This window comes from Lissotriton vulgaris, chromosome 5 (genome assembly GCF_964263255.1).
Source record: "Lissotriton vulgaris chromosome 5, aLisVul1.2, whole genome shotgun sequence".
Lineage (NCBI taxonomy): Eukaryota > Metazoa > Chordata > Amphibia > Caudata > Salamandridae > Lissotriton > Lissotriton vulgaris.
Window position 1 is genome coordinate 451,931,879 of NC_141693.1, and position 288,358 is coordinate 452,220,236.

Sequence of the window (288,358 nt, forward strand, 5' to 3'; positions counted from 1 at the left end):
GTTAACTACTTCTATCCTGCTCATGCTTACTTGTGACTACCTTGGATTGTGAGCACCTCCATTCATAGGTCTGTATGCCTATTGTCGTGATATGCAGAGGTCAAGGATGTCACCACCTCACCTCTTCCTGACGTTCTAAGCTTTTGGCGCTCTGGTTACTTCTCAAGATTGGTCTCACCAATTATATCTACAGGATATCTTCATCTCTACTATTTGTTTTCAATTGCAGTTGACTAATCTCAAATTTCTCTCTCAAGTGAGTTGTATCCTTGAGGTTGTGGATGGTTTGTTAAGGTATATGCTCTTGCTATACTTACCAGTATTCATCCCACGTCTCATGTTATTTGCATCAACATTTTGTATGTAATAGCTGCTCATCATTGTTGGTTTCCATACTTCTGTGACTCTTCATATGGGAAGAATCATTACTTTTAAAAATCATCATAATTCCCGGCGTCAAGTCTACCTCGTCAAGATGGCCAATGAATCCACTCCTTTCACGGAGTCATCTTCCTCTGGCGTCAAACCGAAAAGAGTCAAAAATGATCCCCAATCACCATTTCAATCTTCTTCCAACCCGGTCTTAGACTCTATCTTGGAGGAACTTCCTCCTAAAAAAACATTAATGAATGCCACTAACGAGAAATTACAGCTGATCGAAGACCGATGGATCAACATGGAAGGTAAAGTATCCAAAATGAAGCAGCGAGTAAGTAACCTTCTTGATGCGACTACCAAAATTCCTTTGTTAGAGCAAGAAATTCATGAACTTAAACTCCACACAGAGGACTTAGAAAATCGTAACAGAAGGAACAATCTTCGTCCGTATGGATTGCCCGAAAACATCGAAGGTCCGAATCTCCTTTCTTTCTTGACCAAATTCTTGGCTGATCTCCTTGACCTTCAGTCTTCAATTTCCCTTAACATCCAACGAGCTCATTGTCTCGGTCACCTTCAACCTCAATCTTCCAAACCACATGGCATTATTATGCTGTTTCTTGAATTCACTGACTTCATGCATGTTCTTAAAATTGCCAGAGAAAAACGTCATCTTGTTTGGTCAGGTCACAACATCTTTATTTCACAAGATCTTTCTAGTGCTACCAATGCTAGGTGTAAAGAGTCCCTAGCCTTTCAACCACAAATCAGATCTGTGAATATCTGGTATGGCATCCTGCATCCTTGTCTTTGCAAAATCACTTATGAAGATGTTTCCTGCTCTTTTGAAGACACTCTCAAGCTAAAGCAGTTTTTACATTTCATCGCTGGATTACCTATGGGCACCTCTGCTAAATGTCCTTGAACACATTTTATGCTTTAATATGACCATGTTGATAACTGCTAATGTTTTACTTTTACAATTGTTACATCTTTTCTAGTTTTTTAATGTTCCTCACTTATTGAGGTTGTATGCATTTCACATAATTTCTCTTTTACTATTTTACTTTTTTTTTATACATCTGACATCATCTTCTTCTCAATACTCTTCTTATCTTCTTCCTCTCCATCTCTCTATGTTGTCTGTTTTGTCCTTGAGTGTGGACATGCCCAGACTCTATATCTTTTTCTGCCTATTACAGATCTGTCTTTCTGTTCTTGATCAGTCATTTCTTCCTTTTTCTCTTTCTAATTCTTTTCCACTTTCTCTTTTTTTCCCCTTATTTTGTTTACCTTCCTTCACGGTCCCTGGTTTTGCTATCCTTTCCTTCCTCTACTTACGTTTATATGAGTATTTCTTTTATGTGCTTCTGTACAATCTTGTTAATTTGTTTAGGTTATCTATCATATATGATCATTGTTATTTGTTTTTATTCTTGTCTTTTGCAGTTCGTCACCATTGTGAGTATCCCCTTGTCTCTCAAACATTAATATGTTTAATGTTGTATCGTGGAATGTTCATGGTTGGGTCATCCTGTTAAGCATCAGAAGGTACTTTCCCATTAATCAAAACTTCACTCTCAGATTGTGTTTTTCACAAAAAAATCATTGTAATGATGTTGAGTCTTTTCAAATTAAGGCGTCAACGGGTGGGTCAGGTTGTTTTTTTCCCTGCTGTTAACCGTAAGGGTGGTGTTGCCATCCTTTGCCATAAATCCTTGAACTTATAAATTGTATCTACTGAAAATGATGCGAGTGGACGATGGGTAATACTTCACGTCATGGTATATAATAAACTTGTTACGTTTTTTAACATTTATGGGCCGGTTAAATCTGATCCAGATTTTTGGAATAGTATTAAATTAAGATCATCCACAATCCCTAACCCTAATATTATTGTTGCTGGGGATTTCAATATTGACCCTTTCTCCAACAGAAAATCTGATTGTAAATTTAAACCCGATAAATCTCATAAAGCGTATCAATCTGCTATTGCCTCTTGTCCAATGCTTGGAAGACTAGTAATCCTGATGATTGTGAATTTACGTTTTACTCTAAGGTTCATTATACGATGTCCCGCATTCATTATTGTCAAAATTCTTACTTCCCTCACTCCAATCCTCTGAGATTGGCTTCAATTTTATTTCTAGCCATGCTCCTGTTTTGGTTTATCTTGACCTGTCCCTTACTACCTCTAAACATGCTAGATGGCGATTTTACAGCTCTCTCTTATTGGATAAAACTTTTATTTTAAAAGCTAGTTCCTTTATATAAGAATGTTTTCAGATCAGCAAGTCAGGTGACACCTCTGTACACAACAATTGGGATGCCTTTAAGGCCTCCTTTAGAGCCTTTACTATCTCTTACACTGCTAGAAAGAAACAATCACTGAACTCGCAATACCTCTCTTCACTTAGTCATATTAAAACCCTTGAACATTCCTATTACATTTCCAAATCCCAGGCCATCTTCGAGATCTAATCAAGGGTAAATCTGATCTAAACAAATTGGCTACCACAGATGTTGTAACATACTTCTTAAAATCAGATCTAAATATCATGAGGGACAAAACGAAGTTGAAGAAAAATGTTGGTCCCATTTGCGATACCCTCAGTAATACTCTATTACATTTGGATCCTAACATAGTTTCAGCATTTCAGTCTTTTCATCATACACTCTATACAAAAGATACTCACCCTACTACATCTGACACTCATTTATTTTTTGACGGTCTCCCTTCCCCTCATCCTATTCCGGATGCTATGGCCCTCTTGGAAAATGATAACACTATTCAGGAGATGAACTTATATCTTCTTTCTCATCTATTTTTACTTCACATTTACTTGAACTTTTTCATTCCTTTTTACTCAACTCTAAGCCTGAACATTCTTTTCTCGATGCCCTTATTGTTATTCTTCCTAAACCAGATAAAGACCTTTCCCTTTGCCAAAACTATTGCCCAATTTCTCTAATAAATTATGATTGCAAAATCTTTGCAAAAATCCTTGCTTTTAGGTTGGAAGGTATTATCCCTTTACTTATCAAATCTGACCAATCTGGCTTCATTTAGAGTAGACTTTCCTCAGACAATGTCAGTATGATTTCTAATGTGCTCACGTTGGGGAAAGGCTATCCTGATCCTTTAGCCACTCTTTCCATCGATGCTGAGAAGGCATTTGATCGTATAAACTGGCAAATTCATGCTTAAAACTCTTCAGTGGTTTGGCTTCGGCCCCAAATTTATGTCTTTCATCAAATTATTGTATTGTGGACTGCGCATGTGTTTCGTTTAATGGTCTATTATCACCTTACTTTAATCTACATAGAGGTACAAGGCAAGGCTGTCTCTTCTCTCCTCTGTTATTTCCTTTATGTTTCAAACCCTTCCTTGAGCGTATTTGTCATAACCCTTTGATTACTGGTATTTCTCACAACTCCTGTGTAACTAAACGATCTGCTTATGCAGATGATATTCTTGTTTATCTCTCCAATCCCTTAACCTCCTAACGCCCCTTTTTTAAGGAAATTGACCTTTACTCTAAAATATCTGGTTATAAAATTAAACTTTTCTAAAGCTGAAATATTGCCCCTGAATGCAATTTATCAGTTCATGTTTACTGACACCAACTTTAAATGGTGTCTTTCTAAAATTAAATATCTTGGTGTGTGGTTTTCTTCTACTGTCCCACAAGCTTTATCCCATAACATCTCTACCTTAAAACTTAAAAATCAGACTTTACTTTCTTCATGGTCTCAGTTATATTTATCTTGGTGGGGCAGATTGGATACCATTGAAATGATGATTGTACCACTTATATCTCTACTTATTATCTATGTTATCTTTCAAAATTCCTAACTACTATTTTAGTCAAATCAACTCCATTTGCACCAAATTCCTTTGGAATAATAAACCTGCCTGTATTGCTTTGTCTAAACTAGTTAAGCCAAAAAGTGAAGGAGATGTACGATTTCCTAATTTTAAACTATATCACACTGCTTTTTTAATTAGACAAGCATACGCTTTGAACAGACAACACCAAGATATTCCAATTCCTAGTTAGATCCGTTTTGAACGCTCCCTTTTACATGACTTGTCTTTTTATGATATTTGTTTTATGAATCACTGACAAAATATCGAAGTTCAAAAAATCGACCTACAAAAATATCGGAGCAACAATATTGATGTAAAAAATATCGACATCCTATCTACAACATGGTAAGTACAAAAATATTGAAAATAAAATATAGATGTTAAAAATATTGTGATTAAAAATATCATTTTTTTGTTAAAAAATATGTAAAATAAACTAAATAATACTTATAAATAAAATAAACATAGTTAAAAATATTTAATGTTTAAAATTAATAAGTAATACATATATTAATACAACATTAAACATATACATATAATACATGACAAATATATACTTAATAATCCGTTTTAATCATGATTTTAATACTTATAAATTATTTAAAAAATATTATAAATTACAAATACATCTATACATATAAAACAATAACATCATTAACACCTTGGCTGCTAAGGGTTTTCCCGCTGGGTGCTGCCATTCACTAAATCCCACTTTACATGACAAAGCCAGCTCGTCATAAGCACAGGGCAGGTAAAGCCCATGACGAGCTGGCTTTGTCATCAGCACTGAAGGGGTTAAATAATTGTGTAATAAATTAAAAAAAGACGTTTACTTTGAATATGTTTAAAATTAATTATATACTACATTAGCTAAAATAATACAAAAAATATTAAATAGTGAAGGGAATAAAACTACTATTCCAACTCCAAAAAAACAACAGTAAGGAAATTGTTGGACATTGTAGGGCTTGAAATTACTATTCCCACTCCAGAGAGTGCAACAGTAGGGAAAGTGTTGCAAAGCGTAGGCGTAAAATTTAGTAGTACCACTCCAAAGAGTGCAACAGTAGGGAAAATGTTGGATAGCGTAGGGCTAAAAATTACTAATCCCCCTCCAGAAAGTGGAAAAGTAGGGAAAGTGTTGGATAGCGTAGGGGTAAAAAATACTATTCCAACTCCAGAGAGTGCAACAGTAGGTAAAGTGTTGGATAGCATGGGGGAATAAATTACTATTTCCACTCCAGGGAGTGCAACAGTAAGGAAAGTGTTGGATAGCGAAGGTGTAAAAATTACTATTCCCACTCCAAAGAGTGCAACAGTAGGGAAAATGTTGGATAGTGTAGGGGTAAAAATGACTATTCCCACTCCAGAGAGTGGAACAGTAGGGAAAGTGTTGGATTGCGTAGAAGTTAAATATAACATACTTATAAATAATTTCTTTATTTAAAATAATTAATGATTTAATCACTCTAAATTATTTACAAATACCCAATAATATTCATTAAAAACATAATTATTAATGAATAATTAACAATAAATTAATAATAAATACCAATTAATATTAATTTATAAATATTAATTACCAAACAATAAATATCTAACAATAAAATATTTTCCATAACCAAAACATTAATTATGAAAAAGTAATTAACAATTAAATATCGAATTAAATAATTTTTATACCAAGAAAAGAATATTCATTAAACATTAATTTCCAATTAATAGTTACTTTTTAAAATACTAATTCAAATATCAATAAATATTATTTTAAAATATTTAATTGCCAGTCAATGATTAATCAACAATAAATTAATTTTCATAACCAAAAAGTTATAATGTAAAATATTTACCAATTAATGATTAATGTCCAATAAATTATCAATACCCAACACTAAATTTAATAATTACTTAATTAGATTTCAATTACTTCCAACACTATTCCCCTATAAACGCACTACACACTCCAATAATAAAATATTACACTTAACATAATTTTCAATTAATCAATTGATAAAAGTTAATTACCAATTAATAAAAATGAATTACCAATTCATAAAAAATAATTACCAATTAAAAAAATTAATTAACAATTAATAATGAATTAACAATAATTTAATTATCAATACCAATAAATAAAAATAAATCATTACTTATCTACAAATAAATTACTTCTCACCCAATTCCCCTATAAACCCACAACCCGCTACAGAGCTTAAACGCAAACATTAATTAAAATTAATATATAAGTACTAAAAATGTATAATTCATTTAGTATAATTAAATTACTTCCCACCCTATTCCCCTATAAACCCACATCCAGCTCAAGTAATAAAATACAAAATTGACTTAAAATAACATTAACATATAAAAATAGTATACATATGATTTAAAACCAGTAGAACACTTTACAAAAAACATATAACACATACATGTTAAATACATAATAAAATACATAACAATAATATAAGTATCGATATTAGTAACATCGAGATTAGTAACATCGATATATTTGATATTGATATTACTAACTTCGATATTACTTACATCTATATACATTTTTTTCGGAATACTTACCTTAGGGTTGATATTCTGTCCATCGATATTCTTGACCTTGATATTCTGTCCCTTCGATATTACCAACTCGATAATTGTGTAGGTTGATATTTAGGATTCGATATTTAGACTGTGCACCTTGTCTAATTGCACCTTTATATCTAAACATCCTACTCTGAAATACTCTCAGTACTTGTTACATTCATTGTATATAGATGGTTCTAACTTTTATCAAGCCTTCTTTGCATCTCCTATTTGGTACAATACATTTATTACATTCCGCAACAAATCTTTCTATTTTAAACATTGGAAAGAAAAGAATATTTTGTACGTTCACCAACTTTTATCTAATAACTCTGTTATTCCTTTTAGTACATTACAACAATGTTATGATTTACCTTCTTCGAACATTTCTCAATATAATCAACTTTCGCAAGCACTTCAATAATTTATTACATCCCAAAACTTTCCAATCATTAATACTTATCCCACTTCCCCAACTCCTTTACAATACATATCCTTTGATTCCAATCCTAAAGCTGCCTTTATATATCTACTCATACTACTGAAATACCAAAATCCCCAATTGAATTTCCGAGGGCCTGGACCTCTCCATCACTCTCATCTACAGAATGGGAGAGGTTGTGATAATGAACATTTTCCACTTCCAGAGCCGCTAATGTTACCCAATCCCTATTTTTTCTGTACAATAGAGCTGTTATGACACCAGTATCTATACATAAATTTGACCCTATGTCCTCTCCTCTCTGTCGGTCCTGTCTTTCCGCTGATAGTACTCTTTTCCATTTGATATACTATTGTCCCAATGTTCAAAAATTCTGGGAAAATATCTGGGCTAAATGTTACAAGATCTTTCAATTTTATATCCCCCTTTCAATTCATAATGTATTTCTTGGTTCCCTATCTGTTGAATTTTATGATACATTTCTGAAATTGAAGTTGCTTGATCTTTTTATTGCACTTGCTTTTAAAGTTATTCTAACGTGTTGGAAGGACAATTCCAAAATGTGTATGCTACAATGGTGGAATTTTATATGTGACAAACATAGAATATCTGCTATTTCATCTTCATCTTTACGCCAAAAATTAAATCTGATCTACTTTGTTTACCTTTTACTACTTTTCTATCTTCACATTCCTCCTCACTGTAATATAATTTGTTAATTATTCGTCCCTTTCCCCCACTTTTTTCTTTTCTTCTCCTTCCCCTTCTTCTTTTATACTATAACATTGTTTAATTAATCATATTCTAGATGGTACCCTAATCTTCCTATCTTCTCACTTTTATTTATTGCACATAGTATTCCTTTGTTGCTCTCTTTTCTCATATGATGTATTCTAGTAAGGTATTCCATTATCCTGTGCCTAAATTATATTATTGGTACTTGGTGTTCCTTATTCAATATAAATTATTTAACAAATAAAATACAATGCTTTAGAGAATCTTTTCCCAGCAGAATACCAGGCATACCATTGCCTGAAAAGTAACACCCAGCATCAATACTAAAGAGGCAAATAATTGGGGCAATACAGTCACAATGAACCAGATAGATTCTAGCTGTGAAATAGTGAACTGTGTGGTCACACATGCTACAGCACATTTCTGGAATTGCTAAACTATTTTTTTTTAAAACTAGCGAAAATGGCAAGATCTCTTATTTGATGATTAATTTAAATATTTGTACATCAACAAATCTCATTCCTCCATTTATGTTCTGTCTAAAATACATCAAGGGCTGTATAATCCACCAGGTAGGCCTATTATTTTGGTTTTATGAAGACCAATGGAACACATTTCGGATATGTTAGATCTGTTTTTATAACCTTATGTCATGAATTTCTTCTTTCACATATGTAAATATCTGAGACATACTAAACAAATTACAGTATGTACAGTAAGAGGACAGTCTCCTCTTTATTAAGCTAGACAAATCAAGTTTGAATACTTCATCACAACAGAATTGGGGGTGCAGGCTAATAACTAGAACAGAAGAAATTCAGATTATTTTCAGCAGACAGAAATGCTAATGGAAAGACTTAAGTTTATTTTGGACAATATGTCAGCATCTGGTACCTACAAATACAAGAGACTGTGATGGGCTACAGGTTTCCTTCTTCATGTTTAAACCTTTTCATGCTCTGATTTGAGGAGGATGATTGAGGTCCATCACCTTTTTACCTTTAGGGTAACTTCCTATGTTCCGAGAGGGAGACTCTTTCGACCCCACAAAGGTTAAAACTGCAGAAATGTGTCACACTGTTACTTCACATACCTCAGAGAGACAAGACATTTTAATAATACTTCTCTTACATTTTGAATGAATGGAGGTACTTGTAAGGGCAAACATACACCAAAAAGGCATCTTTGCACTGCAAGAGTAAGAAAGAAAGAAAGCACAAGACAAGAAGATAGAAAGAGAAACAATCAGTTCAAATTAGGAAGGAACTTTTATTAGTAACGTAAGCATGAACTCCTTTTAACAAAAATGTATGTTTTAGGCTTGCTATGAAAGATTCTTTGATCAGAGGCAGCTCACAAAGCACAAGGTAGCTGATTCCAGGCTTTCCAAATTTCCCTCCAAAGCTTTCTATATTCACGGATGAAAGGTCCTTGCTTGCAAAGAAGAATGCAACGACCATATAGGAATGTATTTAGTGATGCAAATCATGAGAGCCAGGGTATCAGCAAGGTTTAGCATTTTGAAGGCCAGACTCAGAGGTTTTAAGTATTCTCTGTTCCACTGATAGCCGATGCAATATACGGCTGACCTCCGTGAGGTGGTCATATTTTCACAATCTAGGAGCAAGCCTCACAGCTGTATTCTGTGTCAATTTTAGTTGGGACAAAAGGTTTACAGGCACATTCTAATCATGGGTGCTAGTGTAATCGAACTTGCAAACTATAGATGCAGCAACTACCATGGCACAACACTCACACAGGATAACACTTTTCCTCATCATCATACCCTATATCATGATCTTGCATTGTGCTCTCCTGTTTCCGAATGGTTGTACAACATTCTGTTAGCCTATGTTTCTTTACAACGAGGGCCGGCTTTAGCGCTTGAGCTGCCCGATGCGATAAACATTTTTGGCGCCCCCACTCACCATGGCCCCCTCCTTGATTCTCTCACTAGCACCAGCCATAAGTACCCCTTATTTCTCCAATCATAGGTTATTGCTAAACAAATACCCACCCTCCCTTGAGGTTGGCGCCCCCTCCATAGGTCAGCGCCCAGTGCGGCTGCAACTGTCGCACTGCCCTAAATCTGGCCCTGTTTACAACGGGTAGGGAAAGGCCTACAAGGTGGGTCTCTGATTCCAGTGAGATTTTCACTTAAGGTTATTATAGTATTGTAACTCATTTTCAATTGGGAAATACACACACTTTCAATATGACTCACCTCAAAGATTCTTAATCTCCGAGCATAGAGTTTGTCAAACTAGCTTTGTGAGCTTCATACATATTTTCAAGTGTAATAAGATTTTCAAAGTAGCTCCATCCAACCTCAGAGAAACACATATTGGAACATTGAAGAGCATGTGATAAAAATAGACTCCAGGTAATTCTTAGCATTCCATGATGGACTGTTCAAAATAATGAAACAATTTTTTTCTTGCTTTCAGTACATTGAGGGGTCGATTCCGATTCTGGAAACGAATCCGTATGCCGAATCGTATTCGTAGCCGTTTCCGTCCGAATCCGTCCGAATCGCGTAGTACGATCCGTTGCGAGAAAATACGTCCGAATCATTGCGAGTCGTACGAAAATTAAGGGTAAATCCGTACAACATCGACCCGCACAGTGAACCATACGATTTGTAAAAATGCCGTATGACCCGCCGAGTATGATCCGGACCGGGGAATGAGTACGTGATTCGTACGGTAACCATCGCGTATGAGCAATTCGTACGGAGGGCAACACTATCACATACGCACCGTACCCCTAAAATCAAGGGGTGTACGCACTGGGTGTGCACACCATACACCAACGACCTTGGGGTGTACGAACCGTACCCCTATGGTCCGTACACCTAAGACCCTGGGGTGTACGCACGGGAACATACGCACCGTACCCCTGAAATCCAGCGGTGTATGCACCGTACCCAGATGCACCGTACCCCTGCAATAATGGGGTGCACTCAATGTACCCGGGGGGGTCTGTTTCATACACATTTCGAGGCGAAATCTGCTTTTACGGATGTGTTCAGCTCCCGTAGGTAAAGAGTTGAACGGAGTGTTGTCGATACGATTCATACTTACTGGGTCGGAAAATGCAGCTTTAATCCGTACGGACATCGCGTACTGCGCGTTCCGAATGCGATTCGTACAGATTAGTGAGTTGCACGGTCTACGGTAGGATTAGTTCGGAGAACTGCTTTGGGTACACATCGTACTACATCGTATGCACGGGTACGGTTCTGCATACGATTCATATGGGAAAAAAGCTCCGTACGGCTATTCGGAGGGCATTTTACCGAATCTGAATCGGCCCCTGAATGTTTGTGCACTCTAAAGGATGGGGGCAGGATACTATACTTCAGAAAAGCAGAAGCAAGGTGGATGATAACAGTGGGGGTATTTACTCCAGGCCATAGCTTTGATAGTGAGTTGCAAAATTCCATTGGTGAAATATATGTAACTATATTTAAGAAATACGTTACTCTCGTGAAATAACGTCCTATTTTTAAACTAAGAATGCACATATTTTAATTACAGATGTTATAATTGTCTTCTCCTATTAGTTATACAATTACCTTTGCTGTGGTTTCACAATATATCACTGTCATTATTGCATATTCTCTTACCAATTATTTACGTTCCTATGCTATTTTATTGTTTACTTTTGTGAGCAAAAAACAATTCAACAATATGTGTTAAGTGCGGGACCACCCAGTGTTGCCCTTTATTTTGCTCCATTCAAAGGATTGTGATGTTTGTACACCCACATGAATCTGTGCTTATCAATCAATGTTATTTTTATTTTGTATTAAGGAACACTGAAGACTATGGTAGACTACGGTTAAGCATCACATACATTTGCTAAACATGATCCTCCTCCTGCAGTGTTAGTTGGCGTTCTCTGTATTATTGTACTTGAATTTTCTTTTTCATTATTTTTTTTTTACTGTCTAAGTATTTTATTAACATTTTTTTTATACATACAGTTTTTACCGCTTTACCATTGCGGGTTAACCTCTCAAACTGGCTATCCTTGCCAATGATACAGGTAAGTGGCCTACATGTTTGGCTGTCCCCCATTCCACTGTCTTCCTAAAGGAATAGTAGTGTATGAAAGGGGAAAGAAAAATAATAAAAGAGAATAGAGAAGAGAAGAGAGAAGATATGTACACTCTTGGGTCTGTTCTGGCCTGCGTGGAAATGCTCTGTGGGCAGGCACCCTTCTTCAGCTGGGTTCAAGGGGGTTCGTAGGGGTCTCGGTATACATCCAGTGATGCCCACATTCCCTTGGTTGCTGGTCTCCAGGGTGAGTTCCGCAGAGCGGGACTGTCTGCGCCTCTGAGGTACATCACCCTATTACATTTGCATTATCACACAATCTTGGTGAAGACAGTTAACAGGATCTCATGTTGTTTGAAGCACCAACATGGTTGTGCCATCTGAATTGTTGCACTCATTTATATTTGCTTATGGATTCATGTTCCCGCAGATTCCTCCTCATATGTTTATGGGTTCATGCTTCAGACAGGTCCAAACATTTTTACCAGTAGTAACTCTCCACCACCAGAGTACGTTTTGTTCCTGGATCTGATATCAGTGAGGTATATCAGGCACCAATCAGGACGCTGGCATCAGTTCATATTTTCTGGACCTCATTTACCGATCTGGGGTGCTTCCTCTGTGTCTCACCAACAATATTCTGATATATTGACCGTAACTAGATCAAATGACTTCTTAAAGGCCATCAATCTTCAAGATTTGCATATGATGCTGAAAAAAGATGTCTGTTTCAGATCTCCAAGTTGACTGTACGTGGTTTTCCGGGATGCACAGAATGCCACAGCTTTGATTCTTGCTCTTTCAGGCACACAAAAACCATCAAGGAGCAGGAAACCAAATTCATTTTCGCTAAGGCCTTCAGGGAAACCCCCGAGCAGACTCCCTCTACAGAAAGTACATCTCCTTCTTCTAGATCGTCCCACAACAAACTTGCCATGGAAAGAAATCAATTTCCAGGAATCTTTTGGAGTCACAATGTTATTTGCTGACTCCTGACATAAAAAGACCAGGCTGAAGTTTTGCTTCTGGCAGCTTAGCTTTATGCATAGCTAATCCCACCTGACTATTAGGCCTCTATTGCTCAAACTTGGAGAAAGAGTTTCTTGGCTTACTAGAAAAAGGCCCATGGAGAAGGTACCTTTGGGAGACATGGTCACAAAATTGTATTTCTTTTACTTCCTATGCCCAAAAATAATGGAGGTCTGAGGCCACCTCTGCACCACCATCCTCTGAGACTGTTCATTAGTTAATACATGTTAAAAATCCTGTCTTGGATCTAGGTCATGTTGGTCTTGAGTAAGGAAATTGGGTGGTATTCTCATCCTCACACACAGGAGCCACTTGTAGTTCATAGTGGGATCCCCACATTTTCAATTTGCAGTCCTATTCAGTCTGATAACAGCCCCTCACATATTTACGAAAGTGCTATCGTCATGGTAGCCTCACTGCAATGGTCAAGAATCCTTGTATTTCTGTACTTGGATGACTGGCTGTGTGGGGTAGAACCCCTAATCCTGCCCACAAACATCTGCCTTTTCTGTGGCAGCAACCAGGCTATGGAACACTCTCCTGCACAGATTGTGGGTCTAAAATCGACCTCTGCATTTCATGGGCACGTGAAAACTTGGCCTTTATCTCAACCATAATCACTTCGGATTTTCTCCCCTTTTTGCTCTTGCTGGTTATAGCGCTTTGATACCTTTCTGGTTTTATGCTCTTTACGAATCCAAAATACAAATCTACCACAAAAGACTCTTCTCCACAACCTGGGGTTTTTCCCTAACATCCATAATGTCCATCCTTACTCCAGCACAAAGGATGACATTTATTGGGGCGATGCTCAACACAACTCTGAAGTACTTACCTCCTCCTCACAGAATTGTGTATTCTGTGAAGATTATGATGTGTCTGACTCGGGCCCGGATCCGAGTCCTACAGGTAGTGTGCTTGCTAGATGTCATGTATTTTTGCTTCCTGTTAATGTCTCAAATCAGATGACGGATGAAGGCACTCAAAGTGGCATCTGAGGATGCAGTGGTGGCAACAGAAATGGAGTCTTTCTGCTCATGTACATGTGTTCCAGTTGGTGCATCAAGATCTGCACTGGTGGATGGGTCTCTCCACACTAATGCAAGCTGCCCTTTCAGTCCACTGCTAACTGAGGTCACCTTGGCCACAGATGCTTTCTCGTTGGAGCAGCATGCTCATCTGGGCAACAGGACAGCACAGGGATTCTGGCCTGTACATAAATCCTCTTGAGCTGCGAGTGGTTTGTCTTTCATTGAAGGATTTTTTCCCCCTTCCATTTCAGGAAGCAATGTCCAGATTCTTTTGGACTAAATTCTATGATGTAGCTGTGCACTGCTGTTTTTTATCAATGTATAGTTCACTGTAGTTCGTGCTCCTTAGGATTACTCCCCGCTCAGGAGTAGAAATCAAATAAACAGATATTGCACCGACACAGGATGTGTGGGTGTCTCCTAGGGCACAGATATGGGCGCTGTCTTTCCAACAGCCAAAGTTTTTCAATAAAGTTTCCCTCACTTTAGGCTGAAAGTATTCTAGTCACACAGTTAATGGCTGTCCATCAATTTATTTCCTCTGGTACCCATCATCAAATGCAATGAACGAGGATTAGCAACAATAAAATCAGTGACAATATGGCAATTCAATTTAAATTGTTAATGATCTTATCCTTTATAACAAAATTGCCATTTTTTTTAAAGAACTTCTAAGGTTGAAGGTAATGAAATAGCCAGTAATGAACCAATCCATGGACAGTTCATTGACAATGGAAACCTAGGAGAGTTGCAATTCTCTGATCTAGTCGAACAACAAGAAGGGAGTGAATTGTTGTCATGGCACCTCAGATATGGATGTCATCATAGTGCAAAAAGAAGATCCTCTTACACTGACTCATGTTACCTTAATGCTCATAGAGGAGCACTGAGTGGGAAACAAATATATATTGGTAATTGAAGATGCAAAAGAAACTTGATGACTTAGGATGGACTTTTTTAAATTTCAGAACATAAAATAGACAGTGGCATAAGAACATCACATTAATACATTATCATAAGACCGATAGGGATAGAAAACATCTAAAGTGAAAGCACAACACAATCAGGTCAGAAAACGCACTAAACAGCACAGCTCATTATCACGGTCCAGGCAATAGAGGATAATGTGATTATATGTCCAGCCGTGTTGTGTCAATTAAAAAGCAGGTTAAACATATATTGTGACAAAAGTGTAATTGTTAACAACAGGCACTCCATATAGAGTAGAAGAAATTAGATAGGATAGAAACAGAGAGACAAAAAAAGTGGAGAGAAGGCGAAGGCGTGACTCGAGGGAGACGACAGCCATGTAGACACAGGTATGGACATGAGTGGCAGTGCAGGATAGTTCACGTAGCATTGCCCATAATAGGGATTCTGTGCTTAATAATGGAATCTAGGGATCTACGTAGATTTTGTGAAACTCCAGGGTTACCCACCAACATTTTTTGCATTGTGTGTACTACGGTAAGTGACCCTCACCCACGAAGTGTGATATGAAGCATGATTAAGTGTTTTCCAGTGAATGAGAATAACCTTACTGACGATGGTCAGTTGGAGGACCAGAAGAGATAGATCCAATACTGATAGCAGAGGTATGGTATTGGACGCCTAATGGCCAAGGATTATTGTGGCAAAATGTAATAGTTTATATGAAAATCTTTGTCTAGGTGGCTCCGACTTTCCATCCAAGAAGAGGTTAACAATTCACACTTGAAGGACATGAGTTCCAGATCACCATTTTCTTTTTCACAGGACCATCAGATATATGATTACAAAAGATATAATTGAAATAATTTAAAAGGGGACCAACATAGGAGATGGGATGCAAAAAATTTGTTTTCAATTAAAGATGGTAATAATTTGTTACGTAAAAGATGAGAGCATTTTCTGTGACATGTTTGGGAGTTTCGAGAGACAATGGAATGATTGTGGAAATATGTATTCCATTTATATTGTATGGGGAGTATAGAAATGGAAGAGGAAGTGTATATTCATTTATAGCATTTTAGGCAGTTTGTCCTGATTGAAGACAGATTGATAGAAAGTTTGGGAGAACTGGAGGGCTAAACGGGCAGAGTTTAGAGTTTTTTCTTTAATATTTAAGAACCTATAAAAGTTAACGTCAGGCAGAGAAAATGGGTGTTGGAGAGATGCATAAGAGAGTGGTTAATTGTCAGGGTAAGGTTGCAGATCAAATTGATCCCTTTTGCCGCCATGTGTGAGTTCAGCCTTTTTTTAAATTCCATAGTGATATACAAGTGGATTTGGAAAAGTAATTATTGAGGGATTTGTCAACCAGTTTTAAGGTTTTCAGTGATCAACGATGATATGGCAACAGTGAGGTAAGGATAGAGAGGGGATCATAAGTATTGCCGTAAGAGAGAAATGGAGGAAAAGATATTGCTCAATGGTTAGCCATGAGGGATGATTAGAGAAGCTTGAAATCCAGTGGGAGCCCTGAAAAGTCACAAAAGACATTTGGTAATCAAACCAAGTGGGAATTTTGCAACCACCATCACTGAAATACAGCCAGAGTTTCTTAAGGGCACATCTGGGTTTTTAATTGTTCCATAGAAATTTGGTAATCATTTTTTCAAGGAAGGAGGAGACCGGTTGGGAAAGATGTAGAGAAAGCATAATTGAGAGAAAGTTCTCCTAAGATGTAATCATAATTTTCAATTGCTCCTATCTGCCCTACCACAAAATACATTTGGGGGACCAGTCAGACAGAGTGTCTTATTTTCAGTTTATTGTATGCAAGGACTTCTCAGATGTCACAACTAAACCACATCCCTAATACTTTAAGTATTTTAATTGCCAAGATAGGCCTGAATCCTCGAAACAAGGGGTGAGGCAATTGACATATAATTGCAGAACTTCCGTATTTTCCTTATGTAAGGAATAGACATAATAAGTGGCAAAGATTGAAAACATTTGAAAGATTGCTGGGATAGCCAAATTTGTATCTAATTAAAAAAATCAAACTGTCAGCAGCATATGCTGCAGCTTTAAAACAAATATCATTAAATCAGGGGCCCTTAATGTCAGGTGAGTCTTCAACATATGTATCAACGGATCTACGGCCAGTATGAAAGGAAGATGGGATAAAGGACAACCCTGCCTTGTCCCTTGCTGTAACTGAAAAGGTAAGCCGTGGAGCTATTTATTTTAATTCTAGCCAGGGTAGAGGCATAAAGGGTCATAACCATATTTGTTAAGCGGTAGCTCAGAAAATGGCAGTCTAACACCACCTCAAAGAAAGGCCAAGTTACCTTGTCAAAGGCCTTTTTGGCATTCAATACAATATAACACCAGAAGGAGATTGAGGAAGTGAGGCCTTTTCAATTACAAGGCAAAACGTGCATATGTAATCAGCAGCCAGTCTGTCTTTAACAAAACAAGATTTTGAAGGATGAATCCGTTTGGTGATGAAGGCATTTAGCAATGATCTAGGCTTATATATTTGGTTCCATATTAGCACAATCGGACAAAATGTTTGGGGAGACCTGATCCTTCCTTTCCTAAGGAATAAAAGGAATTATGGCCTCAGTGGCTGCACCAAAGATCCTACAGGAGGAGACACAATTATTAAATTCTGCCTCAAGCAGTGGGATCAAAGGTTTGGACAAAGGTTTTATAAAAGCTGATGGGGAAACCATCTGGTACAGGGCATTTGCCTTTCAGAATGAACGTAATAGCCTCTGGTATTTGCTAACCTTCTTCTCTAGTTGATGGTTGTCAGAATCTGAAAGTGACTGAAAGGAAAGAGAGTTGAGAAACTCCAAACACAATTCTTTGGAGGAGAGGTGAGACGGAATGTAGAGGGATTCATAGAAATGTTTTAAAATCTCCAAAATATCAGATGAATAGGTTTTGAGGAAACTAGATAGGCACTTCAATAGCAGATATGAAATTGGATTTCTTTTGTAATTTTAAATAGGCAGTCAATGGCTTTCTAGCTTTAAAGTAAAATGTTTTTTTCCTTTCTGAGAATGGACCAAAATGTGAACATCTTTCCTAATGATTGAATTATAATCATATTTGAGGTTCTTTATAGATGCAGCTATTAGGGAGTCTTTAGTGCATCTAAAGATTATTTATTTTTCTGTAATACTTTTCACTAGCAAGTCTAAAGTGTTCATTATTGCTTTGTTCTTATGTACCCTATAGCTAATGTTTTCACCCCTACTAGTACATTTCAAAGAATCCCACAGGAATACAGGGGACGAGATAGAGTGGTCGAAATAAAATCACATAAGGCTTTGTCCATACCTTATATATCAGCTGTCTGCTCAACACATCAGGATTCATATGCCAGGAGTTATTTTGTGGATATGGCAGAGTAATATGCAGAGAGACTATGATAGCAGCTTGATATGAGATAACAATGGGTACAATGGGGTGTTTGATTGAATATTGCTGTAGGAAAGAGTCAACCAAAAAGTAATCCAACTGCGAGAAGGTGTTATGAGGAGAGAAAGAAAGAATAATCACTAACAGTTGGGTTATGTATTCTCCATATATCTGAAATGCCATGGGAGCACATAGATTGTTCATGTATTTGTGTACACAGGGCTGTTTATAGGTGCAGGCCGATTATCAGTCCAGCATAGGGTCCAAAGCTAAATTACAATACCCACTTAGTTTAATACGGGCATAATTGGGAAGCATACCTAATTCTGAGGTCAAGACTGTCCAGAATTGAGGTGTATATATTTACAGCACATAACTCTGTAGAACCACATTTAAATTGGGATATGAGCCATCAACCCTCATCATCATGGTTGTTGGAGATTATGGATAAACTGGAAGAGCAAGAGATCAAGGTAAGAACTTCAATTTCTTTGTAGAGGCTGCAGAACTTGTTAGGTCACTACCCCATCCCTGTCTCATGGAGAGAGCATATTTGTAACCTATTTTGGTTTCCTCAAGAAAACGTAGGACCTGATTTAGATCTTGTCTGGACTACTATTGTCAGTTTGTGGCAGAGTTTCGAAGTACTCAGTGAAGCTGACGGAATCCTGCCTACCCTATTTAGATGTATGTAGGCTGAGTCTCTGTATGCGTTGGCCGAGTGTTTCCCATCGCATAAATGGGTCCCCACTGCCAAAGCAGCAGACTTTTCTTTTGGCTAACATTACTTTGTCAAAGTCACAGTGGTGCTATTGCATGAGGTGTGTTCTAGTGGTGGGTTGCCGACAGAGTGATTCCTTCATGGAACGCGGTTAACATTGGACTATTCCTGTGGCTGTAGGATGGATGCTAGCATCATACATCTGATGTGTTTTGCCTAATTGTTTTCACCTGCATACTACACTATAAAACACACTCCATCTCAGACCGTGATCCTTTGCCATTCCAGCACAGCACAACCATTTGCCAGAAGAAGTTCTGTTTCAGAATTCACATGTGTACTTTTGCTCCCTCTCTATCTTGTGCCTTTTATTTTTCTTTTACTTGGTGGCTCACAAATTTACTTAATTTAATAACATTATAATGGCAGGGTGGAGAAACCCCCTTTTTACATGGGGAGAATTGCCATACAAGGTGGATGAAATTATAAGAGTAGAGCCACAATTGTTTAGAGCCCAAGTCCAAAATACAACCATTTCTCAGAAAAGGCAAATGTGCATCAGAATAGTTGTCAGAGTGAATGCTGTAGCAAACAACCTGCTCACACAGGAGGAAATTAGGAAGAGATGGAACTACCTGAGGGGAAGGGTGTGTTCCCTGGTTTCCAAGCATCAGAGGAGACCATCTGGAGGCCAAGAGGACTGGTGGTGATTCTCCCAGCCCCCATTAGAACTCTTTCCTTGGGAGGAGGTGGTCTTGCAGATCCCACATTCTGATGGCTTGACAGGAATCCCTGGTGGAGTGGAGACTTCTAAGTTATACTTTTCAATGTGTCACTAAATCTAAATATCCTGTTTGCTTTGAAGTTAACTGTTGCTAATGACCTCTGCACATTATGTTTAGAGACCTAAATATGTCTGTAACATCTTGTTTGGCTTGTTTGTTTGAATGTATTGTGTTGTATTTAAGATAGCAGGTTTCAATCTCCATTACATTTTACATGATGTTATGGTGCTTGTAATTGTGGTACACCAAATCCCAAATAACATATACGTGTTGAATATAGTAAATGTCTGTTCTCTTTTAATTGCAGATTTTCACTAGGTATGTTCAAGTTACAATTGTGCAAGTGCTATGGAGCTTTCATTGAAATAACTACAATAATGCCTTGTTTCTGTTTTGTGAAAATAATATTGCAATGTAATGATGCTCTTTCTACCTTTTGTATCATATTTTCACATATGGTAATGTAACATTTATTGATCGATCTCTCTTTAATGCTCTCTTTTTATAATTGTTTGTATTCCATTGTGTACGGTGTCCTTTTCTTGTCCTGTAATTCAATTGATGCCATCAGTTTAATAAATCAAAGTTTTTTGACCTACAAATTTTAAGGTATGTAAAGTTGTATGTTGAATCTAAGTGGTATATGCGAAAAGTTTATCTGCACTGTTTATATGATGACTACTGCTAAACATCCTTCTAAATTATGTAAATGTCTGTTTTCTTAGCCTGCTAGACATTGGAATGGTTGAATTCACATTTCTCTTCTCTACTGTATTATGTTGAATAGTTGATACATTTCATGTATCGTTACAATTTTTTTACATTTCAGGACATCTTATTGGTTTATTTGAAGTGGTATTGTCTAAAATGTAAACTGTTTGTGTAATTAATTACATTAACATTGAAAGGTATGATCATGATATTGAATTCCTTTTCTCTTTTAGGTTGCTGCATTTTTTGCTTAAAATTCATTGGATGTTGTTGGACCAGGCCCTTTTGGCAGGTTCACCCCGAGACTTTTTCCTTTTTCCTAGCCTGTTTCTGGAACTTGGTGGTTGTGATTTTAGGCCCTGCCACTTTTTCACTGTGGTACAGTGTAAAGTGCGTGAGCTCTCTGTGTATGTGTGGTGAGTGACCTGCCCTCCCATAGGAATGAATGGGGAATATGTATGCCCATGGTAGTACCTGATGTGTGGGGAGTGCAGGGTCGAGTTTGGTATGTGCAAACTCGTGAGATTAAATGCTGCTCAATGGTATATGCGGCATGATTGTGTCTAGTGTAGATGTGCCACTTTTAGAAGTTGGCATATTTGTGTAATTTGTGTCTGGCGTGTGATTGGCTGAGGCTGGCTGGTAAGCCTGGCTCCAAGAGTCTGGGAGGGTCTGCCCTGGTGGTGAATGGAGTGTTTAGCATGCTGATGTGAGGGGAGGAGTGAGCCTGGGCCTGCTTGTGGATTGACCGTCTCATTTTAGGGCCCTGAATGAGGCTGGGTTTTCCCCACACAATGCTGGCTCCACCACCTGGAGTGCGTCTGATGTCCCTAGCCTGGCCAGTGAAAGGAATTCCCTATAACCAGTTCTAGCTGGTTCTCAAACTGCCTGCACCCTTTAGACAAAGGATTTTGGGTATAAAAAGGGTGCTGTGACACTCTAAAAATGTTCTTGTTTCGGACTTGAATCCTACGAGGGGCGTGCTGCTGCTTGGGCCCAGGGGAATCCCTGGGCCCTGCCCAGCCCCTGGACACCTGAGGGACTTGGAGACTAATGGACTTTCCCTAGGGACCTTTGCTTGTGGTCCCCTACCTTCAGACTCCTGGGAACTTGTCCTTGCTTTTGCCAGGGCTTATTATAGCCTAAAGCGCCTGGAAGCGCTGTTTTTCCTGTCCTAGCGCTGGGAGCGCTGCATATGCCTTTGTAGCGCTTGGGAGCGCTTTACTTTTAACTTTCTGGCAGAGCGCTGTGGTTATCCCGTGTAGGGAAGCGCTCCTGCCCTCTGTGGGCCCCGGGTGCCGGTGCCTTAATTGCCTATTTTTTTATATTTCGGGTGCTACCCTGTGTATGGCGCCCTAGCGAGAGCCTACCTCGCTTCTGCCTTTTATTTTGGATTTCGAGGGTGCCCACCCCTCGGTACTGTCCTGAGAAATCAACGCCGACCGGCCCGGGACACCCGCGTGACGTCATTCCCGGGCCGTGCTGTGATTGGCTGCCGGCCCGGGACCTGACGCGGAAGGAAGGGAGCAGCGGAGATGGCGGTGGTAGCAGGGCTTCCATGTGAGGAGAGAGCCCTGCCGGTGCAGTGAGGCCCCGGGTCCCAGGAGGGGGGCCGGGGGGAGAGCGAGCACAGCGACGTACCCGCGAGGCTCCTGTGAGGAGAAAGGAGCCCCGCCTGCCGCATCTGCAGAGGAGCCCCGCCGAAGAACAGCCCGGTGAGTAGAAAGGGCTGGGGGGACTCCGTGAGGCCAAGTGGTGGCTGTGCCAGGGCAGGCGCAGAGTCAGAGCGGCCCGTGTGCTTAGTGGGCCGCTCCAACGATGGAGCATTATTGTTAAGAGCCAGAGAGGCTCCGGGACATTGGTTGATTGAGCCCTGCAAGGCTCCAACGGCGGGATATTTTGTGCTTAGAGCCCCGGAGGCTCTAGGGGGCACGTTGTCGTTTTAGGGCCAGAGAGGCTCCCCGCCCACATGGTTGTTTAGGGTCCAGAGAGGCTCTTGAGGGCCACATTCTTTTCTACAAGCCCAGCGAGGCTCCCACGTGACTTGGGGCATCTTGTGATTCTTTTAGGAGCCAGAGTGCTCCCATGGGCATAATTGTTTAAGAGCCTGTGTGGCTCCAACGTTTGGGGCATGTGTGATGTCCAGAGCCTGTGTGGCTCCAACGTGTGCAGTTCAGAGCCGGTGGGGCTCCAACAGAGGGCGCAGATTTATTATAGGGGCTAGTGGCAGCACCTGTCGCAGTTTGATTCCCAGCTGCCCAGCAATTAGTCGGCAGCTGCACCGTTTAGGCGCTTGGGATTGTCCTCAGGTGCCCAGCAAGTAGTGGGCACCTGCAATGTTTAGGTTTTTGCGCCGGTGGCGCACCCCTGACTGGCGCTGCATTGGCAGCGCGCCCTGACATTCTGGACACAGTGCTCTTTAGTCCCTTTATTAGATGGGGGCTGGTATGTTATTTTATTTAGGCGCAATGTGATTATCTATGTGATGGTAATTGCCTAATGTGAGTTTTGCGCAATGTGATGTGGTGCTAGGAAATGTAATGTATTTAATATGATTACACACCTTGATTTTACACCTCTGAATGTTTTTAGGCATCATCATGTGTTTTTGCGCTATTGAGTTATGTTCTTGCACCTCTGAATGTTTTTATGCATCATGTATCTTCCTTGATTTTACACCTCTGAATGTGTTGGTTTATGCATCATGTGTTTTTCCTGGTATACAACGTTTAGCACGAATTTTTTACCACGCACTACCATTACAACGCAGGCATTACCACGCATACCATTACAACGCATTGCGCCGGGGGGCGCTCTAGGATAGGGAATAAGTTTAATTTTATATCCAACACCTTCCCTAGTGTCCACGGGGACTGGAGTTGGAATATAAAATTATACTTACCACTATCCAGCACCTCAAAGCGCTATGCGTTGTAACGGTATTCGTTGTAAATACCGCGTTGTAAAGGTATGCGTGGTAATAGTATGCGTGCTAACGTCATACATCCGTTTTTCCTTCCCTACACCTCTGAATGTTGGTTATGCATCATGTGTAATGTGTTCTTACCTATACCCCTAAATGTATTTTATTCTTAGGTGGTTGTTCTTTCTAGTACAGGTGGTCCTAGTGAGGTCCTGGTTCCCTGCGTGACATTCTCATAAGGTGTTTAGGGTTGCGTAGGTGGTACTTACCTGTTCCCAGTAGTTACTGGAGGTGATCTATAACTGTTATTTTGTGCTATACTTATTCTAAGTTCTAGAAGTGTTATTTCTAAAAGTGTTGATACTGACAGTGACCCATGTGGCCCAGTCCTGTAAATAATCCCTTGTGAATATTGCCCGTGCCAGTTGGCACAATGTACATGTGTGATTCTATCTGATGTGTTTTTACAATACAGAAGTTATTTTTATATAACCTTGTGTGGAGTTCCTTTTGTGGTGTGCCTAGGATGTTGTTGCTGTTGTGTGCTGGCGCAAATGCTTTACACATTGCCTCCGGGATAAGCCTGTCTGCTCGTGCCAAGCTACCAAGGGGGTGAGCAGGGGTTATCTTGGCGTGTGACTCCCTTGCCCTGACTAGAATGGTGGTTTCTGCCTAGCTTTGGCGTCAGCCTTAGCCAACCAGAAATAGCCAGTTCTAACAGATGTGTACTCCAAAGTTTTACAATGTATTAATTTTTTGACATTCATAATCGGTCCAACATTTAGAGCACATGGCCAAACATCTGTCACTAAGGAAACCTCCACTCCAGCTGAGGATCAGTCTTCCAGGGAAACTCCTGAAAGTCTGGATGAAGAGGAGTGGCCTGGTCCATCAGGTCTGCCTGGGCAGACGGCTCAAGTTGGTCTCACTCAGCCCTCACCTACACCTCCCACCCCAGCTGTTACAACGCCTCAGCTTATGGATACCTCCACTTCCTGTGTCCAATCAAACATCACACTGTTATTGTGCTGCTGTTGAGACACCACCACCTCCAGTTCAGACAGGAACCAGTGGGATGGGGCACACTGGGTCAAGGCAACAGGGTAGTGGGGCCAGGCGGTCGTGGGAGGCAAATTGTTGACGGTCACCCAAGCCACCCTAAACCAAGTCTTGGGATCCCTCCATCAGTCCTAAGACATGATGGTCCAAGTCTTTACAGAGCTCTGGGAGATGAAGCAGTTGCAGAGGGAGCTCAATGTACAGATGGCGAATCTGAACTCCAGTTTTGGCTCTGTGACTGGGATGCTGCATGACATTTACACCCCGATGTGGAGAGCTTTTCCAGCAAATACTTCCTCTTTCTGTGGTCCAACAACATCTGGCAAACAAAGAAAACACAAGGAAATGATGGATGGATGGAGTGCTGAAACTTTTCAGACACCTACCCCCAGTCGCAGATCTGAGTTCAATCCATCATCGTTCTTTAGCTCATTTTGCCATCCCAGTTCAGACCCTCCCATATGCAAATACGTTTTTGACCCTGTGCCTCATGGGAATAGTCCAGCCTGAACTGCAAAGCCAGGTCTTCCCTGGACCACAAACAAGCATCCTGTGACCGATTTTGGGGTAACACCCCTCATCAGCCAGGCTAGCTTGAATCTAGTTGCAAAAACACAGTTGATGGACAGAATGTAGAACGATGTCATACATTCACCCCAGTACAAGGATCTGGGCCTAAATCCATCATTTTTTTGCACTCCACACCACCCTGGGTTAGACACTGGCTATATGCAAATCAGCTCTGACCCTGTGCCTCATGGGAACAGTCCAGTCCGAACTACCAAGCCATGTCTTTCCCAGACCGGAATCAAGCATCCAAGGACCGGTTTCTGGCTATCAGCCTTCATCAGCCTGGATAGCTTGACTCCAGTGGTGTGGAGAGCCTGGGACTCACGTCTGAGTATACCCAGCACACTCTGGGTGAAAATTGCAAAAAACACAGTTGATGGACAGAATGTAGAACAATGTCATACATTCACCCCAGTACAAGGATCTGGGCCTAAATCCATCATTTGTTTGCACTCCACACCACCCTGGGTTAGACACTGTCTATATACAAATCAGCTCTGACCCTGTGCCTTGAATCTAGTGGTAAAGAGAGCAAGGGACCCACGTCTTTGCATGCCCTACCAAATGACTGTGAACAAAGCAAACACAAGGAGATGATGAATGGGGTGCTGAAACTTTTCAGACACTCAGCGCCAGTCACAGATCTGGGTTGAATCCATCATCAGTCTTTACCTCACTTTGCCACCCGAGTTTAGACCCAGCCATATGCAAATCATTCTTGACCCTGTGCCTCATGGGAAAAGTCCAGCCTGAACTGCCAAGCCAGTTCTTCTCTGGACCACAAACTAGCACCCTGGAACCGGTTTCAGGGTATCGCCCTTCTTCAGCCAGGCTACCTTGAATCCAGTGGCAAAGTGAGCAAGGGACCCACGTCTGGGCATACCCTGCCAACTTATGTCTCACATTGTGAAGCATTCTGTCAATCAATTATTCTTTTTGTATTTGTCACCTGAGTGGGATGGCTATGCCTTGACATGAGTCCTGTGTTCTCCATGCCACTGGAGCCAGGCTAGCCTGGTCGATGAGGGTGATGCCCTGAAACCGGTCCCAGGATGCTTGTTTCCAGTCCAGGGAGTACCTGGCCTGGTAGTTCGGGCTGGACTGTTCCCATGAGGAACAGGGTCAAGACTGATTTGCATATGGCTGAGTCGGAACTGAAAGGCATGGGGAGCAAAAAAAGATGGGGTTAGGCCCAGATCTCTGTACTGGGGTGATCCGGCATCTTTCGGCTATGGACATTCACGCATATTTAGCGTATATTTAGCATGCAGTCTGCTTTGACTTGAGGGAGCCAAACTACCTCCTTAATAGGTGGTTTTTAGTCTCTCTTTTGAAGGTATATAGAGCTACCAGACATGTGCTCTCTAGTTGGTCATTTAATATACTTCTCCACACATAATCCCAACCACTGTGTCATGTAGATTAGGAGGTATAGATCCTGATGAATTGCCATCAGATCCTTGTGACTGTCTAGGGTATGAAACATATTGACCCACCAGCTATCAGAGAAATTATCTCAGATGATAGCGACCATGTTTTTAATTTAGGAAAGTGAACTCTCTCATTAAAACTCCTTTAGAGGACTGCTTTACCTATTTTAAATCTACACATTTTTTCAATTACACAAACACCAAACTATTCCAATCTACACGTCTAGCCCCACACCTAGGCTTCACATACGGCACCAAGAAAAGATCTCCAGAAAATAACCCCTTGTGGTTGCCCGTTGGGCATTTTAGCACTGGTCCAACGTGGAACTCGCCCAATGATGAAGCATGACACCCATCTGGGTGTGTGAGGGCACTTGCTCCTGAGGAGTCACGCTCCTCGCTGACTCCCCGAGGTGGCACCGACCTGGTATCGGATTTACCTCATTAATCTACACTAGGAACTGCATAGTGCAGACCCATTTTGCAGCCTTGCATTACAAGCCAAGTAAAAGATATGGGGCCCGATGTAGGTAAATCTCATTTACCGACTCTAGAATACCGAATTTTACCGATTCAGTATTCTAGATTTGGTAAATGAGATGTAGGAAATAATTCGATCATTTTTACAGTATTGGTATGATTCGGTAATTACCGAATCGTTATTTACCGATTCAGTAATTGCCATTGATTCCTATGGGCCTTGAGGCCCATTGGAATCAATGTCAATTACCGAATCAGTAAATACTGATTCGGTAAAATGACCGAATTGTCAAGTGGGACAGGGTGTCACTTTGACACCCTGTTGCACCCCTGATTCTGGCTTGTGTGCCATGTGACACACATACACGCCCTTAGGGCATGTATGTGTGCCACATGGCACAGGTGTACATGCACAGATGTGGATGTACACTGGAATTCGTTATTTACCACAAAATATTATTTCGTGGTTAATAACGAATTCTTAAGGGTCTGTGGCACTGTTTTCAGTGCCACCTACATCTAGATTTACCGATTCGGTAAATTTACCAATTCGGTATTTCACCGAATCGGTAAATTTACCGATTCTGTCAAATTTAAGGCCCCTACATATCAAAAACCAAATACCGGTCGGTAACGGCCGAAATCGGCCGTTACCGACCGGTATTTGGTGTCCTACATGGAGCCCTAAGCTCTCAACCAAGGCATGCGCTTTTGTGTCTTCATTCACACCTGCGAGTGTGAACCATTCAGACACCTTCTTTAGCTGGACCATTAGCAGATGCACCAACAGGCTAGTGTGGCCCATCATACTGTCCTCCTTGCTAATTTTCCTTGTGAAAACCTCAAAATGGAGTAGCATCGGTGTCAGTCATTTGACCATGTCCCATTTCTCTGGATCCATGGTCCTAGCTTTCCCAATTGCATCCCTTCCTCTTTGAATGACATAGTCATTAATCTGTTTGTATTGCTCAGACATTGCAACATTTATAAGGTCGAGTTGCAATGTGTTAGAACCGCCTGTATCAGGGCTTTAACTGGTGCCCTATTAGCATGCTGAATAATCTGAAACTGCTTCTGGGCTTTAAAAGAATGGCTGAAATGAGTGCAGATACTTCTGCAGGTTGTCAGTATGTTGGTGACTGTCTCTTCTTATTGGAGAAAAACGTGCAAATCCAGATTGAGGTTGATGCAATGAGCCAAACACAGGAACCTGAAATAGCCACCATCTGCTATGGCCTTGACTATGTCTTTCTGTTTTTCTCAACCATTTTATTGAATTTTCCTTTTCGTCCATTCTATTCAACAACATTATCATATGCAGATAACAAACAATGATTACATTACCAATCTAAAGTGTGATCAGCTTGAGTTTCATTTGTGCTTGGTAGGGTTATCTATTGCGTAGTCATACTGGAGGTGTTTGGTTTGCCTTTGTTGTCTCTAGTTCTAAGTCTTACTCTTTGGATTCGTCTTCTGTGGGTACGAGATGAGGATACGATTTCCAGGGGTGGGCGTAGTGGACGCGCAGTGTCACAGAGACGGAACCAATCTCCACACACTCCGCGTAGCTCTGCTACGCGCTGCCCGCCTCCCACCCGCACGATTAAAACGTTACAAAAGAACAATTTAAAACACCTTACCTTTTCGGCAGTGTCCCCGGTCTTCCCACTTCCTCCATTGCGCCTTCTTCTTAAAAACTGCGCATGCGTGGTACCCCGTGCATGCTCATTTCTTGCAAGAAATGCACATGCGTGGGCACCAGTGCATGCGTAGTTTTCAAGAAGAAGTCTCAATGGAGGAAGAGGGAAGCCCGGGGATGCCGCTGATAAGGTAAGGTGTTTTCAATTATTCTTTTTTAACATTTTAATAGTGCAGGCGGGAGGTGGGTGGGAGGCCAACTCCGCTCCACTGCAAGTGTAACCTGCCCCGACTACTTCGTGGAACGCAGAACAGGCAAAATTCTGCACATTCCGTGGGCGAAACTGAGTTGTCCGCCCATCCCTAACGATTTCCCAACTGGGGATTAAAATGGAAGTGAGTGATTGGGAGAGGGGTATGCGGCGGGCATTATCATGTTTTTCTTTTGAGGGCCTACTACGCTGGACGTGGGTTTGCTATTGTGGTGCTAAGTTTAAGTATCTGTTCGCGGGGAGCTAGTGTTGTATCCGTGTGAGGAAGTCCAGGAGGGGGTGGGCAGGTGAGGGGCATCCGTGAATGTCTATAGATGAGGGGGGCTGGGTTTAAAAGTCCCGCTGTTGTAGGCAAGCTCCTGGATGATTGGGTTGGTGTCTTTTTTGGTTTTAAGTTTTGAAGGAGTGTAGCCCACTCCATGGAGATGTGGTGGCGTGCCTCCTCGAGCCTAATCCCGTCCTCTTCTGCAGCGCCCCATTTAATTACATCACCTCTTCAGGCCTCTATTGGAGGCCCCGTCTGTGAACACCAGTGCATTACGATGCGTCGCTTTGCTAGGAGGAGAACAGTGATGTGAACCTTTTTTCCACCTTTCTATCTTTCCTACGCCTGGAGATTTCCAGTGTGCTGGCCTCCTATGTGTTGAAACCGGTGAAACCCATGATTTCTTGTATTGCATTATGTATTTCCACCCAGTAGAGTTGCAGGGTGGGGCAGTTCCAGAAGATATGCTGGAATGTAGCGTTGGGGAGGCGGCAGCGTGGGCACCGGAATTGTGTCATAGGATAGAATCAGTGGAGGTTTGCTGGAGTTAGACATACTTGGTGTAGCATGTTTAATTGAATGTTTTTGAAGCGCTGGTTACGTGACACCTTCTTGGGGTGTTCTATTGCAATTTACCTTTCTTTGCCGCTCAGTGCGTGCCCAAATTCCTCCTCCCATTTCAGCCTAAGTTGGGTAAGTGGTGTGGCCGAGAGCTCTTGAATGGCCCTATAGATCCATGTGATAAGATGGTGATTAGTGAGCGTTCCGTCCAGACTTGTAGGTCTTGGGCCGTGTAGTAGCCACAGCCAGTGGCAGCAGTGGGGTATAAAGTGGTGTGTCGCGGGAAAGGCGATGTATTCGTAGCATAGAGGACCTTGCTACCGTCACTCTGATGGGATGGGTTGGGTTGGGTCAGGTTGGGTGCCCAGTAAAAGTAAGCGGTGTATCGCTGGGGTCGTTGGGAGTCCCGAGTCCATACCTGTCTCCTCCAGATGGTGTCCTGCCATCCAGCGAGACAACCATTGGAGTTGTGCTGCGAGGAAGTAGGCCTCGAAAGATGGTGGGTCCAGTCCTCTCTGGTCCACTACTAGTTGTACCGTTGTTAGGTCTACCATTCGGCACGCCGTCCCCCATATCCGGGATACTAGTAGAGAACTGAGTTCCAGAAAGAAGGATTTTGGAAGGATTACCTGCAAATTTGTAAAGTGGTATAGGCTATGGCTACTTTTCCTATTGGGCTAGGGGTAGGGGTAGGGTCTGCCAGAAGTTGATTTGAGTACGGATGCTTCTCAGTGTTCAACGGTAGTTGCCTTCGAACAGGCCCTTCTGGGAATTATATAATCTGATTCCTAAGTACCTAGGGGCCTCACCGTTCCAGGCCAGTCTGACTGACCTGGTGTGGATCTCTTGTGGGGGAACATCCTGATGAAGGGGATATATAGGGGATTTTGCCCAATTGACTTTACCCCTAGCTGTCTGCCTGAAGTCTTACGTTGCCCATGTGGTTGCTAGATTCATTGTAATGTCCCGTATGTATATCAATAGATCGCCTGTATATTGGGACACCCTGTGGGTGATACCCACTATCGGTTTACCTAAATGTTCGCCCTACTCATACAGTTGAATTGCCAGTGGCTCTATTGCGAGAGCGAAAAGGAGGGGTGAGAGAGGACACCCCTGTGTGGTCCACAGTCCATCTGAAAGGGAGCCAAAATGTGACAGCCTATACGGACCAGAGACATGATGTTTGTGTATAGCAGTCTGGTGTATGCCATAAGTTTAGGACCGATCCCCACCCGCTGGAGGACCGTGAATAAATATAGCCAAGTCTGAGTATCAAAGGCTTTTTCCAGGTTCAAGATCAGACCTGCTGTGTTGGGGAATCGGTTCTGTACTCCATCCTGGACGTGGAAGAGTCCACAGATAGTTTGGTAGGTCTTGCCAAGAATTTTGCAGTCATATGATAGCAGTGTGATTGGTCGATATGAGGATCATAATAGGGGTCCTTGTCCGGTTTCTAGGGCTGGTTTTAAGTGCTGCTTTGTAAACTGTTTCGAGTCTCAGGCCACATGTAAGGAGAATTTACTATAATATTCCAGTTGTAGGCCGTCCTGTCCTGGGGCTCTATTTTGGCCATTATTAGGGAGGGTATTCTTAATGTCTGTTGATGTGATCTGTTTGTTTTTGGAGGTCCTGTCAGAGGCAGCCAGTTGTGGTATGGTGAGGGGATTTAGGACTTTGTTGATGTATTCTGATCTGTCTGATGTTGGTGCTTTGTATATTTCCGCATAGTATTTGTAAAAGGCCTGTAGGATCTCTGTTTGAATGTAAGTGATGGTGCTTGCTGAGTTAATTTTTCTAGTAATTGGTTGTGTGTCTGTATTTTTACGGATTTACCAGGCCAGCAGTGCTCCGGCTCAGTACCCCTCTCTATGTGTTTGGACAGTGTAAGGTTTGAAATTGTATCTATGAAGGTCCGTGCATGCTTCAGCGTATTTGGTCTTAGCATACATCAGCTGTGTTAGGGATACCATGTCCGCCGCCTTTGACAGTGTCGCCAGCTTCAACTCAGTCGCCTGTATGGTCTGTTCCAGTGTTTTCCATACTCCTGTAATTTGCCTAATACAGGCTCCTCATATGACACCTTGAAGGCGTCCCACTCTAATATCCTGCATGAAGTTGCGTGTGCATTTTCGGAGAAGTAGTGTTTGATGCTGTCCCTCTGTTCAAGCCTGAACACTGGGTCTTCGAGACAGTCATGGGGTAAACGCCATGTGGAGATTGGTGGTAGGGGTGGGCGTCATCTTAGTGTAATGTCGTGTGCGTCATGATCAGAGAGTATTTGGCCCAAGTTGCCTGTGTTTTGAATCAAGAGCATAAGTGTTGGTGTGTATACAAATCAGACTAATTGCACTCGTAAGTTGTGAGTGGTGAAGTGGAAGGAATAGAGTTTAGTTGTCTGGTGTGTATGTCTCCATGCATCCAGTAGTGGCCACTCGTTTGTACACGCTCAAAAGCAGGCTGTCTGCGTGTGGGCTGGTGAGGTCGGACAGGGGGCTGGGATATGTCCAGGGTGAGGTCCAGTGTGCAATTGTAATCTCCTCCCAGGATCCATGGTGAGGTTGTGAATTGGGCGAGGACTTTCAACAAGGTCTCCCAGAATTTTGTTTGCTCCATGTTGGGAGCGTATATACTGCCTATAAACACTGGCTAGCCATCTAGTAGTCCTTCTGGTAGCGCATATCGTCCATCTGTGTCTACCTTTCTGTAGGTCTCCTGGAAGGGAGTTCCTGGCCTGAGCCATATCGGTGTCCCACGCGAATGCCGAGTATGTGGTGGTGCAAAAAGTGCCCGGCCAGTATCTCTGGAGTTTATCGAGTTCCCCCCTGGTGAGGTGTGTTTCCTGCAGTAGCACAATCTGCACCTGTTGACGTTTAATATACATGTGTATGGCATAGCGTTTCCGCGCTGTGTGTATCCCTTGTACGTTTAGAGTGAGGCACTTTAATATCTGTTATGGGGGTTTATATACCTCTTGAAGTGGAGTTGGAGAGAGGAGACTGGGGCCCTCCCACCTGACTAGTGTGCGCCGTGCGTGTGGCCCATATATGTTGCTGTTTGTGAATACCCTGTGCGTAGAGGTGGGTTTTGGGTTGAGACCGGGTGTGGGGCAAAACAAAAATCACAACAGGGTTGAGACCCAATTTTGGGGATCTGCTGCAACCGGCGTCACATCCAAACCTATACTAACAAGTACACTCTAGTGTATTGCGGGGGTGGCTTGCACAAAACACTGGGGTTCCTGTGGAGGCAAGGTCTGGTGGGACCGCTTTGATGATTGGTATGGGCTTTAACTGTGGGTGGGTTAGTCATATTGGTTTGTGGGGGTGCCATATCCGGGATACTAGTAGAGAACTGAGTTCCAGAAAGAAGGATTGTGGGAGGATTACCCGCAAATTTGTAAAGTGGTAAAGGCTATGGCTACTTTTCCTATTGGGCTAGGGGTAGGGGTAGGGTCTGTCAGAAGTTGATTTGAGTACGGATGCTTCTCAGTGTTCAATGGTAGTTGCCTTCAAACAGGCCTTTCTGGGAATTATATAATCTGATTCCTAAGTACCTAGGGGCCTCACCGTTCCAGGCCAGTCTGACTGACCTGGTGTGGATCTCTTGTGGGGGAACATCCTGATGAAGGGGATATATAGTGGATTTTGCCCAATTGACTTTACCCCTAGCTGTCTGCCTGAAGTCTTACGTTGCCCATGGGGTTGCTAGATTCATTGTAATGTCCCGTATGTATATCAATAGATCGCCTGTATATTGGGACACCCTGTGGGTGATACTGACTATCGGTATACCCAAATGTTCGCCCTCCTCATGCTGTTGAATTGCCAGTGGCTCTATTGCGATATCGAAAAGGAGGGGTGAGAGAGGACACCCCTGGTGTGTTCCACAGTCCACCTGAAAGGGAGCCAAAATGTGACAGCCTATACGGACCAGAGACATGATTTTTGTGTATAGCAGTCTGGTGTATGCCACAAGTTTAGGACCGATCCCCACCCGCTGGAGGACTGTGAATAAATATGGCCAAGTCAGAGTATCAAAGGCTTTTTCCAGGTTCAAGATCAGACCTGCTGTGTTAGGGAATCGGTTCTGTACTCCATCCTGGACGTGGAAGAGTCCACGGATAGTTTGGTAGGTCTTGCCAAGAATTTTGCAGTCAGATGATAGCAGTGTGATTGGTCGATATGAGGATCATAATAGGGGTCCTTGTCCGGTTTCTAGTGCTGCTTTGTAAACTGTTTCGAGTCTCAGGCCACATGTATGGAGAATTTACTATAATATTTCAGTTGTAGGCCATCCTGTCCTTGGGATCTATTTTGGGCCATATTATGGAGGGTATTCTTAATGTCTGTTGATGTGATCTGTTTGTTTTTGGAGGTCCTGTCAGAGGCAGCCAGTTGTGGTATGGTGAGGGGTTTTAGGACTTTGTTGATGTATTCTGATCTGTCTGATGTTGGTGCTTTGTATATTTTCGCATAATATTTGTAAAAGGCCGGTAGGATCTCTGTTTGAATGTAAGTGATGGTGCCTGCTGAGTTAATTTTTCTAGTGATTGGTTGTGTGTCTGTATTTTTACAGATTTACCCGGCCAGCAGTGTTCCGGCTCGGTACCCCTCTCTATGTGTTTGGATGGTGTAAGGTTTGAAATTGTATCTATGAAGGCCCGTGCATGCTTCAGCGTATTTGGTCTTAGCATACATCAGATGTGTTAGGGATACCGTGTCCGCCGCCTTTGACAGTGTCGCCAGCTTCAACTCAGTCGTCTGTATGGTCTGTTCCAGTGTTTTCCGTACTCCTGTAATTTGCCTAATACAGGCTCCTCATATGACACCTTGAAGGCGTCCCACTCTAATATCCTGGATGAAGTTGTGTGTGCATTTTCGGAGAAGTAGTTTTTGATGCTGTCCATCTGTTCAAGCCTGAACACTGGGTCTTCGAGCCTGTCATGGGGTAAACGCCATGTGGAGATTGGTGGTAGAGGTGGGCGTCATCTAAGTGTAATGTCATGTGCGTCATGATCAGAGAGTATTTGGCCTAAGTAGCCTGCGTTTTGAATCAAGAGGATAAGTGTTGGTGTGTATAAAAATCAGACTAATTGCACTTGTAAGTTGTGAGTGGTGAAGTGGAAGGAATAGAGTTTAGTTGTCTGGTGTGTATGTCTCCATGCATCCAGTAGTGGCCACTCGTTTGTCCACGCTCAAAAGCGGGCTGTCTGCACGTGGGCTGGGGAGGTCGGATAGGGGGCTGGGATCTGTCCAGGGTGAGTTCCAGTGTGCAATTGTAATCTCCTCCCAGGATCCATGGTGAGGTTGTGAATTGGGCGAGGACATTCAACAAGGTCTCCCAGAATTTTGTTTGCTCCATGTTGGGAGCGTATATACTGCCTATAAGCACTGGCTAGCCATCTAGTAGTCCTTCTGGTAGCGCATATCATCCAGCTGTGTCTACCTTTCTGTAGGTCTCCTGGAAGGGAGTTCCTGGCCTGAGCCATATCGGTGTCCCACGCGAATGGCGAGTATGTTGTGGTGCAAAAAGTGCCCGGCCAGTATCTCTGGAGTTTATCGAGTTCCCCCCTGGTGAGGTGTGTTTCCTGCAGTAGCACGATCTGCACCTGTTGACGTTTAATATACATGTGTATGGCATAGCGTTTCCGCTCTGTGTGTATCCCTTGTACGTTTAGAGTGAGGCACTTTAATATATGTTATGGGGGTTTATATACCTCATGAGGGGGAGTTGGAGAGATGAGACTGGGGCCCTCCCACATGACTAGTGTGCGCCGTGTGTGTGGCCCATATATGTTGCTGTTTGTGAATGCCCTGTGCGTAGAGGTGGGTTTTGGGTTGAGACCGGGTGTGGGGTATAACAAAAACCACAACAGGGTTGAGACCCAATTCTGGGGATCTGCTGCAACCGGCGTCACATCCAAACCTATACTAACAAGTACACTCTAGTGTATTGCGGGGGTGGCTCGCACAAAACACTGGGGTTCCTGTGGAGGCTAGGTCTGGTGGGAGCGCTTAGATGATTGGTATGGGCTTTAACTGTGGGTGGGTTAGTCATTTTGGTTTGCGGGGGTGCCATGAGAGCGCTCGAGTGAAAGTCTATATATGAACCCCCTTTCTGCTTTGTTCATATAAGTGTATCTGTTGTTTGTGGAGTGACCAGGGGTGGGGCCACTGAGTTCGCATCAGACTTGCTAGAGTCGTTGCCTCGGGCGTGAAAATATGCAGGCCATCAGCGTTATCTAAAGCTGTTGGGCCTGCCCCCAGTTCTGCTGCCGCCTGAAGGGCTTTTCGTCTTTCTGTTATTATTTGGTCTAGATTCGGGGATTTCATGATGGCATTATGCAGTCATATCTCCATGCAGCGTTGAGTGTCCTTTCCCAGTCGGCGTTGGGCCTGAAGCATAAATGTTTGATACTTTCCAGTGCCATTCGATTCCGGGCTGACTTGCAGATTCAGTTCCGCCCAGTTTAAGGCATCCTTCGGGTCTGTGAAAAAGAGTGTGAATTCTCCGTCCGTGTATGATTTAGAGTTGGGCCTTGAACAGTAGTGAATACTGGACTCCTTTCTGGCGGAGGAGTCATTTTATTTCTATGAAGGATGATCTTTAGCGTTGCACCGATCTGGAGTAATCGGAAAATAGCATGACGTGCTTGTCCTCCATTGTTATGGGGCCATTTTGTCTAGCGGCCTGTAGTATGGCGCCTCTGTCCCAAAACTGGAGGAGTTTGACCAGTAGTGGTTGTGGGCGGAGGCTGGGGTGGCCGCCGCACTGGTACATGATGCGCCTTTACATGATGCGCTCTTTTCACCGAGAAGAAAGTGGTTAGTTCTGTGTGTGGTGTGAATGATTTAACCCAGAATTCGATTTAGTTGATGGGGTTTTCCCTTCCACCCCCTCCAGTAGAGTCAGTATTCGGAGATTGCCCCGCCTGAAGCGTCCCTCCAGGTCATCTGTCTTGCCCTCTAGCAGTGTGACCAGGGCCAGCAGGTCTTTCATGGCATCTTGCTGCACCTTTGCTAGGGGCTGTAGTGTGGAGAGGGCTTTTTCTCTGTCTGTGACGTTATCTGCCAATGTCCTGTGATTGTCTCTCAATAGGTTAAGATCGGTGGCGAGAGTTACGAAGCATTCCTCCATGGTGATTCATGAGCTTTCAATGGCCAACAACACTCTGTTGAGCTTGTCCAACATGGCTGTATTAAGGGTGGGTTCCATTGTCTGATAATGTCTTTCAGGGGCCGGGGACTTGTTTGGTGTCCGATTCAGGGTTTGGTGTCCTCCTGTGGAGCATTGTCTTCCCTTGGTTACAGATGGAAGGGAATTTTAGTGCCAGTGTCCAGAGTTCTTTGCCTTCGTACCCCCATTTGGTGTGGGGTTCGGCTTGGGGGGTCCCGTCCCCCCTGTGTATTCCTGTACAGTCTTTTCTTGCCGGTGTGGGAATAGTCATCCACGCTTGTAATCTGGGCAGTCCGTGTAATGTGCTTCACTCTAGAGCTTTTGCGAGGGATCGCACTGGTTCCCTGCTTGCTCCTTTGATGTGTGTCCTCTCTCTAACGTCTGTAGAGGGTTGCCTCTTGACATATTTCAGCCCCATTGGGGAGTTATGCAATACTCTCTGGTGCCCCCCATTGTATCTTGCCATGACTGTTAGGTGCGCCTTGGGAGGCCCTACGGCACCTGGCCTATCCAACTTAATTTTCTATAACAGGGACTGTGGCCCACGCCTTCTAGGGATCACTGACAGAATATCGAGGATCAAAATATCGACCTGCCAAAATATTCTGGACAAAATATAGAATGGCAAAATATAGAATTCCTATCTACAAACCGGTAAGTACTAAAATATTGAATCCAAAATATAGTTGTAAATAATATAGTTTGTTAAAATATCGAATTTTTTAAATGTCTAAAAAGTAATGTAAAACTAATAAAATAATAAATATAACTAACTAAAACATACTTAAAAATACTTAACTAACCTTAAAATTAATGAATAATTAATGTAAGTTAAAAAAATAAACAATTTTATTTTTTATTACATATATACTAACTTAATATTAAAAAAAATATTCACTATTTTTAACATAGGATAGCGGGAGGGTAAAATGTACTATTCCTACTCCAGTGAGTGCATCAGTGGGGAAAGTGTTGGATAGCAGGAGGGTACAAATTACTATTCCCGCTCGAGTGAGTGCAACAGTAGAGAAAGCGTTGGATAGCGTAGGGGTAAGAATTACTATTCCCACTCCAGAGAGTGCAACAGTAGGGAATGCATTGGATAGCGGAAGGGTAGAAATGACTATTCCCACTCCAGAGAGTGCAACAGTAGGGAAAGCGTTGGATAGCGGGAGGGTAAAAATGACTATTCCCACTCCAGAGAGTGCAACAGTAGGGAAAGCGTTGGATAGCGGGAGGGTAAAAATGACTATTCCCACTCCAGTGAGTGCAACAGTAGGGAAAGTAATGATTTAATATTTAAATAACAATTAATTAATTATCAATAGCAATGAAAAACGTAATTAACATTAATAACCAAATAAAAAATATGTAATAAATATTTAATTATAAATACCAATAAATATTATTTATTACAAATTAATTACCCATTAATAATTAACAATAGATTAATTATCAATACACAAAAATATTTTTAAAATTGAATTACAATTAAGTTACTTCCCACCCTATTCCCCTATAAACCCACAACCCACAACCCACTCTTAATAATAAGTTAATACAATTAACATAATTATCAATTAATCAATTAATACAAATTGATTACCCATTAATAAATATTATTTACCAATTAATAATTAACAATAAATCAATTATCAATACAAATAAATAAAAATAAATATTTACTTAATTACAATTAAATTACTTCCCACCCTATTCCCCTATAAACCCACAACATGCTACAAAACTAAAACACAAAATGAAATTAAAAATAGTTAATAATTCCTAAATATTAATATTACTTTACTATAATTAAATTACCTCCCACCCTATTCCCCTATAAACCCACAACCCACTACGGAATTAAATTACGCAAAAATTAAATAACGTAAAATTCATGACTTGAAAAAAATTTAACATACATTAAAAAAATAATATACACTTTTAACACATATACTAAATTACAAAACACTTTTAAAAAAATCGATATTATTAAAAATTCTATATAGTTTTATGCCCATATTATGTACTTTGATATTTTGACAATCGATATCACTTACTTGCATTTCGATATTTTTAACCACTTTATTATGTCCATTCGATATTATGCCCATTCTATATATTTTTTTCAATATTTTGTCTAGTTACCGCCTTCTAGGTACTTTGTTCATTTGGGGCTTCCGATATGTAGGGTGGTCCTTCTTCTCACTCTCCCTGTGCCCCCGGTGCTTCTCCTGTCCTTTTCTGGTCCCAGGACACGTCCTGATCTTCGTCTCGGTCCCCGGAGGCCGCAGGGAGGGGGGAGGGGTGGGACTCACCGGCCACTTGCAGCCCTCGTAGTGGTTGGTAGCTGTCCCCGGGCCTCGTTGCCTTGAGGACCTCCACATCGCGGCCGGCGTGCCCTTGGCAGTCTCTTCTCCTCTCAACCCTGTACGGAGACGTCCATTTTAGTGGGGGTGTTTCACGTCTCTCTGCCACTCGTGTTCTTCTGCAGGCCTCACCAGCTTGTCGCTTCCTTTGGTGCTCATCCTCGTTGCTCCTTGGTGTGTCCATCTACCTCTGTCTCTGGGCCGTCATCGGGGGGCCTCCTCCCTTCCATCACAGAATCAGGACACCACCCTCGGCTGCAGCAGTGCCTCCTCACATTCCGATGTTTCCTGAGTGGCAGTGGAAGTCTTCCAGTGTTTTTCTCACCCTCGCAGAGATGCTCCAACAGTGCATGGGGGTTTTAGTTGGCCGGCGGGGATGTGGCCGGTCTGACCTGTCTGTTTGCGGCGCGTCTCAGGGGGTCACTATTTAGAGTCAGGTGCCTCACTTTCTAAGATTTTTGTTTGTGGCTGCTCTGCTGCATTTCGATAGCTCCAGTATGGCTCTTGTCAACACCATGTCAGGTTGGGTGATCCATGGGTGTCTCTTGGCTCTTGGACAATTTTAAGAGCCCCACTGATGGATGTGTGTTGATTGTCGGGCCCATGTTCGGAGCCTCAGGAAAATGCGTCCCCTATAGCCTTGACTATGTTAGTGCCATTGTCCATGGCAACAAACATAATTCTGAGACCTCTGGGTCGCAGCCATTCAGACACTTTGCTGTTAAATTCGTCCAAGATGTTTGCAGCTGTTTGTGCTTTCTCCATGGTGAACATGGCTACAGTTGCATACCGCCGAATGCTCTTAAAACATTCTTCAGGGCCAAGACTTGTAGCTAGCTTTTGCTTTACCCACTCAAACAAGATCCAGTAAGCAGTGATGCACATGTAATCAGTTGCCTTACATCTGGTCCACACATCTGTCGCCAGTAGGATAGTGTGAACAACACTTTGCTTCAAAGCTTCTCCAACCAATTGCAACACATCATAATGCAGCACTGGAATAGCAACTCTGGCAAGATAGATCTGACTTGTATCCTTCCATTTCGAGCAGATGGCTGCCATAAATTCTAAGAATCCCACTTGTTCACCCATAAAATAGGGTGGAGGTCCAGCACTAACAATTTTCCCAGCTTCCCATTGTGCAAGCATTCCTTTCAGTGGTTGCAGTCGTAGGACCCATCCTGCCTAAATCTGCTTGTAATAGTAACGTGTATTTTCTCTTTTTCTAGGGCTACTGACGCAGGTGACTTATGAGAAGTAGGGGGTGGTAGACTCAGTGTGGGTCGTGGTGGGAGCAGTCACTGTATTCTGGGGTGTATTTATCTGACTCTGAGACTTCTTGTGCCATTGTGAAGCCGCTGAGGTGGGTGATTCTGCTGGCACACTGATGATGACAGGGCTACTTTTTTTTAGGATGCCACCTTCTTCCTTATCATCACCACCCACCATGATTGGACTTATAGTTGATGTTCGTTTGGCCTCCAGTATCATAATGTGAACAAGACTCACTCGATGAACATTTGTGTGGCAAATGGTGCTCATTGCAATGTGCTCCCTCTGTGTGATAACTGTAAAAAAGTCTCAAACTGGAGAGAAGTGCTTTTTTTATGGGGCCACTGCCTGAAGAAGAATAGGAGGTAGGTGAGCATGTCGTTGATTGCCTCTCTGTAGTGCATACTAATACTGAGGTAGGGGTTGATGCAGGTCTCAGCTGGGGCTTTGCAAATATGGGAGCTGGTGGTGCTATGTGTTTTACAGCCCTCAGAGCAGGTTGAATAGTAATGTCAGACTCCTCTGTGTCACCTTCCACAATGAATAGGTCATCGTCATCGCCAGCCTCCTCATCATCCCATTCCATATTTCTAAGGCTTTCAGGAACTTTTATTTTCTCTTGCCTCTCCTGGCAGCTCCTGGACTCTGCTGGGGTCCACTCCATCTCCCTATCATTATCATCATCAGAAGTGGTGCTTGGAGAAGATGGTGGAGTAATACCCTTCTTATTCCTTGCAGGAGCTCTGGGAGCGAAAGATTCTAAAAGTGGAGGCTCTTCCTCAACAGGAAGCTTGACCTTCTGTTCTGATCCAACTTCAGGAACATGTCCTGTTGCTGGCTGCGGCTGCTGTCCACTTTGCTCTGTTTCATCAAACAATTGTGTATTATTTTACGAAAGGAACAAATCCAATTCAGCGTCACTGCTCATCTGTGTTGCCATGATTGCAATGGCTGGCTCACTGACAGACATAGTCTTGGGCTTAAGTTTGTGGGGTGCTGTTGATGCGGGAATGCTGCTCCCAGGTTTCTCCATGGAGGCCGGTCCGGCAGGCACACATCTCCTGAAAAGGTTTGTGGTTGGCATTCCACTGGTGGAAATCTGCTTCTTCTGACCACTTGCTTAGGACCAACTTACTTTGAGACCATCTTAAAGCTGTCAGCAGTGGCACTAAACTGCACAAGTGGAAGAGAGTGTAGGATCTGATGTCACTGTACAGGCCTTCTTTTTGGCAGTATTGCTGGTGATTTATCTTGTGCACCAAAAGGCAAACGTGCACAAAACCCATTTAGTGAAATGTGGCATTGTTGCAGTTTGAATTAGTATAGACAAAGACAATATTGGTGTGGTTGATTACTTAGGTAATAAGAAATCATATTGGTGTGGTTGATTACTTAGGTAATAAGAAATCAACCACTTTAAAGTGTAACCACATCACTGTACCATAACATTTAATTTCCAATCAGGATAACGCAACATACAGATATAGCTTTTTTTCTTTATGTCCATATATTCAAAAGGAGACACCTGTGGCACTCAAGGAACTGTCTGGGTAAATGGAACAATAATCTTTAAAAAAATGAAGATTAGTGTGTGCATTAGGCAGGCAATATGGTCCAGTTTGAAATGGAAAAATATATTAAAAAACGTGAATGATGCTGATTTGTCTGCAGTGAACTGCAAAGATTTCAAACCGGAATTGGAGGGTCCAAGGGAAGTTTAAAGACCGGCGCGGATAGATTCCCCAAAAAACTATGGTTAGACAGTTATCCACGATTCTGGCCGGCATCAAAAGAAGCACCAGAAACGTAAAACAAAAGACACAAGTAGAGACTCTAAATCATAAATAGAGGAGTCCTTTAATAGGGATGGAATCCCATGGCATGGCATGCTTCATCCTCTGGGATTTCTCTTCTTGCCTGGGACACCTAGTGCAGACAAGAGCTACAACCCCCTCAGTGTGAGGGAGGAGCTCAGGGATGTTTTAGATCTTACAAATATAAACGATCTACTAGAATCCAGCAGATGTAGAGCACTAAAGTCCTAGAGTGATGGGCTCAGTGCAAAAAATTCAACTAAATGTGATACGTGTTCTAAAGCTAACTATCCCGAGAAAAATAGACTTTATTAGTTAACTCTTGGTGTCAGGTTAAAAACAGTGCATGTGCAGTTTGAAAAAATTAACTGCATCTGTCCAATAAGCAGGTCAAGCAGTCTTTAAATCCAATGGTATATATGCAGCAGATTAGAGAGAGTGTTTCTTCCAGCTTCAAATCGAAATGAAAAGTGACCAGGAGATGGAGAAAGCACTTGGAGGAGTCTGCTGGACAAGAACAGGAAGTTTGAGTCTCTGGGGCACTTCCTTCCTGTTGAAAATAAAAAGTTAAAAGAAAGTCTTCTTGCACTAAAAAACAACTCTAATATTCCGTTGGAAAAGAAAATTCACTTGAAAACCTGTTTTTGTAGATTTAGCAGCTTCTCAAGCACCAAAGCTACTCGAGCAGTGTGTTCACAAACGACACTACATTGGCGCCGTCGCGGCCGGGACCCATGCGAGTAGCCACGAAGTCTTGCGCGCTACTGGCTCGAGAATTTCATGGTATGAGCGAGCACCAAAACAATTCTCGAGTGCATGAACAAAAACAAAAACTCAGCTTCGCGCCGGAAGGTGGAATCCAGGAACTCCACGCTCAGCCGTTGAGTGCCCTAATTCTGAAAACCTCATGAGCAAAGTAGTTTTTCAGCGAGGCTTACTTATGATACAGTGGATGTTTCAACTTTCACATTGGCAAGTTGATTTTATACACAAAAAAGAGTGAGCAAGTGAGCCAAAATGTCTAGTAAAATCAGATTAAATGGCATCATTTTAGATTCAAAACATATCTCAATTGTGTTTTGATTACAAAATACTATTTAATTAATGGTAAAAGTGACAGATTTGCGTAATGTCTTACTCTTTCACAAGCATCATGTAAGCCAGTCTTTTTGTGGGAAAATATTTGTGAGAGGCATACAATTTTTGGGACAACACAGAGAGTAATATGTACACATTGGTGACAGAGTAACACATCGGCAATGCGGAGAGCGCAAAGTAAGTGTTTTATTTATTTTTTATTTTACTTTCCCTATCCTGTCTGTCGACTCCCCCCTGCCCCGCCCCTCCGCTGTTACCTGTGCCGGTACGGCCTGCTCTGTATGCCAGACTGCACTCCTGAATGCCATTCAGGGCCTTAGTTGCCACATGCAACAACTTGTAGCATACATGGAAGGCACTCCTAGAGCTATGTCTGGCCTGCAGAGAGCCTTTACAGGACTAGTCTCCTCTTTGACTGCAGACTCCAAACTTAACCAACCTTGTGCCCAACGCAGGCCACTTCACCATCCCAATTCCCAGCCCTGTCTCAAGCATACTCAATCCTTTGCATAAACCCACTACAACATACACAAGCAGCACACATAAACACAAACACACCAAGAAATACAAGCACATACCCAAACAACATACATATACCACTACCACCACCACCACCACTACACCCACTACCACACCCACAATCACCAACACACCCACCACCACCACCACCACACCCATAATCACCAATACACCCACCACCACATCCACAACAACCACACCCACCACCACACCTATTACCACACCCACAAGCACCCCACCCACAAGTACCACCACACCCACAAGCACACACAACCACCAGCACATCCACAAGCACACCCAGAACCACCACATCCACAAGAACCACCACATCCACAAGCACTACACAAACCACCTCAACAGCATACCCCACTAAACACACACCTACAAGCAACAAAACACCCCCAAAACAAATGCCTACAATCTCCTAAACAACATACACCTACCAGGAAACACACACCCAAACATACAAAGCATACACCAGACCCACATGCAACTACACAACAGATGGACACACTCACATCACACATTCCTGCTTTCATTCCTGCTCTGGCCTTCATCCCTTCCAAATGCAAAACTACCCCTCCCAGATACCAACCTACACATCCGAAATCCCAACCCAACCCATCCACCACTTCCAGACCCCCCTCCTAAATCTAAACCCACCCCTCCCAAGAAAGTTTGTTGAGATGCGTGCTCTGTGCCCACTAGATTCCCCTTCCTAAGGAGGTGCCCTTTGGCAGTTACATAGGAGGCAAGTTTCCACCAAGGACACAGCAATCAGAGGCTATTGGTTCTCTTTATATTTATTATAATAAAGATAACTTTTGAGAGAAGTATCTCATAAAAACACAATTTTATTTTCAACAAGTTTGTCCTGACATTAATTTTCATTTGCAATTGTTGCATTCCTAGAAATGTTTATGATTAAAAATGTGAAGTAGATCTTTTTATTTACCATTATAGCAGTAAATACAACAGATTTTTTTAATGTCTACTTTGTTAAGTACATATTCTGGTTAAAATTGTATGTGATGGTCATTTGAATTTAGGTGCAAGGATTCATCATGATAAGTCTCAATACGGGTATGTTTTTTCCAACTTGATAAGTGATAAGAATAAACACATATGCAGTACATCTTCAAAAATAAGGCGGCAATTGAAATTGGATAACATACAGGAATTGCACTAGGCTAGGGGAAATGTTACATGGAGTAATATGCTAACTGATTCAAGTTTGGGACTGATTGATTTTACAGGTATATAAAAATAAATATTACACCTTATCTAGTGCAATTTCTACATTATATTACATTTTGCTTATCCCAATTATGTTTAATGTATGGTCGCTTTCAGATTATTGGATTGATGTTCTTTTTTGTATTTATCAATATTTTAAGGCAGTTTGCACCACATTTAAAAATACAATGTAATCATACAGATGTATAGTAGTGTAAATTGTATTGTAAATGCATTTATATAGCACTTACTACCCTTGGCCAGGCGTCAAAGTGCTTTTTTGGTGAGTAGCATGCTACTCCAGAACCCATAAAGGATTAGTGGTGTTTATGGTTTACATGCCTTTGCGGGTGTGAGAAGGTGGCCCGATATGCAGCGTTCGCTATTCTAGCGACCACTATGTATCGTTCCAACGACCCTTATGGTGATTGGTTGTAAGTCAACCTTAGACCAGCTATCCTAGTAGCGTGGATACGAGCAGTCTTCGGGCTAAACTCTAGAGGGCATGTTAAGCCAGCTGTTATACCATCACATACCCCTTGAACACCAAGTGAAAGGACACCACACAAGTGTTATGAAAATAAACAGTATATTTATTAGAATCACAACAGCCCTGTACTCTTTATGAGGACAGGGTACTAAGCACAGAACGAAAAGCTCTTAGAAAATACTTCAAGTGCACAATTAAAACAAGTGCCCTAGGGCACGGAAAGTTTAATGGGTTCGGGCGGACCCGATAAGGCAAGTCGGAAGCGAGGGACTCGGGACCCTAGAGTAAGGAGGCTATGCAGGCACCGAAATGCCGAAGTTACCTAGCCACGAGGGCTGCGGCTGCACAAGTCTTTACAGGCGTCGGGGGTCTTCGCTGACGAGCCAGGAGCCGGAAGAAAAGGAGTTGCTGGCCGGCGACCAGTGATGAATAGTTCGTAGTGATCCAAGCCTGGATCAGTGATCGTTGATACCTGAAAGCAGAGGGGACCAAGTTCGTACTACTAGCCAGTAGTCAGAGGGTACCAGGAAGGCACCGGTTGGCCATCACCTCGACTAGTTGAGTTGGCGACGCTAGGCTCTACAATCTCACGGACCAGGTGGCGTTGTCGGCGACCAGGATGGAGGTGCGAGCTGTCCCACGAAGGTTGATGCTGTCGGCGTCGCTGGGCCCAGGATTGGGGCAACAAGCCTTGGCACATTTCAGGGCCACGTGGTGGGCCTAAAATGGCGTCTTGAGTGGACCAGGAGGGTCCGGGGTGCTCCTCTCGAAAAAGGAAGCAAGGGCCGATCTGGAGCAACCAGACCAGCAGTGTTGGTTGTCGGATGTCGTCAAAGAAGGGCACAAGCCAGCGGCTAGTGACCAGACAACGTGCTGAGCAGCGAGCAGAAGGGCCCCACGCAGATCGTGGAGATGCTGGGAGACTGCACTTCGGTGCTGGAGCTACTCAGGGTCGGGGCTTCTCGGACCCCAGAGCACTCACCAGAGAATTGCTTCGATGGTCGTGCTGATTAAGAAGCGTGCAGGTTTTGATGATGGCCGGTCCCTCGAGGTCTCGTCGCACCCACAGATCTCAGCTGAGCTGACGATGTGGGTAGAGGTCGGAGGTGCCAGGGAAGCCGGTTCTCGTCGAGCTGGGCCGTCGGATCCTTGAGGAAGGACTTGCAGCAAACCGCAGAGTTCTTAGATGGTGCCTGCGGGTGCAGGGTGACTACTCCTTAGCCACAAGGGAGAAATCTTGAGAAGAGTCTCGAAGTCCTTTCGTAGAAAGTATTCTTGATTCAAAGATGATCTGATTTGGAAGGGTCCCCGCTCCGGCCTTTATCCTAAAGAAAGGGGCGGGTACATGACTAGGTCCTGCCCTAAGGGTGGGACCAGGAATGGGGGTAGTTACACCCCTCTCCCCCTGCTGGACCTTCCCCAGGTCAGGGGCTGCGTGCCCCTGGAACTGGTTCTAGCCGGCAGATGCGTAGTGAGCACCGGGGTGCCACTCCGCAGTCACCTTCTTGCAAAGCCCTACCTACCCAGAATACACAAACCCTGTCTGGGACGGGGCGAACCCCGCCCTTGACAGGAAACCCTTTGTCCAAGCTCTCCTCGCTGGAAGGACTTCCCAGCAGCAGGAGGTCAGACTCGTGTCTGTGGTGGCAGCGTCCATTTTGTGGAGCTGAGGCTTCAGTTAACTTTAACCGGGGTTCACAGTTACGTACATGTCGTGTCCCTCTAGAAGGGCGGAATGCTAACCTCATCGCCAGAATTGGTGAGGGGGCAGCATCCCGATTCGTATGACACCTTACTCGACATGTCTTGATAACGCGATACCGAAGTTACCGATATGATACGCGTTATCATGGAACAGCCATTGGGTCTTGGTTCCGCAAGCTGCAACCGGGCTCGGCTCGTGCCAGAGCCCAATTCACACGGTTCCATGCACTCTGCCTTCAGGATTGTCAAGGCCTGCCATAGGAGTGACTGAGAGGAACTCGGGTGCCCATTTTAAGGTTAGGTATAGGGATACTACACCTACAGCAATGGGCGAGTACGCCACGTGGCCCCAGCTGTCGTGCAGCCAGTTGTGTCAGATTTAGATGGCCATCCAGGGGTGGCATATTACATGCTTCAGCCCCTGGTAGGCCCTGAGTACACCGATGCCCTGAGTTACAGGGTCTGATAAGGTGGCCCAGTTCCAATTGGAAATGTACCTAAGGTACATGGAATCCATTTTAGAGAGAGAGCAGTAGGCTTGGGGTCCTGATTGGCAGGGCCCCAGGTCAACTAAGTCGGAAAACCAGCAAAACACCAGGCAAAAAGTCGGGGGTAACCATAGTCAGGTATCTACCTTCCTACACAACCCCCCCCAAACGAAAGGAGATAAGGCTATCCTTGTCCAGGTAAGCCTATATTGCCTGAGTGGCCATATGAGGTGGTACATGCACTGGCATGGTTACCCCCTGTATCATGGTCCACTAAGCAACCCCTCACCCTAAGGGTATCTGAGGGTCTCCACCATAGGGAATCACTACCTGTGGCGTGCTTTGGCAAAGTAAAAGGCTGGTGTGGGAATGGAGTACTGAAGTGAGACTCAACTACTGTTGGGCTCAACTTCCTCCAATCACTATCCACCATATGTGCCTTTCTTTCCAGTACTGAGTTGCTATGAGCTCTCAGGGTCAACCTCTGGCTACCTAAAGCTGGAGGCTGAGTCCCTCTGTTTGGCTTACTGGAGGGACAGGTCCGGTTTGGGGTTTTTAGGCCCCAGGTTTGGCTGTGCCCAACAGTGTCCAGCTGTGGGAGTTCCCTAACTAAGTTTAAGGGGGATCCCTCAGGAGTGTGTTTTATTTTCACTTGGCTAGGGCTACTAGCTTCAGTGATCCTAATCTGCTGATTGGGAAGTTCTTTTGGACAGGGGGCCCTTTGGGGTCCACCACTGGCCTCCCTGACCTCTACAGCCCTGGGCTGACTGAGGCAGGGTAGAGAGGGGCAGGTTACCTGCTCCAGACTGGGTCCCACCTGGGAAGGTTCCACTGTCATCAGGGGCTATGCCAGGCTAGGCCTGACTACCTCTGGGGCAGTTCCTTCACCAGGGGTAGAGTCAGTTCCCTGAGGAGGCTGGCTCTCACCTAGTGTCTGGGAGGGGGAAGACTTTTCTTCCTCCTCAATGCTCTCAGTTTGAGTGGAGTGATCCTTTGTTTCAGGCTTCACAACACTATTATCTGTCTGAGTTTGAGCTGTGGCCATCACAACTCCACCAACCTTTTCAGGAAGGGACTCAGTTTGGGTTTGGGCTGTGACCATCACAGCCTTGCCAACCTGTTCAGGAAAGGCATCTTTCTGGGATAGGGCTGTGACTGGCACAGCCCTCCTGACCTGTTCAGGGAGGACTTCTGGGGCTGTGGCTATCACTGCCCCACTACCCTTACCATGGAGGTTTACCATTTTAAAATGGGTTTCTTGCTCTACCTCAGCCCAGGCTGAGGTCTCTAAATCATTCCCCAGTAGGCAATCTACAGGCAAGTTTGGTGACACTGCCACTCTCTTGTGACCAGTGACACCTCCCCAGCTGAGATTTACCACTGCTATGGGATGATCTCTCTGTACTCCATCAATGTTCACTACCTGGTATGTGGCACCAGGCATAAGTTGCCTCGAGGGGACTAGGCTCTCAGCCACCATGGTGATGCTAGCCCCTGTGTCTCGGTAGGCCTCAACTTTTGAACCATTGATGAGGGGCTCCTGTCTGTACCTGCCCAAAGTGTTGGGACAGGCTGTGAAGTTGGCAAACCCCATGCCAGTCTCACAGACAAGAGTATCTAAGTCAGGGGACCTTGTTAGGCCAGAGTCCCCAGGCACTCCCAAAGAAAATGCACCCATATTCTTGGGGGCACTCCCACCACCTGGGGGATTACTACTAGTAGTAACCGGAGGCTGGGAAGCTTTATTTGGGGGTATGTTTTCCTTATTGTTGTTGGCCTTGGGACAACTGCTGTCAGTTTTGTAATGGCCCACCTGTTTGCAGGTGTGACAATAAGGTTTCTTTTGGGTTTTGGGAGAAGTTGGGGACCCACCCTTTTCAGAGGAATTTTGGGGCCCTGTGGTTTGATCAGAAGATTTATTCCCACCCTTCTCTTGAGGCTTGGTTGATTCCTTCTTTTGGTCACCACCCTGGTTCTTCGGCCTGACCCTGGTTCTGACCCATTTGTCTGCCCTCTTACCCAATTCGTGTGGAGAGGTCAGATCGGAGTCTACCAGGTGTTGGTGTAATAACTGGTTCTGACAATTACTTAAGATTTGCTCTCTCATAATTAGATTATACAATCCTTTAAAATCAGTAACCTTACTTCCCAGTAGCCAGCCTTCAAAAGCCTTAGTGGCACAATCAACAAAGTCAGACCAGTCCTGAGACTGAGTTTTCTGGGTATCCCTGAACAGCAACCTGTACTGCTCAGTGGTTAAGCCGAACCCATCAATCAGTGTGTTCTTCAGGACCTGGTAATTATTAGCATCCTCGACTCTAGTAGTGAGGAGCTTGTCTCTACCTTTACCTTCAAAGGAGAGCCACAAGATAGCTGCCCACTGACTCTGGGGGACGCACTGTACAGTGCAGGCCCGCTCCATAGCAGTAATCCATTTGTGGATGTCGTCCCCTTGCTTAAAGGGGGGCACTATCTTACTCAGGTGCCTAGTGTCTAAACTCCTGTTTTCCCGTGGGGGAATGCTGCCACCAGTGGGAATTGTCCCACTCAACTCTTGCTCTCGAACAAAGGCGAGTCTCTCTTTGGCTAGGGCAAGTTCTTCCCTCTCGATCCTCAGATTGACTTCCCGCTCCTTTGCTTCGTACACTCTCCTCTGAGGTGATGTCATCCCTCTTCGAGCAGAGCCTCGAGAGCCATTGGTTCGAGCGGATCTGTTAGAGCCTCTCGACAGAGACCTAACTCGTCCGTTCCCAATGTTAAGCTGGCCCGAGAGAGGGCCCAGGGGTCCCCTAGTACCAATCTCGTGCCGGCTTAAGTTGTCCTTAGTTAGCTGACTAACTATGACTGGACCTTTGTCTGCCTTGTCCCCAGATGTCTCTGGCTCCTCGTCCTCCTCTTCACCGTCTGCGGAGAGATGGATAAGGTCAGGGTCACCTGTGGTTCCCTCGAGGGCGGGCATATCCACTTCTGGATGAGAAGGGTCGGTGTTACCCGCCCTCCTTGCATCATAAGTCTCCAAGAGACCAATCAGAAACGAGATGGTGGGGTTTGCACCCTGTTTTAACTTCTGAGATGTACAGATCTGTCGCATCTCTTGGAAGCTAAGTGCAGCATATCTGGAGGTGACCTGTGGAAGGTCGACTGACACAAGGGGAGACTCAGAGTTTCCTCCTTTGTCTGACATGCTGCTTCTAGTGTGGTGTAAGTGATGCACCTACCTACACTATATGTTTACCTACTGATCCCTTGCTAAGAGTTGTAGCCAAGGTGTGCTAAGCCTTGAGGAGCTACAACAGCTGGTTCAGTAGAACTCAGAGTATTCTAAGCTAAGTTATATGTACCTGGAGTACTTATGCGATCTTTCACAAGATATTCTTAGGATACGCGTGGTAAAACAACAGCAAGCTCAAATCCCAACCGCTGCTCACCAATGTGAGAAGGTGGCCCGATATGCAGCGTTCGCTATTCTAGCGACCACTATGTATCGTTCCAACGACCCTTATGGTGATTGGTTGTAAGTCAACCTTGGCCCAGCTATCCTAGTAGCGTGGATACGAGCAGTCTTCGGGCTAAACTCTAGAGGGCGTGTTAAGCCAGCTGTTATACCATCACATACCCCTTGAACACCAAGTGAAAGGACACCACACAAGTGTTATGAAAATAAACAGTATATTTATTAGAATCACAACAGCCCTGTACTCTTTATGAGGACAGGGTACTAAGCACAGAACGAAAAGCTCTTAGAAAATACTTCAAGTGCACAATTAAAACAAGTGCCCTAGGGCACGGAAAGTTTAGTGGTCTCGGGCGGACCCGATAAGGCAAGTCGGAAGCGAGGGACTCGGGACCCTAGAGTAAGGAGGCTATGCAGGCACCGAAATGCCGAAGTTACCTAGCCACGAGGGCTGCGGCTGCACAAGTCTTTACAGGCGTCGGGGGTCTTCGCTGACGAGCCAGGAGCCGGAAGAAAAGGAGTTGCTGGCCGGCGACCAGTGATGAATAGTTCGTAGTGATCCAAGCCTGGATCAGTGATCGTTGATACCTGAAAGCAGAGGGGACCAAGTTCGTACTACTAGCCAGTAGTCATAGGGTACCAGGAAGGCACCGGATAGCCGTCACCTCGACTAGGTGAGTTAGCGACGCTAGGCTCTACAATCTCAAGGACCAGGAGGAGTTGTCGGCGACCAGGATGGAGGTGCGAGCTGTCCCACGAAGGTTGATGCTGTCGGCGTCGCTGGGCCCAGGATTGGGGCAACAAGCCTTGGCAGATTTCAGGGCCACGTGGTGGGCCTAAAATGGCGTCTTGAGTGGACCAGGAGGGTCCGGGGTGCTCCTCTCGAAAAAATGAGCAAGGGCCGATCTGGAGCAACCAGACCAGCAGTGTTGGTTGTCGGATGTCGTCAAAGAAGGGCACAAGCCAGCGGCTAGTGACCAGACAACGTGCTGAGCAGCGAGCAGAAGGGCCCCATGCAGATCGTGGAGATGCTGGGAGACTGCACTTCGGTGCTGGAGCTACTCAGGGTCGGGGCTTCTCGGACCCCAGAGCACTCACCAGAGAATTGCTTCGATGGTCGTGCTGATTAAGAAGCGTGCAGGTTTTGATGATGGCCGGTCCCTCGAGGTCTCGTCGCACCCACAGATCTCAGCTGAGCTGACGATGTGGGTAGAGGTCGGAGGTGCCAGGGAAGCCGGTTCTCGTCGAGCTGGGCCGTCGGATCCTTGAGGAAGGACTTGCAGCAAACCGCAGAGTTCTTAGATGGTGCCTGCGGGTGCAGGGTGACTACTCCTTAGCCACAAGGGAGAAATCTTGAGAAGAGTCTCGAAGTCTTTTCGTAGAAAGTATTCTCGATTCAAAGATGATCTGATTTGGAAGGGTCCCCGCTCCGGCCTTTATCCTAAAGAAAGGGGCGGGTACATGACTAGGTCCTGCCCTAAGGGTGGGACCAGGAAGGGGGGTAGTTACACCCCTCTCCCCCTGCTGGACCTTCCCCAGGTCAGGGGCTGCGTGCCCCTGGAACTGGTTCTAGCCGGCAGATGCGTAGTGAGCACCGGGGTGCCACTCCGCAGTCACCTTCTTGCAAAGCCCTACCTACCCAGAATACACAAACCCTGTCTGGGACGGGGCGAACCCCGCCCTTGACAGGAAACCCTTTGTCCAAGCTCTCCTCGCTGGAAGGACTTCCCAGCAGCAGGAGGTCAGACTCGTGTCTGTGGTGGCAGCGTCCATTTTGTGGATCTGAGGCTTCATTTAACTTTAACCGGGGTTCACAGTTACGTACATGTCGTGTCCCTCTAGAAGGGCGGAATGCTAACCTCATCGCCAGAATTGGTGAGGGGGCAGCATCCCAATTCGTATGACACCTTACTCGATATGTCTTGATAACGCGATACCGAAGTTACCGATATGATACGCGTTATCATGGAACAGCCATTGGGTCTTGGTTCCGCAAGCTGCAACCGGGCTCGGCTCGTGCCAGAGCCCAATTCACACGGTTCCATGCACTCTGCCTTCAGGATTGTCAAGGCCTGCCATAGGAGTGACTGAGAGGAACTCGGGTGCCCATTTTAAGGTTAGGTATAGGGATACTACACCTACAGCAACGGGCGAGTACGCCACGTGGCCCCAGCTGTCGTGCAGCCAGTTGTGTCAGATTTAGATGGCCATCCAGGGGTGGCATAATACATGCTTCAGCCCCTGGTAGGCCCTGAGTACACCGATGCCCTGAGTTACAGGGTCTGATAAGGTGGCCCAGTTCCAATTGGAAATGTACCTAAGGTACATGGAATCCATTTTAGAGAGAGAGCAGTAGGCTTGGGGTCCTGATTGGCAGGGCCCCAGGTCAACTAAGTCGGAAAACCAGCAAAACACCAGGCAAAAAGTCGGGGGTAACCATAGTCAGGTATCTACCTTCCTACAGCGGGTACAAAGGTGAGCAAGTAAAACAGAGAAGGAAACAATCATTGGCAGTCTCTTTGGAATCGCAGTTTTCATGTCTGTCAACAATGTGATATGCTCATAAAGGCTGGTGGAATTGAGACTGAGAACAGAAAGGGGAGAGAAAAAACAGGATACAAGTTCAACATACACACATACATCGTTAAGGGTAACCACGGCTCAGTTGAAGTTACATCTAGATGATCGCGACAACATATGCTGTGAACCGATAGCCCAGTGAAATAATGGGTAGTGCATGGGGCTCATCAGGGCAGGATGAAGCAATAAGGAGTCGGTAGAGGGAACCTCTTGTAGTATGTTAGGGAGAACGTAGAACAGCGAATAGGCTCGGGGAAAGAGATAACAGGGGGAAAGTAAGTAGGATGAGCAGTATCGTTGGACAGATGCTCAGACATTGAAGCTGCAGCGATGGCAGGAGTGCGCAGTGAAGACAGAGGCGATCACCTTCGCCATTGTCAAGGGATGAGTAGTTTGGAGTCTACTGGTATTTAGAAGTAGAGGGGGTTGTTGGCGGTGAGGTTTCTAAATTGTGTAAGCATGGTGTCCCAGGCTTCTGCAATGGGGTACTTGTGGAGTTGCCAGGCTACTTCCCAGTGCAGTGTCAAACTTTCCACCTCACCCTAAAGCAACAGATCACTATCCCTTTGGGGTAGAGAAGTCGAGTGATGAGCTCTCTAGTGTAAGGTCATCAGGCGTTTAACTAGTAAAAGACCAAGATTGGCAAAGTGGACCTTAGCCTTTTGTTGTTTTTTCCTGTGGAAAAGACACAGGGCTGTTGCCTCCCAGGTGTGTAATGTTGCTAATTCCATGACTGTGGCGATGGTGTACAGCTTGCCAGTACCTGGCTATAGCGGGACATGACCAGAGCATATGCCGTAGTTCAGCTGTGGGGATCTGCCACCTTGGGCACATGAATTTAACCACTTGGATTATTCGATTCAGATGGGAAGGTTTGAGGTAACTCTATGCAGAATCATGAATTGCATATTTTTAAAATGCACATTTCTAGAAATGGCTTGGGGGGGCTTCAGGGCTGCAGTCCATTCTTTGTCATGCAATGCTCTGCCAAAATCCTCCTCCCAATATTTTCGAAGGGACTGTCGTGTCAGCTTTGCCCTTTGTACTGTCTTTTTGATGGTCCCCATGAACCGCTCTGCCATCCCGTTCACTTGCGGCCACAGTGGTGTTATTCGCCGGTGGTTTATTCCCAGGTATGCCATGAATTTCTTGAACTCTTCCCCTGAGAATGGTCGGCCATTGTCTGTTTTAAGTGTGTCTGGTGAGCCCCATGCTGCAAGAACGTCATCTAACACTGGTAGTGTCGCGCTCGCTGACGTTGATGATACCGGTCTCACTATGGGGAACCTTGAATACTCGTCTATGATCACCAACAGGTAGCTTCCTGTCTCCAGAGGGCCGTAGAAATCTGCTGCTAGCTCCGTCCACACTGCTGATGGTAGCGGGGACATTTGCAGCGGTTCTGGTTTGGACGTTGGCCCCATTATTTGGCAGACATGACAGTGGGTCACTGTCTCTTCCACCATATTGTCTAGTCCTGGGAACCATACCTTTTCCCGCAGCATCTTTTTTGTTGCTACCCTGCCTCGGTGTGATTCGTGTGCTAGCTCCACGTTTCTTCTTCTCAGGGTCCTGGGCATTACGATCCTTGTGCCTCTCATTATTATCCCTTTTTCACTTTCAGATAATTCTTCATTGACTCTTTTGAAGGCCAGCAGCTCCTCTTTGTCTACTCCCCTCTCCACACTGGTGTTGGCGTTTACGTGTCTCCATCGTTGTGTTTTGGTGATCTTCATGATCTCCTGCATGGTATTGTCTTTTTTCGTTTCATGTTCTAGTTCTTCTAGTGTTATTGTTGCAGGCGTGCTTAACTTCAGTGCGAAATTGAGGTATTCTTCCGCCATTGTTGTTGATTCTGACTTCTTTGGTAAAGGGTGCCTTGACACATAGTCAGCTGGATTTTGCTCCTTTCCGGGGTTGTGGACTATCTTGAAGTTGTAGTCCATCAGTCTGATCCCCCATCTTTCTATCCTTGGCGGTATTTTTGCATTCGGGTTGCCGTATATCGTTATCAGCGCCTGGTGATCCGTTATGATTGTGAAGGGCTTCCCGTAGATGAACATGTGGTAGTGTTCGCAGGCCCATACCACTGCCAAGCTCTCCTTCACGGGCTGGGAATATCCCTTCTCAATGTCTGACAGGCTCTTGCTCCCATCGGCCACTATGTTTCTTGGGGAGTCCTTTCCTGGCTGGTGCTGTGCCAATATTGCCCCTAGTCTGACTGGACTTGCATCTACAGTTAGTTCTGTGCACAGTTTGGGGTCAAAGTATGCTAGGTGATCCACCGCCGTCACAGCTCTCCTTATTTCTTCGAACCATTTGTCACATTCTTTTGTCCACACGAAGCTCTGTCCTTGCTTTGTCATCTCTCGTAGTTGGGCGCTTACAGTGGCAAAGTCTTTGATGTAGCGCGCGCAGTAGCTTGCTAGCCCTAGAAATGACCTTACTTCCGCCACGTCGGTGGGTTTCCTCGCCTTTTCTAAGGTCTCCACCCTGCTGTGATCCGGCCTCATTCCTCTTTTGGAAAAGATGTGGCCGAAGAATACAAGTTCGCTCCGCCCCAGTTCGCATTTCTCTTCGTTGAGTGTCAAACCCTCATTCTCTAGTTGCGAGCACACTTCTCTGAGCGCTTGGTCGTGCCCCTCATCTGATTTTCCGAACACTAGGATATCGTCGCTGTAATTTAGGCTGTTCTTGATAGGTCTTATTATTTGTCGTATTGTCTCTTGAAAAATTTCTGCTGCGGATGAGATTCCGACATAACATAACATAACAGTTCCAGTTGGTGGTACCCTTTGCATAAATCTAGTTTCGAGAATCTTCTTGTGCCTGTGAGACAGCTGATCATGTCGTCTAAATGTGGTCCTGGATGACGCTCTCGCTCAATTGCTTTATTTGGGATTCTCATGTCCACACAGATTCTTATTTTTGATTTGTCTTTCTTTGGGACAGCTACTATTGGCGATACCCATGGTGTCGGACCATCTGCGGGCTCTATTATGTCCTGTTTTAGCAGTTCTTCGGCCACTTGTGGCTGCAGGTGTATGGGTACTCTCCTATGGTGTTGTGCAACTGGCCTTATTGTCTCATCAATGTGCAGTGTTATCTGCCGTCCCTTTAGTTTTCCTAGTCCTTTTAGCAGTTTGGGGTATTCTTTCAGAATGCTTTCCCTGCCTACCATGTTGTATGTCATTTCCATCAGCCCCATTGTTTGGGCTGTGACATTGCTCAAAAGGCATGGCGCAGGAATGTCCCCTTTTAGCACATGTATTACTTCTCTCAGTCTTTGATCCTTATATTGTAGTTCTTCTTTGAACTATACCAAATTTATTACTGGTGTCTTTACCCCCCACGTGAATACTTGTACTCTCGATGGCTTCAGGGTTGGTTGCACCTTCATTCTTTTGTATTCGGAGACGCACATGATGTTGCACGTCACTCCGCTGTCCAAGACGAACTTCGTTTCGTGTGACCCTACATTGATGGTTACCGATTCAGTCTTTTTTCTTTTCTTTTTGTCCACCAGGCATATTCTCTCTTCACTTTCTTCTTCTTCTTCTTCTGATTCTGTGGTGACATTTGTCATGAGGTATAGCCGTTCTGGTCTATCTTCCTCACTTTCTTCTCCTGACTCTGCAGACAAACTTCTCACTCCCGCTTCGACATGCCTGATGTGTCTGCTAGTTGGCATCCGTGCTCTTCCAGGTCTTCCCCGGTCATTTCTAAATTGTGTCCCTTGGCACACACTGGCGTAATGATTCCGCCTGTTGCATTTGCGGCATGTCTGGCCGAATTCTGGGCACTGCCCTCTGTGTGGAAACTCCAGTCCACATCTGTAGCAGGTTCCCTCCGGTTGCTTTTTGTTTGCCTGGTCACCTCTGTCTTTCTTCTAATTTCCTGGCCGATTGTTGGTGGTCATTCGTTGTATTTGTTCTCCTCCTCTTGTCTTACCTCGTTCCATCTCTTTTGCGTGTGCAGTCGCTCTTGCTTCCACCCTTCCTAGTGCAGGGATGTTCTCTAGGGAGATTGGTTCTTTTAGTACCCTTGCTCTGAATTCTATGTCGCGGCATCCCTCGATGATGCGCAGTCTTATTGCCTGTTCATTGTCGAACTTGTGGAATTCGCAGTGGGTGACCAATTTCCGCAACCTCGTTGCGAATTCATCCAGGGATTCCTCCGCCTGTTGGAACGCGATCATGAAACTATATCTCTCAAAGTCCAAGTTTCTTTGCGGGTCGAATTTTGCTGTTAGACACGTTTTTAGCTTGTCATTTGTGTCAGTGTCGCCTTTTGGCAGGGTCACTAGCAAATCCTCTATTTCGTCTCCAACTAAATTTATGAACAGTCCTCGCTTCTTGGCCTCTGTCACATCAGTGGCATCGATGTCGTTTTCAAAGCGTCTCACCCATTTCTCCCATCTGTTCCCAGTCTGGGGTTCAGATAAACTAAATGGTAGTGGCCTCCTGTATTGAGTACTTGGTTTTGGGTCTGCCTTTTGCACTCCCTCCTTTGTTTTTTGTCTTCCCTCTTTTATTTGGGGTGGTGTTCTCTATATGTTGCTTCACCTTTCCTTCTCCCTTTAATGTTCTTTATTTTCCCTTTGTTCCTTATTTTCCATTGAATGCAGTCCTTATATCCACTTTCCTTCTGTTTGTCAATGCTTTTTCACACTTTTCTGGCAATTTTCGTCTTCTTCACGCTTTGCCTGGCCTTAAAATGGCCGCCGCGCTAGTTCTCTGTTTCTATTGGCTTGTACAGCCTGATTCTAAGATGGCCGCCGTCTTCTCGCGGGACTTCGTGGCCAATCGCGATGCAGCCTGACTTCAAGATGGCCGCCGCGCTTGTTCTTTGTTCCTATTGGCCCTCGAGCCTGGCCCCAATATGGCCGCCGAGACTCTCGCGAGAGCTCGCGCTGGCTTTTTTCTTATTCTTCGAAGCTCGCGCTCTTTGGCTGGCGCTTACCGGAATCGTTGCTTCTTCGTTCGCGGCGGTTGGGTTGGGCTCCCACGTCGCTGCTTGCTTCTTGATGGCGCTTCACTCTTCCCTCTTCCTTTTGACCACGACGCGATCCAGGGTGGGCTCCTGGTTTTCAAATCGCGATTCTTGCGCACTGGATTCAAATCCCGTCCTCGTCGCCAGATGTCGTGTTCCCTGGACCCACAGAACACACGCCAGACATCGTGGTGTTACCAGGTAACCTTTATTAGTTTTGCATCATGTTTGGTCATGTGGCGCCCCTCGCCCTGCGACCTCTCGCCCTGAGGTCCGGTCCTGCTCTGTGTCCCCGATCCCTCCCCTGACCGGATGTGGTGTCCGGTGTCCCTTGTCCCTGACCCTCATCTTGCAGGGTCCTAGTGCCACCTGGGCACGACAGGGACATTAATACAAAACCAGTGCGCTCTCCTATGGCTTTATAGAGCCATGTAATTAAGTAATGCTCGTCTCCCATGGTGTGCAAAGTGTGAATTACCGCATGTGTGCATGGTTCGTCATCTATGGGGCCCCACAGTGATTGGAAAGTTGCCATTGTTGCCCATGCATGAGGAATTGCCCTGGGATAACATTGTATTCATCCTATTCCTTTATTTTGGCTCATATAAGGTGATAAAAGGCATCAAGCATACGTTCATATTAAAACAATATATATATTCAAATTGCAAGGATGATATTAAAAGAAGGTTTTCACAATTAAAAGTTATGAGCAAGATTCGAATTCTGAACAGCGTTATAATAAAATCTGTGAGCCCGTCACAAAGCAACAATCATCAGCTCAGAGCAAGAGCTTTTGACCTGACAACCCATATGGCCGATAAAAAATTGACAATTGAGAGAACAACCGGGCCACTAGTATTAGTTTTACATACCCTCAAGGCCAAATGGCGATCCCTGAAGCCCATGAGTTTACAGAGCGGTTTAATCCAGCGGGATCCTTGGTTTTTATAGATCATACAGAAAAATGAAGCATGCTCAATGTTCTCCACTGACTCGAATCCTATCAGCAGGTGTTAGATATATCATTCTTTTTGTTTCATGAGTACGTAAAAGCTGCTAATGGTAAAATCCCAAATCTAAACTCGACATAAAGTGCACGTCCAAAACGTTTGGACATCCTATCTAGATAAAAATCAAAATCAAATGAACATTTAAGTGATAGGAAAGAATCAATCAAGCTGCCAGGGACAACCCATGCAATCTTCTAATCGAAAACAACATTCCGATAAGATGATTTTAACGTTTCTTGTGCGCACCTGGGAGCCCTAACAGTGTGTAGCCAGAGGTCCCCTGGGCCTAGATTGAATCACCAGCTTTTTATGTGGATGCACGAAGTAATCCTGTCAGCACGGGCACCATCCAGCAGAGCTCATATCCATTACCTGTAGGGCTCTAGTCCTCAGTCGTCCACAATCTTATCCAATATTGGATAGGCCTCAATGCCAGTATGTCAAAGATGGATCTGAGGTTTAAGTCCATGTGGGTGGGATGAGTTGGGTCACTTAAGGATTTTTTTTAATAATGACTTTAAGAATGTATTCGCGGCTTTCTCCAGAGTGTCCAAATTGTAGTGTCCCCGATATCTGCCCCATAAAGGCAGCCCCACAAGCTTGGGTCTTATAAATTTCCACAGGGGGAGAAATAGGGGAAGAGGATGCCCTATTAGCAAACCTTATGATAGACCTAGCTCTTTGCTTTAGGATCATAGTGCGCGTCTGCAAATGGGCTGCCCATCTATGAGACTCTTCTAATCTGACTCCCAAGTAGTCAAACTCAAACTCAAGGACCCTCTCTAGCACCTCACCTACTAAAGCTATGTTTCTCCTTATTTTCTTCTTCGGTCTCCAAACAGTAAGTATTTTGTCTTGTTGTTATCGATGTCTAATCCATAATCTTTACAGAAGAGAGATAACTTCTCTAAAAGGAGGGATAGACCTGTGGGACTTTTGGTAACAACAAAGAGGCATATTTACAAGCCCCTATTGCCACAGGAACACCACTCTAATCAACATTCCTGTGGCTATAGGGGCTCCGCCTTATTTACAAGGCAGAGTTAAACCACTTAACGTGGCTTAATGCCACCTTGTAAATCAGGCACCCTTTCACACTATACTTAGCATGAAAGGGGTGGGCAATGGGTGTTACGGTGGGTGTACCACCGAGACACCCTATTATTTTGACGCTGCCCCCAATTTTCAAGGGTGGCGTAAATAGGAGGTAGCTCCAAAATTAATACCAGGGAAAATCTGGTCTTAAAACAGTGAAATTAGGAGAAATGCTTTATTTCTCCTTGTTTTTGCTGTTTCTATCTGTGATGCATTGTTCAGCACACATAGAAACAGCAAAACGCCATGAATGATTGTTTATGTGCAGGAAGGTGTCCCACTCAACTTTATGCCACCCCTTTATGACAGTTCACTCCATGCCACTTCACGTTACTCTATGCCACTCAGTGCTTACATTGTAAAATATGAAGTGCAGGTGCTGAAATGTTGAAGTTGAAGTTGAAAAGTATTTGTAGAGCGCTCTACTACCAAGCGGATTCTTGCTGTATAGTTTGTTGGAGGCAACACCTACTTTTCTCTGGCTCCACCCACTTACTGTATTAGCTCCACCTACATCCTCAACTGGTACTGCTAAAAGTCAGATGTAAGCTTGATGAATGCATGGAAATGTCACACATAAGCACAAGGTGCGCAACGCCCATTGGGCTCAATGGGCTTCAGCTGATCCCCTCCATTGTGTGTGTCAGCCAGGGCTGAGACAGCTTTCTGGGCACACACACAGACAGTTGTTGAGCTGCCAGCCACACCGGAGTACTTTAATTGTGTGTAGAGTTTGACTCCAATTACCCAGAGGTCAGTCATGTGTGAGAAAAAATGCTTTGTAAGGGTTAATTACCCTTTCTGAACACCAAACAAAAATATACACTTGTAAAACAAGTCACTTACCTAAACGTAAATTGCAATTAAACATGAATGTGTGATGAATTTTCATGTATCTATTTATTTTGTTAGTTCGTTTGGCATTTATGTAAGGAGCCGTATCATGTCATGAATATAAGAACGATACATGCAGCAACAATTGTGTGCTTGAGGTGAAGTATAGGTGGAGAAGGGGGTCTACTGACTGATAATATGACAGTGATTCTCCTACTCAATTCCGTGGCCAAACAAGGAAATGGCCGGGGCTTAATTTTTGCTTTGAAAGCTATGGGTTCTTCTAGTGATTTGTCAATGGAAAGAAATGTGCCATTCAAATGGCCCAAGGAATTATTCTTACTTATAAATTTACATGACTTAGACATAATGTAGACATGGTATTAATAGATCTGGACAAGAGTCCTCTTCTGCAGAGTTTCTTAAAATTTTCATTGCCATAACCATTTCGTTTTATGAACCGAATTCACAAGTGAATCCTCCATTTTTAAAGTTACTAAGTTGGCTATGACTTAAAAAACACGCACTGGTACACATGTATATAATCTATCCTGATTGCATTCATGAATGATGAAGAGTTATCGTTCCTGAATACTACTGATTTGACAAGATTCCACAAAAACTTTCTAACAGGAAGAGTAAATAAGCATTGGCAAAGCTAATAGATCTCGCCTAATCTTTGTCAGTTCTATTAGCCATGTTATTGCAGCGCGGCTGCTGTGCAGCATGTCTGAAAATAATTATTAAAAGCCCTATGGTGCAACCGCAATGATTGCTGTCAGGTGAGTGAACTGGAGGTATCTCCGAGGGATAGTGTGCATACAGAGGGTGTGATCAGAGGGAGGGCGTGCCACACAGAGGGTGTAGGGTGCTTTCTGCCAGTTCTCCTACCAGCAATGAAAAAAACACTATGATGCATCCAGAGCTGGCCGTATCATAGCATTTGTTCTTAAACTTTCGGTCATGCTGTGCACCATGGTTAAAAAGATTGACAAAGCCAATAGGTCAATAGGAAAGACCTACTGATTTTGCCAGTGCTTGTTTATTGTGTAACTGATTGTCGTAGGGTGGGTTAATGTGAAGTGTGTACAGAGGCACTGACCCTTTGATGGGTGGCTATCTCTCATTGGCGGGCTCCAGTTGTGTGAGCACAAAGATGCTGACTCTTTCCTGACTGACTCCTCCCTCTTCCTATCTTTTTCATAGAGGGAGGTGCCAAGCTTGAGACATCTGAGTCTCAGGTTCTTCAAGTGAGTAAGTTCATTCCAAAGGTGGGCTCAATTAGAATAGACTCCTCCGGTCAACAGCTTCTGTACTGTGATCCAGTTCGAAGAGTCACCTCATTTGTATCTACATTACAAGCATATAACACCTTGCGGACCTTTCTTCCCCTCCATCTGCCACATCCGAGTCCTGTACTTCTATTACTGGGCCTAGGCTTTACCCTGTGCAGACCACACATTGCATCTACAGTACTCATGTGAAATCAGTGATACTCACCTGGTGAGTCCCTCTCCAATTGCAATAACTTCCCCCTCATTTCACATCCATCTGCACTATGGGACTGCCATGTCACCTGGGAGCAATATATGACTTACCTGCCAAAAAGGTACTCCCATCGGTCCTTTCTTTAACAATTCTGAGTGTGGAAGAGAAACTGGAACTGCTTAATCACTTGATATACTTGTTCGGTGTGATAGAAGGCTGCATTACAAATACCTGTGATGTGCACACTGATGCTCATTTTGTATCTAATCCATGTATGGAAAAGTAACTTGAATTGCTGATTCTCATTGGGTATCATGTTCTGAAACAATATTCTTCCTCATGTGAAGTGCCCTGATACCTTTGGGTCTAGAAAGCGCTATATAAAACTTTTCAAATAAATAAAATAATTGCTATATCTGTGGTTAGAGCTTGCATAGCTCCTGCCTATGCAGCAGCTACTCTGTGTGTGAATGGGTCGACCCCTCTCTCAGAACACCCTTGATGTAGTTATTCCAGCACTTCTGGTAGTCAGCCTTGGTACTAGGCCTCCTCAGCTAGGCCTACCCACTCACAGCCTTTTGTGGCATTAGTACAGGGTTGTCACCCATGCCAGTAACCCAAGTCAGACAGCAACTCCCCTTCAACACATCCTTTGCCAGAAACAGACGGTCTTCGCCGCAGCTCAGGCTCTGTGTGCACCACGCATAGTGGACTTAAGTGTGGGGCGGAGTCTATGGCACACATGTTAATTGTTACCACCCAGCAAGAGGCTCCTTCCAGACAGCAAACAGCTCAGCCTCCCTTCTTAAAAGCTATTATCCCAGGCCTCCCTTCCCTGACTGTATGCACCTGGAATTTATGCAAAACTGTCAGCATCTTGGTTGGCTCCTAAGCTGTTAGTACAGGTATTGAAGACTATCCTTCCCACAATCTTCCTATGGGGCCTCCCTTGCCAGATTGTTTGGATCTGCACCCTCTCTCCTAGAATGACAGCACTGGGGCCTAACAAAGTTATACCCTGCACACTGTCAACCTAGGCATCTTTTGGGTAGTAGTACAAGATAAATTACCCCAGCCCTTGCCCTCCCTTACACCGCACAAAACTTTGGAAATGTTTCTTGAGGGTCCTTTTGATGTGCCTTTTCATATTCTAAGGTTTTTAAATACATTTAAGAAAACAATGTGCTGTAAAATAGAAGGTTTGACCACTTTCTTAAAAATGTTTATCAGATATGAAAGGGGTTACTAGCAGCAAAAAATTCAAGACTCTTAATCTAAAAATTAAAAATACCCTTCATTACACACCTTGGTTGCCCCACCCAACCAAAAACTTGCCAAAGTTGTAATAAGAACATAGAAGCCTTTGGGTATGTCTACGGAGTACGGTCGTAGCATCAGAAGTTGTCAAGTGAGGTGCCACTTTGTGAAGTGGATGGCACCACTGGAGGAAGTGATTGGAGCCCTCCTGGGTCCTTGCACTATTTATTTATTTGGTTTACAAATTAGGCAATGCAGGAGACTTTTATATAATTTATGAAATACATCAAGCAATCAATCGTTTATTAGAAAAATTAGAGTCCAAATAAATATTCTAAGCATGCTTAAAAGAGTGATGCGTTATCCCTGTCTCTATAACTCTTTTCTTAACTTTAGAGTGAAAATATCAATGTTCTAAGACAATGTAATATTTATATTAAGAAACATTTCAAACATAAACAAACTGTGATAGCCATTTCTATCAGGCCACTAACTTCCACTAGTGACAGCCCCAGGTGAGGGATCTCGCCCTTCAATCCTTCCTTTATCGCTTCACAATAGATGAGATAGATACTTCTGACTTGGGTTGGCAATCAGAATTTAGGAATGGAAAGGTTTTTTTTTACCGCCTAGAAAATAGTATAAAGTATTTCAAATTGGTTTCAAACTGTCACGTATCACTTGACGTTTCTTAGATGAGCTAGTCGAAGCTAGTGCCAGCGCAATTTGTAATCTGTTTCCTGATTGGTCCATCCATGTCATTGATTCACAGGGCCATGTTCCACCACTTGAAGTTGAAGGGTTTACGCCGGACGTTGGTTCCACAATGCACCTCTCCCATCAACTGGTGATAGGAGTGGAAGTCATTGATGAAGGTGCATTTTAACCCCAGAGGCTCCAGTAGTGAGCGTACCTCCTCTTCCAGGCAGCATTTTCCTCTGATTATCGGGCCAAAGGGCTTGGGTATGCCAAGATGTTTCCCCAGTACCAGCATGTTCACCTGAGTAAATGGGCAGAAGGAAAGAAAAGATGTCACTGCTTTCAAATTCTTCACGGTAGACAAAGCAACAGTAGAGGGATATCAAGCGTTGAACAATCTGTCATAAATTTAGAAAAAGAGAAAGAGCCTTCCTTTTTCATAGCCGATGGTTATTTTGCCTATTTTACTTCCAGTGCTTAATTTCTAAATAAGTAAAGGCGAGGGCCCTTACACAAATAATAACCATCACACTCCTACAAGTGTGACAATTCAGACTATTCCAGGACACCCAAAGCTATACGAATGGCTTGTGCGGAAGGAATTGGTCACTTGTAATGTATACTGAGGGCCAGATTTATATCTTGGCGTGGAGAAATGCCATCCCAATGGCGATGGAGTTCTCTCTCTGACAAGATTATGGTCCGCCCGCAAGATTTAAATGCAGGCTGACCATAGTTTGCCAGTGGTAGAGCCTACTCCATCTCTGTTGTGGGCCTGATGAAGTAAGGGTTGTGAGAGGTTCGGCTATATGTCCCGCCCACCTAATTTAGATGAGCGGACGTATAGCCATTTTTTGATGCCTGCTACAGAAAAGAAAAACTTGGCAGTAAGGGGCATTGAAAAGCGTTCAATGCCCTCCTTGCTATGGGAGGAAACTCCTCAGGCAAAGGGGGCATTGTTTTCTTTTTATCTTCAAAAAGAAAATCCTGATTGGGGATATTCTTATTGAAGATAAAAAATCTTGGTAAGTTTGTCGTATCCCTCCTTTATGTTGCTGGAGCCAAAATGGCAAACTTACAATGCAGTGACAGGAACTGCTGTGACAGTAGTTCCTGCAAATGCTAGCAGGGGCGGCCTTAGGCATGTGCAAGCTGTGCACCTGCACAGGGCCACCAAACCCCAGGGGCCACCACGCCAATATATATCCTTAATCCCCTGGCAGCTATTTGGCGGCCTCCGGGTCTGTTCCACTTCCAAACACCCTGACCCGACCCCCCCCCCCCCCCCCCATTTCACTGACCTCAGCGCTCTGCCCCGCCCGGACCCCCTCTACCGGGCCCCCTACCTATGCTCCCTGCCCATGGCCGCCATGAGCCTAGAGCCGCCCCTGATGCTAGAAATGTCCCCTGGGACAGAGAGAATTTCTAATTTTGGATGTCAGCTCCTCCGTCAAGTAATTTACTCCTTCGCCGTGGAGAAGGACTGGCCGACCATCAGGAAATAAAGGAGTCCCTGATTTGTTGCAAATGTTGCTGTGCTCATTTTAAAATTAGACAGACAATGCCTCCTGTTTACGAACGTCATGTATCTGCTTGAAAAACCTTTTAGAAACAATTTTTCCTATAACAGCATGCATAGAGCAGGGGGCTAGAGGGAAGGCTGAGGGTGGAGTGATCATTTATAGCTGGCACTTATTGTATTTACAAATCAAGCACAGTCTACTGCTCCAGCAGTAGCACAACATAGTTTTATTCAGACACTGGTGTTAGGCGGTATGTAATATTTGAATTCCTCCTTTTTACTACTCCACTTTAGAGCAATACACAAAATGCATTAAGTGCAAAATACAGTCATTTGGCTAACTTTTAGACAATAAATTTGAAAAGGCAACCACAGCGATACTCAGTGCAACGACTCACCATCCTAAAGAGTTTGATTCACTCATGTTCATACTCACATATGCAGAATCTCCTGAGTTTACCCACATGTTGCCTGAAGGAAGGCAATGCAAACCTCTGGCAGCTACTCAGTTCACAAACAATGAGTGCAAATACAATGTGTAGCTATAAGCCTGCTTTTGTGTTGTTTGCCTTTGTTACATTTTGCAATGTTACTCCTCTGGAATTCCCAATTTTCATGACTGCAGCCTCTTAAATGTCCCAACAGAAGTGTTAAACCCCAAGAGCGCAGTTGAAATACTGACATTCAAATATCTCCCCCAAAATATTGTCATGACAGAAATAATAATAGTAAATCTACAATTACAATGAAGCTATTTCCACAATTGATATCATTGTCAAGATGTAACAACAAGCTGATATTTCAACACCGATATTGTGAACTACAACCACCGGCAGATTGCTTACATTCCATAATCTCATTTTTAAGCTAACTATCCACTAACCTTAGTAACATGTGAATCAAGGAACTCCAACACGTATATCTGTTTTTTTCATTCAAAGATGGCACTTGCATGCACAAAATATTTATGGATTAGACCCTTTGATATTTGAAATCCTCAAAATCCAAGTGAATTTGATTTTGAAAGGATTAAAGTGTGAGCTACTGGACAGAGCCTGCAAATATTGAATGCAGAATTACAGCATACTAATGCATGATTTAATAAATCCCTTGTAGGCACACTTACTTGCTAGGATTCAGAAGGAGGGGAGGAGGAGCCAGCGACCATGATGGCCGCTCTGAACTGAAGCTCTGTGGTGGACCCGCTCTCCAGTACGTGGAGTGGCGCTTCGCTGCGTTCAAATCCCACCGGACTCACCAATCCCACAATTTGAATGTTGGCGGATGACACTGAACACAAAACCGTCTTTCTGTGATCCTGATCAGCCGAGATATGAGCCACGGAGTCCCCACACTGGAGTGAGCTAAGATGGCGCCCAGAGATCTACGCGACCACACTCGGAGGCCGAGAGCTAGATACTGTGAGGCCGCTAGTCTTCCACTTGAACACCCGGTGGCGGTCCCCCCAGATTCCCCCCCAGTAGCGCAGTCCTGTCGGCTGGCCCCTTGGAGGTAGCTATTTTGAGGAGGGTTCGATAGGTCGCACACCACTCCACCAACCAGCGGGTAACCCCAGGAGCATCACGGTAAATGCAGTTTCTTGTAAGCGAGTGCGCTTTTCAAAAGTTCCGAAGTATAAATGCAAAGTTGCAGGCCAACTCTGGACACCTGTGTTTCAGGATTATTGTCCTTCATCAGCAGAGTGTAGGTAGATTTTCAGGGGTTTACTGTGCAGGCTGCCAAAGTGTCATCAGGTTCAGTACCTCTCAGGGCGCGTGGGTGCGTAACCTGAGCTCGTCAGCTCAAAGGCTCGAGGGAGCCATATTTAAGTAGGGTTCGATAGGTCGCACACCACTCTACCAACCAGCGGGTAACCCCAGGAGCATCACGGTAAATGCAGTTTCTTGTAAGCGAGTGCGCTTTTCAAAAGTTCCGAAGTATAAATGCAAAGTTGCAGGCCAACTCTGGACACCGGTGTTTCAGGATTATTGTCCTTCATCAGCAGAGTGCGGGCGAAGACAGCGAAGATAGCAGAAGATCGAAAGATGATGCATCGCGAACACTTTCCTACATTGACCAGAGCCCTTAGGGGCGACACCGCTGGTGTGTGAGTAGTGTGCGACCCCACCCCCATTTGTAGCTATTTTGAGGAGTTGGCTGGTGGTCACCCTTCCGGACCCACCTGCCTCCCGGACCTAAACCACTGTTGCCTAGCATCCCGCTTCACATCTCTGGGATGGCGGATGGACTCATGAACTCTGTCACTCGAAAAAAGCAGCAATGAAAATGCTGCAACGCTGCTGCCCTCACCTGCCTTCCAGGTCTTAACCACGGTTGCCGGTCATCCCGCTTTGCTTCTCTGGACAGCAGATGGACTCACGAGTCTCTTTCCATCAACAAAAATTTGCAACGAAAATGCTGCGACGCAGCTGCCCTGTACCAATGAGCTTGCTCCCCCTATTTCTTCTCCAAGTTTGCGTGCCCTCCTGACCCCGCAGCTTCCTTTCTCTTCTGGGTTTGCTGCGTGATGGACGCCCGAGCTACCTCTCCCTGACTATGACGACCAGTGAATAATTTTGTCGACCTCCAGCCTTCCTCCCGCCAGATTTGGTGGCTGCCTTCCTCATTAAGCCCTGCTCCTGGGGTTTGTTTCTTTTTTGACTTTATTATTGGATTTTTTTTCTCCCGCAACCCAACTATTTTGTTTCAAAATAATTGGGGTCTATGACTTGGATCCTCCATCTTGTGGCTACGACAGAATCTCATGATCGATTCATGCTGCTGGTCACCGCAATTGCCGCCAGTTTGACCTTTTCCTTAGTTCGATCCCCTCTTATGTCTCCTACACCCCTCACGTCTTGTTTTGGTCACAGTAAGGCACTCCTGTGACTCGTTTCGGACCCATGCCTTTTCTTTTTTGACCCAACGCAATGATGGTATCTGGTACTAGATGTTGATCTATCACTGGACCCTTACTAGTTTGTAGACTCGCATACTCTGACTTTTTGGTGTCTCGTGAAGTACTTTCCTCCATGGCAGGTCTGCCTAACCAGATCTGCTTACTAATCCCCTTTACGTTTCCCCCACCTCCCTCCATGCTCCATAGAACTTGTTCTCTATTGTTATTTAATGTACTAGTAACTGATGTAATTTTGAAATCACAGTTGTTCTCTATGCTATGTTTATGCTCCAGTAACTTATGTAACCCTGTAACCCACTGTACGCCTTCCTCATGTTAAGCGCTCTGATACCGCCAGGTCTAGCCAGAGCTAGATAAAACTTTTTGAATCTACTCACCTTGATGCCCGAGCAACGTTGGCTGATGCCCTGTGGAGCTGTCCTATGCAGCTATTGAGGAGTTTGGCTCTGTTTCACCCCTCGGCCATCACCTACCCAGCCGGACATTGGACATTGTTTTCCTTGTCTCCCCGTTGTGTTTCCTACCTGCACTCCTTACCCCTGTTTTACCCGAGCAACCTCGGCTGATGCCCGGTGGAGCTGTCCTATGCAGCTACAGAGAAGTTTGGCTCTGGTTCACCCCTCGGCCGTCACTTAACCAGCCGGACATTGGACATTGTTTTCCTCGTCTCTCCATTATGCCATTATGTTTCCTACCTGCATCCCTTACCCCTGTTTACCATTCCTTTTCTACCTGTCACTCCCCACAAGAGGTTTGTCTTGGCTATGCTACGCGCTATTAACTCACATTTGTGTGTAATCTCATGTTTTCCTCCTATGCCTATACGTGGCTCCTGTAACTGATGTAATTTTGCTACCTATAACTCGCTCATCCTCATGTAAAGCGCTCTGATACCTCCGGGTCTAGCCAGCGCTATATAAAACTTTTCAAATAAATAAAATAAATAAGGAGGCTCTTAAAATATGATGGGATGACAGACAATTATCTATTTATAAGTTCTTCAATACTAAACAATATTTAGTCATCAAGCAAAACATGCGAAGGCATCATTGATGCATGGGATTGTATGGCTTTTGCAGGTTGTGTATATGTGTTTATGTATGAGGCATTATTGTTTATGTGACCACCCTGGGTTTGGGCAGTGCTTTGAATCTGTCCTTTGATTCAATTAAGCATGATAAAAATAAGAGCCATATTTTACATAATGTAGAACCTATTTGTAAGAGACAGGCAGGTTGAACCTATGCCTGATCTACAGAACAGATAAAATGACAATAAACCAGACCTGAGACCTGGATTATGTGTTGCTTAGTGAGAATGTATAGGGGCGGACATAAGAGAGACACAATAAGGCACATGGCTGAAACTTTAAAGCTTGTAGCAGAGAATGGGGCAGATAAAGTGTCTTAACATGGCTCACTATACATTTCCAGGGAAATTGAAGCATCCCCACTACTCTGGGTTCTCCTTCACTTGCACTGAAGTCATATGCATACAGTCCTTAAGTAATTGAGTTACAAGGATTAACTGACCACTTATTTATAATTTAAAATATGGATCAGATAAATGTTTATTACTGTTAAAATTCAATTGAAGTGGCTTTTTTCCAGCCAACGCATCTTTCACAAGAAACAACAACAATGAAATTCAGCTATGGAACAATAAAATTGAGATAAAGAATTCTGTCTTCTTATAATATTCACATTTTTAGCAGTTGATATTTATATGCTTCTTTTTGGTTGCAACCCCTTTAGGAAGCAAAAATAAGGAGCCTTAAAAAGGAGCCAAGATATCAAATGATATGTCACTACCTCAAAATCATTCTTCAAATAAACTTTCAACAAAGGCTACAAGTTTCCATTTCACAACCACATGTTTCCGCACTTTAGTCCTCTTCAATAAAGAAAAAGAAGTAGGCGGAAAGGAAGCCTTAAAATGCCCTCCTCAAGGTGAAATGTGAATCAACGTCTTTACTATAATTCCTGCCCAAAACACACAGTAGGAGAGAGATTACTTATGTCCTCTTTGGCTTCCACAGGATAAAACTCCACATGTATATACTAAATGTAATCCATTCAGACCATTAGCTATGATTCTATACCAGAAGAGAAGGTGAACTTTACACTTATCTCCTTTCCATCTGTGACATCAGAAACACTGATTACAACAAAAGTACTGAACCGACTACGCATCTCAAGAATCCAAATAGGTAGAAGTAAATGAAACTTGGTGAAAGAGGCTTTCTTCGTTTTTAGTGTAAGGCAGATTAGCAGGATTTCTTAAAAAGTGGGTTGCCATTTTTGAGAGATACCTTGTTTCTGCAGATGATCAAGGGTTTCTGAATATAATTTCAGAAGACGCCAGTCAAAAAGAAAATTCCTGTACATCTTCATTTATCCTGACAGGAGAAGGAACTTCTTTCAACGTAAATTCCATATCTCTCCAGAAATAGTAACATACTCCAGTTAGAGTATCATCCCCGTCAGGTTTCTGAGCAACATAATCTTCGGGCTGAGAAAAGTGACTTGTGCCTAGTAAGGGACATGCCTAATAAAAGAGGTTTGAAGCCTGACAGGCATTTCAAGATAGAAGATTTCAATATTTAGCTAGATACTCTTTTGAAGAGAACTTGGTTAGTCAGTCTACGTTTCAAGTATGCCTACTTTGCCAGCCTAGTCTATGTACCTCACAGGAGATTTTACCAGCTCATATGGGAGTATAATGTCTGGGAGTTGTCTATTGTCATCTATACGCTGTAACTCTCTTCCCCCTCCTATCTGGATCCTAACATCTCACTTTGTGCTTAATATACAAGTGAAAGATTTCAGTTGGCTATACACTGCAGGGGGGCCTTTGACTATAACGGAATTCATTAGCTCATGTAAATTTGCTCTGATTTTCTCTTATATAACTAACTTATTGTAACTTATCGCTTTCCAAGATTTCCCCTCCTCTTTGTCTCTACCCTCTCTATTTGCTATCTTTCACCCACTCTTGTTGACTTTTTTATTTAGTTTGCTTATTTTTTTCTGTTCTTTTTTTTCTGTCATTTGTAAAGCACTTTGACGCTTTTAGGGATTTGTAAGTACTACATAAACATCAGCACAAATACATAAATTAAAAAGAATTGGGCTAAGTGAGGAACTATGTGGGTCAGCACTGGGGATTTGTCTGAAGCGTGACTTATGGCCAGCAGCTAGAGCTTGTTCTCTCTCACTGAGTGAGAATTGAAACCAACCGAGACCACTGTCTACCTCACCTAGCAACACCAGATGTGGTAACATGATGGGTTAGGAGATGGGGTATAACGCGGCAGAAAGATCCAAAAGGATCAATATTGTCTGGGTTCCTGCACTGAGGGACAAACTAAGAGCTGCTGTGATAGTCCTTTTATTGAGTTCTAACCTGCTCGAGATGCATCAAGCAGTCTGATAGTAGGCAATTCACTCTGACTACTCGTGATTAAGGAAAGGGTCCATAGTCAGGCAAAATGTTAGGGTCTGCGTTCAGTTGTTTCTATAAAGGTGTAAAAATGACCTTCTTCTAGGTTGCTAGTAAAACACAAGTAGAGACAAACTAGTTGCAGAGTGCAGTAAGAACTGGTACAATGATATTTGATAAATCAACAAGCAGAGATCCATACGTGGCCCCAATGTGGTTGAAAGTTGTTCTAACCCTATTCATGCTTATGACGAGCCCAGCTCGTCATGAGGCACAGTGGAGCTGTGCTCATAACGAGCTGTGCTCGCCATAACGGTCACGGTCCACCCATGCGTAATTGATTCCCCGCATGTGCAGGAGAATCAATCAGTGGGCGGAGTCGAGATGAGCCCAGCTCGTTATGAGCACAGCTCCACTGTGCCTCATGATGAGCTGGTCTCGTCACGAGCTCCGCGGCCCCACCCTCCCCCACGCCGTGGGGGAATTACCCCGGCGGGGAAGGGATTAAATGAATAATGTCATCTGAGAGATGAATATATACCATAACATTGCATGCGTTTACAACACATGCAATTACAACGCAGTTGTTACAACGACCGTGTTGTTACATGGCAGTACATTACAATGCAAGTTGTTACAACGACTTGCTCTAGACGGCGCGCTGGATTTAGGAATAGTATAATTTACTATTCCAACTCCAGTGTGTGCAACAGTAGGGAAGGTGTTGGAATAGTAAATTACACTATTCCTTAGTCTAGAGCGCCATCTAGAGCAAGTCGTTGTAACGACTTGTGTTGTAATCTACTGCGATGTAACAACATGGTCATTGTAACAACCGCGTTGTAAAGGTAACGTGATGTAATGACTGCAGTGTTAAGGTTGTTTCCCCTGAGAGATAGACAAGAGTAGATAATTCGGAATTCAATAGAGCTGAAGAAGTGGATACTAACACAGCGTTCCTTAGAGTTGTTGTTCAGCTAGAGGGGCACTCTGATTTTGTCAATCTTTGGATAGATCCTCACATAGATCTATCAAATTCTAAAGGCTAAACACTTGCTCATGCTAAAACGGATTCACAAACTTATTTGACCCATACTGTTGGGAAAACTGTGGCAGTCATGCTCAAGATTTTTTTCAATGAGTGTACATTTCAAGGTTTTTCTGTCTGGGACCATCATTGCTTCAGTGGCAGTCCCAAAAATAAAGGGACACTGATGTAAATGGAGCCAGATTCCCTCCCTTAAACTGTTCACCTGTGAGGACTATCTGATTCCTGAGTATGGTATTCATGACTGAGATAGCTGACATCCACTCCTCATCAGACAAGATTCAATGCAGAAGATAACCATTATTGTTTCTAGTCTCAAACCACCATGGCAGTAAGACTTTACAAACTACTTTTGGGTCTCATGTCCTCTTGTCTAATTTAAATCAAGATTGTCCACTTACCAGGAGCCCACTTAAGGTGTGCTTGTGCAGCCTTGACATAGATTCCCACAGCTCTGCCTGTGTTCTATCAGTAAAGTATGACCAGATATAGCCTACTCTACCCTGTTTACACACTAGACTAATTTCACTTTTTCATTCCTTTAAAATGCTTATAGTTATAGAAACTAGTGTTGTGTGAATGTTGATTAGTTTTATTATTATTATTTCTCTGAAAACTGATTTCTTCAGATGTGGTAGTTGGCAGTTAGAAGGGGTGGACCTTTTTACTGTGAGTTAACTTTAAAATTGTCTTCCTTGCAACTTAGAAACTTCATGGATGGCAGTGAGGTTTTTTTCTTGAAACAATTTAAAATGAACCCATAGGGCCCGATTTTAACATGGAAAGCAAAACGCAGGCAACCTGGGGATTTACAGATTGTAATCAAACGCATTGACAAGGATCACAATAAATTTGCTAGAGGAAACGTTGTATTCTCTTTTCTCCAAATCATGCCTCTGGTCTGACTCGTTTCTCTCTTGTATTCTCTCACTTTGTCAAGGGCTACAGGTGTATGTTTTGCTATTGATATAGAGGGGGGAAATTGAGGCCACTATATTCCACATTCCTCTAGTCCTAGACTCTTCCTTACCATGTCTGGGAAGAAGGCATCAGCTAAGCCGCTGCTTTCTAGCTTGAACAAGGCCGGGATGTCGATGATGTCCTCCTCTGTCAACCCCAGCTCTTTCTTCAGGATATCTCTGTTCCAGTCAATGCAGCTCTGACAGGGAGACAAAGGGGAGAGGGTCAGTGGGATCCATTACATCACTAGAGGGATATTGGCACAGCGGAAAGAGAGTACTACCAATTTGAAGAAGTTACCTGCACATGTTTACTTTCCTTCACCAGTTTTTTGTTGGACAAGATTTGGTTTATAGTGACTGTCTTCGATTGTACCCCTGTTGTAGAAAATACAAAGACAAAACATTGCTTTGACTATGGAGTGTGTTTGTGTGTAATTAAAAAAGCCTCATTCTGCATAATATTTCGTAAGTAAAACAGCATTTGACTGATGACTCCGTGAAGTGGGGAATGTATTCCAATTAAGTCACCAGGCCAAGGGACGTTTATCAACAACAATTCTTTCCAGTTTTACATTCATGCAGACAGTGACAGTCTCTAATCATGTAAAAGGGTACAATTTCGCTGACGATTTTTCTAAGCTGTATAAGGGCTTTGGACTCTTTCATGCTGTTTCATGATGCGTTAGAGATGGATCAGATTGTCTAATAATGTTGTATGAATGGCCAGAAGGTATCCTCAGACTTTGTGATGTTCAGCAAGTGAACTCGCAAAGTAATTGAGTATAAATACAACTTCTTCCATTTCGGCGGACATCTTTAGGGACTGAAGGACGCCTGGCGGCGCCAGTTTGGATGACGGTCTAGTCGTCAGGAGGACGCTAGACCTGCATTTAATACGGGCATGGCAATGCGCAGCGGTCACGCGCAGCGAACTCGCCAGACTCTCGCCAGACTCTCGCCGGAGTCACGCCAGAGTCCAGCCCGTCTGTGCCCGTTCGGGCCCTGACGGGCTTAGGGCATGACCCCATGTCAAATTATTCCGGGTCCTCCATCTCCTATACTCGCAATGATCTTTTTTGACTATGCCCCACGAAAAATTCTACCTGCACTTTTATGCTTAGAGGAGCGGAACACTTTTCTCACTGCGATTTTTGCGGCCCGCCCGGACTACCTACGGTAAGGAACCCCTTACGAATGGCCTCGCTGAACTGCAGATCGCTTCCTAAGCATTCGTTAGAAATCAATCTTCTTATACATGATCACAATCTACATATTCTGTTTATAACGGAAACATGGCTTACATCAGGTTTAGAGGGGGATATTGTACGAGCCCTCCCCTCTGAATTCCTGATCTACTCTCAGTGTAGGTCGGTAGGTCGTGGAGGGGGTATCGCCATAATTTACAGGGATTTCTTGGTGTGTAGGGCCCAGGATAGTGGGGTGTTGGACTGTGAGAGCTGTAAGTTCTCTTTCCAGATCTCTCCTACGGTGACGGTATCTGGACTATTGGTGTATCGTCCTCCAGGATGCATTGGAAAGTTTGTTAACTCCCTGATGGAAACTGTCACGGTTTTGGCCTCTTCGACCACTAATTTTATGATGCTAGGAGATTTTAATCTTCATTTTAACGATCTGGCGGATCGCTTGGCGACTGACCTCCAACGCGAGCTAAAGGTATATGAGGTAGACCTCATTAATTCAGGGGCTACTCATAATAAGGGCCATTTGCTCGACCCGATTTTTACTAATGTTGCTGCCGTGAAAGTCTTACCTCCCTTCCTACTCCCGTGGTCGGATCATCTGTTAATCTCATTCATCTGGGAAACGGAGGTTACTACTACATCTCCTCCCAGTGTCCGTAGTTCTGAAAGAACCTGGTCGAGGCTGTCGGTTGAAAATCTGACTCTTGAATTGGAAGGTTCCCGTCCCTCCCCCGTCTTGGATCCAATACTCGCAGATGCGAACCTGAGTGGATGGCTGACCAGCTCACTTGACTCTGTCCTCCCTAAAAGATCTGTTGTAAAGAGAGAGAAGAGAATTAGTTCTACTCCATGGTACACGCCAGAGCTAAGAACCCTTAGAAAGGGTTGCAAGAAGCTCGAACGTGTCTGGAGGAAGGATTGGGAGGAGACCAGTAAGGCCGAATACCGCTCGGCGATTAGGGCCTATAAACTTGCTCTTTCGCGCACTAAGGCCCAATTCTTTGAGGAGAGAATTAAGAATGCTTCGAACTCCTCTAGAGAAACTTTTCTAGTGGTCAAGGAGCTTTTGAGGGTTCCGGAGCCGCCTGCAGCCACTGACAATTTAGAAAAAAAATGCAATGATCTAGCTGACTATTTCCACACAAAAGTAGCAGACATTCTAAGTGCCCTGCCCCAGATAAACCAGAGAGCAGAGTCTAGTAGTAAACCAGTTGGACCTCCGGTCTGTTTAGAAGCTTTTGGACCTGTATCTGTGGACGAGGTTCTCAAGGCTCTTGCCACTATTAAGAGTGGCTCACCCTGTGATCCAGTCCCTATGAAGATTTTGAAACAGGTAGGCTCCACCATCGCCAATCCTGTGACTGAACTGATCAATGCCTCTCTGGCATCTGGTCTAGTCCCCCCGAACTGGAAGAGAGCAGTAGTAAAAGCTCTCTTGAAGAAGCCTAACTTGGATCCTCTCGACATGGCGAATTACAGGCCCATTTCTTTACTTCCTGGGCTGAGTAAAATCACGGAAAGGTTAGTGAATTCCCAGCTATCACACTTTCTTGAGTCCAACGGCCTATTGAGAGACTCCCAAACTGGCTTTCGGCCAGGACAGGGGACTGACACTGCCCTACTGGCAGTCGTTGAAGAAGCCAGAAGCATTTTGGATTCGGGCGGATCAGTGGCAGTGATCCTCCTGGACCTCAGTGCAGCTTTTAACACTGTTAGCCATCAAGTGTTACTTCAGCGGCTGTCAGATGTAGGGGTTACTGGGATAGCACTGTAATGGCTTCAGTAATTTCTTAGCGACCGGACCTACCAGGTATGGGAAGGTAATGCTCGTTCAGCATCAATCCCCCTCCAATGTGGTGTGCCACAAGGCTCCTCCTTGAGCCCCACATTGTTTAATGTTTACATGGCCCCCTTGGAGGATGTGGTGGCTCCATTTAAGATCAAAATCGTGAGCTATGCTGACGATACCCAGCTGATGGTCTCTCTTTCCCAGTCTGCTGAAAGTCTAGACATGCTTCACTCTTGCATGTCCAAAGTCTACACTTGGATGTGTGAGTCAGCATTAAAGCTGAACGGTTCTAAGACCGACATAATGCTACTAGGGCACAAAGGTTCTTCACTTCCCTCGACTATCTGGCCTAGTTGTCTGGGCATTCACCCCAACCCCAGGGAGGAGATTAAAAGTCTTGGGGTTTGGTTGGAGCAAGATCTTTCCTTTAGGACTCAGGCAAACAAAACAGCAGGAGTTTGCTTCGGTCTTCTTCGGTCAGTGCGGAAAGTTTTGCCCCTTCTTCCACCGCTATCCAGGAAGTTGCTGATTCAGGGGCTGATTATATCAAGACTTGACTACAGTAATGTTATCTATCTTGGCGCCCCTGAAGCAACATTTAATAAACTTCAGCAAATTCAAAATGCTGCAGCGCGGCTATTGAAGAACACTCCAATGTCACGGTCGGCTAAACCCACCCTGAGGGCACTGCATTGGTTGCCGGTGCGTGAAAGGGTTACGTTTAAATCCCTTTGTCTGGCGCACAAAATTCTACAGAGTAAAGGTCCACCGGCCCTGAAGAATCTAGTTATACCCTATAAGGCCAACAGAACCCTACGCTCAGACCAGAAACACTGGCTCAAGATCCCCAAAAAGGCACACACAGGAGGAAGAAGATTCTCAGTGAATATAGCCGTTCTCTGGAACTCACTCCCCCTGAATCTGCGTTCGGAGACGTGCCTTCTCCGTTTTCGCAAACTCTTGAAAACACATCTTTTTTGTTAACTGCTGACCCGGAGTACTTGCGATTGCCTCTTTTCTGTTTCTGGAACAAGCGCTGGGATGCTCCAGGGTAACTATGCGCTATATAAGACTTTAAATAAATAAATAAATAAATTAACCACGCCCCTCAACAAGGATTTACAAGAGTCTCTTCTCCAAGGAAGCTTTGATAAACTGATACCAAATATTACATTATTCAGTATCATTTCTAAATAAACCTGCTACAGAGCAACTGCTTTTTTGATTTTTTAATAGGTGAAAATCGAATAAAGCTTTAAAATTGAAATTGAATTAAAATTGATAGGCAGGTCTGAAGGGCACTCATGAAATATCACAACATTTCAGGGCCTATCATGCACACTTGATCTTTCCTCAAAAAGCTATGAGCAATGGGCCAGATATTTCACCACTTTGCTCTAGTACAGCATCACCAAATGTGATTGGTGTTGGTTTGGGATTAACGTTGATTTGCAAAACTTCTTTTGCATTGGAAAGTAGCTATAAGGAGAAACAAAGCAGAGCTATGTGCTGCTTTGCATTACTTTTCTACATCCCATGGGTGGTGCATGGGTGTTCCCATGCAACCACCCTTGGATTTTGATGCAAAGTTCAATGTATTAACATTTGTAAATAGGGGTTTACACCAAAAATGTGTGCCTCCAGGAGGCGGGCATAAAGTTGGAGATAATATTTTTTCTCAAATCGTTTTTTAAACTTTACATGTCTGCTGACTGTACTGCACATAAACAAAGTTTAAAAAGTTTTAAACTATATCTAAGTAGATTTTTTTAACTGAAAGGTTATCTTTCCAGTGCAACACCTATGGTAGACACTGCACAGAGACCCTTGCATTATGGTGCTAGGGATTGTACATGGATCAAGACAGCCGGAAGTGCACCAGGCTGTGGAAGATCGACAGCACCATATCTTTGTAGATAGTAGTCATGCTCTCTCATTTTCATGCAATGTACCAACTTTGATTGTTGGGCAGCATTGCATGGTTTCTAAGTAAATTTGCCTCATTGTTATGGAACACGTGAGATAAACTGCTAATTTTACTGCAGCAACCAAACGTAGCTAGCAAAAACAGGCAGTTTAACTAATTGGGTATGAAAGCTGACCATTTATCAAAATGTACAAAGCACCTTTCCTTTATACGCATTGTCCCCAGTTTTAATCGCTGTTAGCGTTTCACATCAGAATGCTTTTGGGCACATTTTTCTGGGCTGATTGCGCAATCGAGAGTAGTAACGAGCCAATACTAGAGTATGTGATCACGACTGAGGGGTGTTGGTGGCTGTGGCGGGATAGGAGAGATCCGAGATAAAAGGCTGATAAGGCCCAGATAATATTTGTATCTATAAGCAATCTGTAAAGTAGAAGCAAATATGTCCTCTGCTGCTTTTAAGTGGGTACCAGTTGTATAAGTTGGGCTCTTCTTTGGGCAAACATCCCCTACCCTGAAAAAGTGTGCAGTTTATGCTTATTGGCACAGTGACCAGTGCAATTCTGTGGAGATATGCTGAAATTATATGTGTGTGTGTGTATATATATTTACTCACCTGGTCATGTGATCAAGGCTCTCAGGAGCCGAAACGTTATGGCGGCAGAACAGCACAAAATAAAATAATTAGCATCTATTACTTGGTCCGTGTCTGCTGAGGAGTGGAGGAGTGGCGCCGACTGAGCTGCTGCGGTCACCAGCAGGTAGTTATAGTTTGAATTGCATATATCTTTAGCGCTGTATGATGATTCTTCAAGCGATTTTATAAAAAAGAGTGTACCAGTGATTCTTGTTGTTCATGGAATGTTTCGGGGTGATCAGTCAAGCGGGGGTTGAGAAAAAAGGGGGATAAAAAAAATGTGTATTTCCTATGTTAATTTTCATAGGAATTCTAGACACGGCTACAGCCCGAACCGCCGAACGGAATTGAACCAAATTTGGCAGAAAGGTATGTAAATCCATTAAGTAGTTTGGGAGATATTAACCCTTTAGCTGCGGCGGCTATTCCGCCGCAGCGCTAAGGGGGAGGGGGGGCCGCGCAGTGCTCCCGTACTCGTGACGGAACCGCTCCGTCACGAGCCTCGGGTGGGCTGTGCTTGTGACGGAACAGTTCTGTCACGGACCCGCCTGCTTAATAGAACGCGCCACGCAGGCGCGAAATCAGCACCGCGCAGGCACGGCGAGCGGGCCGTGACGGAACCGTTCCGTCATCAGCACAGCCCACCCGAGGCTCGTGATGGAGCGGTTCCGTGATGAGTACGCAACGGGTTAAAGAAAAAGCAAATTTGTATATCTAGAGGCGCGAAGGCTCTGCAAACCCTCCTGATCTTGTACTGAGATGTAATTGTCTGCCAACATTTTAACCAGGAAGTATTGGAAGCCATCTTGGGATGGAAAAAAGGTCAAAAAGAAAGAAAAGGGGCAGGGTAGGAACACCCTGACCCCTTAGCTCTGGACTCCACCCAAGAAAACAAAACGTTTTTTTTATTTCACCCAAAAGCATGGCGGATCTGTGAATCTGGTGAAAATTAAAACAAGCACAGGCTCCTGCACTTGTAGTGGTAAAATCCACTGGGTGGGCCAGGTCCCAGTGCCATGGTTTAAAAAAAGGAAGGGGGCCCAAGGAGCCCCTCTGGAGGCTCTTAGAGCTCCGAGGACCACCACCTCCCGGGGCCTTATTTATTAAAAAGGAGGGGGGCTCACAACCTCGGTGACCACCAGACCTAGGATCTAAATAACCAGCAATAGTGGGCTGTGCAGACACCCGAGCCCTTGGGACCAACACCTCCCTAGGGCAAAATAACATCCGATGACCACCCGTGACCCGGGGACCACCACCTCCCCGGGCCGAATACTTCTAAAACAATTGTAGAGGGGCTCCGCAGCCACCCCCCTCCCGGGCCTTATACAGGCCCAGGAACCACCACCTCCCCGGGACCAGCCTTGAAAAATGTCATGTGAGATGTCATCAGTAATGTCATCAGTGATATCACTGACAATGTCAAGAGTGATGTAATATGTGAGGTCATAAGCAGTGCATTGTGGGGGCATAAGTTATCATTAGCTCAGGTAACTATAACTGCGGAACTTCCATGGTGTTGTACGAGTGAAATCTGAGCCTAACTCATTCACAATTATGGATTAACTAAGTATATTTAACAAATGTTAAGCACAGTTAGTAAATGTATTAAATATGATATCTTCATAATAAATACTTTTTGCGTCTGTCCTTCCTTAATTAAGTTCCCCACATTAGCAGAAAGGCAAAACTGGAAAGCTGTTGCAAACTATATGAAACATGATGCACATATTTTTCGGGGTGCAATGTCTTGGATCTTAGTGTTCATCCATAGATATGCATAAAAATATGAACTATACTATATATTCAGATATTTTTCTCTCACTTTGCAGACATTACATCCAGTATCGCCTTACCCTGAAACATTACAGCATCCCCACATCCCTCCTTCTTCTTCTGCTGAAAGAGCCGGTAGCAGGCAGTCGTACTAGCCAGGAGCAGCCGGAAACCCTTGGCAAAGAGAGAAGATCAGAGTTTAGAGCAAGGGAGTAAATAACTGTTTCTTCAGCTCGGAAGTTTGGGAAATAGAGCACTAGCTATCAAATTTCTAGTGGAATGGGGCATGTTGATGGAAGCAGACCCACACCACAAAACCACTTCCGTGCTGGCTTTAAAGTTACTTTCCAACAGTGGGCGGGAAGAGTTTCCATCTGGGTGGGAGCATTCCCCACAGAGTAACAAAATACAGCGATGTTGCATCTGGTGGGAGCCTTCTCCACAGAGTAACAAAATATAGTGATGTTGCTCGTGGGTGGGAGCATTCTCAGCAGAATATCAAAATACAGCCTTGTTGCAAGTTTGTTTAAACCTTTCCCCGGATAGGGTACAAAGAAGGACTGGGAGCTCTGTTGTGTTGGGTTTATTGAGGGAAGTGAAGCCGAAGGGCAAATGATTGTGAGTGTTTCTCTTAAATGGGTCAATTGTAGGTCAATTGAACAATGTAGTAATCAGCAAGACAAACTGAATAAGCCTAAATGGTTTACAGACTCCTATGGATAGTCAAAAAGAAAGTCTAATATTTGCACGTGATTTGGAAAAAAGTGCCATGCAAGTCTAATTAATACTTGAAATAAATATATTAATAAGAGATTTTATAGCTGTATTAAAAACAATGATCACAACACACAAAGCATTTAAAGAAAAGGCACATTTATAATGCTGAGCTTTTACAAAAGGTGAATCGAAAATGCAAGCAGGTACCGAGGAAGGGTTGACTACACAGAAGGAGAAATTCAAAGTAGCAGGATGAATGATGAAATGTTGGACCAATCCATGCACTCTCATACAACTCAACCTGAGCAAGGTACTTGGCTATGATCTGTGAGATCAATCTAGAAGGATTTACGCGTTGTTGGAAGAGTTCTCTTTAGATCTGGAGAGGTGATGTTCCAATACCTGCTTCTCATCAGAAGTGTGACATTACCCCAGCAGGCACAGTTGCAGACTGGCACATGAGCCCAGTCAGGCCATGAATACATGATGATGTTGACAGGTAAGGGGTCATAGTGAGATTAGACACATGGAATGAAAGTTTGATGCACGAAAGACAATAGCCAATTTTAGGAGTTTGTCACCTCACTTATCACCACTGCTATTATCTGTACAGCAGCAACTGCTATGTTTCTCACATCAATATTTATTGTCTCACTCAAGAGTGTGAGAGTTCGATTTGTTTTAAATCCAGTGAAGTTCTCCATTCACGATGACTGTTCATGTTGCTTTATTCTTCAAACTTTTCATCCAAATTCCGCTAACCTTCCATTGAGTCCCTGCAGTTGTATAGAATCTGTGTCATGCTAGAAGGGTGGTGTTAGACCACTAAACAGCGGGTCATGTTGGGGCGCTAGGAATATCTTTCTGCAGCAGCCATGTTCGAAGGATACTTGTTACGGCATCCACGGGCACATGGGAATGGTACATCGGCTTTAGGGTTGATTACTTTAACCGCATGCGCGCTGACATTTAAAAATCGCGGCTTTCGTGACAAAGCCAGCTTGTCATGCGCACAGCGCAGGTAACGCCCATGACGAGCTGGCTTTGTCATCCGCATCGAAGGGGTTAAGTTCCTAATTTCATCAAACATAATTGGAATGATTTATTCTCAATTTACAATAAACTGAAATTAACCGAAAAGGTGTTCATGATGGCCTGAAGTTTTGTAATTATATCTTAATATTTTTGGGTGATGTTTTCCATAAAAATCTTTAGATTGTTTTATATGCACACAATAACACTGTAGTACATTTAAATCCTTTGCATATAACCCGATAACAAAACATACAACCTTCTTACTGTGTGTCGACAGACCACATAATTGAACACAAAAGACTTCACGCAATGCAGAGATATTTTTGTTAATTTCCCTTTTAGGTCGAGCCTAGACAGTGTTTGCACTTTAGCGATCTGTTGAAAATGCTTTGTGAAGGGCCAGCTCTACTTATTGCATGCCTTTTCTTTTCATTTGTCTATGTCAGTTTTCTATAAAAATCCTTGCTTGCTAGTGGTCAGTCCTGCCTCTTTGTCGATTTTTAGGTCTTGCCTACGCAGCACGCATGCGTTGCAAAGGCAAAAATACCTTTTGTGATCGCTTTGGCTTTTCAGCTAAACACATGCACGCGTTCCATTGCCTTCAATGGCAACATGTGCAAGTGTTGAGATTCACTTGCGGGAGTGCGCGGCGCCATATGGTAGCAAATATTGCTCCTGGCGTGGCTCGCTCTCGCAAGTTAAATTCTTTCACTCGACCCCTCCTCTTGCCCCTCCCCCTGCTGCCTCCTCCTCTCCTGCCAAACCTGCTCTCCGGTAAGTTTCGCGGCTGCAGGCCTGCTAGTCTTTCAGCGCTTGTCTTTAGAGAGGTGAGCGCTGCCTTCAACACATAAATGAACGGCCCTGCGTTCACTTTAAGCATCCGCTGAATTGTTAATGAAACATCCTGACCCCCACTGAAATTGTCCATTAATGGTTATCAATGCAAAGAAAACACAACTCACTCTCTAAGACATTGCTGATAACTTTACACATGTTGTCGCCGCTTAAGCCTGTTTTCTATTTTCGGCATTTCTTGCCTGAAATTGTTCATTTTATCTCAATTAAAATGGTATGCCAGTGTGTGCGTGCGTGTGTGTGTGTGCTGTGTGTTAGGTCTTGCTGCGACACCATCAAGCATAATGGGAGTTTCCTCACCACCGCACTATTCATAGAGGTGCGACCGCCATGTGTGGCGGTGCTCAAACAAAGGGGGCCCTACAAGGCCCCTTGTGCCACTGCGCCATGTGATGCATGAAGGGGGGGGGGCACATGGTGTGTCCCAAACTGCACGCACTCCCACGCATGGAACAAAATGCACAACATTGTGCGTTTCAGTCCATGCAGGAACATGCTTTGACATTTCCATTGCAATGCCTGTTTTAAAGGCACCGCAGTGAGAACAACAAAGAACTGCCCTTAAAAAGTCGTAATCTGGCAGGCGGTCTGGTTTGGCTTTGGCAGTGGGAGTGGGAGCGGGGCTGCAGCGTAGCAGCCCTGCTCCCACACCGCCAAAGTCATCATAAGGCCCTTTGTCTTCAAGGAATTATAACTTTTGCATGTTGTTATTGATGTACTTTTTAAAGATGGCAAACAAAATGGGCTGACTCTAGAGACTGAATATTTGTAGGTTCCTCAGACATTTTAGTATGTGATCTCTGTATATTGAGTTTCGTGTAGGGATGGATAGTTCTGACCAGAGCAGATGGACGAGTGAACCTTCCCTTGCAGATTTTAATTTAACCCCTTCACTGCGGCGGCTATCCTGCCGCAGTGCTAAGGGGGCGGGGTGGCTGCACGGCAGGCGCATGCTGGTGACAGAACCGCTCCGTCACCAGCCACGGTTGAGCTGTGCTCATGACAGAGCGGTTCCTTCATGGCTCCGCCCACTTAATAGAACGCGCTGCGCAACCGCCGGGCCATGACGGAACCGCTCCATCATCAGCACAGCGCCACCGCGGCTGATGACGGAGCGGTTCCATCATCAGCATGGATAGGCTTAAGACTACATTTTGCAACCTTGCCTCGCAATGGTTTGCTTGACCAGCCCCAAACTCCAAAGTAATGTGTGCCATTGAAGCATTGCAGGGGAGGTGAAATAGGTGCACATAGCTTTTTAAGTTCCTAGTAAGTTCCTAGTAATTTCGTTTCACAACCGAAAAGCGGTTCACATCTGTATTCTGTATAAAATGCTGGGAAGTAGCTTAGTGCTGATAACCTTCACTAAACGGCGCAGGCTTTGACACCATAAAAACTTTTGGAGTGAAAGAAAGGATAAAGTGAGTGCCCGCCCCTATTGATTTCTTTTGGGCTTTTGGGCTTTGTGAGCCACGACAGAGCCTAAGGGTCTCTATGATTACCGATTTCCCCAAGGAATTTGTAATCTGACTCCTGGGTCAATTTGTAGGTATTTATGTATGAAAATCTTGATTTCTTAGGACTTTTGCAGAACATTTACACATTCATTTTCTTAAGGTTGATTTTAATATTATTTGATGCGCTGAACGGACTTAGGGGTTAATTATCAAGGGTAGGCGATAAACTTATCGCCGCTTTAGCGTCCTTTTACGGGCGAAAAGCGGCGATAAGTTTATAGCGATATCAGCAAGGTCATGCTAGCGCGTATTTTGCTGATTTTGTTCCCGTTTCCAGCATTCCTAACTTCGCATCGCTAATGAGATGCAAAGTAGGCGTGTCTGTGGAAAAAACATGGGTAAATATCGTGAAGGCAGCTTCGCGATATTTACAACGCGAGAAAGCGATTATTTTAATCGCGCTAAGTATGCCTTAACGCAGGAATTTAACGTCTGTTAAATTCCTGACTAAGGCATACTTAACATGGGAGGTGGATTCATGTGATACGACCCTGTGAATATGCTTGATGATACGACCACAGGGTCGTATCATCAAGAATATAGTAGTTTTACATGGAACATCGCTGGAAAACCAGCGATATTCCATGGAAAAGGGCGATATCGCTGGAATATACATTGCCATGGCACTAAGCGTTGTTAATACAACGCTGGCCTGCCGAAATATTCCAGCGATAGAAAAAAATGTGGTATACAAGGTCAGCGATAATTATCTCTGCCTTGCAAATATGCCCCTTAGTTTGTATAGGAGTTTTTGTAGTCCAACGCAGTTAATGCTAAGAAGTTCACCAATACGTGTTGCCCTTTAAAAACGTCATACCTTCAATATATTTGTAAAAATATCTTACTCAATTCGCCTCTGATTGTCCTTTTGGCATTTGTTGAATAAATAAATAAACCCAGCTCTTCACTTTTGATTGCTAGGTGCCTGGGCTATGACCTCCCATTGACCCCTGGTAAAGGTAGGCAATAGCCATCATTGTGTCTTTGCTTATGGACACATACAAAACAAAGACAACTCCCAACCAATCACACGTCCTACACAGTGAAGCTTACTATCTGTGCTGGTAAGCACTTCAGCACCCCACATAAGTCTAGCAAGCACTATACAAAAGCCATAATACAAGACAATGTCTTGTGCAGTTTGAGTCACCTTCTGGTCAGGGGCTGGCACAAAGGTTAGGAACTCGTCCACATGACCCACATGCAGCCAGTCAGACCAGAGTTCCAGGGGTTTCTGCACCTGTTGAGCATGAAGGAAGTCCCGCACGACTTCTGTCATCTGCATGCCACCAGATCTGGTAGGAACAGACACAAGATAATGAGACAAAGATCAGAAACAGGTGATAAACAAAGATCTGGCAAAGAGATGAAGATATGTATCAGGCATAGGGAAAGAGAATAAGATGAAAGTCAGATTTAGGTATAGTGAAACAATTAGGACTAGACACGCTTTTCACCAAAACATCCCTGCATTTGGCTGAACAAAGGGATGCCATGTGTGAATGAGGGGCTCCTTTCCTTCTAGTATAACTCATCTAGTAAACCTGAATGGATGCAACAATGCGCCAAATTCTAAAGCCCTTTTGGGAATTCCTATGTGATCTCCTGATGCCAGCAACTTCACTACTCAGAGTAAACATTTACTGTTAAACTCTTTCTTAGTACTTCCATCTGATCTGCGTAAATATGGATCAGGAAATTTTGTAAGCAAACATTTATAACAAAATGTATTGCAATTTGCTATTATACAAATATTTCCAAATGGATGGTTATCTGCTTTCATATGGATAAAGTACCCCGTGCACAGAAAAGATCAGTGACCACAAAGAGGAACGAGGTTGAAGGATGAATTCTTTTCTAAGGTCTTGAAACTCCAAGAAGACTTGCAATATCCTTAAAATGTACAGCAAAGGGTATTTCATCCCTTATAATACACGGGCACACCATCACCCTTACAATAAACTGCTTGTATCTTTCGTGTCTTGCTAAATTGCATTAATTACAGATTACAAGAATACAAGCAGAATCTGTACTGCAAAATTAAACATACGAAAACTCCATCAGTAATTCTGACAAAAAGATATTAAAGTTAGTTTATTATATGTCAGGTTAAAAGAACGCTGTGGCTCAGATTGTGTGGAAAGATGCAGAGATTCTATCTTTCCGATAATGACCTTAGCGTGGAAAAAATGTTGCCATAAATATCTTTCTAACAGAAGGAAGATGGGAGCACATTTCCTCACATCCCAGCACTCAATGTGTCCCAATGCATCATGGTAAATGCAATGCATGATAACACTTTTTTAAGTAGTAGTCTTTACATTTTCACCCTTGTTGGTGCAGGCTGTGCTGTGTAACTCTACACATGTGTTTCTGGATTCTTTTTTCATCAGTAGAAAGCAACAAATCATTTTGGGGGTGCTGGAAATGCTGCCCAAAGTCTTCTCAGGTCTCTGTACTACTCACTGGGCGCAGCTGCATCAACACAAGCTTATCAGATCAGTAACTAAAAGGAGTCTTTTCAAACAGAAGGATGGTGGGAGCGTACTGCATCACATCCCAGCACTCAATTTACCCCAATGCATCATGGTAAATGCAGTACATAAAAACACACAAAGGAGAAAGAGGAGGAAGAGAAAAAAGGAAAACATGTAAAGGGAGACAGAAGGGAATCAGCAAGTGTGAGGTAAAAGGAGTGGCTGGTGGTGGATTAAAGAGGCATGAAGTTGATTTAGGACTTTGCAGCCTTGGTATTGGGCGCGCTGACATTTAACCCCTCAAGGCGCAGGCTTCTGACTAGAAAATTGGACAATCGCGTTAATTCATTTAGAAATTAGGCACTGAGCACCGTTCCCTCTAGGGCGCGCGCACCTCCCCTGGCGTCAGCGTGCACCGCCTAGCGTGGAGCGCGCACACAGGACGTCGCGGAAGAGAGCCGCGCCACAAGTGGAACAGAGGGCAGAAAGGCACAAAAACAAGTGGAACAGAGGGCAGAAAGGCACAAAAAAACCAGTGGAACAGAGGGCAGAAGGGCACAAAAAATAAGGGGAAAACGAGTGGAACAGAGGGCTGAAAGGCACAAAAAACCAGTGGAACAGAGGGCAGAAGGGCACAAAAAACGAGGGGAAAACTAAGTGGAACAGAGGGCAGAAAGGCACAAAAAAACGAGTGGAACAGAGGGCAGAAAGGCACAAAAAACAAGTGGAACAGAGGGCAGAAAGGCACAAAAAACCAGTGGAACAGAGGGCAGATGGGCACAAAAAACGAGGGGAATACAAGTGTAACAGAGGGCTAAAAGGCACAAAAAACAAGTGGGAGGGCAGAAGGGTACAAAAAACGAGTGGAACAGAGGGCAGAAAGGCACAAAAAACAAGTGGAACAGAGGGCAGAAAGGCGCAAAATACGAGTGGAACAGAGGGCAAAAGGGCACAAGAAACGCGGGAAAACGAAGTGGCAAAGAGGGCAGAAAGGCTCAAAAAACGAGTGGAACAGAGGGCAGAAAGGCACAAAAAATGAGGGAAAAACTAGTGAAGCAAAAGGGGCACAAAAACGAGTGGCACAGAGGGCAGAGGGAACACAAAACTAATGGCACAGAGGCAGAATACAGAAATATAGGGGCAGCTAAGAACAGAAGGCAGAATGGGCAGAGAGGCACGGGGCAGCGAGGGGAACAGACGGGAAAACTGGGCAGAGACATAGGCAGCGAGGGGTACAGAAGGAAAGACAGAGCAGAGAGAGCAAGGGGACAGCGAGGGGAACAGAGGTAAGAAAAAGGGGCATGGACTACGTACAGGCAGCGGGGAACACAGACAACAGCAGTCACAGACACAACAATGAAAATACAGGCAATACAATAAATTTGCAAACTGCCCTTAAGACCCTTATTGTGGAGCTGTATGTGTGATAATGCACCATCTTTTCACTTTTTAAAGTAAATGTTTTGAGTGCCATTTGGTGCCGCAGACACGCGCGGTTTGGTTCCTGGCACACATAGCCATGGTTGCAGGCCACAGAGACCCTCCACTGCCGCACACAGAGGAAAAAAAATAGAGGGAACATTACCACAACACTCAACCTCCAGCTACGCGTAAAATAGTTACTTTATATATTTTTACGTTCCTAAATTGCATCTTCCTCCTCATTTGTATTTTATGATGATTCTCACTCATCTTATTTGAAAGGGATTCTTTCTATATCTGTCTTTATCATTATAAAACACTCCGTTGTCGACATTGATATGTTCTACACTATACATAATTCCAAAATAATTAAAATAAATATGACACTCATGCAGAGCACACTCAGATCTACAGCTGACATGAGTAGAAATTAATACTGAAAGATGCAAGCCAATGCTACAAATGGATATTCGTCTTAACCCCTTCGCCGCAGGGCTAATTCCCCCATGGTGCGGGGGGGGGGGCGGGTGCGGTGCCGCGGTGCTTGTGACGAGTTTGGCTCCTCACACTGCACGGTGGCGCTGTGCTCATGATGAGCTGAACTCGTCATGACCACACCTGTTTCCATAGAACGCTCAGCACAGCAGGGGAATTATCCCCGCGTGGGAACGCCACTGCACCTCATGACGAGCTGAGCTCGTCATGAGCACCGAAGGTATTAACCACATCAGTGTGATAGAGAGAGAAGTGTGCTCAGAAAAAAACCCTTCCCTCCACACATTTTGTATGGGAGGGGTGCTGTAGTAAGCCCCAGGGATCAATTAATATGCATTAGTATTGCACACTCATGCCTCTTGATTGTTGGTGGAGACGCATATGCACAGTTGTATGTTGCCTACTAAACATTGTTTACTAAACTATTGTCCTGTTGTTTATAGCCTTCCTGTTATTGCCTTCAATGGTGTTTTTACTAGATGATACCTAGACCACAATATTCTAGTACTGTGATGCGTGTGCAACAACAATGGCTTGTTGCACACCAGAACCATCCTCTGTAAAATGCACAATCTCCCTCCGTGAATGAAGGGGCATGCATTTTCAACATTTATGTGGTGTAAATGCCCATCATTGCACACACATAAGCCATGATTTGCATTTACTAAAGTTCTATGCCGGCGCTTGTGCAATGCTATGCAAAAGATAGCATCAATGTGTTTACCACTTTAAAGCCCACCTGCACAGCACTGATTTGCAAAGCAATCCACTAGCATCTGTGCAAACTCGAGTAAATTAGGGCTGTAATCCTTCTAAATATATATGTCGGGTCACCTTCCCAAGAGGTATGTGAGACATATTGTGGATTGTAAGCAGTTGGTAGCATGTGCAGGGCAAGCTGCACAGGTAGAAGCCCTCAAGGAAGTCTAACATTGTACTTTTATCAGGAAGGAAGGACAAGGTCAGTGGTTGAGCTTGATGATGATTGATGGGGATTGCTGTGCCCTGATTTATGAGCCTTCCTTCGCTCTCCTTGGTTTGCGGTAGACATCCTTTACCATGAATGCGTTACAACACACGTCATTACCCTGCATTTTTTACTCCGTGAAATCTTTTACAAAACAGGGCTTTACACAGGAAACCATTACAAAGCATTACCCAAAGCAACGCCCCGGTGGCATTAGACTAGTAAATTGGGTTGTAATGAGGAATGCGTTGTAATGGATTGCGTTGTGGATCCCTGTGTTGTAAAACATTTAGCAGAGTAAAAAATGCAGGGTAAAGGCAGGCGTTGTAAATGCCTGTGGAGTAAAGTGTCCTATTCTTGGTTTGCATGCTTGCCTTTGTTCTCTGACATCTACTTTTCTATCTGCTGCACCTCTCTCTCTGACCAACTCTCCTCCTCACGCTTCACCTCCCATCATTCTCATATCATTCCTATAAACTCATTCATCTGTTCCCAAAATCCAACATTGTCCATCTGCCCCTGTATACAACCTGTTGTTCCTTGCCAATCTTATTCAACCCTTCTCTTTCAACAGGGGCCCTTCACATTCAACTCGCACCTTCACATCAACTAGAAGTCACTTCTTCCCTTCTCGAATGCGCGTGCACTTACCTAGGACAGGGACCACCAATCAGGATCCTGCCCAGGGGGTAGTCCTTCCCACTCACTGTCACTGGAGGAGACACCTCCAGATTCCCAAAGGAGTCCAAGGTGCTCACATCACAGAGGTCTTCGGGTTCTCGTGTGACATAGCCAAAATCCGGACCCTTTTAGAATGGTAATGATTTGACATATTAGTAGAGAAACAGAAATATCGGCAAAATACTCTAAAAATAAATACTTACACACACAAGGACAAATTAGAGCTATGTCGAGATGTGTCCCATGAACCCCAAGATAGGGACAACTTGACCGTATATCATTCCACAACTTTGAGAATACATCAGAGAGTGAATGAGGGGTTGTTTGTGAGTCTCATGTTATGAACTAATGTATACTGTGATGGTGAACAGCTGTCTCAGGAGGAAGAGGTTCACAATGTCTCCCATGAAGGAAATTATATCCACTGTGTAGATGAAGGATATTTTGGGAAGGTGAAAAGGGCTACTTGTGAGTGTGAGGGTAGCAATCTATAATGGAAAAGTGTTAAGGTCTCTGGTGAAGAAATGTTTTCATTTTGAAGGTAACATACTTTGGGGAGAAGGTGCTTCCACTCAGCGTACAAAGCTCTCCAGTAAAAGCAACAAGGCATTCTGCTCTAACTGTGGTGGTGAAGAGACTTCTCGTGGGCATCAAGCATTCTCTTGCAAGGGTGCAGAGTCTAGTTGGAAAGAGGACCATGTATTTTGAGAAGGGCACTGAGTCTCTTGTGAGGAAGAATTAAGCTCAGATTGAGGCAGAGACACCGCAAGATTTACATTGCCTTTTTGTGACTGTGGAGGATTTTTGCGTAGGGTAATAGCAGTGCTTATGAAAGCGGTGAGACTATTGTGAGGCTAAGTGTATTTTGTGAGCATGACAAGGCTTCTTATGAGGCTGAGGAGTGTTCAGTCAAAAGTGAAGAATTTGTGAGGCGGATGGCTGTTTTAATACTAAAGTGGTTTTGTGCGGAGGTGACAACATCACTAGCGATGGCGAAGAGTTCTGAAGTTAGGATTACGAGATCTCTTGCACAGGTGAGAAATATGTAATTCTCTTGTGAGAAGATGTGTTGTGATTATTATGTGGTTGTGTGAAATCACATTTACAAAATTACATAATTAAAAGGGACTCATCATACCAGGATCTTCTTGAAAGGGAAATCCTCCAATGGTCCGTTTCGAGGTGAGTCAAAGACCACCGGAAAGGATTTCTGAGGTGCCTCTATGTAGCCAAACTCCATTTCATCCTATTGAGGTGAATAGAAAAAGAGGAGAAGTTCCGAGTTAGTCCAAAAGTCTTAGGACAAAGGGTTAGAACAGACAGTCCTACTAATGACTTCCAAGGACTGCTAATTTATATTATCGCCTGGAGATGAGGGATTATAACACCCTTAACAGAATCATGATATAGTTTATCATCTAATATTATGAAGGGCTACACTGCATCCACTTGTATACAGGGTAACATCATTCCCTTGTCAGAAGAAAGAGTTACATCAGCCCTCATGTAATGATTGGTTAAATGTCTTTAGATATAATGCAAGATCATGCCACACACAATGGAATATAGGGTTGTACTGTTCCTGGGAAATTAAATCCATTGACAGAAAGCAGTAGGCAAAATTCTGTGTTTGTGTGTGATAACATTATAAAAAAGACAGTAATCAAAGCCTATGTCCCATGTAGGGTCAACGTTTTTTCAGCTTTGCAGCTATCTCAGATATTTGCCAGACATTTTGCTGTATGTTCAGAGTCTCAAAAGTCACCTGAAGCAACATGAGTTGGGCTATCACGTTTTAAAATGTATAGTTACAGTATGTTGCATGCAATAACATGATGTCTTTGACTATCCTCAGAAGGAAACAAAGGTTAAATCACTCAGACGGAATGGCAAGTTAGATTATCCCTTTGTAGAACATAGATGGAAACCATTTTTTCAAAATGTATTATTGAATAGTAACGTTTCCAAATAATGCTGCACACGTTTTGATGGAGTGATGTGTTATACTATCTACTGGCAGAGCCAAAGGTTAGCCGGCAGTTTATGGAATGAAGTAACAGGCTGTCCTCCCGTAAAACAAAGGTATCAGGAAGAGCTTTTGGACTACTTCATGTTACATGGCTCATCCGTCAGTGCAGGCAGGACATGCCAAAGAATTTGACTAACCAGAATGGTTTGTACTCTCGCATCAAGCATATTGTAAGATGGTACATTAATGGGATGATCAGGCAGGCCATTTCATGCTGGCAGTGGTGAGGCCACTCGAGATGGAATAATGGGTCAGATTAACTCCGGTGCAACTGACTTTTACCTCACAAGATGAGTTGGTGGATAGATTATCCCTGGTCTCAGCAAAGATTAATACCCACCAGGCGCCATATTAGGATAGACTATGCAAAGTACAATTGATGTTTATTCTTTCCCTCAAGACCTAACATATGATGGGATAAATAGTTAAATCATGCCTATTGGAGTAGAGAAATATATTATGCATATGTAAAACAACGATGTGTTACACTATACAAAATGAAATTATGATTTAACCCCTTCGATGCCTGTGACGGAACGGTTCCGTCACGAGCGCCGGTTGGGCTGTGCTTATGACGGAACCGTTCCGTCACGGCCACGCCCGTTTCTTAGAACCTTCAGCACAGCGCGAAAATTCGCGCTGCGCTGAAGGTGTTAAGAACATGAGTTATTGTGGAAAAATTGCATTGTCGGTTGATTGGGGTGTTAACCCTGCTCAAGCAACAACCACAGTCCCAGTCAGGGTGAAACACAAAGTCATTAATATTAACATGTGCTTAAACCTCTGGAAAACTGGCACAAAAGAAGTCAGGCTTAATTTAGTGGCACTGGGTAAAGCATGTATGTAGCACAAAAGCAGCAATGAAATGTAAACACAACACAAGACAATTCCACACCAATTTAGAAAAATAGAATACATTTTAATAAATTATTTGACACAAAAACAACAAAAGTGCAATTAGTAGATGTTGCATGTAAATGTATAAGATAATTGATTTAGTGTGGAACATGTAGCTAGGCAACCGTGAGCGGTTGTGACATAGTAAGTACAATGTATAATGTCAGGGTAGGAAGAGTGTCCTAGCAGTTGCAATTATCATCTTGCCAGGGCTGGTCATACCTGTTATCTGTACTTCATTAAAGCTTTATTGAATAATTAAGTCCTGACTGATCTTTCAAATGGTGACGAGGATTGGAGTACTACTCCAGGACCAATCTTAACTGATGCTTGAAGGCTGGAAGCAATTTTGTGAAGCTGCTAGGCCAGAGTTCTAAGGGCCGATTTTTTTGCGTCCATGGATGAATATGGTGCCTGATGAGCAAGTATAACAGCTAATGCAGTGGTTTATGTTAAGGAAGGAGAGCGGAGTTGTGAGGAACAAATGGTGCTGTGTCTTGATTCTTAACGGCATGTGAAAGACGTGAGCAATGAGGGGCATATCATCAAGGGCAGTATCGCTGTTTTAGCGGCACTTCTTGCTGCTAAATCCGCGGTAATCTTAACGCCCTATCAGCAAGGTCAAGCTATCGCATGTATCTTGCCTTAGCGCCCTTTCCCTTAACGCCAGCTTTGCATCTCTAATGAAATGCAAAGTGGGCGTTCCACCCAGAAGTAATGTGAGATGTGTCGCTAACCGACATTTCTCCTCTCAACAAACCTCCCGCGCTTATCGCTACTTTTCTTACACCTGCTTTCAATGGAAGGTGGATATAATGGCTAAGTCTGCCCTGCCCTATCAGCAACGTATCGCCAATCATTGTTCGATTATCGCTGGAATTCCAGCGATAATCGCACATTTGGCAGCTAACTCTGGAATTTTTATCGCTTTGGAGATAAGCATTGCTGATAGCGTGCTATCTATGCAATAAAATCCAGCTGATATGCCCCTTAGTACGTAGCGTTCTCCGTGAAGGGCCCTGCATTGTACGATACAGTGAGGCAGCTCATGCTAATGCAAACTACAGCAGGCCGTTTGAACGTGGCTCAAGGTGTCAGGTGAGGCATCAAGACGCATGAGACGGCACGTGGAATGTCAAGTGCAGCAGCACTTGCGGAGGAGGCGTGCGAAGTCAGGCAAGACATCAAGACACGTGAGGCAGTTCAAGTTGAATCATGTGTGTTGTGTCTCCGCGAGAGTGAAGGTGAGATGTGCACAGCGGTGAATCTGCATTTTGGTGAAGTTGCGGTGGCGTGCACACCAGCAGAAAGGCACACGTTTACAGAGGCACTTTAATCAGCACCACTGTGACACCCACACCATAAGAAGCAGTAAAACAGCTGTTTTAAGGAAGTAATCAATATAAATAAAAATATATAGAACAAGGGATAATTCACCGTGCCGCACCATGTAGTGAACCATGCTGTCTGGATTATAAATTGGAAGGGGAAGTCATATTCTGGAGGATTTGGTCCCAAGTGACATGTGAGTCTTTTGGCCAATCAAAAAGAGGGAAGATTACAGTGAACTATCAGAGTGGGAACTGTACCAATGAAAACTAGACTGATAACCTGCAGGTGAGGGAAGTGAATTTGGCATCCATGTTTGACTGACAACAGTAGCTACATTTGTTGTTTTAATTAATTGTGTTCCTTGTGACTACTGTGACTACATTTGTTATTTTGGGTTGTTGTACTGGCTGTGTTAGTGTTGAAGTATAAAGTGATGCCATGTAGTCTATCGCATCTCTGCCTGTTTTCCTAGCTGTCCCTGGTGATCCAGTGTTGTAGTTGGAGGATTGTCGGGAAGCCTGTGCAACATATTTAGAGGCTTTAGGAGGTGCTATTTTTTGTTCCAAAGAGAAAAGTGGCACTGCAAAAAGCACTATTTTGGAGTAGAAAGAAGGAAAGTGTTAAAAATGCTGCCATATGTTAACAATACTGTAGAAGGTGTAAAAAGTGAATCTGATGAGGAAGGAGAAGAAAATGAATGTGATGTATATACTATGGCAATGGATGCGCTAGAAATGCATTATGGAAAGAAAGTCAGTGTAGTCATAAAGCACCACATTTTTTTATGAGTGCAAGCAGCTAATGAATCTGTTGACCAGTATGTGAGTGAATTGCAGACATTAGCTGTTACTTGTAATTTCAAAGATCTGTGTGAAGAGATAACAAGGGATCAGTTAATTCATCGTACTAGGAATATGAAAATACAAGATAAATTATTATGTTTGAATGATCCTTCACTAGAAAAAGCCATTGTAGTAGCAAAATGCATAGAAGATGAATCTTGTTATGTTAAGGAGCTGGAACAAAGAGATAGATGAAGCTACTGTGCAAGCAGTAAATGTATTTGATAGGTTTAAAAAGAAGAAAGTAAATCTAGCAAGGTCACTGAGGTCAAAATAACATGTTATAAATGTGGAAGTGTAAAACATATCGCCTCATCTGGTAATTGTCCACCTTTAAAGGCTAAGTGTTTGAGATGTAATCGTATTGGGCATTTTTCGAGGGTGTGTAACCAGAAGAGAATTGAGTATAAGAAAAGTGTGAATTTTGAACAACATGAAAAGAATACAGGTGAGGCTGGAGTAAGTATATCAGATGAGGATATTGAAGTACTGATGCTTTGTGATACAGTGAAAGAATCATAGAATGGAAAAAGTACAAGAAACATGTTACGGTAGAGTGAATGTTAGAGCATGAACAATACTGTCTTCTGAAATGTATGGTATCATTGAATGATATGATGCAAATGTGCAAGTATTCATGTTCATTAATTGATCAAAAAATGTGGTGGAGAGTGGGTGGAAAGGAATTGTTGTAGTCTAATGTGGAATTAGATGGTGATGGAGGAAGCACGTTACCTGAAATGGGATGTTTCCAAACAACATTGTGTTTCAAACAAAGACAAATTTCATATTGGATATATATGGGATAAAAGGGCTATGTTTATTTGGTTGGAGGAAACAAAGAGTGTTGAATACAGTGTTGAATCCAAATGCTGTGGAACAAGTGTTATAAGTAAAACATGCGGATGCAGAGGTATGGAAGGAGGAATTTCCAAAGTTCTTTAGAGATAAACTAGGATGCTTAAAGAAGTTTATGCACAAAATAGTGTTAGAGGAGGGAGCAGTAGCAAAAGCGAATTTGGTGAGAAATGTACCTGCGGTATAGAACGATGTGTCGAAGGCGAAATTGACAAGGTTATTGGAGATGGGGTGATAGAACAGATTGAGACATCTGAATGGTTAAATCCAGTTGTTCTTGCTCATAAGCCTAATGTTAATATTAGAATGTGTGTGGATTTAAGAGATTTAAATGACAGCATATGAGTGGACCATCATCCCTTTCCAAGTATAAATAAGTTGTTGACAGGTGTTTAACGGGGGAGAGTATATATTTTTTTTTATAAACACTTTATTGAAGCAAGTAAAGCAATCCACATTGTCATCAAGCTTATACACACCATGTACAGAGGAAAAGCAAGTGGCATCGACAACAGAACAAAGTGTACATGGAATCGTCCAGTATGATCGCATAGCAGGATAGCATGTATACAGCAGTGTAAATTTTTTCTGATAAGGCAACAGAAATTAATATATAACAACACAAATTGCACGTAAATGAGAAAAAAAAGAAAAAGGGGAAAAGAAACAGAACACATTTTGATCGCCTTGCGAGAACAACACTTCAATTCAGTCAGCATGACAATGCACAATACTATTGGCAACAACCACACTAGAGCAAAAAACATACGATGTCCGGCACCACCCTTCAAGGGTACAAGCAACCATCAAGAGCCAACATACGCGGCTGAAGACAGAACAGTCCACTAGCCAGAACCAGCACAGCACCACAGCCTGCAGCACCAGGGAAAAAAGGCTCCAGTGCCAGGAAGGATGAGGAACCCCTGGCCCACAAGGACTCGACCACCACCCACAAGGAAAATGAGTGTGCCGCAACGAGTTCAACACCAAAGCGGGGTCAAAGAAGGAGGGTTCAAGTTCTAGCCCACCCCGGTCGGAGTGTTGGGATGTAGGGATTGAGAGGGTGCCACCTCCGCCCTCCCAGCTAGATAATGGCGATAAGGACCCCAGATATCCAAGGGGCGGGAGGATGTTGGAAGCTGTTCCGAATACTCCACACTGTTCACATTACAGAACGCCACGCTCCTGAGCCACGACGCGACTGTAGGAGCGCGTCGCGAGCACCACAGCAGCGCCACCTCTCTTTTGTCCAGCAGGAAGCAAATGGACGCCAACTTGCGAATTTTGCGAGGGAAATTGGACACATACCCCAGCAGGGCAATCTCAGGCGTGACAGTCAGTGATAGATCCAGTATTTCACCCAACGCTCTGTGTACCTCAACCCAGTAGGTGTACAAACTCGGGCAGGTCCAGGAAAGGTGTGCAAAGACAGCCTGAGGGGCGTTGCATTTAGGGCAGGTATGGGGTCTGGTGGGGTCAATCCTATGTGAAAGCGCTGGTGTGTGGTACAGTCTCCGAAGAAATTTAAAATGTATAAGTTTGTGCTTGCTATTCATGGAGACCTCCCTGGTCATTAGACAACACGCCCATTGGTCATCTGTGATCTGTGTGCCTATATCAAGTTCCCAAGCGGTGCGGACCGCTTCATCCGACGAGGGAAGTGAAAACAAGCACAGCTTGTAAAGTTTGGACACCATGTGGGCCCCGGATGTGGTCTGTATGATGTGTGTAAGGGCTGGGGTATCATCCGGCGGGAGAGGGAATGTACTGAAAGTAGCTCTCAACAGCGCCCGCACTCTTGTAAGTATAAATGTGTCCATAAATGTAGGATCAGTGAAGCGGGGGTCTTCTGTGATTGTGAAAACGTGGCCATTGGGGAATAGATCGCCAATCGTGTGCAGCTAGGATTTCGACAGCGATCTGCTTACCACCGTCTCGCCCGTTATAGGGAGCCAGTGGGCGTTAGGCAGCGGGAGGGCGGAAGAGTATAGCGTGTCTACGCGAAGCAAACACCTGAGTTTGTCCCAAGCCCAAGTCGTTGTGGTGAGTGGGAGTATGTCCCGTGGTTCTCGGGGGAGGCCCCTGGGAAGAATCGTTGCGAGGCTCACCGGGAGTGCCGCGTCAGCCTCGGACCGCAAATGCGGAATCCTGGCATCAGGATGATACCAAGAGTGAGCGTAGGAACACTGGGCGACCAGGTAGTAAAGGTAGAAATCTGGGACCCCAAAGCCACCCCGCTCATAAGGTAGAGTTAGTGTGCGCCAGGCTAGTCGTGGGCGTTTTACCCCCCATACTAATCTCAGCAAGGCAGTACGCAATTGTGTAAAAAAAACCTTGGTAAGAGGAATCGGAATATTATTGAAAAGGTACAAAAACCGGGGGAGGACAACCATCTTAACAATGGCAATGCGCCCAGCCATGGACAAAGGGAGACGGAGCCACCTATCGGTGTTATCCTCCAGAAAGTCGAGGGCTCGTCCATAGTTCAGGCGGATAATGGACACGGTGTCAAGGTGTATATGTATCCCAAGATACTTGACAGACTCCTCGCACCACTCCAGTGGGAGGGAGCAGGGCCACTGCACGGTGGCAGGGGTGAGGGGGAACAATTGTGACTTATGCCAATTAACCCTAAGGCCAGAGTACTCGCCAAAGCATGCAATCTCAGATAGCCGGGGTTGCAGATTGGTCTCCGGAGTACGGACATAGAAGACCATGTCCTCCGCATAGAGCGAGACTAAGAGAGGGCCCGTGCGGAACTGCAGCCCTCTGTGGAGATGTTTTTCCTGTAAGTGTCGCACCAAGGGGTCCATCGCCAAAATAAAGCGCAAGGGAGACAAGGGGCATCCCTGGCGGGTACCTCGGGAGAGAGTAAATCTGTCAGAAATGGTGCCGTTCAGGAGAATGCGAGCCGCGGGAGCAGTGTACAGCAGTTCCACTGTCGCGACAAACATCGCGGGCATGCCCATCCTGCGCATCACATCCAGAAAAATGGGCCATTCTAGCGTGTCAAAAGCTTTTTCGGTGTCTCGAAAAACCGCAGCAGCAGGGGTGGCCGGATCGATTCTGTGTAGAACCGTAAAAATCATGCGAAGGTTCAGTGATGTTGACCTCTGAGGGACAAAGCCCGATTGTGCTGGTGATATAATGGTGTTAACCAGCAACTCGAACCGCATCGCCCGCGCTTTGGCCAAGATCTTATAGTCCAGGTTAAGGAGTGAAAGTGGGCGTTATGAGCTGCAGATCGTGGGGTCGCGTCCTGGTTTGGGCAACAAAACTATGACCGCTTCGCGAAGCGTCGGGGGAAGAATACCAGAGTCCAGGGCCTCGGCGTACACTTCCATAAGTATGGGCACTAGTTCTTCCTTATATTCCATATAAAAATCGGCCGTGAAGCCATCAAGGCCAGGCGCTGAGCACCCCTTTAAGGAGTCGATCGCTTCCCCAATCAATTCTGGAGTGATGGGATGAGCCAAAAAATCTTGCATGTATTTCTCCAGGTACACCATAGCGATCTCGTTAATGTATGGCCCCGGGTCGCGACATTCTGCTGTAAGGGCAGTTCTGTAAAGATGCCGATAGTAGGCCAAAAAAGTGTTGCAAATGGCGAGGGTAGTAAAATGGCGGTCGCCCTGCGCATCAGATATTTCAGTAATATATGCCGCTTATCGGGGAGGGCGCAATAACTGAGCCAGCAGTCTACCCGGGCGATCGCCCTCACCGTACTGGCGCGCCGTATGGTATTTGCTCAAATACTTCAATTCCTTGTCTGCCGCGTCCCTAAATTCTAGGAGCAATTCGAGGCGACGCGCCTCGTGGCCCGGGGAAGGGTCAGCAAGGATTACAGTCTCAACAGCCAACAACTCCTTCTCCAGGCAGGACAGAGTAGCACGGATATCTCGCAGCGCCCCAACATGTTTGGTGATGCATACCCCTCTTATAGTAGCCTTGAACCCCTCCCACAGTGTGGCCCAGGTGGTCACTGATCCAGTATTGAGTTCGAAATAGTCTTCAATTGCAGCACGCACCCCCTCCGCAAAGACTGGGTCCGTTAATGCCCTCCCAGGAAATCTCCACTGCCGTTCGTAGCCGCCCAGCCGAGGGACTGCGAGGGACAGGATTACTGGGGAATGGTCTGAAAGAGTGCGGGGAAGAGTGGAATGATCTGCGACCCAGCCCGCCAAACCCGGAGAAAGTAGCCAGTAATCTATTCTGGTGCAGGTGTTGTGGTAGCTGGAATGATGCGTGAAAGCAGGAGAGGTAGAGTGTAACTTAGCCTCTATGTCCAGAAGGGAGAAATGGGAGCATATGGACGCCACCGCAGCGCGGGAGAGTGGCTTGCGATCCGGGGAAGGGGACGTGCTATCCCTACAGGCGTCCATCAGCATATTGAAATCACCCCCTATCGCCAGCATGTCCATGTCAGAGTGTAAAAGTGAGAGGTACAGGTCCTCAAAACAGGCCGGGGAGTCAATATTCGGACCGTAGACCACCACGAAAGCAATTTTATGGCCATATAACAGCCCAGAGAGCAGAGCATACCGGCCCTCGCCATCGATTTTACTATTCAGGAAGACAAATGGAATTCGCTTATGTATTAGAATTGCCACCCCTCGCGCATATCTACTGCAGCATGAAAACACCCTGTGAGAACCCCAGCTCCTGGCAAAGGAGGCCGTGTCCGCCTGAACCATGTGAGTCTCCTGTATAAAAAGGACATCGGTCTTATGGCTCTCAGCGTATTGCAGAACCTGTTTCTGTTTACGGGTAGAATTCAGTCTACGAACATTCCATGTCATCAGTGTCAAACTCGATGGACCAACCTGCAAACCTATCCGGGCCATAGCGTCAGATCAAGATGTGTGAGCAATAAGCGGTCATTCAACAAGCCAACAGCATGTGCCTCGCAAGCAAACGTCAATGGAAAAAAAAAGGGAACCAAAAAAAACACCCACGTCCCCTCCCCCACCCACCACCCAGCCTCCCCGCACCCCATGAGAGGCAGAACCCAACTAGGTTCTGAGCAACAGTGCAGAACAACAATGAACAGTGATACAGAGCATCTGGATATTCCTGCAAATTGAAGCGTGACACGCCCCAGAAAAAAGAGCAAAACACATAGGCATATGCCATGGGGGGAAGCAACGCCATCCCCGAGCGGGCAACCCAACAGCACAAAATCGGAGATAATAGCAAGCATGAAAATCCGGATGTAACGATACACCCCATCTAACAAGCATGGAACCATAGTCAGAGCGTCACAGGCAATCAGCCCCGGCCAGAGTCAGCAAATAAGTTGGCGCTAGCTTGTGTGTCTGGCTGTTGTGGAGATGTAGGCCTGGAGCCAGAGGCCGAACCAAGACCCTGTTTGTATGAGCGGCAGAAGTCCTGAGCCATAGCCGGGGAATCAAAAATGCGGAATATGCCATTAATGTCCACTTTTAAACGGGCAGGGTATAGCATGCTGTATTTTAGGCTGAGATTGCAGAGCGCCGCCTTGACACTGTTGTACTTCCGTCGCGCTTCCTGCACCATCAAAGTGTAGTCAGGGAAAAAGGACAGTTTACTCCCCTGCCACTGCACTTCACCCATCTCCCGTGCAGCCCGGAGGGCAGCATCGCAGTCTCGAAAGTTTATGAATCTGGCGATGATGGGCCGAGGCGGCAGCCCCGGGTTTGGCTTAGGCCCCAAGGTTCTATGAGCCCTTTCCACCACGAAGCCGGCCGTGAAAGTGCCGTTGCCGAACAGATCAATGAGGAGCTTCTCCACAAAGGTGTCGAACCGGCCCGTGGCAGTTGTCTCCACTACGCCAAGGATTTGAATATTATTATGCCAACTCCGCGCTTCTAAATCTTCATTCTTAATGCCCACGTCCTTAAGAATCTTCTCGACCCGTTCCAGCCTTTTCAGAGCCTTGGAGGACCCGTCTTCCAGAACAGATATCCAGGACTCCGCTAAGTCCAGGCGCCGGTCATGAGCCTGCACCGTGGAGCCAATATCAGACAGTTTCTTCTCCAGACTGTCAAAGCGAGTGTCCAGCGCCTTAAAGCCGGCACGCATCTCCCCCATCAAGGCGGCCATCATGGATGTTGCGTCGCCATTATCATGTGCCCCCTGTGCACCAGGAGCCGCACCCGGAGGGGGATCAGCGGCAGGCAGTGGCGGTTTATCAAAGTTAAGTGTCCTCTGGGCCGGGTCTTTCTTCCCCATCGCTGCAGGTGTGAGGCGGAGCCGCAGACGCCGCAACAGTGGCGGAGAGCAGGGATCAATTGTAGGGCAGGCGGCCGGTGACAACCCTCACCAGGGCAAGTGCTGTAGAAAAAGTGCGACAGGTAGATGATGTGGCCTCAGACCAGGAGAGTCAGTTCAATAAAACTTGGGCCAGACACAGTTAGCTCAACGGAGCGCCTTTGGGTCGTCTCCACTTGCTGGACGCCGCCACCTCCATCGTGGGTGTGCACTGAGGAAGTGCGATGTAGCTCCACGTGGTAGCGCAGTTGCGTGTATCACAGAGGCACGGCGGGGCCACTTAGTAGCGCCGGATAATGCTCCCAGCCCCCCCAGCAGCCGCGCGACCCACCCCCTCCATCCCCAGCAGGGACCCGTAGGCACCACCACAGGTCCGCGCGAGCCCGTACTCCAGGTCCCGGCTTCCCAAACGTCCAGGCCGGAGGCCCCAACCGCAGACAGGGGCCGGGGAACCCGGGAAACGGGGACCGCGCAGCAGCAGCGGCGCCCCCGACAGCCCAGCAGGGAGTGCAGCAGAGGGGGATGGGTCCGCGGCCGACAAGGCAGAGCAGGACTCACCCGGCGCTCCAGCGCAGAGGGAAGATGGCGCCGACGCCCGGAGGCCTCAGATCCCCTCCGCCGTGGTCTCTGCGTCCGGCCGCTCCCGCGGCTCGGAAATAGCTTGTCGGCGATCTGCAGTCATCCGGAGGCAAGTACTGGCCCGTGGTGTGGTCAGGAGCGCCAGTTCACATCTCCGTGTGCCGTCTTCGGGCACCCGCTCGGAGGAGCTTTACTGCGGAGCAGCCATTCCGCTCGCCGCCGTGGCCACGCCCCCTCGGGGAGAGTATATTTAATGGTTGATTTATCAAGTGCCCATCATCAGGTGTTATTTCACCCAGATTTGAGGCATTTAACTTCACTTATAACACCTGAAAGAGCATTCCGGGTTGCTCGCATACCTTTAGGGCTGACATCCTCGGTAGTATTTCAGAGAGTGAGGCATAGTTTACAAGGTGAAGTAGAGAATATAAGATTTTTCCAAGATGACAACTTTTTGTGGGCTGATAATCAATTGGCGCATGATGAGTTACTAAGAAGGGTGTCTGCTATATTGGAATAAGCTGGGCACACCATTGAAATAAATGAATGTAAATTAATTTGCATGCAAAAATGTAGAGTATTTAGAACATTCTATTTCTCATGAAGGAATAAAGCCTAAGTGCAAACTGATGGCAGCAATAGAAAAGGTGCCATGTCCAATAGATAAAGATCAATTGAGGTCTTTCTTAGGTTTACCAGAATACTATGCTAAATTTGTCAAAGGTTTTTGCAGATTTGGTGCAACCGTTCTGAGTATTAATGAAGAAAGGTCAAAAATATGTGTGGTCAAGTGAATGTCAGCAAGCATTTGATGAGATTAAAAAAACTATTGTAAGTGCAGTAGAGGTGAAACCATTCAATTTACTAGATCAAACCATAGTCTCCACAGATGCTAGCCTGCATGGATTTGGAGCGGTGTTAATGCAGGTATGTAATGGCAAGGAGAGAGTTGCAGTGCTCATCTCTAGAACATTAAAAGGGGCAGAAGCGAGTTATTCTACAATCGAAAAAGAAGCTCTTGCTTGCTGGTGGGGTCTTGTCACGTGTTGTAGGAGCATGTGTATGTTATATTTGCAAATGTGGGAAGGGAGATATGTTTCATTTAAATGTATTACATAATTGGTTCAGTGTGTAACATGTAGCTTAGCAACCATGCAATGTTGTGAAATATCAAGTAGAATGCAGAATGTTAGGGGTTGTACTGGTAGTCCTGTCAGGATCTTGCCATGGGAGGTCATACTTGTTTTCTGCATCTTAATTAAAGCTTTATTGAAGAATTAAGTGCAGAGTGATCTTTCAGTAGAACTAGAGTTATTAATTTTTAAAGTTTAAGGTAAAAGCATCTAGAAGATCCAAGCAAAAACTGTGGACATCTAGTCACATGAGCCTGGGTCAAGGTTGAAAAATATGGCCAACCGCGATGGAGTGCGAGTCGAATACAAAAAGTGGATTGGGCCCAGTCGGTGCTTATCTTCAGATTAAAAAGACATTTTACCAAAATTGTACTAAGAATGTAAAGTTCAGCAGGGCAAGGTTGCAGGCGGTGTCCTAGAAGGAAGTGTCATCGTCAGGGAGCAGCTGGACAAAGTTGTTGTGAAGATTTCTACGTTCTGACTTAGTCTCTATTCTAGAAGTTGAAAATCTCCAGTGGGATGAGGCTGGAGGCTGTACCTAACTAGAGTTCTGTGAGGCCCAATACCCCTTTGGTGAAGGACCGCTAAACAGTCTTTGCTGCTGCAGAGAAGAACGTAGTGGGAGCTGCCATGAAGTGAAGCCGACCTGCAAAGCATCTTGGGTGGCTAGATGAGCATGTTGGTTTGGCTAAAACATTTCCAACTCCCAACTTGTGGAATTTGGCTATCTGGGTGCCTTCAACACTACCACCAAGGGTTCAGGGCTGGAGGGGCACCACTTGAGGGTTTAGGACTCACTCATGATAGGTTCATGTGTGGGTTCAAGATAGTTGGAGTTTTTTCTGTCCCTGAGACACTGATCAGGAGGCCACCCAACTAGCCCTTGCAGTCACTCTGGTAGTCCTGTGTTCAAGCAATGGAACAGGGCTCAAGCAGCAGGGCAGGCCCGTGAGGATTCATAGAAGGCTCCATGCAGAAGAGTAGTCCTTCCAAATACAGAAAATGTAGTCTTGTGGAGCCACAGGCAGTCCTCTGAGACTCGGTTTCAGTGGTGCAGAAAGTGAACTGAACAGTGGGTCTGAGGGTTCTATTTTTATACCTGGTGCCTTCTGTGAAGTAGGAGGAGTTACTAGATCAATCAAACAATCAATCATATCATTTGTAAAGCACACTACTTACCCGTGAGGGTCTCTAGGCGCTGGGGGGTGCTACGTCTTGGGGAGTCTTCTGAAGGTCAGCATTTCTTGGGTCTGCCGTAAGTGCATGGGGAGGGTGTTCTAGGTCTTGGCAACGAGGTGGGAGAATGATCTGCCACCGGAGGTCGCTCTTTGAATGCGGGGGACCGTGGCGAGGGCGAGGTTGGTGAAGCGGAGCTGGCGGGTGGGGTGTAGAAGCTGAGTCGTCTGTTGAGGTACGCTGGTCTGGTGTTGTGGAGTGCCTTGTGTGCATGGGTGAGGAGCTTGAAGGATATCCACTTGTTGACGGAAGCCAGTGCAGGTCTCTCAGGTGGGGTGGGATGTGGCTGCGGCGAGGGATGTCGAGGATCAGGTGTGCAGAGGTGTTCTGGATGCGTTGAAATCTTTTCAGGAGTTTGGCCGAGGCTCCGGCATAGAGGGCGTTCCCGTAGTCCAACCTGCTGCTGACGAGGGCCTGGGTGACCGTTCTTGTTCCGATGGGGATCTACTTGTAGATCCTGCGGAGCATGCGGAGGATGTTGAAGCAGGAGGATGAGACGGAGTTGACCTGCTTAGTTATGGAGAGGGTGGAGTCGAGGATGACCCTTAGGTTGCATGCGTGGTTGGTGGGTGTTGGAGCTGTTCCCAGTGTGGTTTGCTACCAGGAGTTGTCCCAGGCCGAAGGGATGGATCCGAGGATGAGGACCTCCATCTTGTCTGAGTTCAGCATCAGTAGGCTGTTTCTCATTCAGTCGGCGACGGCCTTCATTCCTTCGTGGAGGCTGGTTTTGGTGGTGTGGGGGTTCTCGGTGAGGGAGAGGATCAGCTGGGTGTCATCGGCGTAGATGATGTATAGGTCATGCAGTCTGGCCACATGGGTGAGCAGTGCCATGTAGATGTTAAACAGCGTTGCACTAAGGGATGAGACCTGGGGTACGCCGCAGATGATCTTGGTGGCTTCAGAGCGGAAGGGGGAAATGCGGACTCTCTGTTTTCTGCCAGAGAGGAAGGAGGTGGTCCAGTCCAGGGCTTTCTCTTGGATCCCGGTGTTGTGGAGGCGTGTTCGTAGTGTGCGGTGGTAGACCGTGTCGAAGGAGGCTGACAGGTCCAGGAGGATGAGGGCTGCAGTTTCTCTGTTGTCTAGATAATTCCCTTTTAGGTGCTTGGAATTTCCTGCTTCACCTGACCTCGTTCCAAGATGACTGCATGCAAAATGCAATGGTGACAAGTCCTTTGTGTGAAGACAGAGCACAACCTATTCAGCGAAAGTGGGGCTGTACCCAGCTCCACCACCCCTATCCTGCTAGTGATGGCCCATGCAGGCGCACCTAATCCCTCTATTATGTGACTGTCTAGGAGGAATAAACAAAGTACAACTGACAACTACACCCAGCCATGTGACCAAGGAACAGACCGCAAGCACCAAATAGCTAGGGCAGCAAAATGGCAACTTTATAAAAGTGGCATTTTCAAAATGGTAACTTAAAATCTGACTTTAACATTAAATAGGGTTTTAAATTACAATTTTTCAGACACCAAACAAGAAATGTTCACCTGTTCCCAATTAAAAGTTAGTACTTATTAAATGTAATAAGGCAACCCAATATATCATATGGGAGTGGTAGTCCTCAATGCAGGGAAAAAATATTTTAGGAGTTTTTCACTACCAGGACATGTTAAACCTAACTGTACATGACCAGCCTTTTAATTACAATGCACTCTGCCCTCTGAGCTACCTAGGGCATGCCATAGGGATAGGCAATAAAAGGGAAGTTTAAGGCTTGGCATGGATGTTATATTGCCAAATCGAATTGGCAGTTCAATACTGCAGTCAGGATCCAAAGGAAGACCTGGGACATGTTTTAAGGGGCTACTTAAGTGGGTGTTACAGTAAGTTATGCAGGCCCACTACCAGCATTTAATTTACAGGCCCTGGATATAGGGTATACCACTTTACCAGGGACTTATAAGTAAATTAAATATACCAATCAGAAGTAAGACAATTTTACCATGTTTTAGGGAGTGAGCTCAAGCACTTCAGCTCTGGTTAGTAGGGGTAAAGTGCACAGAGCCCTAAAGCCAAAGAGAAGAATCCAGAAAAATAGGAGGGTGAAGGCAAAATGTTTGGGGGAAGACCATCATAAGGCTGACAAGTCTAAAAGTTATAAAATATACCTAATACAGCGATGGGCCACATGAAAAATCTGACAATTCACCTGCACAGAAAGGTTTACATCTAACCACAATGAGCACAGCGAGTGAAACATCATTTAATAAAAACTAGGTGTCTTAATGCCCCCGGTTAAAATCTTGGTTAACCCATTACCCTTGCGAAACAATAGGTTGGATCATAATTTAAGTTTACACAGAATAATGAAGGTATAGACCATGCACTATGTGCAATAGCTCTCCTTGGAAACAAGATAGGTTTTATAATTGCCTGCCTACACCATGTCCCAACAGAACAGTAGGCAAGATAATTTCTTGAGGGTAATTTTTTTCAACAAATCATAGCATATACTTGAGGTGAGATTACCACATGCCTAGACTAAAAATATGGTTCTTCAGAAAATCATTATTTTATTTATTGATTTTTTCACCTAAGTAAATCAAAATGTCACATGACTTTTTTTTAGAATTTACAATTCCATTTATATAGCAGTTCATACCTATAATGAGGTCCCGAAGGTAGCACACAACTAATTACATTCCAGCCTGGACTACGATTCTACCACATTCATATAAAAAATGCCATTGCATGCACATCACTATTCAGTGATTTATTATACGAATCATGAGGGTGAGATCATAGAAAGTGGGCATATCTGCCATAACTAAGCCATGTTGCTGGACACAGCTTTTCCTGACCTGAAAGATCGGAGCGCCTAATATTTTAGTTATCATGACATAACTCTGATGAGGTGTTGCCAGATGAGTAATACATTGATTGTCTCTAAGTCCCCCATGAATCTTTTGAACTTAATTTCTGGTCCCTGCTCACTAATAGGGCTTGGTGGGCGGGGGGGGGGGAAGAGCAGTCAGCACCTCAGTTGGGCTGTTTGGGCTGTTTGTGCAGTGTTGGGCTGGGGTGAGCTGAGTTTGGGCTAGTTTTGGGCTGAGGCCTATTTAAATGGCCATTTTAGGTCACTATCACCATTTGCTGGTAGTGACCCAGCAGCCATCTCTGGGTGGTCCTGTGGGCGAATTTGTTTGACTTTGTTTGTGTGGTTGGGCCTGGGGACTCGGCGCTAGCTGCTACATGCGTTTTGCTGTGCTCTGCGCTGCATAGTGAGGGCATTGTCCTAGCGTACTGGGGGCGTGCGGTATACTGACTGCTCCCTGAGCGTGGGCGGTTGTGGCGTCTCTGCCTGAGGAGGCTTACGACTGAGGTGTGAGGGCGGGCGAAGGTGAAGACGGTTACCTGTTTCCGGCGGAGCTGTGGAGGAATTGGCGAGGTTAGAGGATCCTCGCTTAGCGGAGGCTTTCCGGCTGCTGGAGGCGGCGGGCTGCACCGACCTGCGGTGGCCCGGGATTAAGGTGAGGCCGCCGCTGCGAGTGACGCCGTGGCGGCGGTTCTCGCTGTTGAGCCGCCCCAGTCGCGGCAGAGGGGGCGGGGGTCAGGGGCCATGATGAAGCACGGCCACACGTCGCAGCGGCCGCGCCGTCTGTCCACAAGAGGGGGGGAAGGCGGAGCTCGGCTACGTGCCCAAAATTGGACTTTGCGGGGGGCCCCACGGGAGGGAGGTGCGCCGCGTGCAATGTTAGGGGAGAGGGGAGGCGGGGGCGGTGAGGGGGCGGGCCTCGAATGGCAAGTGCAGGGTCAAGAAAAGCGGCCGGAGGGGGAGGAGGCCTGTGGGCAACTGAGCCAGGGGGAGATGTCCCCCTTTCTCATTGAAGAATCGGAGAACGACGAGGAGGGGGGGTGAGGGATCATGGGGAGGGGGAGAGTGCTGACATCGCACGTGGCGCGTGGGGGTCAGTGGGGGGCCTGCTCATCCACGGCCATCGGGGAGTGGTGAAAGGGTCTACAAGTGAGGAGTGGGGCGCGGAGGGGAAGTTCTGGTGAAAGAGTGGCAGGGGTTGGACGCAGCGGTGCGGGGCTCGGGGCATGGGTTGGTCCACGCTCCAGGTTTCAGGCACGGAGAGTTGGGAAGGGTTGGGGCGGCCGGGGGCCCGCGGAGGGAGGATGGGGGAGATCGGGGGCGGGAGCAAGGTGCGGGGCTCTGGAGAGTGGGGGGAGGGGTCACCACATCAGGAGATGAAGGAGGTAGTCTGGAGGGAGGAGGAGGAGGGGGGCGATAGGGGGCTTGGGGGGCGGGGCTGGGGAGAGGGCGGTAGGAGTCACGGGTTGTGGCTGGATGCTCCGTCGCGGCGGGGGTCATTTGTCGGGGGCTGGGAGGGGTGCAGGGAGGCATGGGAGCAGCAGGGGTTTTGGCAGGGGGGACCTTTTTAACCCCGGCATGCTGGATTCCACTTCTTGTTTCCGACAGCAACACCTGGTGCGGTGCTCGGGAGAGCAGCATGCGGCACCACTCCACCCTGCTCTGCCTGGTGCGGGCGGTCGTGCTCCCACGAGGGACCGGTTGATGGAGTCTTATGGTAAGCGGGGTGGTAGGTCCCCGCCAGCCCCACCCTGGAGGGTCGACACGGCCGCCGGGGGACGGGCGGAGGTCTGTCAGCAGTGACCGGGACCCCGGACAGGTGCAGGAACAAAGGCGTTGAGAGAGTGTGGATTTGGGGGGACTCCTGCGTAATTGTAGAGAGAAGGCAGGTCTCAGCAGGATAGAGCCCGCGGAGGGCAGTGGATGGCAGGATTTGGCAGGGGGAGTGGAAGGGGCCTTGGAGGATGAGATGTCCCAGTTGGACTATGACGGCAAAAGCGCAGAGGAAGGGGAGATTCGGGAGGAGAAGGGGCGGGTCGAGACTGGGGGTGAGGAGTAATGTTGTTACTAGTCTTTTGCAGACATGGAAGAGCGTAGCAGAGAGAGTGGCGGCCTCTGACTTGTATCAGCAGACTATGGGCGGGGCAAAGTTTGGTAAGACGATTTACACGGCCAGCGGTCTACCGCTGGTGCCTCGCACCTTTCTGGCCCGCCCCACCCGTGGGGGGGTGGGGCAGGAAGAGGGTGGCACTAACGCCAGTGTTGGTGCCTGCTGGGATTACATCAAGGGCGCATGTGGCAGGCAGTACTGTCGGTTCCGGCACGAGTGCTTCAAGTGTGGGAAACGGCATCCGGTGGTGCGATGCTGGGGGGCCGGGGGCGGAAATGCAGAACAGCAGTCCGCGACGTCCGGGATGCAGCCCGGGGGACGGGGGGCAGAGAAGGGTAGGGGACTTTGGGAAAAGGCTCGTACACCGGGTAGGCGGGACCAGCTGGAGACCCTCCTGGAGTCTTATCAGCGGGCGAGGACGCAGGTGTGTTGCGGTGGGGGTTTTGGGAGAGTTTCCGTTTGGGTTACGAGGGGCCGAGGATTGCCAGGTTGGCGGAGAATTTGAAATCAGTCAATGCGCATAAAGCGGTGGTGCGGGAGAAGTTGTTCAAGGAGGTGCGGGAAGGGAGGATGGCGAGCCCTTTTAAGAGGCACCGATCTCGGATTTGATTATATCTCCTATCGGTGTGGTACCGAGAAGGAGCCGGGCCAGTTTTGCCTGATTCAAAACCTGTCGTGGCCGGAGGGGACGTCGGTGAACGACTATATTTTGTCAGAGTTGTCCTCAGTTTCGTACTCGTCCGTGGATGTGGTGCGGCGGATCGTGATGGCGGTGGGGGTAGGTGCCCTCATGGCGAAATGCGTCATCAAGTCGGCTTTCAGACTGCTTCCGGTACATCCAAAGGATCACCAGCTCTTGGGGATCCAGTTTGATGGGAACATATTGGTGGACAAGGCACTGCCAATAGGGTGTTCTTTATCGTGCGCGTTGTTCGATCGCTTCAGTACCTTCTTGCAGTGGGTTTTTTCCTGGCACACCGGTAAGGACACGGCGACGCACTACGTGGATGACTTCTTCTTGGTGGGACGGCCTGATTCAGCGGACTGCCAGCAGCAGCTGGGCGGTTTTACTGAACTCATGGGCTACCTGGGTGTCCCCTGGCACCGGAAAAGACGCACGGTCCCAGTACGGTGCTGCGCATGTGGCGGGCTTTCCTGCAGCGCTTCAATGGTGTGCCCATGGCGCTGCCGGAGGACTGGGAATGGGATGTCACCATTTCGTCGGAGGCGGCGGGGGTAGGTGGTTTTGGACTGTACTGGCAAGGGAGGTGGGCGCGGAGGAGTGGCCATGGAATTGGCAGGACGGGGGCATTGTATCGCCTTTTTAGAGCTCTTCCCGCTAGTAGTAGCAGTGACGGTGGGGGCACGGCAGCTAGCACACAAAAGGGTGCTTTCAAGGTAGACAACATGTCAGTCGTACAGGTTGTCAATAGGCAGTCGGCTAGGGACCCACAGGTGCTTAAGTTGATGAGGGTTTTCATGCTGCGATGTTTGGAGCATGACATTTTGTTTCAAGCACGGCATGTGCCAGGGGTGGACAATGACATTGCGGATGCTTTGTCTCATTCACAGTGGCAGAGGTTCAGTGGGCTAGCCTCAGAGGCGGATGAGCGCAAAACACACGTGCCAGTGGAAATGTGGATGGTAGGAGAGACCGGGTCATACAACTGGTAAGAGGGTTGTTGGCCGTTTCCACCTGGAAAGCACATGAACAGGCATGGAACACATTTTTGGACAGTGGGGTGGTGCGGCACGGCGATCGCGGGGTGCGAAGTGAGCAGGTGGTGCAGTTTATGTTGGGTTTGATGGACAAGGGGTTGTCGAGAGTGACAATTGCGGACAAGTTGTCAGCTGTCGCTTTCATGGGGAAGTTGTGGTGGGGGTAAGGACCGTCAGCGGGGGAGCTGAGTACGCGGCTTTTGGAAGTTTGGGCGAGGAAAAGGGGTGCTAAGGTGAGTCAGTGTCAGCCGATTACAGAGAACATGCTCGGGGGTTTGATACATGTTGCCGACGATTTGCTTTAATCGGGAGGGGGCCATATTATTTTCTGCGCTTATGTCATGGATGTACTTTGGAGCGTTTCGGGTTTCAGAGTTGGTGGGGCTTAAAGGGTGGACTGGGGTCCTTTGGGGGAGGTGGATCTGAGAGAGCGGGAGGTGGCAGTGCTGTTACGGCATTCTAAGACCGACCAACGTGGAACGGGGCAATGAGTGGTGATGGACCCGGTGGGTGAGGGTGCGATATGCCCTGCAGCTTGAGTATGCTCGCGTCTGGAAAGAGGGCAGCATCAGGGGAAGTTTCCGGTCAGCTTACCGGGGGTAGGGTGACTGCGGCGCAGTTGCTATGGGTTCTGCGGCACGCCCTGCGGGTCATGGGTGAGAACCCGAAGGTTTTTGGGACGCATTTGTTTCCAAATCGGGGTGGCGACGGAGGCAGCGAGACAGGGTTGGGGGAGGGAGGATCTCATGAGGCTGGGGCGTTGGAAGTCGGACTGCTACAGGATGTACGTTAGGTTGCGGGGGTAGGACTGGAGAAGTAAGTGGCCTGCTGTTTCCGCTCTCTTACATGTGTGTCTTTACGGGTGCAGTGGCGGGGCCGGACGCGGCAGTCATGTCTATCCTAATTATTGGACACTCATTTGTTAAGCGAGCCGAGTGGGCAGAATGGGATAAGCAACGGTGTTTGAACCTGGAACTGGACCCGAGGTTATTTGATTGTCAATGGCAGTGAAAAGGGGGTATGAGATTGCATGAACTGCTGCCAGCTTTGAACAAGGTTGTTCGACAGGGGATCTGCCCGGATGTAGTCCTCATCCACCTGGGGGAGAATGATTTAGTTCAATGTAAGGGCTTAGCTTTGGTCAAACCGATGAAAAGGGATCTGTTGGAAATACGGCGCCAGTGGTCTGGTTGCCATGTAATATGGTCAGAATTGGTACCCAGGCGGATTTGGAGGGGAGCTGAGTGGCCTGCTGCCATAGATAGGGTGCACAGAAAAATGTACAGGGAGATAAGGCTCTTTGGTGACAGGGAAGGTCTGGGCAGGATGGAGCATCCAGAGCTGCGCTATAGGACAGTGTATTTTTTCTGGGGGATGGTGTTCACCTATCTAGATATGGGTTGGAGCTTTATATTTTACAGTTGAAGGAGGCATTGGATAAAGCTCTGGGTGTACAAAGATATCCTAAGTGTCAGGATGCCTACGGGGGGGGGGGGTCAAAAGCCGTTCGGACGGTTTTCGAGTGGCGTTTTTTTCTCATTTTTGGGAGAATTTAGGAGGGCTGGTTTTACTGTTGGGGTAGGTGTAAGACATTATTTAGTTAGGTAGATAGAGAGTTGACAATTGTAGGTTTGTGTTTATAGCTGTGACAAGGGGGATCCATGTCTAGGGGAGGGGGTTGGGGGTATGTTAGGAATATATATTTAGTGAGGTTTAGTTTTGTACAACACAGGCCAAGGGATTTCTTTTTGAGGTGCACCTGCTTCCAATAAAGCAGCCTTTTACACACCAACAAGCTGGTCTGTGGTTTGTGCTGCGACCCCCCCCCTTTAGTGGGCCCAATGTGCTTCTGCTCACCAAAGTATTTCTCCAAGATCCTACCCTAGCATGAACAATCTAATCGCATCAGCTTTCCTCTTCACCTTTAAGTGAGGAATTAAAGGACAACTAGTGCAAATATACAGTCATGCATTCTCATATTTATCTGCTGCCTAGGTGATTGGTTGAGTGATTGGCTCATTCATTAATTCAGGAGAGGTGTTAGTTGCTATGATCATGAAAGCGTCCTACTCTCCTGGAGGTATGGTACCAGAATATTGTTACCTAAATATCGTCCGACAAAAAATGGTATGCCCTAAATGTAATTTACAAAACTATTACCACATTTAAATTAATAATAGAAAATCTACCCCAATAGGGACAGTATTTGTATGAACAATGTTTAGGACACAATATTTATCGCAGAGGATATTTCTGCATTTGATATTCTAACATACAGAATTCATGGAGAGTACCTACTTAGGAAAAAATACTTTTTGCCGAGAACATTTTCTTAGATGGCAATGTGTTATCTCCATGGAGTAGAGCAACATTCTCCAGTATGAAAGTTTATACCCAAAGGTGTTACTTTCTGGGAAAGAGTTTTCCCATTAATGCATTTGCCTTCCACAAACGTTTTTAAATGAAAATGAGTACATCCAAGGCAGAAAATTGTAATCCTCAGAAAAAGGGCATTACTTTTATATCTCTGACGATAGGTTCTATTTCTTCAGAACAAATGGTTCCTTCAGGTTAAAGAGTAATTATTTATTCAGTGGAGAGCACTGTACAAACCTAATCGTGTTTATTTTCATCGCTATATCTATAACCTGTCCTACATTTTGACATTACCTGTATCCAGCGGTCCCCTTGTGAATCCTTCGGATAGCAGGCGACCAGTTTGCACTTAGATTGTTTAACAAAACTTGTAACTTCCTCAAAAAAGGTGGCGTTGTCAGGCAAACTACAAACAAAAAAGGAAGAGTTAGAGGAAATAGTTTAGGTACAGAGTCCTTGGTGTTCAGCCCTCTCTGCCCTTTTTACCTGCAGACAAAGACCTCAAGGGGCTCCAGAGTATTTGGGGTCATGATCCATGGAGCAATTCGGAAGACCACCTCATCTGTGAATATTGGGTCCTTTGATAAAACCTATAGAGTTAATAAACATAGGTAAATCATACTGCATAATAAACGCATGTGTGAGAAACACAAAGAGAAAGCCTATTATATGGGAGCCCAAAGAAAACAGCAACAATATCCTGAGCAATGAGATGATGGGAACAGGACTGGGATCACAAAGCCCATATTTATTTAGTTATGGAACCTGCAAAGTGTGTGATTACCAAAAAGCCATCTTGGTGTTGAAAACCCTGTAGCAGAACCCGTGTATTATACCAAATAGGGTCTCGAGCTAAAAAGCCAGGTTTTTAGGCTGTTCTGAAGAGCAGATAGTTGATCATAATGGCAAAGACCACCGAGGGATAGCCACCAGTAAGGAGATGGCTTGACCACCTTGGCATACTTCCCAACCCTGTGTACCACTATGAGAGAATCGCAGGCGGCTCACTTTGGTTCCTGTGACATTCCAGTTAAAAAGTTACTAACTAAAGGAGGGGCCTTTATTATGGATGCCTTAAAACAAACGCAAAGGCTTTTGAACATGTATTGTTTGTGAATTGGCAGCCAGGGAACTCTTCGAATATGTCCAGGAACAGAGGTCCTACATGGGCTTTCCAGCAGAAGGCAAGCAGTTGCATTTTGAGCCATCTGAAGAGGTAGAATTGTGGGAGCAGGAACTCCATACACAGGGGACTGGCACAGTCCAGACAAGAGCAACCAATAGCCGCTAAATGATCGTGGTTCGAAATCTTGGCTGCTCTTCTTGTACAGTGCGCTGTTCTGCTGGCTTGGCTCATGCTGTATATATACCACATACACATCTAATATACACACTGTGAAAAATAGCAAATATGAGTATTTGATACAATGAAGTAAACATCAGGGAAATTAAAAGCGAAATGTAAAGAACACAGAAATGTACCAACAGCTCTTTTATCAGGAATCGATCTTACACAAATGCCAGGACATCCCTCCTTCAAAATTGTATTTCCCTCCCGTGCACATACAATGCATGCAATATACATGCATTAAAGATTTTGGGGTGCACTGTCAGTGCCATATTTTACAATTTACCTGCAGACAGTAATCACGCCTTACCAGCAGCACAGGTTCAGTCACACTGATAAATCAGAAAGGTTATCTGATTAATTTTGGGAACTGATCAAAGTGACATCATTTCCTTTCTGAATCACTGTGATTATGGTTTGCATTAATCTTTGGTTTCCTGAAATCCCATATTACATGTTTTTTGCGAAGCAATAATGTATAGCTACGGATTGTTGCACATTGTAATTTTGTATTTCATACTCCAGCATTAAACAGACAGGTCGCATTGTCGTCACTTCACGTGATACATGAGCTTGGGTTTCATTGGTGCCACTGCTTTTTCATGCAGATAGTTCAATTGTGAAGAATTACTTTTAACAAACCTCTTCATCCTTTTTCTGCAGAGTAAGTTGAATGGAGAGCAGTCCTGAGAAATGCACATCTGGGAAAGCGAGCCCCTCCACGTAGAATGTTGTCTCTTCCTCTCCAATCCACTGAACTTCATGATCCTCTACGACCCCTCCTAGAACGTGCTCGTACCCGGAAGCTACATCATCCACCAGAGAAGGAAACATTACTACGTAAGTTATACAACCCACCGCTCCAAGCATAGACACGCTAAGAAATATAGTGATATACCTAGGCAAGGTGATAAAACCGGCCAAAGCTGATGCACGGGGTAAAGTAATCCTAAAACTCTCAATCTGATTGGACTGGTAATCTCAATTTGGTCACAAAAGGCACTTTGCCCCCATTGACATAATTGTCGGTGCTAATATCTATTTGTGCGCGAATTGGATTTACGAGTTATGCGCAACCTAAGCAAGGCAACATTTTTGAGTAAACAACGGAAAATTCTGCATCTCGTCACGTACTTTATCCGTATTTTTTACCATATTGTGGCCTGTAGAATTCGTACTGATGTTGTAATGCTGCAGCAGTCAAAAAACGAACGCTGCGGTATCTGTGGTTCCCCTTCTAGTCTTGCCGCATCTTTTTACAGGGGGCCTCAGAAAGCCACTGGAAAATGCGATTGCAATTTGTTGTATGAAATTACTGCAAAGTCTCGACGGTATTCCACCCAGGCCAGGTGGTATTCCGCGTTTTGCAGCTTGGGGTGTGAAACACATGACTTATGTACATCATTATCCCCCTTTCTCGTGGCTGGAGTGTCATTTACTTTGTCAGACATTTACCCGGAGGCTGCAGCCACTGAAAACGTGTTTTAGAAGGTGCAAGTCTGCTGCCGGAGCCTCTCTCACCGTCTCCAGCTCTTGGGGGCTAATTCCAAGAGACACGGCGGGGACATAAGCAGAGAAAAATAAACACACATAGGGGGAGAGTGAAGAACGAACAGGAAGAGAGAGAGCGAGAGAGAAAGAACATAAAAGAGGGAAAGAATTGAAACAGAGAGATAAAGAGATGAGAGAGGTGTAGGGAAGGAGAGAGTGAAGATAGATGGAAGAAAAGATAGGGAATGAAGGGGGATGGAGCAGGGAAAGAGGGAGAACTTAAGACAGAGGAGGGAGAACTAGCGAGAGAGGTGATGGAAAGACAGAGAGCAATAAAGAGGATGTAGAGACAGACTGTGTTGTGGGAGCTTCTGATTGGGTGCTGACTAGGCATGTCTCCCTATTGTATTTGCATTTATATAGTGCTTACTACCCCTGACGAGGTGTCGAAGTGCTTTTTCGTCGAGTAGCACGCTATTCCTGAACCCATAAATGATTAGTGGTGAATTAGTATAGTGAATGTATTGTATTTGCATATATATAGTGCTTACTACCCCTAACGAGGCGTCAAATCACTTTTAAGTCGAGTAGCATGCTACTCCGGAACCCATAAATGATTAGTGGTGAATTAGTGTAGTGAAATATGAAAGTAATTTGAGTGGGGGACATGTTAGTTAGTTAGTTGGATTCAGAAGGTCAGTGGAGGGATAGAAGAGGGAAAAGGTTAGCATTTTTATTTTGCTTGCTACCTCTCATGGGGTGTTGAAGTGCTTTATCGGCGAGTAGCACTCTACTCTGGAACCCATAAAGGATTAGTGGTGAGTTAGTATAGTGAAATATGAAAGTAATGTGAACGGTGGATATGTTAGTCAGTTATTTGGATTGAGAAGGATAGTGGGGGGGCTAGAAGAGGGAAACAAGGTTTGAATTTATATAGCATTATGTGAACATGAAAATTACTCAATGTGCAGTATTTCATGCACAACGTGTGGCTCCTCTCAGATGTAAACTCCATTTACCAGGAATCCTCTTGAGAATTCTTGCCAAGAATATTTAGAGCTTCTTTCAGCCATAACCGTGTGTTTATAGACAAAAATACCATTGTGAACCCGACCCAGTGTAGGAAGTGGTTGGATACAGTTGCTTTTAGTGCCATTATTTGTTTACTAATACACAGAAGATGTCTTGTTAAATTTTACTTCAGAAATATATTTTTTAACATTGGGGATGCCAAGTAGGGTGAATGCCTTTGCGCAATTTTACAGTGCGAGGTGGACCTGCTCTGAACATAATTGCCAACTTTTGGTTCCCAGTCCAGCCCTTGCCTTTCCAACCTGCAGCCCCGAGAAAGAGGACCTAATAGTTGCTAGTTGCCTTATGCACTCTAGAAGGGTGCTGGTAGCTCTCCCAGCTTCTGTGTGCAGCCCAGCCAACGAAATTAGAAGCTTTCGCCAGGTTAAATTAAAATTGAAAAGTGTGATTTCAAGAAGAAATTTTCAGACCTGATGAGCTTATGTTTGGTGAACAATTTCTAAAATATATCTAAAGCTGCTATTTCAGTCTTTAATCAGGTAGTGTTGGGGATAATTATTATGAATATTATTACCTTGGTGCCAGGGGCGTAGCAGCTATGGCTGTTAGAATTACCCATGTAGAGACATTCCACATTGACAAAACGTTTTCTTTTTACATTACTTCTGGCGGTCCTGCCTGATAAACTGCTGGTAATGTTGCACATGATGAGCTATAATGTAAGCTGTGATCATTATTGCAACTCTAATTAAATTAGTACCTTGGGAGTGTTTTCATTGGACATAAGTAGTACGTATTACAAAAAAGGTTGGAGACCCCTGAAGTAGATATATCTCAGCGTAAGACAACTCGAAAAGGGTTCTCCGAGCCTTCAAAAATCAATACAACCAATCATGGGACAGACGTCTAGCTTCCTTCAAAAAGAAACTACAGCAAGCACCCCAAATTGCAACAGTACCGCACAACAGGAACCCCCCCCCCCCATTCGAGAGAACAAAAATGAAACTGTCCACAGGCAGCGGTACAAGCAAGACTTAGTGGTCTCTCTCAGTCTTTTGATATGAATATGGAATATAAAAAGATGTGTGACTGTATATCGCATATGAGGAATATTACTAAGTGGAAAAAGTGCCTCTAAATTTGGAGATAAAACAATTCAAGGACAATTTTTTAGTGTGTCAAGGCAATGTGGCCACACAGCATCAAAGGAAGATCCCAGAGTAGTGGCTCCAAAGGAAAACCCAGGCAGGTGAGTATCAGAACAGTGGTAGCACACATCAGAAATACCACCCATTTGTTACATCTCTCCTTCCTCTCACTTGGTCAACCCTGCATTTTAATATACAGTGATGGAACTGGGCTCTCCCTACTCACCATGTTTCTGGAACACAGTCACTTTATCCACATCTTCATGTGACATGTGGAGGACCACACTGTACTTCTCAAAGATGGCATCAGGGGCACGGCTTCTCAGGATCATGGGAGACATGTCCTTTATATCTAAGAGAGAGGAGACAACCAAAAGAGAGAGGAATAGCTTAGGGTCTATATCTCTTCAGTCCCAAGCAAGACGTGTAAGGCGGGAGGAATTACTGTGTAGTGAGTGGTCTTTTTGTTTATTGAGGGGTTTTTATACAGCAGTAACTTAGTCAGGAGGAACAGTGAAGTACTTTAAAGGGGGCAGACAATATAATATATGTGCAAGTTACAAGAGCAACAGTAAGTGTTTACAAACGTTCATTGGAGAAATGCAACATTTTAAAAAAGAGTGCATGGTCAATCAGGGTGTAGATTGGGGGAGACAGGTTTGGGGGCTGTTAGGAGAAAAGTTGGTCTTTATGTTCATTCATGAAGGTTAATAGAGAGGTCGTTTTAGAGGTTAGGGGCATAGTTTGAACAAAGGGACAGTTTTGCAGTTGATAGTGATGTTTATTATTGTAGAGAGCTTTCTAAATAAAGCAGAGTAAAATTACTTTTAAGGAAGCTGGTAGGATTAGCCAGCTGGGCACTGTAGGTTTATTTGCATTGACCAGACATCAGGTCAACACCAACCTACTATTCATCTTTCAGAAACAGTTAGGGCAGACTCCAGGAGGCCAAGGAACAGGACATTGATTGATGTGTGGCAGAACAGGTCTGTACTGTGGATCAGGAAGCAGGTGTAGATGTGCAGTAGTTCTCTTATTTCATATTAAGCTGCCTACAATTTCTTATGAATGTGCTCTTTGAAAGAGAGGTAGCATTTGAGGCATGCCCACAGACTTGGAATTAGTAGAGAGGGTTGCGAACAACCATTGCACATGCATGTAGTTAAGACGGTCTTTGATCCGCAGCTGGAGCTTGCCATCATCAGTTAAAATGCCCACGGTATTGGTATGGCAAAGATTGAGATAAACAGTTGGCATCAATGATTATGTAATACTCAGACTCTATGACACTGTCCGATGATACTGTGAGCTGAAACTGCATGTTATTAGTGTTTTGGTGAAAAGTGATGTCTTTTTGACTTGTACGGCACAAAAAGGCTCCCTGTAGAGTTTGCAACTCATTGTTCAAAGCTAAGATAATTTTGTACGACATGTTTCAGACAGAGGGTTTGATTTGGAAGAGTCCATCTGGATACACTGTAGTCAATTGAGGTGACAGATCATCGGAGTGATCCTACTTGGATGGTCAGGGTACTGGGAAGGACTTTGTGATCAACGGCACAAAGGACCTCTAAAAGATCAAGACCTCTAAAGATGTATCACCAATAAGAGAGCACCTCACCAGTGATCCTCATGGCAGGTTCTGCGCCACAAGAGCAGCTCCACATCTAAAGGTGGGGGGTCAAGGCACTAGAGTTAGTGTCTCAGGTCTATAAGTTGGAAGATGAAGATCCTTTATGTAGAGGATTGTTTTTTTGGGCTAATATTTGGCGTATGATTGGTCTTGAACTATCAGCTAGAGGGTAAATACTACTCTGTGATTATTTGGACTGTTAGTGCCTCTGAAACTTAATTGGGATGACTGATGTTCCATAGCCACCAATCGGATCTGGATGCCTCATGTAAGGATTGCCATCCCAATCCCAGAGCCATCAGTTGGTGTAGCATATTGCCTTTAGCACTGCCTTTCTGTTATGTGGAGTCCAGTTAAAATACTAAAGCTGTGTTGCAGTATCTATGATAGAACTCTCTGTAAATTGCTCTATCACATTTAATAGTGCATTTATGGAGCACAAAGTCCATGTTTGTAGTCTACCTTCAGGATTAGGGGCACTCTCATCCATGCTGTCCATGTCCTTGGAGGTTTTCTTATCCCTATCACAATTCACCAGCAGTACTGCACCATGACCATCTGGACCCCATGTCCAGGATTTCTAGAGGCATTGAGAGAAAGGAAATACAATCAATATCATCATAAGTATGTCAGGGGTGAAAATGTTTAATTGAGATCAAGGGAAACATATAATGTGGAAGCACATAGACAATGGAGATGCTGATCTGTTGCCAGAAACAGTGTTTTGAGATGATGGTTGATGGAAGAGCAAGATTTTTAAATGTGGAAATTCACCAGGAGGCATGCACAAAGAGATGAAGAATACACAGATGCGGGGTAGAAAAAGAAGAGTTGCAGAAGCATGCATGAAGAAGACCTCCACGTGAGGAATATAGAGAGTGTTAAAACATGCTCCCGGGAGACACCTAAAGTAGAAGCTTTAAGGTGGAGGCCCAAAGAGGGGGATGGAGTGTATGTAATTATGAAAAATGGGAAGATAAAAGTTAATGAAACGTATTATGGAACAATGTGAACAAAGCTAGGTCAGGTACACCCAGCTTGCACAAGATGCAGTGGCATGGTGCATGAAGTACCCTACGTGTAAAGATGGTGTATTTGTAACACATTTGATAGGAAGAACAGAGTTTGTGAGTTAGTGGTCTGGTAAGATCCAGAGCTGAAAGATGGATATTAAGAACACAGGGTGTTTGAGGACGTGAAAGTTGCTGGTAGATGAATAATTGTCATATCAAAACAGATTGGGCTGTGAAAGTTGTGAGATGTTGGAGGCACATAATTAAGAGAAAGAAAGACTGGATTCAAGTTTGGTGGAGAGATACAGGTGTGGAAATACACATGATGGGAATGAAATAAAAAAAATGCAAACTTGTAAGCAAAAATCTGCAATATCACAACAAGTCACACGCAAATTTGTCTTGACTCTGCTCCAATAGGAACAGTCTAGCCCAAATTGCCAAGCCAGGTTCTCTGTGAAGCAGAACACAAGCAACCCATGATTGGTTTCGACTGATTGGGGCTCGACAGCCGAGTGTAGTTTGGCTCTAGCAGCACAGAGAGCACTGGGTTCTTGTCTGGGCATACCCTTGCCGTTTGGAGTGGTACATCAAAGACATAAAGGATGATGGGAGTAATGCTTGCAATAAGTCTGACCAGTGGCAATCTCTCCGGTAGCATTCCAACCCATTGTTCTTCTGCCCACCAAACAACCTCAGTTTGGACCCAGCCATATGCAAATCAGTGTTGACCCTGTTCCAATAGGAACAATTCATCCCGAACTAAAAGGCCAGGTCCTCCCTAAACTGGAACACAAGAGCAACAAAAGACTGGTTTTGCCCTGAATGGTGCTCATATGTCAGGTGTATCTTGAATTCAGTAGCACAGTGAGCACAGGACCCAACGCCTGGACATACCCTTAATGAAAACAATGGACTAGAATGCAGCCTGAGCTATTACCAGTGGGTGAGATTAATTCAAGCATGCCATCCATCACATTGATGTTGTTTCTGTTCATGTCCTTAGTGAGACGGGTATGCCCAGACGTAGGTCACATCATCACTGTGCCGTAGGACTTAGGGTATACTTACTGATGCAACCTCAGTACATCGACACCAGTGTGGGATTGTTTGCTGTTCCTCCTGGAGGGGGCCTTGCCTGCCAGCCAGGATGTACTGTTCCCAAGAGGAGCAAGGTCTGCACTGATCCGATAAGGTGGATCTTTGTGCAGAGAGGCATGGCGGCGAAAAACAATGTACTGGAATGCAGCCCTAGCTATTGCCAGTGGCTGAGATTAATTCAAGCATTTCATCCATCACCTTGTTGTTGTTGCAGTTTCTTTTGGTTGCAGAAGGGCTGTTGAAGGCTCTTTATTATCATCATCATTTTTAGAGTTCTACTCCTGAGTAAATCTTAGTAGGTTGGGACATCTCAAATACATTTATTTAATTGTAAGAGTTCCATCAATAAGCATATCCTTATTCGTTACTCTCCTTTTGGCTTTCTACATTGCTTCAGTGCTACTCCCCCGCTACCCGCTCCACCAATTTCTAAGTCATAGCTGCTTTACCTTCTCTGCCCTAGAACCACTGAAGGTCCCATTACGATGTGCATCAACATCAAGGGAAATATCTGAAATAAAATAAAATATCTGTTATAGGCCCATTGCACCTAGAGAGTTAATAGTAAGTTGTTACTTTGATATCCTGTGCATTTAGAAAAGCAAACATTTGAAAACCATTTACATTCTTGTGTATGTATATTTGTATGTATGTATGATAGTATGTACATAAGTACTTAGCAGTGTTTGTGGCATGCAAGCTGCTGAGCACTTTTCATCAACAAGGGTGAAGACAAGAAAAATGTGTACAATAGACAGATGTGGGGAATGGGTCTCATCTGAGTGGTGCCCACATGGGCAGAGGGAACCAGGAACCAGTGATAGTTTGGATTTTCTTTTGAAAGATGTGTTAAACACTCTTTTCAGAATTGTAGGAGTGCCGGTGCCAGCCTGATTAGCAAGTCGATTTTATTCTATATTCTCGACATATAGCTGGAGAAGACAACTTCAATTTGTTTGCACTTTCTACACTTATAATATCCTGGCTGGCTTCTTCTGTTGCATTGGTCCCATGGGATGGTATATTTTGTTACCAAGTATAAAGGTGTGCTATTTGTCACTCCCCTGCACATCACACAGCTGGTTTTGAAGATCTTGAGAGCCTGTGGTGGCAGCCAAAGGAGGTTTGTTAGGGTGGGAGATTTATGGTTGGGCTTCTACAGCAATGTTTACCATTGTAGCAGTCATTCTTGATTGGGGTGTGGGGGAAATTAGGGATATAGGAGCTAATGGGATTACCATGAGTCAGGTGCAGGAGATCCAGGGCGTAACCCCTTCCGTGCTCATGATGAGCTCAGCTCGTCATGAGGTATACCTCTTAAACAGAGCCATGCCTATTAAGCGGATCCTGAAGTGGGTTTCATGGTCAACTTTGTTAAAGGCTGCTGACAAGTTAATTAGGACAAGGTCACAGAGTTCACCAATCTAAGCAATGAATAGTGCTTCAGCAGCAACTTACATGGTGCATGTCTTGTTGGGAATATCTGAAAGTCATGTAAGGAATGCTTGAATTAGTTTCAGACACAGGTTCATTTTCCAGTCTATTGTGTTTTTCTCATTATTAGGCTACAGACAGCGATCAAAAATTATAACTTAGTATTGTCAAAAGGGACAGTCCAACCCAAACTGCAAGGCCAATGTATGGGAACAGAAAAAAGTCCGGATATAGCTCAGCCTTGTTTGTGAGGTGCACCTTTAATTCTAAGGCATAGCAAGGGTGTGAGGGCACATCTGTGCATGCATATCCTACATAGAGGTGGTCCTGTAACAAGGGGTTTAATGCACATATTCTTCTGCTACTATATTCTGGGCTAATTATTCCTCCTGGCAAGCTATGCATTGGGCAGTTATTATTTTATTGCTAATTACTTGTAACTATTTTTAGTAGAGTTTATAAATGTTCAGCTTCGGCAGTATGTTTAGAGAATTATTATTTTAATATTTATTGGCCTGTTGTTTTTATAGAAAAGAAGGGTGGGAAGTGTTTTTAATATATTCTACACTGTTTTGTTAACTGGCTTGAATATTAAATCTTTTAATTAGATTATTAATTATGTATATATTTTAATGTATTAAATATTTAATTGCATTTTTAAAACTAAGTGATTGTGATTTAATTGCTTCAAATAAATTATTAATGTATTATTTATGCATTTTTATTGTTGGGAATTATGAATGTATTATTTATGCATTTTTATTTTTGGGAATAATTGATTGAATCCTTTTTCATCTTTTAGTTGTTTAAATGTGTAGTATATTTCTATAACCTTTTTTCAATTTATGTGATTTGTTTATTTTTTAAAGTATTGTTTTGATATTATTTGCAAGGTGTTCAGTTTGTAGGACAAAAGTGTGGAAAGTGTTTTACAAATACGTATATTATCTATCTATCTATCTATCTATCTATCTATCTATCTATATATATATATATATATATATATATATATATATATATATATATATGTAATATATATTTTTATTGGTGAACTATTTGGAATTCGTTATTTTGTTTTTCTAGCGATTACAAGTATATTACATATATAAATATAGTTTACTCTTTTTTAATTATTCGTAATTGATATTTGTATATTTTTTGGGTTGTTAATTTTCTTTTTCTTTTCTAGTCATTTGTAAATCATTTGTACATTATTTTTCAATATATTAGTTTAAACAATGTTATGATTTTATATATTTTTAGGTAGTTTAATTTGTTTTTCCTTTCTACTGCCTAGGTTGGAGAAGGAAAAGTAAATCCAATTCCTCCATAGTCCCATAACTACTTTTCTGTTGCTTAGGTCGGAGTGAAACTAGCAAATCTGACACTTCCAAAACCAAAAACTTTCTTTACTGTTGCTTAGTTTAGAGTGGGTATAGCAAATCCAAGCCCTCTAAATTGGAACACTTTCCCTGCTGTTACTTCAATTAGAGTGGGAATAGTGAATCTGGTCCCTTCAAAATCCACAACTTTCTCTACTATTGCTTAGCTTGGAATATGAACAAGGAATTTTATATCTCCAAAGTCTACCACTTTTTATAAACTTTTATATTGACGTTTGAGTATTAATTTATATTTATTCATGTGTTTTTTTCTAATTTTTGTTAGTTTTAAAGTAGAATAGTAAATATATTTATTAACTCCTTCCATGCTTGTGATGGAACCGCTCCATCACGAGCATCGGTTGAGCTGTGCTCATGACGGAGCGGTTCCGTCATGGCCCGCTCGGCGCGCCTGCGCGAATTCCGTGCCTGCGCTGGACGTTCCATTGGGCGGGCGGGGCCATGACGGAACCGCTCCGTCATGAGCACAGCTCAACCGAGGCTCGTGACGGAGTGGTTCCGTCACGAGCATGTGAGCACCGCTCGGCCCCCCCTCCCCCCTAGCGCTGCGGCGGAATTGCCGCCGCAGCGAAGGGGTTAATGTTCACTACAAGTGTAAACAAAGATCTAACTTCGAGACTGTTGTTTTGATTTGCAAATGTTTAGTATTTAAACATTTGTTATAGGTTTGTATGATCAACGATAAAAAAAAGTCTGATGCAACTAAGAAGGGCATGATATAGAATTGATTGGTGATAGGAAATCCACTTTTTCAATCAATACTGGTCTGTGTGCCGGCTGTTCTATCCTTAGCTCCAGAAGAACTCTTTCGGGGGATTGTGCGCTCTGTTAGACATCACACAACTAAAATATGTAAGAAAAGGAAAGTATGTTGAAAACAGAAACGTTAACTATGCAACCATACAAAAACTCATACACATTAAATATCAAGGGTCGATACACAAAGATGTTTTCGGATGTGAAAGTACTGTTGTAATCGATAATGACTCGATTTGAGTCTGTTAAGCAGTCAGAAAAGGTGGCCTTAGAGGCCAAGACTAATTTACTTGTAATAGCGCCTTACAGTTCCATAATATTGCATTTGAGTGAATCCTACGCAAGGAGTGGGAAGTGGGCAGAGCAAGGCATGCCCTGGTCCTGTCTGAGAGGTAGCATCTTGTGTTTATGTCTGCATAGGTCTGGGGGCTGCATGGATGGGCCTGTATTATACAGTGGATACAAAGTCTTGGTCTGTGATGCGGCACAACTTTGACTGGGTGCAAAATGCACATACTGAGACAGTGTGCCCAGATACAGCAAGTGTACTGTGCCCAGTGCAGGTCCAAACCCACACATGCTCCAAGCACAGTGCATTTCTGAAAAGCATGCTTGGCCTGCATTTGAAAGGGGGCAGATATCCTCTCTGCTGGCGAGTGTCGTCAGTGGCTACTCCCTCCTGTTGTGGGATGCCTGAGGGTCTGCAGGATTCCCACACTTCCTTCATCAGCGGTGCGCTAAGTGCGAGTGGATGCACTGACTGTCACCACCTTGTGTTTCGCGCAGTGAGTTCATCTCCTGGATCTCTATTATGTGAAAGGCACACTTTCCCTGTTTGCGCCCAACGCACCTTAAAACAGGTGTGCCAGGCTCATACAGGGAAAGTGCGCCCTAGTACATGGCATACACTGCCCGCAGAGCAGCCGCGGCCTCACACTTTCCTGGGGGCAGCGCATTCAGGTGAAAAATGGAGCAGCGATGCAACACCTCTCATAAATAAGGCCCGGAGAATTTCCTCAACTGACGGGGTAACAGAAAGAGGTTGTTTTCCATGGGTAGATAAAATAATCAAGTGTTAAAGTTCAGATTTTGTAAATTATTTCAAAATTTGCAAATGTACACATGTTATATTGATCCATACAAAATTACTTTTGTAAATGAGAAACCTGGAGTTTACAAAATATTTCCGGCACTAATCATTGGAAACTTAGGGGCAGATCTACAAGAAAGTGCAGCAGCGTGGCACCGAAAGCCCTTTGGCTTCGCCACGCTGCAGCACTTTCAAAGCACAGTAATGCAACATATTTACAATAATATGTCGCAAACCTGTGCTCTTCCCTGCAGTGGCACACAAACAACTGCCAAATGCTGGCGCAGGCACCCTTGCACCATGGTGCAAGGATGCCTGCGTCATGGGGAGATTGTGTTTGTGCAGGAAGGGGCACCTTCCTACACAAAAATGATCACTAAAGGCAAAATCCTCTTTCAATGTGTGCTGTAGAATGCAGCATGCTTTGAAAGAGGAAGAAACAAGGAGAAATTAAAACATTTCTCCTTGTTGTGCCTCGCTCCGCCACCCATTCCCAGGTTTACGATTCCTCGTAAATCTGGAAATGTGTCAGGTTCCATGCGTGTTGCTTGGGAACAACCCACAGCAACACCCATGGAACCTTTCTTTTATGCAAAGTGTTGCATTTAAAGGGGCCGTATTCACAAGGACAGGAAAAGTCATGCAAGGTGGCTTTTTCTCTCCCTGTAAATATCGGGCAGCAAAATGCGCCTCCGGTGCGTCGCAAAAAGTGACGCACCAGTGGTGCAAGGGTTTTGTAATTCTGACCCTAAATGTCATAGCTTCACAATAGTACACATCTGTGACTGCATAAAAGGTATTACTTCACTCTATACGAAAGCGTAAACCTACTAGAAACAATGTGTGCCTTCTATTTGAGAATCAGGAGTATTGTGTCTATTGTTTATCAGTCTCAGACAGTGTTTATGTCTGGTGACAGGTCCGAGGACAGTGGAAACTAGAGTGTATTCTGTGCCTTAGCTAAAGACAGGTGCTGACTTACTTGTGCAAGTTGTTTTTATTTTTGAGGGAGAGGATTACTAGCCCTGTTTGGTGCCTGTACGAGTTTGCTCATGTTTTGAGGAAGGAATCCCATGTTACTAGTTTCAAGTGTTTTCTACTAGATGCAGTTTCTAGTGTATGCTTTTTTGATACGTGATACACTGCCAAGAAGAAGCTCCCATTCGAGGGCAGCTGATTCCTGGAACTGGTTCGTCATGTCTAACCGGGTCTTAGTTGTTATGTTGTGCGGGACTGCACAACACGTGTGTCAGGGACTGTTGGGGGCACAGGGGCCTACACTTAGTGCACACAATAAACGGACACGGAGGCCAGGCTTGGTTTGCTCTGCTCGTCTTGCTCGCCGTCGCCTCTCTGGCGTACGTGTGTGCGTAGACTCTTTTTATTATAACAAGGTCACGTGACTAGAGCGTCTCCAGCCGATTAACCCCATCGGCTAGGACACAACATTCCTCCCCAACAAGGATAAAAACTCAAAAGAAAAACAAAAACAGTCTCTCAACCGCATCAGCGGCAGTCTCTGCATACTAATTTCACTTGAGTGGTAACATTCTATATGTATACACTTAGGAACAGTCTTACATTAGATGATCTCGTAGACGGCAGGAGGGCACTGGATTCCGTCGTAGCAGGTACTGGGACCCCCCTCTGGCTTGGCTCTCATCACCACTGATCTCAGCCGGGGACGACGTCACCTCAGCTGTGGGGTCACAATCATCTCCGTTACCATTGGCGCCTTCTAGATTCCCTCCTTCACTCTAGAGAGGGAGGCACGTGGGAGATTCCCGAATGGACACCGGGCTCGAACAGTCCCTAGCCGTCCGAGGAACAGCTCGACTCGGGGACGGGGATCCGGCATTGTCCGCCCGCCGGGTGTGGAGGTATAGGTCCATCCGCTCTGATACCTTTTGAAGTGGGACACATTGCGCGTCACCATGTCCCTTCCTCTAGTAGCACTCACCCGGGTGCCCTTGACGTCAACCACTGTCCATGGCTCCGGCTCATACGCAAGTCTGAACTTGCCGCTGGTGACTCGCTTCTTTAGCAACACTTGGTCCCCTTGGACTATTTGCGGCACTCGGGCTCTTCTCCGGTGACTGATCTGGGCATAAGTCCTCCGACGTTGGAATTCAACCTGCCCTTCATTGGGCGATTTGGGCCGCCATTGTGGATTGTGAGGTATGGAGTCCAGAACCACGGCCCCATGAGTAGATGCACGGGCGCGACACCCAGTGGTGGTGTGCGGTGTCCGTCGGTAGCTCCCTAGGAACGTGAATATGGCTAGTTCAATAGATTGCCCCTTTTCATGGGCAATGCGAATCACTTTATTCAGAGTCCGCATGAACCGTTCCTCTTCCCCATTCGCTTGCGGCCTTCTTGGAGTAATCCGCAGATGCCGGACACACACCGCTTTCAGGTATGCCGCTAGTTCTTGACCTTGAAACAGAGGGCTGTTGTCTGTCCTTAGTACTTGCATCAGACCATGCGCCGCCATCTCTAATTTAGGAATGACTTCCGCAGCACTGGTGGTGGCTATGATTTCTACTTCTGGATATTTGGAATGATCGTCAATGGCCACCATGGTGTGTCGGCCATCTGGAAGGCTGCCAAAGTCTAGGCTGATGCACTCCCAAGGAGACTTGGGTCTGGGCTCAGCCAGGATCGGCGCTGGTCTGGGAGGTTCCCCTGTTGTTTGGCAGGCCGCACAGGATCTCACTATCGATTCCACCAGATCGTCCATCAGAGGAAACCAGACCTTGGTCCGAAGACGAGATTTAGTCTTTACCATCTCTTGGTGGCCCACATGAGCCAGCTGAACAACTTGGTCTGTGAGTGATGATGGAATCACCAGCCGGTGTCCTCTCAGCAAACATCCTGTGTGGTCCTCATTCAATTCTCTCTCACATTGTACAGGCTGTCCATGATACGTTGCGCCCCTGGCGTCAGAATCTTCCAGTCTTCCTTGGCCTTGTGCCAGTTTTCATTCTGTACTGCAGCCATGGCCCTTTGGAGACAGTCATCGGTCTTGGTGGCTTCCGCAATGAGTTCCATGGAGAGTGTCAGTGGACATGACCGAGCTGTGACACATCGTACGCACTCCTCCGTGTCGGCCGCATCTTCCATTTCCTCCCTGGTTGCTGCGCGGGGATGCCGGGATAGATAATCCGCAGGGTTGCGAGATCCTGGTTGGTACTTGACTCTGCAGTTATAGTTTTGAAGCTGCAACATCCACTTTTCGATGCGCGGCAGAGGCTTGGTGGAGGTGCCAGAAAATAGGGCGACCAGCGGTTTGTGGTCAGTTGCGACATCGAATGGTTTCCCATATATGTACAGGTGGAAATGTCTGCATCCCCAGTGTATGGCTATCGCTTCTTTCACAATTTGGGAATACATTTGTTCTGTGTCCGTGAGGGACCGGCTGGCAAAGGCCACAGGGGTCCAATCCTCGTCTGCTCTATGTCGCTGCATCAGCACCGCCCCTAGTCCTACCGGGCCAGCATCTACCGCCACCAATGTTAGTTTCCGGGGGTCAAAGAAAGCCAGGGTGGTCGCCTCTGACAGAGCATCCTTGATGTCTTGAAAAGCCTTCTCATGTTCCGGGCCCCATTTCCAAGGTGTGGAATCCTTGATGAGCTCCCTCAGTGGTACTGTTAGGTTGGCCAAATCTCCTATGAACTGTCCACAGTAGTTGACCATTCCTAGGAAGCTGCGGACTTCCGTGACAGAGGTGGGGGGTGCCGCTTCCTTGATGTCTTTCACCTTTTCCGGATCCGGATTCATCCCAGCAATGGAGAAGGTGTAACCAAAGAACTGGATCTTGCGTTTCAGAAATTCGCGTTTCTCATGGTGTAGAGTGAGGCCAGCTTCTCTCAACCTCCTGAGTACCAGTGTTAGGCGATGATTGTGCTTTGGTATGTCCCGGGCATGAATCATGATATCGTCACTGACGTTGATCACTCCTGGAACGGCGGCGATAAGTTCTTGTATTACATTCTGGAACACTTCCGCCGCGCTGGATATCCCAAAGCTCAAGCGTGTGTATCTCCGGAGCCCGAGGTGTGTCGAGAATGTGGTAATGTTGCGGGAGTCCTCGTCCAACACCAACTGGTGGTAACCAGCACGTAAGTTTAGCTTAGAGAACCAACTTGCTTCCGCCATTTCACCTATGAGGTCATCAATGATCGGGGTGATGTGGCGTTCCCGTTTGATGGCGGCGTTGGGGAGTCGCATATTCACACAAATTCTCACAGCCCCCTGCTGTTTGGGCTTACGTGTGACCACTATTGGCGAAACCCACGAGGTGGGACCAGTCACCTTTTCAATTTTTCCAGCATTCCTCAGTTTCTTGAGTTTCTCTTCCACAAGCGGACGCAGGTGGAATGCTACTCGGCGGTGTCTGAGGGCGACTGGCTGCACTGTATGATCAATGTGTAGATGCACCTCTTTCCCACGGAACTTTCCAATGCCTTGGGACACTTCAGAAAACTCCAGCAGCAGCTGTTGGATGGATTCCTGATGGACCCAAAGTGCAAATGATACGACTCCTAGGTCCTCTGCCGCTCTGCACCCTAAGAGCATACCTTGCCCATCTTCTGACACGAAGACATTGGTGGTGATAGATCTGTCTCCATGTGAGATCAATGTTTTTAACTTTCCTTTTATTCGCAAGGGAGTATCTTGCCCATAAGCAAATACCGTGATGGCTGATGGTGTCAGTACCAGCGCCAGATCCAGTGTTTGATGGAGGCCTGCGGCCATCAGATTGATGGTGACACCCGTGTCCACAACTGCCATGACATCTTGGGTACCGACTTTGATTCTACATTGCGGGAGGCGTCTGGTCCGTCTAGTGGTGGTGCCAATCATGTGCACTTTGTGCACCGTCCGCTCCTCGTCATCATCATCCATATCGCTCTGGTTCTGGTCACCTTCAGGTACTGTGTTCACCCCCTGCGGGGCTTCCGATATTTCTTTGCACGACACTCTTTTTCGAAATGGTTGAAGCGCCCACATCCTGAGCACAGCTTCCCTTTTGCTGGGCATTCTGTCGCCGAATATGGTGGACCTCCACAGTAGCCACACGATTTTGGCTGCTCCGATGGGGATGTCCCGGGGCCTTTCTTCGCCCCTTTTGTTGGAGATTTTACGGTTACTCTGTTGACTGGTTCCGCCTTCACGGGCGCCTGAAGTGCTGCTTCCATGTGTGCGGCACGGGCCTTGGAGAGTTCCTTGGTGCGTCCCAGTGTTAGGATCTCCGCCAGTGGCTTGGCCGACTCTTCTAGGATTCGCTTTCTCAGTTTGGCAGAGGCCCAGCCTTGTATGATCTGACCACGTATTTCTTCCATATTGTCAGCAAACCCACATGTCGACGCAAGGTTCTTCAGGTGCGCATGAAACATGTCTAGCGACTCCTCTGGGAGCTGTCGGGCTTGCCTGAAAATGAATCTTTCATAATCTTGGTTAGCCATAGGCTCGAAATGCGCGTTCAGGGCATTTATGAGGGTGTGGTGGTTTTTTGGAGTCACTTCCACTATGGTTTTAGCAATATTGTGAATATCCTTGCCTCCCAAATGAAGGACCAGGGCCCTCTTTTGTTCCTTGTGAACTTTCGTGGCTTCGAAGAAGATCAACAGCCGGTCCACCCAATCCTTCCATTTAGGGGCCAGCGACGATGGTGATCCCTCCACCACAAACGATTCAATGGGGGGTATCGTGGCCATGACTTGTGCAGGGAGCATGGTATTCAATGTAGTAACCTAGTGTTGCTCTTTGCTGTGTGCCTGCGTATAGATCCTTGTTTGGCCACCCCTCTGGAGAGGCCTGACTCTCTTTGGCGTTGCCAATGCTTGTTTATTGTGAGGCGAGCGACCTGACGTTCTGTGGCGTGACCAATGTTTGTTTGTTGCACTGTGAATGGGTTAGTACGGCGCCATTCGTTGTTGACTTTCACCCACAGCGTGTTACGCGTTTCCGCGTAAGGCCCCTGGGTTTGTGGGGCCTACGCCCACGTGGTATGTCTTGTGCTGGTTGTAGAGCTCAGTGTTCCTTCCTTCAGCACACAGTGCCCTGCTGGGGTTTGTTGCCCGGGCAGGTGCCTTTGCTTTGCGTTGTTTGCAGAAAAGGCCAAACGATGAGTTTATTCGCGATGTAATCGCGGTCTCTTCCCAGGATTCGAGGCTCTCCTCCCCCACACGCATGCATCCACGTGCAGCGCCGGGCCTATGCGCAGGTGCGTGAACCAACAATGTCCCCTTCCAATCGCGGGCCGACGCGCCTCACCGTGTCCGCACGCTGCCGAATGCAGCCGCGGTGTGATCTTCACCCTCAAACTCCGGTGCGCGTAGCAGGCGCACACTGCCAGCGGGAGCCGGGCACGAGCGCCACGAGCGAGAGTCTGGGATCACGGCCGCCTCACAGCAGCATATGGCGGTACACACGGTGAGGGCACGCCCACCCTCGTCGCCAGTCGTTATGTTGTGCGGGACTGCACAACACGTGTGTCAGGGACTGTTGGAGGCACAGGGGCCTACACTTAGTGCACACAATAAAGGGACACGGAGGCCAGGGTTGGTTTGCTCTGCTCGTCTTGCTCGCCGTCGTCTCTCTGGCGTACGTGCGTGCGTAGACTCTTTTTACTATAACAAGTTCACATGACTAGAGCGTCTCCAGCCGATTAACCCCATCGGCTAGGACACAACATTAGTTACAGTGGGTTTTACTTTTCATCCAGCACTACCATTGTTTGGTTTCTGTTGGACACATTTACACCATTAAATTCATGTGCGACAGCTGAATGTAGTACAAAACACTTTTAAATCATCAACTATGTATGAACTGGCGACAAAAGTGTTTGAGCCTGCACGAGTGACAGAAGCTTCCCTGCTTGTGTATGCTCACTCTAGAATTGCTTTCACTTACCAACACTAGTGAGGTAGAGCATGGCACAGCCCAGCGCACTCTTCCCATATCGTCCGTAATATGTGAATTTCACCTGTGGAAACAGAAAAGATTATTACATACTCTGCAAGGTATATAGCATTATAGCCCACTGACGAGGGCTATATGGGAAATGGCATTAACCCCATGGGCTAAGCCATGCGTACCAGTACCACGCAAGGGGAACACGACTTGCCCTAACTACGCATATGCTTGAACCACGAATATGCTTGAACCCCGCATATGCGTGGCTAAAGAAGTCAGCGGTCTTGTTCCAGAGACCTGATGGGCAAGTAGAGGAACAGGAAGGATCGGGAGAGGAAGGCTCGGGACCTGGCTTGGTAAGTACGGCTTGGGGAAGGGGGAAGTATTTAGGGAGGAGGGATTCGTTTTCATGGGGGTAGTTTTAGGGCTCAGGGTGGGGGGAAGGGGCAGTTTTCAGGGCTGGGAGCCATTTTAGGACTCAGGGCGGGGGGCAGGGGTCGAGGTAGCTTACAGGACTGGGGGCCATTTTAGTGCTCAGGGCGGGGGAAGGCAGAGGTCAGGGTAGTTTTCAGGCCGGGGTAGGGTGTATTTCAGAGCTAGGGGCTGGTTTTAGGGGCTTAGGGCACGGGGGCTGAGGTTGATCTTTACCACGCATGCCTTTACCAGTCGTGCCTTTACAAACAATGTGTTCAAAATGCAAGCGTGGTAAAGGCACGTGGTGGTTGAGACCGCGTAGTTTAGGCATGCATTGTTGAGGCTTTCTATCAAATAACCAGGCCTGGTTCTCCACCCTGAACCATCCAAAGGCAATCTTGGCTACAAATGAATTCTCACTGTAACAGTAACCAGTCCTTTGTGAAAGGTAAATTATCTGTAAATGATTCTGCAGTAATCTTAAAATAGGCCCCATATATCACACTTTTATAACCTATGAGGTTTATTTACAAGCCCCTTGCGCCACCCGTACGTCATTTTTCCCATGTTAAAAATGACACAAAAGTGGCACAAAGGGCTAGTAATTAAGCCCCTTAGGGGCAGATTTACAAGCCCCTTGCGCCACTTTTGCATCACTTTTCCCATGTTAAAAGTGACGTAAAAGTGGCGCAAGGGGATTGTAAATCCGCCCCTAAGTGGTTTTCTGGGTCACTTTTGTTGTTTTGCTTAGTCAAGCTCTTACTCTCACCAAACACATTCCGCTTATCTTCTACGGTGTTAATGTGTGTTTCCCAAATGGCGGTGTTACAGTGATGCCTTGATCTGTGATATTACTAAAATGAGACACATTTATATGACATTCTACCACATGGTGGCGCTAGCTATCAAATTTTAAACAGACCGATTACGCAGCGCTTACAACAATTCAATATACACTTGAAAAACGAATACTAGTGCACCAGGCCCTGGTTATAGCGTTGAATAACCGGGGACACACCGAATTCACAAAGTTGTAGGAGTGCGATGACTTCCAGGTTGTGTCGTACTAGTATTTCGCAGCGCTGTCAGGGACATTAGTGGGTCCTGCAAGACTTGGCACTTGGAAAAAAATAATAAGCACTACCATTACATATGGTCGTCCTTGGACAGTAATTTCCCCAACCGTCGTACAATGGGCAAGGATCTGTGTACTTCCTGTACCCATGTCAATCACAGCGTTAACATCACCAGCAATTACCAGCTCTTTTTTTCTCTCATTTGTGTATCCTTTTGTTTCTCCTTCTTTCTTACTAGATCAAAACCTTCCACCTAGTGGTGTTACATCAAATTTCAAAAAAATTAAATCTCAGCTCGTTGACGTGAGCCTGCCACAACTTTTATGGCGATTTTTTCTAACTCCTTACACAAACATACAAGGGCATGTTTACAAGTAAGTGCCTTAGGCTGCAGGTGGCTTATTTTGCTGCCCCACATTTACAAGGACAATAGAAGCCACCCTGCATGACTTTTCCCGTCCTTGGAAATACGGCCCCTTTACTTGCAGCACTTTGCGTGAAAGGGGAGTTCTATGGGTTTTGCCGTAGGTGTTCCAATGCAACACCCATGGAACCTGACACATTCCCAGATTTATGAGAAATCATAACCTGGGAATGCATCAGAATGCTATGCTTCCCTAGGGGAGGCGTAGGGATGTGCAACGAGGAGAAATGTTTTAATTTCTCCTCGTTTTTTCCTCTTTCTATGTGTACTGCATTCTGCAGCACATAATAGAAGAGGAAATCACATCTTTTGATTGTTTTTGTGAAGGAAGGTGTCCCTTCCTGCACAAAAGCAATCTCCCTGCAATGCAGGCACCCTTGCACCATGGTGAGCCCAGTGCACTCACTGTTCTGCATTAAAGGGGCGTGCAATGGGCGTTCCCAGCAACATCCATGGCTTTTTGACACTGCCCGAGATTTACAACAAATAGTAAATCTGAAGCAGTGCCAAAAACGTATGCCTCTCTAGGGGAGGTGCAGGGGAGGCACAGCAAGGAAAAATATCTTTATTTATCCTCGTTTTTCCTTTTTATATGTGCTGCATTTTGCAGCACACGTAGAAAGAGGAAAACGCCTCTTGTGATTACTTTTGTGCAGGAAGGTTTCCTTTCCTCACAAAAATAATCATCCCGCAACTCAGGCTCCTTTGACCATGGTGCGAAGGTGCATGCATCAGTGCACGGCAACCCATTGTGCACCGGCGCAGGGGAAAAAGAAGTGAATGTGCTGTATCTAATAGATACAGCTCATTCCTGCCCTTTTTTTGGCGTAGGGCAGCGTATGAGGCCCTACGAACTATGACTTCTGATTCAACATTTGTGATCCCTGGTTATCAAGAGCCCTTGCAGACTGTGCTATTGGACAGATGGGAAGAACCGCTAAGGTGATATGAGACAAACAAAAAAGTCATATAACAGCAAATGGCCAGAAATCTCCCCCTTAAGGCACCTTAAGGAACAAGAGTACAGCGAAAATAAATTATAACACCAGCATTGAGCAGAGCAAAGAATGATGGAAAAAAAGACTTGCACTGAATAGAACGTGGAAGTAATTCCAGTAGAAAAATAAACAAGACTATAGGAACACGGAAGGACAGTTAATAAACTAATTAAAATGACTAAAGGACAATAGAATTTGTAAGCATTCTTTCAGTTTATTCAGGAAGGAAGTATGAAAGAATAATATTAACTAAAGAGGGTAGGGTGGCACTCAGTCAGAAACTTGGATGGGACACCACACCAGGACACTATTACCATATGGAGGAATAATACACTAACTGAGATAGGAACCGAAGAAACTGAATTAAATGTTAGTGATCCTGTGTGTCTTGTTTCGGTTTGTGTTAAAAAGAAGAAAATTAGCTAAGAGAGTCTTCATTTAGAGACTTCTCCTTTTTTAGGATGAGAAGGTTGTCATAAAAATGCCCACAAACAACCCATTCATAGAATGAGTTAGAGAAGTAGAGGGAAATGGAAATTTCTGAAATGCATAGAGATTTCTATCCAAGTATCAGTGTGCAAACTAGGGGGCAGATTTACTACTTCTGGCACATTTCTGCTAATCAGCAGGAATGCGCCAGAAGAGTTGCGATGCATCTGCCCACCCGTGCGCCACCACTGATGCACCGCATTTACAATGCGGCGCACCGTGGCGCACGGATGGGCAGATGCGTGTTGCATCCCCAGTAGGAAAGGTGGCGCATTGCTGGAGTTGCATCGCAAGCGCGACGCAGCTCCAGCAAGGCTCTGAGGTGCCCTATCCCTAACATGCTGCATCAATCCGTACGCCTGCTTCAAGCAGGTGCACGGTTTTGACGTAGCATGGCCTTAAAAGTGACTGAGTGAAATCTTGTAGATTTCACTCAGCCACTTTTAGGAGGCGTTCTTGCGCCAGAACGCCCCCCGGCGCGGGAACGCCTACATGTGGCACAGGGCTTTACAACATGACACATTTCCCAGATGCGTCACGTTGTAAATACCCCGCAGCATGGCGCTGGCTTTGCGCCGCCGCAGCATCACAAAAGTGACGCAACGGTGGCGTAAAAGTGGTGCAAGGGGCTTGCAAATCTGCCCTCTTGAATTTTTATGAAATAAAACAAAAAAAGAATGAGCTAAAATAAGGATAATTGATACAATGAAATGTGTGAGCTAATAAAAGTTGAAAATTGATGACACACAATTTAAAAAAAATTATAAAACATGAATTAATTAGAAATAATGAGAAGGAACGACATAAAAATTGTGTGCATCCTACGTCGAAGAGCTGGAGCACATTGAAATGTTGAAATTAGATGGGGAAGTATACCATTGCCTGGACTAATGAAAGTGTATCCAGGTATGGGATAGCACTTGTCGGAGCTCATTCTTAATTCAAGGGCTTCAATTCAATGATCAACTTAAAAACAGAGATGGTTATATATCATGGGGCATATTTATTGTACTTCCATGCAGTGCAACGCTGCAAGCCATCCTGTTGCGCTGTGTGCAAGTGAAAAGACAGGAATGTGCCGTATTTAACATGATACAGCACATTCCTGTCCTTTCCTTGCACTGACGCACATTTGGCTGCCAAGCTCCAACGCAGATCCCCTTGCACCATGGTGCAAGGGTGCCTGCATTGTAAGCAGGATTGTTTTTGCCTAGTAAGGGATACAATCCTGCCCAAAAATAATCCTGAGAGGCATTTTCTCTTTCTATTTGTACTGCAGAATGCAGCACGAATAAAAAGAGGAAAAAGTGAGGAGAAATAAAGATATTTTTCCACGTTACGCATTTTAACACATTCCAGGTCTACCAATCTGAGAATGCACCAAAATAATCTGAGAATGCACCAAAATCCACGAGTGGACACATAGGAACACCCACGCTCCACCCATGGAACTCCTCCTTGGAGCAGAGTAACGCTAGGCAGCTATTTGCGCTACTCCAGATCGATCAAGCAATGCAGGGCCACACAAAGTGGTCTTGCTTGCTAGATAAATCTGACTTTAGTGTTGCATCGCCCTTACGTCCCCTTGTGTGGTGCATGAGTGACGCAACACTATGATAAATATGGGCCTACTGTTTAATGTAGGGTGTTGTGTGGTGCAACACAGCACAAAGCATTGCATCAGTTTATGACATAGTAAAAACATCCCGGGGCACTGCAAAATTGCGCCACGCACTGCCAGCACTCACAAAGCTGAGGTCCTTGATAGAAAAAAAAAATTCTGACTGGTTCTGCTAGAATAGAAGTGTTGTGGCCACTGGAGAGAGCTCTTATAATTCTTTCAGGAGCACCTGACATTTCACCAAACAATGCCCACTGTACAGGTACAGCGCTGACAATAAAGGGGTAAAGTTGCCACACTGCGTTGCATGAAAAGGAGAGAGCTGAAAAGCTCTATAGCTACTAAGATATTGTGCACTTCAGTACTCTCCTTGCATCGCTGCATTTGTGACTGCCTAGCACCAATGCAGGCACCCTTTCACCATAAGTGTGAAGGTGCCTACGTTATAGGCAGATGGTTTTTGTGCAGGAAGGGATGCCTTTCTGCATGGGAATTTCTATGCTCCACCCATGGAACTCCAACCACTAAGAAATGTAACGCAACCCAGTGCAAGCTGCTGCACAGTATTACACTTCTTTGCAAAGCGTCACAAGCCCACGCAAATCAGGTCTTGCGTGGCTTTGTAAATCCCAAATATGCCCTTGCGATGCAAAGGCTTTGTGAATCTGGCCCAAAATTTCAATTTTCCCTATAGGGCCGTTCAACTCTCAATGACTTAAAATGTGTGGCCTCTACAGTCTACGTCCAGCCTAGACTCATCCAGTTAACATTTAGTGCTTCCAAGGATGGGTTCAAGAGGCACTGTTGTAGTTTATCCTCATTTTAAACCTTCAATAATGGATATCCTTAACTTGAATTGATATTTGGAGGTAGGGAGAGCACTGACATTACATCTCTCGTGACCCCATGGGCACTCCTTGTTCCCTCTTGTTCAGCACCACACCCAGGGTAGCCTCAAAGCTACATCTGCTGCTCTGACCACTACACCATCAGTATGGCTCAGTAGCTACAGCCACAGATGGGGAGTCTACTGGTGAACCTGCCCTGTCACAAACAGGTAGAGAGTGTGGTCTGGCATGCACTGACCCCCCAGAGTACCACACAGGTACCTGGAGGACTTGGAGTACACTTCCCTGCCTCTGTCTTCTATGCCTGTCTCCTAAATGTAACCAAGACTACAGGTCAGGTGGGTGTGACTATACTGATGTAGTGCTAGGCACAGGGCCCTAAAACCAATTAGGCAACGGATCACACGTCTGGCATCAGGGTTTAGCTAACATAATAATGCACCACAAAGTCCTTACATAGCAGGAAAGACTAGGTCTCACCAAACCTAGTTCTGCAGCATTGTGCATAGTAATCACCATAAGAGTTGTGGAACAATCAAAGTTTTTTGGTCTCCAATGAACAAGTTTCTTTAGTACGATAAAGTAAACACCATCAAGATTAGTTCTGCAGTTAACTCCTTAGGGAACCCTAGACTATTTCAAAGCATTGTGCCATTCTAAGATTATCAGTAAGCAGCCACACTTGGAACACAGGAGAGGTTATACTACATCTTCCGCTACAGGCCTACACACACACATAAAAGTTGCTTAACCATGCCGGGGTGTTTCTCTACCAACTCAATCTTTTTTGGGATGTATGATAATGTACATACATGCCCTAAACTTTGCTAAGCATAAACACACTGGGCCTGTTGTATGAGGTTTTGCCGTAGGGCAGTGACACAGCCACCCTGCTGCACTACCCTAAGGCAAAAGAAAAGGGCAGGAATGCTCCATATCTATTAGATATGGCACATTTCTGTCCCTTTCCCCAGAGCCGGTGCACAATGGGCTGCCGTGCACCAATGCAGGCACCTTTGCACCATGGTTCAGGAGTGCCTGCATTGCGGGGGATGATTATATTCACAGGAGGAATTTTCCTCTTTCTATGTGTACCCGTAGAAAAAGGTACATCAAGGAGAAATAAGGATATTTCTCCTAATTGTGACTCCCTTACACCTCCTCTGGGGAGGCATACATTTTTGGTAATGCCTCAGATCTACAATTTCTCGTAAACCTGGGGCAGAGCCAAAAAGCCATGGATGCCAGAATCGTACCGCGAAGAACTTGAGGCAGAGTTTCTGGGGCTTGATGTGCTGAGGCACTTTTAAAACTAATTTTGATCATTTTTTAATCACCTGCATTTCGCGCTGACTGCTAACGCGTTGTGTCATTTTTAATTTTTATTCCTTGCGCTGAGTGCTAGCGCGTGTCACCGCTTTTTCCTTGTGCTGCTCCCTGAACCATCGCGCTGATTGCCAGCGCTTGCACTGCTGACTGTTGAGTGCTTTTACATTCTGGACAGGCCATGTCTCTTGCTTACCTGACTGTGTGTATTCCCACTGGTTCCTTTTCTGTTTCTGCACCTTAGGCGGAAAGCCGGGTGCATTCTTCACGCTATCTCTTTCTACTTTGTTTCTGGTCTTCCCCGCGTGTGCTGGGTGGCAATAGCACCGCGGGGGGACTTGCCTTTTCTCTCATCCCCATTCCAGTCGGGCATACGAGGTGCCGCTGGGTACTTTGGGATAGGAACAGCGGCCATCTTGGGAGGAGTTTTTGCACGCCGGTCGGCGGACCAGCGGTGCGGCTCTCCTTTCACTCCCCATGCGCGACTATAAGTTTAGAGGCTCTTCCCTCTGCGCAGCGGACGCACCTATCCCTCGCCAAAGAAGCGCCTAAGGTAAGCCCGTCTGCGCCTGTCAGGGTCCCAGATGCGGACGGGTGCGGACGTGGGCTTTTATTTTTCTCCTTGGGTGTTCCCAGCTTCTTGCCACCATGCCCTCTTATACTTCTGCTGAACTCCTCTCCCTTCGGGGCGAGGCGGCTAACTGCCGCTGCGTCTTTCCGGGTAGGCGGGCATTGAAAAAGGGCTGCCCTGGCTGGGGCTGGCGTTTGGTCGGCCCCCACGCTGTATCTCCTGCGACTCTGCCTACCTACAATCCCTGCTTTCTTCTTAATACCAGATCTCTCAGTAGGCATTCTCTGGATATTTATAATCTGCTGACGGAGTCTAAGCCGCTTTGCCTTTTTCTAACAGAGACCTGGCTGGGAGAAAGCTCTGGCCCTGACCTAGCGACTGCCATTCCTACTGACTATGTCATCGTCAGAAAGGATAAGGCTATAGGCAGAGGCGGTGGGGTTGCTCTGGTAGTCAAAAAGCGCTTCTCCTGCGCCACTTTTTCCACTGACAATATCACGGGATGCGAGTCCCTGGGTTTCACCCTCTCCCTGTCCCCCCACCAAGCTTGTGTTGGGCTTCTAATATATAGGCCACCGGGACCCATAGGCCTCTTTTTCGAGGAATTGCAGGCTGTTCTTTTGGTACTCTGTTTAAAATCAGAACATTGTATACTGTTGGGAGATTTTAACTTCCACATGGATGTATGCAGTGACACTGATGTTGTTAAGTTGTGGGACATTACAGCTCCTTTAGGGTTGTTACCTTATGTCTTTGTTCCCACGCACAACAAAGGTCACATCTTTGATCAAGTTTTTTCTACCGTTTTGATCAGCACGTCCCCCCCGGTCCCAGTTCTATGGTCCGATCACTATTTAATACATTTTTATATCCCCCCAGTCACCATTACTTCTTCAAGACCGTTGGAAGGCTCTAGAGGGACTGCACAGGCATTTCACCGGGTGTCCTCTGAAATGTTGGCATTTGCGCTCTCCTCACACCCTTGTCAACTGTCTGGTAGTTTAGAGGAGGATCTGTATCTGCTACATAGGTGGCTCGTTGACAGATTTGAAGAGCTAGCTCCAGTGGTAATTTACAGCAAAACCAGCAGGCGCGCTTCTGCCCCGTGGTTCACTCCCTTTCTCGGTGAGATGCGACGAGAGTGTAAGAAAGCCGAAAGGGCTTGTCGTCGCCTGTACGACCCCAGTGATAAAAATAAATATAGGGAATCAATTAGGCTCTATCACAGCCATATCATGGCTGGAAAAAAGCCTATTTCGATAAAAGAATCGAGGATGCGGCGAATACAAGCAAAGAAATATTCCGCATTGTAAAAGAGTTCATCTCCCCCACCTCGATCTTGCCTTCCCACTCCCATACTGAATCATGGGTTTGTCAACTTGCAATCTTCTTTGCTAATAAAATTAAATCCATTCAAGATACTTTTCCCCCTATTAGCTTAGTATCTGCACCTGAGATCAGGCTTCCTCTGTTCCCATCCTTGGTAGCGGAAGGCCCCTCTCTCTCTGAGTTTCCGTCTTTGTCTCTCTCTGCCTCACTTGACCTTTTCACCCAGCTCAAGTCTGGTTCTCCGCAGGATCCCTGCCCCGCAAAATGTCATGGAAGAGTAGCGCCTGCCATAAATACCTTGCTCAACCCGGTGCTCAATATGTCCTTAAGCACGGGAGTGGTTCCCCAGGCCTGGAAGCATGCCTTGATCCTGCCGCTTGTCAAGAAGCCCAATTTGGACCCATTGGTCCATGCCAACTATAGGCCTATCTCCCTCCTCCCGGCTTTGGCAAAGGTGGTGGAGAAGCACGTGCACGTCTCCCTATCCAACTTCATTGAGAGTAATGATATTTTACACGACACTCAGTCGGGTTTCCGTGCCAATATGAGCACGGAGACCGCTCTTCTTGAAGTCACCGATGCCATTAGGGAAGTACTAGACACTGGAGGAAAGGCCATACTAGTTATGTTGGATCTGTCGGCGGCCTTCGACACCGTTCCCCATGACGGTCTCCTTTCAAGACTCAGTGAGATCGGATTACGGGAAACGGTGTTGAACTGGTTTGAGTCATTTCTGGCCGGGTGCCGGCAAACGGTCTGGGCGCCACCTTTCTCTGCCGACATGCCGCCATTGGAGGTGGGGGTGCCTCAGAGTTCCATCTTAAGCCCCACCCTTTTTAACATCTATATGGCCCATCTGGCAGCAGTGGCGAAGTTGTTTGGTGCCCAGATCGTATCCTATGCTGATGACACCCAGCTCCTCTTTACCTGTACAAAGGGTTCCGACTTTGACGGTATGCGGATCAGAGGCTGTCTGGGGGCTGGTTTAAACAGCACAGTCTGAAATGTAATTCCGATAAATCGGAACTGCTTTTCTTTGGCTGCTCTCCAGATCCCAGATGGAAGGCTTGGTGGCCCCTGGATATGTACCCACCGGCAGACGCTTCTTCCAAGGCAAAGAACCTCGGGTTTCAGATTGACGACGGCCTTTCCTTTGGGTTTCAGATTCTCGGGCTTACAGGGAAATGTTTTGGCATTTTGAAAATGTTAAGAAAATTCCTTCCGATCTTGTCTCTGGAGCATAGAAAGACCACTGTGCACGCCTGGATTATGCGAATGTGCTCTATCTGGGACTGCCAACATTTTTTCTTTCGCGCCTGCAGATGGTGTAGAACACCACTGCAAGAGCTATCTACGGCCTCCAGCGGAGAGTGAGTGCATCGGAGTTGCTTAAAAAGCTCCACTGGCTTCCTGTTTCAAGACGGATTACTTTCAAGCCACTGACACTTGCCTTTAAGGCGCTCCACCATGTAGGGGCCAGATACATTAGGAAGCGCCTGGCCTTCTATGTGCCTTCTAGAACTCTTAGATCAGTTTCCTTGGCTATGGCTTCTGTTCCTTCCATCAGGCGGGCTAGAATTGGAGGTCGCTCCTTTCGCCACTTGGCACCTCGATGTTGGAACTCTCTGCCCGTCTCCCTAAGGAAAATCAGAAACCTACTGGCTTTTAGGAAGGAGCTGAAGACATGGCTTTGTACCCAGTAATTTTCCTGCTCGCCCTCGCATCTGCCCTGGATTTTCTTTCTCGGGTTTTGTCAAAGCGCCGAGACACTCCTCGGAGTAGCCGTGCGCTATAAAAAATCCGTTATAACATAACATAACGCCCCCGGCAACACCAATTGCATGCCCCTTTAACACAGAAAAACTCGTTAAAGTGGACGATATTTATGAGGCAGCAGTAAGCTGAAAAAAGTGGCTTAATTTTTACCCTCCTTAATATTGAGTCTTTCCTTGAGGGTGCTGTGCATGTTCTCCACTCTCATCACCATTGGGGATGTGACCATTTCTGTCCTGCCACCACAGCTCTATGCATGCTGATTTCAGATCTTGCTGCCACCTGTTTCTTTTCTCCGTGTTGCTGCATGACTTGTATGCTACTGTTAGGGACATACTCTTATTTGAAACTATTGATGGTATTGACCCAATGTATGTTTTAGAATGATTGTTGAATACTGAGGTATGATTGGACATATTGTATGACAACAGAATATCCCAAAGGGAATTTTTCTCAGACTTAAGCGTCTTTGTGGTGTCCTGTCCCTTTGGTTGTTGGACCCCTCTTTTATTATTGAGACTGGATGAAATACCCCAACTTGTATGAGGGTCTTACAGGCACATGCATCAACGATTTTTGCATGCGCAAACGGTGCGATTCGCTAAAATCAGCCGTTTGCGAATGCAAAATCCTGTTTTGAGATGCATCGTGCATTTTTGGGAAAATCGCTATTTTTAGCGAATTCCAAAAATGCGATTGCTTCTAAGGAATCGCAAATTTGCGATTCCTCAAAAGCAATGCATGATTCATTTTAAAATTGCGAATTCGCAAATAGGGGGTGCAAATTACCACGAGGTTGAACCTCGTGGTAATTTGCGAAAATGTGCTAAAATGCTCTAATTTGCATTTAAAAACACTGTCATGTTACAGACACACATGTCCTTAGGACATGTATGTTTGAAACATGCACTCCAAAATACATTTCAGGGGTGCAGGGGGGGGTCCAAAGGACCCCCCCCTGCACCCATGGAATGCATCAACAGTTTGCGAATTTCAATTTGCGAATTCGCTATTCCCATTGATTCCTATGGGCCTTTTGGCCCATAGGAATCAATGGAAATTGCGAAATCGCAAATTGAAATTCTCATAATATTTGCGATTCGGTAAAAATTGCGATTTTTGCCGAATCGCAAATATTATGCAATTTAATTCATGCATCCCGTTTTGCGATTCCTTATTTGCGATTCCTTAAAAATCGCTAATAAGGAATCGCAAAACGTTTTATTGATGCATGTCACCGTAAGTGTATAATTAGTTAGGGGCATACATTCATAATAAAGTGACGGAGCGCGGCGTTAGCCATATTAGCTTAACGTCGCACTCCCCCACTTCATAAACGCAGAGCTGCACCATATTTACAAGAATGCGGAGCAGCCCTGCGTTTCACCTTGCTCTGGTGCTAATTGCAGCTGCCTAGTGCCAACGCAGGCACTCTTGAAACATTGTGCAAGGGTGCCTGCGTTGCAGTGAAAGATTGTTTATGTGCAGGAAGGTGTCCCGTCCTGCACATAAACAATCACGAATGGCTGGCTTTTTTTAACTTCTATGTGTGCTGCAGAATGCAGCACACATAGGATTGCAACATGTCGTTTTAAACAAATGATTGTTTATGTGCAGGAAGAGACACCTTCCTGTACATAAACAATCAATGGTGTTTTGCAGTTTCTATGTGTTCTGCACAATGCAGTGCACATAGAAACAGAAAAAACAAGGAGAAATAAAGCATTTCTCCTCATTTCGCCAGTGTAAGACTAGGTATTTTTTGGTCTTAAGTTTGGCCCTGCCCCATATTTACGGCACTCTTGTAAATATGGGGCAGCATCAAAATCAGTGCGTGTTGCGGTGGAACGCCCACCACAACACCCATTGCCCTCCCCATTCATGCTAAATATAGCGTGAATTCGTGCCTTATTTACAAGACAGTGCTTTGTAAATAACGTTGACGTTCTGGTGGCGATAGGGGTTTGTAAATATGCCCCTTAATTTTCATTCAATTGTACAAATTGTTTTCCAGGAATTTATTTTGTTTCACCACTTGGTTGCAGACGTATTCTTAATGTTCAAAAAGTCCGCTTTACGAAGGTTTAGATGCACTCAAAAATGCAGGGAGAGGATGTTTAAGTGAAATGTCTGGTTTGTTTGGCCTCTTTTAGTTAAAGTTTTTATATTTTCATTCTGATGTCTTACAATAATGGAAGATCTTGGGAAAATTATGAATATGCAGCATATAAGTTTTGCAATCAAATTAGACACAACCATTATCAAAACAAGAGTTGTTAACAACAATCAAAATGACTTAGGACTACATTTTGCCTGGGGTTATAAAGCTCGTGGACCACTTTGTATTATAATTCACAGCTCCCGCATACTGGCCAGCATTTATGGTCTTCAAAGCAGCAAAAGGGGTATGAAAAACGAGGGGAATTTTCCCTCTATCTTTGTGGGTAGCATTGCATGAATTTTCAACAGTTTTTTGTAGAACAAATCACCAGGATTGTCAGCCATTTTGTCTCAGCGAAGACATAAATGACTGTATTAACAAGGAGTATGGACCCTAACCTCATCCACCTATGCTGGAAAGAGGTTATGGCAACTAGTGTGAAATGTTTGCAAAGCTGTTGATGACGTCAAACCTCTGTGCTGTTATTTTGGCATTATTAGCATCACTACACACCTTCACACCTTAAATTTTCCAAAGCTCCATGAAGTGAACCAGTTCATCATTTGTGCTTTCTTCCACTTTGTCATTGAGATTATCTTTTTCAATTGCTCAGTCAGGAGCTACATCCTTTACTCAAACCCTCACACATTTACTTGCTACTCCAGTGGTTCCTTATTTTGTTCAATTATTCACTGTGGCCCGATACACAAGAGCCTCTACATTTGTGGCGGAGGCTCCTCAGTCGTGCCGGGATCCCCGCACTCGTGGGGGGGGGGGGGGATCTCTGCATTGCAGTTTCCCATTGCGGATATCCCACGAGTGTAGAGATCCAGCAATTGCTAAATAGCCTCTCCCACGAATGTGGAGGCTTTTTGTAAATCAGGGCCTCACTCTATCACTCACGCTCACTCATTAGCTCATTTGCTATTTCTCTCCATCCTTCACTTGTTTGTGTGCTTGCTTATTCAGTGGCTTATTCACTAAGTCCATCTTTTAATGAGCACTTATTCACTAGCAGGCTCACTCACACCAATCAATCCACTTACTTGGATGTCATTGATCTCTGAGCTGGGATGGATGGTGGTTACTGATACTACATTCTTTCTGTTGAGAGGAAACTTCTTGGCACCTTTTGGGGTTTTCCGATTCTTAGCCTGATTTGCAACTTTGATTTTCACTCCAGAACATCCGTGAATGCGAAACTTCGTCGCTCCTGGTGGTGCTGATCTAGAAAATAAACTTGTGTTAATCAAATAGTCCTTCAAGGACAACCACACTCCAAAGTCTTCAATGGTACATGAATTGTATGTGGTGCTACTGATACCACAGAGAGCAACACACTCCTTTGTATGCACCACTAACACCACAGTAGAATAAAAGGCTCATCAAGGGGCACCAACAACTCCCTAAGTGTCATTTGGGTACTCAGGATGAACCATACACAACACAGTCAATTAATGTTTCCTCAGAAGGTTTCTTTCCCTCTACCCTGTGGTAGAGGCCTTTCAAAGAGTAGAGCTAACATTTCACATGGTTAAAATAACTTTCATAGAGACAGTCATACTACATATGACTAGGGAATTTTATAAAGAAGAACAGGGCATATCATCAACGAGGCGATATAAAATTATCGCCGCTTTTGCGTCTGTTTTCGCCGAAAAGCGGCGATAATTTTATTGCCTAATCAGCAAAGTCACACTATCGCCTGAAACCTTGCATCAGCGCCTGTTTATTGAATACCCAGCTTTGCATCTCAAATGAGATGCAAAGTGGGCGTTCTTGCCCTGACATAACTGGAGAAATGTCGCTAAGCGACATTTCTCTAATTAACAAGGGGCACGCTAACCTGCAGAGCGACCAGCAAAGTAGCGATAACCTCTGTTATCGCTACTTTCCTCACGCCTGCTTCGAGACTGACTTAGCCATGATATCCCATGTAAGGTGGATATCATGGCTAAGTATGCCTCTCCCTATCATCAAGCTAACGCCAAACTTTATGAGATGCGATAATCTCACATTTGGCAGTTAGCGCTTGGAATGTTATCACTTTTGAGATAAGCGTTGATAATAGCAAGCTATCTCAGCGATAAAATTCCATGTTACCCGGCGATATTTATCCTAGCGCTAAGTGTGCTTTGCGATAATTATCACCGGTCCTTGATGATATGCCCCAACGTTACTCCACAAAGAACTAAAGGATTATTTAGGGTGTTCATTAAACACCAATATATCATGCATTTAGGTCGGTCGGAATCAGTTTTTTTGGGATAATGTCCATGGGGACATTAGACAGCAGTGAAACATGAGTATGGTTAGCCACAATATGATCATCTATGAGTAAATTTCTACATGGATTCGCCCATATCTGATATGCTCTTATTAAATGACATGATTTGTTTTGGAAATAAATACCATAGTACTAACAGAATAAAAAAATACATTATACAGGCCATAAAAATTATAATTGCATTTTATCACGTTTCCAGTAATAAACTCTAAGGGACTGATTTAGATCTTGGCGTACGGGTTACTCAGTCACAATAATGAGGGATATCCCAATTGCCAAAAAATAAATCCAATGGGATACAACTGGATTTATATTATGGCGGACGCGATATCCGTTACCGTTGTGATTGAGTAACCCGTCTGCCAAGATCTAAATGAGGCCCTTAGATAGTACAGTGAACATAATATTGTATTGTAATGTAGATACATTTATATAGTGCTTCATATACCTAATCAAGTGCCAAGACACCAATACAGAATGTTAGCATACTACTCTGTGAGAGTGCTTGGGTGGAAAGAAGTGTGAGTTTGACATATAACCTGTCACTAGTGTTTCTCTGTCATGTGTTCGAACCAGCTTAGTGCTGTTTTATTTTTTTGGTTTTTGTCACCACACATTGACTGGTAATCATGCTAAAGGCATTGAAATAAAGTTATTTTAGGATTATGCAATGTAGTATTTGGATGGACAAATGCAGGGATGGCTCCTTTTCAGGGGCTCCAGGGTGTAGCCCTGCCACCTGTGAGCCCAAGGAGCCACTGCTAAATTAAAAGATTACATTTGTATTAATTTACTTTAATAGTGTTCATGCAAACACGACTTTGTGTTTACATGAATGCTGCAGTATGCAGGTCAGCCCTCTTGCCTCTTCACCAGGCTTCTGGTGACAGAATGAGAGGGTTGAGCGATGATCCAGCTAAAGAGTGTAGTTTAAAAACACAGCACTCTGTAGATGGATGTCTGGATTGAGCATATGAGGGGCATAGTTCAACTAAGATCCCCTAACACAGACAATCCATTTTATGTAGTATACATACTGCGCATGTCTCAGTCAGCACAGTATATCTGCTAAAATGTGGCTATCAGGGTGCACATCATTGCATCCCAGAAGCCCATGAGGAGATACACAGAGCTGCAGGGGCAGGATCCAGAGCACTGTCCCAGCTTGTGATAAGACTGTACTTCCTGTCCTATCAAGAAGCTGTCAGAGGGCTTGAGGTGGGTCTTCCTCTGAAGCCTGGCCCTGTTGCTTTGTCTGGCTTCTCGTTGGGAAGCATAGCTTGCTGGTTCCTATGTCCAGCACCGGAATCCTGCTATGCTGCTGCCATGGAACCTCTGAGTTGTCAGTAAAAGAAGAAAGGTAAGTTAAAAACAATTATCCGTGTTGTTTCCCTGTGTATGTATGAGTGAAAGTATGTTTGTGAGTGATTGAGAGATTAAGAGATTGAGTGAGAATGTGTGTTATTGATGCGTATTTGATTGTGTCAAAGAGAATTAAAGAGTGAGAATCAATGAGGGAGTGAAAGTGAGAATGAATAATGGCAAGCAGGAGAGTGAGGAAGGAGGTGTGAGTAAGGAAGAAGAAGTGAGGGGAGAGTGTGAGAGGGAGTGGAAGTCAGTCAGGGGTGTCTCTATTAATGATGCAATTGCACCAGGCACAGAAGCACTATTAAAGCAGAACACCTTTACCTCAAGAGTTCAAATCAGAGCCCCTGTGAGCTAGTAGTTGCGAGTGAGGGTCAGTAATTACAAAAATGTGAGTGTGTGCAAGAGTATTTATGAGTGCGAAACAGTGAGTGTGAGTGTATGGGTACATATATGTGTGAGGGCCCACAAGGCAAATTTTGAAAACAATGAGGTAAACCCGTGGGAAGAATTACCCCTCACCACTTTCAAGGATTAACAGCCCTCCTCTGGAGAAGTGTGCATGGAGTGTGGCGCACATGAGAATAAATGTGTGCGTAGGGAAAGTTGTTCAGATTATTTCTCTGTCAACATAAAACTGCACTTACGCATGCAGTAGAGAAACTAGAGATTGTATACACATAAATAGAGAATGTCTGATGGTTATGATGCCCCAAATCCTTTCTGGAAGACGACTTGACACTACAAAGGCACCACTTAATGTAATTCACACTGTTCACCGTTTACCTACAAATGTTTGAGTAAAGTGTTAAAGAAATATATTTACTGAATTTACAGCAGTGTTGCCCTGAGGAAGAGCCCATACTGTGTCAAAACATTTGCCTCCTCTGAGGCCAGGGGTAGAAAAGGAAGTGCCATGAGTAGCAGGGAGCAAGCTAGAGGTCACAGCTGTGACCCCTGACTAGCCTCAAATGACGCATTCCCAGGTCTACCACTCATGGTAAATCTGGGAATGTACCATAATCAATTGATGGAAGAGTGGGAACGTTCACGCGCCAGCCATGGAACGCTTCCCCGGTGCAGATTAACGCAGGGCAGCAACTTGAGCTGCTTTGTGTTACTCCAGATTTGCCTGGTAAATCTGACTTTAGTGTTGCGTTGCTATTGCGTTACTCTGCGTGACGCAAGGGCAACGCAACATTATTATATATCTGGTCTACATGCTAATGAGTAATGAATTTAACTGAACACTATACCATGTGCCTACAGCCAATAACAGCGAGGTACCGCCTCCTCTCCTACAGTGTTCTATTATCACTTTTGCTCTTTAGTGACAGTAATAACATATCCAACATGGATACATCAAGAGGATTTTGCGCCTGTATTTGTAAAGCAATTAATTAGTCACCTTCTGCCTGGGCCCATGTTTCATGTCTTCCAATCAGTTTCCCACCTGAGGCACGTTTACTGTTTTCAGGCCATGAAATTTGGCATATGGCCAGCAGTAATGCTAAGTCAATAATTTTAGATTCTAGTTTCCCTCCCTTAGTCTTATTGTGCAATCTAAGAGTGCATATCTTGGGTCTCAGCAGACCTGTTTTTCTAGTGAGCTCCGATAGTGCCAGAGACTTCCCTGCAATAATTGCTCAATGCAGAGCAGTTCTAGAACTTATGCATCAGGTCTTCTTCCATATCAGAACATCTCAGTGTCCAACACATATTATATATTTTAAATAGCCTGCGTGATGTCTAGTAAGTCCTTTGAAGTATAATACATTGGAACAAATAAACCTTTAATTCCTAGAAATTTCGGAGGGGTGTTCATCAATCAATCCCCACCCTTTGTTATTAAATCTTATATTTATGTCTGTTTCCCAATTCTCTCTCCGACCCAATAGGTATATTTTAGTGATGAGGTGTTTTTAGCAAAATAATATAGTAAAACTATTTGTGCAATATTAACATGCAGACTTAAACAAAATAAAATGTGCTTACAAAATGTGTATAAACATAGTAGATAGCCACACTTACACGTACTAGGCCTCAACATTTGTAAAGCAACATTGTTTAATGACTAGCTTGACTAACATGTACTGATGCACGTTTCAAATGTTAAAAATCTTGACCTTTCCATGATCATGTTTTATAAAAATAAATGTTTCATATAAATCTGTCAAATGTTTCAACTTATACAATGAGAGCTTTAATATTTGTTTAGAACATAACATTCAAATTGAAATATGAAGAATAATCACATATAGAATACAGTGCATACACTGAACATGACCTCTTTAAACATACTTATTTTATTCCCAAAAAATGAAGACCTGGAAAATAATGTTCTTTTGTTACCACAGATGTGTTTTTATATAGACCATTGTTAACTAACATATCTTTAAATGTAGTCGCATTCATGGGAAAGGATGTTTAGAATGAAAAGCTTCATGTGGAGCCAGGTGAAAAAATAACAAAGTTGCATACTTGAAGATTACTGTCTATACACTATTGTCCCATCGTAATAAGGAAATGAATATACCTGTTCCCAAGAAGAACCCTCAAAGATGATTGGACGAGAGGAGGAGAAGGTACCACATTAACTGCAACAATAATTTTGACTATTTATAATAGTATGAGCTTCTAGAGAAGACACATCTTCTTTTTCCAGAGGCCCTTTTTTCCAGAACCGCTTTCCACACCATTGATTGTGGTTGCTACTGCTACTGCACAATTTCCCTTGCTTAATCCTTATTGCTTTTGAGACTCTACTGAGTTTCGTGAGCATCTCTTTATGGGAAGTTCTGATGTGATTGATTTATGACGTCTGAATACTTGAACTTTATGCTTGATCTCACTCTCTTTCGAACTCCAACTCTTTATGGATTCCTACCTACACCTTTTGCCCCATTCTTAGAATAGGGGGTTTCTTCCTTAATGGAAAACGCTTCATTCATAGTTTTTTTTCACTGAATTAACCAATATTTCTTAATCAATTCTGTAACAGAATGATTATTGTAGAATTACTATGAATACAACTTTTGATTTTGAATAAGGACTTTCTACTAAACTTTAAAATAATAAAACCCTTAAAATTTCTCATTATTGAAAGAACTTAGATAGAGATTGTGATTAATATTTATGTGATGATTTGCTCCTGATCTTCTAAAAATAATGGCTAAAGTTCGTCGAACTCTTGGGCTGTAGCACCGGAAGCAGGAATCAGCCCTGCGTGCTTAGAATGGCGAACCAGAATTTTATTTACACCGATTCCCGCTACAGCATTAGTATAGTCAATGATGTTACGATATAGTATGGCATTGGATTTCCTGCTCTTTCCATGTATCAACTGTAACTGTATGGATATGTGTGTTGTTTTGCATAGTGGCATTTCCATTTTTGTTTTTCTTTCCGGGTAATCGCATCCTAGATCAAAAATTGACCCACCTGTAGAATACTGCCTTGTCTTAGTTCAACAAATGTTTTGAGTTTATGCTGTGCAAACAAGTCTCTGATATCAGTTCTAGCATCTTTACCCATCACAATTCTACTGAGGCATAAACCATAGGGTATTTGTTGAAGTCAAATATTTTTGCAACAGTCTCTGTCCACAGTTAGATGTTTGAATTGCGTCAATATAATCGTGCTGCTCTTCAACGCTGCTGTCACAAGTTGTCAGCTTTGAGCAGAGTGACTCATAAACACAAGCTCTTCCATTTGGGGAGTCATGGCACCAACAGCTGTGCCACAATGTAGTGATTCTCAAAATATGGGTGATTAAGTTCACACCCGTGCACAATTAGTTGCAATTCTTGAAAAAATATTTTATTTCTACTTCCTCCCTCCACACGCTAACTCCAGTAATAGGGTGTTTAACGTTTTAAATTTAGGCGTAGGTATTATTACTGATATCAATATTATAACAAATTATATACAAAATTAATTAACTTTAAGCCCTGAATTGGTGACTTAGTACAAACAAATGTCAAAAATAAATTATTTGATTGAACAACAAATCAAACACAAAACTGAAATACATTCAGTAAGGAAAACAATACTACATGGGTGTATACTCAAAGAGTCAAAATTTATATAAAAAGTTGTGTAATATAAAAGGGTACAAACTACAATTCACATATGGCAAAATTATATTTTTAATGGCTCCAAAGAAACTTATTTTGCAGCTTGCAAGGGTGTCCGTTTATTTTCTGCTGACATCGTGGAAGTAGTTAAAGGATTGAAGGGTTTCCTGTAACCCCACTCGGACCGCTAGTTACTTGACAGACTCTCCAAACCTAACCAGGACTGGTGTGGCATATATATATATATATATATATATATATATATATATATATATATATATATATATATATATATATAGATAGATAGATAGATAGATAGATAGATAGATAGATAGATAGATAGATAGATAGAGATAGATATAGAAGAGATAACAAAGTTCATCAAAGAAATGGAGACAAGGCTGACCAAATATGAAGATGGGATAAAGGCGAGGAAACGCTGGAAATTCATAAGGGACAGGAATGACTATGCACAAGGACGCATTCTCTCTTTCAGCAGAAAATATGACACCATAAGAAAGGATTACAAGAAGATTGAAGCAATTCGAGCACAGGAATCAGAGACCTCAGGCTCAAATTCCGCCGCCCCTTCTGATGATGTGGACAGACATACAACCCTGGCGCCGCAAAGAGGACCCTTCACATCGCTGGAGGAGTACCGTTTTATGCAACTGAGCCTGAGCGCCACTAAAAAACCAGCACAGGGAAGAGGAAAAGGAGGAGGCAAAGAACAAGACAAAGGGGACAACAAAGAGAGGGGGAGAAGGCCAGTGACAACTCAACGCCACATGGGAGAGGCATCAGGCGATCAAAGAGGAACAAATGATGGGAGAGCAATCTAACTTTACTATCATTAACCTTTCCCCTCATTTGATCATCCATGAGGAAATATTGGTACTGGAACTAGGCCTTTCTTTCTGCTCCACAGCCAACTTTGACTTTGCTAAAACACGCATTGACCTATTTCTGTTTATGCGCAAATTTAAGCTCTTGAAGCTATACACTTTGAAACAAAATACAGGCTCCTCAAACACTAGCCTAGCGGACACCCCCCTGTCCCCACGGATGCTACCCTATCCATAAGGGACATTGAAACCATGGCAGGCATGAGGGAAATCCAACTTGGTACCAAGGATTGGGACACGGATCGTGATCTCTTGATCAGTATGGATATGGAGGTCAGCAAAAGATCCAGGAACGATTTTAAACCCAGATCAAAATTCAACCCTATAACCCTGCATGATGGAATTGACACATTCCATGAGACTGTTCTACTTGATTTGTTGTACTTATGGAAAAAGGAGGACAACTATTTTGCCAGTAACCTAACTGCAGCACAAAGGGCTGGCTTGCAGTCTTTGAAACAAGCGACCAGCTTCGTTATCAAACCCTCTGACAAGGGGGGTAATGTGGTCCTCTGGGATATCAACAAATACCGAACAGAGGCCAAAAGACAACTAGAATTCTCAGGATGTTACCTGAGATCCAGTTTGGCGAGATATAACAAAACCATTCTGGAATACCACAAAATGTTGAATGACTGGCGTGAGAATGACATGCTTAGCCATAATGAGTTCCTGTTCTTACTGGTAAAGAAACCCATCACCCCGGTATTCTATATGCTACCGAAGGTACATAAGCAGCCCACGGATCCCCCCAGCAGACCCATCATATCGGCCAAGCAAAGTCTTCTTGAGAACACGTCCATTTACCTAGACTACTTTCTTTGCTCATATGTCCTGAACCTAACCTCATACTTCATAGACACCATGGACTTCCTGTCTAAAGTGCAGGAAATTCCATGGAAAGACATGTACATCTTGGCAACAATAGATGTTGTTGCATTGTATACTTGTATTGAACATGACCTAGGCCTACAAACATGTAAATACTATTTTAGAGATAGGCCTACCACCATGTATGACCACACTGCATTACTGCTGCGCATGTTACACTTTTGCTTACACAACAATTGCTTTCTGTTCGACGATGACTGGTATGAACATTACACTGGTACCGCCATCGTACGCCTGTCTGTTCATGGGGTGGTGGGAGGCGGAGCACCAGTGGCATGAAGGCAACACACAACACATGAACAATGTAATCCTGTGGACCCGCTACATAGACAATATTTTTCTGAAATGGGATGGTCCACAGGATGTTTTGAACACTTTCATTCAAGGACTCTCGGTGAATAACTTAAATCTGCAATTCACCAGCAAAACTGATCGGACTAGCATAGAGTTCCTTGGCATCTTAGTGGAGGTGCATCATGGAACACTAAACACCAGTTTGTATAGAAAGCCAACATCTAGTAATAGCATTCTACATGCACACAGCCACCACCGACAGGACTCAAGAACAGCATCCCCTATTGGGAACTAATAAGAGGAAAGCATAACTGCAGCCCCAATGACTCCTTTGAGAAAGAAGCGAAAAACATGAGGGGCCATTTTAAAAGCAGGGGCTACTCAGGCAAAACTATCACAATAGCAACTGAGAGAGCAGACAAAAGAAATAGAAACAGCTTACTGATACCAAAAGAGAAGGACAGTGGCAAACATAAAGTGAGACTCATCACCACTTTCAACCATGCTTTACAGGAAATCCATCAGATAGTACGGAAGCATTGGCACATAGTCAGAAATGATGTTGTGATAGGGAAAATGGTTAGCCCAACACCACATGTGACATATAAGAAGTGTCAGTCCTTGCAAGATATGTTGGTACATAGTCACCTATCCATTAAATCAAAGTCACATGGACCCTGGTTGAGGGAACTCCCAGGATTCCACAAATGTGGGAGGTGCAAAGCATACAACAACAGCTAAAATGTCAAAACGTTTGCCCTCCTCAATGGGAAGACGGGGAAGATCAGTGGTTTTATAAATTGCAACACTGATTTTGTCGTTTATGTTTTAATTTGCATTTGTTGCCTACGATACGTGGGAAGCACAATCTTCCCGGTGAAGATGCGTGTTCTAGAACACTTGCGCACCATCAAAAATGGTGACATGTCATATCCCATAGCTAAACATTCTGATTTGATACACTTCAATGCCAAAGATGTCAGCTCTAAAATCTCATATTTTGGAATTGACAGGGTCCCAGTGTCAGCGAGAGGAGATCAGGAATGTCATCTGCGACGCCTGGAATCTGAATATATTGTGAGATTAAAAAGCAAGACCCCGGGAGGCCTCAACCATGAAAAGGACCTCCATGTCCACTTAGGCTGAATCTACAGGGATTTCTGTCCACTATTACATCACAGTAATTTGAGGACTTCCTCTTTCCTTTTCCTCTCTCTGTTTTAAATCTTGCACTAGAATCTGATCCTAATCTGCCCACACACCGCTAGCACAGTCCAGCATTATCTTACCCACCATGGACCATAGGACCACGGTCATTGCCTATAGGGCGGCCCTGCAGGGGCTTGACCTGGCCCATCCGGCCACCTTACTCCAACGACCCCTTGTTTTTACTTTTTAGTTTCACTTTAGAACACATGTTTTTTGTTGTTACACACTGCCTCACCGCAATTCCGATGCTCATTTTTTACTCCTTTTTTTAAAAAAAGACCACGAATGGGCCTAACCCAATGTCTTTTTTCCTCTGGGCAGCCTGTGCTTTGAACGGGACACACACCGTCGGATACTTGCCCGTCCCCCACCACCTCACCAGCATCTGATTCTCAGGGCTACTGAGCACAGCAAAGGGATACAACTACCTTGCATTCTTTGCCACAGGGCAGCACTATTATGCGGCTATGATGCATCTGCATTACAATTACACAGTTGTTAGCCAGGTTTTTCATTTATTGTTGAATAACTTCACCTTTGGAATGTCATTTATTTATGTTATGATTTCCATTATTCTAGAAATGGTTTCCAAAAGTGTTTCTTCAAAATGATTTGATAACGTTTTTGGTGACAGTCTATCTTCCTTCAATCAAGCACAGGATAAGCAAACATAAATTTACAATGTCTTCTATGTCCATTGTTTAAAACAGGAAATGCTCTTAAAAAAAAAACCTCTGGGTCTCTTTATGACTTTTTGACAAAGACCGTGTGTCGAAACGCGGTAAGTCAATAAATACTTTTCCTGTAACAAAAAATCCTGAGTGCGACTTTTCCTTGAATTGCCTGCAGCGTGAGATATTTACATATATATATATATATATATATATATATATATATATATATATATATATATATATATATATATATATATATATATATATATATATATATATATATATATATATATATTCACTGAAAAAACCATAAGTTTCACACACGTTATAGTTAGGAATTAGCATTGAAAAAACCTTGCAAATTCATTGAAAAAAACATTGGTTTCACACGTTATAGTTAACTGAACATTTCTCTCATACAAAACCTTTGAAATTCCTCTGTTATAGTTAGCTCAGCTAACTATAACTTGCGCGCCCGCAATGCACTGCTGATGACGTCACATATTACATCACTCATGACATGGTCAGTGACATCACTCATGACATCACTGATGGCATCTCAAATAACATCCCTGATGACATCACTGATGACATCATCCAGTGAATGTGTGTCTTTCTGAAAAATATATTTTTTTATATATGTCTATCTAAAGGTCGATGGAAGAATAAATGGGTAAATAAGTGTCTAAATGGATGTTTTTGTGGTAAAATTCATGGTATAACTGACTTATTAAGTATATCCTAGTGAATAGGTGTACTAGCGAGTAATCTTCAAATATTTAAATATCTGTATCAGTGTCTCCCTTTGTATATAAGTGGCTGCATGGGTTGGAGAGTAGCTACATGAGTGTGTATATGGGTTATTAGTTGGTTTTTGAGTACCAAAATGAGTGTTTGTACGGTTCGGTGGGGAGTATTACTTAGCGCACAGATGCATGAATGACTGACTCACTGTTTGTATGTGTTTTGAAGACAGCATGTGTGCAGGACTGTATGGGTGGATGAGTGTGTGTATGGGTGTGTTAGTGAGTGAATGACTCTCAATAGTATCTTTATGAGTAACTACATATGTTGTAAACTAGTATATGTGAGTATTGATGTATATAAGTGGGTATATCTGAGAGCGACAGATTCTAAGACTTCCTGTATAAATAAGTATGTGTTTCTATAAGTGATTGTTTAAGAGAGTAAGTATGTCTACGAGTCTGTAGAAGTTAGTGTAGTGGTGGGTGTATAGCTGTATATGCAAGTAAATGGATATTTGATAGTTTATTTGCATGTGTGAGTATGTGTGTGACTAACTCTATAGATGAGTGTCGGTGTGTAACAGGATATATAGGTGTATGAGTACATATGATGAGTCAGTACATGTATGAGTGACTATATAGAACTGTTGGTGAATGAGTGGGGTGCCGCTGGCAGTCGCGCTTGTGACCCTGTGAAAGCGGTGGGGATTTACCTGGTTTGCTAAGAAAACGGAACTCTGCCAATACTGAGCCCGTGTGCTCCACCTAACCTGGATTGTAACTGCCCTGAAGAACGGAACTTTGTGCAAGCCGAGCCCGTGTGCTCCACCCCAGGGTTTGCGCAGTAGCTGAGGGAGACGAAGCGGTCAGCGGGAGCGGGACTGCGAGGCCCAGAGGTGCTTGCGCCAGCTCATCGCGCACACCTGGTGCCTCTTCCCGCCCCCCTCCTCCTCCTACTTAGCCCAGCCTCCAGACGCGTACGTGTGACGCGCGCGGACGGAAGCGCGGGCGAAGTCCGAGCAAAGAGGGGGCCCTCTGTGGCCCTCTATAGGCCGGATTAGGCTGGGCTGGGCCTACCCTCCTTAGTTTGCCCCTTGAACATTGGATTACTCTTCTGTTAAATTTCCCTTTAAGTTTTGCACCCATCACGGTTTGTTATGCCTTCCCCGGCCAGGGAGGGTACTCCTATGAAGTTGGGAGGGGTAAAAAATAGGACTCTAGATAATTATTTCCCCCGGGCCGCGGGAGAAGGGGATAAGGAAAGTACCTTGATTAAGCTCAGGGCGGAGCGCAGACGCTCTATAGAAAATTTGAAAAATAGGCCCCTTGGAGATAATTCTAGATAACTTAGTGAGGAACCATCCTCACTGGATGATGTCCCCCTCCTGCTGAGGGATTGTACCAACAACCAGACTGAATCAACCACTAACTTAACCCCCTCTATTAGTCCAAGTAGTGTGACTATTGACCTAATTTCACAGCCCCCACCGGCTATTAAAGCCAGGAAAGCTAAACCCAAGTCAACTTCTGTGCAAGGGGTATATGGGCCCCCACCGAACAAACGCATGAGGAAGTCGAGGGGTGGCCAGGGAAAAACCAAAACAAAAATCCCCCACTCTGATTTTGGGAGGACAACAAAACCCCCCCCAACCACTGAGAGGTTATCGGAAGATGCACACACAACACCTCCTGAAAAGGTTACCATTGTTACCGACTCGGCTGATGCCACAGTAAACAATGCAACCTATGTCCCGCTTTCTGTTGTTCCGTTAGGAAATCTGGAATTTTTGCTTAGGTCCCTATTATTGCCGATTAGTGAGAGTATTAAAAAGGTTGAGATCAGACTTACTATTTTGGAGGCTACATTAAATAGCATGAAACCCTCGGCCTCCAGGGTAGATCTCTTGAGACTATTTCCTCTCCCATGGTCCCTCCGAACTCCTCTAACATGCCAGTTAGTTTAGCACCCCCCTGGTCACCATTGTTGCTCCCCCCCACAACCCCTTATGACTAATGTAGCCCCAGCCCATCCACTAAACCCTAACAGGCCACCTTCACCTGTAGGCCTAGCTCCCCCTATGCCAATCACTGGCAGTATTGCTCCCCCACCCCCAGTGAAGCCTCCTCCTAGACCCCGTAGGCCCAATCTCCCTCCAGAGGCAAACGATTTTATGGTAGTCATGGCCGGTGTTCCCCCACTTGAAGTGGGCGAAGTAGAGAACTTTTGATCACTGAAAAGCAAGGTTATTAAGTGGTTGAATCTGAATAGACCCCTCCCGGTACACCTCAACAACGAAATCATTATGGTGAGAAGGGTACTTTGGGTGGGTAAAACAAACAAATCTATAATAGGGGATTGTATCCTGGTGAGTTTTCGAGACGCTGGGACTGTAACTCATATATGTCTAGGGAAGAATAGATCACTCGAATCAACAATCCAGACCCTACATGTGTCGTTTTTCTTCCCCCCTACCCCTATGTATTCCAATCAAGCCCACGATAACTGGACGAGGGTCGTCCGGAGGGGTAGACACCACGATTTTAATGCTCGGCCAGTTTTTCATCGCCCGGTGTTACCCTTCCACAGCTTTAATCGATTTAGTTGCCTGAACGGACTTGAGGGGGTCGATTGACACATGGGCAGACATACCAATACAATGGGAAATGTATCTCCAGGAGTTGTAAATATAGGGGACTCAATACTGGAACCTGAGCAGCAAAGCCCGCTGGCACAACAAATTTCACCTGGCAGGGCTAGGGGGATTGAGGTGGACGAGCCCATGGTTATAGCTATCGAACCTACAGTGGGAGGAAATGGGTTGGAACTGGGTCGGGTGGAGACTGTGAAACAAACTGGGCTTAATGGGGGCATAGAGCAGGTCTATGACGCACTGAGAACCATTTCCTGGAACATAGCAGGCTTGGCAGCCAAATTTAATAATAAAGAGTGGCGCAATTATATTAGTAACTTCCATGTAATTAGCCTCCAGGAGACATGGGCCCTTGATCATAGTAACTTCCATATGCAGGGGTATAAATGTTTTTTTGTTCCGGCGCAAAAAACGAGATCGGGGAGAGCCATGGGAGGACTATCCATATATGTAGATTTAAACCTTCCGGGCAGCTGGTCCATTACGGACTGGAAATCCCATGCCATACAAGCAGTACGGTTTAATGGGAAGGGGCTAAGACTTACTGTTTTCAATATTTACAACAATGGGGCAGGGGGAGACCATACTTCATTTGTAGGAGAATTGGATGACAGATTGGGTCAGGAAACTATAGCTCGGAAAATGGGACAGGTACCTGCTCTGCTGGTCATGGGAGACTTCAACTGTCACCTATGCTCGGCACTGGTCCCAATAGATGCAGAATGGTCTCATTGCCCTGTAGAGAAAGGGCCGCATTTCTCCCACACGCCGATGAGGATGTTCCTCTTTTATTGACTATATTTTAGTTTCTAGACTTTTAATAAATAGAGTCATCAGCGTAGGGATAGAATGGAGTAGTTTTAGTGATCACAACCCCCTTGTATTGGGGTTGTTTCATCTGGCGGGCCCAAAAAGTAGATACCAAGGTACAATTACTGAGATGGTAACAGACCAGGGAAGGAGACTAAGGTGGTCCAAAATAGATGGGGAAACCTTTTATAAATCCTTGATGGACTCTGGTAAACCTGCCATGGATGACTGTTTAGATATGGAGGTTCAAGGTCCGAGGTTGCTCGAAGCATTTGGCCAGATTGCTGACCTTATAGACGGTCTACTAAAAACTAGTGCGCTCATAAGGAACCACTGTAATCCACGTTGGTTCGATAGAGACTGCTCAAAGGCTCTGAGGGAGCTCAAAAGCAGCCTTAAAAACAAACCAAGAGACACCCTACAAATCGCGGTATGTAGGAACAAATATAAGAGGGAGACCAAGAGGAGGAAATTAGCTCTACAGGGAGAAGCGTGGGCAGACCTAAGAGAAGCGGGGGAAAAAAGGGACATGTCCGGGTTCTGGAGAATCATCAACCAACCAACTTTCCAGGAAAATAACACCCCGGAGATAGGATCAAATATCCTACCAGAACAGTGGGTCTCCCATTATAAGGGGTTGTACAACTATGAGCCAGGAACAACTGAAGAGCATGCAGAGACCTCACATCAGGGCACTACAGTAGTGTTCACCATTAAGGAGATCACTGCTGGAATAGAAGGATTGACAAAAAATAAAGCCCCTGGCCCTGACGGGATCCCCCCTGATTTGTTTTTGAGCTGTGTAGAACTCTGGGCTCCCATAATGACTAGGGTCATAAATACCGCCATTACTTGTGGCCTGCCGACATCCTGGTCAAAGGCCATAATCGTCCCTATCTTTAAGAAGGGCAATAGGGATGATCCCAAGTGTTATCGCCCGATTTCCCTGATTGATGTGTCTGCCAAACTTCTGGGAAGGGCGATCCTCAATAGACTGTCCGAGTGGACCGAAGAAAATAACATCTTCTCGGACACTCAATATGGATTTAGGACGGGGAGGTCCACCAGTGATCAATGCTTGAACCTCTATATACTAACTGCCAAATACACCATGGCCAGTAATGAAGCAATCTATATGGGGTTCATGGATTTGGCAGCGGCATTCGATCATGTTAATAGGGAGAAACTTTGGGTTATGATGTCTCTTATGGGGATAGAGGTTGGCTTAATTAATATCTTAAGGGAACTTCACAGTGACAACTCCGCTAAAGTCCGTTTCAATAGGGAGGGGGGCTGACCGATTCATTTCCTTGCAAGGGTGGGGTACGGCAAGGCTGTATTCTTGCCCCATTTTTATTTTCCCTTTATATAACAATTTGGAACAGTTTTGTTAAATCTAAAGACAGATTGCCCAAGGGTGGGGACGCGTCATATCCCTGTTCTGCTCTACGCAGATGACGCGGTCTTGCTCGCACGTACGCCTAGGAGCCTACAGATTTTGATTGATGGATTTGTTAAATTTATGGGCTCCCTAGACCTTTTTGTCAATTTGGGCAAATCATATGTGCTGTTGGCTGGTAACAAACCTTGCACCAAATTTACGTACACAATAGGAAACCATAAAATAGAAGAGGTCAAAACATTTCCCTATCTAGGTGTAACTTTTGACGGGGCTTTACAATTTAACTCCCTGGTTGAGGAGCGATGTTGCAAAATGATCGCTACCAATGGCGCAATTGCAAGTTATGGTAGGAGGGTAGGTAGATGGAGTCCTGAACAGGTGATGAACCTGTATAGCTCCATATGCTGCTCCAAAGTGATTTATGGGGCAGAGGTATGGGGCTTTGTTAATACTGCAAAAATACAGCGGGAAGAAAATAAATACCTAAGAACCATCCTGAGAGTACCCCCAAGTACCGCTGGTTTCATAGCACACAAGGAACTAGGGATGCCTTATCTAGAAGATCTGGTAAAACTTAGGCCAATAGTGGCCTGGTTAAAAATTTGGGTCAACCCTGACGCGTTTCTAAGCAGGGAAATTTTAAATGATTGCTTAGCAAGGGATACATGTATGAGAATACCATGGCTCAACTATGTTAAGAGTACCTTAGAGGCCCTTGGCTACAGGAACCTCTTCACCAACCCTGCAGCAGTTGTATCCCAGCACAAGGTGTTAGTAAAAAAAGCTTTTTTAGATCAAAAAGCACTACAGAGAGCTGAGGCTGAAGGGCTCAAAAAGACAGTGAGGGCTCACAACCTGGTTAAGAGCGTCGAGGGAATGGAGCCATATTTGTACCTCATGCATAATGCTCAGGATAGATTTCTGATGTGTCGCTTTAGATTAAACTTACTTCCATACTTATTGGCATCACCAGCAGGGTTTTTAACTACAACTGAGCAGAAGGGAACCTGCGGCTGCGACAATAGGTCTCCGCAGGATTCCCTTCACTTTGTAGTCCTGTGCCCTTTTTACTCCATGCCTAGACGTAGATTTCTAGTGAAAATTTTAAAACAAGCCAACTTGAAACATGCTCAAGAGGCCCTAACCTACCTACAGAAAGCATCCGACCCTTTAACATTGTGCTGCATAATGAATTTTATTAAAGTGGCGGTCCGTTTAAGGGTAACCAGAGGAGAGGAATGATGCCTAAAAATTGTTATTAATCTTTTTTTTAAAGTGTCAAAATCCCCTTTCCCTTTTTTTTGCAATGTGTAAAAATAATTATTATAATTGGGATCTTGAAAATGATTTAATGAATTTTTTACTTATGTATATATGTATGTGCTTTTATGGTGATTTTTAATCATCGAATAAAGAATCCTTGAATTGAATTGAATGAGTGGATGTGTATGTAGATTTTGGGATTACTCAATAGGTTGTTCTAACTGGAATTGGTATCTCCATTTTTTTGAAAATGTTAGTTTCTATTTTTGATCGTGTGTATCAAAGGTTATATTACAGTAAGAGGAAGTGTGCCACAAGGATGATGTCATCAGGGATGTCATTTGAGATGTCATCAGTGATGTCATGAGTGATGTCACTGACCATGTCATGAGTGATGTAATATGTGACATCATCAGCAGTGCATTGCGGGCGCGCAAGTTATAGTTAGCTGAGCTAACTATAACGGAGTAATTTCAAAGGTTTTGTATGAGAGAAATGTTCAGATAACTATAACATGTGAAACCTATGGTTTTTTCAATGAATTTGCAAGGTTTTTTAAATGCTAATTCCTAACTATAACGTGTGTGAAACCTATGGTTTTTTCAGTGAATTTCATAGGTTTTGTAAATGATAATTTATAAATGTATTAATTATTATGTCTTTCTTTTTATACTAATTTCTTATATTTTTTATATAAATATTTATATTTATTGTATTTTTTAGATATTTCATATTCTTATTATAAAATAATAACAAAACTAAATTGCAAAGTAATTTTTGAATGAATTATTGCTTGATGTCGGTTGCAAGTATAACACAGCTCCAGCAATTCTCTTGCGGCTCTATGCTCACAATGCTATACCAATCCTTACACCTGCTTCAAGCATGTGCAAGGTTTTGATGTAGCATAACCTCAAAAGTCACTGAATAAAATGTTATACATTTCACTCAGTCACTTTTAGGAGGCCTTGCTGCACCCCCTTCCGCACAAGAAAGCCTCTTCTGGCGCAGCTCTTTACAATGTAATACACCCTCCAGATGCGTCACATTGTTAATAGCACACACCATGGCACATCTTTTGCACCACCGCTGTGTCACAAAAGTGACGCAACAGCTGTGTAAAAGAGGCACAAGGGGAATGTAAATCTGCCCCGAACACATACAAATTCACCCAGGCACTTTCACCAGCAGCGCAAATTGAAACATTAGACTAGTAACATATTTATGTATATTTGATACATTCAAGTGCTTCGGACATACTACATTATACTATAGATAAACACCTTATAGATTTATACTGTAGCAGTTCCTTATAGTTCTGCACTTTCACATTCTCCATACACTAGTAACATATTCATTCATTCCTTTATGAACTAAACATTCATTCTGACAAACTTTTACACACTAACATAGAAATATAGTTCTTTCTTTGACCAGTGAAGGTAGTTCTAAAAAGAACAGTTTTTTTTGTTTTGTATTTTTTTTGTGTTTTCTCAACACATTCCAAGCGGAACAAAAGAATGAAAACAAGAACAACTAATGTCGAGGACAGCAATGATCCTGCATCCTGCGATTCATCAAGTCTATTGACTGCTCCCCATAACACAAAAGTTTATCGCAATAAATGCATAGAATTTTAACTTTAGCAAAGTCAGAATCAATATGTGGGTGTGGACTGCTTGCTGAAAATGCTGCTGCCGCCATTGATGTGGTTGTTGCAGAAGCAGGTAGGTTCTCGTGCAACCTCCGTCTTGCAGCTCAAGCAAAGTTCTTGGGGTGCAAGTTCTTCACGTGTCGCACCATATTTGCTGTGTCAAAGGAGTATTTTTTACATGGAGCACCCCTTGAAAGAGTTGTTTCGCAAATTTTACAGGTTACTTCTGGAGCATTAACCTTTTTTTGACCTTCTGGAAAAGTGAAAAACTTCCAAATTAGAGCTTCTTTCCTCTTGTTTGGACGTTCTTCAGGAACAAAATCTCCCTCTGAAGAACTGCTGGAAGATGACTCCATTGCCTCTTATTATGATGATTTTCCTTCTATTTGATAAGATTCTCAGAACAAATGCTTCTTCTTAGAAAGTCAAAGTCAAATAATTATTATGGGACGGAACTTTTAACAGTCGCAATAGGAAAAGTTATGAACCAATCAAATCTCTCCTTTTAAAGTCACACGGCCTTATCATATGCTTATGATGCGCTTGCGCAGCTTTTTCAATACGAGTACGCATGATGTTCTACCGCGATTTGTGTAATTCTTTTTAAAAGTAATATATGATTATTACAAGTATTAAAAAAATTCATAGTTATCCCAAATGTCTGCCCTTAGTATGTACATTAAATACAAACATGTTTTAAACCAAGTAGAAACATTGCCCCCTTTTGCATACAGAACGCCGTACATGACGTCACACCGAAGCTTTAATGCGACGCGTAACGCCAAAGCATATTCGTACCGTATGCGCGGGTACACGCTGAGTATGATAAGCAGTACAAACTATGGTGCGATCACCCTCTCAGTGACAAATCAGAGCTCAGGGCGCGCCAAGGAGAATGATTAGAAGTGCTGACTCATTGCAGATCCAATTCTGGGCCTGCCTCTGCGTACATTATAACACCGCCCCCATCTGTCTCTGTTGTTAATTGTTAGTGCACATACTCATACTTGCACATGTGCGGTGCACGCCCACCCACACTACCCACATGCCACCACCTAGCAGGCTTGCTATCATTTAGCCTGCAAACCAATACATTACCCAATAGCATGTCCCCCAGGGCCATCATTCTTGCAGACCGCGAAAACGCAACCAATGACGGCCCTGGGCTTGGTTTGGTCAGCCCCCACGGTTCCCATATAATGCGGGCACTGACGTGAGCACGCTCTCTTTTGCCTGCCTCTGCTGCAGTGACAGACAGACTTTCGAAAACACCTCAGACCCAGCGAAACCGCAGCCTTTTAAGACACGAAAAAAGACGACAGAAGCAAGGGTAAGAGAAGACGTCACAACATCAGCCTCCACTGTAAATTGTATATGCATAATGCTATTTTTTTTATCCTTCATATGGCTTTCCTACCCCTCAATGGTTTTAAATTGTACTTACATAATTGAAATATTTCTTTATAAGTCACAAGGTCCTATACACCTCTAATCTTAAAAATTATGCATGCATACATTTCTGTGTCGTATTTCTGTACCATGCCACGTGCTTAGGCCTCTATTATTATTAATTGGGCGTCCATGATAGTATTTTTTTTCTGCGTCACAAGGCTTCCCAGGCCTCAATGAACAGCAGTCACTAACGCAGTAGGCACAGTGGTTAGAAGCGTGGCTCAGTGGTTAGAGGCGGCAGACCCGGAAGCTGAGATCGGCCGTGGACCAGGGTTTGATTCCCCGCCTCGGCGGGTGTCGGGCTCAAAATTCCACGGAGTCGACAATTCTCGCTCCGGTGCCTACTCGACTCACGGGGTCACATTCTGCGACTCTGGGCAATAGCTTGCTTAATCTCCACTACGGCCCCTCGCGGCGGGATGCCTGGCTTTCACCTTGTGGATACCCGGCCGGGGTATCTCACAGGGGAATACCAGGACGGGTTCCCTAAGCAAGCGCCTTGAGACCCCTGGGTTAAAGCGCGCTATATAAATCGAAGCACATTTACATTTACATTCCATATAGACACCACTTGAACGCGGCACTATAACAACTGAAATATACCAGGTACACTGCACTCGTAAAACTGTAGTGTTAGCTTTATTTGGGAAACGAGAGAGGGTCATACTATCAAGCCTGGACGACTAAATTATCGCCTCTTTATCGGCAGGAAAGTGCTGCTAAAGTGGCAATAATGGGTTTGATAATATGCTCTATGGAATTTCAATCGAAGCTCAAGTTACATGTGAAGGACATCAAACATGAGCTTCGATTGGAATTCCATAGAGCATATTATCAAACCCATTATTGCCACTTAAGCAACACTTTCCTGCCGATAAAGTGACGATAATTTTGTCACCCATTCTTGATATCATGGCCCAGAGTGCGTAGTGTACAGCATCTTCTCTATAAAATCTATAATTATCTCCGACCAGTGACAACAGATAGGTTACAACAGTCTGACAAACAGATCCACAACCTTATTACGCCACTTTTGAGTCACTTTTAACATGGGTAAAGTGATTCAAGGACCTAGTAAATCTACTTCTCACTTTTCAATAAAACATCTCAACTCCAGACTCTGCGACACAGTTTTAATCTTGTTTTCTCTCTCTGTGACATCATTTCTCTCTTTAACTAAGACACTGCTGTCTTGGACGTGTAGAAGAATTGTTCAGAATAATAAGTCGCCATAACGGGCGTCAGTAACGCAGTAGGCACTTCCATATAGACCCCACATGAACGTGGCAGTATAACAGAACTGGAATGTACGAGTCACACTGCACACGTACAACCGTAGAGTTACCAAAACTTGTAGGGACATAGTATCAAGAACGACGATAAAATAATTGCCGTTTTAGCGGCGATAATGGGCTTGATAATATGCCCTTCTGAATTCTTATAGTAGCTCAGGTTAACACCAGAACCTGGACTGCTATGGGAATTCACAACAGCATATTATCAAGCCCATTATCGCCGCTTTAGCGGCAGTTTCCTGCTGCTGAAACAGCGATAATTTTATAGCCGTTCTTGATAATATGCCCCGTAATGCTTCAGCTCATTTACTCACATCTACATAATTCTAAACTCTAATATTCTTTTTTCTTTAGCAGATTACCAATCGGACACCTTTTGGAATCCATTTCACAATTTGTTTATAACATTGTTTAAGTTATTTTTCCAGTTCTAATATAGTTATAATTGAGTTTTGTTCATATTTATTGTTTAAGAAAAGTTAAGAAAAAAAAACTACATACTTCTTTTATTTTGTGGGGGAGGGGTATGACAGCCCACAATAAAAATAATGTTGAAATACTATAGTAAGATATTCAAGACTACTGAGTTCTAACTAACAGATATAATAAAAACCAACAGTGAGAAACTACGAAATGACGATGGATGGAGTACGTAATCAACGTTTGGCGCCTCGGCACTACCTTTCAAATAAATATATAACAAATATGACTATTAATACTGTACAAAAGTACAGCAGCGGATGACACACACAAACCGGGAAAAGAAAGCGACAGATTTACTAACTGATACAAAGAAAGGTTTGCTTGTTGAACTTGAAGAAAAAGGAAACGTGGGCTTCGAAACGACGCTGAGCATGCGAAGAGAGTACAACTGCTACACCAAAAAAAAAGGAAAGCTTTACATACTATCATAGAAATGAAAGAGCATTTTATCAACAAAAGGCGATGCATTATCGACGCTTTTTTCAACTGGAAACTGCAGATAAAGTGTCGATAATAGGCTTGATAATAGGCCCTTGTAACTTCCCATAGCAGCCCAGGTTCTGGTATTAACCTGGGCTCCTATGGTTATTCACAAGGGCATATTATCAAGCCCATTATCGCTGCTTTATCGGCAGTTTCCTGCCAATGAAAACAACGATAATGTATTGCCTTTTGTAGATAATATGACTCATTGCTCTTTTTTTGACCAGTAAACTTAGGTGCATATTATCAAAGACCGGTGTTACAATTATCGCCGTTTAATTGGCAAGAAACTGCCTATAAAACGGCAATAATTACCATCATAATACGGCCTTGTTATTTCCCATAGAAGGCCATGTTAACACCAGAACATAGGCTTCTAAGGCAATTAACAAGGACGTAATATCAAGTCCACCCTTCCAATATTATTAAAAAAACCATAGGCCCTTCTAAATTTCCATAGCTGCCCAAGTTCTGATGTTAACCTGGGCTTCTATTGTTATTCACAAGGGCATATTATCAAGCCCATTATCGCCGCTTTATCAGCAGTTTCCTGCCGATAAAAACAACGATAAAGTATCGCCTTTTGTTGATAATATGGCAGATTGCTCTTTTTTCTTACCAGTAAACTTAGGTACATATTATCAAGGACCGGTGTTAAAATTATCACTGTTTTATTGGCAGGAAACTGCCGATAAAACAGTGCTAATGAGCTTCATAATACGGCCTTGTTATTTCCCATAGAAGCCCATGTTAACACCAGAACTTAGGCTTCTATGGGAATTTACAAGGACGTATTATCAAGCCCACCCTCCCAACATTAATAAAAAACTCCAGACAATGCAAGTACCCGGAGCTGGAAGGTCATTTTACATATCACTGCCCCAGAAATGTGGCGTGCCCCGCGACATTTACGGGGAGAGAGACAGAGAAAGCTCAAAAAGACCGGTGTTACAATTATCGCCCTTTTATTGGCAAGAAACTGCTGATAAAACGGAGATAATGACCATGATAATACGGCCTTCTTATTTCCCATAGAAGCCCATGTTAACACCATAGGCTTCTATGGCAATTAACAAGGACGTAATGTCAAGCCCACCCTCCCAACATTAATAAAAGAACATAGGCCCTTGTAAATTCCTATAGCAGCCCAAGTTCTGATGTTAACCTAGGCTGCTATGGTTATTCACAAGGGCATATTATCAAGCCCATTATTGTTGCTCTATCTGCAGTTTCCTGCCATTAAAAGCGATGATAATGTATCGCCTTTTGTTGATAATATGGCCCATTGCTCTTTTTTTAGACCAGTAAACGTAGGTGCATATTATCAAGGACCGGTGTTAAAATTATCGCCGTTTTATTGGCAGGAAACTGCCGATAAAATGGCCATAATGAGCTTCATAATACGGCCTTGTTATTTCTGATAGAAGCCCATGTTAACACCAGAACATAGGCTTCTATGGGAATTTACAAGGACGTAATATCAAGCCCACCCTCCCAACATTAATAAAAAACTCCAGACAATGCAGGTACCCGGAGCTGGAAGGTAATTTTACATATCACTGCCCCAGAAATGTGGCGTTTTCGCGACGTGTACAGGGAGAGAGAGAGCTCAAAACATATTTTTTATAAAAAAAGGACCCGAGAGGTGCTGCTCACGGAGATGCAGGGAGTAGGACCGTAACCCCCCCCGCATACTTCAAAATAAAACCAGAGGGGTGCCGTTCCCCAGTGCTCGGGGCACCTTACATGCCCCCATTATGCATTATTGCCCCCGTAATTTGCCCCCCCCGGGACCTAATGAATAAAACGAACTTCTACCTTTTTTTTCACCTTTTCCACCGCGTACAAGTACTGCACGAGTACCCCGCCATTTTTTTTTTTAAATACAAATTGAGCCTGAAGATCCATGTACCACCCCTGACCAAGACTATAGCATCAGAATCTTTCCACCCTGTCCCGTTTCCTTATTTCTCAACTTTGTTTTACTGTTTTCTTGTGACTCTCCTCTCCCGACTGTAGGAAGGTGGATACCTGACTATGGTTACCCAGATTTTTTGCCTAGTGTTTAGCTGGTTTTCGACTTAGTTGCCTGGGATCCTGCTAATCAGGGCCCCAGGCCATCTGCTCTCTCTTTAAAATGGACTCCATGTACCCTAGGTTCATCTCCAATTGGATACTGGATCCCCTTATGAGCCCCTGTACAGTGTACCATAGGTACCCAGGGCATAGGTGCATCCAAGGCCTACCAGGGGCTGCAGCATATATTTTGCCACCCCTGGCTTGCCATTCAAATCGACACAACTGGCTGATCACTCAGCTGGGGCAAGGTGGTGTAATCACTCCTTGCTTAGATATAGTATACCTATATCTAACATTATGTCTGGACACATATACACCTATAAGTCACTCCTAAGGCAGGCCTTAACAATCCTGAAGGCAGAGTGCTTGGTTTTATGTGAGATGGTGCTCTAGCATGAGCTGAGCCTGTCTGCAGCTTTGGGAACCATGTCCTTTAGCGGTTCTAGGATATTGCCATACCAGATACTCTTAAGTGCATTATAATCCTCGCGGTTAAATGCTAACTATGGTTTGGCTTTATCAAAACATGTCGAGTAAGGTGTCATACGATTTGGAATACTACCCCCTCACCAGTCCTGGCGACGGGGGTAGCATTCCACCCTTCTAGAGGGAGAAGACATGTTGTTCCTACTATTCCCGGTTAAAGTTAGCCAGAGCCTCAGCATCACAAAATGGATGCTGCTGCCACAGACACAAGTCTGACCTCCTGCTGCTGGGAGTCCTTCCAGCGAGGGAGGCTTAGACAATAGGTTTCCTGCCTTGGGAGGTGCTAGCACCACCCCAGACAGGACTTTGTGTATTGGGATAGGGAGGGCTGAAAGGATTGAGACACTGCCTGGGGCACACAAGGTGTCCCCTGCATAGTCCAGTTAAAATCGGTGCTGGGGCTTCCCTGCCCCAGCTCTGGCGCGAAACTGGACAAAGGGAAAGGGGTGTAACAACCCCCTTCCCTGGTCCCACCCATAGGAGGGACCTAGCAGGTAATCCAGCCCCTAAGATTCGGATATAGGTAGGAGCTGAGTCTAGAGACTTTAGATTATCCTGACTGAAACACCGAAACGAAACTCTGGATCTTCATCACTCTACTTTGGAAGAAGACAACTGAAGAATCTCCCTTATGGTCAAGGAGTGACCACCCTGCACAAGCAGGCACCATCCAGCGATCGAGTACTTGCTTTGCTGCCACCTCCAACCTGAGCCCGAGCCCAAAGCCTGACAAGAACAGGATTCCCAGACGTCCAACTGACCGATCCACAGTCCCTGCAAAGCTGAGACCCGTGGAGGCGACGAGAGACGTGGGACCGGCCATCTTGAAAAGTCTGCAACCTGCTAACTGTGCAGTTCTGAGGCCTCCTCGAAGCTGTGCATTGGGGATTGAGAAGCCCCAGCCCCGAGCTGCATTTGCACCAAAGATTAGCCCTACACACTCCATGAGTTCTGCATGGGGCCCTTTTGCATTTTCCTGCTTGACGCGTCTGCCCGGTCACTTGCCCGTTGGCTAGTGGCCATCCTGGCAATGATCCTGTGAAACTACACCACTGGTCTGGTTGCTCTAGACTGGCCCTTGATTCCCTAAAAAGAAGCAGCCCCTCAGACCTTGCTGGTCTGAGTAAGAAGCCTACATCGATTCCTGTATGGGTTGCCTTTGCCAAGGCTTGTTGCCCCCAATCTTGAAGCCGACACCGCTGACAGCGAGAGCCTTCGTGGGACAGCTGGTGCCTCCATCCTGGTTGTCGTCGACGCCTCCTGGTCCACGTGGCTGCAGAGACAACTTCCCATAAGCACCTGATTGCAACGTAACATCACCTGGTTCCATCCTGGTCACTGGCTAGTGACCTAGACTCTGTCCCCTCTGCTTTCAGGTCCTCTACATCTTTGATCCACCCTTGGATCCACCCGGACTCTTCTCTTCTGGCCGCCTGCAGCATCTTTACTCCAAGGCTCCATAGATCTCCACAACGAAACCCGACACACTTTGGGACCAATGCACCCGCTTCCTGTGGGTTAGGTAACGCGAGTACTACGGTGCTCCTGTAGAGGTTTACATCACTAGTGTCCTAGTTTCAAATGGTTAAGTTCTATTCCAGTCGGAAGGCTCCTAAATCTTTAACTTTATAACTTTTAGCCACCCATTGACTTCTATGTGTGAACTCGTGTGCTTTTAGACACTGCACACGCATCCCGTGGGCCTCCTGCTCCCTAACCATTATTAGTCCAGTGTATCCCCCGCGATTCCCAAGGCCCTAGGCCTTACCATTGTTCGTGTCATGGTACTTATACCACTTTTTTGATATATGGTTTGACGGGCCACCCCGCCCTATCCATAATTGTGCAACTTTTGTATATTCTATTAAGTTACTTGTTTTGCGCTTGTGCTTCTGTGCTCATAAAGAGTTCAGGGGTTTGTTTAGAAATAAATACATATATATTTTGAATATATATCCTGTGTGGTGTCCTTTCATTTGGTATTAAGGGGATTTCATATGGTAAAACAGCTGTCTTCACATGCCCTCTTGAGTTTAGCCTAAGACTGCTTTGTCCATGCTACCCCTAGGATAGCTGGTCTATAAGGTTGACTTTACAACCATCACCATAAGGTTTATTTGGACTGGTGCAAGGTGCTCACTAGATTAGTGAACATCATATACCAGGCCAACTTCTCACACCGACAAACAACATGGCGGCCAACACTTCCTGGTTTGGAGTATTGACAGCCAATCAGCATGCAGCTCCTGCTCGTAATTGTATGTATTTCCATACACGTACGCCACGATTTTTCTTTAAAAAATAAAATTAATAAATAGAGCCTAAATATCCATGTACGACCGCCTGAGCAAGCCTAGAGAGTCAGAATGTCTCTAGCCTACCCCTTCCCTTATTTCTCAACTTTTTTTACTGTTTTCTTGTGACTCGGTTCTAGCGAGGCACAAGATGGCCGCCAACACTTCCTGGTTTCGAGTGTTGAGAGACAGTTCACAGCCAATCAGCATGCAGCTGTCCTATTTCTATGTCAATGGCCGTCCGAGTTTTTTTTACTGAAAATCTGGTCTCCGTAAGCCTGGCAGAATGCCCACTAAAGCTCGGTGTCCAAACGGCTGGTCCGTGAGGAATAGGTCTTCATTGCATATAAGTTAACCCTTCCACTACCTGCAATGGGCACAGACAGAAGGTACTGGGGATTTAGGCGGTGTAGCATTATTCAAGTTGTGTGAAAGTCTAGGCTGGGGCAGTTAAAAAGTTTTGCTTCTTGGCAGGACTCTGAGATACATACAAAAACACATAATTAGATGGCTGGGGCACAGAGGATATGCAGCATTTCTCGAGTTAGAGAGTTCAACACCAGAGTGGTAGCACATTGCACATGGAGGAGAATTTACATTTGTGTTTGCGCAGTGGCTTAAACTGTAGGTATAGTCCCAGGTAACTAAAAAAGGAACATCTTCTTCCACTTCACCAGCCAGCACTTGTTTTTATCTTCCCTTCCCCTCCCCTTTGACCTTGATATCTTGCTTTGCTACTAAGTTCCTATTGCGGGTGCAAGTAGAGACATTGGTTTTGGAAAAATTGGGGTGGAGGGCTAGATCCTTCTTGTTAAAATGGGTGGAGGGGCATTGCCATTCTCTTCAATTGCTGATCATTCTCAGGAGCTACTTTTTACCAGTCCACGTCTTCTTTTGTGGTATCATATAATATGACTCTTCTCAGCCTGTTTTTAGTCATACTAACATTCAAGATCCATTTATGTGACACATTCTCGTCTGCTTCAGCCTGCATTTAGTAGATAGATCACTACTATGTCATGAGTTCTGGTGACCTTCCAGCGGGTGTTTTGTTGTTACATTTATCCGCATGACCTTCTAGTTGAGTGATAAATTCTGAGGAGACCCAGCCTATGTTTTGTTGGTTTATTCTTCAGCGGGGCGTTTTCTATGTGTGATGAGTTCTGACGCGACACAGCCTGTGATTCGTGGTTATACTCAATCATAGCACCTTCTGTATATGTGATGAACATATCGTGAGCCACAATCTGTGATTCGGGATTACATTTATCTGTGGCACCTTCTATATGCGTATTTATCATTTTGCATTACGTACATAACATCCAGAAAAAATGCAAAAAGCACCTTCTATATGCATAAGGAGGTCTGGTGAGCCACAGCCTGTGATTCGTGGTTACATTTATCCCTAGCACCTTCTGTATATGGAATGAGTTCTGGTGAGCCACACTCTGTTTTGTGGTTGCATTCATCCTTAGCATCTTCTGTATATGGAATGAGTTCTGGTGAGCCACACTCTGTTTTGTGGATGCATTCATCCTTAGCATCTTCTGTATATGGAATGAGTTCTGGTGAGCCACAGTCTGTTTTGTGGTTGCATTCATCCTTAGCATCTTCTGTATATGGAATGAGTTCTGCTGAGCCACTGTCTGTTTTGTGGATACATTTATCCTTAGCATCTTCTGTATATGGAATGAGTTCTGGTGAGCCACATTCTGTTTTGTGGATGCATTCATCCTTAGCATCTTCTGTATATGGAATGAGTTCTGCTGAGCCATAGTCTGTTTTGTGGTTGCATTCATCCTTAGCATCTTCTGTATATGGAATGAGTTCTGCTGAGCCACACTCTGTTTTGTGGATGCATTCATCCTTAGCATCTTCTGTATATGGAATGAGTTCTGGTGAGCCACAGTCTGTTTTGTGGTTGCATTCATCCTCAGCATCTTCTGTATATGGAATGAGTTCTGGGGAGCCACAGTCTGTTTTGTGGTTGCATTCATCCTCAGCATCTTCTGTATATGGAATGAGTTCTGGTGAGCCACAGTCTGTTTTGTGGTTGCATTCATCCTTAGCATCTTCTGTATATGGAATGAGTTCTGGTGAGCCACAGTCTGTTTTGTGGTTGCATTCATCCTCAGCATCTTCTGTATATGGAATGAGTTCTGGGGAGCCACAGTCTGTTTTGTGGTTGCATTCATCCTCAGCACCTTCTGTATATGGAATGAGTTCTGGTGAGCCACAGTCTGTTTTGTGGTTGCATTCATCCTCAGCATCTTCTGTATATGGAATGAGTTCTGGTGAGCCACAGTCTGTTTTGTGGTTGCATTCATCCTTAGCATCTTCTGTATATGGAATGAGTTCTGGTGATCCACACTCTGTTTTGTGGTTGCATTCATCCTTAGCATCTTCTGTATATTGAATGTGTTCTGGTGATCCACACTCTGTTTTGTGGTTGCCTTCATCCTTAGCATCTTCTGTATATGGAATGAGTTCTGGTGAGCCACAGCCTGTATTTCGTAGTTGCATTCATCCTTAGCATCTTCTGTATATGGAATGAGTTCTGGTGAGCCACAGCCTGTATTTCGTGGTTGCATTCATCCTTAGCATCTTCTGTATATGGAATGAGTTCTGGTGAGCCACAGTCTGTTTTGTGGTTGCATTCATCCTTAGCATCTTCTGTATATGGAATGAGTTCTGGGGAGCCACAGTCTGTTTTGTGGTTGCATTCATCCTCAGCATCTTCTGTATATGGAATGAGTTCTGGTGAGCCACAGTCTGTTTTGTGGTTGAATTCATCCTCAGCATCTTCTGTATATGGAATGAGTTCTGGTGAGCCACAGTCTGTTTTGTGGTTGCATTCATCCTTAGCATCTTCTGTATATGGAATGAGTTCTGGTGATCCATACTCTGTTTTGTGGTTGCATTCATCCTTAGCATCTTCTGTATATTGAATGTGTTCTGGTGATCCACACTCTGTTTTGTGGTTGCCTTCATCCTTAGCATCTTCTGTATATGGAATGAGTTCTGGTGAGCCACAGCCTGTATTTCGTAGTTGCATTCATCCTTAGCATCTTCTGTATATGGAATGAGTTCTGGTGAGCCACAGCCTGTATTTCGTGGTTGCATTCATCCTTAGCATCTTCTGTATATGGAATGTGTTCTGGTGAGCCACACTCTGTTTTGTGGTTGCATTCATCCTTAGCATCTTCTGTATATGGAATGAGTTCTGGTGAGCCACAGCCTGTATTTTGTGGTTGCATTCATCCTTAGCATCTTCTGTATATGGAATGAGTTCTGGTGAGCCACAGCCTGTATTTCGTGGTTGCATTCATCCTTAGCATCTTCTGTATATGGAATGTGTTCTGGTGAGCCACACTCTGTTTTGTGGTTGCATTCATCCTTAGCATCTTCTGTATATGGAATGAGTTCTGGTGAGCCACAGCCTGTATTTTGTGGTTGCATTCATCCTTAGCATCTTCTGTATATGGAATGAGTTCTGGTGAGCCACAGTCTGTTTTGTGGTTGCATTCATCCTTAGCATCTTCTGTATTTGGAATGAGTTCTGCTGAGCCACACTCTATTTTGTGGTTGCATTCATCCTTAGCATCTTCTGTATATGGAATGAGTTCTGGTGAGCCACAGCCTGTGTTTCGTGTTTGCATTCATCCGTAGCCCCTTCTGTATATGTGATGGGCTCCGGTGAGACAGAGCCTATATTTTGTATTTACATTCTTTCATAGGGACCTCTGTATAGGTTATGATCTGCTGGCTCTAGATTGTGTTTTTTTTATCTATTAATCCACAGCATCCTCTTGATGTGATGAGTTGGGGACAGTCTATGGTTTGCGGATATCTTCCTTCATAGAACCCTCTGTCTGTAGGTGAGGAGTTAAGGGTGACCTCCAACCCTTATCGTTGTGAAGACAAGAAGAGGAAGACAGGTCTCAGCCTGTCAACCACCAACACATATCTACATGTTAGATATATATGTTGTAAGTTCTGGCCAGCCTCAGTCTGAATTCTCATGAAACATCCTTTTCTTAATTCTTTACGCCCAGCCCATCTACAATTGAAGATTTCCTACATGGGATCCTTTGATATGGTCAATTCTGGCCAGCCTCAGTCCGCATTCACGGAAAATGTACTTACTTACACGTGATAAGTTCATCCATGCCTCAGTTCCCCTCGTACCTTTTTGTTTACGGATGAGTATCTTTGGATGCTCTTGTTGCATGTATTGCTGACTGCTTCTCAGCGTCTCTAGTAGTTCATTATTCATGAAAATATTTGTTGAAGCGTAACACTAACATCAAAAGCATGCATTATAATGCAAGGCCCTTAAATTAAAAGTAAATAAGAATTCTCTAAATATGACTCACCTTCTGCACCCGGTGATTTCTTTAAGCATACATTAACATATAAAAGGTGTAATTAAATGGCATTTTCCATACTTAGAGATGACTCACACACGTCATTATAACACTTTACACGGCTAGGTTCTTCCAGAAGCCCTTCCTGTGAAAAACAGAACCTGGAAGACATTTTTCTGATAATATACTTGTACAGTGTCAGTGTGCCCCTTCTTTGTAGGAAAAACTTTGTTTGAGGCATACACAGCTGCCTCCTTTGGGCAAGATGTTCTTGCTGTAACTTTCTATAAAATTTTATGGCATTCCAGATCCTAAAATCTTCAACTTTGTCCAAATATTATAAGAAAAGGCACAAAAAAAAAGTACTTTACTCTCCAGTATGCAGGGCTGATTAGCCTGTGAGCTTAGAACACGATCTGGCACTTTCCACAACCACCAAGATGACAATCTGGATTCACCAAGAGCAGCTCCCCTCCCATTACAATGTGATCTAACAAGGAAACTCACTCATTGGCATACTCACAAACCGACTGTAAGTAAACATTAAAGCTGCCAGCATGTGGAAATAAATGAGGGTGAGCCAGGAGTAGCAGATGCCACCACTGTCTTTCTCTTTGCTAGCCTTGGCATTGCCCTTGCCACAGCTGGCCCAACCGGTCAAGAAGGCAGCTGCAGAGCCAGAATGTAAACAGAGACCTTAATGTCTGTACATTTCACACCGTGACCTTTCCCAAACCCATCATTAGCAAATACAAAATTGTTGAGGGACTAAGGGCTGGACAAAGGGTCAACCTTCTAATGTCATCTGAGGTCAGAGGGTGTGTGATATCACTTCCACCGTCACCGACACTTTGGTGTTTTGGTGTTAACGAAAGGGCGAGCGCCTCCTTCTTCCCTGTTGCAGCTCCTGGAAGTTTAGGGCCCGGTAGTAGCAATGGTAAAGAGAGCAAGCCTGTGGTATAACTGGTGCAAATCCTCTGTCTATCCTGACTAACCGCGTTGCCCTCTTGGCAGAAGAATGCCACTGCAGCGCAGTTAGTGTGGGTGAACTGGGCCAGGCCTGAGATGATACAGCAACGAAAGAGGCCCCTCATCTGTTTATTTATCGGTCCTTTAAAATCTGTACAGACTTTTATAATCAGAGGTGGCACCGACAAGTGACAATGCTATGATAAGCCCAAGCAAAGTTCTTGTTTTTTATTTTTCAGGAAAAACGTCCAGTGAAATTAAATTTGACAGTTAATTATTGACAAAGTAGAAGGGATGAATGTAAGATTTTTTTAGCGGAATAGTTACTTGAATATTTTAATTGCTATGTTTTTTTTATTGAACGTCAATAATGTTTATTATTATGGAAATGAATCCTAAAGAAAAGGTCTAGGAGAGACCCACTGTTCAAAACTCCGGTGCCCTATACCATCCCATGATTACCCGCACTTACATACCAGCAGGACCTTATAAGCCACGCTATCGCTGAACTCATCACCTCCCTTGCCGCAATATCCGAGCACTACATCTTCCTCATGGGGACTTCAACTTCCACCTGGACGACCCCACCAACAAAACAAACCTCCTGGAAAGACTAGACAACATCGGCCTCAAGCAGATCATCAATGACTCCACTCAAAGAGAAGGACACATGTTGGACCACACCTTCACATCCAGCAATAGAATTATATACAACCACACATCAGAGATCACCTGGACAGACAACGCCATTGTACACTTCACCCTCGTCGGCCCACCACACACCACACCCGTCCGCGACAGCGCTTGCTACCACAGCTGGCCGAAAATAACTCAGCAACAACTGACACACGTCCTCAGCACCACCCACCGTAACATAATGGCAAACCTGGAGCAAACAGTATAGAATTTTAACCCTTGGATCGCCAATGCTGCCAACCAAGTCACCCAATGCCTCATTGAGGGAGGGGAGGGTCCCTAGCTCTTGGAAAAGAGCGATGGTGATCCCCCTCCTAAAAAAAACGGGTCTCGACGCTGAGGCTTTGGCCAATTATAGGCCAATTTCACTCCTTCCGGCTCTAGCGAAGATCACGGAAAAACACGTCCACGGCATCCTATCGAGCTTTTTGGAAGCTAACAATCTGCTCCACCCATCCCAATCCGGTTTCCGTCCTAATTTTAGTACGGAAACGGCTTTGCTGGAGGTCACTGAGATCATCAGGGAGACCTTGGATGTCGGCGGCAGGGCTATGTTGGTCATGTTAGACCTATCGGCGGCTTTCGACACCGTCCCCCATAAGGCGCTTTTAGCTAGGCTTTATGACATCGGCCTTAGGGGGACGGTGCTCAGGTGGTTCACATCTTCCCTTGAAGGCCGCCGCCAGACGGTCTGGGTTTCCAAGAGTTCTGCCGAGATGCCGCTACTGGGAGTTGGGGTTCCACAGGGCTCTGTGTTGAGCCCCACATTGTTTAACATCTTTATGTCCCCTTTGGCGGCCTTGGTGGAGGCATACGGGGCCCAGATCGTCTCCTACGCCGACGATACGCAACTCCTCTTCACATGCGGGAAAGACCAGGAGTTTGATGGAGAGAGAATTCGGGACCGTCTTGCACTGGTCATCGACTGGTTCCAGCGGAACAGTCTGAGGGCCAACTCAAGCAAGTCCGAGGTTCTATTCTTTGGTTGCGCCGCTGATCCAGAGTGGCAGCAATGGTGGCCGTCCGACATGAGTCCTCCTGCACAGTCTTCCTTGGTGGCTAAAAATCTGGGTGTCAAGCTGGACAACCAGCTGTCGCTGAGAACACATATTCTTGGTCTGGCTGGCACCTGCTATGGGATCTTGAAAATGCTCCGTAAATTCCTGCCCCTGCTGTCTGAGGAGCACAGGCGGATTACTGTGCAGGCTCTTGTTGGCTCAAGGTTAGACTATGCTAATGCCCTCTTTCTAGGCCTCCCTGATTACCTGGTTCAGCGTCTACAGGTGGTGCAGAACTCCGCCGCCCGGGCGATTTTTGGCCTGCGTAGACGAGCCCGAGCCTCCGGGCTGCTACAGGCGTTACACTGGCTGCCCATCCGGAAGCGGTTTCAGTTCAAATCCCTGACATTGATGCACAAAGCACTGTTTGGATCAGGGGCTGGATATCTGCGGCGGAGACTGGCTTTCTATCGACCAGTCCGCTCCTTGCGTTCGGAATCCCTTTATAAAGCGGTGGTCCCGCGGGTGAGGAAGGTCCGCGCGGGAGAGCGTTCTTTCAGCTGCAAAGCTCCCCAGCTGTGGAATTCGCTTCCTCTCTCGCTCCGTAGCACTGCCAATCTGCTCCAGTTCAGGAAGAGCCTGAAGACCTGGCTTTTTAACCTTTAGGCTGTTTCTAATGTTTCTTTTTTTTTGTCTCTTCTTTCTTTTTTGCTGTGTTGTGTTATTTTTACTCTGAGTTGCAGGTGGAAAGCGCCGGGACACTCTTTTCGAGTAGCCGTGCGCTATACAAAAGCTTCAGAACATAACATAACAACATAACATCCAAGTGAACAGACCCAACAAATGAGCCATCTGGTAGATACCAGAACTCAGCACAGCATAACATGAATGCAAACAATGAGGAAGAAGATGGTGGATCAGCATGAATGACACTGACCTTGCCACCTACAAAACCATCCTCAACAACTACCACCACCAGCTCAAAGCTGCAAAAAAGGAACCTATTGTACGCTGCATCAAATCCAGCACCAACTGAACCAAGCAACTCTTCACCATCGTCCGTGAATTTCCCTGCCCCTCGGCTACGGAAAATGTGATCCCTCCCAAGAACTCAGTGACTCCCTCGCCGAGCACTTCCACAACAAGAAAGAGCCCATCTACAGAAACTTCGAACCCAAACCTTCTGACATCCTCAGTAACCCATCGACCACTACCACCAACCATGGCAATCACCACATGGGAGTAACTCAGCACAACAACCATCACACTGATTAAATCTATTCACTCATGGGCCCCCACCGATTCCTGCCCCCATCGGCTCCTCAACCTCTGAAGCAACTAAATCAGCCATTAACTCACCACTATCTTCAATGCCTCGATAACCAGACCAACTTTCCCGGTGGATAGAAGAACTCTGAGGTCAGGCCCCTCCTCAAGAAACCATCAGCAGACCCAAAAGATCCACAGAACTATCATCCGATCTCCATCCTCCCATTCACTGCCAAAGTTCCAGAGAAGACCATCAACATTGAACTCACCAAACATCTGGAAAGAAACAACCTACTTGATCGATCCGAATCGGGCTTCAGTGCCAAACACAGCACTGAGACAGCCCTCATCACAGCAATAGATGACATCTCAGCCCTCCTGGACAGAGGAGAAACGGCCGCCCTCATTCTCCTGGACCTCTCTGCAGCTTTCAACACTGTCCGCACACCACACACTCTTCCAGCAACTTCGCCAGATCCGAATCATAGAAGATGCACTCAGATGGATGCCATCCTTCCTCACAGGATGCTCCCAGAGAGTCTGCCTCCCTTCTTCTCCTTGCACCCCAAGCTCACCATCTGTGGAGTTCCCAAAGGTTCATCTCTCAGCCCCACCCTCTTCAACATCTACATGACACCACTTGCAGACATTGTTAGATCACACAACATCCACATCATCTCCTACGCCGATGACACCCAACTCGTCCTCTCATACTCAGTGAACCTCACCCAGACAAAGACCAACTTCGACAACAGCATGAAGAACCCACCGACATGAATGGAAGACAACTACCTCAAGCTTAACATGGACAAGAAGGAAGTCCTTATCTTTGCTCATTCTGGAATGACTCCTGGTGGCTGACGGAGCTCGGTCCCACCCCCACACCGAAAAACCATGCATGCAGCCTCACATTCATCCTAGATAGAGAACTCTCTATGAAACACCAAGTCAATTCCATTGAATGCCCCTACTTCAACACCATCTGCATGCTCTGAAATATCTTCAGATGGCTTCCCAACAGCACCAGTAAAACAGGGACATAGGCCATCATCACCAGTCGAGTCAAATATGGCAACACTATGCCGGAATTAACTCCGAATTCTTGCAAAGACTACAGACAATACAGAATGCAGCAGCCAGACTGATCCTCAACCTGCACAAGAGAGCACATATCACCTAACACTTCAAAGTTCTCCACTGGCTCCCCATCCACAAGGATGGCCAGTTTAAGCTCCTGACCCACACAATCAAAGACCTCTGCAACATAGGACCACACAACATGAACCACTGCCTGACTTTCCACCAACCTACCAGAAACCTGCACTCCACATACCTCACCTTTGCACAGACGACATGCATCAGATGCAGCAGCACCAGAGGACACTTGTTTTCTCAACTTGCAGACAAAGCCTGGAACACACTCCCTCTTCACCTACACACCTCACCCTCCCTCAACAGCTTCAGGAAGGGACTCAATACCTGGCTCTTCAACTGAGACCCGCAGCACAGCGCCTAGATACCCCCCAGGTTGAAAAGTAGTACTTTACTAATACTTCATTATTGATTTGTTGAATGCTTGTTTTGGTTTGAAAAGCTCTAGCTTGAGACATGGTGCTGCTCCATCCGTGGATTCATAACATTCCAGAGTACTTCGCGTAAGATCTTCTCTTCAGAATGCAAGCATCTCTGTCACCATCTCTGTCTCAGTGGCGCCAGTTCACATTTTTAAAATGATGAGCAGAGCTCTTAGGCTTTTAGGATTTGTAGGAGTGAGAAATAATTATCATATTTGATGACTTCACAGGACATGAGATTAAGCAACCTTTGACATTAATAATCACATAAGAAGTGACTAGTGACAATACAAATAATTAAAATAAATACCAAATGACTTGGGCCAGTTTTTGCACTATTGGGCATTCCGGGGTTGGCACAGAATGTATGTGGTATAAAAGAAGAAGACTTAGCTGACCCTAATACTGCAAACAGACAGGAGCATGGTGTGATTATCCATATATACCAAGCAATACGTGGTAAACACATAAAAAGACAGGCTACCAATGAAGCTGAGGTGTTGAACTCAGGTGTTTTTAGTTAGGTATGGTAGCTTGCCGCACGAAGAGCACAATAAAAAGAAAGTGTATAAACGTTATGCTACTGCTAGCCAGGAGAAGGCTAGCGATATAGTGGCTCAGTATGGGTGGTATAAGATATGGCTGAAAGGTGCACGGCAGGGGGTGCCAGCAGTGATGTACCAAAACTTGAGGGGTCCACCCTGCAAAGTACATGGAGGGCCCTCCTCTGGATTCACACAGGAGTTCTCAGGCCAGGACACTGTTCTGATGGGGCCTCCTCAGGCGCGTAGCAAGGCACTCTGTCGCCCATAGTGGTCCCTGCCTTTTGTCGCCACACGGCATGCTGAAGAGCCGGGGGGTGGAGGGAGGGGGGCTGCTGGTTAAGATTTTTGCCGGCTCCCCCAAAACTCGTGCCACCCGGGGCGCACCACCCCTTCTGCCCCCCTTGCTATGCCACTGGGCCTCTTGGAACGCGGGGTACCCCCGCACTGCGGGGCCTTTGTTATACAACTGTGCCAGAATGAGGGTACTGCCACTGACCCTCAGTCCCAGGAAGATCTGGACTTCTGGCACACGTTAACCATGAAATTGTAATCCCCCCAAGACAAGTGTGCACCATGAACAGTTAGTTAATGTGCTGGCTAATTGTTCCGACAATTACTGTTGTCTAATGTGGAGGACTTTATGTATGACTATACACTGACCGAATAGGGGCGAGGGAGGGAGCACCCCATTTTGCCTGGCGCCCAGAGACTGCCTCAGGCTGTAATGTGAAAATTGTAGTATATATGGTATAACTTCACTCAATTCTCTAGCATGAGTTCACTGTTAAAGTTGTAAAACAAATGCATCTCTCTCTCTCTCTCTCTCTCTCTCTCTCGCTCTCTCTATCTCTCTCTCTCTCTCTCTATATATATATATATATATATATATATATATATTGCAAGACCGCGTAAAAATGTATGCATGTGTACAAAGTAATATTGAAATAAAAACAACTTTAAAAAATTACTAAAACTAGAGAAAACCTCCCTAAAATAGACTGATGAATTCCAAAGTAGTTGAATAGTGCTCTAAGGTGTCCAGAGTAAAATCGGCTGCTTACATTAACTGACGGTGAGAGAAATGGGCAACCCAAACTACCCTTGAGGGCTCGGGCAAAGTAAGAGGGATGAGTAACTGACATCATCTGAAAAAAGGCTTCCCGTTGATGTCGAGTTGCCTCCTAAAGTCTTTACAGTTCCAAGGATCTTCTCTGCAGACAGCGAAGCAGTGACAAATGTTGCATTTCTCAATGTCCCAGATCCCCTGGTGGGTGTGAGGGCTACTTAGGAGTTGGACGTGGGTAAAATAGAAATAACGAATGGCAGGAGGCAGGAGGCTAAGATGGCAGCTCAAGTGCTGGCGATACTAGCCAATCTTAGATTAATTCATTCTCACTACTTCTACAGGATTTACTACAACCCAAACAGACTCTGGGGGGATGGGTATGACCAAAAACTTTGCATACACGAGTTGTGGTGACCCTAGGGGAACATTTTACCATATCATTTGGGACTGCTCCACCACAACATTTACTGGCAAAAGCTACACAACGCCTTAGCCAGTGTCCTGCATTCACACACCCTCTGCTTTGGACCCAAAAGTTGATTTGCCAGGAATATAGGGGTGAGGGAGCTCTAGGAGATAGAGATCTCTGGTGGGCATTGGATTCCTGATTACCATAGAGATGTAGCATGGTTTTAGAGATGTGTGGAGTCTCCCCCTGAAAGTTTGGCGTAGAGGCAAGGACTACTGTGCAGGAGCAGAGAAGGCAATCTATAAAGGGAGGGGGTACTCAAACAAATATCAAATAATCTGGGGACCGTGCTATCCAGGCGTATAGATTGCGACATTGTGGAGTAGCAAAGCTGCTCTAGAAGAACGCCTCACTTGCTGCAAATTAAGGTGTCTACACATGATGGCTCATAATTTCTTGTGCCCCTTTGTACTCTTGTGTACCATTATACTATATTATGTATAAAACCAAAAAGCAGATGCATAAAAAAATTGAAGGAAAAAATTTGCATTTAGGGTTTAAGTGCGAGCCCTTTAGCCTGGTGTGACATTTTGCCTGTTGGGAATTACAACTCAACCTGACCTTAACATTTGCGATTATCACTTGCAGTGAGTGAGCCTCGAGGTTTTAGATAATGACATATTTTCATAGTCCCAGAGTGTCTTTTACATGGAAATCTGAATAGTTACCATCATGTTTGTTAACCAGATAAATATATTTTCATAGTCCCAGATTGCCATTTCCATGGAAATCTAAATAGTTATCCTCATGTTTGTTAACCAGATAAATATATTTTCATAGTCCCAGATTGCCATTTCCATGGAAATCTAAATAGTTATCCTCATGTTTGTTAACCAGATAAATATATTTTCATAGTCCCAGAGTGCCTTTTCCATGGAAATCTAAATAGTTATCCTCATGTTTGTTAACCAGATAAATATATTTTCATAGTCCCAGATTGCCATTTCCATGGAAATCTAAATAGTTATCCTCATGTTTGTTAACCAGATAAATATATTTTCATAGTCCCAGATTGCCATTTCCATGGAAATCTAAATAGTTATCCTCATGTTTGTTAACCAGATAAATATATTTTCATAGTCCCAGATTGCCATTTCCATGGAAATCTAAATAGTTATCCTCATGTTTGTTAACCAGATAAATATATTTTCATAGTCCCAGAGTGCCTTTTCCATGGAAATCTGAACAATTATCCTCATGTTTATCTGATATATAGTCCCCTCATGCAGTCAGTAGGCATCTCTAGTGGATTACAGTCAATAATTACATAGAGCTGAAAGATAGCTAGAATAATATTCTTATTACTTAGTGCTTCATTCTACATTTCTGCCATGTCTACGCGCTTTAAATGACATGTTTTCTGTTATCCAAGTTAACGGCCCTCAGTTTATAGACCTCGGAAGGGTTGTTTGCTTTGTCAGAATTTGTGACCTTCAGATCACCGTAAATATCAGTGTGAGGGGTAACTTAATAAGGCGCACAAAAAGTTTGGCAATTTAATTCTGCTTTAGTTGGAATGAGGAGTTTCCACGGACATCGGAATTGTGAGTCAGCAGTGCTATATCTTTCTGCAATAAGGCTTGTGAAGTACTGAACACAAACACGTCATGTCATAGCTAGCTAGGAGCATGGCGCCGAAAAGGGGGCCAGCATCCAATAATTTCCACGAATTATTCCTCATTCCAGATGTTTAATAACTTGTAATGGCCTTTAAAATATGCGGGGCTACAGCCCAGGGTCGGGATTACTCCACCTTGTTGCTGGGTCGCAGGTACTGGTCAGTCAAATTAAAACAGTGCCGTTGTGACCAACTTTCTAAAGACCAGGTGGTGTTAAACAATGCAGCCCCCTCCCCTTTTTGACTCAACGGCCCCCAAATACCCTTCCCTGGCTCTGCTAAAGGCATTGCAGTAAAATGCCAAATATGGCGAACTCGCCCCTATATTATATATAAATTCACCTCTAGAAATGAGAGAGAGCCCGGATGAAGGGGAGAGTGTGTGGGGGGATGGGGGGTTGGGGGGAGTGCCATCAGTGTCCCCTAAGTTTCGAAGATAAAATGTCCTCCTTACCCAAAGACATCCACAGTGACAGGCTCGCCCGCCACGCACACCGAGCTCGTGGGCCTCTTGCAGCACACCGAAAGGGCTCTTGACCGAGGCATGGCTCTTTCCCTGACCCACAGTCACTTCTTGGCCGAAGATGTCGAAGGGAGTTTGATCTTCAGCGCTCCTGCGTACTCTGTGCAGGTATTCCAGGACAGCCACTCGTACATATTCACTCCCCACTCCTGACTAATCAACCACTCACCTCTTGTCACCTGGAACATCGAGGTATTCAGCTGCAGGCACCGGAAATGGAGCAGAGAGGTATGCATGACACTGCCTGCGGCTGTTGGAGTAAGCAGTAGCGCCTCTTGGGTGACTTCAGGGCACACTTACCTGCCCTGGGAAGGCCCTTGGAATGTACTACACAAAGGTAAACTATGTCCTGTTGTGGCAGAACCGAACACCTCAACGATAGGGTCTCTAAAATTACTGCACACAAAAAGATAGCCCTTAATGCTATCCCCTTCATTTCATCTACAAACTGAATTAAGAGCTCGAATATTCTGTATCAACCCAAATAAATTATGTTAGAGCTAATCTTTATGCAAATCTTCTGACAAATCAAAGTCTGCCAGGGGAATGTGCCCCAGTCACCTCGCAAGCTCTATTAATTAATTTAACCGAGTTGTAAAACACCAGCCCAAATTTAATTACTAAGCCCCACCCACAGTTTAATTGCGCCTAAGCGCAAATCCAATTAGAAATGTCGAGAACTAAGAAAGACAGCAGAAAACCTTAAAATTAATGGAAGGAATTGGAAATGCTTTTCATGGCTAGTCTGAAAGAGAGCTGAACGTGGGATTAGGAAGGTTTGCTAGAACAGAAAGGTGCTACCATCTATAGGACCCCCTTGATAGTAACTGCATTTCATGCTAACCACAGAGAGGGTGGATGGAAGTTAGGTGACTCTGGTATTCATGTTCCTCAATCTCTGAGGGATGAAGCACTAGGATGCCTCTGCTGGGAGTCAAGCATGTGTGTTGTTCGTAATTCATAGTCATTTGCACAAGGCACAATACCGGAAATTGGTGGTGTTGTCATTACCAGCTTACTCATAATAATACAATAAAGTATTTTAAATAAAACATTAAAGAAAATACTCATAATGAGGTCTACTGAATCTGACCGTCATTGCGAGTGGTAGTTTCCCACCCACAGCGTTATTAACTCTGGGGGTGGCACCTCCCCAGGTCATTCCCAGTACTCTGGTGTCTTGAGACCTGATATTTCTAGGCCTGTGTATAGGGGGTTTCCTTTCACTGAGTGTGGATGACCACCAGGTTAAATCACCTGCAGAGACAGCAGTTGTGGCTCCTTTCGCTCCACTGCTAACTGAGTGAGCAATTAAAAACAGAAAAAATGTATAATAACTTAACGTTATTATCATTTTATTTAAACTTGCTCACTCAGTTCTTTGGGTGTGGGCTGGGGCTGGGCTGCTTAGAGGCTGAGAGGCTGGGGGAGGAGTGGTCGGCACTTTGCACGTTCTCCACCCAGGCTGCATTACAGCCTGGGGAGGAGAACATTCCCTGTCTGAGCACCGAACCACAGCACTCAGACCAATCACAATGCTGCATTGCAGCATTATAATTGGCTCAGGGGAGCCTGGGTTCTTCCTGCTTCCACCGAAGCCAGGAAGAGGATGGATCGAGAAAGACGGCGGTGGGCCTCACCCAGGTAAGTGGGTTTACATTTTTTTATTTTCAACTCCCTCCCTCTTTTGCTCCCCCCAATCCCCCATGCCCGTTTGGTAGCAGCCGCTACTAAGAGACAGGAGCTAGGGGCAAGAACACAATCCACCCGCAACCCAGCAGAAACGCAGGGAGCCCAAGCCTAACCTGACTCCCTGAGTGCACTGGAAAATGTCAACGGATTTGTCCCTGGAAATTGGGAAAAATGTAAAATGCAGCAGACCACGAATAGCGAGTGGCTGCTTGGGCTGCTTAAATTTGCTCTTGCTGTAGGATTTTTACCATATATTACTCCTAATTGCACAAGCTGGAGTAATCATGTAATTATTGGTAACTCCGCTTCAAAGAGTAATGCAGAATTACTGAAATTAATCTGAGTACTCTGGCGTAATCGAAATTCTGTCCAAACCTAGAAAGGGTGATTTGAGGGTTAACGAGGTGGTAGAGGTAAAGGGAAGTAAGAATGACCTGAGAGTTGATAGAATTCACTTTTCGATACCCTAATTACCCTATGATGATGTGCGAGTTAGCATCATATGACTAACTAATGAAGTTCGTATATGCACCTATGCTGAATTACTATTCTTGCTTTTTTTCTTATGTTCAAATGTACGTGTGATCATATTAGTTTCTTAGCTTAGCCTGTGTGCCACCATTTTGTGTAACCCTCTGTGCCTGCGGGCCCTGCTCGCTCATATGCCCCTCCCGCAGGAATACAGAAATGTACTAAGACAGCAGTTTTCGTTTCTCAGCTTACTGTGGCCGAAACTAACAAGTCTCTTTATCAGTAATGTTCTCATGCCCAGAGATGCTGAAGCCTAGCTCCATGGCCTTGAGTAGAGATAATAATGTATCCCTCGCAGGTGCAGATGCCTGCTCTATGAGAGCATTGTTCACTGGTGTGAGGCTCGGTAACTTTCCATAAGGGGCGTACCCCTCGTTACTGTATTGCATTATAATGTATTGCTGTGATGCAGAGAGTCAGTCCTCTCGTTCGCACTCCTAGGAGTGAGGTCGGACAGGGCCCTCTCATATGAGTGTTATTTGGCCTAATAAAGACTTTTGTTTATTCTTCTCCACTGTCCGGCTGACTTCCTGTATAGCGACTATAGGTGAGTGCGGTAAGTCACTCGGGTGGATTTGAGCCACGCTTATCAGATGACGCTCGAATAGGGACCCCGCGATAAGGATCTTTCTCACCCGTAAGTGGGTAGCAGAAGACCGGGGACCCGCTGGTCGGCACGGTGGGCCCGGGTACCCATCTGATGCCGAGCTTGGTTCTCGCAGCGCTGCCCCACCCTGCTGATCGGGAGAGGTCCCGGTTCGGATCTTACGCCGGGGTCCAGAAGGCGGAACTTGAAGCTGACCGTGTTGGTCCTGGCAGCCGGAGGTGGAGAACGGTAGAGGTCGGTGCCGCCTACGGAAGGTGAGTGGTCCACCTGTGATTGTTTAAGGAACGGGAGTGTTCCGGGAGACTAGGGTGTCTCCAGTGGTTTGAGGAGCCGGTGTGCTCCTGGGGCTAGTGTGCTCCGGGGAACTCAGAGTACGAGTTGGTGCTCTGACAGACTTGACGAGGTTGGGGACGTATTTAGATGTAATTGTTGGTAGCGATCCGACCGGGTGGTACTGTGGTGAAGGCGTGGCTCATTGTGGGCAGACTCCGGTGCTTACCCTGAACTCCTAGTGTGGTGGTTCAGTGGAGGTGAGATCTGGGTTTCCCGCGGTAAAGTGCGCAGTGATCCATAGTGCCGCACGGGTGGCGGATCTGTTCCCCGTCCTCAGAACAGTTAGTGTACTGTTCGGTCTGCGGTAGGGTCCAGGTTCCCCAGGACTTGGTCGACGGGCCTTGTCCCATTTGGTAACACGTGTTTGGAGGTATTGTATATGTGTGTGCGTGGTTTCCTAATGTATGTTTATATGTGTGTATGAACGAGCTCGAGCTAGTGACTCAAGGTAACGTGGTCTGTGGTGAAGTGTTTCTTTCACACCGAAGTAAAGATGCCGTGTTTTAGTAAGTTACGATGTTTTGGATGCTGTTGTCGACCCTCAGATACTAGACTGGCCGAAAGCCAACCTGCACCCCCTGAAGGGACTCCGAGCTTTGATATGTATGTCAAACATGGACTGGTCCCGATCTTGTTTTGTACTTTGTGGCACCGGTACACTGCTGATAATGTGGATTTACAATGGCCTTTGACGGGTTCTTTCGATGAAGCTAAGTTGGACTACTTGCAAGACAAACTGTTTGCTAGGCGTAGTCGTCAGAGTATGTTCGACTCTTTGCGAGTGTGGCAGAAAGAGGCCAGGAAACGCAAGCTGCGAGATGAGAAAGAAGAGTATAAAAAATCCACCCAGACTATGGCGCAGAAGGCGAGAGAGCAGGTTGGAAATGAGAATGCGCTGCGTATGGAGCGCTCAGATAGACTTTGTAGGTTGAAAGAAAATAAAAGTTATGTAGTGCGAGAGGATGACCCGGATGAGATGGAAGACATTTTGAATACCCGACCCCCTCCCCCTTATGCCCCACAGCCCTTGTATCCCTCCTTGCCAATTCCAGCCCCCGCTAGTGGAGTTCCGGGTCCTTCAGCCAGTGCCCCCCAACAATCTTCACCCTCGACACCCCTCGTTTCCTTACTCCAGACCACCTCACCTGCACCCTCCCAATTTTCTTTGGCACTCCCTAGTGTTTCAGCTAGTACCACCCCCAGTCAGGAGATGCTAACGCCGAGTCGAGGCGCAGGTAGCGGATTACTTTCGCAGGTACGGAAGTTGCTTACGCGTTCTACGGTTGGTTTAGATGAAAAGAGTATGGTGGCTAATCAGGCATGTCAGTGGGCTAGGAATAATATTTATTCGTTTGAAGATATTTGGTCCACCATGAAAGATTTTGAGCCTTTGATGCAGCAGCACGCTTTGTGGCACATGTCCAATGTATTGATACCGCTTTGGGAGCAGGGGTATGGAGGTGTGGCTCCAGCGGTCTTACGAGATATACAGGCTGGAGCCTACAGAACGAATACAGGAGTGAAAGAAGTGATGAGTAGTTTACGTGCACTATTACAATACAGGAATGAATTACCCTCTGCCGGCGCACCCCATTTCCCAGGTCTCCACCCAATGCGCGAGGTGCATCCTATTTTCACCCCGAGGTCCCCGAGTTGCTAGATCCAGTAACGAGGGCTGTTACCAGGAACAGGATAGATGCACATTTCCAGGAGCAATGGGTGTATACGCCATGGAAGAGAAGTGAGGTATTATCATTGAAGGCCCAGCTACCGGATTCTAGAAAGAACCCGACTGCCTATTACAAAGAGCTTACCGAAGCGGCGTCTTCCACTGTGATGACGTTGGCTGATGTTGAGTTGTTTTTCGGGCTTTTGGTCCCGGTTGATGTGTGGCGGCAAGTGAAAGGTACTGACCATGTGGAAGAGTTAGGAGGTACATGGCAGGAGTTGCAGGATTGGGACAAGGAGCGTAAGCCAGGGGAGAAGCCGAAGGCCGAGATCTTAGCTTTACCAGGGCGCATAATAAAATATATGCATTTTCTCATTCCCCCGAAAAAGTTAGATTGGGACAAGTTGACGGCATGTAAGCAGAAAAAGGATGAGGCAGTCTCGGACTTCTTTACGAGGTTTGAGGAAACGTTTATAGATTTTAGTGGGCAAGATGTGTCACAAGATGGGGGGTTACGGCTCTTTGTTAATAGGTTTGTAGTGAACTTATTGCCTGAGATTTCAGCAAGATTGCAAGCGTCGGAGAGCACGTGGACGACGTCTTCTCCTTCGGGAATACTCAGTATGGCGCAATATTATGAACACAGGGAAAATGAGAGTAAGGACAAGCAGGAAAAGAAGGCTAAGGATCTGAAGACAAGAGTTTTGTTGCAGCAAGTGGCTAGAGGCAGAGGAAGGGGTGCAGCGCCGAGCCGGGGGGGCGGCTTTGGGAGAGGTGAGAGTAGGGAAAGGCTGGGACCGAATCAGTGCGCAAAGTGTAAGCAGGAGGGGCATTGGTGGCGAGATTGCCCACTGCTTCAGTCGGGCGGCGGTCCAGGAAGAGGACGAGGACGAGGTAGTGGTGATTTTGGGAGACAGGCTGCGCGGTCAGAAGGAGGCGGGAGACAGGGAGGCAATTACTTTGACAATGGGGCAGACAGACAACAGTTGCAGAGGGGCGGTGGTCAGTACTATAACGATGATTACTCAGTGGACGATTTGACAGGGTTCTCCCACAACTAGGATAGCGTAGGACAGAGCATGGGACCAGTACTTATGGAAGTTGATCAGAGGGGACCTTATGTCGAAGCTGACTTAATGGGGTCTCAACAAAAATTTCTAGTGGATACGGGTGCAATGAAAAGTTCAGTGGCTCGTTCTCGGGTCCCAGGGGCGGCTCTGTCTGGCAAGAATAACATATCCGTGGGTTTCGCAGGAACTCCGGTGATTAGCCCCATTTCTAAACCTCTCACGTTAACGATTGGCCCTTTTACTGTTGATTCACCGTTTTTATTGACATCAAATTGTGGAGAGAATTTGCTGGGTTTAGATTTATTGAAAAGATTGCACGCCACCATCTATTGTTCTCCGGATGGCGTGTACCTTACTCTGGGCCCGAATGTTGCCCGCCCATTGCAGTGTTTTTCGAAAGACGACCCATTACCACCTGAATTCCAAGGCATACCCGACAGCTTGTGGGCTGTCAGTGATACAGATGTAGGTAAAATGGATATTGCCCCGGTGACAATAAGAGTAAAAGTGGGAGCGAAACTGCCCAGAGTTCCACAATACAGGATTCCTAGGGAGGGAGAGAAGGCCCTGCTACAAATAATACAAGATCTAATACGGTCTGGGGTAGTGGAAGAGACTGATTCGAATATATGTAACAGTCCTATTTTACCTATCCTTAAAAGACGGTCACCTGAAGCTACTGATAATACTCCTGATGTTTATAGATTTGTGATTGATTTGCGGCACGTAAATAGAGTAGTGGAGCCACAGTACCCGGTGGTCTCGGACATTACTACTATATTGACCATGATACCCCCTTCGGCCAAATATTTCTCTGTCCTAGACTTAAAAAATGCTTTCTTCAGTATTCCAGTACATGAGGAAAGTCGTTATCTCTTCGGATTCTCATTGGCTGGCCGAAGCTTCCGCTTCAAGAGAATTCCTCAGGGGTACACTGAGAGTCCGAGCATATATAGTCAGGCTCTGAAGGCACAATTGGATGAACTGGAGCTTCCACCTGGCAACGTCATGTTGCAGTATGTGGATGATATCCTGATAGCATCGGACGACGAGCAGGGTTGTCAGGATGCTACTGTGAAATTACTGCACCATTTGGCTAAAAGAGGGCATAAAGTGTCCCTTCCGAAATTTCAATACTGTCGAACGGAGGTCACCTACCTCGGTCACCTCCTTTCGAAAGTGGGGAGGAGATTGACGCCAGAGCGCATAAAAGCGATCACTAACATGCAGGTACCTAACACGCAGCGAGAGGTGCGCGCGTTCTTGGGCATAACATCGTATTGTCGCCAGTGGATACCTAACTATGCGTTACTAACAAAACCCCTATTGTATCTGACTACCAAGGAAGTGCACGAGCCCCTACCCTGGACCCCCGCATGTCAAGAAGCGTTTGAGTCACTAAAAATAGCTTCATGTTCTGCGCCGGTTCTTGGGACACCTGATTACCAGAAGCCTTTTGTCCTTTATGTACATGAGGCGGAAGGTTGCGCGCTGTCTGTCTTAACTCAGTGTTTTGGGGGGAAGCAGAGACCTTGTGCTTACTTCTCTGCCATGCTCGATAATGTGGCAAGAGCGCTGCCGAGCTGTCTGAGAGCCACGGCGGCTGCTGCGGTTTCTATAAGACAGTCGGCAGGGCTCGTACTGGGATCAGACCTCACAGTAATGGTACTGCATGCTGTGGACATTTTGCTGAACAGGACACAGACGCAGCACTTAACTAGTGCTCGTCTTACGGGTTATGAGATGACTCTTTTTGCACCCCATGTTACGATCAAAAGGTGTGCTACACTGAATCCTGCCACCTTGTTACCTATCCCCACAGATACAGATACCAAAGACGATGACATACATGATTGTTTGTTCAGGACTGAAGAGGAGACAAAGGGGAGGGTGGATCTGACAGACAGGCCCTTGGACGAACCAGACGGGGAGTTGTATGTGGATGGGTCCTGTTTTAAATTACCAGACGGTACATCGACAGCAGCATATGCAATAACAACATTACAGACGGTGGTGGAGACTTCTAGGATACCTTACAATTCTGCCCAGGCTGCGGAAATTATTGCCTTACTGAGAGCATGTGAATTGAGTGAGGGGCTAGACGTGAACATTTATACCGACAGCCAATACGCCTTTGGCGTGGCTCATAATTATGGGCGACTTTGGGCAGAACGGGGATTTCTGACTTCTCACGGACAACGCATACAACATGGTCCACTGATATTACGACTGCTAACGGCACTGACACTACCCAAACGATTGGCTGTGATAAAATGTAGCGCACACAAGACAATAGTGGATGACGTAGGACGAGGCAATGCCTTCGCTGATGAGACAGCAAAGGAAACTGCTAGAGAAAAACTACCACGGATGTTTGTGGCAGGACCAGCTAGATGGGTTCCAGATGTTCATATGTTCGCAGACACTGTACAGAGTGTCAAGAACATACAGGGCAAAGCGACAGAAGAAGAATTAAGAACATGGAAGGATGGGCAGGGACGATTGGATGCGGATGAATGTTGGACAGATGTGACAGATAAGAGACGATGGTTGCTCCCGAATGCGTATGTTCTCCCAGTAGTGACGATGGCGCACGGGCCTGCCCATGTTAGTGCAAAGGGAATATGTAAACTGTTAGACCCAGTGTGGAGCAATAAGAATATCTCTAAATTGGCCACTCACTTGGTTCGTCAGTGCATGGTGTGTTTGAGACACAATCCTGGAAAGGGTACTCCTGTCCCAACTGGAAATTTTGCACCCCCTTCTTTCCCTTTCGAGGTGATCCAGATGGATTACATCGAGATGGAAAGGGTCAATAACTTGAAGTACGTCCTTGTAGTCGTATGTGCCTTTAGTAGGTGGGTGGAGGCGTACGCTACGAAACATTGCACAGCCATTTCTACCGCAAAAATGTTGATAAAGGAGTATTTCTCCCGTTTCGGATTACCTAGGGTGATCTGGAGTGATAATGGTACGTCCTTCAATGCAGAATTAGTGAAGCAAATATGTAAAGGTTTGCAAATTTCCCAGAAATTCCATTCAGCCTTACATCCCCAGGCAGCAGGACTTGTGGAGCGGTTTAACGGCACGCTCAAGTTAAAGATGGCCAAAATATTTGAGAGTACAGGTCTCCGTTGGCCAGACGCACTTCCCTTAGCTTTGCTTTCAACGAGAGTCACTGTGAATGCGAAAATGGGCGTCTCCCCCCATGAAGTGGTATTCGGCCGTCCGGCCAATATCTGGGGAGTGCCCAGGCCTAAATGTTTTACTGAAGTGCCATACCCTTTGTTGACAGATTATCTGTATGCTTTGACTAAAGATCTTCGTTCTATTCATCAGCAGGTAGCAGACACTCTGAAGCCGTTGCCGGAGGGGCCTGGACACTCCATCCACCCAGGGGACTGGGTGGTCGTAAGAAGATACCAGCGGAAGTCTTGTCTGGAGCCAAGGTGGTCAGAGCCGCGCCAGGTGCTCCTCACCACCCGCACTGCACTTCGGATCGACGGACGGAAGGCGTGGACACATGCCTCACATGTGAAGAGGGTCCCGCTCCCGTTGCCCTATGACAAATGGGTACAGGATGGCATTGCTGATGAGGAGAATGAGTCTATCCCGAGGTATGTTCCTTTCTCGGATGCTTCACTGAGTTGTTTTTCGGGCTTTTGGTCCCGGTTGATGTGTGGCGGCAAGTGAAAGGTACTGACCATGTGGAAGAGTTAGGAGGTACATGGCAGGAGTTGCAGGATTGGGACAAGGAGCGTAAGCCAGGGGAGAAGCCGAAGGCCGAGATCTTAGCTTTACCAGGGCGCATAATAAAATATATGCATTTTCTCATTCCCCCGAAAAAGTTAGATTGGGACAAGTTGACGGCATGTAAGCAGAAAAAGGATGAGGCAGTCTCGGACTTCTTTACGAGGTTTGAGGAAACGTTTATAGATTTTAGTGGGCAAGATGTGTCACAAGATGGGGGGTTACGGCTCTTTGTTAATAGGTTTGTAGTGAACTTATTGCCTGAGATTTCAGCAAGATTGCAAGCGTCGGAGAGCACGTGGACGACGTCTTCTCCTTCGGGAATACTCAGTATGGCGCAATATTATGAACACAGGGAAAATGAGAGTAAGGACAAGCAGGAAAAGAAGGCTAAGGATCTGAAGACAAGAGTTTTGTTGCAGCAAGTGGCTAGAGGCAGAGGAAGGGGTGCAGCGCCGAGCCGGGGGGGCGGCTTTGGGAGAGGTGAGAGTAGGGAAAGGCTGGGACCGAATCAGTGCGCAAAGTGTAAGCAGGAGGGGCATTGGTGGCGAGATTGCCCACTGCTTCAGTCGGGCGGCGGTCCAGGAAGAGGACGAGGACGAGGTAGTGGTGATTTTGGGAGACAGGCTGCGCGGTCAGAAGGAGGCGGGAGACAGGGAGGCAATTACTTTGACAATGGGGCAGACAGACAACAGTTGCAGAGGGGCGGTGGTCAGTACTATAACGATGATTACTCAGTGGACGATTTGACAGGGTTCTCCCACAACTAGGATAGCGTAGGACAGAGCATGGGACCAGTACTTATGGAAGTTGATCAGAGGGGACCTTATGTCGAAGCTGACTTAATGGGGTCTCAACAAAAATTTCTAGTGGATACGGGTGCAATGAAAAGTTCAGTGGCTCGTTCTCGGGTCCCAGGGGCGGCTCTGTCTGGCAAGAATAACATATCCTTGGGTTTCGCAGGAACTCCGGTGATTAGCCCCATTTCTAAACCTCTCACGTTAACGATTGGCCCTTTTACTGTTGATTCACCGTTTTTATTGACATCAAATTGTGGAGAGAATTTGCTGGGTTTAGATTTATTGAAAAGATTGCACGCCACCATCTATTGTTCTCCGGATGGCGTGTACCTTACTCTGGGCCCGAATGTTGCCCGCCCATTGCAGTGTTTTTCGAAAGACGACCCATTACCACCTGAATTCCAAGGCATACCCGACAGCTTGTGGGCTGTCAGTGATACAGATGTAGGTAAAATGGATATTGCCCCGGTGACAATAAGAGTAAAAGTGGGAGCGAAACTGCCCAGAGTTCCACAATACAGGATTCCTAGGGAGGGAGAGAAGGCCCTGCTACAAATAATACAAGATCTAATACGGTCTGGGGTAGTGGAAGAGACTGATTCGAATATATGTAACAGTCCTATTTTACCTATCCTTAAAAGACGGTCACCTGAAGCTACTGATAATACTCCTGATGTTTATAGATTTGTGATTGATTTGCGGCACGTAAATAGAGTAGTGGAGCCACAGTACCCGGTGGTCTCGGACATTACTACTATATTGACCATGATACCCCCTTCGGCCAAATATTTCTCTGTCCTAGACTTAAAAAATGCTTTCTTCAGTATTCCAGTACATGAGGAAAGTCGTTATCTCTTCGGATTCTCATTGGCTGGCCGAAGCTTCCGCTTCAAGAGAATTCCTCAGGGGTACACTGAGAGTCCGAGCATATATAGTCAGGCTCTGAAGGCACAATTGGATGAACTGGAGCTTCCACCTGGCAACGTCATGTTGCAGTATGTGGATGATATCCTGATAGCATCGGACGACGAGCAGGGTTGTCAGGATGCTACTGTGAAATTACTGCACCATTTGGCTAAAAGAGGGCATAAAGTGTCCCTTCCGAAATTTCAATACTGTCGAACGGAGGTCACCTACCTCGGTCACCTCCTTTCGAAAGTGGGGAGGAGATTGACGCCAGAGCGCATAAAAGCGATCACTAACATGCAGGTACCTAACACGCAGCGAGAGGTGCGCGCGTTCTTGGGCATAACATCGTATTGTCGCCAGTGGATACCTAACTATGCGTTACTAACAAAACCCCTATTGTATCTGACTACCAAGGAAGTGCACGAGCCCCTACCCTGGACCCCCGCATGTCAAGAAGCGTTTGAGTCACTAAAAATAGCTTCATGTTCTGCGCCGGTTCTTGGGACACCTGATTACCAGAAGCCTTTTGTCCTTTATGTACATGAGGCGGAAGGTTGCGCGCTGTCTGTCTTAACTCAGTGTTTTGGGGGGAAGCAGAGACCTTGTGCTTACTTCTCTGCCATGCTCGATAATGTGGCAAGAGCGCTGCCGAGCTGTCTGAGAGCCACGGCGGCTGCTGCGGTTTCTATAAGACAGTCGGCAGGGCTCGTACTGGGATCAGACCTCACAGTAATGGTACTGCATGCTGTGGACATTTTGCTGAACAGGACACAGACGCAGCACTTAACTAGTGCTCGTCTTACGGGTTATGAGATGACTCTTTTTGCACCCCATGTTACGATCAAAAGGTGTGCTACACTGAATCCTGCCACCTTGTTACCTATCCCCACAGATACAGATACCAAAGACGATGACATACATGATTGTTTGTTCAGGACTGAAGAGGAGACAAAGGGGAGGGTGGATCTGACAGACAGGCCCTTGGACGAACCAGACGGGGAGTTGTATGTGGATGGGTCCTGTTTTAAATTACCAGACGGTACATCGACAGCAGCATATGCAATAACAACATTACAGACGGTGGTGGAGACTTCTAGGATACCTTACAATTCTGCCCAGGCTGCGGAAATTATTGCCTTACTGAGAGCATGTGAATTGAGTGAGGGGCTAGACGTGAACATTTATACCGACAGCCAATACGCCTTTGGCGTGGCTCATAATTATGGGCGACTTTGGGCAGAACGGGGATTTCTGACTTCTCACGGACAACGCATACAACATGGTCCACTGATATTACGACTGCTAACGGCACTGACACTACCCAAACGATTGGCTGTGATAAAATGTAGCGCACACAAGACAATAGTGGATGACGTAGGACGAGGCAATGCCTTCGCTGATGAGACAGCAAAGGAAACTGCTAGAGAAAAACTACCACAGATGTTTGTGGCAGGACCAGCTAGATGGGTTCCAGATGTTCATATGTTCGCAGACACTGTACAGAGTGTCAAGAACATACAGGGCAAAGCGACAGAAGAAGAATTAAGAACATGGAAGGATGGGCAGGGACGATTGGATGCGGATGAATGTTGGACAGATGTGACAGATAAGAGACGATGGTTGCTCCCGAATGCGTATGTTCTCCCAGTAGTGACGATGGCGCACGGGCCTGCCCATGTTAGTGCAAAGGGAATATGTAAACTGTTAGACCCAGTGTGGAGCAATAAGAATATCTCTAAATTGGCCACTCACTTGGTTCGTCAGTGCATGGTGTGTTTGAGACACAATCCTGGAAAGGGTACTCCTGTCCCAACTGGAAATTTTGCACCCCCTTCTTTCCCTTTCGAGGTGATCCAGATGGATTACATCGAGATGGAAAGGGTCAATAACTTGAAGTACGTCCTTGTAGTCGTATGTGCCTTTAGTAGGTGGGTGGAGGCGTACGCTACGAAACATTGCACAGCCATTTCTACCGCAAAAATGTTGATAAAGGAGTATTTCTCCCGTTTCGGATTACCTAGGGTGATCTGGAGTGATAATGGTACGTCCTTCAATGCAGAATTAGTGAAGCAAATATGTAAAGGTTTGCAAATTTCCCAGAAATTCCATTCAGCCTTACATCCCCAGGCAGCAGGACTTGTGGAGCGGTTTAACGGCACGCTCAAGTTAAAGATGGCCAAAATATTTGAGAGTACAGGTCTCCGTTGGCCAGACGCACTTCCCTTAGCTTTGCTTTCAACGAGAGTCACTGTGAATGCGAAAATGGGCGTCTCCCCCCATGAAGTGGTATTCGGCCGTCCGGCCAATATCTGGGGAGTGCCCAGGCCTAAATGTTTTACTGAAGTGCCATACCCTTTGTTGACAGATTATCTGTATGCTTTGACTAAAGATCTTCGTTCTATTCATCAGCAGGTAGCAGACACTCTGAAGCCGTTGCCGGAGGGGCCTGGACACTCCATCCACCCAGGGGACTGGGTGGTCGTAAGAAGATACCAGCGGAAGTCTTGTCTGGAGCCAAGGTGGTCGGAGCCGCGCCAGGTGCTCCTCACCACCCGCACTGCACTTCGGATCGACGGACGGAAGGCGTGGACACATGCCTCACATGTGAAGAGGGTCCCGCTCCCGTTGCCCTATGACAAATGGGTACAGGATGGCATTGCTGATGAGGAGAATGAGTCTATCCCGAGGTATGTTCCTTTCTCGGATGCTTCACTGATTGGAGAAGAGCGAAGCGGAATAGAGAATTCAGTGAGCTCTACTACTCCTGTTGCCACTAGTGAAGAGACACCAGAGAGCTCAGCATCTGCCGCAGATTCACCTGTTTTGTTCACTGATCCCGAAGTGCCAGGGAGCACTCGTTATAATTTGAGGCCCCGAAGAAAATAAGTAACAGTGCTGAAATATGATGGACTAAACACTGGAAGAAGGGCTTAGTGGACATTCTGAATAAGAAGATTTAGTGGTAGGGATGGACTTGTAAGAGCCCTGGTGTTTAGCCGAAGATTGGGTGCTATGAGACTATAGAGTGGTGTGGGGCCCGAATTAAGTGCTTCCCTTGTTTCAAATTGTTGAACAGCGACGTTGGAATTAGGTATGGACGGTAAAAGCCTGCCTGTGAGGCTTTGAAGGACACAGGGAGAAGATCCCTTTTTAAGGGTTGAAGAACCCCTCTGGCCGGTTGAGGATTGTCTGGGACTATTTTTTTACTAGAAGTGTTTTTTTTTTCATTTTTGATTTTTGATATATTTTGAACGAATATTAAGAATGTATCCCTTTGGGCGGCCCATTCCTGATGAGGAGCAGCCTTTTGCGGCTCCTCCAAGACCTGTGCCTGATTCCCCCTGGTTGGCCCTTCCCCGAAAAGGAAAGATTGTGGTCATAATTATTGTTTTGATTGCCTTTTTAGTGACTCTTAGAATATTATTTTTCCTGGATAAAGCTTACCCCGTTCATGTGTTTGCACCCACACCCACTGCCGTTCCTGAACATAATATGATTACTGTTGATTATGGTGAAAGAATGTTACGAAAAAGTTATAAGGACAATGTTTTTATTAAGACTTTGGACCATGCACACGCCACTACCAACTTGACAGATTGTTGGGTTTGTGGGCTTTTACCTTCTGCTGCCTATAAGAAAGACAGATTCCTTGCTCTCCCTTTGACGCCGGTGAATAGTTGTGTGGGGTGGTATACTCTTATAGGTCTTGTTAAATATTTCCAGCAGCCAGATTCCCTGACTCCTCGACTACAGAACAGGGGGTGGACAATGACAATGCGAGTACGCCCTCTGCCCCCATCTTCCCTTGGACGAATATATACTGATGGACGTTTTGACCAGACTTTTATAGAGACGTGTGAGAAAAGGCTGGGTCGATTCCTGACACCAAATGATACTGACAGACTTAGGGATAGTTTCCTGAAATTGATTGCCACTCTGTCCTACAGACACCCCCCGAAGAGTAACGACAGTTCCAAGTCTCTGATACCCCTGGCTGTGGTGGGTCCTTCTCCATTTTTCTGTATAGAGGGAAGGGGTCCCATCAAGGTTGGTAATAGCTCTTGTAATGTGACTGCTTCAATACGCTTGCCTCTTAGCCCCTCTTTGATTGCCCCACCCAGTATCTATTTTGTCTGTGGTGATAATGGATACTTATGGTTGCCCGAGGGTTGGGGTGGGGTGTGCTATCTAGCCTACATGATTCCCCCTGTGTATGTGGCTCCCTCTGATTACCACAAAACTCATCGTCGATTCCCCAGTCCTCAGGAGCAGCCACAAGAGCAGCGCAAAAGGAGGGAACTTCAGGTAGATAACGTTGATCAGACGGACACCTCGTACCAACAATGGACTGATTTTTCTAAGGGTTTGTTACCTTTTTGGGGTCCGATATTTAACAGCAGGGCTATCCGACGACTGTCTAGGGTAATGGAAAAGGTAGTGCTCACCGAAGCTGACATTACGACTAACATATCTGTCGAGATTCAGGCTATGAGATTATTTACGATCCAGAATAGGATGGTGCTTGATGTCATATTGGCTGATAGGGGCGGGGCCTGTCGCGTCATCGGGACGTCTTGCTGTGTGTATATACCTGACTCAGCCCCGACTGTTAACTTGGCAGTACAAAAATTACATAGATTAGCGACTGAACTACATCAGGATAATGGGACATGGTCCCTACAGGGGTGGCTCTGGGGTGCCTTCTCTTCCTGGGGTTGCAGGTAGAGATAAAGGGACATGAGGGTAACTTGGTGGTTATGAGTGGAAATAAAGGGATATGGGGTGAATTTTGGAGGATTCAGGTTTGGATAGAGGGACAGGAAGGTGAGGTTAGAGGTAAGGAAAGGTGAGGGTGACTTTTGGGCTCAGTGATGGGTAGAGGTAAAGGGAGGTAAGAGAGAATGTAGAGCTCAAAGTGGTAAGAGGTAAAGGAAGGCAAGGGTGATTTTAGGGTTTAGGGGTGGATGGAGATAAAGAGAGGTAAGGTGCATTTGAAGATTTAGGTGTGGCTATGTTTGATGATAAATAAAACATTCTCTAAATTATAAGAGGCACCCAAATGGGGCACAGCTGCAAACTTTAATTCAGAAAAACACATACTGTATGGCAGAGGTCTTGAACGAAGGGAGAATGTTTTCTGCTTAATCACCAATAAAAGTGACAGAGAGGGGTATCTTGTATCTCAATCTCTTAGTAAAGTCAACAAACGAAATCTCCCACTGGTCACTTGAAGTGTAAGAAATGAGCTAATATTAGAAATACATTGCAAACACAGTGAAACCAACGCGGCTCCACAAAAACAAAAGAGAATGCAGTAAAAACCTTAAGGGCTTTATTAACAAATTCAATTCAGGTTACAGATTAAATCAATCAACAACATTGCTAGAAAAATGTAGTAAAGGCATACATATTTAAATGTTCTTGCAGTCTGCATTTATATATAATCAAAAACAATATGTGGAGAAAAGTGTGGTATTATCCAGTGCGGCTACTTAGGCTTCACTATGCAATACTCTCCTGATACGCCAAATACGTCCTTTCCATTTTCACACTAATAAATCCCTAGCTCGGTCCTGGTAGTGTGGCATAGAGCAGTCAGGCTTTACCAGAGGAACATGTGTTAAGCATTTCAGAGTACCAACATTGATGATAAGTAATTGAGATGACTAGACAGAAATCGAACAACAACTTATAAAAATACAGCAGATTTTTATATAAATGTAGACACCAAAATGAAGATAATCAGATGAATATAATCAGAGTTATGGATTTTAGAAGCAAAAGTAAATCAGTTCATTTCACTATTGCAAAACTGTAATGTTGTGGTCAGTGGTAAAAACACTAGTGACAAGCGGTCACTTGCAGGTTGAGTCCACTGGAACACATTGGCTGTAGAAATGAGGTGGGAAAGTCTACTATTCTACACACAAAAAAGTGACTCAAGTCAATCTTTCCCTTCAATAACAAAATTGTACTGCTATAGGCCGCTGCAATGCATTTTGAGTCAGGACGAGTCTGGAGGACTCAATCTGGAGTCAGACACTGTTGGTACGGACTCGGAGTTGGAGACCATACTCCTAGTCAGTCAGGTCAGGCGGAGCAGAGACGATTGATGGAATAACTCAGGGCGTGAGGGTGACTACTTCAAAAAATGCCATCAGAAGAATATGGAAGTTTTCAAATTCACTGAAACCAACCGATTTGGATGATGATGATTTTGAAGTGGCCTAAAGGTAAACAACAACACAAACCAGACCTACATGTCTGTGTAGTGGTGGTGGGTGGCGAGTGTGGTGTGACTGACAGTGGAGCATTGATTTTTTACTTCATTTGGAAAATGCTATTTTTCTGTGTTTATGTATGTGTGCTTAGTGCTGTCTGGCTCAATCTAAGAAGCGGAGTTTGGGTGGGGTGGCCTGTTGTTGGAGGTAACTGTCGGAAACAGACATGATTTAGCCATGCTGTCTCTGAAAATCTTCTTGTTGCTCTCCTTATGCAGTTTAACTTTGGTGTTCTCCTTCATATTTTAATATCGTTATTTATTTGTTTGTTTGAAAGGTTTTATATAGCGCTGGCTAGACCCGGAGGTATCAGAGTGCTTTACATGTGTGTAAAACAAGATTAGAGGAGTTGCTAAACAGCACACAATATAAACAATAAATAAAAACAAACATACCATTGAAGTCTAATAAAACAGAGACATAGCAGGAACAGATACACTTACATACATAGTGCCTGGGGGGAAATTAAGGACTGAGCTGTGGGTAAGGTAGACATTTTGAAAGAGGAAAGGCAGGGGGAAGGGCAGAATTGGGAGTGGGGGATGGTCAGCCGGGATGGGTTTTAAGAGGGAGGAGGGAAGGGAGGTGGGAGTAGGATGGGGGAGACAGACTGTGTGAGGGGAGAGGTGAAGGGGAGGAAGTGAAGTAGAGGAGGGTAGGGTCAGAGGAGGTCGAAGATCAGATTAAGGACCCCCAGTATTTGCCGAGGAGATGCAGTTTAAGGTCTTTTTTAAGGCAATGTAGGAGGGGTTGCAACGCAGTTCCTTCGAGAGGGCATTCCAGACGATCGTCGCGTTTCCAGAAAAGTAGCGAGATTGAGTGGCTTTCTTTTTGAAAAAGGGGGGATGAGGAGGAAAGTGATTGTGCTCCTCATTGTTCTGGGGCTGCCTGCTTTTTTTAAAGATTGTTTGTGAGGTACAGCGGGGCATTAGTGATGCATGCTGTCTTGTAAGAGGTTCTACCTTCAGTAGAAAGCCAGTTGAGAGCCTTCAGGGCTGGGGAAATGTGGTCAAAATGTTTATAGCCATGATGAGCTTAGCTGCTAGGTAGAGTACAGATCTGAGTGGGGCTAGGTGGACTTTGGGGGTTCCTGTGAGGATAGCGTTCCCATAGTAAATTTTAATGAGTACCAGGGATTGTACGACCCATTTGAAGTCTTCAGGTGGGATAAAGGGTTTGATTTTCTTGAGGTGATGGAGAGTGAAGAGAGCTCCTTTAGCAGAGTTTTCTATGTGATCATTGAGGGTTAAATCTTTGTCAATGGTAAAGCCGAGAGATTTCACTGAGTTTGACAAAGAGAACGAGCAGTTCACTGCATTGAGGTCAGAGATCCAAGTTTGGATGGGAAGTCTGTTGTTTTTAGGGGAGAAGAGGATCATTTCTGTTTTCTCGGGGGTTGAGTTTGAGGTAGTTGGAGTGGAACCAGTGTTGGATCTTGTTTAAGGTGTGGTTAAGATGAAGTACATCAGCATGAGACCTAATCTTATAGTAGTTGTGTGTCGTCAGCATAGAGGTAGTAGTTGATTCCTGCTTGTTTCAGGATGAGGGTAAGAGGTTCCATTAAGAGGGGTAAAGAGAGAGGGGGAGAAAATAGAGCCTTGGAGGACACCAAGGGACACCGGAGAGGGGTTAGAAAGACAGGTGTTAATTTTGACTTGTTGAGTTCTGTGTTGGAGAAATTATGTGAACCACTTAAGGACCTGAACGTTGAGACCAAGGTGGGACTTGAGTGAGTTGAGAAGGGAGTTGTGGTTGCCTGTATTAAAGGCAGCCGAGAGACCTAGGAGAATGAGAAGGCTGGATTCACTGGTGTCAAGGCAAGAGAAGAGTGGATGTTGTCGATTATATTAAGCATGGCAGTTTCCATGCTGCAGCCTTTTCTGAAACCGGATTGCAAGGGGTCTAGAAGGTTGAAGTTGTTAATGTATTTATCTAGTTGAAGCAGAGCACATTTTCCAGGGCTTTGTAAAGACGAGGTAGGTTAGAGATAGGGCGGAGGTTGTTCAGGTCATTTGGGTCAGAGGTGGGATTTTTAGGGATAGGCGTGATTTGACCGAGTTGAAGTGAGTCCGGGACACAACCTGTGGAGAAGGAAGTGTTGATGATGTTGGTCCAGTATGGGGCAATAATGTGTTTGAGATTCTGGATAAGACTGAAAGGGACAGGTTCTTTGGTGTGGGAGGTCGGGTGTAGTTTGGTTATGATGTTAGAGACTTCAAGTTCAGTCACAGGGTGTAAATTAGACCAAGAAGCAACTTTTTTTGTTTCAGGGTTGGGTTCTGGTGAGGTATTAGCGAGAGGGGGAGTGGAAGAGAACGGAGACAGAGGTAAAGACGGGAGGATTGTTTAGTGTATTGTCAGTGATGAGAAGAGAATTAGGTGGGATCTCCGCTAGATGGAAGGAGTGATAGATTTTGGCAATTTATTTGTAGAAGAATATTTTGTTTTTCCATCTACAGGCCCTTTACCCTGAGCCATACAGGAAAAACAACACACACTTACCTTACCAAACCACATCCGCCAGACACCCAAGACTGACGGGCAGACAGTCCAAGAGAAATGTGGAGATGCACAGTATACCCAGTATACAGCATCATTTATTTTCTCTTCAATCATTACGACTGAGTGTGTTGTTTATTTTTAATCCTACAGATATTTTAATTGCATTTGCTATCTTTCAATGAACGGTACAACATAATATAATGTATGTAATTTGGGTCTCTCTGGGAGCAGACAGATAACTGAATAATTAATATACTGCCCTGTACTAGTCAGTACCACTCATCAACATGCCTGCATTTCCTTTTCCTCCCATAACAGATTAATGATGGTCAGCGCCCAAGCCCAAGATGAGTGTTGTCCATGTGTAGTGTTTGTCTTTGTCAAACCTTTTCCTCAAATCCCCCTTCCCAGCCATTCATCAAACCCTAACCCTCTTCCCCCAGGCTGTGTGATTTATTGAGGTGTGACTTAACAATTTACACCAATAATTGATCACACACTTGGTGGGGTGGATGTGGTGAAAGGAACACTAACTCAGTGCAGGGTGAGGAGGATCCTGTTCTTAAGTTCATGTAGCCAACACTGGCAGTATATATTATATTATCCACCTCAGTTTGCCTTCAATATCAAAAGAAGTGCTAGCAATGCATGCTGCTACTACTACCAGCACCATAATGGCACCTTGGGAAACCATGGAGCCCCTGTTTCATCTAATCAGGTAAGAGAAGTGAACTGTGGTTGATTCATTGTTGAACGACATTGAATCTATACAATGGTAATTCACCCCCACCCCCTCCGAGTCCTTAGGGGTTAACATTAATATATAGTAGCCTGGCAGAGTAGACTGCAGAGACTAAGAGAAGAGAGTAGTAGGACAAGGGAGGGAACTGCATCACTATTTTATTTACACTATCAGCAGATTTTTTTTAAACTGGCTACGGTGAAGGCAGCAGTGTGCAGTTAAACAATAACCCCACCAAATGTTGATAAAATCATTCATAATCATAAAATGTAAAAGTATGAGAAGTTTATTCCCTGAACAAATCAAAACCAAACCCACAACTGGCCCACCCTCCCCCTAACCCCAACCAATGTCTAAGTAGTGTCCAAGAAATGTCGACAAATAAAGTAAAACTCAACAATCCCCCAGCTTGCACCCACCGAAAAACAGATTAAACAAGCATTTGCAATGCAATCGGTCTCGCCTTTTTGATATATATCCCCTCTCAACAGGGCTTAAGAAGAAGCATCCCAGTGAAACCCCCCAGTATATTTCAGTGTGGGTGGCCAATGTCAAAACCCTTGCCTACTACTGTAATCTATGAGATTAACAAAATACCAGTCTCTATCCTGCAACACATTGTAATAACAACCAGCTGTTAAAAGCTTGCTAGCTTTAACATGTTTTTCACAATTAATAAACTAGACCAACTTCGTCATAATGTTTCATAAGAAGCACCAAACCTGTGGCATCTAACATCATGTTTCTGTGCACCAAATAGGCATATAGCTTGTCACAATAACCAAATGAGGCCGATAGTTTTGAGAATAAGCTTTTTCACAAGGCAACCATCAGGCACAAAGTCACAGAATTAGAAAGGTGTACACAATTACCTTTGGCTAAATAAAATAATATCTCTTCTAAAATGGCCTAACAAGGCTTCTCACAGAGTAAAACGTCTGAGCCTTATTTACAAGAAATGATGCAGTTGGGCACTGCTATGGCACAATGCCAGTCCTTTTTCTGCACTAATGTTCCTTCCTCTTTCCCAGTTTCACAGAGCCTAGAGCAGCATGCATTCTGCATGTCCCATTAAAGACGTCTTAATATACAAACATAAAATAGCACTGAAGGGATGGCAGTACAACTATGGTTTTCTGTTGCCACTGGTGCTGGATGGAGTGTCCACAACATCTTTGCGTTTTACACCAATTCCATAATCCCAAATGGATAGGGGCAAAAGATGCTGTGGTGTAGGACCTGTTTCACAATCTCTGTGCCATCAGGCAGAGAATAATCGTTGGTGAGACAGAACGAGAGTGGTATTGTACATAAGGACCAACTTCTCCATGCAGCTGTGGGAAAAAAAGATGGGACGTAGAAATAGTGTCTGGTATGTCGGTATTCAAATCAGACCAGAGACCCTGGGTCTGGAAACATTGCAAAGGGGCACCTTAATTGAACTCCAACATCTCCACTAGAATGGAGTGTTTGTGTCCTAAAATGGCACCCACACAGACTGCCAGGCGCAGCAGGGCAGCCCGACCCTCAGCAGGCACTGCTGGCTTACCCAGCGCAGTTTTGTTGGTCACCCGTGTCTGACTGACAGGCCGGTTGTGCTCAAACCCAATTCCATTACAAGTCATTTGGCACAGCTACCGCTACCCCGAAGTGTTAACAATGCTAATTACAACTACGTGTCAACTGCTTTGGCAGTGGTTATTTTCAGCCGAAAGTCTTATTAGTGTCTACTTTGACCCAACATCTTACTCGAAAATAGCCTCTCCTAAGAACCCTAAACTAAAATCACATAAATGTACTTGTGCAAAAATGGTAACTTTGGTGATTAAAATGCACTTCCGATTCATAATTCATACAGTTAGCCCACATGTATTTCAAATGCGGGCTCACATAATTCACCAGCTCCCTAAAACGAACACACTGACCTCAGTATTTCTTCAGAATAAAATACCCCTGTTGAGTCAAGAGTAAGCAGAGGAGAGTGTGACTGGCAATTCTGTGCATTATGGATTTCCCGTATTGTACAGAAGAAGTGAGTCTGGCCTATTTTTATAACGCTGAATGACGGTGTTGGAGAGAGGAAGCAAAATTTGGCGGGGAACCGTTGAAATTTTGGTAGCCCATAGTCCTAGTAGAAAGGGCTAGGACTTACCAGGGAGTCCAAATGAAGAGTGGGACCTCCCTAAGCCAAGCTCTAGGCCTTTATACAGTGTTAAGGGTAAATAAGGTTTTTGCGAAGGATGGCTGACTGCCTGGCGATGAGAGCCGGTTCCAGCGTATGTACACCATGACACGTCATAAACCACTTTTACGTGGAAGCAGCGGGCTGGAGACGAACGGCTTCATAGCCCTGTGCCAAACATGACGGTCCATTCCCTTCTAATATATCAATGAAAGACTGTCATTGATATATTAAAAGGGAATGGACCGTCATGTTTGGCACAGGGCTACAAAGCCGTTTGTCTGATATCTGACGTACCTGGTAAGGACTGTCATTGACAGTTCTTGCCAGGTACGTCAGCTATTGGATCAGTAATATTTAAATGTTGTTGCCTGCTCGAGTGGCCAAGCGCCCAGACTGCGATGACATGCCCCTCCATATCCTCCACTAACCCCCAAAACGAGCTTCCGTTTAAGTTGTCAAGTGCACACATAAGATTTTTTTGAACAGAATCCCTGGAACGCTTTGAACACATCCCCTTTGAAAATGTACCAAAACTCCAATTTGTACAACGCTGGAGTGCAGTCCTTTGAAGACCTGTGCCCCTGCATATACAGCCACTGAGGTGCCGCAGCTACAGCTGCACCAAGGTGACTTCTGAAAGGTGTGTGGCGCGCTGCCCAGCTGGGGGTCCGGAGTTATCGGCACCTGCTTGTAATTCGCCTCACCATTGTTCTCTCGGCTCTCAGAAGGCTGCAGGAAACCGCTTCGCCTCTTGTGCTGTCTGTTCCTCCCGCTGTGATTTGTGGAAACGCCACTGTTTTGTCACGCATGCATAGGATGTAAGGCATCGCGCGCATGCAAGACAAAGAGTGCAAATTGACCCACCAATCACACACCAAACAAGCATTTCTTAATGCAATAGGAAGCGTTTTTACACAAAACCTTTTGCATTAGAAATGGGAGGGTGGTGTAGGATTGTATGAGGTAGTCTAGTGGGTGGGGTGGAGCTAAGAGGGAGGAGCAGGAACGGGAGGAGCCAGGGACAGGAACCGTGGCAGTTAGAGTAGGGACAGGATGGAGGTAGGACACAGGAATAAAAGCTCCTATGAAAGAGATCTGAGTGTCTGTTATTATTAGTAGCAGGATGCTACAGGTGGGGGTCCAGGAAGGCATGAACAGGAGTGGGGAGGGGGCTGAGGGAGGGAGGGGAAAAGCCAGGGACTGCGGGATGGGGCGGGGGGGGGGGCACAGTGGCAAAAATAGTTTTCGAGTAAAAGGGCCGATTGCCAGGGAAGGATATAAATGAAAACATGGCTGTCAGGAGGAGAGACTAACAACCTGAAAATGAATCAAAATGCAGCATTTAAGATTGAAGCCAATGAAAAACATAGACGGAAAGTGGGCGGAGCTTCCCCCACAATACTGTATACAGCATCTCTCGGCGCGACAGTGCATGCACTGTCTAGCCAAGACCTAAAAAGGGGCTGAAGAGAGCACTAACGGTGTGTTAGGAGCTTCTTCAGGTGCCTGTCCATCCGTTCCTGCCTGAATTCAATATTCGCCAGCCTTAGCATGATGCGGTGCTCAAACCGACGGAAATAAGGGGGAGCAGCAGTGCTAGTGGAATAGCAGCGGGCGCCCATTGGACCGCGGCGACTGTGTGGTAGGGTGATGGTTGTGGCATGGCTGGGTCCCGGGGCATCTGGAGCAGCTTCTACCTCCTCATCCTCCATGGCCACCAGCTGCCAGTACTCAGCACTGATGGCCTCTATTTTCCGCTGCCAGGTCCAGGCTCCAAACTTCTGCCTGCTTGGTATTTTGGAGCAGCAGGAGTAGCTACATATCAAGAAAGAAAAAAGACAAATTGTAAACAATTCTCTTAGCAAAACACATAGAAAAGTATGCCATGGGAAGGAGGGAGGTTGATTGATGATTGGTGTGTAGGAATTATACATAATGTTGGGCTTGAAAACTACTGTGAGTCCAGGGAGGAGTCTAAAATACTACCTCCTCAACCCTTGGAATAAAAAAAAATTCAGGCTTGTAAGAGGTGGGAAGAACACCACTACAGAGGAGCACTCTAGTCCCTTATTCTCCTTCCCAAGGATTTTTCCATTCATCATTGCTTTGTTCTTCTAGCATTTTATGTTTTATTCTTCACCCTTGGCTTTGCTACTTACCACTGTCTCACTCTAGTCTCATCTCTCATGTACAAACCTTTCAGCAACATTCATTCGTCATTTACCCACCCATGCATCCTTAAGTTTATTTCAATCAAAAGAAACCACCACAGGATTCCAATCACCCACCTAGGCAGGTATCCTTTCACACATTCACTTTTACCCACCCAGGCAAGCTTCCCTACCCATATTCTCTTTCATCCATTCTTGACCCACCCATGCATCCTTGCTTTCATGAGCCACCTATAGTACTATTTATGCATCTGGCACTTTCACCAATGCATCCTTCTCTTTCAATCACATTTCATCCACCCTTTCCCCTTCCATCATTCCCTCTTTCATCACCCCATAGTTAAAGGTCTTGTTCATGAAACGTTCTCTGCTGAGTTGAAGGTAGGAGCTGCCATTTGTTACTCAGCTCATCTTCTGCTGTGTTTACCTGTTGTTCACAAGTCAAGACTACACCTTTACAGTGAGTTTATAATTATAATTAATTGTCAATAAGCAAGCAATATGACTTACCACTGCCTGCCATTGCTGCTGGCTCACCCCCTTCTGCTGCAGCAGCTGCAGACTGGCTGGCACCGTCACTGCTGGCCCGGCACTGCTGGTCGGAGTGGCTAGAAAAAAAAGATTATACATTTCTTACACGCCAGATACACCTCCCCCTATTAATTGTTTTACAGAAAAAGAAAAAGAAAACACCACACACATCATTCACTACAATTTGGATACACTACAGACAGTATCTACCACCAAAAATATCAGGTTGGGCATTTTGTTGGTGGCAATGTTTAGAACAGCCTGAAGTCAAGACAAGAGACACGCTGTTAAGGAGTAGCTTTAGCTATTGATTGATGAATCTGATGTTCTGAGAAAAAAATAGCACATGGGCTTGGTTGGCAAATGCAATGGGGTCGTCCTCCTCATACGTCCTCCCAAACATGGTGCACAGTCATCAGTTCACCAACTGCTGCTAATAATACTAGGCCTAGCTAATAAGAACTGTTAACTCATTTAAATCAATTTGTTCAATGAGCTCTTCATGAATTCAACAAATATCACTTCACAATACAAATATATACATAATCATAGACATCAAATATGCACATTTTCTTTTAAACCCAATGCATTTCGGGACATTCGGTCCCTTCGTCAGGGGTTGAGAATTTCTGTTGAAAAGAAAAGGAAACGCTTTCAAAGGATGCACATTTCTAGTGAATTATTCAGATCATATTTACAAATTACTGTGTGATTAATCAACACATCACTGTCATTAATAAAAAGGAAACACAATCACATCTGTATGCTTGCAACAGTCGAAAATTTCCACCACAATACCTTTTGTTGTTCGTGAACAAATGCGTTTATGATATCACCTAATAAGGCAACTCCAAACCAAATCAATCTCTTCATCTAAAGGAGCCATTATCAGTCTCATGCAAATAATGCCCATAATTCATGACCATGTTAACTGATCTCTTTCAGTCCTAAATGAGTACTGACAGTGAGCCTTATGTCTAGTCGTCATTCGTAAGTACATGAAACTATTCTCACCTCTATACAGGGTGTAGTTACGCGATAATTACCACGGATTGCATTTGTCCCGAATGTCTTACTCTACAGATATTATAAAAATATATATCGATCAATGCTCGACTTTCTTGATGATTAATAATTCAAAAAAGTTCACAAATGTAGTCGCTTACCTTGCCAAATCATCAATACTAGCGATGGAAACTCAGAAAGTAATAGACCTCATGCGACTAGGGAATAAATGAATGTAAACGTTACCATTCGTTCGTGAACTAACCACTATCTTCAACTTATGTGGGAGCTCTCAAGTGCTCACCTGAAATTGGACCGACTGTGTGAACCGTTCAGGATGGGTTAATCGAATGCGTTAGACACTGCAAAATAAATAAAAACGACCGTCAACAACCGGTCTCTCCTTGTCAACCGTGCTCTCGAAAAATCATTATCTTAAGCTCACCAGTGATAACGCTAACTCCAACGGTGTACCGGGTACACTTGTTACTCGCCGCTAGTCCTACGGCTATTTTGATGCCTACACGCAATGACAACTATGCTACACTAGAAATGCGCATCCTTTGAAAGCGTTTCCTTTTTTCCTTTTCTTTTCAACAGAAATTCTCAACCCCTGACGAAGGGACCGAATGTCCCGAAATGCATTGAGTTTAAAAGACAATTTGCATATTTGATGTCTATGATTATGTATATATTTGTATTGTAAAGTGACATTTGTTGAATTCATGAAGAGCTCATTGAACAAATTGATTTAAATGAGTTAAAAGTTATTGACATAACATGAATTAAAATGTTTATGACAAATATGAATAGAGTTTAATTTTGTTGATGCATGTTGGAGTCCTAGCAGCCAGGGTGGGGCTAGGCCACTTACATTGTTTTACACTAATGCACAGCAGACATTAATCCAACATTGCACATGTACCGTGATACATTTTGAATTTTGGATTTAATTGAGTGCACTTTTCACCTACATACACTAACTAATAAGTAGACACAACTTTGGGGTGTCCAACATGACCATTGCCACTCTCTTGTTTTAGTGATTGAGCCTACTCATCTCAACATACATGCATAGAATATCTTACTTGGGCAATGGGCATGCAATCTGCATGGCAGATGAGCAGTAGTAGTAGTAGTATGTGACCAATGGGTTCCCTGAGTCTTAGAGTACCACCACTCGGCCGTCTTCAAAAGGGGAGAAGTAAAGCTGACTGAAAAAGCAGAAGAAAGGAAGCTACAGGCAGACTAGTAACTAGAGACAGTTTGACATAAAGTAGAGAAACTTGGAATATAGAAAATAAGTAAATAGGATAATGCAGAGATAACAAGAATTTAGAAATGGATAGATCGAAGAGGATTTGGAAAAATAATATAAAACGGGTAGATGCCACATTATTCAAAAACTAGCTGAAAAATTAGGGGAATAAATATATTAATGTTAACACCAGGAGGACTTACTGGGGCCAGCAGAGTTATCGACCGAGGAACTCTGGGAGGCACCTCCAGCTTCAGCTCCTGGACCCTCACCCGTCTCAGCCCTCTTCCTCCCCTGGATGCTGATGTAGAACATAAAGACAAAAAAAGATTAGTGGTAAATAAATATCTCCCCCAAATATTTTGTTACAGGCATTGAACTTTTCTAAATCAGATCAATTAGTAGTAGTATATTGCGTGACCATAGTATCCTATTCAACATTTTTAAAAACTACCTACCAAGTCCACTCTTTTTCCAAATTTTGGAAACTGCATTTTGGAATTACTAATAATAAATTGCAACAAATGATGTTTGCTTCTTCTCAAATCTCATTTGCAATCTCAGTCTCCAGTCAACCCCCTTTGACTGGCCAATTCACTAATCACTACGGGCCTCATTATAATGATTACAAGTATCGATGTCGGGCGGACACCATTACGGTTCTGGGACCACCCGACCTTACGTTGGGGCAGAGGTCATGATGACTGCACTAGCCTATTACCAATCAAAGCGATCGCCCATAGGCCATAGGACGGTCGCAAACCTCCATTTGTCAATGGAAGCTTGTGTGGCAGGCGAAAAAGGCCTGCAGCACAAGATTCCATTGAAAAATGGATGTTGTTGTTCACAAACATCCCTGCACCGTCCGTGTGGCATGAACCATACGATTACAAATAACTAATCTCAGAGCATCTTACATAATCATCACATCAGCCCATGCGAGTGGCAACAAGTACGATTTGATAAGTAGGTTAGGTAGCGCCAAGTAAGCTAAGCACCTGTCTAGAATAACAGACTATTACATAAAATTTGAAAACTTAACTTACCTGCATGTGAACAGCATGCTTGCTAATATGTGGGAAACAAATATAAGCTATTGCATAGAACACACAAGTAATAATGAAAATTATTAATTTTAATAGTTACTCACCTAGCCCCACAACCACAACTCCTAGCAGGTCCAGCAGGTCCTGCTCTCGGTCCAAGATGTTGGACTACCAATGTGCCAACTGCTGATGGGTGTGCTAGATCCCATAAACTGCCTGGCGCACCCTCGTCCAGTGCTGCTAGCGCTCCCGCATCCCGTACCCAGACCCAGGCCTGCCGCCTGCTTCCAGGGTGGAGGGGAGGTGGTGCTGGATATAAAAAACCAGCGTTGCCACATCGGAAAACAGCAAATAACAAGTGGGGTTTTGGCTGAAGCACAGTAAGGCTTTGCCAATAACGTAATGAACAACAAGAATTGCCAATACTGTGCAATGGTTTAGTCGTTTACCAAGGTAATGAACTGGCTATCGCTCATCCCAAAGACCACTCTTTCAGTCAGAATATTTATCAAAAATGATTGATTTTATTTTGTTTTAGTTATATTTTTCTTTTTCTTTTTTTTGAGTAAGAAAGTTTTTTTGAGTTAATAGAGACACCAAATGTATGATTACAACTCAAATCTATTACATTTGTCATCTACAATCTAGGAGGATGAAAAAAGGACTTTTAGGCTAAGGGATGAAGACAAAAGGAAGGGGAAAAAATGCCAGATATTAAACCCAGAAGGTTGTACATTTAACACATAACACTCGTAGACAACAAATTGACGACAGACAGGGAAAGATATATTAGAATTAGGGGGGAAAGAGGGAACTTTTCCTCTATCAAGAGATAATTTTTTATTGGGGGCCCTGTAAGGGTCCTGTTTTAAATTGAACAGGTGGGCCTACTCCACTAAATGGAGAGATATACGGGTACAAATTTCATTCAAATATTAGACCATCCAACATTATTGCAATCAAAACATATTTTGAAAAACGGTTGGTCTATAAAGCAAAATGAACCAGAAAAGAAGGGGGAGGTCGACGCGTTTCGAATCCCTGATGTTTGGGGGATTCTCTTCAGGACCATACAACAATATCTGGAAGACATAAATTAAATAACGTTCTGTCAGTTATTCATATGGGCGACATTCAACTTACATACGGCTCAGCATGCGCTCAGTTCATACCTGAATCGTCTTGTAGTGTTTTTCATGTCCTGGTGGCTGAAAAAATAAAGTATACTTGTCTAACGATCTTGTTTTCAAAATGAGGCTTCTATTGAAATATCTAATGATGGTATCACTTACATGTGTAGTCGATCGAATATATCCTACTAGGTCATCTTGGGTTTGGGAGTCTATATCCGTAAATTTCGTTCCTTTAATGAGAGATTATTTGCTCTCTGTAAAAAAAGGAAATAGGTGTAAATTTGTTGTAAAACGGCATTTCGGTGTCAAAACCGTCAGCTATATAAACGGATGAATTAGTGCATAGTCATGCCGATCTTAGATTGTATTGTCCACTTCAAGTCGTTCTCCCCATGGAGAATTGAAGAAAGGAGAGTAATGAGGAAGTAGGAAAGTTAAAAAATAAAAAAGTACAAAACCCACCAAAAACAAACAGTAAAGTAGAGAAAAAAAACACAAATACACACTTAGAAAGACAAGGTAAGATAATAAATAAAAAAGATTAGAACAAAGTTTTAGAAAGCAAGGATTGCAAAAATTAAATAAGGATGGAAAAAAAGGCCCCAGCCCCATAAACAGAGTAAGGAACAAGATGGCTATGCCCATGTGCGACCCCGTGGTGCAGTTCGCAAGATTTTCCACCCGAACGCAATCCGCCTTGAAGTATGGCAGAAATGTCACGCAAACTGGCGGGACAAGCAACTCCGCCTGTGCGCTGAACTCTGCGTAGCGCTGCAGAGTTTTTTGCAACTTTGCAGAGTGTGTCGTAGCACCGCTACCCGAACAATGCCCAGACTTATTTATAAGGGGATTAAAGTCCTTGTCAAGTGAGGTTACCAATTCACATGCATCATATTTAGAGGGAGAACACTGGCACTGGGTCCTGGTTAGCAGGCTCCTGTGCACTTTCAGAGTCATAACCATCTGCATTGGAGAAAAAAATGTAGGGGTGTCCATACAAAAAGGGCACTTTCCTACAATATTAAAAACAGAATGGCAAACAAGCGGATTCCATAAAGCAAGTGCCCCTATTCTAAATACAGTTTAAAAAGTAGCAAGGGTAAAGTCTATGAGGAAGGTCTCAGCATCAGTTGAATAGGATTTATGGTTCGATGGTAATAATCTGAGTAATCAAGCATGAACCTTAATTCTCTGGGCAGGAAAATCAGCAGAGTCGAGAAGCAGTCTTCTCTCAGAAAAGTCAGCATAGGGTCTGATCTGCTATAATAAGAGCACACAATTAAAGCATGAAAGAGTTTACCGGCAAACTTCTCTTTATCATCTTCCACTGAAGAACCCAATCAAAAGACAGTGTCCTCGGAGAGCAGGTAAACCCCCTAGTTTCCCAGTTTCCATCAAAAAAGTAATTATAGGGCCACCTTGGATGTAACATCAGTCTTATCTGTCTGGTGCAGGATACTATCTCCCACTGTCTCATTCTTCATATCCGAAGCCAAAAGTTCTTATTAGTCTAAGTTAATGAGGACATAGCTACGACAACTGCAAAAAAAGTGAAAAACAAGACACTGGCAAAAGATTTTGTAAAACATAATGGGGTATATTTCCAAGAATTGCCACTAACCAGTTTTGATAATGGCTAGTGGCAATTTTTTTAACGCTGACTATCACCGACATTTATCGCCATGTTTGCAACGTACTTACAATACATCACTACAAGGCAATAGGATAAGCTCATGGTGGCAAAAGTTACCACTAACCCGAGCGTCACCGCGATAAAAATCTTGACGCTAGCATGAAAAAAGTGACAGCTGGCCAATTAGCAGCAAGAAAACTCATGCTAGCCAGATAAACGTCACTTTTTTGTGCCTCTAAGTGCACAAAAACGCCTCTAACAACCATAAAAAAGAAAAAACACCTCAATGCAAAATGGAGCAGCCTGGAACCAGTGCAGCAGCAGACACCATCCCCCTAACACCCCAACAGCCAGGAGGACCAGCCAGAGTCCCAGCGCAAGGGGAAGAGGTAAAGGAAAATCAGATTCAGTCAGGAGGAAAATGAGAGACTTATTGCGGAGGTACAGAGAATCAACATCAGCTCTTCGTCAGATCCAAGGTTTCATTGGGGACCAAAAATGCAATTTGGAAGTGCATTGTCAGCAAGGTGAACGCTGTAGCGGGAGTAAAGAGGACAGTGACCGGCCGCAAGAAACGCTGGCATGATGCCACTCACAAGACCAATTTACAAAAGGGGGTGGTGATGAACAGAGTGTCTGAATTGAGCAGACCACTCTTACCCAGTCCAAAGATCAGGGCTTGATCCATCACCGTTATTTATCTCACTGCCCCATCCCAGCTCAGAACCTGGCTATATGCAAATCAGTCTGTCCCTGGCCCAGTGCATCATGGGAACAGGGCAGACTAAACTACCAAGCCAATTCTTTACCAGAAAGGAGACAAGCTACCGGGGACCGGTTTCTGGCATTTCAGCCTCTTCGGCCCGGCTTGCTTGAATCCTGATGGAGCAGTGAGAAAGGGACTCATGTCTGAGTATACCCTGCCACACCTATAGTGGCCAAAATCGATTTACAAAAGGGGGGTGGTGATGAACAGAGTGTCTGAATTGAGCAGACCACTCTTACCCAGTCCAAAGATCAGAGCTTGATCCATCACCGTTATTTATCTTCCCAGTGTAAGAATTGGCTTTTGTAGTTTGGTTTGCCCTGTTCCCATCATGCACTGGGACAGGAACAGACTAATTTGCATACAGCCAGGTTCTGAAACTGGGATGGTGCAGTGAGCTAAAAAACGGTGTTGGATCTAGCCCTGATCTCTTGACTGGGTGAGAGCTTTCTGCTTAATTCAGAGACTCTGTCCCTCACCACCCCTTGTTGTAAATATTTTTGTCCACCCTAAGCGTGGAAGGGTATTCTCAGATGTGAGACCCTTGCTCATTGCACCATCAGGATTCAAGCAAACCGGGCCGAAGACGGCTGTAATGCCAGAAACCGGTCCCCGGGAGCTTGTTTCCTTCCCAGTGTAAGAATTGGCTTTTGTAGTTTGGTTTGCCCTGTTCCCATCATGCACTGGGACAGGAACAGACTAATTTGCATACAGCCAGGTTCTGAAACTGGGATGGTGCAGTGAGCTAAAAACGGTGTTGGATCTAGCCCTGATCTCTTGACTGGGTGAGAGCTTTCTGCTTAATTCAGAGACTCTGTCCCTCACCACCCCTTGTTGTAAATATTTTTGTCCACCCTAAGCGTGGAAGGGTATTCTCAGATGTGAGACCCTTGCTCATTGCACCATCAGGATTCAAGCAAACCGGGCCGAAGACGGCTGTAATGCCAGAAACCGGTCCCCGGGAGCTTGTTTCCTTCCCAGTGTAAGAATTGGCTTTTGTAGTTTGGTTTGCCCTGTTCCCATCATGCACTGGGACAGGAACAGACTAATTTGCATACAGCCAGGTTCTGAAACTGGGATGGTGCAGTGAGCTAAAAAACGGTGTTGGATCTAGCCCTGATCTCTTGACTGGGTGAGAGCTTTCTGCTTAATTCAGAGACTCTGTCCCTCACCACCCCTTGTTGTAAATATTTTTGTCCACCCTAAGCGTGGAAGGGTATTCTCAGATGTGAGACCCTTGCTCATTGCACCATCAGGATTCAAGCAAACCGGGCCGAAGACGGCTGTAATGCCAGAAACCGGTCCCCGGGAGCTTGTTTCCTTCCTAGTGTAAGAATTGGCTTTTGTAGTTTGGTTTGCCCTGTTCCCATCATGCACTGGGACAGGAACAGACTAATTTGCATACAGCCAGGTTCTGAAACTGGGATGGTGCAGTGAGCTAAAAAACGGTGTTGGATCTAGCCCTGATCTCTTGACTGGGTGAGAGCTTTCTGCTTAATTCAGAGACTCTGTCCCTCACCACCCCTTGTTGTAAATATTTTTGTCCACCCTAAGCGTGGAAGGGTATTCTCAGATGTGAGACCCTTGCTCATTGCACCATCAGGATTCAAGCAAACCGGGCCGAAGACGGCTGTAATGCCAGAAACCGGTCCCCGGGAGCTTGTTTCCTTCCCAGTGTAAGAATTGGCTTTTGTAGTTTGGTTTGCCCAGTTCCCATCATGCACTGGGACAGGAACAGACTAATTTGCATACAGCCAGGTTCTGAAACTGGGATGGTGCAGTGAGCTAAAAAACGGTGTTGGATCTAGCCCTGATCTCTTGACTGGGTGAGAGCTTTCTGCTTAATTCAGAGACTCTGTCCCTCACCACCCCTTGTTGTAAATACTCACAAGACCAAGCAGAAACTGGCCAGCAATCAACAGGCAGCACTGCAGACCGGAGGTGGAGGTCCAGCGTCACAGGAGGAGCTCGATGTCTTGGAGGAACAGGTGTGCGCAGTCATCTGTGAGGAGTCGGTGGTTGGAGTAGAGGGACATGATAGTGCTGTTTATGACCAGCTACATCAATGACAGGGTACCAACCAGGCACATGGCGGGGATAATGTTGTTTCTGTCCATCTACCTATGTCTCAGTGTCCACCCACACTGTGTACAGATCTAATCCCAGCGACATATGTACTTGGGGGTACATTCACATGTCCCTTAGGCTGTTTTTTAAAATAAAAAATACATGGAATGTCATATAATGGTGGTGTAACAGACTTGTAATCAAGCACACATGCATACATACAATGCCAATTGACCAGTCATGTGTCTTCTAATTCTGGAGCAGATTTACAATAAAAGTGACTGAGTGTGGCGTCAGTTTAATTGGCATAACATAGCGTTCAGCCACTCCTGAAATGCAGGGCTGGGCCATATGTACAACAATACGGCCCAGTCCTTTGTTTCACCATGCACTGCTGAAAAATGTAGCTGCCCAGCACCAACACCGGCACTCTCGCACAATGATGCAAGAGTGTCCACATTTGTCATAGGCAGCAACATTTTTCTGCAGCGCTCGGTGAAATGCCATGCTGCACTGTATTGTTGTAAATACGGTTCAGACCTGTGTGTTAGAAGTTGCTGAGTGTGGTATCAATAACAACAACGAGAGAGAGAGGGAAGGAGCACTCTCGGTCCCCCGGGTAGTAGTTACAAACAACAGAAGAGTGCCCACACAGGGGTAGTAGTGTCCAGCACAGAGACAAAAAAGTCAAATCAACCTGAATAGGAATTTCCCACGGATTTCTTGGAAGCCCTCACTCACCACCCTGGGTGGTGACATGCTTCATCATCGGGCCCACCAGGAGAAGCCGAATGCCTCCCTGGTGTGCTGCAACGCCAGGTTACTGCGGAGCGGGATTTTTTGTGACAAAGTATATGAAAAAGTGGATTTAAAAAAATACCAAACAGCTTTACCAAACAAAAAACTTTATTCCGTGGTTAGCTGGGTATTGGTTAAAAAGTATGTGCAGGGAAATATACCAACTAGTGTGTTGGGTGTTTTCCCCTTTTAAATTACAACGGGGTCAACATGTTTCTGCCCTTTAGGTGTATGGATATTACTGGGCATTCGTCAGGACCATGTAATTGTGTACCTCGGTGGTGTAGGCGCGCTAAGGCCCACCCTAGCCAGAGGACGTGAAAGTTAAAAAACAGAATATGTGTCAAAAAAAGGGTGCAAAAGAACAAACCAGAAAAAATGGGGTTCGAACAAAATTAGTGAACCTGTGGTCTGAAAGAAATGACAAACACACATGAAAAGACAATACAAACAATGTTAATGAATGGACTGGAGCGTCTTTTTGCTAACACTGATTTCAAAGTTCTGTGCTTGGACTAAGGTAGAAAGGAGTGTGCCCGGGGTGAAAACTAGAGATATTTTAAGCCTGAAGCGGTGACGGCCAGGCTGTCTCAGGGCATACAGGTTATGAGCAAAAAGGACGATCGCGAAGAAGACATCATGCCATTCGTGCTGGTGCGATCAATGCGCCCAAATGCAGGGCTGGTGACTATGTTGGACCCTAGCGGTTCAACCAATTTTTACAAATAACTTAAAAAGCATAAAAAGAATAAAAATGGCGAGTTTCTCACTTGTGTATTAAAAGATCCACACTTCATGGGTCTCGGGAGGGGGGTGGTGGCGACAATGGCACACCCTACAAAGGTAAATAAAGGAACACAACAACTATTTAGCGATTGGAGTGATGTAGGGGTTACTTAGCTTGGTGTGGGGCAGGGATGTGTCCGATGGTTATAGCAGAAAGATTCTTACGCCCGCAACGCCAAACACCCGCTAGGCACCTAACGCTCTCCTCAAACCGAACCCCGTGGATGGATGTCCGGAGATCGAATGACATTGAAATACTCTCTCCGAGGTAAAGCGCGCGGTGGTGGGCGTCGCTTCCAGGGGAGGTGGGCGTGCCTGGGGGTGTGTGTATGCCCAATCACAGTAGAGGACAGGTGCGAGGCTTGGAATGCAAGCCCTCGCGTTGTTGTGGTAAAAGAAATGACACATGCGCCTCAGTAGCCCAACGGAGTTGTGGATCAGACCGAGGCTGGTGATACAAACACTCGCGTTGTCATGGTGAGTGATTGGTTCATTTCTTACGGTGACAGGAGGATCGTTCGTCACGAGACGAAGAGCTTGTAGAATCGAAAGGTCGAGTGGATAATTATATTTTGATTCTAGACAGACAGAGCAGGAGAGACAGATGCGGAGCAGCGAGGCCAGAACTCTGGTGGCAGGAAGTCGTATAGTTCACATAAGGGAATTTGAGCAGAGGATCATCAGGACTGAGGCAGGCTTATCGCTTGAGAACAGAGGACCAAGGAATCTGGTCATTAAGCCCATTAATGTGGGTACCCAGTCTATTCACCCAACGTTGCTCTTTTTCGAAGAGGATATTGGTGGTATTTCTCTCCGTGGTGACTTGCTCGATTATTGTCCACCGTAGATCATTGGGAGTATGGTGTTGTTGGAGAAAATGTTCACTCATTTTGGTTGCTGACTTTTGACACCTGATGTTGCTGCGGTGCTCGCAAATCCTTTGTTTAATTTTGCGAGTTGTCATCCCTATATACCTTTTCTGGCACGGACACGTTACCATGTAGACGACATTGGTCGAATTGCAATTAGTATGGCTCTTCTGTGTCCATATCTTTCCTGGTTCGAGTGAAAGTTCTTTAGTATGCGTTGTAAGATGGCATACGCTGCAGTTGGCACAGGGGAAGTGTCCTGTCACGGGGGGCAAGCCCCATGCCTCTGTGATCGACCTTATAGTCCCGGAGGTAGAGGTATCAACCTTCGGGCGTGTGTGAACCAGAGAGTCTTTTAAGCTCATGCCCTTTTTGACAGAAAAAAGAGGTTTTTCCCAGGTTCTTTTGTTGCTGTTTAGGATTCTCCAATGTTTTTTACTGATTTTTTCATTGCATCCGAGATGGAGCTGTAGGTGGTCACGCAGGTCAGCGGTATTTCAGATGTGGCCCTGGTGCTGTCTTCCAGCAAAGCCTCTTGTGGTTGGTTCCTGGCACGTTTGTTCCCTTTTTCCAGGATCTTTTTTGGATAGCCACGTACTAGTAGTCTTTTAGTAAGGTCAGAGGCTTGGGATTTATAGTCCTTGATGTCTGTACAATTTCTCCGTATTCGGAGATATTGGCCGTACGGCAAGTTTTCCCTTAGTGGTCTTGGGTGAAAGCTGGAGAAGTCTAGGAGGTTGTTTTTTGCCGTTGGTTTATAGTGGGTAGTTGTTTTCAAAGTAGCCCCACTTACAGTGATGTTGAAGTTGAGGAATACGACTGTTTCTTTGTTGAAGTGATTTATAAACTTGAGATAGGGATCTCGGGTGTTTATCAAGGTCAGGAATGTTTTCAGAGTATCCTCTCCACCTTTCCAGATTAGCAGCATATCATCAATATACCTTTTCCATAAGGCAATTGGTGAAAAAAAGGGGTTGTCAGTGGGCAGGATATTTTTCACTTCAAAGTCATAGACATAAAGTCCAGCTATGCTGGGGGCAAAAGTACTGCCCATTGATGTTCCAGTACTTTGCAGGTAATGCTCACCTTGATATTCGAAATAATTTTCTTTAAGGGCCATTGTGGCACATTGGACAATAAATTCCTTAGGGGTTACATAGTTCCACTCGATGGAGTCTAAAGCTCTTTCCATGACCTTGAGGGTGTCATCTTGGGGAATGCTCGTATATAGACTCTCTATATCGAGTGTGACAAGGATGATAGAGTTCTCTGAAAAGGTCACTTGTGTAAGGAGTTGTAGGAGGTTTTTGGTGTCCCTCAGGTATGTTTGGGTGTTTTGTACCAATGGTTTGAGGTAAAAATCACAAAAAGTTGAAAGAGGTTCAAGGACCGAGCCAATGCCGGAGACGATTGGTCGTCCAGGTGGTGGGTTGATGTTTTTGTGGGTTTTTGGTAAAGTGTAGAAGTAAGGGATATTGCTTCCACTTCCAATGAGGAACGCTGCTTCATGTTTTGAAATCTGGTCATTTTCCTCTGCTTCTTTCACAAGGTTGTGGATGTGTTCCTTCAATTCTGGTGTAGGGTCTGCAGTCGACCGTCTATAGTTGACTCTGTTGTCCAATAGAGTACGGCATGCTTTATCGTAGTCAGGAGTGTTTTGTATCACTATCCCTCCTCCTTTGTCCGCTGGCTTGATTGTTATGCTTTTGTCATTTTTCAATTTATCTAGTGCCTGGAATTCTGCCGCTGAGAAGTTTTTAAACGTGGTTGGTAATGGTAGCGATTCCATGTCATTATAGACCGCCTGTTCAAAGGCCGTTATCTCTGCCGGGATGCTGTGAGGAGGTGGGACAAATGTCGATTTTAACCTGAAGTTGGTATCAAAAGCGGGGGGTTCATTTTCAGCTTCTGTCCTGGCTTCAAAAAAAGCTTTCAGCTTGAGCTTTCGGAAAAATTCGGCTAGCTCACAGTGGAGTTTGAACTTATCCGGTCTGGATGTAGGGACAAAGCCCAATCCTCTTTCTAGGACTCTTTCTTCCGTTTGGCTTAGAGTTTTGTTAGATAGATTTGTGATTAGACTCCTTGACCACTGGTGCTCGGTGTCACTGTCTTGCTCCGGGTGTGGTCGCCCACTCGGTCCTCTGTTTGCCAGGTCACTCGTGGGTTCTGGTTGTTGCCTCTTCTCCTTCCCCTTCCCCTCCTGCCTCTCTCTAAAAAAGGCATCTGGTGTTGATGGTGTTGGGGGTAATGGGGCTGCATGTAGGGATTCCATCCCATTAGGTGAAATGGAGCATGCTGAGGGAACATGAAGGGAGGTGGACCATTTCCTGAGGGTCCAAACTGTGCCCAGCCGGGAGGTTGGTTATGAAAGTTCGCTCTACCTCTTTATTCTTTCAAAAAAGGCACAAGCTTAAAAGACTCTCTGGTTCACACACGCCCGAAGGTTGATACCTCTACCTCCGGGACTATAAGGTCGATCACAGAGGCATGGGGCTTGCCCCCCGTGACAGGACACTTTCCCTGTGCCAACTGCAGCGTATGCCATCTTACAACGCATACTAAACAACTATCACTCGAACCAGGAAAGATATGGACACAGAAGAGCCATACTAATTGCAATTCGACCAATGTCGTCTACATGGTAACGTGTCCGTGCCAGAAAAGGTATATAGGGATGACAACTCGCAAAATTAAACAAAGGATTTGCGAGCACCGCAGCAACATCAGGTGTCAAAAGTCAGCAACCAAAATGAGTGAACATTTTCTCCAACAACACCATACGCCCAATGATCTACGGTGGACAATAATCGAGCAAGTCACCACGGAGAGAAATACCACCAATATCCTCTTCGAAAAAGAGCAACGTTGGGTGTATAGACTGGGTACCCACATTAATGGGCTTAATGACCAGATTCCTTGGTCCTCTGTTCTCAAGCGATAAGCCTGCCTCAGTCCTGATGATCCTCTGCTCAAATTCCCTTATGTGAACTATACGACTTCCTGCCACCAGAGTTCTGGCCTCGCTGCTCCGCATCTGTCTCTCCTGCTCTGTCTGTCTAGAATCGAAATATAATTATCCACTCGACCTTTCGATTCTACAGGCTCTTCGTCTCGTGACGAACGAGCCTCCTGTCACCGTAAGAAATGAACCAATCACTCACCATGACAACACGAGTGTTTGTATCACCAGCCTCGGTCTGATCCACACCTCCGTTGGGCTACTGAGGCGCATGTGTCATTTCTTTTACCACAACAACGCGAGGGCTTGCATTCCAAGCCTCGCTCCTCTCCTCTACTGTGATTGGGCATACACACACCCCCAGGCACGCCCACCTCCCCTGGAAGCGACGCCCACCACCGCTCGCTTTACCTCGGAGAGAGTATTTCAATGTCATTCGATCTCCGGACATCCATCCATGGGGTTCGGTTCGAGGAGAGCGTTAGGTGCCTAGCGGGTGTTTGGCGTTGCGGGCGTAAGAATCTTTCTGCTATAACCATCGGGCACATCCCTGCCCCACACCAGGCTAAGTAACCCCTACATCACTCCAATCGCTAAATAGTTGTTGTGTTCCTTTATTCACCTTTGTAGGGTGTGCCATTGTCGCCACCACCCCCCTCCCGAGACCCATGAAGTGTGGATCTTTTAATACACAAGTGAGAAACTCGCCATTTTAATTCTTTTTATTCTTTTTAAGTTATTTGTAAAAATTGGTTGAACCGCTAGGGTCCAACATAGTCACCAGCCCTGCATTTGGGCGCATTGATCGCACCAGCACGAATGGCATGATGTCTGCTTCGCGATCGTCCTTTTTGCTCATAACCTGTATGCCCTGAGACAGCCTGGCCGTCACCGCTTCAGGCTTAAAATATCTCTAGTTTTCACCCCAGGCACACTCCTTTCCACCTTAGTCCAAGCACAGAACTTTGAAATCAGTGTTAGCAAAAAGACGCTCCAGTCCATTCATTAACATTGTTTGTATTGTCTTTTCATGTGTGTTTGTCATTTCTTTCAGACCACAGGTTCACAAATTTTGTTCGAACCCCATTTTTTCTGGTTTGTTCTTTTGCACCCTTTTTTTGACACATATTCTGTTTTTTAACTTTCACGTCCTCTGGCTAGGGTGGGCCTTAACGCGCCTACACCACGGAGGTACACAATTACATGGTCCTGACGAATGCCCAGTAATATCCATACACCTAAAGGGCAGAAACATGTTGACCCCGTTGTAATTTAAAAGGGGAAAACACCCAACACACTAGTTGGTATATTTCCCTGCACATACTTTTTAACCAATACCCAGCTAACCACGGAATAAAGTTTTTTGTTTGGTAAAGCTGTTTGGTATTTTTTAAACCCACTTTTTCATATACTTTGTCACAAAAAATCCCGCTCCGCAGTAACCTGGCGTTGCAGCACACCAGGGAGGCATTCGGCTTCTCTTGGTGGGCCCGATGATGAAGCATGTCACCACCCAGGGTGGTGAGTGAGGGCCTCCAAGAAATCCCTGGGAAAATCCTATTCAGGTTGATTTGACTTTTTTGTCTCTGTGCTGTACACTACTACCCCTGTGTGGGCACTCTTCTGTTGTTTGTAACTACTACCCGGGGGACCGAGAGTGCTCCTTCCCTCTCTCTCTCGTTGTTGTTATTGTTCTAGCAGTGCGCAGCTGTGAGAGTTCTAAAATTTCTTTGTTGGGGACGTCATCACGTTACCAAAACCTTCTTTTAAACATGGCGAATTTCGGTCTTACCTTTTCGGAGGAAGAGGTAGACGCACTTCTGGCCGATCCTAATCTTTTTGCGGACCCGGGAATATCCCAAGCTATTTCCCATACAGCTGAATGGGAGAATCTCACGGAGCAGAAACGAGACCGTATCAGAACTATCCTTCATGGCACCATTTTAAAACACTACTTGTCATCCAACACTGCACCAAAGGGACTAATAGTAACCAATGCCCCACGTATATTCCTCAACAATGCCACATTCCGGAAGGAATGGGCGATGATAGCCTGGCATTGCACCCGCGACTGGCTTGTGCTCATCATTAAGACAGCTCTCCGCTTATCTGAAGCACTTATGGTTGAAATCCAGCAAACAGAATCACAATTTAAAGCCACAATTACTGGTTATAAAAAGAAGCTGGAGGAAATCAATAAAGAGATGACAGAATATAAGGAATCTCTCATGCAATCCAAAATAACAAAATTCCAAAAAGATCTCGAAAAATTTGAGTTCAGGACAGTCTACCCTTACTCTGAACCTGACTATATCCCACCTCGGAGGGACTCCAACAAGTCAGACGATACTGATAGTGACTCCTCAAATAGCAGCAACTCTAGCAACCACTCTCACAAACAGAGAGGACGCAGAGGTGGTAGGGGTAGAGCGAACTTTCATAACCAAACTCCCGGCTGGGCACAGTTTGGACCCTCAGGAAATGGTCCACCTCCCTTCATGTTCCCTCAGCATGCTCCATTTCCCCTAATGGGATGGAATCCCTACATGCAGCCCCATTACCCCCAACACCATCAACACCAGATGCCTTTTTTAGAGAGAGGCGGGAGGGGAAGGGGAAGGAGAAGAGGCAACAACCAGAACCCACGAGTGACCTGGCAAACAGAGGACCGAGTGGGCGACCACACCCGGAGCAAGACAGTGACACCGAGCACCAGTGGTCAAGGAGTCTAATCACAAATCTATCTAACAAAACTCTAAGCCAAACAGAAGAAAGAGTCCTAGAAAGAGGATTGGGCTTCGTCCCTACATCCAGACCGGATAAGTTCAAACTCCACTGTGAGCTAGCCGAATTTTTCCGAAAGCTCAAGCTGAAAGCTTTTTTTGAAGCCAGGACAGAAGCTGAAAATGAACCCCCCGCTTTTGATACCAACTTCAGGTTAAAATCGACATTTGTCCCACCTCCTCACAGCATCCCGGCAGAGATAACGGCCTTTGAACAGGTGGTCTATAATGACATGGAATCGCTACCATTACCAACCACGTTTAAAAACTTCTCAGCGGCAGAATTCCAGGCACTAGATAAATTGAAAAATGACAAAAGCATAACAATCAAGCCAGCGGACAAAGGAGGAGGGATAGTGATACAAAACACTCCTGACTACGATAAAGCATGCCGTACTCTATTGGACAACAGAGTCAACTATAGACGGTTGACTGCAGACCCTACACCAGAATTGAAGGAACGCATCCACAACCTTGTGAAAGAAGCAGAGGAAAATGACCAGATTTCAAAACATGAAGCAGCGTTCCTCATTGGAAGTGGAAGCAATATCCCTTACTTCTACACTTTACCAAAAACCCACAAAAACATCAACCCACCACCTGGACGACCAATCGTCTCCGGCATTGGCTCGGTCCTTGAACCTCTTTCAACTTTTTGTGATTTTTACCTCAAACTATTGGTACAAAACACCCAAACATACCTGAGGGACACCAAAAACCTCCTACAACTCCTTGGACAAGTGACCTTTTCAGAGAACTCTATCATCCTTGTCACACTCGATATAGAGAGTCTATATACGAGCCTTCCCCAAGATGACACCCTCAAGGTCATGGAAAGAGCTTTAGACTCCATCGAGTGGAACTATGTAACCCCTAAGGAATTTATTGTCCAATGTGCCACAATGGCCCTTAAAAGAAAATTATTTTGAATATCAAGGTGAGCTTTACCTGCAAAGTACTGGAACATCAATGGGCAGTACTTTTTCCCCCAGCATAGCTGGACTTTATGTCTATGACTTTGAAGTGAAAAATATCCTGCCCACTGACAACCCCTTTTTTTCATCAATTGCCTTATGGAAAAGGTATATTGATGATATGCTGCTAATCTGGAAAGGTGGAGAGGATACTCTAAAAACATTCCTGACCTGGATAAACACCCGCGATCCCTATCTCAAGTTTATAAATCACTTCAGCAAAGAAACAGTCGTATTCCTCAACGTCAACATCACTGTAAGTGGGACTACTTTGAAAACAACTACCCACTATAAACCAACGGCAAAAAACAACCTCCTAGACTTCTCCAGCTTTCACCCAAGACCACTAAGGGAAAACATGCCGTACGGCCAATATCTCCGAATACGGAGAAATTGTACAGACATCAAGGACTATAAATCCCAAGCCTCTGACCTTACTAAAAGACTACAAGTACGTGGCTATCCAAAAAAGATCCTGGAAAAAGGGAACAAACGTGCCAGGAACCAACCACGAGAGGCTTTGCTGGAAGACAGCACCAGGGCCCCACCTGAAATACCACTGACCTGCGTGACCACCTACAGCTCCATCTCGGATGCAATGAAAAAGTCAGTAAACAAACATTGGAGAATCCTAAACAGCAACAAAAGAACCTGGGAAAAACCTCTTTTTTCTTTCAAAAAAGGCACAAGCTTAAAAGACTCTCTGGTTCACACTCGCCCGAAGGTTGATACCTCTACCTCCGGGACTATAAGGTCGATCACAGAGGCATGGGGCTTGCCCCCCGTGACAGGACACTTCCCCTGTGCCAACTGCAGCATATGCCATCTTACAACGCATACTAAACAACTTTCACTCGAACCAGGAAAGATATGGACACAGAAGAGCCATACTAATTGCAATTCGACCAATGTCGTCTACATGGTAACATGTTCGTGCCAGAAAAGGTATATAGGGATGACAACTCGCAAAATTCAACAAAGGATTTGCGAGCACCGCAGCAACATCAGGTGTCAAAAGTCAGCAACCAAAATGAGTGAACATTTTCTCCAACAACACCATACGCCCAATGATCTACGGTGGACAATAATCGAGCAAGTCACCACGGAGAGAAATACCACCAATATCCTCTTCGAAAAAGAGCAACGTTGGGTGTATAGACTGGGTACCCACATTAATGGGCTTAATGACCAGATTCCTTGGTCCTCTGTTCTCAAGCGATAAGCCTGCCTCATTCCTGATGATCCTCTGCTCAAATTCCCTTATGTGAACTATACGACTTCCTGCCACCAGAGTTCTGGCCTCGCTGCTCCGCATCTGTCTCTCCTGCTCTGTCTGTCTAGAATCGAAATATAATTATCCACTCGACCTTCCGATTCTACAGGCTCTTCGTCTCGTGACGAACGAGCCTCCTGTCACCGTAAGAAATGAACCAATCACTCACCATGACAACGCGAGTGTTTGTATCACCAGCCTTGGTCTGATCCACAACTCCGTTGGGCTACTGAGGCGCATGTGTCATTTCTTTTACCACAACAACGCGAGGGCTTGCATTCCAAGCCTCGCTCCTGTCCTCTACTGTGATTGGGCATACACACACCCCCAGGCACACCCACCTCCCCTGGAAGCGACGCCCACCACCACGCGCTTTACCTCGGAGAGAGTATTTCAATGTCATTCGATCTCCGGACATCCATCCACGGGGTTCGGTTCGAGGAGAGCGTTAGGTGCCTAGCGGGTGTTTGGCGTTGCGGGCGTAAGAATCTTTCTGCTATAACCATCGGGCACATCCCTGCCCCACACCAAGCTAAGTAACCCCTACTAAGCATGGGCGAATTTTGCGGATCTCGCGTTCGCGAATTTTGCGGATTTGCGAACTCGCAATCTGCAAAATCCGCGAATTCCCGCGAATTTGCGGATTTTTTTTTTGTGTGTTCGCAATTGTTTCTGCCAGTTCGCGAGGATTTGGTACTAGTTCGCAATTGCGAACTTACTTTTCGGCTCGCAACGGTCGCGACTATGTTGTTTCTACGTCTGGTTCATCATCACAGCCTCCCAGCACCCTCTGTTTTACCACTGGCACCCTCTCTTTGACCCATGCCACCCTCTGTTACATCAATGCCACCCTCTGGTTCATCATCACTGTAGAAGATGGGGGGGAAAAGCAAGCCCACCTGCCCTGCTTGAAGTGACATGAATTAATTTGGGGTTAGTTTATTAACAACACCTGCCCTGCCCCAACTGACAATAATGAATTAGGGGCTAATTAATGTGTCACTGAAAGAATTTAAAGTTCCAGCCTGGCACCTGCTTGTCTGCTCCTTTAGCTGTAAATCAGGACCTTTGTGGCATACAGTTAAGGTCAGAGCAGGGTCACACAATAGTTGCAAGCAGGCAACTGAATTCTGGAGGGCCCCCTCAGGAAGCACTACAAAGAATCGTTACAAATCATGAGGTTGACCTTTTGCACCTGCTCATTGCTTTTGCTTTTGCTGAAATCGTTTTTCGGTTTTTTTCGCGCTATTCGCGGGGCGCGGCGTCGTGCGAAACCGACCGCGGAAGCCGCCAATTCGTGCGAATGAGCATTTTATTTTTTTGCGGCTTGTTGTTTCGCGAGTTTTTTTGCAGTATTCGCGAGTCGCTTGCAGCGCAACACACGAATTTACCCCAAGGTCGAGTACGGGCGCGGCCATTTTGTTTGCGTGACGTATTTCCGTTTCCGCCCGCTATGTATAATCTCGCGCAGTAAGCGCATTGCGAGTAGAGGTTCGCACGAGATCGCGCGGGAAATCTAGAGGTTCGCACGAGATCGCGAGGAAACTCTCGCGCGAACTTACTTTCGCGCTCGTGAACGGGCGCCGGCCATCTTGTTTTTCATTCATTTCCTGTGTCTGGGCATGGTGTTTAATCCTCTTGGTATCTTTGCCATCCTTTGCTTGTTTTCAGTTTTTTTTTTACGATTTTGCTTCTTATCTATCCCTCTCTTTTCCTAGCTGTATATTTTTGTCTTTTCTGCTATTTTTCTTTACTTTTAAACGACTTTTTTAAACTCTTTTCTTTTCTTCTTCCCTATCCTATTCTTTCTTAATTTTCTACTTCTTCCTACCTTACCTGCCCAGACCATGGTCAAGCCAGGCGCCGTGAAGCTGCCCAGGCACTTGAGGGCCGCAGCGGCGGCGGGGAGTAGTGCTGGACCCAGTGGCAGGACAGCATGCGGGAGATTGAGGGGGGAGCAGGTGACGCGACGGGAGATATTCAGCCCGGAGGAAGTGGGCGCGCTGGTCTACTTCGTCCAGCGCCGCCTGCCCAGGACCATCGCGGGAGGCGGCAGGATCGCGGCCGGCGGCTACAACATGCGGGAGCGCCGGAAGCGGTGGGAGAAGGTGTGCTGGGCCATATCCCACCTCTACGGGGTCCAGCGCACCTACAGCCAAGTCACCCATCGCTGGACGGACCTCCTGGACCGCGAGCGCGACCTGCTGGACCAGCTCGGCTTGGAGATCCCCGGGCTTGGTGAGTAGTAGTAGCCATTTAATCACTCACTACTATGATGTTTTCTCCTGCTCTGTGTTGTTGTATTGCAAATATTTGTTTTTTACATGGAGCAAGCCAATAATGCCGCTGATGACGATTACATTGTAGTTAAATTATATTTCAAAATCTTCTGTGCATTTCAGGTGCACTGCTCTCCTTCTCAGTGGCGTTGCTACTATGCTTATTTGTTTTCTATTTCGTGGTCTCATTGGCCTGAGTAACTATTATGTATGAGTGTACTTTACAGAACTGCGTAATGCTAGACACTAGGGGGCAGATTACATTTACAAGCCCCTTGCGCCACGTTTACGTTGCCTTGCGTGACGCAACAGCGGCGTAAACGTGCCGCATCCCTGCGAGTCATTTACAGCATGACGCATCTAGGGAGATGCGTCATGTTATAAAGCCATGGGCCTGCACCACAATGGGTGCGTTCATAGTACGCAGGGTGGGCGGTCCAGCGGCTGTGCGCCTCGCAAAATTGCCTGCGTGAAATGTACAAGATTTAACGCAGGCACTTCTGCGACGCTGCTACGTCAATTCAATTCCTTATGTCTGCTCGAAGCAGGCGAAAGGGCTGACACAGCATGTTAAGTATTGGGTGGCCCTGAGCATTACTGGAGTTGCATTGCGTTGGCGACGTGACTCCAGCGATGCGCCGCTCTTACGTGACGAGATGCGTCACGCAAGTGCCTACCCTTGCGCCAGGGCGCGCCGCATTGTAAATGAGGCACATCTGCCGTGTCGCAAGGGTAGTTTTGCGTGACGCATTTGATCTGGCGCATCTCTGGAGATGCGCCAGAACGCGTAAGTAAGTATGCCCCTAAGGGGCAGAATTGCAATTACCGTCGCATCCCTGCAAAGTAGCAGGGATGCGCCATTAATTGTGCGGCCCGCTACCACCACCAAACATGGTGCGCCGTATTTGCAATGCGGCGCACCATGGGCCCAAAACGTCACCGAAGCTTTACTGCTGGAGTTGCGTCGCAACGATGGCGCAGCTCCATCAATGCTCTGGGGTACCCTATCTCCCCAATGCTGGGTCAAGCCGTACGTCTGCTTCAAGCAGGTGCAGGGTTTGTGTGACGCATCATTGTCCTAAAGGTGACTGATTGATATTTTGTAGATTTCCCTCAGCCACTATTAGGATGTGTTCCAGCGCAGGAATGCCCTCCCTTGCGCCGGAACGCCCCCTGATGGCGCAGGGCTTTATAACGGGATGCATCTCCCAAATGCGTCACGTTGTTATAAGATTATACGCCGCACCATGGCGCCCTTTTTTGTTTAGCTGCTGCGTCACAAAAGTCACGCAAGAACGGCGCAAAAGAGCCGCAAGGGCTTAAATCTGCCCCTTCCTTTGTACCCCTGACAATAAGAAAAATAGTGGCGGTGGATTGATAGTTTGACTATTTAAATGACTGGTAATGTAGCAGGCAACTGTTAGTGTTGTCACTGATCTGACTGAAATCACAATGGAGTTTGTCTGTCACTTTGCGTCTTGCCTGCGGACTGCTGCCTGCCAGTCCTAGGTGAACGTTTCAGTACTTTGTTTAGTGAGTTACGTGACTTTCGAAGTCACAGGTCCGCAAATAAATGAAAAGTAACCATAATCAATATAATTTCGCGGAAATATTTTGTTATTGTTCTTTTGAAATGTTTGATTTGGTTGACATTGACAAGCAACAATCATCCATGTTTTCTGTTCTTTCTTTCATGTTGTACGTCAGCTCCCCCCAGGGGCAAGAGGAGGACACAGGAGCAGCAGGCGGCGGATGCTGTTCAACAGGGCCAGGATCGGGCAGGCGAGGGCTCCTCTGCTGGCCCCAGTAAGTTTTCATTTTAGACTAGTACCTATTTTTCCTAGCGTTCCTCATTTGACTTTTTTCAAAATTGTCTTTGCTCTTCTTGTAGACTGTATCTAAATTCTTATCCTGCCTCTACTATGACTCCCTGTGGTATTACTAGATTATTCTTATTAGTCTGTCTGTGTAGCTAACTAAGATTGCACGGTTGGCGAAACTCCCATGATTCTAGTCAGCAATAGCTCTATCAACTTAGTGCAGTCCTCTGGGATTGTCCATAATGTCTTTTGAAGTGTTCTATCTGGACTCATGCTTGCAAAAATTGCAAAACCTTTCGCTCAGTCACTCTAGTCTGGACCAAAAAACACAGATTGTATTTAAGTTTAAAAGCTTTATTAAAAGTAAACACATTTATTAAAATGAAGTCATAATAAAACTAAACGTTTAACTGATAATGGAAAAGTGGTTAGTGCTGACGATTAATTGAAGACATTTCTTGTGGTCGAGCCGAGCTCTCACCTGGTTTCAACTTGATCTTGTTGTTAGAAGTCCATCTTCTGTCTGTGTGGAGAAAAATGGTGCGTGTTAAAAAAACAGCCTTCATCAGTTGTGCCAAAAAGTGCAGCAAGACAACCTTCCCTGGAAAAAGGGACATTTTTTTTAACTTTCACGTAGACAGTCACAAATTACATTGTTTTCACATGTCTTCATTCCTAGACCAAAGACTAGTGACTAGTGAGTGCTTTATTCTAACATTCTTAAATGTACTTTGTAGGTGGAACATCTGGTGGCGGGGCCAGTGTGGAGGTGGTGGTGCTCGACACGGAGGCGGAGGGCGATTCTTCAGGGGAGGAGGCGGCGGCGGCGGCTGTGAGAGTTGAGACGGTGGTGGTGGCGGCCAGAGGTAAGCTCTTATATATTCCTTACTTATTGAGATTGAAGACTAGCTGGGAAGGCAAGAATATGAGATGCATGGCTGGGTGAATGATGAAGCAATGATGGGTGGAAGGACAACAGCCTGGGTGGGTGACACAGAAACTGTATGTGTCCATATACCTGGATCATGCTACTATCTGACTCTTAGATAGCATATGTGTATCTAGAGCAGGGGTACTCCTAGTACGGCCCGCGGGCCGGTGGTGGCCCGGCAAGCCTTCCTTGGCGGTGCGCAGACCTTGCAGACAATCACTGCTCCCCCGGCCCCCACAGAGCAGAGGCTTTTTTGTATTTCACCTGTTAGCGCCCCTGCATCTCCACTCTGACAATCACTGCTCCCCCGGCCCCCACAGAGCAGAGTGGAGATGCAAGGCCACAAAGAGGTGAAATAGAACAAAGCCTCTGCTCTGTGGGGCCGGGCAAGCAGTGATTGTCAGGGTGGAGAAGCAGGGGCGCTACAACAAACAAAGCCTCAATAATATGTTAATGGTCTTTTAAAGACCTGTTAAGTACTTTGGTGTTGTTGTCTGTGTGTGCGCGTTGAGGAAGCGGTCTCAACCCGGGCTGAAGGCTGACACAGATAGACACTCACACAGTGAGATGACAGAGGGGGAGGGAGAGGGAGGGCAGGAGGGAGAGAGAGATGGAGGGAGGGCAGGAGGGAGAGCAGGAGGGAGAGAGATGTATGTAAATGCTGGGTCTGGTGGCTCAGTGGATGAGGGCATCTGCTGCAGGGACCTGTGTGCAACCTCATGGTCACAAGTTATCGTTTTGCTTTAGCCCCGCCCCCTCTGACTCCGCCCCCACCAGTGCGGCCCTCGGCCCCAAACTACACTGTAAATGTAGCCCCTGAGAGAAAGTTTGTGAGTACCCATGATCTAGAGAGAGTAGACGGTCAGTGGATGAACTAAGTGTAACTTTGAAGAGCATGTAACACTGCACCCGCACGTCCGTTCCAGTGTAGGAAAGGCAAGGAAAAGAACTTTTAATTTTGTCCAAATACTACCATAAATAGTAGCAGTAGTTTGTATTGCAAGCACTGCATAGATCCGGTTATTATGGTGGCCACTCCCTACCTCTCTTAATAAGTTTAGTAGTACTCAGTCATTCATGTGTGGATGTATCACTGGTCACTCAATAAAAAGCAAAGCACCTAAAGTCATCCCATATATAAGCAAAAACATCCCATGTGAAGTGATAGATAATCAGATTATTTATCTTCTTCAATTTTCCATTTCTAGTACTCATTTCCACTGTAGGGTGAAAGTTAAATTAATTAAGCAGTAGCCCTTGAGTTGTAACAGAGTATTCTCAGTGCCACCCGTAATAGAAAAGTAAGAGCTTCACCACCTGCATGTACTGGACGGGTACAGTAACGCAACGGCAACGCAAGTCTAGGTCACTCCTCATGGCGTGCGTCTCTTTTTCTCGGGTGCAAGTTTACTGCGCTGGCATTATGCCGGCTTGCAGAAAATAACGTACCAATTTTCCAAAACAAGAGATAAGAAGAAGAATAAGACTGGTGTACTTTCATAGTCGACTCCAATGGAAGTCCACAGTGCTCGTAGAATTTGTTCCTTAAACTCCTACTAATGTTAGAGCAAGGATGAAGAAGTGTGAGGTTAGATAGATACTGGCCTCAATAGTTATGTAATGCGCTTGCAAGTTGCTAGTTGTAGTGCAACACAAATTTCTGCTGAATGATTGAGTTAATCTTAAAGAGCATTGGTTACAGACTATGTCTTTCTTTCTTCATATAGGTTCTCCTTCCAAACGAACAAGGAGGAAGGAGCTGGCTAGAGCGGCCCGGCAACGGAGGATCGAGGCCACTGTTGCGGAATATCGGCGGCTGGTGGCCCTGGAGGACGAGGAAAGTGTGCAGTCGACAACAACAACAACGTCGTCTGCATCGGCCTCCGTGGCCCCACGGGCTGCCACCCAGCACAGTGGTCCACCCAGACTGAGCCGGGCTGCCAAAGGCAAACGCCACCGCCGAGCAGCAAGGCCAACAGCTGCCTCTCACAGGCATTGCACCTGCAAGGCAGTGAAGGCACGCCTGCGCCGCACTACCCTGATGGTGTCCCGCCTTCAGCAGGAGCTCGCCTTGCTCCGCGAGGAGCATGATGCCCTGGCCCAAAAAGTTAACAGCATCCACCCATAGTGTCCCTTGCCCCTTTTTTAGAGACTTTTGGGGGGTGGGAATTGGGAGTTGGGTTTTTGGGGACTTTTGAAGGACAATCGTTGGGGTTAGGGAGGGTCTTGCGGGAGATTATTTTGTTAGGGATATAAATATACTTTTTCAAACTTTATCTGAGCATACCTGTTTTTTACTGCTTGCCTGGTGGGTGGGGGTTTAACGTTGACTGTTTTCCTGAAAGTTTAGTTCCATTTTCTTCCTTTAAGTGTAAATGCCCAAATGTTTTCAACACTAAGTGCCTCTCACAGACTAAGTGAAGTGAATCCAAGAGTCCTAGGACTTTAGTAGTACTACCTTCAGTCTCTCGTCTCTCGTACTAATACTCCATTATACCCCCAAACCACCAAACGCTTATCTTACCTATAATTTGTGTTTGAAAGTAGGGCTAGACCCAGGGCTGGCTCCACGGGAAACACCGAATAAGGTTGGCAATCTTGGTCGGATAAAATTTCCTCATAGCGGTGGTACTAGTGGTGTGACACAGTGGCAGTTGCATGCCTATGAAAAAAAAGAAAATGAAATCTGGTTTGTCCTCCTGAGCAATTCAACGGTACAACTGAGAATATAGCAGGTGACAGAAGTACAGTAGAGCAGTGCCACATTGTAGCCTAACAAATGGTAAAGTATAACTACTAATTCGGTTGAAGTTCTTTCACATTAGCAATGGTTCTTTGTCAAGCAGAGTAAGAATATATCCTCGGATTTCTTCACCAGCCTGTTGCTATCACCTTATCCTCCCCAGCAAGTGTGTGGATTTATTGCTGTCATAATAATTTAGTCACACATCAATCAAAACCACACAGCCCGGGGGAAGAGGGTTAGGGTTTGAAAAATGGATGGGTACGGGGGTTTTTGGGAAAGGTTTTGGGAGACAAGAAAAAATAGCACAGCATAGACAAACTATTGTGAACATAAACAAATCTTTGGGTACAAACCTATCCATCAATCTTTGAAAGTGCATGCACTACTGCATGCATGTCAGTGAAAAGTAAGTAGTACATTCGACAACTGTGGAAAGAAAGAATGCGACAGTACAGGGCCTGTGTGGAATTATTGATAACGATATTCAACATAAGGTCTCTGTAGCCAGATACCCGAGAGCCTTGCTGGTCACTATAAATCCATTCACAACAACACTCAATGGGGTTGGTCTGGAAGGTGTCAGGTTTACTCCCCGTGATCCAGTCGATGCAAATATGGTTCCACCTCCAAATGTCACCAACACCCAGAAGTGTAAACACAGGGTGTTCGAGCCATTAGGCGGGGGAGAAAAATAACAAACTAAAATAAAAAATGTGGGATGGGTAAAGGTAGGGTCAGCAGGGAAAGGATACCTGTAACAGAAGAAAAGACAGGCATCAGTGAAGTGCTGTCCTAACATACAAGGGTACTCTCATATAGTCTCACTAAATAACCAAGGAAGTAGACAAGTACCTGAGCACCAAGAAAACATGACCTTGGATAGGAAATACTATAGCCCTTCTGCCACAATCTGTGAGGAAGGCCTAAGAAACACATAAACATATAGTTAACGAACACACTCCTGTCGCACCAAACACACTCGCGTTATACTAAGACATCAAACCCACTACTCACAACATACCACAAACATGGTAGAGGACTCAATGTACAAAGGGGGTTCCAAATAGTCAAAGCAAAGATGTATGGTCCAACAAAAAGGAAGAGGGAAACGGTAGTGTGTAGGAAGCAAGAACTACAACACTGCGCTCTCTAAGTAATGACCCAGTAGAGAATCTTTGGTGAAGGTCAAACAGAAAAACGTAGTTGCGACCACCACTGAATTCTGCCAACAACACACCCCACGGTGCACTACACAAAGAGAACTGGGGTAGCCTGTAGTTACCTCACTACATGCCCAGTTATGGAGTTCCTTTGAAATACACAGTTATACAACGGAGACGCGTAGTTGTCCTTACTACCGCGCTCCGTTTTAATAGTACAAAAACGATCCCCGATGTGAACGCTAACACGTGGTATAGACCGCCACTGTGCTCCGCCACACACAATTCAACCAAACAGGAATTCATCAAAGGTAGAATTCTGTTAGAAAACAGTCACAGAACCTCCCTTAACAATCCGTTCAGGCAGTAATCAGCTGACCGCACGGGCGGCCGAAGAGTTTAGAGCGGCTTTACCTGAAGACGCGTGAAGTCCGTCTACCGCCAAGGACAGAACACGGAAGCGCTCCCCACTGAGCCTCAGGGGGGGGGGGGGAAGGTGATAGTCCACAGGAGACACGATAGAAAAGCATGCAGAGCGTCTGCTCTCATGCCGGTGCAGAACAGAAACCAGAATAACGCGCAACAGGAAACGCGTCTGTTCCCCAGATAAACTTCCTGCAAGTCTCCCGCCTACTCATGGGAAATGTAGTTTCATAGTACGGTAGGCGCTTAGGGGCTGCGTAACCTGACAGAAGGTATAGTAGATAGAAAAGGAGAAATGGCTTTTTTTCTAGGTGTCCCCTCACTCACCAGGGTTGCCCCTTGGTGACATGCTTCATCATTGGGGCCATCCCAGTCCTCTACGGCCTGGGGCGTGCTGCGACTTGCGAATTACGTAGGAGCACTTACAAATGACTATGTGTGGTGCAGATGTGATAGTGGAGTGGACTAAGTGATGTGTTAAGGGATCAATTTAGAAGCCTAGAGAGAGCCAAGAAATGCAGTCACAGTCAGAGAAAAAGGCAAGGGATACTGTATCTATGTGGTTGTAGTGGTCCTGTTGGAAGTGGTAAGTAAGTTGCCTGCAGAAAAAAAATCCTCCTATTAGCGGCACTCCTCCATTGCAGCCGACGCTTCGTCCATCGATGTTGGTCACCAGAAGACACCCTGTAAAAAAAAGCACAGCATAGACAAACAATTGAACATAAACAATTCTTTGGGTACAAACCTATCCATCAATCTTTGAAAGTGCATGCACTACTGCATGCATGTCAGTGAAAAGTAAGTAGTACATTCGACAACTGTGGAAGAAAGAATGCAACAGTAAAGGGCCTATGTGTAAATTATTGATAACGATATTCAACATAAGGTCTCTGTAGCCAGATACCCGAGAGCCTTGCTGGTCACTATAAATCCATTCACAACAACACTCAGTGGGGTTGGTCTGGAAGGTATAGTAGATAGAAAAGGAGAAATTGCTTTTTTTCTAGGTGTCCCCTCACTCACCAGGGTTGCCCCTTGGTGACATGCTTCATCATTGGGGCCATCCCAGTCCTCTACGGCCTGGGGCGTGCTGCGACTTGCGAATTACGTAGGAGCACTTACAAATGACTATGTGTGGTGCAGATGTGATAGTGGAGTGGACTAAGTGATGTGTTAAGGGATCAATGTAGAAGCCGAGAGAGAGCCAAGAAATGCAGTCACAGTCAGAGAAAAAGGCAAGGGATACTGTATCTATGTGGTTGTAGTGGTCCTGTTGGAAGTGGTAAGTAAGTTGCCTGCAGAAAATAAATCCTCCTATTAGCGGCACTCCTCCATTGCAGCCGACGCTTCGTCCATCGATGTTGGTCACCAGAAGACACCCTGTCCACTGCCTGCCTGATGCTGAATTGTGGCTCGCTACTGTGAAGCCTGACTCCATCCTTTTTTCCCCATTGCAGAGACTGAAACCCGGCCTGTAATTATTCAACGAAAAACAGGAAGTGATATAATATTACAACACCACTGATAAATAAATATAAGGTATGTAGGCTGTGGAGTGCAAATAGTCACAATTTGATTTTCCTAGTAGACAGTACAATACTTTTGAAAGTGCGTGCTCTGAGTCACCTTTTGAAGGATAAATAAGTATGGGCAAATTAATGTAGCGGATCTTGCCCCTCAAGCTAGGTGTACTGTAAACTGTGTTTTAGAACAAAATTAGATCTTCCTAGCAGTGCTCCCACCCAGACCCTTACTAAAGCCAGTCGCAAAAATGTAGAAGACCCCCAATCAAATCTCCAAAAACGAGGCCTAGCAGAAAACTGGTGACAAAACTTACTTTGAAAGAAAAAGTAGGCCGAAGTACCCCCTTCCTAATTACCCATTACCCACCGTGGATTGCATTCAAACCACTTGCAAGCAACCAAGCAAAAGTAGCCATAGCCAGCATCGCTCCAAGACTCGAAATCCCCCCCACTCAAACACATGCAATAGAAATACTGCTAACCCTAACGAACCCTAAGTTAAGAATAGTGGCAAAGGCTTTCTTTAACTATGCCAAATCCCCCCTTTCCCACCATGGATTTTCTTCAAATGACTTGCAACCAAAATTACACATTCTCACGAGTGCTCTAAGACCCCAGAACTCAGTTGGAAAAATCTAGAACACCCCGAAACACATGCAATCCTGCTGCTAGGGCTAACCCTAACGAACCCTAAGTTACAAAAAGTGCCAAAACTAAAGGCTTTTCCGCGCGGATTTTGTCCCAAACACTTCTACCCGGTATTAGACCTTCCCAGGAATGCCCCAAGACCCGGCAACCCACCCGCCAAGAAGCATAACACCCCCAAACAGGCCAAAAGCAAAATCTCATACTTGCAATATTTCTGGGCCTTCGGTCCAAACGCGCTGCGTAGCTAGGCCATAAGTCGGGGTTGGCACGACGGATTTCCTGAAAAGCAAATGCAATCAAGATTAGAGTGTCCCAGCAATGCTCCCAGACCACGAAACTCACCCACAAAGAGACGGAACCCCCCCTAAGAGCACCTCAAAGGCAAGCAAGTCATCAAAAACACAAAAAAAATTCCGCCTCGGATTTGGTCCAAAACACTTTTATCCGGTATTAGAGCTTCCCAGCAATGGCCCCAGAGCCGTCAACCCAGGAGAAAACGAGTAGAAGACCCCCAAACAGCCAAAGAGCAAAAGTACAAAAATGGGGACTTAGTCAATTTTTCACAAATTTCCCAAATCACTCCGCGCGCGCTCTGCAGCTAGGCCCTAAGTCCCCTCTGCCACCATGGATTTGCTTCAAACCTCTTGCAAAGTAAAGTATATATAGCCAGCAGTGCTCCCAGACCACGAAACTCACCCACAAACACCAGGAAGCCCCCCAAACAGGCCCCCGAAAACGCTACATAGAGCAAAATGTCAGAAATAGCCAAAAAAAAAAATCGGCCTGGATTTTGTCCCAACCACTTCTACCCGGTATTAGACCTTCCCAGGAATGCCCCAAGACCCGGCAACCCACCCGCCAAGAAGCATAACACCCCCAAACAGGCCAAAAGCAAAATCTCATACTTGCAATATTTCTGGGCCTTCGGTCCAAACGCGCTGCGTAGCTAGGCCATAAGTCGGGGTTGGCACGACGGATTTCCTGAAAAGCAAATGCAATCAAGATTAGAGTTTCCCAGCAATGCTCCCAGACCACGAAACTCACCCACAAACACCAGGAAGCCCCCCAAACAGGACCCCCGAAAACGCTACATAGAGCAAAATGTCAGAAATAGCCCAAAAAAAATCGGCCTGGATTTTGTCCCAACCACTTCTACCCCGTATTAGACCTTCCCAGGAATGCCCCAAGACCCGGCAACCCACCCGCCAAGAAGCATAACACCCCCAAACAGGCCAAAAGCAAAATCTCATACTTGCAATATTTCTGGGCCTTCGGTCCAAACGCGCTGCGTAGCTAGGCCATAAGTCGGGGTTGGCACGACGGATTTCCTGAAAAGCAAATGCAATCAAGATTAGAGTTTCCCAGCAATGCTCCCAGACCACAAAACTCACCCACAAACACCAGGAAGCCCCCCAAACAGGACCCCCGAAAACGCTACATAGAGCAAAATGTCAGAAATAGCCAAAAAAAAATCGGCCTGGATTTTGTCCCAACCACTTCTACCCGGTATTAGACCTTCCCAGGAATGCCCCAAGACCCGTCAACCCACCCGCCAAGAAGCATAACACCCCCAAACAGGCCAAAAGCAAAATCTCATACTTGCAATATTTCTGGGCCTTCGGTCCAAACGCGCTGCGTAGCTAGGCCATAAGTCGGGGTTGGCACGACGGATTTCCTGAAAAGCAAATGCAATCAAGATTAGAGTGTCCCAGCAGTGCTCCCAGACCACGAAACTCACCCACAAACAGACGGAACCCCCCCTAAGAGCACCTCAAAGGCAAGCAATTCATCAAAAACACAAAAAATTTTCCGCCTCGTATTTGGTCCAAACCACTTTTATCCGGTATTAGAGCTTCCCAGCAATGGCCCCAGAGCCGTCAACCCAGGAGAAAACGAGTAGAAGACCCCCAAACAGCCAAAGAGCAAAAGTACAAAAATGGGGACTTGGTCAATTTTTCACAAATTTCCCAAATCACTCCGCGCGCGCTCTGCAGCTAGGCCCTAAGTCCCCTCTGCCACCATGGATTTGCTTCAAACCTCTTGCAAAGTAAAGTATATATAGCCAGCAGTGCTCCCAGACCACGAAACTCACCCACAAACACCAGGAAGCCCCCCAAACAGGCCCCCGAAAACGCTACATAGAGCAAAATGTCAGAAATAGCCCAAAAAAAAATCGGCCTGGATTTTGTCCCAACCACTTCTACCCGGTATTAGACCTTCCCAGGAATGCCCCAAGACCCGGCAACCCACCCGCCAAGAAGCATAACACCCCCAAACAGGCCAAAAGCAAAATCTCATACTTGCAATATTTCTGGGCCTTCGGTCCAAACGCGCTGCGTAGCTAGGCCATAAGTCGGGGTTGGCACGACGGATTTCCTGAAAAGCAAATGCAATCAAGATTAGAGTGTCCCAGCAATGCTCCCAGACCACGAAACTCACCCACAAACACCAGGAAGCCCCCAAAACAGGACCCCCGAAAACGCTACATAGAGCAAAATGTCAGAAATAGCCCAAAAAAAAATCGGCCTGGATTTTGTCCCAACCACTTCTACCCGGTATTAGACCTTCCCAGGAATGCCCCAAGACCCGGCAACCCACCCGCCAAGAAGCATAACACCCCCAAACAGGCCAAAAGCAAAATCTCATACTTGCAATATTTCTGGGCCTTCGGTCCAAACGCGCTGCGTAGCTAGGCCATAAGTCGGGGTTGGCACGACGGATTTCCTGAAAAGCAAATGCAATCAAGATTAGAGTGTCCCAGCAGTGCTCCCAGACCACGAAACTCACCCACAAACACCAGGAAGCCCCCCAAACAGGACCCCCGAAAACGCTACATAGAGCAAAATGTCAGAAATAGCCAAAAAAAAAAAATCGGCCTGGATTTTGTCCCAACCACTTCTACCCGGTATTAGACCTTCCCAGGAATGCCCCAAGAACCGTCAACCCACCCGCCAAGAAGCATAACACCCCCAAACAGGCCAAAAGCAAAATCTCATACTTGCAATATTTCTGGGCCTTCGGTCCAAACGCGCTGCGTAGCTAGGCCATAAGTCGGGGTTGGCACGACGGATTTCCTGAAAAGCAAATGCAATCAAGATTAGAGTGTCCCAGCAATGCTCCCAGACCACGAAACTCACCCACAAACAGACGGAACCCCCCCTAAGAGCACCTCAAAGGCAAGCAAGTCATCAAAAACACAAAAAATTTTCCGCCTCGGATTTGGTCCAAACCACTTTTAGTGCTTCCCAGCAATGGCCCCAGACCCGTCAACTCACCTGCAAAGAGGTAGAACAACACCCCCACAAGTGCTGAGTCTTTCTTCATTGGGCGTAAACCAGCCCTCTGCTTTGATGGAAATAGGAGTCTGGAGGAGGAGGATAGAGGAGCATGTTCTTCTGAACTTGTGAACCTGAGGAATGCAGACTGCGGCACCTTCAAATAAATTAGCAAACAAGTGAAGACAGTTCTGCTGATGGGCTTGTTTTTGTGATTATCTGATTAAAGTTTGAATTATATTAACTGTGCACAACAAAGAAAGACAGACACACAGGAATAAAAGTGAATAAGGATGAAAAAGAAAGTTATTGATTCGTTGTCTCATTTTCAGGGCTCGAAGTCGGTATCACGGTCCAGGAATAAGAATAAGGCTTCGTCATCATACTCTGCGAATTCAGGCAGGGTGAGGTCAGTGCCACCTGACAGAGTAGAAATTCCCTCATCTATGTTGCTGGCCACCTCCTCTTCATCCGGCACGCTCTCTCGTACTCTGAAATCTGGTGGTATGAGGTGCTGATTCATCTTGATCATTGTTAACCTCTCCACATTTTTGGGCGAGAGGCGGCTCCGTTTGGGAGTTACAATCCCACCAGCCGCACTGAAAACCCGTTCAGAAGACACACTTGCGAGTGGGCAAGACAAGTAGTTTAAAGCCAGGTTGGTGAGCTGTGGCCACAATTCTTTTTTCCCATGCCAATACGCCAATGGGTCAGAATTAACATAGACCTCTGTTGAGTCATTCAGATAGTCCTTCACCATCGACTCAAGGTCCTCATCCAAGGTTCCTCCACTTTGCTTAGCTCTTGCTGTGCCTCTGACCTTTTGAGAACCAAACCCACGCAGAGCTAGCCAATCCTCTTCAGCCTCCAATGTATCTGTTGTCTTTCGTGCAGATGATCCGGTTGCCGGTGTCTTTAACGGCTGAGAGGTCACTTGTGCCACAGCCACAGGTGCAGAAGTGGATTGTTTTGACTGGGGATGGCCTGCTGATGTACTGCCATTTCCTTCAATTTCCAGCCGTTCTGTTTCAAACTTCTTGGCTGACAAGGCTAGCCAACGTTTGTACTTTAGAACATGTTCATCATCAAAAGGAAAGAATGCTTGGCCTGCCAGCGCCTTTTTGTAGCGTGGATCCAGAATAGTAGCACAAATGTAATGCTGTTCTGAGTGGATCTTTTTAAGACGTTCATCACCTTGTAGGAGCTCTAATAATTGCTCAGCCAGAAGCAAAGAGTCTTGCTTTTTGTCATCTTTTCCAAACACAGAACACACCTCCTTCAGTTGGTCCTCCAGCATGTACAACAATGGGATAGCTTTTCCCAAATTAGAGTCCTCCTTGCTGACTGCACGCGTGAAGAACTCAAAAGGACGAAGCATGCGTGTCAGGCTTTCAACTATGTTCCATTGCGGCCCACCCATCCGCAGCTCCTCTATACCCTCTTTCAAGAAATATTGATCGAGTTCCGTATACTGCTCATACAGACGCTCAAGCATGTAGAAGGTTGAGTTCCAACGTGTTACCACCTCCTGGATGAGTGCTTTCACTGGCATTTCACGTTGATATAGCAGGCTCCTCAGCTGCTTCCGGGCCTTAAAAAAATGCCTGAAATGCTTGCAAATTTTTCGGCAGGTCTCCAATACACTGTACGCTGCACTGCGTTTATTACCCAAGAATTTTTGGACAACCAGGTTTATACAGTGCGCCAAACACGGCACTCTGAAATAGTAACCGTCCCTCATGGCCTTAACTATATTGGCGCCATTGTCCGTGGAAACATAACCAACCTTGCGTTTTAGTGGGGACAGACAGTTAAGGACCTTTGTGTTAAAGACATCCAAAATGTTTTCTGCTGTGTGACGTTTCTCCAAACCAAACATGGCTAGTGTTGCATGTTTCCGAGCACCTTTAAAAACAATGTTAGTGTCAACACCTGAGTTTAGCTTTGCTTTAGCCCCTGAAAAAGAGACCCAGTGTGCAGTGATACACATGTAATCAGCGCCTGCGCCACTGGTCCACATGTCTGTTGTCAGATGTATAGTGTGAACAGCACTCTTCTGCAAAGCTGCCCCAATCACCTTCAGAACATCTTCATGTAGTGCTGGAACCGCAACTCGGGCAAAATAGAACCGGCTAGGAACCTTCCATTTAGGGCAGAGCGCTGTCACTAATTCTAGAAAACCAACCCCTTCTACAAAAGAAAAAGGGAGAAGGTCCAGAGCTAGCATTTTAGCCAGCTTAGTGTTATACAGACGGGTCATTGGGTGGTTGCGTTCATATTGCGCTTCTGTAAACAACATCTTTTTAATGTTGCCCTGGACCAATGATTTCCGGGATGATGATGATCTCTTCGACCCAGTTACGCTCGCTGATGAACTTTTCCGCATTGATGTCTCACTCTCTCCCACACTCTTAGTGTGGCTCCCATGGGGTGTGCTGCTGACATGGGAACTGGGTGTAAGTGAAGTGTTTGAATCGTCTTCTTCTACCTCCTCGTCATCAGCAGATGAAAAATCAACGTTTTCATTACGTGCAATTCCGGCTTTCTTGACCGCCTCTAGGTGCGGAAACCATTGGACAGCGTGCCTTCTCTCAAGATGACCTCTCTGGCCTCCGGTACCATAGTTAGAACCAAGCTTACCACGACTAAATCGAAGCTTACAAAGGCTACAAATGGCTACGTTTTCCTTTTTTGGGCAAACACTAAAGAAGTCCCAAACTGGAGACTTGAAATGTCTTCGGGGGCCGGAGGAGGCGGCGATACTGGTGGTGGTGGTCCTGCTGCTAATGCCAGATGAAGTGGAGGATGTGGATTGCCGAACTTCAGTACGTTTTGCACTTTCACCACCACGAATTGAGGTCGAGGACGAGGTGGGTACCTTCTTGCGAAGAAATATGGAAGCGGTAGGTTTTGGTGTACTACTTAACTCCAAATATAATGATTCCATTTCCATTGCCTCCTCGCCGACATCATCATCACGCTCAGCAGCTTCTCGGGATAGGGTCAAAATGTCTCTTTGCTGCATGCCCGGTGGGGCTGCAGTGACCTTTGTGATGACTGGCTCGTCGTCATCGTGAGAGGCTTCATCACCAGCAGTATCTGTCACTTCTTGTTGAGCCTCATCACACTCCATAGGTTTGAGTTTTTGGACGACCTTCCTTTTACGCTTAGGTACCGGTGTCAGATCATGGTGTGCCTCACTGTCAGACCGCAGTTGTGGTTCCCAAGACAGATCACTTGCATCAGAACGAGGTGGGCTTGAAGAAGATGTAGACACCCCCCTTGATCTTTTCCTTGCTAGGGATGTGGAAGACAATGAATGATCATCAGGAGGAGTGGCTTCCAATGATACCTCGGCTTCATTGTCGATTTCCAAATGTGCCCCTACTTCGGGAGGAACAACTATTGTGGGCACTTGTGAACCTCCATGCACCTTTGCTTGCGCATCTCCTTTTGCTGCCTCTCCTTCCACATGTACTTGGGCGTGTACTTGCACATGGTGTTGTTGTTGCGGCTGTGGTTGTTCAACACTTGTCAGATGAGTTACAACAACCTGTGTTGATTCAGGGACATTGCTGCTACTTTCTTGCGATGAGCCAACATCACTGGTCGATGGTGATTGGAGAAGTACACTGACTGCCTCTGAAGCACTCAAGGGCTTTGACTTAAGTTGGCGTGGTGGTGGAGGCACTGAACCCAATGGAGCAGGGGTGCTGCTCCCAGCTTGGTCCCCAGCAGATCCTGCTGCTGCAGGCGTACTTTTTTTTTTGCTCCCAAAAAAAGTGGCGGGTGGCACACCAGCCTCCTTGGTAACTTGCTTCTTCTGCTCCTTACTAGCAACTTTCTTGCTAGAGGAGCTACGGAGAACTTTCTTTGGGGGCGGGGCCATCTTCTTCAGAGCAGGTCAGACAGCAGGCCGCAGTTGCACGAATTGTAGAGTTGTCTGAGGCCAGACGTGACGTCGCGTGACGTTATGCTGCACACACACACCGCTGCAGGACTTCTTCCTGGCACTGGTGGTTCTCTTGAGTCTTGTGCACCTAAAAAAAATGGAAGACAGAGGAACATCAGTTCAGTTATAGAGCACAAATTCAAGACAACCCACAGAAAGACTAGGCCCATGCAAGACTCACTACCCCTGGGCATAAATAAAGGTTGAAAAGTAGGCAACATGGTTGGAGGCCTAACAACAAAGCCTGCATTTAAAATGGCCACTTGCCTGCCAGCACATGGCCAGTGCCTGTAGCTGCACTCAAAATGGCCACCAGCCACATGGCATGTCCCTCCCCATGAACACCCCCAAAAATCGAAAAACACTGCAAAATCAGCACAATCCCATTCCATCCATGCCCTCCATGATGTTTAAATTCAAGACAGCCCACAGAAAGACTAGGCCCATGCTAGAATCAAATACCCCTGGTGAAAAGGCCACAAGTACAGGCCCAAAAAACGATAATCACTAAAAAATCTGCACAATCCCATTCCATCCATGCCCTCCATGATGTTTAAATTCAAGACAGCCCACAGAAAGACTAGGCCCATGCACCACTCACTACCCCTGGTCAAGGCCCCAACAACAGGTCAAAAATCGAAAAACACAGAAAAATCAGCACAATCCCATTCCATCTATGCCCTCCATGATGTTTAAGTTCAAGACAGCCCACAGAAAGACTAGGCCCATGCACCACTCACTACCCCTGGTCAAGGCCCCAACAACAGGTCAAAAATCGAAAAACACAGAAAAATCAGCACAATCCCAATTCATCTATGGCCTCCATGATGTTTAAGTTCAAGACTGGTGGTTCTCTTGAGTCTTGTGCACCTAAAAAAAATGGAAGACAGAGGAACATCAGTTCAGTTATAGAGCACAAAAAAATCGAAAAACACTGCAAAATCAGCACAATCCCATTCCATCCATGGCCTCCATGATGTTTAATTCAAGACAACCCACAGAAAGACTAGGCCCATGCAAGACTCACTACCCCTGGGCATAAATAAAGGTTGAAAAGTAGGCAAAATGGTTGGAGGCCTAACAACAAAGCCTGCATTTAAAATGGCCACTTGCCTGCCAGCACATGGCCAGTGCCTGTAGCTGCACTCAAAATGGCCACCAGCCACATGGCATGTCCCTCCCCATGAACACCCCCAAAAATCGAAAAACACTGCAAAATCAGCACAATCCCATTCCATCCATGGCCTCCATGATGTTTAATTCAAGACAACCCACAGAAAGACTAGGCCCATGGAAGACTCACTACCCCTGGGCATAAATAAAGGTTGAAAAGTAGGCAAAATGGTTGGAGGCCTAACAACAAAGCCTGCATTCAAAATGGCCACTTGCCAGCACATGGCCAGTGCCTGTAGCTGCACTCAAAATGGCCACCAGCCACATGGCATGTCCCTCCCCATGAACACCCCCAAAAATCGAAAAACACTGCAAAATCAGCACAATCCCATTCGATCCATGGCCTCCATGATGTTTAAATTCAAGACAGCCCACAGAAAGACTAGGCCCATGCTAGACTCAAATACCCCTGGTGAAAAGGCCACAAGTACAGGCCCAAAAAACGAAAATCACTGAAAAATCTGCACAATCCCATTCCATCCATGGCCTCCATGATGTTTAAATTCAAGACAACCCACAGAAAGACTAGGCCCATGCAAGACTCACTACCCCTGGTCATAAATAAAGGTTGAAAAGTAGGCAAAATGGTTGGAGGCCTAACAACAAAGCCTGCATTCAAAATGGCCACTTGCCAGCACATGGCCAGTGCCTGTAGCTGCACTCAAAATGGCCACCAGCCACATGGCATGTCCCTCCCCATGAACACCCCCAAAAATCGAAAAACACTGCAAAATCAGCACAATCCCATTCAATCCATGGCCTCCATGATGTTTAAATTCAAGACAACTCACAGAAATACTAGGCCCATGCAAGACTCACTACCCCTGGGCATAAATAAAGGTTGAAAAGTAGGCAAAATGGTTGGAGGCCTAACAACAAAGCCTGCATTCAAAATGGCCACTTGCCTGCCAGCACATGGCCAGTGCCTGTAGCTGCACTCAAAATGGCCACCAGCCACATGGCATGTCCCTCCCCATGAACACCCCCAAAAATCGAAAAACACTGCAAAATCAGCACAATCCCATTCCATCCATGCCCTCCATGATGTTTAATTCAAGACAACCCACAGAAAGACTAGGCCCATGCTAGACTCAATACCCCTGGTGAAAAGGCCACAAGTACAGGCCCAAAAAACGAAAATCACTGAAAAATCTGCACAATCCCATTCCATCCATGGCCTCCATGATGTTTAAATTCAAGACAACCCACAGAAAGACTAGGCCCATGCAAGACTCACTACCCCTGGTCATAAATAAAGGTTGAAAAGTAGGCAAAATGGTTGGAGGCCTAACAACAAAGCCTGCATTCAAAATGGCCACTTGCCTGCCAGCACATGGCCAGTGCCTGTAGCTGCACTCAAAATGGCCACCAGCCACATGGCATGTCCCTCCCCATGAACACCCCCAAAAATCGAAAAACACTGCAAAATCAGCACAATCCCATTCAATCCATGGCCTCCATGATGTTTAAATTCAAGACAACCCACAGAAAGACTAGGCCCATGCAAGACTCACTACCCCTGGTCTTAAATAAAGGTTGAAAAGTAGGCAAAATGGTTGGAGGCCTAACAACAAAGCCTGCATTCAAAATGGCCACTTGCCAGCACATGGCCAGTGCCTGTAGCTGCACTCAAAATGGCCACCAGCCACATTGCATGTCCCTCCCCATGAACACCCCCAAAAATCGAAAAACACTGCAAAATCAGCACAATCCCATTCAATCCATGGCCTCCATGATGTTTACATTCAAGACAGCCCACAGAAAGACTAGGCCCATGCTAGACTCAAATACCCCTGGTGAAAAGGCCACAAGTACAGGCCCAAAAAACGAAAATCACTGAAAAATCTGCACAATCCCATTCCATCCATGGCCTCCATGATGTTTAAATTCAAGACAACCCACAGAAAGACTAGGCCCATGCAAGACTCACTACCCCTGGGCATAAATAAAGGTTGAAAAGTAGGCAAAATGGTTGGAGGCCTAACAACAAAGCCTGCATTCAAAATGGCCACTTGCCTGCCAGCACATGGCCAGTGCCTGTAGCTGCACTCAAAATGGCCACCAGCCACATGGCATGTCCCTCCCCATGAACACCCCCAAAAATCGAAAAACACTGCAAAATCAGCACAATCCCATTCCATCCATGCCCTCCATGATGTTTAAATTCAAGACAGCCCACAGAAAGACTAGGCCCATGCTAGAATCAAATACCCCTGGTGAAAAGGCCACAAGTACAGGCCCAAAAAACGATAATCACTAAAAAATCTGCACAATCCCATTCCATCCATGCCCTCCATGATGTTTAAATTCAAGACAGCCCACAGAAAGACTAGGCCCATGCACCACTCACTACCCCTGGTCAAGGCCCCAACAACAGGTCAAAAATCGAAAAACACAGAAAAATCAGCACAATCCCATTCCATCTATGCCCTCCATGATGTTTAAGTTCAAGACAGCCCACAGAAAGACTAGGCCCATGCACCACTCACTACCCCTGGTCAAGGCCCCAACAACAGGTCAAAAATCGAAAAACACAGAAAAATCAGCACAATCCCAATTCATCTATGGCCTCCATGATGTTTAAGTTCAAGACAACCCACAGAAAGAATCAGTCCACCCACCACTGAGTACCCCTGGGCAAAAGGCCCCAAAACAGCCCAAAAATCGAAAATTCCAAAATTTTAGTTGCAGCAACTGTAATGCCCCAAACAAACTTACTTGTAAAATTTCTAATCCAACAGTGATCCAAAGAAAGTCAAAAAGGCCTCAAATCCAAAGATCCAGCAGCATCCACAAAAAGTAATCCTTCCAGCTCCACATCCAAATGAAAAGTGACCAGGAGATGGACAAAGCACTGGGAGGAGCCTGCTGAACAGGAACAGGAAGTTGAAGACTATGGGGCACTTCCTTCCTCCCACCCCCCTGCCCCCCTCCCCAAAATGGACTCCTCGCTAAAAAAGTGCAGGCAAATGTCAAACTAAGGAGTTATTCACATAAAAATCATCATTTCTAGAAGGTTTATGCTGCATGCTGGTGGATTTCTTGTGCAGAATTGCAAATTTATATTTTCGCTCGCCGCATCTCAAATCTCGCAATTGCGAAGTACCGCGAGACGTGATCTCGCCGTACTCGCGTTGACAAACTATCGCTGGCAAGCCGCGATGACGTAATCGCGCTCGCCAATTCCCGCGGGATCACACAGCAAGATCCAAAATGGCGCAGCACTCGCAAACTATCGAAAAAAACAACTCGGCAAACGATGATAAACGCCGCGCGCCGCAAAAATTGTATCACCAACGCCGCGCGCCGCCCAAAAAATCCGCTGCGTGCGAATTTGCGGATTTTGCGGGAAATCCGCAAATCTCGCGGATTGCGGATTTCCCGAAAATCCGCAAAATCCGCGAGCGTAACGGATTTTCCGCCCATGCTTACCCCTACATCACTCCAATCGCTAAATAGTTGTGTTCCTTTATTCACCTTTGTAGGGTGTGCCATTGTCGCCACCACCCCCCTCCCGAGACCCATGAAGTGTGGATCTTTTAATACACAAGTGAGAAACTCGCCATTTTTATTCTTTTTATTCTTTTTAAGTTATTTGTAAAAATTGGTTGAACCGCTAGGGTCCAACATAGTCACCAGCCCTGCATTTGGACGCATTGATCGCACCAGCACGAATGGCATGATGTCTGCTTCGCGATCGTCCTTTTTGCTCATAACCTGTATGCCCTGAGACAGCCTGGCCGTCACCGCTTCAGGCTTAAAACATCTCTAGTTTTCACCCCGGGCACACTCCTTTCCACCTTAGTCCAAGCACAGAACTTTGAAATCAGTGTTAGCAAAAAGACGCTCCAGTCCATTCATTAACATTGTTTGTATTGTCTTTTCATGTGTGTTTGTCATTTCTTTCAGACCACAGGTTCACTAATTTTGTTCGAACCCCATTTTTTCTGGTTTGTTCTTTTGCACCCCTTTTTTTGACACATATTCTGTTTTTTAACTTTCACGTACTCTGGCTAGGGTGGGCCTTAGCGCGCCTACACCACCGAGGTACACAATTACATCGTCCTGACGAATGCCCAGTAATATCCATACACCTAAAGGGCAGAAACATGTTGACCCCGTTGTAATTTAAAAGGGGAAAACACCCAACACACTAGTTGGTATATTTCCCTGCACATACTTTTTAACCAATACCCAGCTAACCACGGAATACAGTTTTTTGTTTGGTAAAGCTGTTTGGTATTTTTTTAAACCCACTTTTTCATATACTTTGTCACAAAAAATCCCGCTCCGCAGTAACCTGGCGTTGCAGCACACCAGGGAGGCATTCGGCTTCTCCTGGTGGGCCCGATGATGAAGCATGTCGCCACCCAGGGTGGTGAGTGAGGGCTTCCAAGAAATCCCTGGGAAATTCCTATTCAGAGTGTGGTATCAAGCCAACACTTCGGTCTGTCACAGTCTTGAACATATGCCCACAAGTACAGTGTCAAAGTGTGCCACAATTACAAGGTGTTGCCAAGCCACATCAGGTGGGTCAGCACTGCCTAGTAAATATTGTGAAGCACGATTTCACACAGTAAAGTCCAAAATAGTGATGGTACCGTTGTGACAGTGGCTTTGAAATATGCCACAATTAACATTAATTGCTCATCTGCTGGTCTGATGTATGCAGGTGAACACAGCACACATAACCACATTTACAAATGTTGGATAGAAATATGTGAAGGTGACTCACTCTTGTTGTTCACGTGAAAAGCTGCACAACTCATGCAAGCACCTTGTGCTGCAGATGGACACATTCCATAAAGATTACAAATGACATACTTGAGGTGCAAGGTGCTTTCAATGTTTGCACATGTGTTCTGCATATGTAAGTGTTGTTGACTGCCCCAGCATTGTAGAAATGGGTTCATTATAAAAATCAACATGCCTGTTGTGTATGTAATTCTTATTGAACCACACATTCCACATTCATATCACTGTAAGTTAAGGGTGAGAATGGGCCTCATTCAAAATGTTGCAATTATTCATGGTACCCGGCTACAAGTTGCCATGCTATTATTCTTCAAATGCATTTATCCACATGAAAGTTGCTTGATGTGATGTTATATTGGCAAATTGTCATTGTATACATGGTCCTGGGTTTGGTGGTCAATGACACATATAGAAATGTGTGGAGCATGGGTCTTAGGTAAAGTCTAATGTGGCAGAGAAAAAATGGATAGCTACAGATGTCTGTAATCATCCAGCCAGTAACAAATGCATCGAAGGACTATGTAATCGACAGTATGTATCATCCATGTGCTTGCCCCTGTGCTGTTCAAAAAGGTGTGCTGTGCAATAATGTACCAATCCATTAAGCATGTACCAGAGTCACATGTCCTCCTGCTTGCATCAAGTCATCATTGTCACTGCTGTTGGAAGCACAAGGGGAGGGAACGCATTTCTTTTTCCTGGACCTGTTCTGTGTCTGTAGACATATGCTGGCTTGAGCACTTTAACTATTTGTTGCACAATGACAATCAAAATCTGGTAGACACACACCCATGTCCGGAAGACACACCATTGCTGACTCACATTTTTGCTAAACATCTTCACTCAAAACAATGCAATACAAAGGATGTCTGTGATTACCATGTGAAACATAGGTTAGGATATAGTCATCACAAAACATCTGGGTTGTGTAGATTTACCACTTTAAGCTTCACCCCTGTGCTAGTAATTGTACCTGTGTGTATCGAAGCTTCCTTGCATCAACCAAGGCACCCTTGGAATAAAGGGCTAGGGGGTCGGGGTAAAGAGAATGATTGTCAATGAACAGGAAGATCCCTTCAGGAACATCCCTTCATGGGATTGACCTGTTTCAATGTGTGCTGCACGTACAAAAATGCACAGACACGTCTTACATCGGGGTAATCTGAATAAATCACTTTGTCTCAACAACTATGAAATTGCTGAATCCTGGGCTCAAGTGAATGAGTGGCCTCATCCTCAAGCTAACACTTATAAATAGGTGGCAATGGCAATTTCAGGGGGGTTGGTTTCAGTTCCACCCCAAAACTGTGGGCCTCATACATGTGTATTTTGCCGTAGGGCAGCTCAGCAGGCCTTGCTACTGCGCTGCCCTGCGACCAAGGAAAAGGGCAGGAATGGGCTATATCTATTAGATATGGTGCATTTCTGTGCTTTTACCCTGCACCTTTTAAACAAGACAGGAGTATAACCCATAGACCAAGTCAGGACTGGGTAGATAAGGTGCAGTTAGAAAACAATGTCCTGAAAGGTAAAAGTCAATAGACAATTAATCATAGCATGCACATAGCATTACTTGGGTGGACAAGAAGGAGATAACTCATAGTTTTTGTCAGCTTTATGTGGAAACATTCATTTCATGGTCGGATACAGTTAGAAAAACAGTACTGCATAGAATGTAATGACAACCACATGGGACTTGGTGCAACAAACGTGAATAAATAGTGCAGGTGGCGACGCAAGTGGAAGAAAACAGCGTAGTCGGCTTTAGACCTGAACCAAAATTAACTGTGCCCACTGTGATATCACAATGTCACATGCGCCGTTCTAGCCACCCACTGTAAATAGCTTGCACCACTTGCACAGTGCGCCGAGTATGCTGTTTTCTATGAGTTATCTCCTTCTTGTCCACCCAAGTAATGCTATGTGCATGCTATGATTGATTGTATATTGACTTTTACCTTTCAGGACATTGTTTTCTAATTTTACCCTGCACCAGCGCACCATGGGCTGCCGTGCGCCAACGCAGGCAGCCTTTGCACCATGGCAGCCTGCATGTGTACCATGCAGTACACATAGAACGAGCAAAAACTAGGAGAAAAAAATATATTTCTCCTCCCTGTGCTTCCCTTGGGGAAGACTAACTTTTGGGACTGCCTCAGACTTACAATTTGTCGTAAATCTGGGGCAGTGTCAAAAAGCTATGGATATTGTTAGAAAAGCCCATAGCAAAACCCAAGGAACATCCTTTCAAGCAGTTTTCTGCATGAAAGAGGCACATATTCATAAGGCCATGAAAAGCCACGTGTGCTACTGGCACAATGCGCCACGGAATGTCATAAAAGTGATGTACTGGCAGTGCTATAGTGCCAGTAGGACCTCATAAAAGAGGCCCTCGGGGACCAGCACTTATACACAAAATGGAGTATGGAAGGGTTCCTAATTACCCGTTTGCTGTGAATACTTGTAAAGTAGCTCAATGCATCATTATAAATAAGGTGAAGTAACCAGCACCACTGGAAGGGCTGAATAGATTATATAACAGGGGTAGTATGGGCTCATAAATATGCCCCCCACTGTTGGCATGCAGGGAAAATGTCCAAATCAATAAACAACCTTATTGTAACAGTCATGGACTTTGTACACTGACATACAAAGCTGTGCATAACAGGTGTACCATGTAAAACAAGATAATGGAAAGTGTCATGCACTCAGATTGTCAAATGCTAAAATTCCTTGAAAAATTGAACATATACATACAACAGTATCTGCTCTTTACATTGCAGAGGCTGAAACATCACCTCCTACTCAGCAAGTTGCCCCACTCTTCAAAGATGATGATGTGGAAGAAGATCTCACAACCATCGACTAGGACACCCTCCAAGTGCTGCTTGACACTATAGGCAGCCTATCTTTGGGACCGGGGAGATCCAGCAGCGTTGTGGCACCTTCAAAGGCCCCGCCAAACATCCAGCAGGTACCACCTACCACCACAGCCACAAACCTTGACTCTTAGGACCCACTGATACAATTTCAACGTAGTGCGGTAGGAGTCCAGCGTGAGATGACAGACCAGGTGCTGGCGGGGTTGGAGAGCCTGGCAGCCAAACTTGAGGGGATCTGCGGGTGCCTCAATCCCAATAGGGACCACTCAGCTGCCATCAGAGGGACCTACCGTCCTCTCTGTGGCCTCCAGCAGTCCCTGGCTGACATCGCTGGTGTCAACACGCTGAGACAACAACAAGTGTCCTGCCAAAGTGGCAACAGAGATGTGACCAAAGAGTTGTGGGCAATAAAGAAGATCCTGGAGAACATGGAGTGGAAACAAGATTCTCACTTGGCTGTCTACCACTGTGACATTTCTGGAGTCCTGCAAGTCCTGCAAGTCCTGCTGCCCATCCTCGCTGCAGCGATGCCTCATCTGGTGGCACAGATTAATGCTGCTTCACCTACCTGTGGAGAAGTGTGGCTCAATGGTTGGAGCGGCAGACCCTGATGCAGAGGTCTAGCCCGGGACCAGGGTTCAATTCCCCGCCTCGGTGGGTCTTGGGCTCAAAAATTCCACAGACCTGATAATTCTCGCCTCGGTGCCTATTCCAATCATGGAGTACCACTCTGCAACTCTGGGCAATAGCTTGCTTAATCTCCACAACGGCCCCCACAACGCTAAGGATGCCTGGCCTCCACCTTGGGGTGCCCAGGAGTGGACGCCTCACAGGGAAAGCTAGGATGGGTTCCACAGCGGTATTCGTACAAGCGCCTTGAGACCCTTGCGGGTGAGTAGTGCTCTATACAAGTATCAATTTACATTTACATTTACAGTATCCAACTCTTCTGCCCCTGATGTTTCTGTGTCTCCCTGGGCTGCCGGGAATCCAACATCACCCCCACGGGAGGCACCAGACACATCAGAGGGGGAAGATGAGGATGAAACATCAATCATAAGGAGCTGCGTATCATCTGCATAAGAAATGGCAATAATCTTAAAGGATGATATCCGTGCAATCGGGGGGCCATATATACATTAAAAAGCGATGGGCTCAAGCAGGATCCCTGTGGAACCCCTGAGGTAAGCTGTTTTTCCTCCGAACTGAAATGGCCTAATGTAATCACTTGTCGCCTTTTTTCCAAGAAGTTTTTGATCCAGGCCAGTACATTTCCTGCTATACCAGCCACGGCTAAAAGGTCTACAAGGATGGTATGAGAGACCGTATCAAAAGCTGCAGACAGGTCTAATAGCACCAGGACGGCCTTCTTTCCTTGTAAATAAAAGCACTTAAATTGACCTGATGTGTGTTGTCTGTGAGCATCTAACTTGAAAGGTGTCAACAACGACTAAGCAGTGTAACTAGCACACCAAATCCAGAGGGTATTACCAAAAATGTGGTCTGCTGAGTCTGTGTCCTTGATAGGCCTTTTCATGAAAACTCACATCAAAGCAATGGCAAAAAGTGCCAGTTTCCATTTGAACTACATCAGAAAAATGAAATCTTACATCTCTCAGGTGGATCTTAAACTAGCAAACCAATCCTTGGTAATCGCGAGGATTGAATATGGCTGCACAACTTTAGACGGCTTACCCAAAATCTCCACAGCCCCACTAAAAGCATGCCTCAACGCAGCCGCAAGAATGATCACCGGGTCGAGAAAATTCGACCATATCTCTCCACACTTGAAAGCATTAAACTGGTTACCGTACAAAGCCAGAATTCAACTAAAAATGGCATGTATCACCCACAAAACACTTCACTACAGGACTCCTAGCTACCTGGCCCAGAAAATTGAACTATCGGGAGGAAGCAGACCAGCGAGAAGTGCCAAGGAGTTTTTACTGAAACCACCCATCTTCCGGAAGAAGAAAACCTATGATAGAGCTTTCTCAGGAGCAGCACACAGAATCTGGAACTCTCTCCCACCAAACATTAGAAAAATAACACACACAGAATCTTTCAAGAGGGAATTAAAAACTTTTCTAATGAGCAAATACCTCCCATAGACGAGTCTATTAGTTTTGAAGCTCCACGTTAGACCATGGTAACTGTGTATTCTGTTCTACTGAGCTATACTTTTTGACAGCACTTAACCAGATATTGTTCTATTGTAGAAAACGGTATATGTTGAATTTGCTTGATTGTATCTCATCTGCCTCACTCACTGTAAAGCGCTCTGATACCCATGGGTCTTGTTCGCGCTATACAAAACATTTCAAATAAATAAATAAATAAATATGACAGAACATGTGTGAATGATACAATGGGTCAAATCTCCAAGGCAACATTGTCAGTGGAACATCACTTTTCCCTACGTTGATGTGGAGATAGGGCCTTGGCTCACTCATCAAGTCAGAGTAAAGCCACTTGAAGTTGTTTAACATTGCCAAGCTAACGAGGCATACTTGGACCCTATACTCAGTGTCAATGTGGTATACACTGGGTGTTGGGATGGCTGTCATGTACATAGCTGCGCAGCATTTTGTTGGACACACCCAGACAGCAAAACAACATGACTGTCAGTGTATGTGAAGAAGGGGCGCCTTCCAGTACCTTATCCTACATTTCCCCAATGCATGTACCCTTGCACCATTGTGTAAGGGTGTCTGCATTGGAGGTGAGGTCATTTTGATGTACAGGAAGGTGTCCGTTCCTGCACATAAAGAAACAATTGTGTTGTGCTGTTTCCATGGGTTCTGTCCAAAGCAGCACACATGGAAACAGCAAAAACTAGGAGACATTGTACATGTATGCACATTGCGCCAGGCTAAGTCCAGGTTTACCCTGGTCTTAGTTTTGGCACAGCCCCATATTTACGCCATCCTTGGGGCAGTGTAGAAACCTAGGTGTTTAGCTGTGGGCCACTCACCACAACACCATTGCCCTCCCCTTTCACGCCTATTTCAGTGTGAATTGGTGCCTTATTTACAAGGCAGAGTTATGCCTTGTAAATATGGCGTTGCCCCTATCGCCACCACAACGTCTGAAAAAGTGACATTGTGGTGGGGATAGGTGCTTGTAAATATTCCGCATAGTGTAACAACTTCAGATAGTATTGATCTTGGTAGAAGCACCCGCAGCATCTGAAGAAAATGTGAAGGAGGGACAAAATGTGGATACCGTAGGAAGGAACATTATATGGAGTAACTGGAGTTAGTGGCAACTTGTAGAAACAGCAGTTAAAATAACCTGCCATAGCGGCAATAATTTGATACTACAACTGCATTATTCCTAGTAAGAATTCCCCTAAGTATGATAGGATGAAGATAGTGCCATTTCCCAACATTAATTGCCATGACACACTCATGGTGGTGGACAGGGACAGCCACACAGTCCTTTCTTTGCATTACCATCTCTATTGTCCTACATACGTGTTGGTCAATGCTGATGCTTTAACATTTGTTTCATGGCTAACCTATGTGCCAGTGTTTGTGCTGATGACTTTATAGCATTGTTAGGTCAGTGTTGTAAGAGGAGTCCTACACATTGTTTGTGATGCAATACATTTCCTATTTTGTCAGTACTATGACATGTGCCTGCTAGGGATGTAGTATCACTTGCTAGTGCAGTATACATGTGCAAAATTGGTGTAAAATGAATTCCCTGCACTGTAGTGTTGTATCTGTTAGTTTGGCTCTAATATCCTTTGATTCTTTAGCATACCCACCGTCAAGTTGATCCTGTTTACCATGTTCATGTATCTTTGTGTATTTTGTCAGAAAAACAGTTTTCATGTGGCACAGTTTACATAGAGAGATTGTTTGTCACAATTTAGGATTAGATTTGAACGGAGTGGCCCATGCTCCAACGATGCACCATACACACATTGTCTTGACCCTTAGACTCTTGTGCGCAGATGGACCTGATTGTGCTTGGGCACCACACAACAAAGCACATTGTATTTCACAATGATGGCCTATGTGCATGCTATATTTCTGAGGTCCATAAAAATGTTGTCCTTTCCCCGTCATAGTTTAGTTTGTGTAATATACCATGCTAGGCAATAGTTCTGTGTGACACTACTGTTTGCAGCACTTACATTTTCATCATTGTTCACCTTCTAAGGTCACAAATCAAGCATACAAGATATTGGTGAAATTATTATTTTTTATGCTACATTACGAGGTGGACCTATTTGTACAAAGCTATAGGTGATACAAGAAAAATGAGAGATGACATTAGGTGAAAAAGTTGTGGATAATGGCATCCCTCCTCAATGTTGAAGCTGCTGATGTGGAAGGTTGGGTCGGCTCAACTTCTTCCTACAGGCCATCATCAGGTAAGTCCATCTCTTCCTGGTCTTCTGGCAGAGGTGTAATTGTCCTCACACAAATGTTGTGTAAGATATAACAAACAAGTATGATCTTGCATACTAACTCCGGCTTTTAAAGCAGTCTTCCACTGGAAATGTCCAGGCACCAGAACCTTGATTTGAGAAGCTGAATGATCTCTCCACAGTGGTCCTTGTGCGTCCTAATGTCGCATTGTAGTCTCTATGTGCCTGTGTGTGGGTCATTTTATGGGTGCCATCACCTATGGCACCTTGCTCAGCTAAAACAGAAAATAGAGAAAAGGTACATTAGTTGACTTTCAGTATGTGTTAGCTGATTACATTATTTGACCTTGTGTCCAGTGTTCAGAATTCTACATTTTCTGTCCACATGATGTGGTACAGACAAATAACCGGCATCTATGCTCTATGGCTGTAGGGGTTAATCCCACTAGTGTAAAAACTGTAATTGACTATAAAAAATAATATGTTAGTAACACTTGCAATGGGTCAGACATGGACTTGACAGCAGGATGTTTTTGACCCTGTGAGTTTTGATCTTCACATTTTGTTGCAAAGTAGCCAGTTTTGGAGCACCATACACTATTTGCTATATTCGTATGGTGTTTGGAGATTAACATTGGCACACATATGCTGCATGCACTGCAAGTCCAGGCACCTTTTCACAAGTATGTATAATTTATTAGACACTGTTTGTTATGTGTTTATTGTGTGTTTGCACTAGCACATGCAGTGCTGTTTACCACTGTGACATACATGTAATGCCCTTGTAGACTTAGTTATCAGTTGTGATAGGAGATGTGCTGTGTGTATGCAATGTGATGTATACTTGATGCACAGTCGTGTCCCTTGGATGAGAGCTAGTGTGATGGTGTTTCCATCAAACATTTCTGGTGCTTTGCATTGCCTGCTACTCATGTCATTAGTTGGGTTATGTTAAGCAGCATTGTCTAGCAGTGACTATTGCAGTACTAGTGTCTGCGATGATTCACTTGCTTACTCAAATTAGTGTGTAATGTCATCTCTACTCTTTGCCCATGGGAACACCTTCTGTGCCACTGAGTGCACAACAGGTATGATTTGCTTTATCATTGCCTAGTTGCAGCTGTTAACTTTACAGTGTGCTTACATAAATGTCCAGGACAATATCCGGATGTGCACATGGTTCTTCATGATATGTGGTGGGCCACTGTACATTGCTGATTGAGCAGTGGGCTGAGCTGACCTGAATGAAGAGCAAAGTGTTGATATCTGCTTTCGTTTGACATACACAACATCCATGTAGTTCATGCTCAAACATAATTACTGAAAGATGTAATTTCATGACTCTACTGACAACATTGGCACACTGTGACCATGGTATCTTATTTTGTGGAATTTACATTAGGTAATGTGAAACATATGTCAAAAAGGTTGCAATGTGCCCTGAGTTACTCCCTATTACATTATGTGATACAAGTTACAGGGACTAATCATGGTGTTTATGAGGATGATCCCTAGGCCTCAGTATCCTCATTTAGGATTCTGGAGGGTGGGCCACCCCTTGAACCCAGTAAAATGGATACACTACATTGGAGGGGTATGTTTAGTTTTTGGTCTCATGATATCTTGAGTGTTGCAGGCTGACACATTCTCCAGGGAAGACAATGTTGCCATTTGCAAAGTGTGTGATGGGCTTCCTTCTGAGTTCCCTTACATGTTTAGCTATTGTTAATTTAAACACTCAGCATTAATTCTGGACTTTAATAGGTAGTGGGACAATGACTATATCCTCCAACATGGCATAATGCTAGAGGACAACCCCATATCACATGAGACTGGTATCTGGGGCCCACAGTGTCTTGTAGAATGTCACCATGAACAACATCAGGGCATTGTTTAGGACATGCTATACATGATTGTGCAAGTGAGCTTGTGACAGATGTGCTTGGATGTCAACTTGGGCAGGCGTGGCACTGTAAGAGCATATGAGTTACTTAAATTCAGCATAGCAATTTTACATTAAGCTAGGATTGGGAATCAGAGGGATTTGGAACTGTGACCTACAAACCAGGGTTTGAAAAACACTAGATGGATAACCTTCTGTTCGTTACATTGCCATGGTGATCGCAGGATAGGATGATGACAGACTGGTAATGAGTGTTAAAAGTGAGGTAATTGAAGCTGGATAGACTTTGAGTGCACATGCATCATAGGTCATGGTTAGATAATAGGAGTGTGAGGGATGTGAAGAGTCTACTTAAGCAAATTGAGTAGGTTAGACCCATCTCATGGCAACAATGATTTAATGTGATGGCAAATAGATTTAGATGGAGTAATTTGCAAAGCAGACCAATCAGATGTGACATGGAACAGAGTGAGGTGTGGAAGTGCAAGGGGATTAAAGTTGGCAAAGTAAGAAATTGGATGAATGGAGGGGAAACAAAAGTTGATTGAAGAAGGTGAGGAGGGATGATGGAAGGGCAGGAGGTGAATCTTTCGACTTGACATGCCAATGTGGAATATGATGCTAAATTGTGAAGCTTATTTGAACCTGGACAATGAGCACAGGCACAAGCTAGGAGGTGAACACAATGTTGAGGGTATTGACCAAGGTGAGGTATGGATTGAAAAGATTCTGCTGCAAATGAGATTGGAGGAAATGAATCATTTGTGGTTGGGACATCCATATTTGGAATGGGTGATGTATGTAGTGATCAAATGTCACTGCTGAATGTACACTTTTTGCACATTACTTAACATGTACAGCTGAAATGTACATCATTGTGAAGCATTGACAGAGGGGAGCTGATACCACAGGCAGTTGAATGTTAAGTGGTGTACTCAATGGGGCTTAGTTCAAGCTCCTAGCACCGCAGGTGGGTCACTTTTTGCGATGCACTAGCAGAGAAACCGATAGGCCCCAACTTACTGGGACATGTAAAGCAAAACGGTGTGGCTTTTCATATCCTTGAGAATACGGCATCTTTACACATGAAACTTTGCATGTTAGTGGCGTGCCATGGGTGTTTTTGTGAGTGTTACCAGGCAACACCCATTTATTTTGCCACATTTCCAGCTGTACGAACAATGGTAACCCTGGAAATGCATCAGGATGATACACCTCACCAGGGAAGGCATAGGGATGCGCAACAAGGAGATATTCTTCCATGGTTGCTGCATTCTGCAACAAGACAGAGGAAGTGAAAATCACTGCTAGTGATTGGTTTTGTGCAAGAAGGCGTCCCTTTCTGCACCAAAATAATCATCCCCGTGTCGCAGGTACCCTTGCACCATGTTGCAAGGGTGCCTGCGTGTGTGCATTGCACCTATTTGTGCGCAAGCACAGAGGGGAGTGAGTGGAGTGGTTCGTCATAATGTACATAAGATGCATCCCTTAGCTTCGGACTTAACGCAGCACGGCGCAGCCAAATGGCTTGCGGGACCACGCTGCATTGATTCCTTGTAAATTTTGGCAACATTTTTCTGGAGGTTATGTATTCCTTGAGTCACAAAGTGGGTTATGAGTGAGTTTCTGGCCTAATCCCTTGGTCGAACTAGTTACATATAGGTTTTTCTTTGACATTATCTGATTGTGTTTTGCAGTTTGGCCAGGTGCAATTTAGGCATAATGCTTTTTCCTACATGTGCATTGTAACATAGTTGACCTACATAATTTAGTGACTTGAGGTGTGTGGTGTGTTCAGTTTGTACTTACCAACAAGTAATCCATTTCCATAGATGGCATTCTGGAACCGCAGGTTGATGACAGCTTTCCGAAAGATGAATGAGTTATGGACATTTCCTGGGTACTTGGACACGAATTTCAGGAACACACCAAGGTGGTCGACTGTTGCCTGCACATTCATGGAGTATGTGTGCTTCATGTTGCGGTAAATGTGTGCAGTTTCCGCAGGAGGCACAAGTTGAACATGGGTGCAGTCCATTGCCCCCAACATATGTGGGAAACCAGCAATGGCATAAAAGCCTTGCTTGTTGGTGAGTTGTTTTTGCGCAGTGTTAGGGAAGTGGAGTTACTGCGGAGTAAGGCTGATGATGGCATCCAAGACAGTGGGGAGAAACTGGGAGGAGGATGCCTGTGAGACTCTGCCCACTCTGGCAGTAGTCGGTTGGAAAGTCCCTGAAGCCAGCATGTGCAGCACAGTGAGTAGCTTGGTCTGCGGAGGGATGTTTGTGCTGCGCCGGGATGTGGCCTTCAGCCATGGCGCAATCTAGTTGAGGAGGCAGAAAATTGAGGTCCTTTTAAGCCTGTAATGGGCTATGATCTCTTCATGCTGGAGGTGGATGAGGGTAATCCTCTGGCGGTAGACCAGCTCTCTTCGGCGGTGCTGCCTATGTGTTTGTGGTGGTCTTCTTGGTGCTCCAAGTTGCAGCAGCAGAAGCTCCATGGCATCGTTGAGGTTGGCAATGATTTTATGGTATTGTCTTCCTTATATGCAAGTGTGTTAGAACTATTTTTAAGACAGGTAAGTATTGACGTTAAAAAACTGCTGCTATTTGGTCTTAGCAGCAATTTTTGGCACTTAGCGGCATACTAAGGTTTCCTTGTAAATGTTGCGTTGTGTGTTTTGCTGCAGTTTTTTCGCAGGAACACCTACCTTGCATCTCATTTTTCTTACGTCACGCTAACAGAAGTGGCAATGTTGAAAACTCCCATCTACGCAATACAATTGCTGCTAACTTCAGTTATAAGCAATTTGTAAGTATGGTGATAAATAAAATTGCTGTAAAGTCAAAATATTTACGGTATGGGAGCGTTAAGTTCTTGTTAATATTCATCTACATATGCAATAAGGCCTGGTTACAAAGTTAAGCCAACACTAGATCGAAACAGGTTCAAACGAACACAGTTAGCATAAGTGATTATGCGCAGTTTAGTTTTAAAGAAAGCATACATTCCTTTCATGTGATTACATTTATTACACTTAAGCAAATTATACGAGTGGCTCTCATTAAAAGGAATATACAGACATTTACTGCAAATGATTCATAAAATGCACACATCTCAATGCGGTTAAACAGGCTGACATGATATTCATCATGTTTTTGACCGAGTAACCAGTCTGCCAAACTCTAAATCAGGCCCTTAGTCTTCAAATGATTTCATTAGCAATGATTTGTAAAGAGAATATTTTGGGCTGGATTTGCAGGACCTAAATCACAAAGCTATTTTCATGTGTATGTTTGGCTTACGCACATTAATAGTTTTCTCTTACAAGTGCAAAACCGTTTTTCCATTTCTTAAATATTACTTTTGAAGTCATTAAATTATTAAGTTACACAGAGCTTTTCTCCTGAGTTAGTCTGCAGCTCTGGTTAGGGCATTCCATGGCGAGAAGGCTCTGGAAGTTTGAGCATTCCCACAAACTTAGACGTTTGTCAGGATTTACAAAACACTTTCCAATTCCTTCCCACAGAGGAACAAGTCTGAGATTAACTCCTTTTCCGAGGTGTTAAGGGAAGCCTCCCAAAATTGTTAGAAAGGTAGGAAAAGGGTTTTTTCCTCGGAGAAAAATCTTTTCGCTGGAAAAAATTAAACAGTTAGCCATTACATTTGCACTGGTGCTGCAGATTTTCTCATGCGAAAATATACATTTGAATATTTTCGAATAGGAAAATGGAATTCACTGATGATTATTTCTGCGTGAACACTTGGAAACCTGTAACACTTTCAGATTTCCTCGCATACATCTAGGAAGAATGCCCAAAAGGTGTAACTCTGCACCGATGAGAGGGCGTAATCATCACTCAGAGGTTTTCCACCTACCCATGAGAATCTGTCTGACAGTGTTTAACCCCTTTGCTGCTAGGCTTTTTCCCCTCCTGTGCTAAGCCTTTTTTTTGGCTATTTCGGGTAGTGCGTGCTTACGCCACTGTAACGTTTTGACCACATAAGGTATCCAAGCCAATTCTGCGTCCTTTTCTTCCAACATCATGGGGATTCTAAAGGTACCCATGGTTTGTGGATTCCCTTTAAGGGGTCCCAGAAATTTGCCAAAATACAGTAACATTTTTGTTTTTTTCAGAAAAATGGGAGCACGGGCTACAAATGAAAGTCTCTGGATTTTTCCCTGCAAATGTTATCAAAAAAGGGTTTGTGGGGCTGAAATCACCATTTTCTCAGCATTTAGGGAATGACAGTCTTTTGTCAGAGAACCAACATTTTATACACAGTTTTGACATTTTTCTGGGACCTAACCTATTTTTGCTTTTTTTAGTGCTTTCAACCCCCTTCCAGTTATTGGTAAAAATGAGTATGAAAACAATAATGGATCCTGGAAAGCTATACATTTTGGAAAAGTAGACAAAATTCTGAATTCACAAAGGGGGCATTTGTGTAGATCCATCAAGGTTTCTTTATAGAAACTAACAGTTAAATATTGGAACATTTGAAAATTAGTTGAAAAAAACAGCCTTTTCTGTCAACGTTTTCACCTGTAACTTCTTGTAATTATGACAGATTTTTCAAAGCAATATACTGTTACATCTGCTGGACCTTCTTAGTTGTGGGGATATATAGGACTTGTAGGTTCACCAAGAAGCAGACAAACCCAGAGTCAAAAACTGAGTAGCAATTTGTAATGGCTTTTTATTATGTACTGGGTATATAGCAATTATTGTGCAAAATGTATACATGGAAAAATCGGTATGTAAGACACCTATGCATTTCTGAAATGGGTACAAATTATTAAGTTTAGAAACATTACATATTTGCACATTTTCAAAATTGGGAATACTCATACTAGCATGAGAATTATTGGTCATTTTTCAAACTGATTTCTTTAAAAAAAAATGTCTTTCATTTGGAAGGCAGAAATGCATCAAAATTCATTAGGGAATAACAGTTGCTTTACAAATCCAAATTACCCTAAGGTTTCCGATAAAAATGGTACCTCACTTGTGTGGGTAGGCATAGTGTCCACGACCGGAAAGGGCTCAAAACCCAACGTGAACACACCGCATTTTCACAATGAAAATTTACCCTCTTTTTTGCGAAGTGTGTAGCTGTCGTTTTTGAACCCTAGCTCTGCCGGCACCTAGGGAAACCTAGCAAACCTATACATTTCATGAAAACTAGACAACCAGGGGAATCCAGGATGGGGTGATTTGACTGCCTGCCACGATGTTCTGTTACCCAGAATCCCTTGCAAACCTACATTTTTTTAAAAAAAAGCATATTTTCCCCATATTTCTGTGGTGGAAAGTTCTGGAATCTGCGTGGATCCACAAATTTCCACCCACCTCTCATTCCCCAAAGTCTTCAGAGAAAAATGGTACCTCACTTGTGTGGGTTGGCCTTGTGCCCGCAACTGGAAACGGCGCAAAACGCAAAGTGGACACACCTCAATTTCGCAGTGAAAAATTACCCTTTTTTGGAAAGTGACTAGCTGTAGTTTTTGAACCATAGCTCTGCAGGCACCTCAGGAAACCTATACATTTTTTAAAACTAGACACCCAGAGAAATCCAGGATGGGGTGACTTGGCTGTCTCCTACCAGGTTCTATTGCCCAGAATCCCTGGCAAGCCTATTTTTTTTTAAATAAAAAACATTTTCCCTACATCTCTGTGGTGGAAAGTTCTGGAATCTGCATGGATCCACAAATTTTCTCCCACCCAGCCTTCCTCCAGGTCTCCCGATAAAAATGGTACCTGACTTGCATGGGTGGGTCAAGGAACCGTGAAAGGCAAGGGCCCAAAACCTATTGAGGTGACATCAAAATTACCTATCACAAACCAACCTGGTTTTGCAAGGGGGTCCCATGAGTTTTTGGTCCGGAGCTCAGCGGCCATCTAGGGAAACCTACCTAACCCACACATTTCTTAAAACTAGACACCCAGGGGAGTCCAGCGAGGTATGGCTTGCATGGGTCCCCCATCATTCTTCTACCCAGATTCCCCTGCAAACCTTAAATTTCGCTGGAAAATTCACTTTTTTCTCAAATTTCTTTGTGGGAAAGTTCTGTAATCTGCGTGTTTCTCAAATGTCCTCCCACCCACTGTTCCCCCAGGTCTCCTGATAAAAATGGTTCCTCACTTGTGTGGGTAGGCATTGCGAAAATGTAAAATTATCGCAATTTCCGCGAGCGCAACAGAATTTGAAGCCAAGGCCTAGCCTTTTCCGGACTTTGGAGGTGAAATATTTAGGAAATCTTTTTACCAAGCAAGGTGTTCTTCCAAAGTCCAGTCTAGTAGAGTCCACCGTTAAGCCTAAACCACCTTCTGATAAGTCCACTCTCAAGTAATTTTTGGGCCTATGTGAATTTTATTCACGTTTTATACAAAATTTTGCAACTAAATTGAGGCCACTTTCTCAGATGCTTATGAAGGGATTTGGGTTTGAGTGGTCTGATGAATGTCAGAGAGTGTTTGACTGGGTAAAAGAACAACTTGTATCGCCTAGGGTGTTGAACACTATGACCCTGATCTTCCATTTACTTTGACTGTGGATGTTAGTAATGTTGGTGTGGCAGCTGTCTTGACTCATGCCAAAGGTGATGAAGTCAGGACCATTAGGTTTGCTTCAAGGGTGTTGTCTCAGGCAGAAAAAATACTCTGTGATTAAGAAGGAATTTATTGGCTTGCTGGTGGGCTGTGATGAAATGTAGAAATTTCATTTGGGGAATAAGGTTTTGTCTCCAAACTGACCACAAGCCGTTGATTTTTATTTTGAGTGGAAAAAATGTTAGGAGCTTCACTCCTCGCATTGCTCGCTTGTCATCTAAACTGATTCAGTTAGAATTTTCTCCTGAGAATAGTCCTGGCAGTGAGAATAGTTGTGCGGATTATTTGTCCCGCTCTTCAGATATTTTGGAAGATCCTTTAAGTTTGTGTGAGGATAAAAAGGAAGAATACATTGTTACTGCTATTGATATCCCTTAATTGTGTGCCATCACAGAGCATGATTGGCGTGGTGCGCTGGCCAAGGACTCATCTTTGTTGTCTGTCATGAAGTATGTGGAGACAGGTTGGCCTAAGGAGAGAAATCTGAAGTTTGAGCTCAAGACTTATGTTCAAGTTGCTGATGAGTTGTCTATTTGAGGATGGTTTGCTCATGAGGAGTGATAAACTCATTCCCCCTGTGTGTTTGAGGTCTAGCATAATTGTACGTGCTCATGAGGGACACCTGGGTGCTACCATGACTAAAAGGAGAGTGAGACTCTCTTTCTGGAGGTCCAATATGGATAAGGAGGTTGAAGATGCTGTTAGGTCGTGTGCTGTTTGTTTGAGTTGTGACAAGTCTGCCCCTCCTTTCTCGCCCATTGTTTTTCCCTCTGCACCTTGGGTCAAATTAGGGATTGATATTACTGGTCCCTTTCATGCTATTGACTCTTCATGTAAATTTGCATTAGTTTTGATGGATTATCACACCAAATTGCCTGAGGTCAAGTTTGTTAGGGAAGTGCCTTCCTCATCTGTTATTGAATTTCTTAAAGAAATGTTTCTGAAAGAAGGTTTCCCTGAATTCTTGGTGACAGGTAATGGCCTTCAATTAATTGCTACTGAAGTTGAAGACTTTCTTGTTACTAGTGGAATCAAGCATCTCAAAAGTTCACTTTTCCATCCTCAGACAAATGGTCTTGTGGAGCGAATGAACAGAGTTCTGGGGGAATGTCTTCAGTGGGGTTTAGCCAACAAATGTTCTGTTGTCAACTCTGTCAGGAGCATGCTTTGGTTTTATCACACAACTCCGCACTCTTCTACAGGTATTTCACCTTTTGAGTTGTTGCGTGGATGCAGAGCAACCACAATATTTTGTCCGTGTTGGATGAGTAAATGGGTCAAGGGAAGTAGTTGGACTGATGCTTCTGTCAGGAAACGTGTTCACTTTTCTCAGGAAAAGCAGAATTCTGATTTTGACTGCAGGAAAAGGACCAAGGAGTTTGAGTTGGTTGTTGGTGATTGTGTGCGTGTAAAAAAACCTGTTCATGTGTGGAAAGGAGGACCCACATTTTCTACTCCTATCAATGTGATTGAAGTCAAAGGAGATTCTGTAAACTTGGGAATGGTCAATGGTGGAACAAATGTTTTTTAGTTAAATCTAGTGTTGTTCTTCCTTTATCTAATGCATCTAGTTCTGATGGAAATTCTAGTTATTCTAATGTTGGACAAAATGATGTGAGACGCAGTTCTAGGATGAAAAACATTCCTTTGAGATTTAGGACATAATGGCATTTTTCATTTGTTCTTTTTCTTTACAGGTTTGTCACTATGATTTCATTACTGTAATACTCCTGGTTGTATTGTTAACATTTGTCTTACAGGAGTTTCCTATACTGCTTTTCTCAGGTTAAAGTTGTAATTTTGTGGTATTTTGTATATTTTCTTCTTTCTCTTCTTTTATCTTATTTCTTCTCTTTCTTATGTGGTTTTCTTCTTTTCTTTATTTTTTAGGAAGACCCATGTAGTGTCTCGTGCTTCTCTTTCCACGAGCTCAGCTCGTGAATACTTGTTTGGAACCAGCATCAGTGCATTACCTTGATGTATGAAAGTTCTGCACCAGGGGTTTGAAACAACAGTTAAACTGTGAGCTGTGCTGTCACTGTTTTGCCTGATGGTCCAGCCAATTAAACCTATTTCATCTTACCTGTCTCTTGTCCTTGGATCGCCACACAATGTTGATTGAAGTTAAGGGCTGTGCAAAAGTTGCAGAAAGAGTTTGAAAGATTTCATCAGTATCAGCTAAAGGTGAGTTCTGATTACAGCTGGGAATATTAGGGAGAATATTAGGGTTTGGAGACAATAGCAAACAATTAGGCAATGGTCGTGGATCAAAACTGGAGACCATCCCAGCTTCATCTTTAAAGTCGACGGCTCCAGGGGCAGTTGAACTACACAGAGTAGATTCATGTGGTCTGCCCTCATTATTATAGACAGTGTTTTTTGTCCTCTATTTTTTCTCCCTCCTGAACATGTCAGGTGTTATTACCAGACCAATTCTATCTCTGAGGTTTGCGACTTTGACATTCAAAATTCACTCAACTTCCCCCATAAAGTGGTTAGTGTTGTCAAAGGGACAATTGGCACCTGCACTAGCATTTTACCAGGGCTTTTTAGGAATAACTGGATCATATTTATTGCAGTAGCTTTCCATTTGTTTCCCCATTGCTGAAGTTATTGCATAGCAAACAGCAGTATGTAACAGACACACAGTACAAAGCCTTCCAGGAGGAGGTTAACGAAGAACAACAATGAGTGGTTCCGCAGTAGAAGTGCAGAAAGGAAGGAGAAAATGGGCTGTCTTGCAAGGGTCCTAGGCGTAGTCATTGATGTTGCTGCCTTGGCTCAAATGAAAGAGGGTGGGCCCTGCCCAGCCTCTTCTGAGCGATGACAGGAAAAGACAGGCCCGCACTTGGCCCCTGTCTTGGCATAAACCCAGGCACATCACACGTGCTTCCTGTGCAAATGGAGCTTTGCAGCGATTGTGAGGGTGTTAGCTGCCCTCCTCTCAGGCATGCAGAATGCTGGGGTACGTAGTTCCACACTAGCACCGGGCAAAATTGGTTTTGCGGGCCCGCGCTGCAGGATATTTATGTATTTATTTGTAAGGTTTTTTATCGTGCTGGCTAGACCCAGAGGTATCAGAACGCTTTGCAGAAGCAGGAGCAGGCAAAATATCAAAGGAAACAATAGTTACAAACAAAATCTACAATCAGGAGCATAAGGGGGAGCAGGAGGATACGGTCTGCTCCCTCTGTCAATACGGCCTTACAATGCAAATTCTCTCCCTTGGGGTCCCTCTGGTGGTCCTGGGTTCAAGATGTAGGTCCAGTGCTTCTCACTCAGGCAGCATGCCAGCAGGATAGAAGAGTGTCAGGGCAGTCCTTCTTGCAGCAGAGCAGTACAACCGTCCTTCTTCTGAGTCTTACACAGGACAACAAGTGTACTGAAGAGTTGGGTCTGGGGGTCCACTATTTATACCTAGTGCCCACTTTGAAGTGGGAGGCGTTTCTAGAGTCCTTCCCCTACAAAGTTGTCTGGAATTTCCTTCTTCCCTTCCTTAGCCCCAGCTTGCCTGGGGGCACAAATGACTAGTGTGAAGCCTTTTGTGGGTGTGCTGAAGCAGATTCTTTGTGATGTGCAAGTGTGGTAGATGACAGAAAGCTCTGCCTCACATCAAGTCAGAGATGGCCCTTCTATGCAACACCTATTCCCCCTATATCTCACTGTCTGTAAGGAATGCACAAAGACCAACTGGTAGCTACACCTACTCATGCGCACATTAGGTCTTACCCTTTTTTGCTTGTCCAGTGATCCAGATAACTAGCTAGAGACTGTTGAAATTCAAAAGTATATAAAAAGGTGCAATGTGCCACATGGGAAAACATTGAAAATGCCATGTCAACGAGGCATTCTTATTCATAACTTTATAGGCGTCTTTCAGGAATTTTAAAAATCAACCAGTTAACTGGATATGTGTCCCACTTAGACATGATGCAATTGCATTTTGACATTGCCTGATTCCTAAGAGGTAAAATTCAGGAATTAACCAATAAGTCCTTCAGTGTTCCTCACACAAACTACATGCAACAATGATTCAAGTTTATAATTACATAGCCAACCGTTCAAGGCCTCTCTACCATTCAGTCGTCCATATTTAAAGGCTTTGAGGGGTATAATGCCGCATCTTAGCCTGATCAGATTTGTTTTCAGCTTGAGACTCTTGGGGCAGGTTAAACAGGAGGCAATTCCATTGGGCTGATATAAGGAAACACACAGAGTCACATGGGCTTTTGCTGATAGTGTCTGTCGATCGTCATCTGCGGAACTCAGCTTTGCATTTTATTGTAAGCAACTTGGCACCTAATTATGGTTAGAAGCTTCATATCAATTATTTCCCGAGCCCCACTGCAATAATTGAATTTGTTGCATATGCTTTCCATGAAAGCTTACTATACTGCATGCTTGACCATATAAGACCTCTCCGTGAGCCGGGTAGCGCACCCTTAATCTTGAAATAATAATTTAAGAAACTTGCTTTCCCCATGGTAACTTGCTTGCTTAAGTTAAATTCTAGGCGAATTTGCAAAGATGGAGTGGCATCCGGCAGCTGGATTAGTCTTCTATAACAGCTGTACTGGGTCTTGTAAGGAGCCGTATGACAATGTTGGAATGAACTTAGATTCAATGACTCAACAAATTAGGTAACCCTAAGGGTAGGATGCTATACAACAAAACGATAGGACATGTACTTTTATGTTTGGCATGTCCTGGTAGTGACAAGCAACCTATTTCGTTTTTCACTACTGTGAAGCCTACTCCTCTCATAGGTTAATATTGGGAATTCCTTAATACACTTTTAAGGTGTAATTCCTGATCAGGGAAGGGTTGCTTTTTCATGTTTCATATATTTCGAATGGTAATGACAAATCCTCCTTACTGGGTAAGTTGGATTTAACAATACTGTTTTAGAAATGCCACTTTCAGAAATTGGGCATTTTTCTGTGCTTATAACTCTGAGCCGTAAACACAGGAAGGTGAGGCTCATCTGCGTTCATCCTCATTCTGATGGGTCTTCCTGAGCAGGGAGGAAAGGGAGGGCTGACACACTTCAATAGGTAGTGTCCTGTCCACACGCAAAGGAGCGATTACCCCTCACAGATAGCTTGGCAGACATGACTGTGTTGATAGGTATCCTTGTGCACTTCAGAGAGCTGCTTTGAAGTCACTCCCTACATCAAAGGCACTTTTGGGTGTATATATGCTGGGTCTCTGACCCCTAAAATCAGACACTTCTGGATCTTGAACTGAACCTCTGTCAGAAGGACTGCAGTGCTGCTCAAATTACTCAACTGGACTGCTTTTCTGCTTGTTTCCCTGCCTCCTTCTGCTCCCTGGCTGTGCTGAAGGAGAGCTGGACTCTGCCTTCTCTTCATCGTATCTCCGAGGACTTCCGGGCTTACCTCCTGTTATCTAAAGTCTCAGAGACACAAAAGACTTCCTGCAATTCTGTTGGTGCTGCTGGACTCTGCTATCTGTGAGCCCTACCTTCACCTGAAGTGCCTCTCCCAATTCTGGGCCTCAGAAGTGGGTTCTGTATCTGTTTTGCTACAAAACAGATGCATCATCACCAAAGTGCCATCGGAAGTGACGCATTCCCCTTCGGCGCAGAGGTTGTTCGACGACAGCAGTTCAACAGCCTGTGCGGAGTGATAACAACACTCTGTATGGCTCGACAATGACACATTGACTTCATCTCAGCGAAGCTTGAAGACAACGCAGCAACCCGACTGCGTGGAAAAGATTGATGCATCATGCCCACAGTGTTGATGTTTTGCTCCTTCCAAGGTACTGTCTCAGGGGGCCCTGTGTGGGTCTTCTAGTTGGCCTGCCCTCCATTGCGGTTGACCTGAACTTTGGATTTGCACCGGTCCCTCGCAACCTCAAGTAACCTTTTGACCGCTAGTGATTTCTAAGCACTGTGTTTGCATTGAATCTTTGAAAATTCATCTCTCAACTTCTATTGATTGGACATTTGCTGTTTTGGTCTTGTTTTGCTCAGATAAATATTCACTATTTTTCTAACCATATAAGGAGTCTTTTTGTGGTGGTTTTATTGTGTCACTGTGTGAGTATGTTGCACAAATACTTTACACATTGCCTCTTTAATAATAATAATTATTATTATTATTATTAAAGGGGTTTGTAAAGCGCCTGGTGACGCCTCCCGGCGTGTCCCCGCGCTGTGGAGAAAGAGTCAGGGGAGGAGAAGAGGGAGGGGGGAACTATAGGGCGAATAGGTAGGTTTTCAGCAGTTTTCTAAAAGAGGACTCATTATTCGCTAGTCTAATGTTGGTGGGAAGGGTGTTCCATTTGTTGGCTGCTAGTGAACGGAAAGAGCGGCCTCCCATTCTAGCTTTTTTAGTGCGCGGAGTCTTGAGCAGACCCATTCCCATGGAACGAAGGGATCTATTGGGCTCGTAGGGCATGGCCAGATCGGACAGATAGGATGGAGCTTTCTGAGAGATGATCCTATAGCACCAAAGCAGTGCCTTGAATAGGATTCTCTTCCTGATTGGCAACCAGTGAAGGGTAGCCAAGGTAGGTTTACAGGGTGCTCTTCTGGGAAGTCTCAGAACTAATCGTGCAGCTGAGTTTTGTAAAACCTGCAGTCTTCTGATGTTCTTTTTGGAGGTTCCCAGCAGAAGCACGTTGCCGTAGTCTATACGGGAGGTTATTAGTGCCTGAGTCATGGTACGCCTGGACTCTAAAGGGAGAAGATCCAGGGTACGATTGAGAGTTTTCATGACTCCAAAGCACTTCCCTACAATTTTATTAACATGGCTATCATACGAAAGTTTATTGTCAATCCAGACGCCTAAGTTCTTCGCTACCCGACTGGGTATAGGTAGAGGCCCCAGACAGGGTGGCCACCAGTCTTTGGTCCAGTTGGTATCCTTACCTCCAATTATGAGTACCTCCGTTTTAGTGCCATTAAGTTTGAGGCAGTGCTTGGTCATCCAATCTGCGAGATTGCTCATACATGATTTGAAGTTATCAGCATCAGAGGAGGGGGCTTGGGACAGGGAGATCAACAGTTGAGTATCGTCGGCGTAAGAGACAAGCTCTACGCCATACGATTGGACCACCTCTGCCAGCGGTGCCATATAAAGGTTGAACAGGGTGGGACTCAGGGCAGAGCCCTGGGGTACCCCCTGTTCTAAGACCATGCTGTCCGAGAGAAAGTTGCCTCTCTGAACCTGAAAGCACCTGTTGGTGAGAAAGGCTTTCAGCCACCCCAGTGCCTCTTTGGTGACCCCCGCTGTGTTTAGACACTGTAGCAAGATGGAATGTGCTACAGTGTCAAATGCGGCACTGAGGTCCAGCATGATGAGTGCCATGATCTTACCCTCATCAGCTCCTTCCCGCAGAGTTTCGGTCGCTCTCAGGAGCGCTGTCTCTGTGGAATAGCTCGATCTAAAGCCCGACTGAGAGCTGTGAAAGGCATTATGAGATTCAAGGTGGGCCATGAGTTGGGTATTGGCTATTTTTTCGGCAAGTTTTGCTAAATAAGGTAGCAAGGAGATGGGACGAAGGTGCTCAAGGATATCCTGACTCACATTAGGTTTTTTCTTGATGGGGAGTACAATTGCTTTCTTCCATTCTACAGGCAGACTGGCTGTATCAAAAGAGACTTGGAGCACGTGTCTAAAGTAGGGCTCTAAGACAGAAAGACTAGCTCCTAAAACTTTAGGGGGAGCGGGATCTCGGGGAGAGCCAGGTTTGATACTTTGACAAGTCTTCATGAAAATTTCGGAGGGAGGAACAGTAAAAGCACGAAGGCAAGATTTTGTAAGGATGGTATCTTCCCTCTCAACAAAGTCAGTGCCGGGTTTTATATTACTGGAGAAATTGGCATAGATATCCGTGATCTTACCGGAAAAATACTTCGCAATTTTGTTGCAAGTGTCCACTGAGTCATTGTGGGATGTAGGGTTCGTGGTTATTATAGAGATTTCCTTGAAGATCTGAAAAAGCTCTTTCGAGGAGTTCTCAGCTTCCAGGATACGGATATTGTAGTGGGATGCCTTAGAAACTCGTATCTTTTTGTTATATTCTTTTTGCGCCGTTTTATATAGGGTTTTGATTTTAGGGCAGAAGTTATTACGCCATTCCCTTTCGAGCTTTTTACAAGCAGTTTTAGCTAGCTGAAGATCCTGGGTGAACCACGGGGCCGTTTTTTTAGTCCTCTTAGAGTTGGGTAAGGTGCGAATAGGGGCAGTGATATCTAGAGCGTTGGTGATGCAATTCTGTAGATGTTTATATGCTGTCTCACAGTCAGATCCCCCAGGAGGTCCAGCATTTTCAAGGTATTTTATAAAGGTGTCCAGAGAGAAATTTTTCCATTTCCTGCATTGATATCGTTGCCCACTATCTTTGTTATGTTCAGTTTCAGCTAGTTGAATTTGCATGGGGATAACAAAGTGATCAGACCAGGGTACTGGCTGAGGAGATAAGGTCTGCACTCCAGTCCAGTTCCCAAATATAGGATCTAATAGATGTCCCAGTTGGTGTGACGGGTCGTGGTTCTTTAGCTCTAGTTGTAAGGAGAGTAATTCAGATTTAATGTCTGCCGCCTCTTTGTCAAGGGGATCGTCAAAATGGACATTTAAATCCCCCAATACTAACACTCTAGTTTTTCTAAGTGCTAGGTGGGTTATAGCCTCCATAAGGCTGGAAGTAAAGTCATAGAGCCTTCCAGGGGGACGATACAAAAGGATGCCTGAAAGAGAGTGCTTCGGCCCTGTGATGATGGTAAAAGAGCCGGCTTCACTATGATCAATCGTAATGGGAGAGAGGGAGCATTCTAAAGGGGCTTTGGTAACAATAGCAATACCCCCACCTCTGCTATCCTTTCTATCAAGTCTGGAGAGGGAATAACCGGGTGGCAAAGCCTGTATTATATCCGGATCAGAGTACTCATCCAACCACGTCTCAGTAAGAAACAGGATGTTGATATTCTCATCCTCAAGTAGATGGAAGATTTGAGTGCAGTGTTTTCTAAGAGATCTGCAGTTTAGCAGTGCCGCTTTTAGTAACCCTACCGTACTTATTTTAGTAAGAGTATTCTCAGGAGTAAAAAGACATGTGGGACAGCTATGTAGCGATATCGCCTCCATAGAGTGTTTACATGATAAGGGAATATTAGGCCGCATATCCAGCAGTACTTGTCTATCATACCGTATATTGTCGGGTATAAAAGAGCCAGGGTTTATGGCCCCGCGCCCCGTCCGGCCGCGGACGGGCGCAGACGGGCTTGACTTTGGTGCGCTTCCGGCGCACCCGCTGCACGCGCCCGCTGCACGCGTCCGCTGCGCGGTCGCTGACCAAAGCACATTTATAGGGGAGGAAGGGGTCGCTAGAGCGCTGACCTTTCAGCCCTGAGCCTGGAAGTGCTTGGCTCCTCCTCACCCTCCGCTTCAAACGTCCATGATTG

At 44.9% G+C, this 288,358-nt stretch overlaps 1 protein-coding gene across 1 annotated transcript; it reads right to left on the minus strand.

Moving 5' to 3' along the window:
• Positions 1-65,029: 65,029 nt before the first annotated feature.
• On the minus strand, positions 65,030-193,457 carry LOC147711061 (protein-arginine deiminase type-3-like). Its single transcript, XM_086921884.1, has 16 exons — positions 193,269-193,457; positions 151,491-151,671; positions 137,412-137,484; positions 126,260-126,321; positions 124,159-124,276; positions 122,290-122,415; positions 119,035-119,198; positions 117,531-117,634; positions 117,339-117,450; positions 94,002-94,109; positions 92,834-92,988; positions 87,972-88,116; positions 82,778-82,871; positions 75,665-75,741; positions 75,435-75,563; positions 65,030-65,774 (listed from the first exon to the last, which is right to left on the minus strand). The coding sequence occupies exons 1-16, from the start codon at positions 193,358-193,360 to the stop codon at positions 65,541-65,543; spliced, it is 1,974 nt and encodes a 657-aa protein (XP_086778010.1). The 5' UTR covers positions 193,361-193,457; the 3' UTR covers positions 65,030-65,540.
• Between the last annotated feature and the right edge of the window lie 94,901 nt (positions 193,458-288,358).

Bases quoted from the DNA above. Each gene is read 5' to 3' on its own strand.
- LOC147711061 (XM_086921884.1), bottom strand. From the start codon at position 193,360: ATGCCTCGGTCAAGAGCCCTTTCGGTGTGCTGCAAGAGGCCCACGAGC. The intron at 137,485-151,490 runs GTAAGTGGATTG...CTGTTTCCACAG, and splicing joins CAGAGATCAATGACATCCAA to GTGAAATTCACATATTACGG. The intron at 117,635-119,034 runs GTTTGTTAAAAG...TTAACTCTATAG, and splicing joins TGCAGAAAAAGGATGAAGAG to GTTTTATCAAAGGACCCAAT.